Raw genomic sequence first — 285,553 nt, forward strand, 5'->3', positions numbered from 1 at the left:
TCACCATCAGCCACTGACTCACAAAGGGAATAACGTCAATACTGGACCCAGTCAGGCCTCCTGGGTAAGGAAGATCACTGCTCTCACTTATCACTTAGCATAAAAATGAGAAAACAGCATGATGGGTTTTCTGAAGGGATAACATTGTAAAGAGGAGAAGAAGCTGAGTTGCAGCTATTTGCCTCACCATGAACCCTGTTAATTTATAAAACATCTCCATTCCAATTTCAATTAGAAATATTTTTAAAGAAAATAGTCCTTGTTTGAAACTGGTGCATAGAATTTTGTGTTAATGCATATACTGAATTTGCATTCTAAAGCATAGCAAATATAGCACAAAATGATGTTCCAGAAGCAACATTCAAGGCAAACTGCTTATAGGCCCTTCGTTTATTAAGAACAGAAAATCAATCTTCTTTCAAACATCTTATTGGACAGTACTTGTAAGCATCCGACTAATGGCATTATTAATGATTTTGTACTATGACTCACTGGTTCATTATACAGATCTGGAGAAAGCTGAAAGTTTAGTGAAGTCCTATCAAGGTTTTTTCATTGAGAAAGTAAAAATGCATGGCACAATATGTTCCTTTTCTTCTGGATCTGGATTAATTTTGTCTTTCATGCTCTAAGACAAGGATCTATAGAAATCAAGCACAATTTGCATACTGCTCAGTACGTATTAAGTGTAGGAATTTATATCAGAGACCTTAGTTAGAAGGCTTGTCTTCCTCATCTTACAGTATAGTCAACAAAGTGGAGGGCGGGGGAGTTCTTGTACAGCTCACTTCGACTCCCTGACTTCCTCACTGCAAGTAAGACTTAAGTAACCTTTCTTACTACTATGGCTGTTCTATGCACTCTAATGATTTGACAGAGTGGTGATGCAGATCCCACCTTGAAAACAGGAAGAACTGAAGTGCAGTGCTGATATATCTGAGGGAAGGAATTTTTATTGAAGAAGGATGAATACAGTAATGAATTATTTAGTCATTGTTTGCCCATGTGAGGAACTTTCCATTATTTAATTAAATGCCAGTTTTGGTACCAGTGACATTTGTTTGATGGAAAACAAACCTTTTATAGAATGACCTGCATTACAAAATGGCTGTGATCTCTGTGGGTTGCTAGAGAACCACATGATATCCAGTAAGAACAAACCCAAATCAATATTATGGGATGAGGTTATGGGTCAGCATCTACCAATATGACATGAACACAGAGGAAAAAGAGGCAAAGTAAATGAGCTTTCTTTCTTCTAAAGTATATATCAATGTTTCTCCCCTCAGGGCATTCTGGTGGTCAACAAATATTTCAAGAAGCAAAATCAGAGGTTCATCTCCAGTCGTTTCATTAGCTACCTTTTTATTTGAACAGTTTAGGTGACACAGAGCAATGAGGTCACTGAACAAATGACAAAGTGTTCATTCATTTCAGCTGAGCTGAATGGGAAGGTGCAGCATCCTCAGTCCCCACTGCAACGAGCAGAGGAAAGAGGTGCTCCCCCGGATTGCTGCTCACAGAACCACAGTTAGGGTCAAGCATCTCAACATCCCCTGACGATATAGGGAACAGACAAATTTCCTTCCTAACCTGGAAACACAAGTTTGGTGACTTTCTTAGAGAGCATGACTGTTCCAAATATTCACTGTGCAGTTTTCAGACTTAGCCTGTAATGGCTGATGTTGGGAAATCCTGATGTGAAAGTTACCCAGAACGTATGTACGCACCATAAGTAGTAATGCACAAGGATGGACCATTGCGTTAATAAGGCTGCAGTGAAGACAAGAGGTGCAGTTACCATGGTCTGGAAATGATACAACCCTGAAACTGTAAAACAAATGGGCCTCAATTGTCATCCCATTAAAAAAAAAACAGGTTTGGTTTTTTGTTTTTGTTTTTTTTTTCCCAGTGATTTCATTATGCCCTAGATTAGATCCAGTGTGAGCTAAGGCTTGGGAAGGTGCATAAACAAATTTGAAAATGACAATATTTTATTAAATTGGACATCAGAGGATGAAGTGTACATATTGAGGAAACCCCATTTTCTGGAAGTGCAACTTCTTAGGAAAGGCTAATCCAATTGAATGCAAAAATCCTAAATGTTTCAAAGAAGACTATAATCTGTTCATGTAAATTTACACATTGTTACAATCCCTATGAAATGTTGAACATGCGTTTAAATCATGTGGCTTACGCACAACTTATTCCATAGGCTTACCCTACATTCAGCCAAGAGTGCTGCTTTTTTTCTAGCCCTTCCTTTAAACTGAAACACCTGCAGTCCATCCCAGCTTACAATAACACCCACAGTTGCATTTGGGGTTCTGCTTGTGGACTAGGGACTTACTGTTATGACCGGGGCCATGTGTTTACACTATCAGCCATTAAACCAGCAGGAATCTTCAACCCCGATCATTATTACTGAAGTCAGCATCAGTCTAGTTACCAAGCTCTTACCAGGATGATTAAGATGTGACAACTGCACAGCCGCAAGGAAATCGGATCATCCTCTACCACTATCCACAATATGTGTAAAAATAATTCTTCCAGGTGGTTCAAAGCATTTGGCTCTATGCCTAGCAACTCACCTAAGCACTTTGGGGTAGCGTAATAAAATACTACTTGTCATGTCTTATTGCTTAATTATTGTTATCATCTTCCATAATTTCAGTAAACTGGGCGTACTGCATACTGAGGTTATACTAAGTCAGAGGCATTGTATCACAAGTACAAAGAAAGCCGTACTACTACATTGTACTAGATATACTATTATCCCATCACAGTAAACTTTTCAGTCTCTTACATTTTATCCCAGTGGGAAAAAAAAACAACAAACAAACAAAACCCAGTTTACAGGAGACTTTTCTTCAGTGTGCCTGGGTCTTAAATTCTTTGAGAATGATAAACTCTGATATGATAAACTCCCTTGTGAATATTACCACAGCATGCTTAAAATGTATCTGGAGAGTAGATGAGGAGACCCCTCAGGCTAGGAGACAGTGAAAAGGAAAGCAAAAAGAGAATGATCATTTTATATTACGAAAACTCACTTTCACTCATTTGCAAAATGACAACATATCCCTGCTTTTTTAGTCAATAACATCAAAAGCATATATGCTTAAGGTAAGAAACAAACAAAAAAGCCCAAACAACAACTGAATAACATTAGCAGAAAATTCCTTAAAAGCAAAATATAAGTGTAGGAAATTGAGCAGAAGAAAATGAATGTAAACAGAAATCCAAAGAAGAAACTTCTCTGTTTTTTCTGTTCTCTAGGAACTTACACCTACCTTTTCTCCTGTGTATTTCAAACATCTTTCTAAAACCAAGCGAATCCACAGTTTAAAAATGCAAATGCAGGAGAATGGTGAAGGTTGAATACATGACTTCATATAAATATGTCTGTGTGACAGATGTAAAATACATTGTTTCCCTTGGCAGGTGGTCTTCTCTCACTCTTTCAGAATAACCTAAGCTTACTATCCTCACTAAAATAAGATTTTATAAATTTTTACTGCCATTAGCAATAGAGAACAAATTCAGCTCTTGGAAGATTAGCCGGATTTTATCCTGGTTTATTTATCATCAAAAGAACTGATAATTAAATTCTCAGTGCAAAGTGTCACTGTGGATGCATCAGCCCAAAATAACCGAGCTTGGCTTTCAGCATTTATTAGATTCTGGTGTATGTTTTCCTGTTTGTGCTCAGGAAGAAAAAAAGCAAAACAAAATAAAGCTTTAGAAAAGCTTTTAAATGGAAATTTATGTAGAAGCCACTGGAAAACAATTCTAATGAAACAAAAATTCTATCTGCTGCCCCTAGTCAGACAGCAGGGGAACACCAAATTGGAGCTAGGTTAGATGCCCCTGATTAGTTCTTGTGCACTTGCTGCTGGTGCAATAGCACCTGTCCAACTGCAATAGCGGATGGACAGGCCGAGTCACCAGTGACACAATGCAGACATAAGAGTAAGGCAGGGGTCTGCAAACAGTCTGGAGAAATTTCTCCTCAAAGACATAGAGTTCAGAGACATCATAATACATTCAGTCTGGAAAATGCTTACTCATGGGAGCATCCCATTGGCTTTTGGACTTGGCACCAGAGCGTGTTGGCATTGATTGAAAAGAAGAGCAGCATGGTGCATAGCAATCCTGTGACATGATGCTCTGGCTCTGCTTTGTACAAACAATCCTGTTGATTACAACAGGGGTTTTAGTGCAGTCTCTGCGTGCACAGAAATCTTCAGGTGCTCTCTCAGGAGCTGTAACACACAACTCAGAAAAGGTAGTCTGTGGTCAATCAGCTGTGGTAACCTGCGCCTTCACAGAAAAGCAGATGAATTTGATAAAGGCTGAAATTAAATTAAAACCATAACAAGTTGTTCGCTCAGTCTTAAAACCCTGGAGGCCATTGATGAGTGCTGTCAGTATTTGTTACCTTCCATAATTGCCCAGAGGAGGAATGAAAGCTTTTGCAGGGATCTTGAGAGTCAGGGAATGCCAGAGGTCCTAACTGTATGCACAGATGACCACTGCTGCAAGAAAGTATTCTGCTTGTCTGAGGGGATGAAGCGACTTTTTTGGCCAATGCCTACCTTGAATTACTCTTTGATTTTGCAGGGTTCCAGAATCAACTCTCTTCCTCTTTTTTTCCCCAGCTGGTGAATTCCCATCCCACACCTAGGACACTGATTCTTCTGCGGAGAGCACAAAGGAGAAGAACTCACCAGGTTTAATGTTTGTTTCAATTCTTGACATGATGCAACATCTGGCAAACAGGATACTTGAAAAAAATCAGGACAATTCTGAGGGATAAATCATGGCAGAACCTTGTCTTTCCCATGTCATGGTGCCAGCTCCACAAGGACTCTTGAGGAACTGCTGTGGTGGGACTAATAGGGATTCTAATTAGTGTAAGGCAAACACTGTATACGAGAATGCACAGTGATGGTGATCTCTGCCCCCTCCTGAACCAAGGGCCCTTTGGCAAAATGCTCAGTTTGATGCTTTCCCTGGGCAGCCCTGCTACCTGGACTCCACTTGGGCCATCCACTGAATTCTGCATTGTGAGCCTTAGTCAGCACATCCCAACCTATTGCAAAACACTGATGACTAGGGATGACTTATTAGAGAGCAGATAAAGCACAAAGAAAGAAAAGATCACAGAAGAAACATCCTTAAATCATCTTTAGTTTGTATCACCCTATAGGACTGCATGGAGCAAACAGATAAAGAATAATCAAAAAACAAAGGGAAGGGAAAAAAAAGAAAAAAAAAAAAAGAGCCATAATGATGCTGCAAAATTGTACCAATAGTAATAGTGCTATTAAGCCACAAAAGAAAGTGCATGAAGGTGGAAAGGAAGCTGATGGTCAGTCTTGTAGGTGCTCTTAATGAAAAAATGTCATGTTTTGAGAGACATGTAAAATGAACATTTCTACTGTTTATTCTGTAAGAGTATCAAGTTTGATACAAATGTAGGAGTTTTTGGTGTAGTCGAAATTCTTAAAGAACTGGACTATTGTGTCAGTAAGACTAAACAGTACATCAGTAGAAGGACTAAAGCCTCTTCAAGTCAATACCAGAGTCACAAATTACTCTTACAGGAACAGGCCACATTTAATTTTAACTTACTTTAAATATTTAGGTGAAATCCATGGTCTCTGAAAAAGAACTAGAATGAAAGGCCCCATCAAGACCCTTGCAGGAATGTAGTTTGCATGCACAAAAAAAAACCTGGCAAGGCTAAAAAAGGAGGCATTACCCTGATCACAGCTATGAAATCTGTGAAATTGCCATGGCCTTGAAGAGCTGGGCTGTTCCCACTGCAGAACCATGGTCTGCTTGACCTCTGCAATAGGGAGATCCAGGAGCTTCCCATGTTCAGAAGCCTGTCAGTGCACTGTATGAAATAATGCTTGCCTGGACTTTTTGCTTCCTATTATCTATGAAGTAGCAACATGCCTTTTCTACTGTAGTGTACTCAAGAGAACATGAGAATGGACCATTGTAAAATAATAATCAGGTTTAAATTCTACAGAACTGGTAGTTTTAGGCAACTTCTGCCAAGTATTTTAAGGCATGTCTTAAAGCTAGATAAGAATATCACATAGAGTATCTACTTGCTGTTCTGTTCCCAGAAGCAGCTTTAAATGATTCAGCCTGGGGGGGAAACAAAAACAGATGCTCTTTGCTTTAGAGCATCTCCATGTGCTTTTGCCATCAGAGTGGGTAGGAAGGAGCAGTGTGTGACTGACAGCACATCAATATTTTTCTCCTCTATGCTTGCAGCGAGTTATGGGACTAACACCTGACATATAAGACAGCTGCTTGTCTTCCAGTGGGGCTGTGGACAGGGTGTACTGCCTGGGCAGGCAGGTTTCAGGCAGCCTGCGAACTGAACATAGGTGTTACAACAGCCAACTCCCAGCTTCCAGCTGCCCCCCAAATTAGTGTATATATAGTAATTCAAAACCTGTGGCTTGACTTGCACTCCTCTTAAGTCAAGAGGGAGCTCTAAAAGAGGTTTGAAAGGAAATGTATTAAGCCTCTGGACTGCAGGGCTCCTCAGGTTGGTGTGCTAGTAGTAGTAGTTCTGTATGTTCCAGTCTTTCCACAAGAATTAAAAACTTGCAAAACTCACCTCCTGAAAACAAAAGTACATGACATTATCAACAGATCATTCTTGTATCTCTTGTTCAGAGGGGGTTCAAACTGTTCAAAGAAAGCTCAAAACTACTGCCTGATGACAATTCATAGAATCATAGAATAGTTAGGGTTGGAAAGGACCCTAAGATCATCTAGTTCCAATCCACCTGCCATGGACAGGGACACCTCACACTAAACCATGTCACTCAAGATTCCTTCCAACCTGGTCTTGAACACTGCCAGGGATGGAGCATTCACAGCTTCCTTGGGAAATCTGTTCCAGGTAGAATCATAAAATTCACATTGTCTTACCATTATTTTTGCTGCTGCTCTTTCAACTATACTTGCGGTTTTGCAGTAAAATGTGTGTCATTGTTTTTGATGTTTTTACTGTCATTTATTGCTGAATTTCAAGGGTCATTCTAATTAGCAAACAGGGTCTAATTACTTGACACTGCTTTATTATCTCTCCAACAGTGGAGAAGCAATCATTTTATTTTTATGCAAAACTATGTGTTTTTTCATAGCAAAGTTTATTCAAAATTATTAATTTCTGATTTTCTTTTTCTAATAGTCAAGAGGAAATGCTTTTTCTTTTCATTTCTCACTGAAACTAAATAAAGTCTTTTTCCTATTTTTACGTCTAACTTCTTCTGCCACTGAACAGATAGAGGAAAATTATTTTGATAAAAAATAATTAACTTTTTCCACTTGGAGCTAATACAAAATGTTACTTGATGTTATTTTTCTCACTTCAAGAGAGAAAGCTGAAAGTGAGAGAAAATGTTACTTTTAAAAGCAATAGTGTTGCTTTCCTCACCTTTTTTTTTTTTTTTAACTCCCCCTTTTCTATGGGAACTGAGCACAGCTCTTGGCAACCTACTTTAGGGGGCCCTGCTTGATCAGGGTGACTAGGATAGATGACCTTCAGAGGTCCCTTCCAACCTGATTCTGAGATTCTGTCACCTCCGGTATTGGCTGGCATAGCTTCATCTCCAAAATACATTAGGCCTTAACTGCCTTTTCTTATGAAAACCTACCCTCTAGGAACTTGCTTAATGACACATTGTGCAGTCCTCAGATAGGTGTTTCTCTCAGTGAAGACAGTCTTCTAAGCCACCCCACTTTCAGTAAGGTTCTTAACTAATTAATGCACATGGATATGTGACATTTGTCCTTGGATGAAGGGGTCAGCCTAAGGGTTTGTGCATAAATTAAACCTCATTTAAAACCTGAAGAGAGGAGTTGGGTATACCCTGAATATTAGTGGGTAACAAGTAGCATACGCCACCAAGAAGATTGTTCTAGTTTTAGACTTCAAGCACTTAATTTAAAACTGCCTGTTTACTCTAAAAAATTCCAGCTCTGCCAGAAAAATACAGCTTTGCATGTAATGTTCAGCTGTTTTCAGTTCAGGAACACCAATTTGATATTGGACAGTATGTCCAAAAGGAACAAAACCAAAGCGAAGCAAACAAAAGCCAGGCACCAGTGGGTATCAATCATTGTCTCTTTAAAAGAGCAATCCATATTCCACAGTCCACTTGAGTTTTGGTGTTTCTTCTGTTGAAGTGGCTTATCTGTGTGATGTGGCTGCAGCTAGGAAGCTGGTATCGCTTTTGAACAGTAAGAGTCACATGGCACTGAGTCAGCTTTGTACAGTACATGTCCATATTTTGCTCAGCAGTGCATCTGTTGGTATGCTCCATATTACAGCATATAAATGGGTTTCCAGATAGGGAAGGATGATGACAAACAAAACTACCTGACTGCAATACTGAAAGGGCAAGTCACAGCACAAACACTGACCACAGAGCTGGGAACCTGCAGCTTCCTTAGAGACATCCAGGAGGTTAAAGCATCTTTTCTTGTCTAATTTCTATCTCAGATGAAGTGGCATATGCTTGTGAGCAGGTAAGTGCAGAGGCCTACATCCCTTGAAGGGTTCAGCACAAGACCATTTTCTTCCAAAAGCAGCCTCATGTCCTTAGGGTTTGAATGACACATCTCCCATCACAAGACAGTTTGACTGTAAAAATTCACCTTTTATCATATCATGTTCTAGCTGCATATTACTTTACATCACAATATAAAATAGAGGACTTCCTAGGCAGGCTATTTCAAACATACCTGTATCACCTACCTGTATGTAAGAATCTTCTTTGTTGATAAAACTCATTCTCTTCACCTCTTTTCACATTCACAGACATTTTTCCAGCAATGTGTATCTTGTATTTTTCTTAAATAAAGTGCTAAAAAGCAAATATAAGGGTTTTTTTGTGTGTTTTTTTCTTCTTTTCTTTTTTTTTTTTTTTTACTGTTGTGTATGTCTCAGAGTAGTGCATTTAACCTGAAGTGTTTGTGAGGCAAGTAGTTGTTTTACCTTCATGTCCAGGAACCGGTCTGTTCTGCAGCTAGTTAGCAAGTCCCTTTGGCAAGCCCCTTCCATGCTCCAGAGACCAGCTGCTCTTGTTGGTGACTAAAAAAAAAGGCATATCCCAAAGCTACATATTGCACTGATTGAAGCCAAAAGCTGGCTTTCTCCAGTGGATACCATGTGGCAAGTCTTGAAATTATGTATAATTTGAATACATATTATATATGTATTATAATACATATATATATATATATACATATTAAATATGTATATATATACATATAAATATTAGGGTGGGGGTCATATAGGACATGGCCACAGGGGTTGGACATTATTTCTAGGTAGGCACATATACTACCCATGCAAACTGCCAGGATCAGCAAGGAAACACCAAATTCACAGTTGGGCTCAGATGAACAGGGGTACCCAAAAAGCAACACTATGAATACCTTGTGAACTTTGGAAGAACTGCTGCTAGCTCTTCTGCACCCATGCCATTGCATTTGTTTCATCAGCAGTGACAGCTCTAGTGAAGAACAAGCACCATTGCTCTTTATCACCGCGTCATCTCAGCCACCCAACGTGGCTATAAAAACGCTTGCCTGCACCCAACCTTCAGACTAAGGGCAGCTCAGAAAAACATTCTACTTTGAATGCAACATCCAAACACACCATGACATATTAGCCAAGGCTCTCAGTGTTTTTATTTGCATTTATGCAGAGGAACTGTTCATATTAAAAACACTAGGTGCTATAGGCTGATGAAACATTATGGACGAGCACCTACAACAATGACATTTCAATCTTTGTGGGTGCCTCCAGGCAAGTGAGACAGATAGCAGTAGTGACAACCTGAAATGCATGTTAATTAGAATGAATCCAGTATGTCCTAGAACAAAGTACATATGCTAAGAAACAGGACTGATGTATTGGTTCATCCAGGCAAGCACTCTGTGTTTCTGAGCAGCCAGCAGTGAATTTGTGCAGTCAGTACTGGAAGGAGCTGCACACAAAGGAAGTGTCTTCTCAGTCAGGGACAGAGGTTATCTTAAAAAACAGGCTATAAAAGTTTATATCCTTCCCTAGGTCACAGTGAGATTTCTCCCACATCCCTTCAGCCATACAAATAAGAGGCTTAGTGTAAACTAGTGCCTTGCTTCTGTCAGTAAAGTGAGAGGAACATCTCAGGCTGATTGATCTGACTGCTCTATCCCATTTTGGAGAGGATAAAACAGGAAATAATTTGAGTTTAACTCTAGAGTGTGTCTCAGTGATTATTGGGAAGCAAATGTCTAACTTTTAAGTGGTGAGGAATGAAACTTTTGTTTTCGTAATTGCAGGTGCTTTCCAATACCATTGCTGCCTGGAGTTGCTTGAGCCTGGTCAAAATTAGTCCTTTGAACTCCCGGAGCTTTAAGAGTATGGGTTTCAGCAGCTTGTCCACAACCTGTGCTTTTGTGCCCTAAGTCATACAAGCATGGGCCTTGAACATGTGCAGAAAGGCTATGTTTGAAGCATCTTAGTAAGTTAACTGCATTCAAATATAAAAAGGTAGCAAGAATATTTGGGAGGAGGGGGGGGAAGGGAGGCAAAATATGGCTCAACTATGCTACAGTTCGATGCAGGAGAGAGGACCCCCAGACTTGGCCAGTGGAACTGCTTTTTCACCCGTCGACGCCAGCGGTGCAGCTGCAGCCTCTATGCCGGCTTTCCCGGACGAGCCCCCCAGGTTTGGCAGGGCATCACCTGCGGCTCCTCGGGGCTGGGACTGCGGGAGGGCGCAGGGAGCCGAGGCAGCAGAGCCAGACACTGCGGTGATCAGCCCGGCAGGGTGACGCCCGGGAGGTGGCGAGAGCAAAGGACGAGGTATAGTCTAGGGGCGCGGGTCCTGTCCCAGCCGGGCACCCCGGGGCATCCCCTCGGGGCGTTGTTCGTCCCCCGCGTCCTTCCTGCTTCCGGGGGCCGCCGCGGGCAGGATTTGCCGCAGATGACATCAGCTATGGATGCTGGAAAGGCGGCGGCGGCGGCGCGGGGATGCGCCGGCTCCCCCCCCTTCCTCCTCCTCCTCGCCAGGTCCCTGCCCTGCACCGTCTCCGTATAAAAGCGCCGCCGCCTCCCCACCCACCCTCACTCGTTCCCTGCCGCCTGCGGAGCCGCCTTCTCCTCTCAGCGCCCCGGAGCCGCGGGGCGGAGGCGATGGCCACCGTAGTGGTGGAAGTGGACTCGGAGCCCTCCTGCAGCATACCCAACCCCACCTCTCCCTCGCCCAGCCTCTCTCACCGCTTCCTCGACAGCAAGTTCTACCTGCTGGTGGTCATCGGAGAGCTGGTGACCGAGGAGCACCTGCGGCGGGCTATCGCCAACATCGACCGAGGTGAGGCGGCTGGGAGCGGTCACGCCGCAGGCAGCGCCGCGGCACCCCTCCTGCCAGCGCTTCCCCCTCCTTGGTCGCGCCCGGGGTTCGCCCCACACCCCGCCGACCCCCGCAGGGCACGGACACGCCAGTCGCCAAGCCGTGGTCTCCGGCTCTTTATTCCCCGGGGTTCCGCCGCAGAACCCTTCTCTCCCAGCTCCATCCTTCCCCGGTGGGGTGCGGATGCTGCGGAGAACGGCCTCGGGCAGGGCCCGGCCCCGCTCCGCTGCCGCCCTCGCGGGGACCCGCACTGGGCTGGTAGCAGCAACCCCCAAGCCATTGTCAGGTGGAGGGGCCGGGGCGGGAGCCCGCTGCCGCCGCCGATCCCGTCTGCCCGGAGTCGCGGGAGGGTGGGCGTGGCGCGGTCCGCACTGCGGTCCCTATGGCAGCCCGGAGCGGACAAAGGGCGGCGAGCGCGGCTGGGGATGGGATGCATGGGGCTGGGACGGGCTGGGCTGGGCTGGGCTGGGCTAGGGGCTGCTGCTGCTGTCCGCAATCCCGGTCCCCCGCCGCCAAACGAGACCGGCGGCGTTAGGGGCGTTTTCCATCTCGGCGGCAAAGGCTGCCCGAGCGAGAGCGCGGCCGCGCCTTTGTGTCCAACTTTGGGCGGCGAGAATTCTCTTGGCTGGAGGATTTTGCAGGATCCGAGCTTTATAAAAGCGTACATACATTTCAATAAAGAAAAACCATATGGGTAACACGGCGAACACCTGAGTGCTCAGCCTCTTTATTGTCCGGTTACCGGATACTTTGACTCGCTGTTCATTTGTCCTTTTCTTAAGACGGCAATACGGGAAGAATATGGCAAGTGAAAAGACAGTTTTATAAGTTCTCAGTGTGGTTTCTAATACAATAGATTGCGGTGTGCATGCGGGGGGGAGGGGGTGGGGTGGGGTGGGGGTGGTGGAAGCCCCGTTGCAGTACTCAGTGGTATGAAGCACAAAGAAAATTATTGCCAGACCCTACAGTCTGTTAAACCCAATTGGTACCTGATTTTGTATAATATATTTTGTTCTGGGCTGGCGAAAACGAAGATTTCAGAAACCTGCCATTGTTAGAGGGAGGAAGAGACCCTGTAACCAAGAACTGCTATCAGCCTTGTCATGTAGGTGTGGTTCAGCAGTCCAGCTAGGACTTCGTTTGTCTCTATTGTTGCTTTCTCAAGCATTGTTGCTTTTGTTTGCTATTTGTCTTGATTCTTTTTCATGACTTTTTGTGGTAAAGGGCTTCTTCATCACAGCTGACCAGCTTCACTGTGACCTGTTCATCTTTATTGCTACCATTGTCTCCTAGGAAGAATTACTGAGGCAGATGCTTTGTCATTCAGAGCTTCTTCAGCATTGCACTTTCGAATTCTATCTAATTTTCAGTTGTGCCAGAAGTGAATTGACTGCGTTTTCATAAAATTATTAAAAATTATAAAGCAAATGGATAAAACTTCTGTCCTCAAGACAGAAGTCATTCTTCCTCTGAAGAAATGCTCTTCAGTCTCTTCTTGAAGCTTCTATTATACAGTTGTTGCTGCATAGCTCTGTTGCTGCTACCTCCTGCCACTAAGCATCTTATAGTTTTAGATGTTCGGAGGAAACGCTCTGGTCTTTTTAGTCATCTTTTTGGACTAGAAGTCACTTTGCTCCTCCTAGTGTCAGAAGATCTAATTGAGATTTTGCCTGCTAGGAAAAAAAAAAACCCTTGATCAGATTTTGAGGTACATTGTTCTGGATGAGTACACTTGGAGTCTGAAGCTCAGTCTGTGAGCCAAATAGGGTCTCAACTAACCTCTCTTTCTTTGGAAGCTCTAGTGCTCTAGTTTGGAAGAAAATGCTTCTTTCAGCCGTTGTTCCCCACAGAGACTTAAATGCATTTTGGGTTCTAGATAACTCTGCCTCACTGTCTTCTCTGGTACATTTCCTGAGTACCTTCACTGGAAATTGTGGATTCATGCGCCAAACTGCAGAGCAACGTGTCAAAGAAAACATCTGCTGATAATACATCAGTGGCGTGATGCTACACAACCTGCTGGAATGCAGAGTCATCTCTTAATAGATAATGAAGAGGGAATGGTGTGGCAAGATGCATTTTCAGTAATTACGTTTGGGTTGTGACTTTGCTAAGGAGGCAGTCCTCCGACCCACCATTCACCAAAAAAAGAAGGGAGAAGTGAAGAGAAGCCTTCAAGAGTTTTCCACTAACATGGCAGATGCTACTGGGTGTGCCCTGACTGCTGTCTGATTAGTCCTATGCCTAGTGGCATTACACTCCTAAGACTGCAGAATGAAAGCAATAGCTCCAGTTCAGCAATGCTTCCGTAGTTACGTCCATGCTGTTAATGATCTACATGATTGGATTGACCTTGGATTTTGGTTCCAGATTTACGCCTGTTCTACCCAAACCTGATTTGATTATATAATGTATATAATACATTATGCTCTTTTATAATATACATACATAATCTTTGCATCTAGACTGCTGAATCATGCAGCTGCAGATTTGGGATATTCTATCCAAATCCCAGTTTCAGCTTCTAGGACTACTTTGTGCCTGGAGTGTCTAGGCTTTTTTTTTCCCTACTATTTTGTGTCCTGTATTTTGGACATCACCTCGCTCAGCAGTCTGTACTATTCCTTCTCCAAATCTTATCCCTACAGCAAATTTGGATTCCTGACAAAAGCAGCTAAAGATGGTGGACATGCTGCTATAATTAGCAGCATTGCTGAATCATAGTTCCTGTTGCTTAACTGACCTCCAGAAGGCTTTGTAGTCTCCCTGCACAAGCTTGCTGTCAGAGGCTAGTGAGCTGTCTGTCTTTGAGCTTCTTGAAGTTCAGCACTCATTCATTCAATGTATTTCAGCTTCAGGATTGATGGTGGTTTACTCGTCACAGTTCTCATATGCACTATACATGTGTGGTATTATATCATCTTTACCTTCTTGCTCTCAAATATTCCAACACCTGGAAAACATTAAAGCCTGCTGAGCTTTATTTGTCTGCCGAAACTGCGCCCCAGAAATGCACCATATGGCCAAGATGTTTTGGAGAAATGAAAATAAGGAGACTTACAGAAAAGACTTGCAGCTTATGCCTCAGAACAATGATGCATCAGTCAGGAAGTGGAGGTGGCTGGTTATGGCTCAGATATTTTTCTCTTGAGTGGTTATGAAACAGGCAATACTGTATTTCCAAATTTATTTAAAGCTACAAATGGCAGTTACTAAATAACTGGTAGCATATTTCAGTAGTAATCATGTTTCTAACTGGACTGGGATGCTGACAACAAAAAGACCTGGATGAATTCTTCCTGAAGAGGCTTCAGGCTCTTGAAACATAGATGTTCATACTTGCATGGAGAACCTACCCAGAGCTCCAATGGCACTGCAGAGCTGGTTTCTCTGCACTTGCTCCTCCTCATCCTTCTACCCTACAACATGGCTTCAGCCATTGAGAGCCTTGACATTTCTGCTGCCTTGAAAGAGAATGCATCAAGGCAGACAGTGTTGACAGTAGCATTCACAGCCTGAAATCCTGGCAAAGGCACCAGCAGGAGTGACAGTGCTAGCCTCGTGGTGAGGGAATGGCCACACATCTCTTCAAGTGTCTCCTCACCAACCCTCGAAGTGATTTAACTCAGCAATTTCATGCAAAGGCATAGTCAGGTGTGTGGGGAGGGGCTACCAGAAACTCCTTCACCCGCAGTCACTTCTGTGTTTGCCAGCTTATTTGTGTAAGTCTAATGATATTCCTTTAGGGAAAAATGTAATGTTGGTGTTCAAAATTACAGCAGTGCCTGGACTCACCTGTACTGCAACTGCCTGCTCACTATTTTTCAAAACTGGGCTTTTCAGAGCAATTTCAAAACAAGAAAATTATTGAAAGTGTTAAGCATGTTCTTTTGTTTTGTTTGGGGAGGTTGTGTGGGTTGGTTTTGGTTTGTTGGTTGTTTTTCTTTTGTCATAAAAGTCTTGTGGAAAGAATAATAAATTTGTCTTTTGACTGCAAAGTTGGTTTTTTGTTTTTTTGTTTTTTTTTCTCTAGTCAGATTTCAATCCGCTTTTGATCATGCGTCAAGTATTTAACTTTCTAAATAGCTGGGGGGGAACAGAGAATAGAGATGTTCTGTATAGTTTTTAAAAGAAAAAAGATCAAGCGTAGCATTTTTAAGTCTCAAAACCAGAATTGTGATACTTCATAAATAAAAGATTACTTAAATTTTAATTTAAAATACTGGATGCTTCAAAGCTTTCAAATGAGGAAGTCAGCAATTTAATACTTTGCATTTAAATATTAATTTGCAATGTTCTAGGTGATGCTTTTTTTTTTTTTCAGAGGAACAAGTACAGTGGTCCTGCAATATGACTTAAGTGTCCTTCAAGTGGTCCACTCTTTCAGTTTTGTAAATCAGTTTTGTGTATTGCTATTTTAAAGTGAAGTCAGGGACATCATGCGGCTACTAGGATGTGGCACGAACAGTCCTAAACATGGGGCCATGAAGATCATCACCCACTGGAAGGTGGATTCCTCTTGCTTGTGACTGATTCCTGTGCAGAGTGCTACTTCTGAGCACTCAGCACTTTCCAAAAAATAGCTATGAGCCTTGAAAGGGAGAGAAGCTGATTTTGCAATTTAAAAATATGCAAATAACATGAATGCAAATGGAGAATCACTCAGTTAAAACTCCAAAAACAGTGTGCGTTGTATTTTGAATTTTAGGAATCCGATCATGGGACACAAACTTGGTTGAATGCAACTTGGACCAAGAACTGAAACTTTTTGTGTCTCGCCATTCAGCTCGATTCTCTCCTGAAGTTCGAGGTGAGTTTTTAGGAAGTGTTTGACAAATGTTAGTGGGTTTTGGTTTTGTTTTGTTTTGGTTTTTGTTTTGTTTGTTTGGTTTCTTTCTTTTTTGTGACTATTGAATTAATAAATATTTTGGAGTTGTATGGCCCACTTTCATTTGGGAGAAGCTGAGGGGTGGAGGGCCTACCGTGACTCACAGGAACATTCTCTGGCTTGTAGGAGGAAATGAGAAATTTACGGGGCTCATAAGACTAATTTTCTTTTGCTGCTTTTTCTTGAAGCCTATCTTTCCTTTAGAGGATTCATACAATAAAGCAAAACAAAAAAATAAAATCCGATTTTGTGAAGTGTAAAATTCTGTGTTCTGGTTGCATGGGAATCAAGTGTTTGGTAAGTTTTCTAACACCTCATTACTTTAACACAAATGTTGAGTGAGCATAGGTGGAATGGATCACAGTTTTCACGTAAAAACTTATAACCTTCTCAAAGGAGGAGAGGTTGTTTTCATTGAAATCATTGTGGCCATGTGCATATTACTAGTACAACCTAGCACTGATGAGCACTAGATGGTCCTGAAGATAGTACTTAACTGCGATGAAAAGGGGTATGAAATGCTGTATTATGCTACTCTGTCACATTCCTGGGGTCAGTTATTGTACACTGTTGATAATGAGATCCTGATGTTTCCCTAGCATGACAGCATTGACCTAATGGTTTTGAGTATGTCTTGTGTACAAAATGTCTTGTGTAACTAATTCTTCCTCTTTCAGCATAGGTTATAGCAGTTTTTGCCTTATCTTCCCATATCTTTAGAGAGTAAAACATTGCCAGAGGTAAGAAAAAAAACCAAAAAACTCTACAGTTCTCCTGTTTTGAAAACTAACAGAACCAATATAACAATACACAGTGTGAAGTGATTTAGTTAAGGGATGTAGCTCCTGATAGACATGGAAGTGAACTCAGGCCTTGTATACATATTTTTCATTTCAGTTGACATGTCATGAAGTCAATTCAACTTCTCAATGACATTAGTTGCTTTGTTTTACAGAGAAGGTAGATAATGATAAGTCAAATAAGCAGAATATATCTGTAAGGAAAGCAAGATGCAATGCATTCCATTTTTAACATGTATGTGTTTTACTTAAACTTCACGGAGTAAAAAGATCCTGAGTGTCTCCTTTAGCAAAAATATTCCAGCATGTCTTGTTTAGATGATACATCCTAACACCATTACTTGAATTAAAATAAAACATACTCAGCTTTCCTATGGTAAATAAAATAAGATTATGAATCCCTTTTTTCAACAGAATGACTATAGAATCCTCCAGGATTTTTTCTCTAGGAATTGTATTTTGGTTTGATTTTTTTTTTCTTGTTTGTCTAGACTTGCCTGTTTAGTCATTGTGTTGAATTACAGCTTAATTGCATGAGACTGGGATTCATCAACATCTCTGTGACAAGCAATAATGAATGTGTTTTTCACCACTGCTCAATCTTCAAACAATAAACTGCCAACATCCATGTTGAAAAATCATTAAGGGAGCCTGAAACTTGGATAAAGGGAAGATCAGGAAAAAAGCTATCCCTCTTGACCGATTTCTTGTCTAAAATTCTGTGGGGAAGCCCAACGGCACCTCCAGAAGCCCACTGCCCAGATCAGAGGATCATCTATTTTAGTTTTTTCTTGTGGTTCTCTGGTGCTGAATCTGCATGAGCTCCCTTGATCATCTCTAATGTTTGACAGGGAGAAGGGGGTTTTGATGCCATTAATAAAACCTCAGAATGTTTGACTTCTGTTACAACACCCAAATGTTGAATATTTAAGCAGTGAAATAGTCAATGTTTGTACAAAAGAAATGATTGTGAGTAAGTATTCTCTTACAGTCCCAAACTCAGAAATTCTGCAGCATTTAGGTAACTAGGGGACTTTTTGTCCAAGGAAAATATTCATCCAAGGTGATGGGGGATGTAATTAAACAGCCTTTTTCCCAGTCCTTTGAGAATGAACTCTTTGTGCAACTTACAAAGGTAGAGACAGTTTGCTCTTGAAGAAGGCTTAGAGTCATCTAGTATGTCTGCTGAGCTCCTCGTATAGTTAGGTCTGACTGCTGACTGAAGCCTGTTTGATAATGATGTTTAATTATGGTAATTGCAGTGCTGGCTCAGTACATGCTTGTATGCTTCTCAGAGTAGCTCAAGGATATGCACAACAGCAAAGTGAAGAGTAGGATGATTTCTCAAAGAGGAAGCCTGGAGGAAGTGGGACCAAGCCTGTCCCCATGCCATGTGCCTGCAGTGTCAAAAGAGAAGCATGAGAGAATATCTGTCAAAGCATTTATGTTTTTTTCAGTTGAGGAATTTAAGGTGTAGTCCTTCTCCCTGTGTAGTGAAAAACAGTGTACATATTGATACTACAGGGAGCATCCCAGCATTCTTTTTGTGCTCTTTTTAAGGGAATGGATTGTCACAGTGGTGTTTATGCATCTTATATTCAGCTGCTGGGCAACTTAGGGACGACTTGTAATTCCTGAAAAATAAGATTCAGAATGTTCTTTTCTGTTACCTTGTAAAGCAGCTGAGTTAGCAGACTCTTTAATAATACCACATTTTGCGGAAAAGTTGGGTGCTGGTGAAAAAAAATGAGTAACAGAGCTTATTAGCTGGTTGCCACGACAACTAGCAACATGACTTAAAATGGGTACTCCAGTGCTTGCCTCTGTTCTCTGCCATGTACTGATAACTTCCATCTTATGTTAATATCACAAGGATAAACATTCAAACAATGAGTTGTAACATGTGCATGGTGAAAATAAACTGTGTGTTGGATGGAGAGGCAGAGCAAGTGGAGACTTGGGAAGAGCTCTGTTGAAATTGCAGCTGTATCTGAAGCTGCAGCTGTACCTACCAATCTTTTGTTAATTAAAGTTTCAGCTGCATAAAGCAGCTTCATAAAAGACCAAGTAAATGGGTTTTGGGGTAGAGGAGGGTGAAACCATTGAGGGCCTTTCTGCAAGACACCTGCTGTTTTGTCCTTCAGCTTCCTCCTGAGCCCACTTGACTGTTGCATTGGTGTGTATTCAAGCCCTTGCCTAGACTAAATCTACTTTATTTAAGTAGCTGTTTGGTAGTTAATCACCCCTAACCTTTAAGAGATACCTCCTAAACAACGCACCGTGACTACTTTGTCCTGTTCTGATGAAGAACATGTATCTGTTGAAGACACGTTTCCTATTTGAGCAGTACCAGGAGATCTCCTGTTGCCCTAAGTCAGCAGTTGGTGACTGTACTGTTTTGAGTCCTTCTTTACCTGTGCCCAAGACTTTATTTCCTCCAGCCTGCCTGTGGCCAGGGGAGACCTTGGCAAAATGCAAAACATGTTTGGTGTCCCCTCGGCAGCCGCCTACATCTGCAGCAGCAGTTGACTTACTTACTTCGGGCTTCCTAAAGAAGGTCTTTGTTCTCTGAAATGGTCATGACCCCCAAAAAGCCTTAACAGTTTTCATTCTGGAAGTTCCCATTTCAAAATTAGTGTTTAGAACTGTTAGTATCCTGTGGGGAATTTTTGGATCTGGGAATTCTGGTCGTTAAGGCTCACTCAAGATCCAAACCCAGTTAATATCACACCTAGTAGTTTGCAATGTGAGCTTGTGGAGTTGCTGATAAAACCCTAAAGGGCATGGATTTACTGCTGTCCTACTGGAAACCAGTTCATCAAAATCTGTGAAGTAAGACGGCATATCTTTTTGAGCAAAATCTATCAGTTAAAAATGAAAGAAAAAGATCCAAGAAGTCAAGACTGTATTTCTCAACTGGTGTCAGAGCACCATCATTAACTGCCTTGGAGTTCAATTCACATAAAATCCTAAGTAGTCTGGTATATGCATTTAGGGACATCCTATAAATGTAATTCTTCAGCTATTAGAGACTATGATAGTTGAAATAGCTATTGAGAGGAGTCATTTTAGCTTGCTGGAGAAGTTAATTTTAGTTGGCTACCAGCCTTGTTTTTTGTCTTGAAGTATTCATGCTTTGGAAGAAAGAAAATGGAGTCAGAATAGGACTTGAACAGGGAATTGAGCTGACTCAGGCTGCTGCGACAGTGAATGGTATCCCTGCAGGGTGCTGCTGCCATCAGTTCAGGGCTGCAGTCTTGGGGCTGCCCAGCAGAGCAAGGCTGGGGATCTCCCATGTCCTTGCAGGCAACAATTGGCTTGGGGGCACACACCCAGCTCTCATCCACTTGCCAGCTTTTTCTGTGGGATATATTAGGATTTTGGTGGCTCAGGAAAGAGTTACAGTGCAACAGCCTACATGTTCGGATACAAGAATTGTCAAAGCTTTCCTTTCTTAGTACTAATCAAAATTCCAGAGATGGGCTAATAAGTGACTTTTTCTTCAGTGAATAAATTGTTGCGCTTATGTGACAATCATTCTGGCACTGACTTCCATTTCTGCTTTTTTAGGAGTGATCGCGAAGAAAATTAGCATGAATTTACATTGCTGCCAAAACACCAGTACCTGCTAATGCTAAGATGTTAGCATGAATCAGCAAAATGACTGAGAGGTTATTTTTAAATGCCTTGCATCACAAGTACATACAATAACTTAAGTGGCCTTAGAATAGCCCCTGTTTTATGAGAACAAGCTTTTGGCCTGTGTGGGGCAGCTACCAGAGGTATGGGATTAAGTTTGCTGTGAATAATTATAGAATTTCAACTCTGTTATGAAATTTGAATCCCCATTCCTCTTTAATTCAGCATACATAATGGTATATTCCCAAGGTTATTTTGTTAAAGGTTACTTAACAAAACCTTATGGAATTATAATTCTTAATTTGTCTCTTATGATACTTCAGTCTTTCTTTCCTAATATTTTGTCTGTGTAGGACATTTGAAACTGAAGACTTAAACAATATTTGCCCATTACTATTTACGAATGACTTAACTCTCATCTCTTCCATCATGGATTTATAATAAATGTGTAACCGGAACATCATTGCCACTTTTTCATCTACTTTCTGGTTGTAATCGACAACCTTTTTCTCAGATGTCAGTTTTTCTTAACTTTGCCAAGACTTATTTTTTTTCAATTGCCTGGAATTTCTGCTACTTTTCAAGATTGATCAGGGAAGGACTGGAGTTCCCTGGTTCACTGTAGGTGTGAGGAAACTGGTGTCATGAAAAGTGTCCCAGATGCATGGGACAGACAAAACAGGGTAGTTAAAAATTAAAACGGAGAAGAAGGAAGCCTTGCTTTCACCTTTTTATGGTTAAGTCATTTTTTGCTGGCACCATCATTGAACTGGGAAATATATATGGGATGAAGTCTGACAGAACCTTGAGAAGTGAGCCCAACTAAAGCAGGCTTGCTTCTGATCTTGGGGCTTTGAAACATTCAGTGCACATTCTGGCATGGTTATTATGGCCATCCAGCATGGTTTCTGAACCTCAGGCTGTGCCTTTGGTCTTCCAAAACCTGCATGGAGTTTAGGCAAGCTGAAAAAAAATTAATAAAGAATTATTTTCTATGTGACCAGTGCTTTAAGTAGATGTAGTAGGCAATGCATTCAAGAGTATCTCTGGATAGGATTTAATGCTTGTCGCAAGCTAATGATTTAATGGCATTACTCATAATCGTTTGTCTAACACTACTGAATTTTTAAAACTTATCATCACTAGCTGCAAAACTCAGATTCTAAAAGTTCATTAGAATTGGAGGATTTAAATATTTTTCAATACTAATTAGGTTTTTATACATTTAATGTTTCCTAGCAACCTCATAAATTTTAATCTTCCTGACCACTTCTTTAATAATTGTATTACAGAATACTATTCTTTTTACATTTCAATCCACTATATATGAACAAGCTTGAAATGGTGTACTTTTGGTTGTTTGGTTTTGGTGTCTTTTGTTTTTTTTTTTATTGGGTCCTGCAACTTGAATTGCTGGATCAAGTGAAAAACATAGCACCTTTCAACATAACACATGGAAGACATGGAAGTCATCAAAAAGAAATCCAAATGGAGATGGTGTATTATTTAAGTGATTGATTCTAAAAATAAAGGTGGACCCCTTTGATCATAACACTGTCTCAACTGCATAAATAGTTTGGCTGCAGCAATCATATTCCTGAACTGTCTCTAGTGGGAATAGTTGCTCTGCACCTAACAACCCTCTATACCTATTAAAGCCTATAATTACAAACAGAATTACAATTTCTCTCTAGCTTTGGTGGGATAATGTCATTGTATGTCAAGTAGGGGATTATCATGTGGAGGAAGACTTTGCCAGCATTCTCATTCTGAGTTGAATAGCAGGATCTGATAGTATTAATTTGTTAGGAGGAGCTGTTGAGTGGGGGAAACCCACTTACTGGGCTATGGTAATGGGTGTTGTCCTCCACAATCAGTTCTAGAGAGTAATCACAGGAAGGAGAAGACAGAAAGCATTCAGATTTCCTTAAACAGTATAGGCTTACTATTGAGTCCATTGAATGGTATGATGCCATTGTACATTAGAGGCATACTTACATAAAAAGGCACAGTTTTGACTTCTGGATTGTCTCGGGGCCTGTGCGCTCCCTTTGTGATTAAATTGGTTTAAACTGAAAGCAAATTCCAGGCCAAGGAATCATTTTTTTTGCAGAGAATCTGGAAGAGACTTAACGATTTACTGTATTTTAGATGTCTTCTACTCTTTTTTTTGTTTCACAGACAGTGTTAGATGTTTGCAGAGTTGATGCCAATCTAACTATCAGCCCGCTCTTAACTTGAGTGTTTTTCCCTGAAAATGTTGGAGGCATCTTGGAATCTATGAAACTAACTGTCCTCCTGTGCTTTTTGGGTTCTGAGAATCTAATGAGTTTTCAACACAATGCCTGCTGCTTTCCAGGGGGGTGGTAGATAGTGTTCCAAGTTCAGCCCAGGGCAATGTTCAGGTCCTGGCTTAGTAGCAGTTTTTCTCTTCTTGTCTTGTAGTCACAAACAAACAGGGATGACTTTAAGAGAAGGGGCCACTTTGAAAGCTTTTTTTCAGTGTTGGAAGTGAAAGAGTTGTGGTGCAAGGCAGCTCTATGTAGAGCTATCTACCAGCTCCAGGTGAGCTGGTACCCCTACCCATGACAGTGCAGCCCCATGCAGGTGCAGTTCCAGACTTCACTCCCTGGGAGCAGAATGATCTCATCAGTGATGGGCCTCTTAAAAGATCATCATGAGATCTCCTCGTATCAGTATTTAGCTTCACCACAGCTCTGAGCTGGCAGACTCTACTGCCATGTTTCAGAGACAGCTTTGGTATGTCTGCAAGGGAGTTTTTGCATGTACAAAGCGTACAGGCTTTAATCTGTGACAATGATGTCCAAGACTATTTTTTCCCATTTTCCTGATTTATCTTTTTGTTTCTTTAGCTTATTTTAAACATTGTGTCCTCCTCCCCTCTGCTTCCCTAAAATGAGTGCAATGCTGAGACTTGATATTAGCAGATGTTTTCAAGACTACAGAGAAGCCTTTGCTCATCCTAGATTACACATACTTTTTTCTTCCTTTCCGCAGTGATGATCCTCCTGCAGACTTCCTATATGTCACAGTAAGCCGCGGTAGTTAAGTGGTAAAACGTGAATGGCATCTTGCCAGTACTGGCACTTCCAGGCTTGCTGCCTTTCTTGGAGCCACACCACAGCAAACAATAAGGGAATGTGTACTTTTTTGAGAGACAAGTTCAGAAAAAGCTGTGGTCAGAGAGAGCTCAGCTCAGAAATGTTTTGTAGTTCACCCTTTATATAGTTCTGGCTTCCCCTGCTGTTAAATATGCTGGAGGCTACTTCTGGCAATTCCAGCTTTTCTGTTGTTCTTCCTTTTGAGCAGATTGCTGTCTCTTTGTCAGTGATTGTTACCTTAACCTAGGCGATGATTAAATTAGATTTAAACCAAAGGCCTTGCTGAACCCCACCAAAAGTTACTCCTTGTACTATTGCATGTCTGTGACTTATTTCAAAGGTGGCACACTCCCAGAGAATATTAAGTCCATGTTAGACCTACTGTTTTTTGTTGGATAATCTGGGTAACCTAGACTAACCAATGATGTTGGCTGTGTGGACTGGACACAATAAAAAATCTTATCAATAATCATTGGGGGAAAAAAAAGATGTTTTCAAACCAGCAGAGATGTAGCCTATCCGGATCTGCCTTGCCACAGTTCTATGACAACAGTTACTGATTTGTAAGTGGAGTTAACGGGACAGATCATTTCCACTGAGACGATCAAATTTGCAATCAAATCAGAAACTGGCTGTGTAAAGCTTGGAAACATGGTTCCTATAGCTGACGGCACAGTAACAAACAGATTCACTGCTGAGTTTGATGCTTTTTCAGATTTCAGGCTCAAAGGTTTAGACTCTGAATATTCCCACCAAACCTTTGAAAAACTCTTGAGAATCATTTTTGAGATCCTGTAAAATAAGAGGAACCATAGGAAAGTGCAAACAATCTCAGTGTTGCGGCTCTATTCATGTTTTCTCATTATCTCTAATGTCTTTTAATTTGTTACTACTACCAAACATTATCCTTTTCCAGTACAAAATTAAGCTATAATAATATACCTCAGGTTCAAAACTCATTTCCTTCAAAGTTTCTACATAAATTTCAGCATAATGTCATGCAGTTACACATACTTGGTTTAAAAAACACTTTGAAATGAGCAATCAAAAAAGAAAAAAACCCCACCAAAACCCAAACAAACCCCAAACAAACTAACATTTTTGTTTTCTTACCCTTTCCCTTTTTTGTAAGTCGTCTGCCATAGAGTTATGCTCCCTCGTGCTTTTTTACCAGTAGATGGCATTCTTAATGCCCATACTCATACTATGCAGTAACTGAGCACATGCAAACTTCTGTACTGTTTTTAGGTCGTAGTAGTTAATGTGAGACATATGTTTTCTATTTTGCTCTGACAACTTGCTCGGAGTTTAAATTTCAGAAAATTCAGCTCTGTTGACTGTGGAGGATGAAGGAAGACGCTCATTTACAACTGTAAATGCACTTATCAAACTTCAAATCTTATAGTCAACAAAGGAAAAGCAAAGCATAGCTCATACAGGTGTGAAGTCTCTCAGTTAGAAGACCACAGATAGTGATCATTTATGAAAATGCTTAACTTCACATTAACTCTGCAGAGCCAGCAGGGGGAAAAGCAAGACCCCTATATATGCAGCTATGTTTGTGCATAAATTAACACATGGTGTAGATACAGCTGAGGAAATCAGCCTTACAGATTATGTATTCAGATCTGCATTTTCAGGATATCTCTAACAGACCTGAGCTTCCCCTCTTTTGAAGCTGCAATATAACCACACGAAGAAGTACAGCAGTGCCTCCTCTCCCATGTTGAATTTAGAGCACAGGTTGGAATAAAAGACCTGAGATATATGCAAGTAGACTCCAATTTGCTTATCAGGTTTAATGTATCTCACATGGTTTTCCCTGTCTCAGTCTAAGCTATACCTGTCTGTTAGGAATATAGGCACTGTAGAACACACTGAATCAAGAGACCTGGAGTTTAGTCCTTAACTTTTCCCCTCAAATACATGAAGGCTGACTGTAGCAGTCACACTTAGATGCTGTGGACAGTCTTTGATACAGATTATTCAGTTGCAGGGATGTAATGACATTGGTTTTTGTTGTGGGTTTGTTTTTTTTTTTCTCTTGCTTCAGTTTCCCTTTGGGGACTGCTCTGCAAAGTGTGCCAGTAGGGAGCCTAGCATCAGTGATTTATGCAGTGTGATCTTCATTAGAATTCAAAATGAGGCTACCAACTCTTTTCAAATAAGCTGCCAGCCAGATGTTAGAAAGTAATTACTACAGGGATCACTCAACTTGATTTGAAAATAACACCAAAGATGAAAAGCTGAGATTAGCCATTCACCAATTTGTGTAACTCCTTCAGATCTGAGTTGTGTTTAAAAAAACCACATGTGACCACCATTTTATGAAGCTGAATATCCGCACGTCTCTGTGGACAAAATACTTTTGATATACGCAAACACTGGTAAATGGACATTCAAATAATTTTCAGCTGACTTGACTGTGGGCAAAGTACTAGGGCTCTAAAGGCTGCTGAGAGCAGCTCTCTTTTGCCACTTACGTAAAAAAACCCAATGCAAACAACAACCGAAACCTCTCAAATAACAAAAAACGTAGCCAGGAATTTATCTTTAATTGTGATTGCTGCATCACTTTGACAAATTTGCTTTTAACATGTGTAAATTATGAGTAATATTACTGAAAACAGAAGGGTCCCACCAGATCTACCCTGTTATGTGTTAGGGCAGCACTGGACTGCTGTTGAAGAATTGCAATTTGTAGATCCCATTTATAAAGAGTTGGAGGGAAGTGTTTGTGGGGAATTGGATTCTACATAAAATTAAATGCAGCATTGCTGGGTTGCTGTGGCACCACTTGAAATAAAACCCAGCAATTCTCTTCTACGGCTTCCTTGTGAGCTGGGTGGTGCTGGCATTGGTAATCAATCAGCTGACTTCCATTAGACCTAGACATCTGTAGGAAGCTGAGTGCTTCTGCAAATCTTAAGCCAAGCTGGTGAAATATTGTCAGCCATCTCTAACAAAGCTCCATGTCAAGTGAGACTGAAAAGCTTCTAAGTGCAGCCGCGTGTCTGCGGAAATGTGTGCTTTCTAATTACTAAAACGTTCTTGCTGGTCCTAAATCCAGGATGCTTACAGCGTAAAAGTTAAAATACTATGGGGAGGTGAAGTAAATGACATTTTGATTACCCTTCTTAGTGACTGACACAACCTTCAAACCCTGGGGAAGAGAAGTGGCAAGGAGGAGTCTTTTGCCTGCTGTCACCTCTGCTGTGCCATCCCCTCCTCTGTACCATGCTTATCTCATGGCTGAGGGTTAATTAGAAGACTTTGAGGCTGAAGTTATGGAAGAGAATATAAATTGCGTCTGTATGGAGTATGATCTGGTGGAGTTCATTAGCATGCAGGTGGAGTTTGTGTGCTTCCCAGCCTCTTTTCCCAGAGCTTGTGACTTCCAGGCACTTCCACACTCCAGCAGATCTGTTGTGCCTTATGGGGCTAGCCTGCATTTTCATATTAGCACAGTTTAATTAGGCAAGGAGAGATTGCTGTGTCTCCAGAATGATCTACAGATACGATAGATTAGTATTTATTACGAAGATTCTTTCAAATAAATGTCTGCTCTGTTAGACAGGTTTGCTCATTCAAAGGCCCTAGAGTCATTTAAGAAACAATTAAATCCTCTCTGGTGTGAAGAAGAATACTAAAAAGGATTAATGCTGACAGACTGTGCACTCTCTCTAGTTTCAGCTGTGTTCCTATGCCTTGCTGTTCTCCTCTGATACGTAGGTTTGATAAAGGGAGCTGAGTTCAGGGCCAGCTGCCCATCCCTTGCAGCAGTGTAGAGTGTAAGAGAGGACATAAAAAGCACCAAGGCATTGGCTAAAAATGATCAAGCCTAGCAGAAATATGCAACTGTGAGGAATGTACAGACATTATGCTAGGAAGAAATTTGGAGAGCTTAATTCCATAATATTTATCCTGGTTATCCAAATTTGATGTGAAAGATGAGTATGACGCAGTTTAGCCTTCTAAATGCTCATGTAACTAGCCAGATTTACAGTGGCCATCCAGGAAATGCCACATAATGAGCTTGCGTGGTCAGGTCATTGTTGATCTTATTTTTTCCTGATTTCTCCTCCTCCCCCCTCAAATTAATTTTAGTGTTCTGTGCAAGGGTAGCAGTTTTTCCCTAGGGAGCATGTTGGAAAAATATGCAAGATCTGCTCAGTTGTGAGGATTTGCAAAGGACCTGTATAGAAAACAAACATTTCTCTAAGTTTTATGTAATTTGTATTTATTTACATGGTTGAATTTGCTACTCATGTTATTGCATATATATGACTATGTAATATATGTTTAAAATACTATATATTATAAATATTCCTATTTTTTTAATTTTAATTTTTCAGGTTTATGTCTTATGAACTACACAGTAATGTAACTTTGTAGAATCATAGAATCGTAGAAATATAGAACCAGCTAAGCTGGAAAAGACCTTTCAGATCATCAAAGTCCAATCTCTACCCCAGGAGTGCCAAGACCACCACTAAACCATGTCACTGAGGGCCTCATCTGCACATTTTCTCAACACTTCCTGGGATGGTGATTCCACCACTTCCCTGGGCTGCCTGTTCCAATGCCTGAGCACCCTCTCTGTGAAGAAAGTTTTCCTAATATCCAATGTAAACCTCCCCTGGCACAGCTTGAGGCTGTTACCTCTTGTCCTAGCACTTGTTACTTGGAAGAGTAGACCAACCCCCACCTCAATAGAGCCTCCTTTCAGGTAGTTATAGAGAGTGATAAGGTTCCCCCTGAGCCTTCTTTTCTCCAGACTAAACACCCCAGTTCCCTCAGCTGCTCCTCATCACTCTTGTGCTCCAGACCCTTTGCCAGCTTTGTTGCCCTTCTCTGGACCCACTAAGTGTAGCCATCTCAAAAAAATGCAGTAAGGACCACAACTACCAAATTCTCAAACTGACAAATACATCTGATTTGACTAGTTCAGCATAAATGAATCTCCCCTTTCTTAGCTGGAGTTTTCAAATGTAAACTGAATTTGTAGCAAAAAGAAGTGTTGTATCTGTCATTTATTGAAATCCGTCAGAATTTTGCTCTTGATCTCAGTGAAGGCAGGTCAACCCCAACGTTATTTATTTGTTCAAACATTTATTAAATATTTTTTTTATTTGTATATTTGTTGTTATTATTTATGCTGTTCTCAACAGGCATGCAGTTTTTTCTTAATTTAAGAAAGAATACTTGGGCATTTACGCAACTTAGAACTATCATCAGGTAGGTCAGTTGCTAACATCTAGTAAGAGTTCTCCTCTCAGTGTAACTCCCTCAGAAAATTAAGTGTGCCGGACTTACCATGGTTCATATGGGAAAAAAAAATGAAATCATGCAACTCTGTCTGTCATGCAAGACAGTGGGGGCTTCCAATGGAACCTAATGGCAACCTTTACATTTCTTCAAAAAGAGAAAATACTGAAACTCACAGAATTTCTCTTCCCCCAAAAGAGAAAATAAATTAAATAGTTATTTTAATCTTTGGGGAGATGCAGCTATATTGGTTTCATGTTCCTTAAGCATTACCCTGCTTTTTTGGGTGTTTTGTTTTTTTTTAAATACTGATGATGAACCTAAAAGTGTACTTGAGTTGTGTTCATTTAATACTGGGTGGGTTAAATGTCTCACTAATACTGACACTTTGTCATTCTAATGAAGTACAGTTCATGAGTGTCTGTACTTACACAGCCTGTGTGCTTAGTGTGATACACTAAAAGGAGTGTATCACATCTGAAATAGCATTTTCTTCATTGCATAGTCTAATTTTACCTGACATTCTGCCAAAGAGGGCACAAGCTTTCTGCAGGAAGCCACAGAGTATCTATGGTCTCATTTAGACAGAATTAAGTTATTATAAATCTGTTTCTAATTATGTTAATTAAATATTACATCATGTAGATCGACCTGCTGTAATCTTAGATATTTCTTTTATTGTTTTAGTAATTTGCTGTATTTGTTATGCATGAAAAATGCTTTTGATAACCCATGTTGATCATACTTGCTAATGAACCAATGCCTACCATTATTGCACTTAAGGATATACTTCAGAACATCCAGTGTTAGAGGGCTGATAATGAGCACAACAGCTGAAGACACTGATTAATTTAATCAGGGTTATTTTGCCTGCTGCCAAAGTATAGGAGGATAGATGCTACCAGTGGAAAATGTTGGAGCATTTAACCTGCAGCTATGTATTTAGGGAAAAAAGTCAATTCAGCCAGCCTGTTTCAGAAACATTGATAATGCAAAATGTTTTCTTCATTATAAAGACAGTAGTTATTTACTACCTTGTTCAGATCAATTTATTATGAAGCAGCATGACACTTTGTACTCTGAATCATAATATTGCTCAAAGGTATTCGCATGAAACTTGCTTATTTAATTTTCACTGGATTACTCTTCTCATTTAAACAACAACAATAATGTAAAGTATAGAGCTCCTACAGCTTGCAAGGGTTTTTTTGCAATATTCTCAACCTAATTTTGAGATTAACCTTTTAAAATGCAGGTTCAGATTTCAAGGATCAATTTTTTTTTTACTTCTTTTTTTCCTTTATGTGGAAAGCTGAATCTTTGTTACTATTTCTCTTAGTTCAGCCAAAACAGTATGCTTATCAGCAAAGGGTACAGGCCATTTTTTATGGCAAAATTTCTCTCAACCCATCTGATTGAGAGAAAATGGATAATAAGCACAACTTGCGCTAGGTCAGTGATTTCCATTGTCAAAAGAAAGAGGCCCAGCACAACACTTAAATTTATGTGGTTGGAACCCAGATGCATAAAAGCCGTACTTTGTCATTGAGATAGATATTGTTAATGGAATTGCCTGTGTGAGTGTTGTCTGACAGATGATTAATAGATCAGCACTAGCACAGCTTCTCGAAGGCTGCAGATACTGTCGTCTAAGTGACAGGAGGAGCGATCAGTTAGTGGCAGCAGCTCCCAGGGGAGGAACAATAGGGACTGAGGAATATATCAAGGAATATATCAAGGGAAACATCACAGAGAGACTGCAAGGCTTTTTGTCACCTTCTATGAAGTCTCTGGATGTGCCTCATGGCTATAAAAGAATAAAATGGCAGAAATATACTGTTGTATCTTTCACTAATACTTGGGCTAAAAGAATGGCTTCGAATTCCTTTAGATTTGCTTATGTCCAGTTTTCCAATATTTTCCTGTCAAACCACCATCAATATTTTTCTTTTTTTTTTTGGTGACTGCTGCTAGCAGAAACCCTGAAGAGAGAGACAGATTTTTTGCTCTCTTTTCTGCCCTTTAGTGTGCTCTTTCCAGCACATCCCTTCTCCCTACCAGTCACTTCCCCATGGGGCATGAGCTGTGGTCTGCTCAGACCTCTTGTGATACCTGGTCATAACTTTTGCCAGGCTCAAGCAGTTAATGAGAATGGCCAATTACCTAAGATAGGGTTGGTCAGACACTCCTCAGTTTTCACAGCTGCCAGCTGGTTTCTTGATCTCTCAGTGATATATACAGATCAAAGAAGCCAAAGTTGACACAGGCTTTAAAATAAGAGCCAAGTTTGCCCACTACTTTTCTGCATTTCTGATTTAACATCGTCCAGGTAAGACTGCAAGAAAAGAGCTCCAGAATCACTCTGGATGTTATAGAAAAGCCTTGGATTTTTTTCTTGTTCCAGTTTTGTTTTGAGATAGCTTTTGAAACAAAAATGCCACAAAGTGCTAGACTTGGTACATCCATCCACCCTGCAGCCAATCCTAGAAAAGACCTGTGCTAATGCTGAGAAGAAGAAGAGAAGCAGGTGATGAGGGAGACTAGAGGTAACTTTTCCTCAGTATTATGCAGGCTCACTGAGCAGGATTTATTCCTTACTAAGGAAAATGGTTTGTTGGGTTTATCAAACTCCAAAGTAACTAATATTGTCTTAATCTTACTGTTACTTGAAAAAGCTGTTTTAAAAAAAAACACGTTGAAGCTAGACCTTTAAAAAGCCTGTTAACCCTTATATATGAGCTCAAGGGCAATCTTTCTGTTTCCAGAGTAACATAATTTTTTCCTTGGAGGCAATACTTATTAATAGCCAATACTGAAATTCAGACCTGAAAATTGCTTTTGTGTTCCCATGAAAAAAAATCAGTGTAGTACATACTCCTTGTTAGCTGTGCTCTTCAAACATAATTTTCAGGTTAATATGTACTAAAGGAGAACTCTTATAAAGCTTAAAACTTTAAAATATTAGTAGGTGAGTAGCTCTTCACTAGTTGGACAACCTGTTCAGATCAGTTGTCAGCATAATAATATTCAAGGGGAAAGATAATTCATTTCTGTGTTTCTTTATAGTTGTGTGTTTTCTATTTATCACATTCATTTGCTAACTTCTGCTGTACTAACCTGATAACTGGGGATAAATTTCAGCAAATCTTGACGTGGTCACATACTTCAGAACTTTAAATGGCTGGTTTAATTACCAAGAAATCTGCATTTGTTAACAAAGTAATAAAATGCAGAAATAGGGAATAACTCCCCAAGTGGGAGATCATACATGTTACTACTAATCTTGCACAGGAATGCTTACTCTGCATAAATAGTTAACAGTTTATATGTGTATGTATAATTTACATAAATGATGTAAAAGCCAAAGCTGACATTTCAAAGACTCTTTGAAAAATGATCTTAGTATTTTCCTTTCCTGTCCTCTTTAATGGAACATAAGAGATGGGAAGCCAAGCCTTTCCTTTGTGCCTCTTTTAAACAGACTTACAACCTGAATTTCTGTAGAAAGAAGGCTAAGCGAATTGTCATTAATACCACAGGAACTCAGTAGAGTCCATATATTATCAGATATGACCAGTCAGTGCTGCTACAATCTATTATACCTACTGACAACTGCTGATGTCTCATCAGTTATATGGCACATATGGCTATGTAAACAACATAATGCACCCTATCAGAAATGAAGGCATACAGAGGGGAGATCATTCCCCCCAAGGAACATCCAACTGTGCCCTTGTTCTGGATGCAGGAGTCAAGGACCCTGAGCCTACAGTGTGTGCTTGACCACTTGGAAAAACTTCATTCTCCCAGACTCAGATCTTTCTGGCAGCTGCCAACCCAGTTCTCTTCCATAGAATCATAGAATAGTTAGGGTTGGAAAGGACCTTAAGATCGTCTAGTTCCAACCCCTCTGCCATGGGCAGGGACACCTCACGCTAAATCATATCGACCAAGGCCTCGTCCAGCCTGGTCTGGAACACTGCCAGGGATGGAACATTCACAACCTCCCTGTGCAGCCTATTCCAGTGCCTCACCACCCTAATAGGAAAGAATTTCTTCCATATATCTAATCTGAACGTCCCCTATTTAAGTTTAAGCCCATTACCCCTTGTCCTGTTGCTACAGTAGGTGAGGAAGAGTCCCTCTCCAGCATCCCTATAGGCCCCCTTCAGATACTGGAAGGCTGCTATGAGGTCTCCACGCAGCCTTTTCTTCTCCAGGCTAAACAGCCCCAACTTTCTCAGCCTATCTTCATACAGGAGGTGCTCCAGTCCCCTGATCATCCTCGTGGCCCTCCTCTGGACTTGTTCCAACAGTTCCATGTCCTTTTTCTGTTGAGGACACCAGAACTGCACACAATACTCCAGATGAGGTCTCACAAGAGCAGAGTAGAGGGGCAGGATCACCTCCTTCGACCTGCTGGTCATGCTCCTTTTGATGCAGCCCAGGATACCGTTGGCTTTCTGGGCTGCAAGGGCACACTGAAGAGGGCTCATGATCATTTTCTCATCAACCAACACCCCCAAGTCCTTCTCCATAGGGCTGCTCTGAATCTCTTCTCTGCCCAACCTGTAGCTGTGTCTGGGATTGCTCCAACCCAGGTGTAGGACCTTGCACTTGGCATGGTTGAACCTCATGAGGTTGGCATCAGCCCACCTCACAAGTGTGTCAAGGTCCCTCTGGATGACATTCCTTCCCTCCAGTGTATCAGCCGAACCACACAGCTTGGTGTCATCGCCAAACTTGCTGAGGGCGTATTCAATCCCAATGTTGAACAAGACCGGTCCCAAAACCAGTCCCTGAGGGACACCACTCGTTACTGGTCTCCAGCTGGACATTGAGCCTTTGACCACAACTCTTTGTGTGTGGCCATCCAGCCAGTTCTTTATCCACCGAGTGGTCCATCCATCAAATTGATGTCTCTCCAATTCAGAGACAAGGATGTCGTGTGGGACAGTGTCAAACGCTTTACACAAGTCCAGGTAGATGACATCAACTGCTCTACCCCTGTCCATCAGTTCTGTAGCCCCATCATAGAAGGCCACCAAATTGGTCAGGCAGGATTTCCCCTTAGTGAAGCCATGCTGGCTGTCACCAAGCACCTTGTTGTTTTTCATGTGCCTTAGCATGCTTTCCAGGAGAATCTGCTCCAAGATTTTGCCAGGCACAGAGGTGAGACTGACTGGTCTGTAATTCCCCAGGTCATCCATTTTCCCCTTCTTGACGATGGGGGTTATGTTTCCCTTTTTCCAGTCATTGGGAACTTCACCTGACTGCCATGATTTCTCAAATATGATAGCTAGTGGCTTTGCAACTTCATTTGCCAGCTCCTTCAGGCCCCGCAGATGGATTTCATCAGGACCAATGGACTTGTGCACGTTCAGATTTTTAAGATGGTCTCAAACCAGTTCCTCTCCTACAGTGGGCACAAGGTCTTTCATCTCCCAGTCCCTGCATCTGCCTTCCAAGACTTGGGTGGTTTGGTCAGAGCCTTTGGCAGTGAAGACCGAGGCAAAGAAGTCATTCAGAACCTCAGCCTTCTCCAAATCCTGTGTAGCCAGTTCTCCTGAGAGCTTCCTGAGGGGGCCTACATTCTCCCTAGTCTTTTATTTGCAATGTAGCTGTATGTCGTGGTTTAAACCCAGTCAGGTAACTTGTTCACTCCCAGTGAGTGGTGTCGGGCTGACAACAATCGAGGGCCCCCCACACACACCGGGGCTCTCCCCTTCCCCGCTCCTGGGGGAATGGGGAGGAGTATTGAAAGGGTGCAACTCCCACGGGTTGAGACAAGAACAGTCCAGCAACCAATGTACAACACAAATCACCACCGCTACCACCAACTACAACAATGATAAGGGAAAATAACAAGGGAAAAGAATACGATACCACCGGCCAAGAAACGGGTCCCACCCGGAAGCCCGTGTCCTTCCGGGTAACTCCCAGTTACCCCCCACCCCAGCCATGATGTGCTGTGGTATGGAATACCTCCTTGGCTAGCCTGGGTCAGGCGCCCCGTCTCTGCTTCCTCCCAGCTTCCCCTCCTCCCTGGCAGAGCATGAGCCTCACAAAGTCCTTGGTCAGGGTAAACAACACTTAGCAACAACTGAAAACATCGGCTTCACCAGCACTGTTCCCAGGCTGGAAGTCAAAACACAGCACTGCACCAGCTAATACAAAGGAAAAACATGACTGCTACTGCTGAACCCAGGACACTGTAGAATTCCTTCCTGTTATCTTTAATACCTCTAGCTAAGTTTAATTCTAACTGGGCCTTAACTTTCCTAACCTGGTCCCTAGCTTCCCGGACAACGTCCCTGTACTCTTCCCATGCCACCTGTCCTTGCTTCCACTTATTATAAGCCTTTTTTTATTGAAATTTTCCTCAGGAGCTACTTATCCATCCAAGGAGGTCTCCTGGCCCTCCTGCTGCACTTCCTTCTGGTTGGGATGCAACACTCCTGAGCTTGCAGCAGGTGATCCTTGAATATCAACCAAGAGTCTTGGGCCCCTCTGCCCTCTAGGGCTGTATCCCATGGAACCTTCCTAAGCAGGTTCCTGATGAGGCCAAAGTCTGCTCTCTTGAAGTCCAGGGCAGTGAGCTTGCTGCACGCTCTTCTCACTGTCTTGAGGATCTCAAATTCAAGCATCTCATGATCTCTGCATCCAAGGCTGCCCTGGAGCATCACATTTCCAACGAGCCCTTCCCTGTTGGTGAGCATGAGGTCAAGCATGGCACCTCTCCTTGTCGGCTCCTCTACTACTTGCAGAAGGAAGTTGTCTTCTACACAATAGAGGAACCTCCTGGATTGCTTGTGCCGGGCCATACCGTCCTTCCAACAGACGTCAGGGTGATTGAAGTCACCCATGAGAACAAGGGCCTGCAAGCGTGAGGCTTTTCCTATCTGTCTGTGGAGTGCTTCATCCGCAGGTTCTCCTTGATCAGGCGGTCTGTAACAGATCCCCACAGTAATGTCTCCCAGAGCTATATTCCCTTTAACCCTGACCCACAAACTCTCTGTGGACTGCTCACCTGTCCCCAGACAGAGTTCCATACTCTCCAGCCTATCCCTAACATAAAGGACAAATCCTCCTCCCCGCCTGCCAGGCCTGTCCTTCCTAAAGAGCCTGTAACCTTCCATTCCAACACTCCAGTCATAGGAGCCATCACACCATGTTTCTGTGATGCCTATTGTATCATACCCCTGTAGACATGCACACATCTCTAATTCCTCTTGTTTGTTCCCCATGCTACGGGCATTTGTATAGAGGCATCTGAGCCGAGCTCCAACTGAAGCCGGCTCACTGGCTGGAGCGGCTGGGATATCTCTACATCGCTCCAGGCATTTATTATAGGTTCTGGCAACTGACTGGGTGTGTTGGGATGGAATGATGCTCCCCTCCCCCAACACATCTAGCTCAAAGCCTCCTTGACCAGTCTGGCAAGCCTCCCACCAAAACTGCTCTTTCCCTTCTTTATCAGAGCAGCTCCACCAGCCCCCACTAGACCTGGCCTACAAACTTGGGTCCCATGTTCAAGCCACTCAAACCCCTTGACTATGACACCACCCTTTTAACCATTTATTAACCTGGCCAATCCTCCCAGCTTTTTTTAGGTCCTCCCCTGTACCCTGGAGAACTGATGAAAAGCCCACCTGAGCTCCAGAGCCCTTAACCACCTCCCCCAGGGCTCTGTAGTCCTTCTTCATGTTCCCCAGGCTACTACTATCTATGTCCCTAGCACCCACATGTATCACCAGGAGTGGGTAATAGTCCATGGGACTTACTAGAGCAGGCAGCCTCTCTGCCACATCCCTGATCCGTGCCCCCGGCAGGCAACACTCCTCCCTTGAGACGGGGTCAGGCCGGCAGATGAGTGCTTCTGTCCCTTTCAGTGTAGAGTCCCCTACTACTACGACCCGCCGCTTTTTCCTGGGGGCACCAGTAGAGATCTTCTTTAGCAGTGCATCAGCCGGCTGTTTCTGGCTCGAGTGCGCTTCCTCATTAGCTCCCTGCAGGACAGCAAAGCGGTTCTGCGTGGGGACAGGGGATTTAGGGGGAAGCCCCTCGCTTTTGGTTGTCCTTTTCCTTCTTTTTTTTTTTTGTTGTGTTTTTTTGTCACTAATTCCCAGCTTCCCAGGTGAACGGCCTCCTTCTTTCCTTCATGAGGCAGAGGGGAAGCTCGAGGCCCCTGCACAGTTTGGGCCAGGAGCAAGCATTCCTGCTTCCTCTCAGCTTCCCTGACATCTCACGGTCTATTAACAGCATCCCGCAGCTCAGCCCCTGCTGCAGGAGGACCTCCACCAGGGAGCACCGAATGCAGCTCTGCCCATCTTCCATGGATAAGGATTACCAGTCTGCAATGCTCTCTTTCTGTGTTACCTTCTCTCAACACTTCCTTGGAATGTCTTGTATGTTCCTGATGTTGCTCCACTTCCTTTGTGGGTTTCCCACCTAGTTATACTGTAAGTCTGTCAGAATAGGAAATGTATAATTTCCATAAAAGACCACCAGATTATTATAAAGGCCAAAACCAGATGATTCACAAGGAATTTTTAAGTTGAGGGAAATAATTTTAAGTGAGTGTTTGTTTTTTTCTTTATTTGTACAAGAAACAAAACCAGTTTGGGCACTAGAAATGTAAATAAACCCCAGTGATTTTGTAAACTTTCATTACTCATTTAAAAAGGATACAATAGACTTTTATTTTGCGTGCTTTTTTTCCTAAGGGAAGTGAATTACAGTAGTCAAATTTAACCACTCAAAACCAGTAGTTTATGAAAAAAAACCCAGCAACTGCAAATGTCTTTTTGTATCTATACTCCTGGGCCATGCCTCTAATGAGGTTACAACCCAGCTTCTACAGGTATGCTACAGAAGTTCTTATCTGTTAGATGAATTCTGAAATATACCCAGATCCCAGGAGAAAGTGCAAGAAGAGTATTTTTTGTCAGGAAATTACATTATGGCTGTATCTCGTTTTGTCAACTTTCTTTGCTAGACCACTTCACCTAAATAGCCATGCATCCAGACATTGTCTTATGCTTGTTCCTATTCTATATGGAAAGTAGAGCATACATTACCTCATGATAGGTCTACCTGCAAGTCTGCTAAACTATTTTATGTAATATTATAAAAGTAGTCAGGATTTTTTAGAGGAATCATGCAATAATATGATACACAGTGGATGTGAGATAACAGTGTAAAAGACTCAAGCCTTTTTTCAAGAGAACACTTGATGAATTCTTAAATCTTCCCTTTACCCTCCTTAATTCCTGAAGAATTAAAACTCTATTGTTTAGTGATTACTATGCCCAAAGCAGCCTCCAACCATCACATCACCCACAAGTCCTTCTCTGTCCACAAACAACAGGTCCAGTGGGGCACCTTCTCTAGGTGGCTCCCTAACCAGATGAGTTAGGAATTTATCTTCCATACACTCCAGGAACCTCTGACACTGTTTCCTGTCTGATGAGTTGTATTTCCAGCAGACCATCTGGTAAGTTGAAGTCCCTCACAAGAACAAGGGCTGGTGACCGTGAGAATTCTCCCAGCTAATTACGGAATATTCTGTCTGCCTCTTCCTCCTGGTTGGGTGTCACCCACCATGATCCCAACATGAACCCAACATCTGCCTTGTTGGCCTTCCCCCTGATTCTTACCCATAAACACTCAACCGTATCATTGCCGTTAATCTCTAAACAATCAAAACTCTCCCTAACATACGGGACTACCCCGCTGCCTCTCCTTTCTTGCTTATCACTTCTGAAGACCTTATTAGCCATCCATTGCAGTACTCCATTTGTGCAAGTTGATTTTAAAATAGCTTTGTATAAGAACTGTTGCCTTTTTTCTCTGTTGACACTCAAGGCATCTGAGAACTAGGCGGATTACTAGTTGCTGGTTGTGCTTGAGACAGCACTGCAAGAAATTGAAAGATGTCAGTGCTTGAGACAACAGTATTTACCCTTAGGGACAAAGGTAGAAGTCTGACCAGGCAGCTTGTTTATATTTAGCAAACTCCTTTCTCTGCTCTTGCAGAATATTTATAATGCATTTATTTTTGTGTCAGCTGATAAGCTGTGAGCTGTAGAACAGGGGATCACAAAAGACAAGCGTGAATAAAATCAGACATAGGAGTCGGGAGAGAAATAATTTTTCATCTTTCACTTGTCCTGAAGTTGACATTGGATAAGTATCTGGTATGATAGAATTTGTCTTCAACAGCAGAAGAGAACATAAACTAGAAGGTACTCTTTCTTTGTAAACCAAAGAAGGGTGGCAATCTGGGCGGTTATTTGCATGTACACTTAGAGAAATAGGCAAATGTGAGAGTTAACAGACAATGATGTAAACCAGTTAGCACCTTTCCAAATATGTTTCTAAAATACACATTTTTAAAGTTTCTGTAAGAAATAATTAAAAGCTAATACATGACATGAATAGATGGGAAAGCAAGAAATCGTCTTCTGAAATTTTTAGAACAACCTTAGTGTCGCAATAACTATCGTACTACACAGTTGGGTCTAATTCTGAACTTCATACTTGGGTGACTCATTCAGTGGACTTACAGATATGGGTGGATCCTATCCTTCAAAGACTTAAACACTTTCTTATGTTTTAACATAATCTTTCTACAGACATTTAAAAAATGACACTTTAAAATGTGGAGTTTTTAAACTTTTTTTGTCTTCTGATTTCCCTTCTTAGTCTGATTTTGTTGAGAAAAACTTGAATGAGAAAATAAAAAAGGACACACATCTCTGCAGATGCTTGGAGCTAAATTAGTAAGATTAGACAAATGCATTTAATTTAAGTTGTTTTTAAGCATTATACTGAAATGGTGATTTTTCTTGGTACAGTTTACCACAGCTCTTAATCCATCTGGTAGACAAGCTAGAGAGTTTATGCTGGGACCACTGCTGCACACGTATGTGCCAAAACTCATCTGAAGGAACTTTTTCGTTACTAAAGACATTCCCAAGTAGAATTTCTTAGGCCTATTGCTAAGTGCAGGCTAAATACAGGGTGACTGTGAATTCACTGTTGCTATGCCAATTTACACTCGATGGAATCTGAGCTGGGGGGAGTAATTTCCATGTAACTTGCAGATGGGATATAGAGCTATATGAGAGAGGATGAATAATTTATGTCTGAATTCACAATATTAGACCACGAACCAACTCACAATTAACTTACTCTTAAAACCATGGGGAAATTCGCACTGTGGTGCATGGTGAATGTAATAATTCATAAAACATTAAGTTTTCTTGAAATTGTTAATTAGCAAGTGAAAATATTTTTGGCAGTGTGAAAAATCCTATATTTTTATTTTGTAAAACATATTTTGTAGACTCTTGTTTTTAATCATTCTTTAGTAAGTTTGTTCAATTCCCACTGAAGTCAGTGGAAAAAGTTCTGTTATCTGAAGGCCAGTTGGATCAGCCCTTATTCTGTGTAATTTAGGGTGTTTCTTCTCTTTCCAGCATCTGTGATAGATGGTGGATGAGAAATCTACACTATACTATTAACTCTATACAGAAGAACAATGTCTTATATTCCATAGTATGTATGTTATTTTTCTTAACGCATCATGCACAATAGCTGTATCTGCAACAAAGAAAGAGCCTTGTGCACAGCTAGTTATAAAATAAAGTATTTCCAAAATGTTCATTAAAAAAACTTGACAAACAGAAATACAAATAGTAAACAGACATTGACTTGTTTGAAGTGCAGCTGTAGAGCAAAATGTGTGATGGCTTTATTAACAGCACCCAGAAAATGATAAAAAAAACTAGCAAATGTGATAGTGAGGGGGAAACTAAGCAGGTGGAAACAAAAACCTACTTAATGGTAGGAATTCAGTTGTGACACACAAGCTATTCTGCAAGATGTCAAGACATGCTTTGCGGACAGGACCTTGTATTTGTGTCTGAGTGACCACAGCTGTAAGCCTGTCCTGACATCTACAAAGAGATGAGATGAGTCCCTGCAGTACCTAGCTATCCTTTGAACATTTCACATCAAGGATTAGAAGGCAGAATAATAACCTTGATGCCACCACTGCTTTGCAAAGGTGATTTGTCTAGGCCTGTCTCAACTCTGAAGAGTGGAAAAAAGAAAAAGAGAGTTGAAGGGGAGAAATAATGTCTGACAATTCACACAGAGGGTGCACTGAGGAGCCCAGAGGTCCATTAAGAAACAAAGTACTCTTGCTATTAGTGTCCCAGCCATCAGCTTAAGAGGTCTGATGTCATAGCCACAGGCTCGGCGTGGTTATTTCAAATCTTTGTGCTCACCCACTACCTCCCTCCCCAGAGAATAGGGTTATTTTTTTTTGTCAGAAATGTTCTTCAGTAGCTGGAGGCAATGATGCATATCGTTTGAAGGTAGAACTGGGAGTGGGTGACAGTGCTGTTTAGAAGTAGGGGAGAAAATAGTTCTAAATTACACTTCAGGCTGTTAGGAGGAGCAGGAGTGAATGCTCTCTTTACAGCAGGAATGGCTGGAGTAGTTAGCTGTGGTAAAGATGGCAGAGTGCTCTTCATTCTGCTCCCCACAGATCTGCTTTCTTGCAGACATGCTAGCACAGTAGGAACATCTTGTAGAAGTGCTGGCATGCCCCAGTGAAGCATAAAAATTGGGGTTGTGTTCAACCATTGTTATAGGCAGTGTCCATGGAGTTTGCTTAGGGATGTTGTAGCTTCTCTGTGATTTTGCTGCCTTTTTTATTTTGTATTTTATTTTTTTTATTTCTATTTTTTTTCTCTAGAATCTTGATTTGTAACACTGCCTGTAGTTACTCCGTTACATGTGACACTAGTCTCCAAAGCAAGTTTTCAAATTTGTGAGTGAGAAATTATATAAAGAGCATGGGAATAGTGGTGAGATAGGAATCAATCCAAATCAAACTTCCAGCTAGGAAATGCAGACTACTATAACACATGAAATATTTGATAGAGCAGCATAAGATACTTGAGGGAAAAAAAAGAGTAAGAATTATTAAGCCTCAGTTTCTTTTCTATTGCACTGATTTTGGAATTGTATTTTAATCTGTTTAAAATGGACAACAGAGGTGATTACCTTTTGAAAATTAGGTTACCAGCATCTGTAGAGGATTTTTTTTTTCAATTATAGTTTTTGACACAAAAAAACCTGTTCATCTCACTTGAAATGATACTCAGCATTAGGGATTGTGCAATCTTACCAAGTTTTCCATGATTCAGTACTTTAGCAGCTGAGTCAGATTAATAAAAGACTTTTGTTTTCTATGGAAAACTTCTATTGATTTTACAGTTCACTGCTTCCATTGATTCTGTTTGAAATGCAAATAATGGCAGAAACAGTAGGCCAACAGCTGCAGCCGTGAAACATGGCACTCACCCCAAATGTAAATGTGACACACAAGGACTAAGGCCCAGTCCCTGTGGCCTGGAGGGGTTTTGCCAGGAATAAAGCAAGCAAGTGCTCCCAGGAGCTATGGAACTAAGCTGGAAAGAGTGTTGAAGCGAAACCAAAAGTAGAATTTTGGTGTCTTTCACTAAAAATAAAGATTGCAAAGCTGGTCAAAGATTTTAGTTAAGCATATTTTAATTGAAAATACCCTTTCAATAAAATTCATGTTCTCTTAAAATGTGTTTTTCCTTAGATTAATGATTTCTCATGTATAAGTGAAATATTTCAAATCTTATGTTCATTTTTCTGACCTCACAATTTTCAAATTGAACATGATGGAACAATTCAGTTCCATTTAAAAAATATTACCAGAAAAGCATTGTTTTGTTTTCCATGAACTGTAAAACTATTATCAGATTCTTACAAAGGCTTTCTGTCCTCAGTCTGTTCAGGGAGCCGGGTGAAGGAGGAAGGTCTGCACAGCTGAGGTATGGGCACTTTTTCAGGTTGTAAGCAGCAGTGACAGCCATGGCCTGGTGTGCTGGACTGCCCACATCCAATCTACTAGAGAAACTGCATCCAGAAGGTGTCCTAGACATGTATACTGCCTCCATGCATCTAATAGGGGCAGTACGTGCTGCTTTTGTGTTACTTGTTTCTATTGCATGGTTGTGTCCTTTCACATACTTCTCACAAGATGTTTTGATCCTGAAAATTACAGAAAAAAAAAAAGACAGAAAGGAGCTAAAGAACAAGTGGGGAAAAGGACAAGTGAAGAAAGGGGGAAGGTTTTACAATTTATTAGCACAAACATTCAACATTTTGTGATGCTGGTGCAAAGGAAATCAAATTCCATGGTGCTAGGTGAGGGGCCAACTCAGCCTCATTGTAAAGTAAAAAAGCCAAACCTTCCCAGGGGATCTGATTTCCTACTGCTTTTCTGTTTCCTTCTGAGGCACCAGGAACTGCAAGTAGCCAGCACTGTATTTGTCCAGTGAAGACAGATCCTTGCAAGCTGCCAGACTGTACCTGAGTGGTGGCAATTCCTCTGACTGGTGTTCAGATCTTGGTTTTACAAAAGGAAAGAGGCGGACTCTGGTATTAAGTTTTTCAGAGGCAGAATTAAGATCTTTCATGATTCTGAAAGGTCTAGAATTTACTGCAGTACAAACTGTGAAGATGTGCCGCAATCCACAATTGAAAGGAACCTATTGTTTAGTGCATTATCCGATGCTAAGACAATCAATACTTTCCTTGGAGGTTAGAATTACAGTGCTATAGTAACTGTGAGCATGTATGTGGGTATAGACTAGCACATACATAATAAGTCTGACAATGGTGGGGTGACAAGTGCTCAGATATTAGGAGTGGATAGTGAAAGTGGGCATATTAGCATTGGCATGTATCAACTTTCACATAAATGAGAATGAAACACTGTCTTACAGGCATGTTGATATTCTGATACAGGATGGACCAAACTGTATCACTGTAATTAAAGCTTCAAGTCAGACCTACTAACTGATTTTATGCTCAGGAATATATTCTTCTCCCAAACATAGTTTGCATATACAGCTCATGTAGCTTGAAAGCTGACACATAATCTGAAGATATAAATGAACCCTTGATATTTTTAAGAACTGTCTGCTTTGACTTAATTGAATGTTATAAAGTGCTTCTGAGATCTTCCTTCATTAAATGAAATATTATAATGCCAGCTGAATCCATAGTATCCCTAAGCAAATCATGAAAGCAATTTTTAGCATTCAAAGGAGTGTGGCACGGGATATTTTATAAATATGTTGAAATGACAGCAAATGTGCTGTGACTTGATGATACATCTATAAAATGTAAGTCCACATGCTTTGATCTGAGGGAACAGCAAAGATGTGTTTACAGTTGCATATCAAGAGCTAATATTCGCTAACAACAAATAGATTAAATCTGCGTACAGGGGGAGCTGTGCCAAAGAACTTGTGTTATTGTTTTATAGCAACCAAGCCAAAGACAGTTTCCAAATAAATGTTCCAGTTTCCATGGGATTCTTTGACTTTTTTTTTTTTTTGTCATTATTTGGCATATGGAAAAGGAAATATTTCCCTCAATTATAGCTATTATTATGAGTGTTTTATTGACTAACATGTGAAATATTAGTGTCATGGTCAAATATTAGAATTTGACTGGACTCTACCCGATGCTTTGTTGTCGTCTAAGTTAAAAACAAAAACACATCACAGTATTTTAGGAAAACAAGGCAAAGGAGATCTGTTGGAAATTAGGAATCTTACTGAGACCTTCAAGCTAGGAAGGGGTGCTAGGAAAGGGAATAGAGATGTTTCAAAATCTAAATCTGGTTTATTCCTACCCTGTTAGTGGTTACCTAAAGCACTAGAAAGCATGGTTCTGACCCACCGGGTTTTTCCTGGAAGTGATGGGGAAACAAGTTTACCCACCTTGGCAAATCTCTCTGGTGTCAGACAAACCCAATGACCATCCTTGCAGAGGACAGGTCCTAAAACTGGGATGCAATCTCACAGATCCCCAGTTTGAACAATCCTGAGGTAGTGACAAGGCCATCTCATGTCTAGGTGATACTTGTTCTTTTTGATGGTGACTGTGGTTTCTACCAAGCCCCCCCCGAAGCGCCCCCTTTGCCTTGCAGATCAGTAAATGTGTCTTCCTCTGGTTCTCTACTTCAATTGAGTAAGTGCTGAATGTTCCCAGCAGTGTAGTTTCAGTGTAAGGATAAACTTATATGTTTTTCTTTTTATCTTTCCTAGCTATGTGCAAAGAATAAATAACCTCTGTATGTAAAGATACAATCACTTACCCCATACCTACCAGCAGCCATACCCAGTTTCTCCTTAAACATTCATAAAAAATTAATTACTTTTGCCCAATGACCTATTAAATATTGAGCACCAGAATATGGGATTCGGCTGACACTGCTAGGCTTCTGTGGGGAAAGCCACTGTAACCAACAGCTCTTGTTATGGGTATTTATTTTTTCTAGGTACCTAAAAATCTGCTATTTCAGTGTTGTGTTATACCACTTCTGTTTCAAATGAGGAAGGTACATGGTTCTTCAGATTTGGTGAGATTTTCGTCAGTCTAGCTAGGATAGTGTAGTAATGAGGAGCGTGGGATGCAGAGCTCATCCTGTGTGGGCTACAAGTTGAATAAGAGAGTAATTTTATGTATCAACTGAAAATTATAGAAAACCCCAAAACTATGCAATGACTGTTCATGGAAGAGGAGGTTTCCAGAAATCATCTTTAAGTTAAGAAAAGCAGGCAATATAGAATGCTCTTTTCTTAGGAGAACACAGTGAAATCTCACCCTTTCTGCAAAGGTGATGCTGCCTTGCTTCCTGCTACGTGTGCAGACCTGGTGCATACTGTTTACTGTAAGACAGATGTGGCTTGAGGCATATGCAGCCTGAATTTGTACAGCACTTGATGGTCCTAATGCTACTTTTGGACTTGACTTTCTTGATTTACCATGTACACATCTATTCTTAGACAACACAGAACATTACACTATTGTATCTATCTGAATCAGGAAAATATTTCTCTCTTGATTTTTCCAGGTGTCTTCTTCAGGATATCTTGGAGTAGGCCTCCTCTTATATTGGCTTGTTCAAGGGCATGCTATTAAAGTTTATTAAGATCTTTAGGGGGTCTTGCCAAATGCTATAGAATTCCCACTTCTGCCGCAGATTCTGCAGAATTTTGGGGGCAAAAATTCCCTACAGGAGTTTTTGGGACTAGCTAGATCAAAATGAAGATGTTGGCTGTTGAAAAATGATTTATACTAACAAAATTTCAACAAAATTTTTCTGTTCTCCGAATTATCTGCATAACACCTTCTTTTAAGAAAGTCCCAGTACCTGGTGGTTTTCTGTTTGTTTTTTTGTTTGCTTGTTTTCTGGCTCTTGTGTCCCCCAATTGTTTCATCTTGGGGAAACACAGCATGAAGATAATTTCAACAATATGACCCTTGGGGCTACAGATAAGAGACTTCCTACTTGAGGTCTTCCAGAGTATGTTTCCAGGAGCAATCAGTGCACAGACAAAGCATGAAGCCTGCTGGGGATAGGGGCCAGAGACTTGGAGGGGCCATCTTTATAAATGAGAAAGTGGGTTGGCTCTCTTAATAATCTGAAATGTTCTAGATCCCGTGATTTAAACAGAAACTTTACATTTATAGGATCCACCCAGAAGCTACCACTTTTAATAAATGATCAGTGTCAATCATAACGAAATTCCCAGATGGAGTATAGATAGAAGACATCCTTTAAATCTTACAAAATAAAAGTACCATGCATTTCTTTCTTCAGCGTTTTCATTTTAATTGCAGCCCTCACTTCCCAATGTCCGCATTGACGCATCAGCTCTATTAATAATATTCTGCCACACATCTCTACAGTTCAGTTTTGAGATGAGTGTCGGTGCACTTTTTCTAATTGCCTTTAAGATCTCCTCTTGGCAATCTATTGCTGGAGGCTACTTGGTGTCAATTGCCGAAAGTAATTAGAAAAAGAAATTTGTTTAAAACATGTTGATCACCATTCTTCTTGCTTGTACACTTGGATGCAAGCCAGAGGAATTAATTCTAATACTGAGCCTAGTGTGAAAAAGTCTCCTTAAGTTTGATTTTTGTAAATTTCTAGATTTCAGATGGTGATTTTTTTTCACAGCACAATGAAATCTGTATGATAAAACCAGCTTTAATTGTTCAGTTTTTGCCTGCAAGCAGTTGCGTAGTGATTGGTGGCCTTTCTGTTCAAATCTACAATAAAACTGATTTGTGGGTTAAGTCACTAGCTGGTTTAAGTCAGCATGACTCTGCTGATTTAATTGGTATGCACAAAGTCAACCTAGTTAAAAATATTTCTGTATATTAAAGAATAGCATGGATAGCTTCTATAGATAAGACAATGCTGACTGATAAAAGAGACATCTCTTGTGGTTTTTGATTTACTTGTTTATCTTTTGCAGATGTCTTTATTTTCTCTGATTGCAGTCTTGAATTAAAATCAACCCTGCAGCAATTTTGCATTTGGAAAGTACTAGGTGGACTTGATCATTATGATAACTCAAGAAGACAAGCCTGTGTGAAAAGCATCACAATATATATTCATTCCTAACTAAACATCTCTGTATTTGAATCCATGATGCTTAACAAAAAAATATTAAAAAAAATTAAAGATTTGTGTAGTTAAAAATTAATTAAAAAATCCATTGTTGAGTTACAAATCCTCAAACTGAAAATAAAAACACATGTTTTTCTCAGTGGGGGAGAAAGTGTCAGGAGATAGATTCATAGCAGCTTACAGACTAATCTTCTAAGCAGAGCCTGGTCTGTGCATGTGTTATGGAAACAGCTTTCCAGTTACAGGGCACCATGTGGTCACCTATGGTTGATTTAAGAAGCAAACACTGCCACAAATGCTATTAGTAGTGTGTAATGAGATTAACTCCCCGTAGTACTTGCAATATCCTTGAGGTTTTTCCCTGAAGCAGCACAGGGCTGATCACCACCTCTTAAACAATAAAGAGTTTAATCTTTCATTGTTGTATGCACATAACTCTCATCGGCATTAATAGGAGTTAAGCATGCACATGAAAAGAAGAATGGACCTTAAAGTTTAAGTAATCACGGTATGCTAAAGGTTTCTCACAATTTCACAAAGGACCAGGCCAAAATTGTATTGACTGTTCCCACTGGGAGACATTAAGTATTTCCAGAGATTTGTATTTTAAAGGCATAAAGGATGATTAGAGGATCCAAAATAACAATGAAGATTTATGAAAAGATAAGAAGGCTTAGTTGTAAGAGACAAAACCTGAGACAGAGCTCATATTTAATTAAATGTTTTACCTTTCCATGACAGGGTGAGCTTTTGCTTCAGTACTGTGTACCGAGCATTGCGGTAAAGTGTCTGGGAGTTTGGTGGATGTTTATTTCGTTGGAGATGACAGAGTTCTCCGCATCGAGCGGAAACTATTTAACTATACAAATCTCCATGTGCAGGTGCAAATTCTGTGCCCTCCTTCAAAAACTTGCTGTGATTGTGTAAGCAGAAAGGATCTTCCCATTGTGGGTCAGCAAAAGTAACCCTCTGCTCCTCAGCTCAGAGACTGCCTGAACTATTTCTGGGGGCACCTGTGTCTTCCATGGACAATGACTGGAAGTATGAAAGTGCATCAGAAATGGTAACTCAAACACTAGAAGATCAAAACAGGTGCTTTCAGAACTACATCTGTTTATCTCTTATTTTTCCATACAGAAATTGGTGCAGCAAGAGTGTCCAGGGCCAGTAAACAAACAAAAAAGAGAATAATCCAAGCTAGACTCTTGATTGGCCTCTGAAGTCTGCCCACTTCATCATTTGGAGGGCCAGCTTTTGCTTTTACACTTGCTGGTCCATTGATTTCTGATTTCCAAGCCCTTTGACTTCTGTTGCTGAGTAATTTTTTTCCTTGGATCAGTGGACATGAGCTATCACTGTTTGTTCTTCATACATTGTTTTTTGATACTACAATTTCCACCACTAAATAGGGTAAAGCTTTGTCACATTTCGGCATTTAAGTATTAAAAAACGTTGACTTTTTGAGATGCTATTTGGATATGAGTGTATATTTCCTGAAGACACTTATCATTTCTTCCCTCTCTTCCTGTTTTCCTGTTTTGATGTATTAATTACAGAAAGAATTGACTTTGTCAGTCTTATAATGTAGTCACATTGGTTATACTTAAGCACATCATCAGAAAATTGAAGGCCAAAGACTGGAGGGACTATTTATGGCTTGTTTTAATTCCAGAAATTAATGTTCCCTTTGTGTTGAAACATCTAGCTGGCAGGTGCACCTTCTCATTTTCTTCTTTGTAAAACCTGTAAGTAATTAATAGTACTTGCTTGAATTGCATGCAGAGGCAATTGATTTCATATTACATTTGCAATTTGCATCATGATGGAGAATTATACACATCCAGTAAAGAATCAGAGGATGAAGATGTTTTGAGGTTTTCAAGTGATTCGCTCTTGGCCGTACAAGATCTCTGTCTTCAGGCAGAACAATTGCTCTGCTCTTTCAGATGGGGAAAGCAGTTGCTGCTAGGATAGGACAAAGAATTCACATCCAGAAATTGATTAGCAACACTGCTTATTGTCATGGCTTTTTTCACTGACTATATGTAAAGCAAAATAAAAGCTTTGGGCAAGTTGTCCCATGGAGCTGGGAAGCCAGATGGTTGCCAGGGGAAAAGCTTAAACCTGGTTCTCATTAAAGGCTTTCAAATAGAGCATCTTGTTAGCTTTTGCAGTGGTTGCAGAGGCTCGGGGATATTCCACAGCTGGTACATTAGTTGATAGTAATAATACGCTTAACAGAATGACAAGTTTCTAAAGCACACAAAAGTAAACCCAAGTATTAAAAAATTCAACTTTTCCACTCTAATACAGCTGTTATGATTGTGTGATTTGTTTCGGAAACAGCAATAAAGCTGTGATGTTGTTTGTGAAAGAACTTCACAGTGTTTTAAATTCAATGTAGATCATGTTTAAGAAATTATTTTGGTAAACAACTGGGAATTTGTATGTATATATATACATATATATGTATATGAAAAATTAACGTTACGGTGCAACTATCAAGGATAGGTTATAAACTGTGGAGGTTTTCCCCAAGAAAACTTATTCATTGCCAGACTGTATGAAGATTCAGCCTTAAATAATTTTATATCCTGCAAAATTGTCTAACCTGCAGTGCAAGGCTTCCTGCATCAGCCGTCATGCTTGCAAACAGATCTGTCATTCATTATTCATAGGCTGCCAAGGCAATGAAATCCTTCTCTGATTTGAACTAGGAGGAAGGATAAAAATTATATATAAACTGAGAAACTTTAATAAATACATGTCAAAGAAAATGTGCTTGAGGAAAAGAATGCATTCCCCATGTGTGAAACTCTCATAGGTTGTATTGACTTGTCTGACTTCTGACAAAAATGGCAGATGAAGTTAAAAGTAAGTCGCATAAGCAGTAGTGACCTCAAGATCAGAAATATCCCCCAGAGGATTTTAATTGACGCTTTGTTTCGACTTCAGCTGCCATAGTGATGAAAACCCACTAGCAAGTAGGCTGTGGCAAACTGGAAACATTAACAGAGACTTTTTGATATCAAAATCCAGAGACTCGTTCCTGAAAGGAGGGAGTAAAACACTAAAAATGTATTCAAGTGGTGATGTCTTTGAAATAAAAAGGCAGAGTAATGAAATATATTTTCCTGAAATATTCACTGCAGTATTTATCCCTTTGTTACACATTTTGCATTTACATCAGCTTTTCCCTGATGCTGCTTTGCTCCACTTTCGATATGAAGGTGGAAGCTGTGGTGAAGTGCAAGGAAGCATCTGCACAGTGTGCTGCAGAGAAAAAGAAAAAACTCTGAGCAACCTTCAGAGTTTGCTCTTGAGTCAGGTTGGTGAGGGCAGAATGGTACAGCCGAGCACTGCAGCACAGGAAAGTAAAACAAAAAGATGTAAAAAGGAAGTTTTAGCAATGGCAACATTTGAAAAGGAGTAAAGTACATTTAACTGAGGTTGCTTTTGTTTTTCTTTTAAATACAGGAAGGATCTTGGCTACTTGCTTAAATTCCATTAAGGACAAACATAATGCTGATATTCCCTATCTTGTTTTCAATATCAGATATTTATAATCATAGAATCATAGAATGGTTAGGGTTGGAGAGGACCTTAAGATCATCAAGTTCCAACCCTCTGTCATGGGCAGGAACGCCTCAAATTAGACCATGTTGCCCAACCTGTCCTTGTTGTCCAACCTGGCCTTGAACACAGGGATGAAAATTTACCACCTCTTTGGGCAACCTATGCCCAGTGCCTCTCCACCCTCACAGTAAAGAACTTCTTCCGTATATCTAATCTGAACGTCCCCTATTTAAGTTTAAGCCCATTACCCCTTGTCCTGTCACTACAGCCCCTAATGAAGAGTCCCTGCCCAGCATCCCTATAGGCCCCCTTCAGATACTGGAAGGCTGCTATGAGGTCTCCACGCAGCCTTCTCTTCTCCAGGCTGAACAGCCCCAACTTCCTCAGCCTGTCTTCATACAGGAGGTGCTCCAGTCCCCTGATCATCCTCGTGACCCTCCTCTGGACTTGTTCCAACAGTTCCATGTCCTTTTTCTGTTGAGGACACCAGAACTGTACACAATACTCCAGGTGAGGTCTCACAAGAGCAGAGTAGAGGGGCAGGACCAGCTCCTTTAACCTGCTGGTCATGCTCCTTTTGATGCAGCCCAGGATACAGTTGGCTTTCTGAGCTGTGAGTGCACACTGAAGAGGGCTCATGTTAAGTTTCTCATTGACTAACACCCCCAAGTCCTTCTCCGCAGGGCTGCTCTGAATCTCTTCTCTGCCCAGCCTGTAGCTGTGCCTGGGATTGTCCCGACCTATGTGCAGAAGCTTGCATTTGGCTTGGTTGAACTTCATGTGGTTGGTACTGGCCTGCATCTCAAGTGTGTCAACGTCCCTCTGTATGACATCCCTTCCCTCCAGTGTGACATGGCAAACTTGTTGAGGGTGCACTCAATCCCACTGTCCATGTCACCAACAAAGATGTTGAACAGGATCTGTCCCAACACTGATCCCTGAGGGGTACCACTCATTACCCATCTCCAGTTGGACTTTGAGCCGTTGACCACAACTCTGTATGCGGCCATCCAGCCAGTTCTTTATGCACCGAGTGGTCCATCCATCAAATTGATGTCTCTCCAATTTAGAGGCAAGGATGTCGTGTGGGACAGTGTCAAATGCTTTGCACAAGTCCAGGTAGATGATGTCAGTAGCTCTTCCTTTTTCCATCAGTTCTGTAGCCCCATCATAGAAGGCCACCAAGTAAACAGAAAACCTTTTCTATTCCTCACTGATCTCAGTGGCAGTTTTCCTATGGAGTGCACTTGGATTTGAGTTAGAAACTGTCATTTAAAGCAGATTGACACAATCATATTTTGTTATAATTAAGATCAAAGCAAATCTGGTACTTGTTTTCCATAAAAAGCAGCCCTTGGAAGAAGTCCCAAGCACTTTTCCCTTGATGCACAAATTTGCTTAGCATCTCTTAACAGCCCAGTAAATGGTTTTGTTTGTAATGTGAAAATACTTGGGACTTGGTATGACAAAGGAACACTTAAGCTTCTAACTCATCTTGTGAATCACGTTATATGGTAGTGTTCAATAAAGAGTGGACTGTGAGTAATACCCCACAGAGGTATTGAGAAAGAAGCAGTATTTTTTCCAAATAAGGTTGGTTTTGGCTATTTGACAGTTAACACTGAGTTAGGATGTGAAAGAGATTCCTTTTCTTCCGTGCGAAGTTAAAATACCACATTGTGGGGACTAATGCAAACAAATTATACTGAGAAATGGTCTGTTCTTTTCATGATTAGTTTCTGGATCTGAGATGTTTTCCAGTTGTAAAAAAAAAAAATTCTTTCTTTCTAAACAGAAAATTCTTTTTGGAAGGGCTAATGTTGTGCAGCTCTCTTACTTTTTCCTGGTTAGTAACACTCCCAAATGCAGGCTCAGATGAGGACTTTCACTGACCTTCAGGACTGATGAGTCAGCTCTGCATCACTGCAGTCTCCCATCCTTTGTGCCTGTTGGCTGCCATTTTCTATGCAGTACAAGGGCAATGTGCTGTGCAGCTGAAAATTAAAGCTCCAGGTCCATGGATCAGTTCTGCAGTGTATCATACAGATGCCCTTGCCATTTTCTATGCATTTAAGACTTAAGGGTAGGCAAGAGGTAAATGTGAGACAATGAAAAGATTAAAGCCTAAAAACACAGGTCTGACCATAGTATACATGCCATCGATTTACTAACTTGCTGTTAACAGCTTTTTAAGATAACTACTTGTAACAGAGACATGTAACTCAAGACAGATGCTTACAGTGAGTCTCACATTTGCCTACTTGCTTGCCTTAAGTTTATGAAATACAAAAACTAAGAGAGGAAAAGATTAAGTTGCTTTGCTTTTGCCTAGATAGGACAAATTTCTACTATTTTTTAAATATCCAGGCAAGTGGTTTATAGAAGAACTTTAGCTCTGGGAAGCAGTCGAAAGAAACAATAACCCATTATCCATTGCTTTTTAAGTATTCAGTGTTCTTTAATGCACAACATAGTGATCTACCTTTCACAACAAAAAGGATTGTGTAACTGCAGCATTCTGGTTGGTTTCTAAAGATTCAGGTATCTGTTTCTATATGACCTTGGAAACTGTTTCCCTATCTCTCTTTATGGGGTTAAAACCTTTTCATACCTTTCAGATGTGTTCTAAAGATAAACTTCATTGTGAAAGTAGTTGTTCAGAGACCACAGTGTATGTAGAGGTTTAATCTATAAAACCAATATGTGAAAATGTTCCTGAACAAGATTAAAAACAGAATTTCGGGAAGCCATTCTTAATTACGAATATTTTGAAGGAAGGTCCTAAGTTTGTTTGTTGTTTTTCTGATGATCTTAATGTCCTTTCCAACCTTAACTATTCTATGATTCTATGACTAGCAAGTGCTACATATTGCCTTGAAAATAATGGAAAAGGTTATACAATTTATATAAAAAGGCTTTAAGGGCAAAACAATTGAAGGATAAAACATAAAGGCACATACAAATATTTCGATATTGATGAGTGCAGCAGTCTTCTAGCTTTCTCTGAAGCCTCTTATTTCAAGGTTGGAAGGGTGAATCCTGAGGGAGATGGTGACTTTGGGTAAATAATTGTATGGGAAAGCCCATGTCAGACACTGGGGTGTCCCGTTGGGACAAGGACAGGGTGTTGGCTTCTCAAATCCACACTGACTTACAGCCATGCTATTGAGCATGGCATGATGGCCCTCTGGCAAACAGCCATCACTCTTCCATCTCTTTCTGAGCAGATATTAAATTGCTCTGCTCTATCAACACATTTTTGGGGTTGGTTTTTTTTTACTTCCTATAACTCCTACAACAGGAAATCAAATCTTAGTACAGGGTCATAAAGCTGCACTCACCTGTCTGCAATGTATAATTCCAGCTGTGCCAGTTCAGATTTACGTCCTTTGTTTGCCATCCTCTCACTGAAATTGCAGTGCTGCCAAATAGTGACAGACAAGGCTTCTGGGATTTGAGCTTGGTCTACCATGTGGATTGTAAATGAGACAGGTCAAGAAAAGACAGAAACAGCAGAGTTCAGGGACAGGCATGCCTGACTACAGCAACAATTAGGCATCAAATGAGAAAGCAAAGACTGCTGCCAGGGACCCACCATCTGCACAGCAACTGGTTAGGATGTTGGGTAGTTCCCCCAGAAGTATGAAATCTTAGCTATTGGGAATAATTGATTATAGTGGGATGGATGAGGAAGGTTTGATTTGCTGATCAAAGAAGTATTCTAATAATTAAAGACAGCAACTCACTTCAAGAAGAGGCTTGACTTTTCCCTGTTGGTAGCAAATTTTAATGCTCAATACCGGTAACTGGTAGCTGAACTCCTTGAACAGATCAGTGCTGTTGTGTGTCTGCGATACTTATTTTTACTTAAGCCAAGTCAAGAGTGAACCCATTTGTCAGAACCACTGGATTCCACTGTTGTTGCAAGTTCAGTATATAAACAGCAGGTGTATCCTTGTTCCCTTTGATTTTATTGAGGACTTCAGCAGTCTTAGATTAAATTTCAGTCCTGTCCAGAGTCTCAGTGAAATTGATAAGGAAATCCCTGGGGTACTTTGTTCAGTTTTTGTGGCATATCCCCTTTTTCTGGAGACAAACCTATTTCAGTAGGCATTAAAATACAACATATAAACTTTCATTGTCAGTGTGCTTCAGACTGATTTGCTTCAAATTTTTTCAGTCTATTTTAGTACTGCTTTGTTCTGAAGAGATTTTTAATACTTTATCAGTCATTCAGAGAGCCCTGAAATTGTAAAACATCAAGAATTATGCCAAAAATTATTGTTTCTGAAGGTGAGGAATGACAGCTGAGGGCAGTAATTTGCCCCTGTCAGTAACAGATGGGAGTGAAAGGCCAGCAGTTTGTTTCCATTTGATAAATGGCTGTATTTTGACAACAAATTAGATGTCACAGGAAGTTGGCAAATAGTGCAAGAAATCAATATTTAGTGTGAGAAGTTGATACCATTAGTCTGTTGATACATAGGGTGTGTGAAAATGTGATTTAATGCCTAAAATTTACTTCAGCAGATTTCAATGGGAGTGGGTCACAGAGGGGTGAAGTCCCCTGTGAATACTTGTAGTTCTTGCAGCAGCTCCTAGCACACTCGGTTCATAAGCCTGCCAGTATTGGAGATTAAAGTTTGAGGCAGAAAATATAAATTCATCTATGAATATTCATGCAGACAGGTCAGCTTGCTTTCCCTCACAGTCCTGAGCAAGGATTAGTTGACTGGGTTCATGTACAGTAAACAGAGGCTGAGTCTTGCAGTTGCTGTTCAGGCTGCATCATCATCTTCTGTTTAGCCTTCCACTTTCAGGGCTCTATTATTACCTGGAAGTAGAAACTCAAACGAGATCTGACAGGTAGGAACTTACCCAACAGCTGAAATGAAATATATGCAAGCCTTATTTCATTAAATAAATGTGAGCTTAAAAATCCTAAAATACAACATGCACAACATTGCCTCTCAGGACTTGTAGTTAATAAATTGTTGCAAGTCAAATGTGAGTAGGAAAAACATTTAACAATCACCAGGCTGCAGCTGAACCATATGAAACTTGAATATGAATTCCATTTATGAAGGGAGAAGATAAAACACGGATTTATGCCTCCTGGAGAGTCACAAAACAGTTCAGTATTCCAGCAGATCAGATGCAAGAATGATTAATCCAACTTTGAGACATAATTCTTGCAAAAAACATGTAGCATTAGATATGAATTTGAACTATTGGATATGAATTTCTGTTCAGAGGAGGCAGGTTTAAATAGTCACAAGTAAAACAGTCAGTCTTTGCAGTCAGTGTCACTCTTTCAAATCTTTGTCCCCATCAGAGGGCTCAGCAATGTTAGTAGAGCTGACTCTTTGTTCACAGCTGTCACACTAACTCAGCATCCTGGTAGGTATATGGATTTTTATTTTCACCTAGAAATGTGTAAAGTACTCTATTATTTGTACATATACGAGAGTTCTTGCTGGAAAAATGACTGTATCTTCCTTGCACCCAGCTTAGATTTAAGAAGTCATTGGGCTGAATTAAGCACTGGAGGCAGTGAATCTGTCTTCTCTGACGTAAATGGAGTTATGCCTGCGTTACACGCTCCCCATGGTGTCAGCTATTTAGAAGACTGACTGATCAGCCTCTGCAGCTGCTGGCATCACTTGCAGGGCTTTCTAGAAGAGGTTCAGCTCTTGTAGTTCAGTGCCTGTTCGTTATACAGCCATTTCTCCGTCAAGTCTGCAAATAATTTTCTTCTTACTTGCAGATAAAGAACGGCAGATTTTTACATAAGAATTTGGTTTGGCAGCTCCATAAAACTCACTACCTTGTTTAATGCTGTACTCTTGCCTATTTGTCCAGCTTGTAGTTCATGTCAGTGGAAACTTAATGTGCTCTGGTGGCCCTGTCTCAACAGAGAAGGTGAAGGGGATGGAGTGTTCCATATCCTTTATGCAAGATTTCTTCAGATAATTGATAATCTGTAAAAGTGAATCCTGATCCTTTTTCCTTGGTCTGGAATCATTGTCATTTAGTGCCTCAAGGTAGACAGTGGGGAGGTTTGGCGGCTGGTCACAATTATAGCATCATTTGACAATTATGCCTGTTGATCTTTGTGTTGAAAACAAGGAAAAATAGATTTATTCAGTAAGTATAAGAAATAGCAACCATCAAATAACCAGTCATCCAGAACTCTGGATTCTCTGTTGATAACATCAGCAGCCATGCTGAACACAAGGTTAACATGTCTTTTTTGGAAGATAAATCTTAAGTCCCCACTTGAAAAAGTAGGTAAAACAATTAGGAGGTTGAAATTATCTAAAATGTATGGGTTATTGCATTACTGTTGGCTAGGCAAAAAGCTCCTTTTTTTCCCAAAGGAAAAATACTTTCCCTTTCCATTACATTTTGTGTTTGCATAAATGTAACATAAACATTGTTAAAAGTGAGCCCCATGATCATGCTGTTTGATTGGCTTGTAAAGATCAACTATGTAAATTAGAAATCTGTTCAGTCTCACTTCCCTAGGAAATGTTAGTAACACCAACCCTATCTTAATAATACTGTTATAACTGCCATTGATATTTGGCTGAGTTGAGGAGTAATACTATCCTATGGCCATAGGAACTCAGATGATGCATATGGAAATGACCCTTTAAGCAATTGTCATATGCTGTTTACTTCTCCTCTCCGCTCTGGTTCTGAATCAAACAGCTACAAAAACTCTTTATTCATATCTGGTTTTACTGTAAAGCTTTACTTAATAAAATCAAGTATGTGCAGATACTTAGATTTCTTCCGGACCAGATTAATATTCTTTTCTGGAAGTCTTTAGGTGAGACTTTGACTCGCTTTCTAGAATCAGTAAGCAGGTAAAATCTATTCACCCAGCCACTTCTGTGCAACCTGGAAGTTTCTTCCTTCCTTCCTCTGACTCTCTCAGAATTATCTTGTCAAATGCGTAGTGATGGGCTGCAGAAATCCAGTAAAGTCAATATAAAGTAACCCCAGATCTTCTACACAAGTCTCAGATTCTCCCTCTCCATCTGTAGCTCAGCTAGTCACAGTCTCTTTCCAGTTTGTGAAATGCTGTTGCTGCTTTCTGCTCTCACACTGTGATAGTTTGCTTATTTGATAAAACTGTTCCCATGGGCGACTTCCCTTCACTGTATCTGAATGTCTCAAGAGATCATGGGGGGCAGTAAGCCTGTGTCATTCTTACAAGACTGTAAATAGTTTTTTAAAAGATGCATTTTTTTATTTCTCAAGTAGTGACATGGGATATCAACAATTTCCTGATATCAACAACCGTGTTGTTGATATCAGCAAGTAGCCATAAACTTCTCAAGATTTACGTGTGTTTGGGAGCCCTCATAGTGACTCACCCCTGCCAGCACCGGGTCCCCCCACCCTGTGTGATAAGCAGTAACACACGCTGATGCTGAGGCATCAAAGAGGGAGGCAGCCACACATGCAGCTCTGAGCAAGCACGGTGTCTAGGGTGCAGACCTCTATGCTTGACCCTGGAAATCAGTCTCAAGGTGCGTGAATCCATGCACCTTGAGACTGGCTGGGTGTCTGGCCCATGGGTGAATAAGACATAAGTGCCCACCATTGGTGCTGGTCAGCAGGAGCTGCGACTTCTCAGGTCAAATCTCTCACAGCTACACACCTTGGACCAGCTTCAGTGAAATCCAAAGTGGGTGCTTCGAAATGAACACTGCATCTTTGTCGAACTTTGCATGTGGCTAATTACATTTCTTTTCTACCTGTGTTTAATGTGTTAATGTCTAATCATGTATGAAGCTTAGTCTGGCCTGAAGCAAAATGTGTGCTCTCTGCCATCAAATGTTAAGGGAGGAATCTCCGTGGCAACTAAAGGGTGGCAATTTCTTTTGTTTCCTTACCAGGGGTAAAGACTAGATTCAATAAACTCTGCCTAATCTCTTGAGGGAAATCTGCAGAATAACTAAAATATCAGATTGCAGAGCATCTTCTAAAGGAGTCTGTAGTAACAGAACCATCTGGATGCTTTATTGAATGTAGCCTTATGTATGCATTCCTGTTAGGCAAGGAAGCAGAGCTATAAAAATAAATTGAATTACAGAAGATAATGCCAGAACTGGATGCTGCAGTGGGAGACCTGCCCTCCTCCCCATTTGTAATAGACAGTCTGTCTCCTTCTGTCAATGAAGTATAGCAAAAAAAAAAAAAGATGTTAAGAAAATCATGTTTCTTAAAACAAATTAGATTATTATATACAAGTCTCTGGGCACTGTCATGCATAAAAAAGTAACCTACAACCCCATCTCACGTTTTACTTGAGAACATTTAGGGTTTTTTTCCTTCTCCTTCATTTTCTATCAATTGATTCTAAGCTCTTAATATAAATGCAGACCTTCCCTAGGGCAACAGCAAAAGACACAGCACACTGTGAGCTTGGTGGGCAAGGAGGAGGAAGGCAGGAGGGGTGCAGGCAGGGCAAGGAGGAGGAGGAGGGCATCGCTGGTGCAGGCAGGCTCACTGCTGGGGCAGCACCAAGGCGGTGTGGGAAAAGCTGGCTGCCCACCCTCTCAGGCTGCCCCAGCTGCCTGGTGCTCCCAGGAATGCAGAGATCTTTTCAGCGTGGCTGTTCTCAGCTTTGTCATTTTATGTTTCTTTTACAGGGGAGTATTTTGAAGCTGGCAAATAGGTGACTTGTTCTGTGTCCCTTGTATGTCCCTTTAAGCGTAATTATTTATTTTAATTAGTTAATATGGCACCGAGCAGTTTGCTCAGAAGGGACAGCTCTTATGGGCTTTTTGGACTAATTACCAGTCTGGATTTCTGAATGACAGTGTGGCTGCTAATTAATCTCACTGCAGTTCTCACAGAAAGAGACCCCGATAAGAACTTGCCAATTAACATAAGAAAAAAAATGTCAAGGGTTCTGTTGTGTTTTCCTGGCATTCACTCCCAGTCAGATGAATATCGCTATTAAATACGGAGACAGACTGCTAAGTATGAAAGCCAGTGGGCTGCGAGGCTGCACCAGTCTTGTCCAGACATTATTCATTCAGGAACTAGCTGTTATTTGTACACCCGTTCACTCTTGTTGCCTAACATTGCTTGCCACAGTTTTTGTAAGCAGGAGGAAGATGAAGCAGGACAGCATGGCAAGTGTCTGACCACCATCACAGGCAACTTCTCGCAGAATCCTGATGTTAATCAGTATTAGCTGAGGGCTGAAAGGGGAGTTTTGGCAGGGTGGGTTCTGGCTTTCACCTGGTTCGTCTGGTGTGGCCAGGGACCTGGGTCTGCATGGGGTATGCCTGGTTCAGGACCACAACCACAGCGCATGACATGGAGCAGAGAGTGTCGTGCAGGATGGCACTGGTGGTGGTGGGCAGCAGGGACACCCTGAGCTCCTTTGCTTATCTCACAGATTGTGCTCATCAGCTGTGGTGGGCAGAGCAGTATACAGCCCAAATATTCACTTTGCTTCTTGCTAGGGAAGTTTGCAGCACCTTTCTTGCTGCTGCAGCTAAGCCACTGATAGTTGCTGGAAAATCTCATTTAAAGTCACCTTTACAGGACTGTGTAATCTCAGATATATCTGTGATGTATATATGTGAAAATACAGGGCCAGATGCTCAGCTGGTGATGGTTACTCCAGTCCCTGACCACACCAGCTCTGTGAGACCACAGTGAGTTGCAGGGACTCCCCCAGCCAGGAGGAAGAGACAGGGCTTGGCGCGGTTGCCAGTTGGTTTCCGTTACCTTGAATTTCCCATAGCAAAGTTTCTGGCTCACAGGACCACATGACATGGGTGTTTCTGAAGAGATGAGCTGTACAGCAGCTGTGGTGGCCAGTGTGCAAAGCTCTGGGTGACCAGAATGCTGTCGCAGAACAGGATGTACAACAAGCTCATGGGAAGTCCTGGTTTAAACCATACTGGTTGCATTACATTTCTTTACTTTGTTTTTTCCTTTCTCTCTGTACTTGCAGGTCAGAAGATTCTTCATCATAGAAGTGATGTCTTAGAAACTGTAGTCCTGATCAATCCCTCAGATGAAGCAGTTAGTACTGAGGTAAGTCAGAAAAATTAATTGCATGTGTCATAAAAAATCCATGAAGTGGACAGGATCAGAGCAGTGAAAGAGATGTATTCTTCGATATCAGTTACTGCCTTGCAGCTTAGTGACTGGCAAACCCCAATACGTCTTTCAGAGTCTTAACAGAGTAAAAGTGGGTCCTAACCATGGATGAAAGAACATGTTAGGAGCAAAAGCTGCAAAAAACGTCAGCCACCCTTTGATTTTCTCCCTGTTTTCCCAGACTCCTGACAAAACGTCAGAGGCATAGGACAGAAACACACCTCTGATCTCAGTATTCATTTTTTTCATAGTGCGCCAAATTCCCTTCTTAAGTGAAAGCAGTTGTAGTGAAGCTGCATCTACTTTTCTTCTGTTCCTTTATTGTTTGGTAGCTTGGGATGCCTATTTTACACATGGAGAAAGTTCCTTGAAAGACAAATTTAGGTCTTTAAGAAGAATTATCAGCTATGTGATGATTCTGGGTTAATCTATCTGTCTTTCAAAAAGCATATGACATGATCAACAGACTCTGGAGACTACTCAGAAGAGGTATTCCTTATGAATTCCTTGTGAACTCACTAGAGTTCATTAGAGTCGAGTCAAAGAAAGGGGCACGTAGCTCAAAAACAAAATTGACAAACTCAGCTAGTGAGACTGAAGGTTGAAAGAACAGGGATAATTGTGTTGCCAGCCTATGCTGGAGAGCACTGACATAGTACCATTTCTGTTAGGAAATGAAGCAGCTGTGCTTGTAGTACATAATGAAAAATCTATTTTGTTACCAGCCTTAAGTGATGGTTGAAAAATAAAAGAAAGGAAGGACGACTCTGGAATGAAATTTCTGCAGTTGTTTAAGTTTGAATAAGTAATTCACCTTAGTTAATGGCAGCTTATTCACTAAAAAAAATATGCTTGAAAATCTCTTACAAGCCTTTAGAGGTACTTGGTGAGGAGCAGCTGCATAGCACCTCTTAATAGACTCAGACATTCAGAGTAAAAAGCTGTGATGTGATTGTGTGGAGGAGGGAAGAGCCAAAGGAACAGACAAAAGTAGGGAAATCAATTTTCTCTTGCTGTTGTTGCTGTTGCTTGTCATACCTTTGATGGATGACCATACAGAAGAGCACAGTATGAGGCCCACTAATGACTTCTTTACTCCTTGGGCTCTGGAAGATGTTTGGCTAGGTTACAGTTAATCTCCTCTTGCTAGACTGCGGGAGGCAATCTTTTCTTCACCTTCATCTTGCCCAGCTGGTTACAGCCAGAAGTTACAAGCTGAGATTTACCTTGGCTGGGTAAGCAAGATGCTAATCGAACACAAGCCAGAAAAAGACAGTAAGAAAGAGGCAGAAGAATTAAATCAGAGGTTGGAATGTCCCTGCCCATGGCAGGGTGGTTGGAACTACATGATCTTAAGGTCCTCTCTAACCCTAACTATTCTATGATTCTAATAGTCATGCTTTGCTCATTATGGCAAACACAAAACTTAGTTTCATATGTCAAGATATTTCCAGGTTGTACCTGGGGACACAGTGATCTACCACGGAGCTCAGACTTCACCACAAGAGGACTTAAATCTTTCCATTCAGGAAAATCAAAGATTACATTAGAAGAAATTCCTGCTAATCTGCCTGGCAATAGCCGTACTGGGAGTTAGAGCATGGATCTGCCCACAGCTCATCATATTCAAATCAAATGCCAAAATACCTCCCAGAAGAGAGGAACAAAGAGAGAGATTCTGTAGTTTCCCGAAGAAAACAGGTTTCTGAAACTCCCATGAAAAGTTACTTCCTTCCCAAGAAGTCCCCATTCTGTTGCTCTAACCCTCCTGCAACTGTACCGTTAGTCTGGGAAAACTGCTGATCGACTGACACTCCTGTCTGTTCACCCTCCATCTTTAGATCCATTTTGACTGAGCCTACATCTTACTGTCTGCTTCCTTCAAACAGTTTGGGACTTCAAGCAACTTCTGTTCAGGTGGAGCTGAACAGAATCATCACCTTGCAGTATTTCTTCGGAAATCAGCAGTCTTGAAATCAGAAGACAAACTTTTGGTAGTCCTTAGGGAAGCCTTGGTTATACCCAGACACAGAATTTATGTGTCTCTTGAAGGTCTTCCATGTGTGTCATACATTATGCTCTGTAATCTGTTAGGATTTATTTAGTCTTTTTCTTGCCACAGTTTGCTAGCTCTATGGAATGTATTTAATCATCAATTTACGAAATAGGTTGAAGGGGAATTATGTGACAGTCACATATCAGTGATTCACAAGTCAGGAAATTCTGCTGTTGAAAAACCTGGTGAGTTTAAACATAAGTTGGCAGACTGTCCAGCACCACTGCCAGCAACAAGAGAAAACATAGAAGAGGAAGCCAGTTCTTTTATGGTCTTAATACAGCTAAAGCAGACAAGATTTGAGTAACACACATCAGCCGTCTGCACTTATCTGTATTTTTGTCTGAAATAAAGTAGATATACTACATCCAGCAAGAATATTGCTGAATTTAGAATTATTTAATGAAGTTAGCAACAGACCACCATTAGCTCTGTGTTTAATTCAAGGAACTTTCTGCTGCTCAGTATCACTTATTTAATAATATAACAAAAAAAATGTAGTAGAGTTGGGATCTTCTTTCAGGTAGATACTGTTCAGTGTCTGTTTTCTACTTGTACTGAAAACATGAGTTGTTCAGGAGAGATTCAGGTCAAGCTTTTCTGGCTCAGCCTCCCTGGTATGAGCAGGAATTATTTAACAGAAGTGATTGCTTAACAATCAATATAAATATTTGACAGAATATGAGAACTGAGGTGATTATGTCTTCTCCATGGAGATGAAGCTTGGGTGCAATATCATGTGGAGTTGTTCCAGATGGACTCTGCTCATCTGATTTAGTACATGGATAGCAAAGCTCTGGAATCAGAATTCTGGTTTAACTTACTTCCTCCTTAAACAGAGGAATTCATGCACTCGAAATTCATACCTTACTGTAGGCTGAATTGATTTTTCAGTGTTGGACAAGACTTTCAAAGAATTTGCAAAAATTTACTCAACAATACGGAAGCTTACACAGGCTTTGCTTAGTTTTGTTCTTAAATTTAGGTTTTGTTCAGCCAAAAAAATATACTGAATATATGGATTTCTGTTAGCATGCAAGTGAATCTCCCTCTGGGGGGGAAACGGAATTATTAGAGCTGTAGTGAGGATCAAGTAAAGTAATGAGCTTTAAAATAGTTATTTTGAAATGCAGAAGACGTTTATTTCACAGTAGCAAGCTCATTTGTGCTGTCAGACATCCATTTAATTTACTGTATATTGAAAAAGGTCTTGGGTTGACACACTATAAAAACTTACAGTGTTCATAGTAACATAGATGTAAATGGTGCATGTGACTGTTTCTGGGTGCTTGAAGTTCAAATTTATGATGGCAGAATTGTCCCTTACCTTTCTAGATGATCCAGTTTACAACAGGATGACAGTCTACATATGACACGCTTATGTGTGATTTGTGGCTGTTACTTTTCAGTGATGTTTTCACAGCTGAATGGCAAGTAATGCTGTACTCTGGGAAAAGAAGAGCAGCCTTCCAAAAACTGAGTCTGACACATGTGGTTGACCCTCATTAACGCATGGGATACAGTTTACCAAGGCTGTTCTGACACAGTGCTATTAAGATTCAACGAGTTATACAAGGAATATGCTTTTTTTTAATGGAAAAAGTTTTGCAACTTTTATTCAGATTTTATTCTGTTCTGCTCTTTGCTCTTCTTTTCCATGTCATTACTTTGGTTTATTCATCAGAGCTCCTCTCAAATTGTTTCTTATTCCTCCATTTTTCCCTTTTGTACCTTTCTTTCACTTGTCTTCCGTAAAGAGTACTGTAATTTGTTTCAACAGTCTGGTGCAAAATATGTTTTAAGTTAGGAGAGAAGAACTGCCCATTCTCAGTAGAATATAGAAACACGTGGTAACTCCCATTATTGATGTATTTCTCTCTTTCACTTTAGGTGCGCTTAATGATCACAGATGCCGCAAGACACAAGCTCCTTGTACTGACCGGACAATGCTTTGAAAACACAGGAGAACTCATTCTTCAGTCAGGGTCCTTCTCCTTCCAGAACTTCATTGAGATCTTCACAGATCAAGAGGTGTGTTCAGAAAAGTGTCTTCCACACATTGTCATGTGATGGCGGAGGTTTCTAAAAGACTAAAAATGGCCTTCTGTGTTGGTAGAGCTATCATTGGCAGCCTGATGCTGATGCTTTTACTCTTCAGTATAGGCTTTCTTTCAAACATTTTATTAATTTACTTTAGACTAGATGTAAATTGCTTACCAAAATAATTAAATTTTAATTTGGGAAATTACACTATAAACTCCAAACACATAAAATCAAGGAATCTTTGGACAATGGAAGGATATAGTGTTGTGTTTAAAATATACTTTTTATTTACCTAAGGTGCACATACACAGCAGGCAGATTGACACCAGGTTATTTCTTGGTGGCAGCTAAGTAATAGGTGACATTAAATAAGATAGAGGCTGTCTGTAGGAAAGCTGTCGTTTTTTTTGCATTGCCGATCAGCGTGGGTTCTTTATAGTAGTGTTAAATATTTGGCCAGTAAATCTTGTGATTTTTACGTACCAGAAAGATATGTATAAGGTATGCCAGTACTTAATGCTGTTTGTTTCATGACTTGTTGTTTTGCTGTCTTGCTTAATGTACTGTGTCTGAAAGCTCCCATGGGGGAGGAACCCATAGTAAACAAGCTGTCACACTTAATTTGGCTGCTGCATAAGTATATATTTAAATAAACTATATGGCTGCATCCCTAGGAATTTAGTTTCCAAAATTCATTAGGAGCATGTCAGTGGAATGAAACTTGAAAGTTCAGTGCTGAAAAAGTCAAGTTTGCATAGCTCCAACATGACATTATGGTATTCATTTAATCCTGTTCTCAAAGCCTCTTTGTTCAGCATATGATTGTAGGTTAAGGAAAGAGCTGGGTTCTTGCTCTCTGAAATACGTGTGACACCTAAAATTCACTAGCAGTATGCAGAGTTAGTTACTTTCTTAAGAAATTCCAAGCCCAAGCTCCTTGCATCTCTGATCAGTTAGCAACACATTACTACTTTATGACTATATGCAAAAACTAGGGGCAAATCTTACCATTATCATTAGGAATTGAAACTGTTGGCTGGAAAGCAGAGGGGTGGTGATTGGCAATGCATTTCAGCCACCAAGGGTTTGCTACAGTGATGGGTACACAGGGCATACTCCCATGGGCTATGAGTAAGGCTCACTTGGCCGTCTCTGTGGCTGTCAGTAGGCTCAACAGCCAGCTGCCATGGCTCTTTGAAAGTGTTGGCTTCCAGCTTGTTGCTTCTGAAACCTTGGGCTCTCACTGCTTCTACAAGGTTTCACAAAGGCAAAGAAAGGTTGCATTTACCATACTGCAGTCTGTGCATGTGACATTTTTTAAAGAAGGGAGCCATTACCAGGAAAATGTCAGGTGGGCTATGAATGGGGAAAAAGGTTAGAAAAAAGGGCTAGAAAAAAATGATTAGTGGTTTCCTTTGTGTTATCAAATAGCGTAAGCAGTTGAACTGTAGATACCCTTGGTGTCACCATTTGAAATGCAAATCCATTGAGGTCATATCTGAGGTATTACAGAACTTGCTATCCCTAACTGATATGATCTATGTCTGGAATAATTTTTCTCCAACTTTTCATTGTCCTATGCTATCAGTGGTTAACACCGTATTATGAGTGCCAACTTTTAGGAGAGAATTAGAATTTAGGAGTATGAAGCAGAAATCCAAATATGATACAATACGAACTGGAGAGGATCAAGCCCAAACACTGGCCCAGTGTATTCATTAGCTTAGTATATTACGATATTTTTTTTATCTAGCCAGATAATTTGCCCAGAAAATGAGAAACTCTACACGTGTGCAACAGACTCAGATTTATTTATTCAAATGAAGTGATCATTTACTACTTTTGTCTCTCCCTGATAATCAGAGACATAGCATATGAGTATTCTTGAGATTCTAGATCTATTTCAGACCTGTGGTCTGTGCTGCCCCTTTCTCTTATTTCTGCAATAAACAATAGAAATGGTTCTCCTATTTTCCTTATCTTTCATCCTTTTCAGCACTTCTTTTTTTAATTTTGTTTTCTTGGTTTTTTTTTTTTCCATTGCTCCTTTTCGGACAAAGCCACATCTGACAGATTAGTGAGATTTATTTATACTCCTGTCAAATGGCTTGGATACTAAGTAGGGCTGACAAAGGAAGATAGAAAATCTGCTTTACTTAGGTATTGGCTGGATTATTTTTCTTTGGATAACAGCCACTGCATCTTTTTTGCATTTTACTTATTCTTAAATGCTGAAAATAAATTATGTAACACAAAGAAAGGGGGACATACACACATGAAAGCCTGAAGAGGTCTAATGCAATTAAACATAATTAAATTTTTATATATTCATTTCTTCTGATGATTCAGCTTGTGGTCCAGGAATTTCAGATTACTCAGCTGTAACATAATCTCTATCATCTTTATGAAATCTGTTCTTACATCTTGCTTTTCTGCAGAGAAGGTTGTGGTATTTTGCATGATGAAGTGCTGGCATATTTTCCACTGACCTATAGCCTTATTATGTCTGAATTACTTCTTTAAAGAAGAAGTTTACATAATTCTGGTGGTCTCTTTGTTAAGAGTAAATAGAACAGAAATGGACAACACCTTAATTGTCAGTAAAAAAAAAAAAAAAATCAAAAGAAATTGGAACTGGGAGAAAGTGTAAAGTATGTCACACTTTTTCAAGTTTGTTCATCTGCTAATCTGGGACCATCAAATACTGTTTTTTCGTTCAGACTGGAACAGAAACAGCTCTTCATACTATGATATAGAACTTCTTATTTTCTGTGCCTTTATTTCAGCAGCTTATTTTGGTACCAGTATGTTATCAAATACTGTCAAAATTAATGGAGTTATTCTAGGCTACTTTTGTGGTCCATGAGCTTAAAATCAAAATGATGACAAGGGCGTTTTTTCCCCTAACAATTTTTTTCTGTCTCTTTCTTTGGCCCTGTGCCTCATGGCCTCTGAAACACAAAACTTGGAACTGTTTTCATTTCTGTAGCATAACTCATTTCTCAGTGTTCCTGAAAGCTCTCCTGCAGTCAGTTGTGCTGTTGTGGGAGTGCTGCTGGCTTTTCAGGAGCCAGCCTGCAGAAAACAGATTGCAGTAACAACGGTGCAGTGGAATATATCCCATGAGAGCAGGGGTGAGGAAGGCAGCTGTCCCTGGGAGGACACTGGCTTCCTCTCCTTGCTGTCTGCCTGATACGAGGATATGCTTTGTCCCTTATGTATTTGTTGGCTTTTCTAGGGGGACTGGGGCAGCAGGAAGACTCATGAGCCAGTTGTAGAGATAGGGGCAGCTTGGGTAGCATTAGCCTTATAGTCCTCATAGCCTCTTAATGTCAAAGCTTGTACCATCCTTCTCTAAAGGGTAGATGAGGGAAGGGGGAACCTTGCGGTACTGTTGTATTTTGGGCTATAGGAATCAGGAATAAGGTTCTTCTTGATATTTATAAAAACACAATAGTAAAATAACTGTGATAACAGCTTCCTTTAGCTTCCAGAATGGGTACTCCCCAGTGCAGAAGCAATGAAAAAGTTTTTATCTGTTTGATCAGGAAATACTACCTTCTGACTTTAATTATCATAAAAAAAAAGATTAATTTATATGCATCCTCTTGTGTTTTTGTTTTATAACCCTAGATTGGTGAATTACTGAGCACCACACACCCAGCCAACAAAGCCAGCCTAACTCTTTTCTGCCCTGAGGAAGGAGACTGGAAAAATTCCAGTCTTGACAGACACAACCTTCAAGATTTCATTAACATTAAACTCAACTCGTCTTCCATATTGCCCGAAATGGAAGGACTTTCTGAATTCACTGAGTATCTGTCAGAATCAGTAGAAGTGCCATCACCTTTCGATATTTTGGAGCCTCCAACCTCAGGAGGCTTCTTGAAACTCTCCAAACCCTGCTGTTACATTTTCCCAGGAGGAAGAGGCGACTCTGCATTGTTTGCAGTGAATGGATTCAACATGCTCATCAATGGAGGTTCTGAAAGAAAATCATGCTTTTGGAAACTTATCCGGCACTTGGACAGGGTAGATTCCATTCTGCTCACTCACATTGGAGATGATAACCTGCCAGGAATCAATAGCATGCTTCAGCGAAAGATAGCTGAACTAGAAGAGGAACAGTCACAAGGGTCTACTACCAACAGTGACTGGATGAAAAATCTGATCTCACCTGATTTAGGAGTTGTATTCCTTAATGTACCCGAGAACCTGAAGAACCTGGATCCTAACTTCAGAGTAAAAAGAAGTGTAGAAGAAGCTTGTTTTACTCTCCAGTACTTAAATAAATTGTCTATGAAACCAGAACCTCTTCACAGAAATATGGGAAATACCATTGACCCCATCATTTTATTTCAGAAAATGGGAGTCGGCAAACTTGAGATGTATGTCCTTAATCCTGTCAAAAATAGCAAAGAGATGCAATATTTTATGCAGCAGTGGAGTGGTAGTAACAAAGATAAAGCTGAATTCCTGCTACCAAATGGCCAAGAACTAGACATTCCATTATCCTACTTCACCTCTGTCTCATCCTTGATTGTGTGGCATCCAGCTAATCCTGCAGAAAAAATAATCCGAGTTCTGTTTCCTGGAAACAGCACCCAATATAATATTCTAGAAGGACTAGAAAAACTCAAACACTTGGACTTCCTTAAACAACCAACAGTTACACAAAAAGACCTAACTGGAAACATTGCTACTGGGGCTGTGAAACAAGGAAAGTTGAAACAACGAACAGACAGCAAGGAGAGTCTCAAGCCTGCTGCAAAGACACCACCTAGCAAGCCTGTCAGAAAAGAATCTAAAGAAGAAGCACCAGAGCCTGCAAAACCTAGTCCAGTACCAGAAAAGCTTCAGAAGTTGGAAAGCAAAGAAAAGGTTTCAGTTAAAAAAGAGAAACCAGCAAAAGTGGAGACCAAACCTGTAGTGGCAGAAAAAGACATAACAAGTAAAGAAGAACAATTAATAAAATCTGAAACTCCTGAAAAACAAACTACAGATGTAAAACCAAAAGTGTCTAAGGAGAAGCCAATTAAAAAGGAAGTCAAAGCAAAACCTGAAGAAAAGAAAGAGGAAAAAGAAAAACCAAAGAAAGAGTTTTCTAAGAAAGAGGAGAAAACACCCGTCAAAAAAGAGGAAAAACACAAAAAAGAAGAGATCAAGAAAGAAGTTAAAAAAGAGGTGAAAAAAGAAGAGAAGAAGGAAACTAAGAAGGAAGTAAAGAAAGAAGCCCCACCAAAGGAAGCTAAAAAAGAGGCTAAAAAAGAAGAGAAGAAGGAAATTAAGAAGGAAGAAAAAGAAACCAAAAAGGACGTCAAAAAAGTTCCTAAAGAAACAAAGAAGACAGCCACTACTTCAGCTGAATCCAAAAAGCCAGCAGCAAAGCCTAAGCTGCAAAAGAAGGAGGAACCTGCTAAAAAAGAAGTGGCACCTGCTGGAAAGCCAAAGGAAAAAGGAAAAGTGAAGATTGTGAAGAAGGAGATCAAAGTCAGTGGAGCACAGGCTGCCCTTGCAGCAGTTGGAGTTGCTGCCACAACTGTAGCAGCTGTAGCAACTGCAGAAATAGCTGCCAGTGGAAAGGAACTTGAAGCAGAGAGGTCCCTTATGTCCTCACCAGAGGATTTAACAAAGGATTTTGAGGAATTAAAAGCTGAAGAAGTAGAAACAAAACAAGGAACAAAACCTGAAGTTGTACTTATAAAGGATGAACTAAAACTCACTGGCACAGTACAAAAAGAGGGCTTGGAAGTACAAAAAGAAAAATTAGATCATGAAGGACCTGCCGAGTCCTCTGATGAAGGCATAACGACCACAGAGGCTGAGGGTGAGCTTGAACAGACACCTGAAGAGCTGGAACCTGTGGAAAAGAACAGAGTTGATGACAACGAAAAGTTTGAAGATGAGGGAACTGGCTTGGAAGAATCATCTGAAGCAGGAGATTACGAGGAAAAGGCAGAGACAGAAGAAGCTGAAGAAAGAGGTGAAAATGAAGAAGAAAAGACATCACTGGACACCACAAGACCATATATGGAGGAGCCACAAAAAGCTGAAGAAATAATGGCTGAGACAGATGCTAACATTAAAGATGAAAAGTATATTGAAAAGGCGTATTATGAGGCATCAGATGAACGTGCTGAGGAAGACAGGGAAGAAGCAATAGAAAAGGCAGAAACTGAAGAGATTGAAGAATATGACGAAGACAAAGCAGAAGACATCAGAGATGAAGAAGAAACTGAAAAAATAGAAGCTGAAGAAGATTATGTGATGGCTGTGGTAGACAAAGCTGCAGAAGCTGGTGAAGTTGAAGATAAATATGGCCTACTCATAATTACACCGACAAAACGCTCAGAGCCTCAGTCTCCAGCAGTTGAACCAGCCTCTTCCATCCATGATGAGACATTACCTGGTGGTTCAGAAAGTGAAGCTACTGTTTCTGATGAAGAAAATAGAGAAGATCAGCCTGAGGAATTCACTGCTACTTCAGGTTACACACAGTCTACCATTGAAATATCCAGTGAGCCAACTCCAATGGATGAAATGTCAACACCCCGAGATGTCATGAGTGATGAAACTAACAATGAGGAAAGTGAATCACCCTCTCAGGAGTATGTGAATATTACCAAGTATGAGACATCACTGTACTCTCAAGAGTTTGGCAGACCTAAACTTTCTCCACTTCCAGATGCTAATAATGGTTTATCTGAAGGATCCAAAACAGAGGCCACAGAAGGTAAAGACTATAATGCCTCGGCTTCCACTATCTCTCCACCTTCTTCATTAGAGGAGGACAAATTCTGCAAATCTGTATTCCAAGATGTATACCGGCAAAAAGAAAGTGAAATCCAAGGCACTACCAAACTAGAAATCAAAGAACCCTATCAAGAAGATCTTGGTGGAAAACGTAGTCTAGCAAAGAGTCCAGTTGACAGTTTGTCCCCTCCATCACCCATTGCCAAAACGCCATTGAGTGAACGTAGTGTGAACTTTTCACTCACTCCTAATGAGATCAAGGCCTCATCTGAGCCTGTCCCCACCGCTACATTGCCTGATGTACATCAAGAAGTTGCTGAAGAGCATTGTGCAAGCCCTGAAGAGAAAACATTAGAAGTAGCATCTCCCTCACAGTCTGCTGCTGGTAGTGCTGGCCACACACCTTATTATCAGTCTCCCACTGATGAGAAGTCCAGTCAGCTTCCATCTGAAACCAGTGAAAGGTCAACAGAAGCTCCTGTCTGCTTTGAATTCAGTGAAGACAAAGATGAGTCTGCAAGACCCAGAATAAGCCCTATGGATGAGCCTGTACCAGATTCAGAATCTCCCATTGAGAAAGTTCTCTCCCCTCTGAGGAGTCCACCACTGATAGGTTCAGAGACCAGTTATGATACATTTTTGAGTGCTGATTTAAAGTCTCCCACCAGAGATTATGGAAGTCTTTCTGCGGGGAAACCTGAAAAAGAAAAATCACCAGTTCAGATGAGCCCAGGTTCTGAAGCCAGCTCTGTGGGCCTTTTCCAAGAAAAACAAGATGAAAAAAGCATGGAGTTTATGGTAATTAAAGAAGGCTTCAGCCTAGAAAGGAAAATGGAGGATACAGAACCCAGCAGCTCCCAGTCTTCACTGGTCCTGGATGAGCGCAAGTTGGCGGGTGATCTCTCACCTACTCAAATAGATATCAGTCAGTTCGGTTCTTTAAAAGAAGATACCAAAATGTCAATTTCTGAAGGCACTGTTTCTGACAAGTCTGCGACTCCTGTTGATGAAGTGGTAGCAGAAGACACCTATTCCCATATAGAAGGAGTAGCTTCTGTTTCTACAGCATCTGTTGCTACTAGTTCATTTCCAGAACCAACCACAGATGATGTATCTCCTTCTTTGCATGCTGAGGTTGGATCTCCCCACTCTACCGAAGTTGATGATTCCCTTTCAGTGTCAGTTGTACAAACACCAACAACTTTTCAGGAAACAGAAATGTCTCCATCTAAGGAAGAGTGCCCAAGACCCATGTCGATTTCTCCACCAGATTTCTCACCTAAAACCGCAAAATCAAGAACACCGGTGCATGATCACAGATCTCCTGAGCAGTCAACTATGTCAGTAGAATTTGGTCAGGAGTCCCCTGAGCAGTCTCTAGCAATGGACTTTAGTAGGCAATCTCCAGAATACCCTACTGTAGGCACTAGTGTACACCATATATCTGAAAATGGACCAACAGAGGTAGATTATAGCCCTTCAGATATACAGGAGCCTACTTTTGCAAGGAAGATTTCTCCTGTGGAGCATTCATCTTACTCTCAGGAGAAAGATATTTCAGAAATCATTTCAGTTTCTCAAATTGAAGCTTCATCCTCAACTTCATCAGCTCATACACCTTCCCAGGTAGCTTCACCACTGCCAGAAGAAACTTTTTCAGGTACTGTTCCACCTAGAGATATGTCACTACATTCTTCTTTTACCTCAGAAAAGGTTCAGAGCCTAGGAGAAAAGCTGTCACCAAAGTCTGACCTATCTCCATTAACTCCAAGGGAATCATCTCCTCTGTTCTCTCCTACTTTTCCAGATTCACCTCCTGCAATTGCGGAGGTGGTGTCAGCCAGTCACACACCTTTGTTGTCACTGCAGGTGTCTCCTGCCAAAGCATTTGGTTACCAGGAACCCCTAACAAAGCACAGTCCAGAGCCTTTACTCAGCCCAGAAAAAGAAGATTCAGACAAAAGCAGGTCACCAGAAGAACTTAGCTATTCTTATGAGGCCACAGAGAAAACTACTAGGTCACCAGGGGATATTAGCTACACCTATGAGGCAGCTGTAAAACCTACTAGATCAATTCAGGCCACAGATTATTCCTATGAGACAACTGAGAAACCTACTAAGTCACTTGAGGCCACAGATTATTCCTACGAGATAATTGCAAAAAATATCAGGTCATCCGAGGCCACAGATTATTCTTATGAGATGATTGGGAAAACCACCAGGTCACCTGGGGACACAGATTATTCCTATGACACAATTGGGAAAACCACCAAATCACCCATGGACACAGATTATTCCTATGAGACAATTGGGAAAACCACCAAATCACCTGAGGCCACAGATTATTCCTATGAGAGAAATGGGAAAGCTACCAGATCACCTGATAGTATGGATTACTCCTATGAGACAACAGGGAAAACAGTAACTAGATCACCAGAAGCCATTAGCTACAGCTATGAGACAACTGGGAGAACCACCAGGTCACCAGAGGCGATGACTTACTCCTATGACACAACTGCGAAAGCCTCCAGTTCACCTGAAGCCACAGATTATTCGTTTGAGACAACTGGGAGAGCCACCAGGTCACCTGAAGCTACTAGCTATTCCTATGAAGAAAGCGCACATTTCACTCCAGGAAAATCTCTAGCAGAATCCCGTCAGGATGTTGACCTATGCCTTGTGTCCTCTTGTGAATACAAACATCCCAAGACTGAACTTTCACCCTCCTTCATCAACCCAAACCCTCTTGAGTGGTTTGCAAGTGAAGAACAGTCTCAAGACCAAGACAAGCCATTAACTCAGTCTGGGGGAGCTCAGCCACCTTCTGGGGGGAAGCAGCAAGGGCGGCAGTGTGATGAAACCCCTCCCACGTCTGTGAGCGAGTCTGCACCATCACAGACAGATTCAGATGTTCCCCCCGAGACTGAGGAATGTCCTTCCATTACTGCAGATGCTAACATTGACTCGGAAGATGAGTCAGAAACCATTCCAACGGACAAGACAATTACATACAAACACATTGACCCGCCGCCTGTCCCAATGCAGGATCGCAGCCCTTCCCCTAGGCACCCTGATGTTTCCATGGTTGATCCAGAGGCTCTGCCTGTTGATCAGAATTTAGGTAAACCCTTGAAGAAGGATCTTAAAGAAAAGACGAAGACAAAAAAGCAGGGTACTAAGACCAAGTCATCTTCTCCTGTTAAGAAAAGTGATGGTAAATCAAAACAAGTGGCTTCACCAAAGCCAGCTATAAAAGATTCGTTAGACAAGATTTCCAAAACAGCTTCTCCAAAAAAGAAGGAGTCTGCGGAGAAGGCAACCAAAAATATCTCTAACCCAGAAGTAAAGTCTAGAGTGGAAGAGAAAGATAAAGACACCAAGAATGCAGCAAATACATCAGTATCCAAGTCAGCAAAGACTGCAACCACAGGTAAAGACAGATAGCAGTTTCCTAGTATTAAGGTTTCCTTTGCTGTTGCAGTGAAGTTAGTTTGCCTTTATACCAGTTGATAATGTGGTTTGTAGCAAATTCCCAAAGAAAGCCAAGGTGTAAAGGCCACATTTAAATGCATGAATTTCACTAATTTAACTGTTGTAGTTTAAGAAACTCCATGTGTTAGCTTGCTCAAACAGCACATAAAATATAAAGAACTTAGTACTAGCTATTTAAACTGATAAGCAACTAATAGAATTAGAAGTACCACTTTTGTAGGTGAAGTCAGTATCAAAATGAACCGATTTATACATTTTAAGAAGCATTTTAAGAATGAACCGATTTATACATTTTAAGAAGCATAATATACATTTTAAGCAGGCATATTTCTCTTAACATAAATAAATGCAATTTAATATTGTGGAGTGCCAAAGGTACTATTGGCCATTGGATGCTCTTATTACTTTGCTGGATTAATTTTAAAAGTAGTGTTTAAAAAATTATAGGAGTAGTAACAGCACTTCCAGTGAACTGAGCATGTACCTCACATAATCCATTTAAGGTATTATACTGTCAGTGATGACTGAACATATAGAATGTTAATGTCATTTTGAATGATTGTTGTGTATTCTAAAATAGCAGCAAAATATGAGTTAGATTACTGAAGGAGGCATTGTGCTAATAGTTTTTTTCCAGCAGGTCTTGTTAGAGAGTGTTTGGAGGATACTTTGATTTTGCTGTTGTCAAGGCTAATGTTCTCTTGAAAGCTTTTTTAGAAGGAGCAGATCTAGGATTCAGTACAAACCAGCATTCAACTGTCTTCAGCTTCCCCATTTGAGCAAGTGGTCCGCCATTTCATTCTTACACCATCATTTGCATGTCTCTGTTAGTGGATGTGTTTCAAAGCAGCAATATAGTTCCTCGTGCTGTACATTTTTCCAGCACTTTAACTTTACATAAGAGTCTCCTTCCTTAAAGTAGAGTTCCCAGATATATGCTAGACTACAAGACCAGGTTCTATTAGATAACGATATTTAAGTGTAAAATGTAGTATCTAATATTTTATCCAGTGTTGATATCCACAAATCAGAAAGACACATCACAGATTTTTAAAGATAAAAGATGATAAACGATTTCTTAGCATAACTAATAATAAAAACTAATTTTGGAAATTTTATCATATCATTATGTTTATTTGGCATGTTACCCTACAATGAACAGCAGAACATGCTAGACAACTGTAACGGACTTTACTGGCTTTACAGTGTGTGACCCTAAATACAGTGTATTGCTCAGACAACTGTTTGCCAAGCTTCATCATCTGTAGCAACATGAGAAGCTAATAGAACATAGATGGTGGTCATCTGGATAAAATTATCGATTAAATCCTAATTTTCAGTTCACATCATGATCCATTTCATAGCAAAACCTGCTTGTTTTGGGGAGTAGTATTTTTAATGTGTTTAAACTTTGAACTTCCTTTTGACCAAAGCTCTTCTTAGAAAGAGTACTATGTTCAGCAGCAGAAACATGCTTCCCCCTATTTTTTGTGATAAGCGGCTAATTTGTGTATGTAAATGAGGATTCAGCAGTCAAACACTTGTTTTCAGTTCCCTGAAGTACAAGTTTGTTGGTCCTGCCAAATGCCTCTTTGACCCTCTTTCTCCTCATGTGTAGTAGCTTCCTGATGCACCTGTAAGGCAGCTTGAGCACATCAACAGCTACTACATTTTGCTATGTGCTGATACCCCAGATCTTGGGACTGCTTCAAATCTGCATGGCTCCCTCTATGACCCTAGGTTTTATAATTGTGCATACCTGAAACTTTGAAAAAGTTATACTTCTTAGCCTGGAATGTAATACCACCATTTATTGAATGATAATTCAGTAATCACAGCCCTGTGTAGTAATTGTTGGATAATAGTAGTGTGTTACTGGGAGCTGTTCAATCAATTTATTGTTACATAGTAGTGAGGTTTTATTGTATTATATAGTTGCAGGTTTCCAGGTTTTAACTCCCATTGAGGTTCAGTGGTAATTTGGGTACAACAAAGTTGAAACATGTCATTAGATGTGAGAGGGTAATGCTGTAATTGAACGCATTTCATCTCAGCAGTTGTAACAGTAATTAATAAAGTCATGTTTTTAACCAGCCTGAGACGTATTCTTTTGTTGTTTGCTTTCTAAAGGACCTGGGAATACCAAGGTGGCAAAATCCACAGCAGTGCCTCCAGGACCTCCAGTGTATTTGGATCTGGTGTACATTCCCAACCACAGCAACAGCAAGAACGTCGATATTGAGTTTTTCAAGAGGGTGCGGTCGTCATACTATGTGGTGAGCGGGAACGATTCTGCAGCTGAGGAGCCAAGCAGGGCTGTTCTGGACTCCCTGCTGGAGGGCAAGGCACAGTGGGAGAGTAACATACAGGTAGGCTTTTCACTTGTATCTCTACCCGGAAATTTAACCTTCTCTGGGAAGTAACTACGAGAAGCCAGGACACCTCTGGAGTAGATAGTGGCTGCCAAGGAATGGGCTCCCCAGCCTGGGCTACCTCGTTTCACTGATGATGTGGGGGGACACACAAGTGAAGTACAGAGCTGTACTCAATTAGTGGCCCTTCTGACTGGCTCCTGATGAATAAAACAGTTTGGAGATGGTTTATAGGCCATTTGGCTGTTTCGTTGTGTTACTATTCTGTATATGATCCAAGGCTGAAAATGTTGGAGTTTGTAAGTAGGAAAGGAAAGTGAATGTTTTGTGGTTCATGTGGCAGTCACTTACACTTGGAAACTTCACGTGCTTTTCCATTAAGAAATAAAGAAAATATTTGGCCATAATCTGAAGAGGTATGAGATTACAGACTACAGACTGCCGTTTCTCTGGAAAACTGCATCTCAGCATTTTAGAAAAGCAACTACTTCTTTGCAGTCATTATACCTTACCGACATGTTAATTTATTTCTTTCTATCTATCCATTTATTCAAGTATTTACTGCGTAAAGACCCAATCTTTTTAAAAAGGAAACATACTTGTTGCCTGGGTCTTCTTACAAAGGTATTTTTCTTATCAGCTGTTTCTGTTGTCCGTTCCTCAGGACTTCTCCTATTTTCTGTTGCAGGTGACCTTAATCCCAACCCATGACTCAGAAGTGATGCGGGAATGGTACCAGGAGACCCATGAGAAACAGCAGGACCTCAACATCATGGTTTTGGCAAGCAGCAGCACTGTTGTTATGCAAGATGAATCTTTTCCCGCATGCAAGATTGAACTGTAAGAACAACATACAACACAAGATTAAACTTTGGTTCCAGAAATTCTCCTGTTTGAAAACACTTTTTCTAAAAATTCAACCCAACTATTTCAACTGCTGAACTATATACCTGCCAAATGCTATACTGTGTCACAGTGATGCAAGTCACTAATGTTTTTCAGTCTTTGCTGATTGCTAAGGGAAATAACAGTATTCCCATAGTAGGGTTCAAATTACTGCAAAAATACAGATCCAGTTTCATCTCTGCTGAGCGTTTGGAAACCATGCACTAGCAACCCCAACTGACTTCTGCCAGGTAGAGGCATTTGCCCTCTAAAGAAACACAAAGAGAGAGAAAGAGAGAGAGGGGTAGGAGGAGAAAATAATAAGTAATTAGATCTACATTAGTCTCATGGCAATAGATGTATCGCTTGCTGCAGTCTGCTTATGCTCTCAAATGAAAAGAAAGTTTTAAATTTGTATCAATCTATCTATCTTAGCTATTGCAAGGGGATCCTTTTTTACAGAATTACGTTAGCTTGAAATTAAAAAGAAACAGAATATGTCTAGGAAGGGGTGTACAACCTAAATAATCATCAGCAGTTTTCCACTTTAATTTGAACTCTGCATACTGACATACCATAACAATCATAAACCAAATATGCACATACTGTGCACCCTACCCAGAAGCCTAAAACCCTTCTTTCAACATGCAGAATTGGTGGTCTGAGGCATGTTCCCAGTGATAGTCTACTCACTCCAGCCAGAATTGACCAGTCCACATGCTTGAACACGCATGCCCACTGTCAAGTAACTGAAGCAAAATACCAAAGCGGTACATACAGTAGACAATTTGCCTTAGAAAGTGACTTGAATGTACAAAGAAACTTGATGCACTTATTTTTTAATGCTGAGACAGCAAATTTATAAAACATCTGTGTAGGATCATTGTTATACCAGTAAAGAAGTGTGAGCATGCATGTGTGGTACTAGAAACCTATCTGACTGGTCAAATGGCTTGGTGCTATGAATTACGTTAGCCGTGTGAATGCTTCCTTGGTGCACCTGGACAGCTCAACAAGACAAGCATTTTTCGGAAAGCTTCTTTTGCACTGTCGAAGCAAGATTGAAGTGGTGTCCAGTATCAGAGTTACAAAACTTAGTGAAACATTCAGAATGATGAAAAGGGTTACCTGTGAACCTGTACAGTATTCAACCTTCCTTTGTCTTATTTTATTAGTTTGATTTAAAAGTGAATACGGGAACAAATGTACAGAAACCTTTTTTTTAGTGCTGCAAAACTTTTAATAGATGAATTTTTAACAAGCGTTTTCATTTACAGGAAAATGCAAACAAAAAATTTTCAGGTGAAGGCAGTTTTTTAGTAGTTTTGTAAGGAAAGAAGTTATTTAAGGTTCTAGTGAGAATGGATATTGAGGTAAAATTTATTGAAAATAATCAACTGCCAATACCTTTTGGGGGATGGGGAGGATGGAAGGGCACCCTCGAACTAAAATTAGTCTATTGATGATGACAGAAAATGGAATTTGAAAAGCTGATTGCCTAATACAAGGGTGTAACCTACATTCTCAACCCTCACAAGATCTTGAAAAAGACAGAATAAGCAATAAGCTAAAATAAATAAGTCGCTCTTTCTCTCCTCTCCCCTCTCCTCTCTTCCTTCCTTGATCCTTTCTTCTCATTTCCTCTTCTTTCCTCCTTCTCCTCCTCTTCCTTTCCTTGCCTCTTCTGTTACCTTTCCTTTCCTATCCTTCCCTTCCCTTCAATTTCCTTTTTTGCTTCTCTTTCACTTTCCCTTTGCCCTTCCTCTCCCCCTTACTTTCCTTCTCTACACTGATTGCAGAGGAACAGCATCACTGTTCAGTAATTTAAGACAGTTTGGATTTTCTAGTCTCAGAAATTTTACCCCAATTCAAAAAAAATCTTGTTACATTGTTGCAGGTTTGCAAATCTGAATTTAAAGAAGGCTTAAAAGCCTCCAGAATGGGGATATATGCTGGTCTGTATATAGACTGGCATTAAGTTTCACAATGTAGTGAACTATGACCTCATTTTGTTTTCTTTACTTATAATTTATTTCAATTTTACATTGTTAGGGTATTTTTGTTTAATAGGTATAAGTTTGCACTCCTAACTTTTATGAGGGTTTTTTAAATACTGCTTTAGGGTCCTTGTTCCGTGGGCTCCTGAGGCCCATTTAATGCTGTGAATTACTGTTTGTCAGTTGTTGGGGGTTTTGATTTCTTTTTCATGTCTTCTCTTTTTTTTAGGTATCTCTAGCAATGCTGTTTTATTTATTGCTATACCTTTTAAGTCATTAAGAATAATAGGGAATGACTATGGCACAAAAGGCAGATGGAAATGTGTTGTGAAAACAAGCATGTTTGCTGGGCTCATAATCATTCACTTAAAATTGCTTTTGTAATATGTAGTTTACAAAGTTATAGGCAAAGTGTTTGGCAGAATAGTTGTACTATTTCTACAATTCTTTCTGCTTTGTCTACTTTCTTATGTAGGTTAGATTTCAAACTTTTTGAGAGGGTGGGAACAGATTTTCTGATTTTTCTCACGATATCTGAAATAGTTTATATCTCTGCTTTGGTAGAAAATCTGTTTTAAGTACAGAAGTGGTCCTGAGACAGATCTCACTTATGCTATTTACTCCTGTGAACCAGGAGCAATTTCTCTACAGTCAGGGAAGTTACAGTCATTTGGTCTTACTGCAAATGAAATTGGAATCAAGCCTTAAGTCTCCCCAAGCAAGTTTGTGATGGCTCAAGCGTTTGTTTTAATTTAATAATAATAAAAATTAGACAGTTACAGCTTATCTAAAAATTACACTCACTTTTTTGCTGCTACAAGAATATAAAAACCCCAGTCTGGCTATTCTGAGGTATTGTAATGCCTGTTCCATCCATTCCTTTTCAAGTAGCAATGGCACCTCAGTGCAACACAGCAATGAACTCCTCCATTAGCTCCTCTTGCTCCTTTCCTGCCTGTGAAACTAACCTACCTGTGCTAGTCCTAGTACTACACAGTTAGTTTAGTGTAGCAGTCACCAAAATGTACCGTGTACATTAAAGATGAGTGCTGTTGATCAGCACAGATTTCTAGGAGCATGGTTTGTTATTGATTACTCTAATTATAAAGATTCAGTATCTGAGTGTAAAGAACACTCCACTTAAATGGTGATATTACTCATAAGAGCATCCCCAGTCATGATTGTTATGCTATCACTATACTGCTTCATATAATACAATAAAGAAATAACTTCGGAGATCCCACCCCACTCCTGAACTTGGACAGGGCCTCTCTTGCATGCCTTTTTAAGGTCCTGTGGTGGGCCTGAGTTCATTGACCTCTATTTTCACCCCATCTTTCATAGAAATTACTTTTGATTTTTCTTTTTCTTTTACTTTACATACTGTGATGAGTGGAGATAACTGTGTATATGAATGTTCTTTTCTTCAATCGTCTATAATAGCTTACACATTTTAGGAGAGTTCCAGTACTCATTTACTAAGATTTAATCAATTAGTTAATCGAATTTTCAATTGCTCCCACCACAAGCCAGTTAGCTGCAATGAGTGCTTACTGTGCATTTGGGGCATTACTGTCTTACGCTTCTCTTTATTCATCTGTCACCAGAGATTCTTGCTCAGTAATGATGTTTTGAGAGAAATAGTAATTTTGTTGGTCTGGATTTATTAGAAAAGCATAAAGTATAATGTTTACACTTGAAAGAAACTGTAAGCTTTCATCTTTTCACTTAATAATTGAACAAAACACTAAAAGGAACTAGGGGTAAGCATTTCTTAGAATACAATTATATTATTCACCAGGTTTAAAAATGTTTGTTATTTAAAATTTAAAAAAAAAAAACGAAAAAAGTCTGTTTGTTAAGACTTTACAAAAAAAAAAAAAAAGGTAACTAAATAAAACAATCGCATAAAAATATATAAAATGAAAAAAAAAAAAAAAAAAAAGAATAATTAAAAAAGCAGCTTCTCTGCTCTAGACTAGCTAGGAGCTCCAGATGGCAGGAGCTACCTCTTCAAGACTGGGCTGTATTTACAACTGTAAAAGAGAAAATCTGAAACAAGCTTTCACGCATTTGCATGCAGCCATTATCTTCCAAACTATGGAAAGAAACGGTCTTGTTGCTGGCTGAGAAGCACCTCACACACCTCCTCTCTTGTTCTGAATGGTATTTGTGTCAGTCTGCAGCTGTGTATGGTATTATGTCTTATAATCTTGCATCACTTCTATTCTATCCAGTCATATCTAAAGTAGAAAATTAGTTTCAGTGAAAGTAATATGTAGTGCTTTTATGATATTTGTGTGCAATATCCCCTCTTCCATTGAGGATATTTGATGTAAAAGAAACAAACTCAGTTCCACAATAAACTACAAAAGTGGTAAAGTGGTGTTGACATGTTTCTTGTCTTTGTGTATGTATTTATTTTCAAGTTCTTCCTTTCCTTCAATCATGATTGCCTACTGCATGGATTTTTTCTCAAAAGAGTAATGACTGCTTAACTGCCAGTTAAGAAACGATCACTATTTAGAAATTGGAAAGCAAATGCGAAAGATTACTTCTATTCCTTGTGGTGTAAAGAGTTACCATGATGATCATGACATGGCTTTTTTTCTGTTCTTCTCATTTCTGTATCCCTCAGCAGCATGAGAAAACACCTCATTTTCAGTAAGTATACATTCAAGAGGCTGTGTCAGAGATGATACCCAATAAAGTTACATCAAACTGAGTGCACCCTAGTTTGGAAAAGAGGCCTTTTCCAAAGTTGTTGTAGTTTAACAAGAGCGTGCAGCTTGTTTCCAGTGGAAATGGACCTTCCTGACTGCTGCTGCCAAGTAATTCCTGGGAGAGGGGACAAAGTGTTCAGTGAAATTAGTTTTTTACTTTAAAACATCAGATTTTTCCTCTTCTGCTGTTAAAGGGATGCTGTAAGATCAGGCACCAACTTTGTAGTTTTGCTGCACATGTGTACATCAAGGCTTCTTGAGCCTTTTTGGTAGAGTAGACTGAATATATATTAAAAAAAGCCTCAAATAAAGTAAAATGATTGTGCGAAGCAGACCAGGCCAGGATTCAACTCCCATTATTCACCTGCAGTTGCAGGGTTAAGACCTGGATTTCCACACGTGGGACCAAATGAATATACATGAATAGGGGCAGGCCAGCCTAGTCTGAGGCTTGCCACATCCTTTCCCCAACACAGCTGCTGAGAAGGAGAAATTTAATTAACACTAGTGCTGTTAATGAAGAAATTCAGTCAGCTTATCAAGAATTTCAGATGGCAGAGGGAAATGATTGTCATTCACAAGCCTGACCCAGAGAATTACAGACCAGTCAGTCTCACCTCTGTGCCTGGCAAAATCTTGGAGCAGATCCTCCTGGATGGCATGCTAAGAAACATGAAAAACAACAAGGTGCTTGGTGACAGCCAGCATGGCTTCACTAAGGGGAAATCCTGCCTGAGCAATTTGGTGGCCTTCTATGATGGGGCTACGGAACTGAGGGACAGGGGTAGAGCAGTTGATGTCATCTACCTGGACTTGTGCAAGGCATTTGACACTGTCCCACAGGACATCCTTGTCTCTAAAATGGAAAGACATCAGTTTGATAGATGGACCACTCGGTGGATAAAGAACTGGCTGGATGGCCGCACACAAAGAGTTGTGGTCAATGGCTCAATGTCCTGCTGGAGACCAGTAACGAGTGGTGTCCCTCAGGGATCGGTGTTGGGACCGGTCTTGTTCAACATCTTTGTCGCTGACATGGACAGTGGGATTGAGTGTGCCCTCAGCAAGTTTGCCGATGACACCAAGCTGTGTGGTTGGCTTAACATGCTGGAGGGAAGGGATGTCATACAGAGGGACCTTGACATGCTTGTGAGGTGGGCTGATGCCAGCCTTTGAAGTTTAACCATGCCAAGTGCAAGGTCCTGCACCTGGGTCAGAGCAATCCCAGGCACAGCTACAGGTTGGGCAGAGAAGAGATTCAGAGCAGCCCTGTGGAGAAAGACTTGGGGGTGTTGGTCGATGAGAAAATGAACATGAGCCCTCTTCAGTGTGCGCTTGCAGCCCAGAAAGCCAACTGTATCCTGGGCTGCATCAAAAGGAGCGTGACCAGCAGGTCGAAGGAGGTGATCCTGCCCCTCTGCTCTGCTCTTGTGAGACCTCACCTGGAGTATTGTGTACAGTTCTGGTGTCCTCAGCATAAAAAGGACATGGAACTGTTGGAACAAGTCCAGAGAAGGGCCACGAGGATGATCAGGGGACTGGAGCACCTCCCGTATGAAGACAGGCTGAGAAAGTTGGGGCTGTTCAGCCTGGAGAAGAGAAGGCTGCATGGAGACCTCATAGCAGCCTTCCAGTATCTGAAGGGGGCCTATAGGGATGCTGGGCAGGGACTCTTCATTAGGGGCTGTAGTGACAGGACAAGAGGTAACGGATTAAAACTTAAAGAGGGGAAGTTTAGATTGGATATAAGGAAGAAGTTCTTTACTGTGAGGATGGTGAGACAGTGGAATGGGTTGCCCAGGGAGGTTGTGAATGCTCCATCCCTGGCGGTGTTCAAGTCCAGGTTGGACAAAGCTTTGGGTGGCATGGTTTAGTGTGAGGTGTCCCTGCCCATGGCAGGGGGGCTGGAATTAGATGATCTTAAATTCCTTTTGAACCCTAACTATTCTATGATTCTATAAAGTTTCTGGTCTGTATAAAATAAGGGATCTGTCTAGTGGCATCCTAGACCTGGAGACTGTTTAATACTGATTGCTAGTGTTCTGTGGCTGGGAGAAAATCGTTGCTTTTCATGGTTCCTAGGATGGGGTGAAAAGAGGTGACCAGGGTCTCTTGAGTAATAGCCATGGTGACACCTCATAGATCCAGCTCACTCCCAGTATTGCAGCAAAGCTCTTTGTTTTCTTAGAGGGTTTCTCTGGACATGTGGTACCTAACGCTACTTGTTCTCCACTTAGCGAACAGTTTTTGAGCACTACCTACAGCTGTGGTCCCTACTTCCACCTCCCACAGACACAACTAGTCCACACTAGCATGAAGCCCGCGAGACGTTGTTCTCTATTGAGGTACATACGCTGTCTTCAGATTCAGCCCAAAAATACTAAGCCGAGTATCTTCAGCTTCCCAGGGGATTTGCTCATTTTGACTGCATGCTCACCATCATTTCCACCAGAAATGCAATACTGAGGAGAAATACAGGCCCTGTAATCTGCAAAAGCTCTGTTTGCTGGTTCTCACAGATCCTTACCACTTTATGTAGCTGCCTGTCTGCAGTTCAACAACTCCAGCATTACCAGCTCCAGTGTAAACAGCTGGGGAGGCAGGGGTGGAGTTTGACTGTGCATCTGCTGCCAGCTTCATTCCCAAAATAATTGCATGGCATGATTTACACATTATACTACAGCTTGGCCATCTCCTGTGCTGTAAATTACACAGACAAGACAGGCAAAATAGATGGGACTTAGTCCTAATACAAACAAAGATAAATATATCTACCTATATATTATTTATATAAATATATCTATACTGAGGTCATACCCTGTATGCCTGTTAAGGTCCAGAAATTAATTTTGACTGAGCTTTTATAAACCTTACGTTAGCCCAGCTGTGTTACTTTCTTAGCTTAAAGAGTTGAAGGTAAACTGAAGCAATGAGCCACTTAAATAGTTAATATGAAAGCCCCCAGAGTGCAAGCCAGTATTGCCAGTGAATTTACAGTTTCCAAAGACATAATTATAGCAGCAGTTACCATGTATAAGGACTAGAAAAGGCTTGAAAGTTTCTTTTCCAATTCATTTAAGAGAGCAATTGTAAGGTTTTGCAATAAACAAGACATATTGAAAGCTGAATTTTGTCCTGATAATCTAATATGCTTGTCACTGGGGCTCTAATATTATTTCTGTGCCTGGGGCATCTGCAATTTAGAATGGGTAGAATGGACTTCAGTTTATCAGAAAGGTTTAAAAGCAGCAACAGAGTCAGTACTATGCAATTGCTTGCTGAGTTCAGCGATAGCTTTGTAATTACTGAAACATATATATATTTCTGTGGGAAGACTGATGCAAAGTAGATGGGATAGTTTTCTATCACATGTATCACATCTGCAAAACCAGAGCAGTACTTGCAAATCAGATGCAGTTCAGCGGATCACATCCTGCATGATTCAAAGGCAGGGACACAGTTCCCTTTTGTACCTACCTTACTCCACCTTCCTTAGGAGGTGGGGGAAGAGGACGCTTGCTAACCTGTGCTCTTGGCTGTCTTCTGCCTGGCACAGTGATGGCTGCTCAGGTCAGAAACCCCCTGGCACCAGCCAACCTCCATCTGCAGCTGAAGTAAACCATCATTTTGGTCCCACAGTATCAGGGTGAACAGGACCCCAGGCAGGCAAGCAGCTGAGACAGGCCACTGGGGAAGGAGCAAGTGCTTGAAGCTGTGGGAATGGGCTTGATACCCTGCTGTGTGTAGGACCAGGTCTGAGAGCATCTAGTAACCTTATCTTGGCAAGGCTGGGTGTTACCCTAAATAAGGCCATCTGTGCAAGGCTTCAGGCAGCTTTTATTTGAGCTGCAAGGGAATAAATATGTAATTTTCCTCTTGTGAATAATGGATAATGAACTTCAGTGCTTCACTGCAAGCCAGTGACACTCCTGGGAGGAAGAGTTACATATTACTTGCCTAATCAGCAGTGTATTTGATGTCTGCCATGGATTTGAATTGGGAAGCTGCTTTTTGAATTAAAAGTGAAAGCTTTTACCTTTGAAGTGCTGGGTTTTTTCTCCTAACAGCATTTGGATTCATGCCAACATACCAAACAGGCTTTGCATTTCTACTGGTTTCTGTTTCTTTCGGCTAGTATTATTGAGAGAACGGTCTCTCCCACACCTCTGGAAATACAGGAGAGCTGTTAACACTGCCTACCATGTGCAAATCTGTCAATGCTGTACCATAAGTGTTAGCAAAGGCAGGTATTATTTAGGCTGAAAGTCACCTTGTTTGCATGCACAACTCAGTGACTGTGTACAAATGTATTACTTCTAGTACTGGGAGATTTTCCTCTGCCTTTAGCTACACAGACAGCAGAATAACCAACAACGAAATTATTCAGAAACTGTCAAAAAGAGAGACGCACTCCTATGACTTAGAAATATACTGATAAAGGAGAAATTGCAACAGCTTTAATCCAAATCACAGCTGTAGTCACAAATGAGAACAGGAGGTGTAGGAGCATTTCTGGGAGAGGTGATCCAAAAAAAGGAGATAGAGCTATTACCAAAAGAGATTTGGGCCTGTCCTCTCCAGGAAATATTTTGCCAGTCCCATCCACATGCAGAAAGGTCTAGACAGCTGTCTGAAACAGTGCAGCAAGGAGCAGCAATGTTTCAAAAGGCCTGAGTGTCCTCATGAGGAAGTGCTCACTGGGTTATGAGCTTGCATCAGATGAGTACCAGGGCACAGGACTGGATAAACGAGGAAGCTTTACGTTTGTAGGGCACAAAAGTTGTTTTTTTTAGATGCATATATATATACACATTCACATTCTTCACTTACCATCAGAGCTCATGGTTAAGAAGCAGCAGACCAAAAGCTGCCTCCCCAGTTCTAAATGCAGCTGGCATCACAGCAAGTGATGGCCATCACAGGAGTGCACAGAAAGCCACGGGCACCTGGGTGGAAGGGCTTTTGACTACCTGGGGCCCAGTTTCACTGTTAGCTGTTGCTACAAGTGCTCTTCAAACTTGTATTTAAGAGTAATCCAGCAAGTTGAAAATCAGGTTGTGTGTGCAACATGACTTATGCAAGGGAGCTAAGCATGAAATCTTAATCTTACTTTTTCTGGAGTGGGAAGGAGAAAAGCAGGTAAGTCAAGCTGACTTAGCTACTATTCTGAGATTTTTCATTTGCTGCATTTGTGGTGCACAGCTACCAGCCATGTTGTCCTGGGTTCAGCAGTAGCAGTCATGTTTTTTCCTTTGTGTTAACTGGTGCAGTGCTGTGTTTTGACTTCTAGTTTGAGAACAGTGTTGGTGAAGCCGATGTTGTCGGTTGTTGCTAAGTGATGTTTACCCTGACCAAGGACTCTGTGAGGCTCATGCTCTGCCAGGGAGGAGGGGAAGCTGTGAGGAAGCAGAGATGGGGTGCCTGACCCGGGCTAGCCGGGGAGGTATTCCATACCACAGCACGTCATGCCCGGGGTGGGGGGTAACTGGGAGTTAGCCGGAAGGGCTGGGGGACTGCAGGGATGGAGGAGGTATCAGTCGGAGCTTGGTCGGGCTTGGGGGGCGAGTTATCGGTCAGCGGGTGGTGAGGTGTTGTATTCTGTTCCCTTGTTATTTCCTTTATCATTATTATCACTGGTGGTAGCAGTAGTGATCTGTGTTATACCTTAGTTACTAAACTGTTCTTATCTCAACCCGTGGGAGTTGCATTCTTTTCGATTCTCCTCTCCGTCCCTCCGAGAGCAGGGGGAGGGCAAGAAAGGGGGGCGAAGTGAGCGAACGAATTACCTGACTGGGTTTAAACCACGACACATGTCTCCCTTAGGAAGCTGAGTACATGCCTGAACAGCATTGGTCTGTTAATTACCCCATCTCACAGTTTGTCTCACTGCTGACTTTTGCTCAAAGCTAGTGGGCAAGTGAGATTGCTGAAGAGGAGAGTACCTTCCTCATCTCCTTCAAGCTTCAGTTGGTAATTCGTGTTTCCAGCCTCTTGTGACTGAGCTGTATCCAGGATCTTAAAATCTCAGGGTGCCCAAGCACTTAGTACCCTGGGCTGCTTGCTGCCTGCAGAGCTGTGGGGACACTGCTGTTTAAGGCAGGCATGCGGGGCAGACACATGGCCAGCCTCCTTGGAAGAGAAAGAAATAAATGTGAGATGATATATGGGAGGAGCTTGAAGGGGATCAAGGGAAAGGTCAAAGGGGAAGCAGTGAAGAGGATTGCTGAAGAATTCAACAGAGTGCAGGTATGCTTGTAGGAAATGTGAGGATTTGTTAGGGGAGAAAACATCTGTTTGGCAGAAGCTAGTTGCTATTGAGAGTGGTGAGATGTGGGTGGGGAGAAGTGATGGAGGCTACTGGGCCATGGAATAATACTTGGCTTTGGCATAAAAGGGAGGGAAGAGGAGCTCCAGCATGCAGCTGGTGGAAGCGTCAGAAGCGATTTCTTGCTCAGGGTGTTACCAAGAGGACAGATGAATGAGAGAGTTTGGCAAAACTTCTGGTTTCTAAATCCACAAATAGTTTGGACCTTCTGCTGCAGGTCTTGGGTTTGATGTCCTTCATGAGGCCCCAGGAATCTGCTTTGTTTCCTATAGAGCAATAGGCAGCACATCTCTCATCCCCCCTGCCCCACCCCCACCTCCCAAGGGCTAGGAGTGTTTAAGCTTAAGCTTTGGACTGGGCTAAAAGCATTCAAACACATAGTGCCTGGAACAAAACAAGAACACAACCTGTAATATTCATTAACAAGCAACTCAGAGCTTAGAAGAGGATTTTTTCTCCTATTGCTGCAATAGTTAAGTCTAAATAAATGGGAAGGGTATTAATTGTGTGGGAAGTGAAGCATGCTCTGAGATGGTGGGGGGTATGGCAGCTGGCAGCTTGCTGGAGCTCAATTAGCATTAGCAGCCTGGTGTATCTACCAAGCAGGGTGAGGGAAGGGAGAGGTGGGGCCAGAAACAGGCTCCTTGGGCTGGCAAGAAGCAGATGATAACAGGAAACAAGGAGAAATGTGGCAGTGCCCATTGTGGCCTAGCCAAACAGTGTCTCATAAGCAACAGGATCAGCAGCTGCAGTGGCTAGAAGCCATGTGTCTGCAAGAAGGGTCTTCAAACAGTGTTCTCCAGAAGGGAGAGGTAGTGTTTGTAGAGAGAAACTGAAAAAGGAATCTGGAAGCAGGAGTGATCATGAACTTTTGGAGGTACAACCCATGTTGATACTGAAGAAGTGATATAGGCAGTCAGGGAAGAGACACTTCATTCTCCCATGACTGGAATAGGAGAGATGGCCTCTAAAGCCACCAGTTTTACAGAAACTATTCTTAAAAGTGTGTTTGGCTTCATTCTCTCCCTGAAGGCTCCCTAAATTCTAATAATCAGAAAGCTTTCAGACCAAGAAAGAATGGGGAAAATAAAATCAGGCAACTTAGACAACTTGCCCAGGAAAATCCGCTGCTGGTTTGGTAAGGCTAAGCCACAAAATCATCCACTCACTTGGAGACAGCACTCTCTTACTGCAGTATGGGGGAAACTACAGCACTTGCTAACATGACAGGGTGATGGGTCTGACTGCCAAGCTGCAAAAGAGCAATCAGGCATTTGCTGGAAATAAGAGAGGTATCTGGTATACGCAGATGCTTTCCCTACACTTGAAACAAGTTCACAGATTTGCAGCATGTTCTCACTGGATTTACGGTAAGTTTGTGATGTGAGTTTTATCACTGTAAGAATAGACAGGTGCATGATAAACTGGAAATGCTTATCAGACCCTCTAGTAAAGCACAGTGGGACAACAGTGTTGTTGCCCTAAGAAGTTGCAACACTGCAGGGCTGTTGCTAGGATCTCCATGTTTTAAAGGAGCTTGCCCTGCCCTGAGCTGAATGAAGTCACTGGGTGTAGCTGATGAAATTCAGTGGTGACAGGGAATATAAGCAGGCACGGATGCTGTTGCATCCCACAGCCAACGAATGCACTATGATCCTTCCCTCCCTTGCCCTTTCCTTGTGCTGTGTGAATAGCTACATTGTTTTACCGATGTGAACAATGGGGCATGGGACCGTGTACACAGCTGAGACAGGAAGGGAATTAGGTCAAACCCCCCATGAAACAGCGCCAAGAATATAAAAAGAAACTGCACTGCAGTATGAGGCTCCTCATACTGCAGTGATTGTGTGTGTTTCTCTACTGACCTCAAAAATGGAGCAGTGCAGCAGCAGTAAAATCAGAAATTTCTAACTTCCTTATTGGCAAGGCACATCAGAGTGCCTGCACAAGTGCTAACTCACTAGACTGAAATTCTTTAAGTACTTTTAAAACAGTCTAAAGTTAGGCTTCCAACTCCATGTTTAGCAGCCTGGATTTTCTATATGGGTTGGGGATGAAAAAAGCAATCAATATATGTTAATCCTCTTAGCGTTTGAAGTTCAGGGTAGCCAAGGCATTCTTTCCTGTGAGAAACCCCTATTGAAATAACCTGTGCTTGAAATTCTTCCCTCTTCTTTTGTTCCTTCCACCCTTTACACCTTTCATTACAGGCAAGCTACTTCTTGTGCCTTTGTTTCTTTGTGTTGTCTCTTCTACCCCCTGCCTGGCTGACGTTAGGAGGAAAATATACGATGTACAGGATAAAGATTTCTAAACCACATGTGCTTTCAGGAAACAGACAAAATGGGAAAAGTTTAATTTTCATATAGCAGTCACATACAGTTACACTTGTAGCAGGACTCAAGTGAATATTAATAATGGTAAGCACTTCAGTGACAGAGGAATGCATACCACTATGGCAGTCTTGGAGTTCCAGTACTAAGCAGATGCTTTAGCTAGCTTCTTAGCTTCCATTTCCTTCTTAGCCTTTTCTCTCATCTCTCTTTCTCTCTCAATGAGAAGTGCTTGTTCTTGCTCCCACTCCTTTAACTTCTGCTCATATTTTGCAATATCTTCCACTTCACATGCTGGCATCTTTTCCTTGACAAGTTGGGAGGTCAGGGTTAAGAGGCTTCCAGATTCAACCTTGCCAAGTGAATGCAGCTTGGAGAACAGCTCCTGTCATAAAAAGGGATTTAGGGGAAAGTGAAAAGGAGAGAGCCTGTCAGTCACAAAATAGCCACAAAATACTCCTCTGTAATAACCAATACATTGCTGCCTGAATCTTAACTACTAGCTGGGCTGTGTAGGCCAGGGAAGTACTTTATCCCACCACTGTTGTGCTGTGGTTAGCTGGTACCATTTCTTGAAATGCTAACCTTTAGAATAATTTTTTGAGCAATAAAACTGAAAAGAAAAAAAAAAAAAAGAAGTTTTATTTTAATTAAACAATGAAATTCTGTTTATTTTTCCAAGTTTGGTTATGTGTTATAAAGATCAACTAACCAGTCAACTACAGTAAATATAATCTGAATATCTTAGGTTTGTGTCTTACATCAAAACCGATTGCTCCATGCTATCTGCATTAGCATCCCTCTCAACAAATACACATAATTTTAAATGCTCTTTTGCTAACAACATACTAAGTAACTCCCACAATTTTTCTTCCCAACACTTACTGTGATCTGAGACTTGACTATACTCACACAGACTGTACAATAGCACTAAAGCAAGGGATATTTTTTCAGGGGCTGGAAAGGACCTTAAGATCATCAAGTTCCAACCCCCCTGCCATGAGTTCCAACCTCACACTAAACCGTGCCACCCAAAGCTTCGTCAAACCTGGACTTGAACACCACCAGGGATGGAGCATTCACAACTTCCTTGGGCAACCCATTCCAGTGCCTCACCACCCTCACAGTAAAGAATTTCTTCCTTATATCCAATCTAAACTTCCCCTGTTTAAGTTTTAACCCGTCACCCCTTCTCCTATCAGTACAGTCCCTCATGAAAAGTCCCTCTCCAACATCCCTACAGGCCCCCTTCAGATACTGGAAGGCTGCTATGAGATCTCCACACAGCCTTCTCTTCTCCAGGCTGAACAGCCCCAACTTTCTCAGCCTATCTTCATACAGGAGGTGCTCCAGTCCTCTGATCATCCTCGCAGCCCTTCTCTGGACTTGTTCCAACAGTTCCATGTCCTTTTTATGTTGAGGACACCAGAACTGCACGCCATACTCCAAGTGAGGTCTCATGAGAGCAGAGTAGAGGGGCAGGATCACCTCCTTCGACCTGCTGGTCACGCTCCTTTTGATGCAGCCCAGGATACGGTTGGCTTTCTGGGCTGCAAGCGCACACTGAAGAGGGCTCATGTTCATTTTCTCATCGACCAACACCCCCAAGTATTTCTCCACAGGGCTGCTCTGAATCTCTTCTCTGCCCAACCTGTAGCTGTGCCTGGGATTGCTCCGACCCAGATGTAGGACCTTGCACTTGGCATGGTTAAACTTCATAAAGTTGGCATCTGCCCAACTCCCAGAATCTTCCCTGTTCTGCTGTGAAACTTATTTAGGAAAGCAAGCTCTATATCCAGGCACCAAAGGGCACATTTTTAAGTGGCTACATCACTGAGTTTTAAAAGCAGTCTCCAGAGCTCTAAATGCAGATCATTAGAGAAGAAGCACTGCTTTTAGAAAGAATATTCCCAGCATTTACGTGATGAAATGCTTGCCCACTGATCATTGACACAGATGGAGGGAATTGCCTGAAGAACATTTTACTGAATAGCGAGCTTCAGCATACTGAATCTGAAAACAAGTAATATGAATGACAGTGTCAGACAGAGTCTAAATTACAGCTCTAAAGGGTTTATCTGGAAAGAGCCAAATGCCCTCATATCCTGGAAGTGAAGGACAAGCTGCCTATCATACATTGTGTCTGTTAGGCTGCCATGGCTTCTTCAGGTACTTCCACAAACGGCTGTTCTGAAGGTTGGTATGAGACATGGAGTCCAAGTATGTTTATAAAAGCCATGCAGAAGAAGCTACAATTGTAGTCAAGAACAGCATGTCTGGAGCAAATTCACATGCTTTTCCTCACACACCGAGGTGTATATGACTTGTGAAAGAGAATGCAAAAGCAGGAGACAGAAGCAATTGGTTTTGAGCTCAAGGAGTAAGACTGGGACATGGTAGCTAACCCTGGGCTGGACAAAGTGCAATAAAAGTGTTTTCAGCAGAAGTGCAAATTCTGTGTTGAAGTTACATCACATGCGGGCAAACAATCTGTGCTGGGACAGCAGCAGTGAATGCCAACATCACCAGGTTGCTTCAGAGCTCCCACTTTCCCTCAGACTTGTATGGATTTCTAGTGAACTTCTCAGCCATGTCAACTATGCCCATAGGTGTCCAGTGGTTCAACTGGGAAGACTCACTGGTACTGGCCTGATGGATTTGAGACAAGAGTCTAAAAACTCTTTCAGGCTTAGCTGAAACAGATTCTGACTTGAGAGCTCCTTTTCTCATCCAGACAACCATAAATCGTGGGTTATTTACATATAAATTACTGTTGGATGCCTAGACTTCACATGAGGACTATGTCTTTCTTACATTCAGATTTTTATGGTGAGAGCTTAGAGCTAAGTATTGTGACTGTAGTTGTTGGCTCAAAGTCAGGGGACTCACTGCCACACCAGTGAATGCCTGAATTATGAAACCTGCAGAAACGTTGAGGTGAGAAGAAAACTACTCTCTTGGCACTAGTCTGTCCCCAATTGGACATTTAGGCCTTGTTTTGAGCACTCTGCATTATTTTCTTCAAGGCTCAAAAATACATAGACAATGAGAGACTCAAAAAAATGTCACACTCCCTCCTTCAAAGGGCACTTGGGTTTACCTAATTCACTGTGATTCATTCAGGCATTAATTATCACATGATGAGCACCCAATGATTCCCAAAAAACTTTAATTAAAAAGTTCTACAAGTGCCTACAAAGTGAGTTTAACTTCTAAAGATTAGTGGCAAATAATTTATGTAAATAAAAATTAAGGAAAAGAAAAGGGTGTGTATGTGAGATGAAACCACAGGATACTAGTCTTTTAACTTTTGAACTTTCTTTAGAAAGCAATGGTCTGCATCCAGAACAACTGTCTAAGGTCATGACAGCTGCAATAGCAACTGATGGGGTATGGGAAGAGTTCCAGGTATGCTCCGGGAACTACAGAACAGATTAATTTTAACAGATTAATTTGATTTTTACTAAGCACAGATCAGAGATGCTGAAATAAAATGAGCTTGTTATATAGCTAAGAGATGTTAAAAATACAATGCACTTATTATATAGCTATGCCCTAATGAACAACTGTTTGTGTTTCATATTCTTATCATCAGCGTGACAACGTAAATATAAAACAGAGGTGATACAGCCTTTCTTAATTCCCCAAAGTACAGAATGCAACATTCCTACTTAATCGTAACATAGACAAATGGACAAATTCAGGATGGTGTCATGCCTATCACAATTTATTTTAATGAGAAAGAGCCCACACAAACTCAGATAATGGATCTCTAATCCCATACCACTTTCACAAACAGGACTGGATTTATCGTTTTGATGTATGAAATGAGAAGATAAAATCCCAGGAGACAGATAAAAGGTAAATGGTCTTGAGCATTTATGTCTTTGTAGGCTACTGCTTCCTGCTTGAATAAGTGAAAATATAAGGTGATATCTGTTTCAAAAATGCCAGGCAGGACTCCTGATGCACTGAAGGGGTGTCAGTCTAATAACCATAATAAGCCAGCATATATTCATTTTCTAGTAAGTATTATGGAGTTCTACTACATCTTAGAATATTTAGATAAATGAAACTCTCTTACCTTGAATCGGCTGTAGTACTCGGGTACTTTAGACTGCTCTGTTTCTTCTGATTCTGCACACTGTGACTTCTGCTCTAATTCCTTGACTTCTTCAGCTGATTCTGGACCAGGTTTTGCTTCAAGGACAGACTGCAAAATGGTCTCCAAAGCATTAATCTGAAAAATTATATTTGTCATTGTTAGCTTAAACAGCATGGAAATACAATCCAAGTAACACTGCTGTCACGTTTAACAACTTCTTCAGGGAATACCACATATTTTGGGAGGACTTCTGTGTATGATAAAAAGAAAACCAAATTCTAGAAGGAAACGGGACTTGTTCTTGGAAGAATTTTGTACTGTGCTTGAGATCTTTGAGACTGGACATTAAATACCCACAAGAGAAAACCTCCACCACCCTCTGTCAGCAATAAACTCCCTGTGACTCAGATGCTGATTGGTATCTGCAGATTTGTCAAGCATTAGGCTATTATCTCCTCCTGGCCTGATATCCAGCCATGGATACTAATGCTGAATGGTAGTCACAGTGGTAAAAGCACCAGCATGACACACAATCACAGATACATCTAAATAAGATATTACTATTGACTGTTCGAACAATGTAATCTCAGATGAGTAGTGTACCTTTACAATAGATTAGAGGTACAATGACAGTACTTCTTTGGTGAAAAGAAGCAAGGAAATCACCTGTTCTGCAACAAGAACACTCATTCCTATCATTAGTTTGACAATTTAACAGGAAAAATGGAAATGTAAGCATTTAATATATTGCTATATTTTTACTCTGTGACACCTCTGTTCTCTTCATGTGTGACTTCTGAGGTAGTGAGAGAACCACCCTTCTAATCTAATTGCATTTGTATCAGAAGAATACATTAGCTTCACTAAGGGACTTGTTAAATTATTTTTGTATGTATTTTTGATATAAAAGGTAGAACTGCTATATGGATGCTGGTGCTGCTTTGGGAATAACATGATCTTTATAACAGGAATTATTAGGTGAAGGTTGCCTGCATTTCAAATTTTGAGCTTTTACAAATGCAAAGAGCTGTTACCCTTCTATGAATCCTGAATGTTTATCAGTAGGATAAAATAACCTTGTGTAACCTTTGACTCTGTGATGTTTTCTCCAAGCAAAAGGGATATTGATAGTTACAGTATAATTTTCCCAGCATAAATATATAACGATAATGGAATAAAAATTAGGCTTATTTGAAATAACAATCTTGACACTGAAATGCAATCTTTAAACTAGCACTACTGAAACAGGACTAAATAAGCAATGAAACACAACTGTGTGCTTGGAAATGCGTACACTTACTCAAAGACCTTCTCAAACAATTAAAAAACACAAAACTTGTCTTGCTTGTCCATAGTTAAACAATATAGCACAACACTAAAACAGTATTTCTATGATTTTGTTAAGACAGTAATTGTAGACAGAAAATAGACTCCCTTCTAGACAGGCTTTAAGCTTTCATTAATTTCTGAAAGAAAAGTAAGTGACTTGATAGTCATCTGGAATCACCTGAAAATGTTTATACCAAAACTGCAGCTATAAAAGTTCTTTTTGAAAACTTCCCTTTTAGATAATGAAATTCATTCAGCCAGTAAACAATGTTACATTTTGGAAAAGAACTAAGTTCCCCAAACCAAAACTAAGTTCCATGTCTTTCTCAAATAAACCTGTGATTGTGCAGGCCATTTTTAATATGTACCATACTTCTCAGAGCTACAATATGGATTCATTAGAATTGCATGATATTCAACCTAGTCCTGCCCATGAGAGACCCAAGATACTACAGGAAAGAAGAGTTTATGGCACTTGAAACTCTTTCCATCTTTTCTCCTGCTGAATTCAGTGGAAGTTGACTGACCCCCATATTGACCTGGTCAGTGCTCCTAGTCCTTCACCGTTAGGAATACCACATTTTAGTCAGAAATAGTAATTAAAAATGTCAAGCATGGATTTTAATAGTAAGATCTTAATAAGCATTTGGGTATAAAAGGCCAGATGATACACTATAATTACTTTACACCAGATAATGGTTATTGACCAGCATATTTTCCTGTTTTCCTTTCTGCACTGGGGTCACAAAAATGCATTACAGAACAATTACTTTATTAATAACAAACCACCCTGGCCTGCTCTTGGTCCTCAGCATGGTGAAACTTATATGACTTGCACTATTGTTTATATACTACTACTTAAAATCCATATGAGGTAAAGTATCTTTTCAGGGAAGTTTCTGTGTGGCTCTCATGGTCACTGCTTTTGGGGCTCAACTACTGGCTTCATACAGTGACGCAGCATTCGTGTGTGATCAGTCACAACCTTCTTAGTTTTTCAGTGCACAAAGTAAAAAGTGTTTCTATGAAGAAACGCATTGCTAGATTACCTGTAGTGTTTACTATTGTTACAGCATTGGTACATAGAAGGATGGGATCCTGTTGTACCACAGGCTGTGGCCTATAGTAGGCCAATACTAGGATGTTCACCTACAACCCAGAGCTAGCTGTGGGTTCCTGGGGTTTGCAAGCATAAAAGATTACAAGCATGATAGGCTGAATTCTTCAGACTTGGAGTGAGGAAGAAACTCCCAAAACCACATATCTAAAGATGTAACTCAATCTGGCACAAGTTGCATATGTGACACTTCCTTCTCTGCACTGTCCAGTATTATATATGGAGCAATACATAAGGAGAACCTGCTGAGCAGTGCCCTGGCCTTTGTTTATCAAGGGGACTGCAGAGACTGCAAGCCTAGTAATGATGCCAGCAGTGCTGTTTCTATGGTCCAGCCCATGTGGTGGTTTCCTAAGTTACTCTTCCTAAACTGTCTGATTCCAGGATTAGCATGATGTCCCACAGTACTCCTAACCCACAAGTTCCTCAGTGGGTGCTGACTTCATAAATGGACTGAATTTATCCATACTTCCCAGCTGAGGGCACTAAAATTCTTCTAGAAATCACTCTGTAAAATTTTTGGACCAGTGTCACTCAGGACATCATCTCAGAGGAAACGGAATACATAGAGTCAGCAGGGAGAAGAATAAGATGTGGTATTTCCTTCTCACTGCTAAGAACTGCATCTTCAAGTGAGTTCAGAAGCTTGGGAAACAAAGGTGTCTTCCCATCCCCACAGAAGTGTCTCCTGTGACACAGACGCAGGTGTCTCTATGCAGGGGAAAAGTTTAGGAAACATACTTAAATGGTTTGTGGGAGTAACAGATACTCAACTCCAAAAACATGCCATTACTGGCTCATCAACTGGGTCATGGTTCTGTTCTAAACATTACTTCTTCTCTTGCTTTCCAAAGATCTCGGAAGTGTAGTTGAACTTCTCATCAGCAAGGCACAGAATTCACAGGTTTTACTGGAGTTTGGCTTCTGTGAAATTACCTTTGGTCAAGGCATTACAGCCTTCATACTTACAGCTTCTTTGCAGATTTTGCTGTCCCCTGATAATGAAGCCACATTCTCCATCACTTGTAAGGCTCTATTCAAGTATCCAGGTGTCCACATCAGTGGCATTAGATTGTATACAGCTCTTAGCCCCTTATTCAACTCCACCTTCCCTGTGATAAAAAAAAATACTTTAGCGTTAATACTTTAACATTTGAGCCTTAACAAAGTCCATATGGCTTGGCTCTATTTTTCAGAAGTGACAGCAATTGTCTGGCTTCTGTGGTAAAAACAACATGCTCTTCTACAACCTGCTCTGACAGAACTGCTATTATTTTATTAAGGTGCCTTCTTTTTGCCCATCTTCATGGCTACCACATGTTTGTTTCCAGTTACTCCCCATGCCCACTCCCTCATCTCCTAGAGATTTTGTCTAGATGGGAAAGAGGAAAAATAGTGAGGTTTTCCGATTGTCTGGCAGTTTTAACAGCAGCTCTGAGAAGGATGTCTGAAGATTTCCGACAAATGTCTCCTTAGCTTTTAGGCACTGACTGCGCAGCACTTGTGCACTAAATCTAAGGCTCCAGAGTCAACTCTTTGGCCTTTGGGGTCTCACATATGTGTCAGAGCCAGACTGTACAGTATTTGAACAACACACACTCTGGCCAATTACACAGCTTAGTACCCTTATTTCTGCTTGTCCTGGGTTCAGTTATAGCACCCATTTTTCTCTTTCTTAGTAGCTGGTGCAGTGCTGTGCTTTTGACTTTCAGCCTGGGAACAACGCTGATAACACCACTGGTTTTAGTTGATGCTCAGTAATGCTTACTCCGACCAAGGACTTTCTGAGTCTCATGGTCTGCCAGGGAGGAGGGGAAGCCGGGAGGAAGCAGAGGTAGGACACCTGACCCAAACTAGCCAAAGGGGTATTCCATACCGCACCACATCACGCCCAGTATATAACCTGGGGGCAGTTACCCAAAAGGGTTAGATCACTGCTCGGGTTGGGCTGGGTATTGGTCGGTGGGTGGTGAGTGGTTGTATTTTCTTTCATTGTTATATCCCTTATTGGTGGTAGCAGCAGTGGTTTTGTGTTATACCTTAGTTACTGGACTGTTCTTATCTCAACCCATGGGAGTTACATTCATTCAATTCTCCTTCCCATCCCTTCAGGAGCAGGGGGAGGAAGAAGAGGAAGAGGAAGAGAACGGCTGCATGGTTCTGAGTTACCAGCTTGGCTTAAACCACGACACTACTGTAGCTTCCTTCTACTGTACAGGAAATAGTGAGAACTGCCAAAACAAAATTTTGGTTCTTGATTTAAGATATTTTGCGCAACATGTTCTTCACTGACTTCAGCAGGATCTGTGATAGGCAGCACTACTGACAATATGGCTCTTTTTCTGACAGTAATTACCAGAGAACATGAAACTCCTATATAATAGAGGAAATGTACATCACATTGCACTGGGTCAGTACTAATTTACAATTATTGTCACTCTAAGGCTTTGATTTTTTCATTGTCAATGTAATGAATGATACTACTTCAGTGTAGCTTATGAGAGCTATACCTAAGCTCTTGATCAAATTTGCACACTGGCTATAATGAAATAAAACTATGAAACACACCTTACTCTTCTTCACACTGAAGAGAATAGTTTAGGAAAAGCAAGGTAACAAGTGCACAGACAAAGCTGACTGAACTATGGCTAAATTAAAATAGCTGAGGTGCTTAAAGCCACTTTGTGCCTGTAGACATATTTCATTCTCTGAGGTCAGTTCCATTAGTGCTGACAAGACTGTGTAACACATGATGTAGAAGTAAATAGCTCTTGATCTACTGAATGTCAATGTCATGGAACAAGTACTACTGCTCACAGACAACAGTGAAGTGCATTTGTGAAATACAGCCACTACTCAACCAATCTATATGACATAAAAAACACTCCAAACTGAATGACAATGGGACAGCAAAGCCCCTATTTGTATGTGTATCTCCACGGGTAACAAACTACAGCTCCAGGGAAAATCCTGCTTTCAAATTAATTTTCACATTTATCCCTCATTTGGACTAAAAAGGATGTTTTTATCTTACAGTCATGATAAATCTGAATCAGCATCCCAACTCTGACATTGCACATTGTATTTTGAGGCCACATTTAAAGAACAAGCACATTTTTCATTACCCTCAATACATGCTAACATAAAATACTATGTGGTAATGGAAAAACTGCATATTCATATATTTTAAATTTATTAATTACTTTTGTCCTGGGTTCCCATGACAACTTTCAAGTAAATTACCATTTTGTAGAGAAGGACAAAACCTGTCTGCACTAAATTAAAAAATTACTTACTCTGTACTGCATTTCCCTCTAATTCTGAATATACTCTAACTGCTCTTTAATAGTACAGCATATCATAAGCAGTAAAGACTTCTTAACAGATACAGTGTAAAGGCACCGATATCTGCTGTTCACAACAGAAACATTACATCTAGTAGTTAATGTTTAAAGATACTGTTTTTCAGTATCTTTAAACTTTTCCAAACTTCTTAATGTTTAAGGACTATTTTAAGAAGCTTACTAACTAGAAAGAGAATTTATTGTCCATAACCTTAAATTTGTGTCATGGAACTCTGTACTTTTGTGTTTGTTTTTTTTTTATTTGTTGGTCCACAAACCAACCAACCCTACTCCTTTCAAGAATGTCTTTCTTTCAGCTGCCAATTCAAACCAGCAGGGAGTCCTAAAGGAGGTTCCAAAGCCGTCCGATAAAGGACATACCATTCAAATCAGTACTATCCTCCAGGCCTACAAAACAGATTCAGTCTTAAATCTGAAACTATTCCTTCCACTACTTCTCTCTTCCTTAGCTTTCTCCTTGATTACCTTTTAATAAAGTGAAGATGCCAACTTAACTCAGCCACTGAAGACAAGAGGGAAAAGATGACTGTAAGGGAGATAAAACTTACCAAGGAATGCATAGCCATACAGCTGGGAGCTAAAACCCACAGTACTTGTTTGCTTGAGACCTGTAAGCACTAGCGATGCTCCAAGATTTTTCTCCTCTTCCCACTGCAAATAATGTAAACTAAGTAAGTGTTCTTTGACAAACACAAACATAAAATGGCAACAGCCAAAGACAGCACATAAGGCTTTCATCAGATGTCTCAGCAGTAACAAATCACTAAACATGTCTAGTGGTCAGAGTTACAGCACGTATATCCTGAGGAATAGCACGCAATACATCGAGGAACACCTCTCTTTCCAGAAGGCAGAGGTTAATCAGTGCATTTCCTTCAAAACACAGTGCTACATGAATTTACACTGCTCAAGCTAAGCTCTGTCTCTGTCCTGTATGTCCTACCATTTGCTTCAGACTAACACTGCTGAAGAAAAGATTCCATGGCTTCTGTGCTAAAGCAGCCTTTTCTTTTAAGTATGTGGACAAATACATGGTTCTCTATTCTCACTAGAATAGGAAAATGCTGAGAGAAGAATATGCTGCTAATGGCTTTTCTGAGTCCAAAATCCTTACTGTGAAAAGAACATATGCAACTCTCCAAGGCCCCTGTATGCCCGAGGATTAAAAGTACAGCTGTCTCTCCAGCCAGAGAGAAGTACCAGCTGTCTGAGCCAGACCACCAGTGTTGGTTAACGAATGGCACCCTACCAGTAAATACATTAAAACCACAAGAGCAGTTTGAATTTTGTTTTGCCATGGGATAGTACAGTATATTTTTCAAGACCAGAGAAGCACAAACATTGAGGATAAATGTCTCTTTATTGCACATGAAAGGAGACGAGCAATTCCCATTGCTAAGAAAATGATAAAAAGGAAGCTAAGAAAAGACAACAGATTGGAGGAAGTCTAACTTGCTAACACATGGTTTTTGTGGCAGGGTACTTGTGTCTGTTTATTATCTTATGACCTGAAACAAATATCTCTGGCAAAACATCCAAGTTTCCTGAAAAATTCCCCAAGGTACACTCAGTCTTAAAAACCACAAAGGTTCAACCTTCTAATTTAATGCATTATTCAGAGATGTCTTTTTCAAAGTATGGTATTGTTTCGTGTCTCCATCTGGGTGCTACAAGAATTTGCATGTTATCATCTGACAACAAAATACTATCACCTAACAGCCAGGCGAGGTATTTGCCTAACCCAGAAAAGTGATACCAGGAGACAGGGCCATTTCATGCTGAATTTGGCACTGCAGCTAAATGTTATAGGAAAATCAGACTCAGCTGGAAAAACAAGGATTATATGGCCTAGGTTCTTTTGTAAGCTAGCCCATTTGGCTCCACAAGTTGGAGGAACTGCAAGAACTTAATGTTAACAGCTTTCAGGGGCAGGTAGCAGTCATAGTGATTGTTTTCAGCAGTCAAGGAGGCAACTTTCTCGGGAGAGCCAAGATCAGTCAGGCTTTCAGTGGTTTTTACAACAGCAGAAAAATCACCACTCTCTATCACCACTGCTATACACACTAAGGACTAACATAGCCAGATGCACAAGATTCAGCTCTCAAAGTTAAAAAACATTTTATCAGGCTGCTGAACCCTAAGCTACTGCCAATGGTCTGTCTGCAGCAGCAAACTGGCTGACCTGTCTCACACCTTTGAAAAGGGAATGGAATTTTCAGGAATAGCTGAGCAGACCTCATAATTCTGTTTACTACCACTTCTTAAATCAAACACAGAAAATTGGTACTGAGCGTTATGAGGTATTGAATGGTACTCTGTATAATGTACACACAGAAAAAATATGGCTTATTGCTGGCACTGGATAGGGTAATTTCAAAATGCCACAGCCAGATATTATTAAATATAACAGCTGCATGAATATGCTTGCCTTATATGTGTCATGTGTCCACACAACCCTTACTTGCATATTCAGCTTTCATGAAATGCTATACATATTGACAAATTCTTATCTTTGCAGTCAGGATATATGGACATGGACAAATACAATGGGAAAATCGGGTTTTGTTCCCCTGCTTTTCATATACAAATGATTACGCTTACTTCTGTGGATTGAAGCAGAATACCAAACACGGCAAATGCACATCTGTTTTCTATACTGAAAACTGAAATAACAATCCGGTTGAGTAAAACCTTAAGGCATCTGTAACATGTGTTTTGGAAGATGCTTCATGTAAGGCAAATGGAGGCTTCAAGCATCTTCCTGTGGATGACAACATGCTATTGAAGGCTTGTGCCAAACTACGTGAAAAGTAACTGCCTAAAGTGACAGACATGGCAGAGCCCTTTGCTGATACCTAACTGAGCCCCTTCTGCAAAGGAAGAATACAATGCCAATTCTGAAAGCCTGAACTGTCATACTGGCCTTAAGCAAGCATGATGTGAAAGAAACCCCTAATCCTTGGAGACAGGAGAGATGCCACAAATTGAGCTTTAAAACAAATACATACTAGAAACAATAAACCCAAAGCCAAATTGGGTAGCAAAAATCCTAGTGAAAATGCTTTATAATTCTGCAATATCACCATTACCAAGGTCTAATGGTACACAATAACCAACTAAACAGGCTCCTATACAAAAGGTGAGACAGTTATTTTGTTAACTGATAAAGCCTTCTTTGAAGTGAACTGAGATGTCTTTTCATAATCTTCCAATGGACATACATTACATTTGAAAATCGCAACACATCTTCCTTTTTAGAGGAAGGGGCAAAAGAGGTGACAAGTGATTTTATGGCTTTCATATTTTGTGTTTCTTTTTTTCTTTCTTCTGCAGTTGTAAAACTAATGACAAATAAAAAAAGAGTATTATTTTTTCTCAGGTAAACTTAAGGGAAATAAAATACATTCAAGATTGAATACACAACTGACACTTAGAAACAAAGGTTTTTGTGCATCATTTTGTGTGGTCAGCTTACCGTATGTTCATGCTTAGTTGCCAGGTACTGGTATAAAACATAAAGAGAAAGAAGCTGTGTTGATAATTCATCAAAACTTTCTTGCAGCATGATCTCTGTTACTACTGACACAGCATCTAGGGAGGAAAACAATACATAATCAGCAACTGCAAATTTATGCAGTTCACTTTCATACCTGTTCATATTCATCGATACTTTAGTGATGCAGAATGTTTTGAAGTACTTAGGGAGAAAGTTAAATTTCTTATGACAGGTAATGAGGAATTAGTCTTACTAACTTGGGTTACTCAACATACTGCGAGAAGGAAGAATGGGTTGAATAGCATGAGAACACAGACGGGATCTTTCCAAACTCAGCTCTACACTCTTCAACTGGCTCTTCTTTGTTCAGCCCTTCAATCATTAACATTAAAAAAAAAAAAATAAAATTGGAAAAAATTCTTCTTTGTTCTTGTGTTTAGATTACAAACAAGACTGGCTTAAATTCACTGCCTTAAGGTGACAGGAGAGTACAATGGAGCTGAAATGTTGTCACAGATCACCCACAGCACTCACTGTATTCAGAACAGCTCTGTGGAGATGCTCCACAGGGAGTCCCAGTGACACTCCCTGTCAGGAAGGACAGTTTGTTAAGCAAAAGGACTCGAGCCCATCACAGAAAAGAAATATGGATTGAATAAGAGATACTTCACAGATAGGGGAGCTCACAAAATAAAATAAAAATATGTATTAATTTGCCATTTCGCAAAACCTTCATGACATAAAAGCTACAGACAGTAGGCAATTCTACTGTCTCTTTCAGTTATTTGTTTTACAAGAGGCTTAAGCAAAGAAAAGCTCACTGTAAGTCTACAGTACCAGAAAACCTGCAGTAAAATGAAAACCTTAAGTATTTGTCACCAAACATGAGAGGACTATTAAACAGTTAAATAGTCAGTAGTGAAAGACAGGCACCCCAACACAGCAATATAGTATAGCTGGCTCTCTCTCCAGAGGCACAGAGAAAGTCTAAACAAACAGTTTAGCTATGCAGCTTTTTGAATAACTATATGTACAAAAAATTAACTCTACCAACACACATTTTGATTCTTGAAACATTTTAATTGTCACTAAAAACTCATCTGATGTCCCCCGCATGTAAGTCAGACTTGCAAAAAGTGGAGAATTTATATTTGGAATGGGATTAATCACAGTAGAAGCTATGAACTGCACATTTCAAAATTACATAACAAAAAAAACCCAAACAACTGAAATGAGATAAATAAACCTACAGAAAAGTAGCTTAAAGAAAAAAGGAATTATGTTTTTAAGGTGACCAGAGAAAATATGGCTGAAAGCTTTTAATTCAAAGAAAGGCTCTGTAGATGTAAAAGCACACAACTAAGGATGCAGAACTCCATCCTTACGCAGAACATATTTTCTTACCTTCGTATTTCTTCTGCTTTATAAAACAATCCAACAAAATATTGAAAGTGAAATTATCTGGAAAAATTCCATACTGAACCTGAAGAAAAGAAGGAAAAACCAGTGTGAAGACCTGCTTTTCCAAGTCTTCCCAAGTATAGTACTGCAGGTTACCAGAAAGATGAAAACCACACCATTGCACACTGATGCTATGTGACACCCAAGCAATCCAAGGAGATTAGCACAGCTTCTGTGATGTAGGCCTTCTAACTTCTGATGTACTGGCTTTGCTTTGGCATTTTATGTGAGCCTTTGCAACCAGGAGGGGCACTGCCTATCAGGTTTTTATGCTTCTGCATCTAGCATGTTTTGGACACTATACTGTTTAAAAACAAAAAGGGAAAGAAGATAAAATTCAAGTGCAACATTAATTTTTGTTTTGGTAAAGAAATATCTGAACTTAAAACCACATTCTACAGGACCTGGCTGCAATAGAGATTCCAGGTCAGCCACATTTTGTCAAAAAAGCTGATCAAATATATTCATGACTTTTCCTTGTAAAAACTTACCTTGTTTTTTAATGTGTATAAGGCTTTGTCTTGTGCACCATATTTTAAGCATTGTCTGATCCAGGTATGGATGGTCCAGTCTCTCAAGTACCAGCAATTTGGACTATGCCGAAACCTAGAATGATAAATGGTCCAGGTGACAATATGACTCTTTGTTTTCACAAATTCTATAATCAACAAACTATGAGTTTCAGAACCCCCGCCTTTTATAATCTCAGATATGTATCTACCTGGTTTGACTTTGCAGTCAGTCATTCCTCTCCAAAGAGCTCCAGCTAGCCCCTTAAAATAAGGGAAACAAAACTTAGATACATAATAGTATGTATCAAGGTGAAATCAGGCCTTTTCACAAAAGCATAATATTTCAAACTTTTCATTTTCCAGGAAGTGTACTGCTTTTCCTCTGGAAAGGTAAATACCATAAACCAATAACTTGGTATACTTATGAAAGCCAACTGAGATAGCTGTAAATACTGTAGGGCTTTTTAACCTTGTCCTTCTGATTGTGTCACATTGTATCCTTGCTGATCTCATCAAAGAGCAACACTGCGTTATGACTGATGACATAAGCAAGTATCAAAATTACATCAAAATACAGATTGGTCTGAACTTCAGAGTTGGTGTAATCTGATGTCCCTCACTCTAACTCATGCCTCACTTCAACCACTTAAGAATTCTTTGTGGCTCAGCACAGGCCATCCCTGGGCAGCTACATGCTTCATTTGCTTTAGAAATGCTTCATCAGTGAGGCATGCCTCATGAAAGGAAAAACTGCTGGAGAGCCCTCCCCTGCACCAGCTGCCTTGTTCCCAACTGATGCTTCTTTAACCTGCTCCGATTTGCCTCATGCCATGGCTTCAGCAGTCTTCCCAGGAAACCCACTCAAGAGCTCAAGCAATTTGTACGTTTAAATACTCTTCAGTTCAGCCTCTTTTATTCCATCCTTATTTAGACATATACACTTTGCTTTGTATTTGGGTAAGTGGTGACAAAAAGCATAATGAAGCTTTACCTTTGGCAAAGACTCAGAAAACAATTAAGAGCCAAGTGGTAGGAGTTGCTGTCATGGTTCTGGGCTGAATTTCACACCCCAATGTGAAGAGATGCATGTAACCCTTCTCAATTCAAACTGCATGCATGAAAAATGGGCTCACTCCCCAGCACTTCCTGTAGAAAATGCCAGTGACTGAGCTGGGCTCATGTGCAGATGCTTACAGCCTCAAGCCAAGCTGCAGCACCATTTGGAGGCAGGATTGGCTCTTCCATATGAGTGAGCATGCTTTCCAGAACATTTATCAGATTAATGTGGCCACCAACATTCTTTCCCCTTCAGTGAATCTCCCTGTATTGCATCCCATGGCTAAGGGCTACATAGATGACCAACCCTGGAAAATTACTGCAGCCCAGAGAGCCTTCAGGATGCAGAAGACATTTGTGCCAAAAACCTGCTAAACAACTACACGAAGCCTAAATATATGAGTTTGTAAGTAGCACATGAAACCTCCCAATTAAATTAGAACTTAACAGAAAAAGAAAAGCATGCTTTGAATATTAAATTACAAACATCCATTTTGTTGCTCTAATTGCTTTCCATTTTCTTCCCACTGGAGTTCAAATATTGGGAATAGCAAGAACCTATATTTGCTTTCATTAAAGTTCTGTTTCAATAATGCTTGCAGGAAGCATCAATTACAGGCATTTGGACTTAATCATATTTTAATGAAACAATTATCTAATTGCTACTGACTGTTTCAGCAGCCATTTAAGATGGGTCAGAGTGCAACACCAGCACCCAGCAATAAAGCTGCCAGTATCTTTTAAAGTTGCTTCATTAAACGGTTAATACTGTTTTGCAAGGGGAAAGTAACAGACTTGTCTTATAAAACCATGACACTGATGCTTTCAAAGACTTAGGCCTTTCTTTTGATATAATCTTTGGCATCCTTCCTACTAATTAGTTACACAGGAAGCAAACAGACATTAAAAAAAAAAAACAATAAACCAAACAAAAACCCCAAAGGTTTTAATGGGTTTGAATATTCACTTTTTTTCAGAGCTGTATTTATTCTCTTGAGTACATCATACTGAAAATGAGCACTCCAATACCTCCTGCACCTTGGAAATGCTACAGCTTGTTGTAATGGTGAAATGCTTCTAGGTTTCAAAGTCAAATTGCACTTTAACAGTAAAGGCTTAACAGGGATGTGATGAGGTCTAGAAACAGGATGAAACTGGTCCTCAATCAACGCAAGTTTCTGGAAATGATATGCACAAAATTCAGAGGCATGTTATAAAAATTATATAAAACAAAGAAATCTTCACGTGGGTTTTGCAGGGCTGAGACTGATCTGAGAGTGTGTGTGTGGTAAGATTTATCAGTTATAATTACTATATGCGACTATTAAGATCTTTATGCTCAGACCAGGTCCCCACTGTGATAGGTACTATGCAAATAAAAAGCATATAGCTTCTCAGCCAAAGAACTTTCTAGTTAATTCTAATAATTAACTACAAAACAGTGGCCTGGGAATGAAGACAGGAGACTCATGCCAAAATTTTTCTGCCTCCATGTCAACAAGAAAGCAATGCATATGCATGTACATGATCCCTCAAGACTACATACTTCCATTAATCCATGATGTGGTAGAAAGAGAACTGGAAGTGAAAGGGAAACACGCACATTGCAATCTTCAATTGTTTCTGATCCATAGAATGCTGGGTTGAGCTCTGTCTCTCTTCTAATAGCTAAGAATAGAAACCAACAGGGTATCTGTTTTTACAGATAACCTAAACAAACTAACCAAATATTATGGCAAATATTTTTATTTGAAAGGGAATCAGGGAAAAGAGGAGACTGATGGTCATTTTGACAAGCATTAATGTCATCATGCTTCTCTTATTCCACAAAACACAGAACAGGATATAATTAATCAAGGCAGTATGTTCAGGACTGATGAACAAAACCAGAAGGAAACTAAACAGAAAGCAGAGGATTTAGAGCGAATTAAATATAGGAAGCCTCTAACAACTGCTGCGTATTTAATAGAAAGATCAGGAGGTTACCTTGCAGATGTCTGCTGCTGAAACTAGTTTTTCTCAGAATTAATACAAAGCTAAGAAGCACATGATTCTTATAACATGTTCAGAAAAGATGAGTATTAGAGGAGCTCCCGAAGTGTCCCTGTTGGTATACTTTAATGTTAATGACTAAGGAATCAATATGGTCATCCTTCCAGTCATTGAACTGGGAACAAGAAGAGCATGTGTAAGAACATGAGTTCCTAAAATATCACGGTCATTGTGAATCTAACAGTGCACAGTGCGATGGTACTAGAATTCCCCTTATTTTGGAAAATTATTCAAATTATGTAGTCCATAAGCTTGATTTTTATTAAACCACCACTTTCTACTTGTAAATTACTATAACCTGGAAGAGATACAGTGAGTGTACAGGCTCAGTACAAGGTAAGCAGGACATTTTTATCCAAGCAAGTGCACAGTCTCTCTTGCTCACAAACTGGCCACCACATTGGCCTAAGAATACATTTTTAGTTTATTAATTTCCTGCATAAGGCCCTGTTGCTTATTTACAGCAGTGCCAAAGTGCTCATGCCATGTTAAAAAAACTGAACAATGGAGAAGTTTATCAAATGCTGAGTGCTTCTACTTACAGAAATGCATGGCTCACTTCTGTTGGTGACCTCCCACACTGCAGAAAAGCTGAGCTGCTTCACTTCTTTTACTTATTTTATATGGTCTTCCAAATTTGTCTGGTGCCATCAAGTGGTGATACACTCTAGTGCTGTTTTCACATACCTTGTATTCTCAAGGAAGTAATACATCCACCCTGAGAGCAAAGAAGCACCAAGTGGCTGGACTGTATTCTTTTCCCTAGGTTTGGTAGAGGGGAGTTCTTGTTTTGTGGACAATCATAATAAGGAAGACGGTGAAGGAAAATTTTCTGATTACAGTAAAGCAAATTCTGCATAAGTTATTACTTCTACTACCAGGAACAGCTCTCCTGTACAGATGAAAGCAAGCTCGGCAGATCTGTCCTAATTCTTTCATAAGCTGATGACAAGCTCCCATTTTGTACTATGTGGCTTTCTTAAGGGTCCAACCAATTCCTGGTACTGCCAGAAGCTATCCTTGTGCAACACGCTATGTTTTCTTCCCCTTTCCCCTCTCCCCTCCCCATCTGTGAAAAGGGATGAGTTTCTTTCCCTTCTCCAAATTTATCTAACCTAATGAGGAAATGTTTTGTAATGATCTACAGATCCAGTGCATAGAACTGTATGATCTCTTAGGTGTCCGGACTTCTCCAAGACATTCTAAATTTCACCTGCATTGTGCTTTCCTGATTTTGCATTACCCTATATAAAACCAATTCTATAAATAAAACTTCTTGCAGTATGATAGCAGCCTTCCAATATCTGAAGGGGGCCTACAAGGATGCTGGGAAGGGACTTCATCAGGGACTGTAGTGATAGGACAAAAGGTAATGGCTTTAAACTTAAAACAGGGGTAGGTCAGGTTAGGTGCAAGAAGTCCTTTACTGTGAGGGTGGTGAGGCACTGGAACAGGTTGCCCAAAGACGTGATAAATGCTCCATCCCTGGCAGTGTTCAACGCCAGGTTCGACAGAGCCTCGGGCTACATGGTCTACTGTGAGGCACACCTGTCCACAGCAGAGGGTTTGGAACTAGATGAAGTTAAGGTCCTTTCCAAGCCTAACCATTCTATGACTCGATGATGTTCTTCTCTGATCTTGGTTTTGGAGATTCCTGTACATCTTCTGCCACATTGCAAGCAAGTGGAGAAACCAGCAACAGGACACTGAGCAATCTCCATTCTTTCATTATTTCTAATATATATTAGATGTATATTAGATGCATTATTGTACTTTCCTCAGTTCCTCCATTTTAAAAATAAAAAGGTTTCACATGCTGCTAGTCCCCTTGTAGGATCTAGTTCAGGAAAGGAGCAAACCTACCTAGTGGTATGCGCTGTAACAAATTTCTTACACCTATGCTTCAGATCTTCATTACTTCTGTTAGAACTAGAGAGAAAATACTGGTTTGCAAGTTGATTTACTTTAATCAGGAGGGGAGAGTGCCAGATTTCTTCTCATCCACTTAAAATTCTAAAAAGTCCTGAAGCACAATGTAAGGAGACTTAAAATGAGTAAGTATCGTAAGAAATGTCTCTGTGAGCCAGGAAGAAGCTCTCTCAATGGAATGAATCCAAAGCCACACTGTGTTTTGCACAAGTCATACAAGGCTCTGAAGCTCCTTGGCAATGCCATGTTTTTTGCTTCCCAGGCACATTTTTTAAGCCACAGTGCATAATGATCAAATGGATTCCAGGACGGCTTAGCTTGGAAACTGAAAAGCTAAGGAAACATCACCCAAAACTCCCCCTTTGTTTGTCATTTCAAGCCATAGTCTTGGGAAAAATCGTCTGCATTCTAAATTGCCCCAGAGGCGCTGCTCATGTGTCAGCATTAAAGGCAACAGCCCTGTAAAAAATCTTTGCTGATTGAAATTTCTTTTAAACATGAACAAAACTTCATTTTTTTCCCATGTTCTTTGCCTGCATCTTAGCCTACACCTTTATTTGTATGCATCGTTTTAAAAATTTCGTATATAAACATATCAGTCCTATAGCAAATACCTCATGCATTAACTTACTACACTCAAGTGAAAACAGACGGAAAGTTCTGTGTTGAAATAAAAAAACTTAACCAGCACACATAGTATAAGAAATCAGTTATGAAAAACAGTAACAGGACAGGTTTAGTAAAATAAACAAGTCAACTATAACAGAGGATAGTGTAATGCTAAGGCAGAATTGTGCTCTTACACATGAAGAGAAGCCATTGGAAGATTCCCTGAAGAAAGCCCACATTGAGCCCTTATTCTGTTTTAATTTTACTGACTTTCCCCAATCTTTGATTTCAAACTAATTTAGCTCAATTGCTTTGGCCACCTCCACATGAACACCTATTTCCTGCACAGTGTCTTTCATTCAAGAGTTGCACAGACCTCTACCACCACTGATGAATATGGCCTCAAAACAGGTCCAAATGATCAGCTTTTAGATACAGGGTTTTTTTATAGTTTTTTTGACTGTGAAGAAGCATAAACCTCAAGGATGAACAGGTGACATAAAGAATACTTACAGTATTGGGTCTTGCTTTCCATTTATACCACGTTCAGCTTTTATATCTGTCTGCCTCAATGCTACAGGTTTACCTGTGTCTTAAATCCTTATGGTCCAGATCTGGGAGAGGAGATATTCTGCGTAGAAGTACATACTATACAGCCATTTAGAAGGTCTCAGGATATCAACTTGGTAACCACGCTTTCCTAACAACTGAATGGACTGAATTCACCATTCAGTAATCTCACAGTAGTTACTGCACTGCTCAAAACCCCACTCCTGCACCAGAAAACAAAGCTGCACTAGGCCTCCTTCCAACGACAACTATCACACAGAAACACACCATATAGTGGCTAGGATCTAGCTTATCCTTTACTGACCTAGATACTGTGCCAGCCAGTTACTAGAGTCGATTAACAAATGACAAGCTGAATTAATGATACAAGAAGCATTTCTGCCCATTGTTGCCAATCTTTTGTATCACTAAATGCTCCTCTTCCTTTTGACAGATTTAAGGCACCTTTGTGAGCAAAACACAAAGAACAGCCTTGTTATGTTAAAAAGAAAAATAGTATCATCAAATAGCTGCAAGGTCCTAGAAAAATGTTACAGATTTCAAAACAATGTATGCATGGAGAAGCAGTTTACTGCAGCACAAAAGAAATGCTTTGCTTATATATATGTTTATATATATAATGCTATATATATGCTTATATATAAATATAATTTCTCCTATGAGGAAAAGTTGATAGAGTTGGAGTTGTTCAGCCTGGAGAGGAATCCAGGGAGGCCTTTCAGTTCTTAAAGGAGCCTATAAGAAAGATGGGGAAATAGTTTTTTGCAGGGCCTGTTGCAATAGGACGAGAGGTGATGGTTTTAAACCAAAAGAGTGGAGATTCTGGCTGGATGTGAGGAAAAAGTTCTTTACAATGACAGTGGTAAAATACTGGAACAGGCTGCCCAGAGAGGTGGTGGATGCACCATCCCTGGTGCATTTAAGAGACATTTAAGGCCAGGCTGGATGTGGGTCTGGGCAATCTAATTTAGATGCCCCTACTCATTGCAGGGGGATTGGACTAGATGACTTTGAAGGTACCTTCCAAGCCAAACTATTCTATCATTTAAAAACAGACATAAGAACTACCACAAAACTAATGGCAGCAGATCAGGAGACTACAGCAAAGTTTGAAGCAATGTATTGGGATTCCTGGGTCTGAAATTATTTACCTGAATTATTTATCTCTCCTTCCATTCACAGGCAGTGAACATAACAGCTCTTCTAACCTTCTGCCAAGAGGTTACACCAAGCAGCGTTCCTCTAGAATCATTTGCGAAGCAGAGAGAGGAATGCTTCAAACAACTCGAACAGAGTGACCAGCAGGTGGAAGGAGGTGATCCTTCCCCTCTACCCTGCTCTCATGAGATCCCACTTGGAGTACTGTGTGCAGTTCTGGTGTCCTCAACATAAAAAGGGTGTGGAACTGTTGGAACAAGTCCAGAGGAGGCCAAGGAGATCATCAGGGGGCTGGAGCACCTCCCGGATGAAGACAGGCTGAGAAAGTTGGGGCTGTTCAGCCCGGACAAGAGAAGGCTGCGTGGAGACCTCATAGCAGCCTTCCAGTAGCTGAAGGGGGGCTACAAGGATGCTGGAAAGGGACTCTTCAAGGGGACTGTAGCGACAGGACAAGGGGTAATGTGTTTAAACAGGAGAAGATCAGGTTAGATATACGGAAGAAGTTCTTTACTGTGGTGAGGCATTGGAACAGGCTGCCCAAAGAAGTTGTGAATGCTCCATCCCTGGCAGTGTTCAAGGCCAGGCTGGACAGAGCCTTGAGCAACACGGCCTAGGGTGAGGCATCCCTGCCCATGGCAGGGGAGTTGGAACTGGATGATCTTATGGTCCATTCCAACCCTAACCATTCTATGATTCTATGATTCTGTAACTTAAGTATCCTGCAGACTTGCTTTGCATTACTCAAACCCTTATACTAGTTAGTTCACAACCAGACTGAAAACGCAATGCCCAGGCTTGCTCTCTGTCCCTGGGAAAAACCTGACAAGACTGTGAACGTTTCTTAAGAAGTTCCTCTAGCCATGTAAATTCAAAATACTCCAGAACTATGCACCTCCTGGCAGGACACCAATGGAAGTTCACTTCTCAGCATGAGTCAGTATTTTCTGTATCAGCTTAATTGAAGATGGTCTGTATGCCTCAACTATCATAATATGACACCAGTCACAGGCCTTGTCTAGCTAGAAACTACAGGTCTTAACACTCAAAAAAGGGAATAATTTTGCTTATTGTTCAAAGCATAATATTTAAACAATACAGGTTAAAGGTAAAGTTGCCTGCTAGCTCACTAACTCTAAAACTAGACACCTGGGGATCCCAGTGTTATTGGTAGAGGAAAGAACATTATGATGGTATAAATATTGCTACTAAGAACAAGTGGCAATGCCTGGTTTAGTTTCACAAAGAAAATAAAACTGGATCATTCCATCAACATTCTGAAGTTTTATTTCAAACACAAATTACAAAACATGCAACCCAGATTTTTTGCTTTACTGCTTTATGGTCAATACAGAATTATAAGGTGAACTACAGGGAACATTTGCTTTACTTCTTGCTTAGAAATATATTCTCAATGAAAGAAACCAAACAAACAGACACTTTAACGTAGTATTTTTATTTTTCTCCTCCTCTTAGGATAATGGCATCTTGTTACTCCACCCTCTGGCTCTCCCAACTCCCTCTGGAAAAGCCAGGCAGGAAAATCAGATTTTATTCCCATGCACATGAAGAATACATAATACTGTCACACTAAAGCTGAAATTCAAAGAGCAATAGTTAACAAGAAAAAAGAAGTCTTTCCATAATAATAACAATAATAAAACCTCTAAGATTTCCCCAAACTATCAGCTGTAAAGGATACAGCTCCTAGAATTTCTGTTAAAAATACCTCTGAGCTTACAGTTGAAATTAGTGGTTTTGAATATAAATTCCATTAATAATCAAGTGATTAAATAGAGTACCACAGCCTAAGGAAAAGGCAGGGAATGATGGGGCGAGTTGTTGCTATAGTGATTTTCATAAGAATCTTTAGTGTTTTTTCCTTGTCCCCATGCAACCACAACAAAGTCTAATTTAAAACCAACTCTTCAACTAATTATATTTTTTTCTTTATATCCTGGCATATAAAAACATATTTAGAGAAATTAAGAACTATACAACACACTCTACCTCTTGCTTCAGGAAGATTTTTTAATCTCAGCAATTTTTAAGTGTGTCAGGCTAAAGCTTGCTGTATTAAAGCTCAACAAAGGAACAGTTCTGCTGGAATATTTACTCTGATTAACTGACTAACACAAACACTGTAAAAAGTGGCATATATAAGTAAAGTACTGATTTGATTGTTACCATTTTACTAGTCCAGCTATGCTCACCATTACTTCAGTTAATCCTCCACCTGTCTGAAAGCTGGTACTCAAGTTAACGACTGCATTCATTTTTCAACATAAAAAAGGAACATTTGTGAAAGACCATTTGTAATCCATAATTGCTGAAATCACCTTTGTACCTGGTTCACTTTGCAGAGTGAGAACAATCCCCTGCTGAAGGCTGCCAGAAAGTCAGTTTCTAGTAGAAAGCTAGTTCCTACTACCTGCATATTTGGAAGTTTAAAACCTGCTAGGTACCAAAGAGTACTTACATCAATAGGCTTTCTTCGACATGGATGTCTGTAAATTTATGTGATTTTAGGGAATAAATTGCTTCAAAGCCAGTTAGATGTTGCATTTTTAAAAATAAATGACTACAGATGTTTTACAAAACATCCATTTTAGCCATCAGCTTTTGCAGGGATGCCACAGGGAAGCCTGCTTTCCAGTAACTATTAAATAAGCCAGAGATGTAGCACAAAGGCTTTTCAAGCTGAGAAGACAGTGACTCCAAGTTTTGCTATCATTTGGTATCAGAGGGAACTGAATTGGACTTAGGACTAACATTTAAGAGTTTCTGCTTCTAGCACTAAACTTAAACTATGACAATACCCCCCTTACACGTTAAAAAGGAACACTTTTATGGCTATGCATAAAACTGCTCTCAACAAAAGCCAATAATGACTTATTATTTTAAGGGCAGGAAAAAAAAAACCGGCCTGTAACTAGACATTGCTATTACAGTATTTGTGAACACTAACCTTTAGCAGTACCCAATGTACAGCCTAAATTTAACCTGAGACAAAATTAACATAATTTTGTCAGAGACCTAATTCACTGAGAGCTAGAGTCTGAACTGTAACAGGGTTGCATTTCCTATTTATTCCACTCAAATTCTTTATGCTTCATAAAATATCCCCCAGAAATACATCACACTTTAGCTTCAAAACACTGTAATATTACACCCACTGACACAACCCTGACACTTTTTGGCTTGATCACAGTTGAACTTGCACACATTACAAGCCATGGATTTCTCTGTCTTGAGTATCAAAGGCTGTAACAGAGAAGCACAAGAGCCAAACAGTTTATTCTGCAAATTTGTTGGGTTTCACACCACATGCAACCTAAGCAAAAAGGAGGCGCTAGAAAGAGACTGCTGTGGGAATACAAATATTGAATGGATCCCAGGTGTCAACTTTAGCAAGGGAAGAGCCAAACTTTACAGCTGCTTTCAAACACTTCAAAAACAGGATTGCCACAGTTCAGGTTTGTCCTGATTTAACCCCAGCCAGTAACTCAGCACCACGCAGCCATTCTCTCATCCCTCCTTTTCTTTCCTCTGGGCAGAACTGGGAGGAGAATCAAAAGAATGTAAACCCCACAGGCTGAGGTAAGAACAGTCCAATAACTAAAGCTTTGGCACAGGCATTGTAGGCAAGACAGGAGGGTGGGTTGTCATTTTACTCCCATGTGTCTGCTGCCACTGGATTCAGCCCTGCTCTGCTCACTCCCTAATGGAACTAAGTAGAAAGCGAGTGACTAGGCTAAAGAACAGAGTATTTTTCCCTTTTGTTAAATGAAAACAGTAGTGAAAGAGAGATGAGAATTAAATAAATGACAATTTCAAGAGGATGATCATAAAGTTGACTTTAGAGATTTAAGCCAGCTTTACATCCACCCCAATTCTTGGAAAAAGATACTACTCACAAAGCTGCAAATCTGCTTGCCAAGACAGTTGCCAAAATCCGTGTGCTTTCAGCTTGACAAGCTCCACAGTGAAGGGGGTACCCATCAAAATCCACACTAATTTTTCAGCAAGAGAAAGAAGGAATGTTTATTGCGTCTACACTTACAGCTGAGAAAATGAGTTTCTACCAGCTGCTCTCTTGTGTACTTCTTTCCAATTTCAACAGCAAACCCAAGAAAGCATTCTTTGTTGGCTGTTTAAGTCCTCCCTAAACTAGATCCTGGGTCAAATCTTCACCTGATCCAAAGAGACAACACATGGCTCCCCAGCTACCAGGGACCTGCCCAATCTAGTGAGGAGCTGGCACATCATGCATATTCATGGATCATTAACTAGACTAAGTCTGGGAAGGAAGGACAACTCCAGTAACTTTTAAGGATGTGCAGCCCAGTATCCCATAAAATCTGTCAGGGTGCTGAACACAGAAACCAACTGCTGAGAGCTGCTGCAGTGTAACTCCTGAAATTACCAACTCCACATTTTACAAAGCCCTTCAGGGCTTTAATCTGATGTAGCAAAGGGGAGGCAGGGAGGCAGCTAAAAAGCCTGGGGGCATTCTCCTTCAGGGAAAGGAGACACACCAGAATTTTAGGAAATACATAAGGGGATATAAAAAATAAATAAAATCACCAAAACAAAAAAAAAAAAAAAGAGGGGAAGAAAATGGGAGGGAAAAAAAAAGGCAAGGAAGAGATTATTCTGCCAAGGAATCAAAGATTTATCAAGTAAAGGACAAACACAGAAAAAGAGGTAACAGTGACTCTGCCAGAACAGTCACAGGTAGCTGAGCAGAGTGATGAGAGCGCTTTGTACAGAGAAGCACTGAAGATGCAGCTGGCCTCACTGCCGCAGACAGTATAGGTATGTTACCTGGAGCATGCAGTCATGCAGCTTTAAAATTAGCTCACTAAAGCAGCATTAAAATAAACAAAGAAAAAGCCCCTAACCAAAACCTCAAAAAATAGGTGACCTGAAGAACCATTTTTTTCACTTTGCTACTGGACATCTTACATTTATAAATCTGCACTTTTACTTTCCATTTCTGGAAAACAGAGAGAGTAACAACCTCAGAAATCACCCCAGGAAAATGTTAAACTTTTGTTTAACAATGTTAAACTGATAAGACCTTTGCTTATCAGAACCTCTATTTAATTACAGCAAAGCATTTTTTGTGGGTCTGTTTGCAATATGAACTTCTCCCCTTAGGGAGGGAAACACTTTTTCACAGGCATGAATGTATATGCAGAAATAATCAGCCACAGAAGCTGAATAAACATACCTGCTTATTTCATTTTTGTTCTGTACTCCAATGTTTCTGGATATTTCTGAAGAACATGGGAGTATTTAGAAAAAACGAACCACCAGAAGGAATCAAGCAATGGAAGCTGGCTTTTAAAGTTTTTTTATTACTGGGGCCTGATGAATAGAACCAAGGTATCTTCTCAATGTCTCGATAACCAGTTGTTGGCCCAACATTTATAGTTCTACAGTAGCATAAACATCCACTTCTGTAAATAAAAGAAGCTAACTATTTGAAAATTAACATTCCCCCTTATTTAAAAGCTAAAGAAAGATGTATACTAAAGTAAGTCTCTCTCATCCCTGTCACACAGTAATTTTGATTTTGTTGAAAACCATTTTGTCTATAATGTAGTATAACAGAACAAAAGAAGATCAGAGCTATACTTGTGGTGCATTATTTCATCCCTTACCATAGTCATCTTTATGTTTTTTCCATTTCCAAAGGCTTTCACCTTCTGAAACCTGCACCACATCTGCTACCTGTTACTACATACTATGCAGCAACATGCAACACAACCACAGATACTCACAAACACAACATACGCTACTGGATCCTATTAGTAAGTGGAACATCTTCACTGTTACCAAGAAAGCACCAGTCCAGTAAGGTGGTGTAGGCCTTTTTTACCTGCTTTATCAGACTGTATCCAACTTACATATTCTGTGGAACACAGCAAGCTTATATACAACAATGATTTGTTTAAAGTTAAGATCATATGTATTTTTCCTTTTACAGAGTAAAACGAGGGGAAGTTCTCACTGAAAAAGCACATGAACCTTGCATCTCATATGTTGGATGAGTAACACAGGAAAAAATATTTTAGTGCCTTTCTCCTTCTGTCCATCAGTCTACATTATAAAACCTATACATGACTTGTCATCCTTCAACCATATTGACAATCCTAATAAAGGTAGTGCAGAACAGGATTTCTCATGTAATGGAATGTCAACAGAGATGCCTTGGTTCCAGCTCTGCTTCCATGCACCCTGCAAGAGCTCATACTGTTTCCATGGTAGAGCAGTGTCATGAAACTGCCTGTATAGGTATTATTAGCATTCATAACACTATCCTGGAGACACTTTAATTCAAACATTGTAAAGAAAAAAAAATGAAGAAAAAAAATCTATATATGGACAGATAGACGCAAAACCCCTTCAGGCTAACCTACAGTGTAATATGGCATGGAATGTTTCAAAACATTTTTTCACATTCTTAATGGATCTCCAATACCACTTCCTTACAAGCATCACTTTTAGTTACAAAATAAAACAATTAAAACATAAAATTCTGAGTGAACTCAGGTAAGTAGATCAGCTTTACAACATGTACATTCAACCCAATATGTATTACCAAGACAGCAGCCGTGACAGGTTACGCAACTCTAATACCCAACACCAGGACACTAGAGAGCCAAGACCACTTTTTGCACATATTTCACCTCCAGCTCCTAACTTACATTTTTTCAGAATAAAACTGACAAAGTCAAAACCATGTTAGAATCATAGAATCATAGAATAGCTAGGATTGGAAAGGACCTTAAGATGCACCTAGTTCTAGCCCCCCTGCCATGGGCAGGGAGGCCTCACCCTGGACCAGGTTGCTCAAGGCTCTCTCCAACCTGGACTTGAACACTGCCAGGGATGGAGTATTTGCCACTTGGGCAGCCTGTTCCAGTGCCTCACTACCTTCACAGTAAAGAACTATTCTTCCTTATATCTAACCTGACCTTCCCCTGTTTAAACCCATTACCCCTTGTCTTATTCCTACAGTCCCTGATGAAGAGTCCCTCTCCAGCATCCTTGTAGGCCCCCTTCAGATACTGGAAGGCTGCTATGAGATCTCCACAGAGCTTCTCTTCTCCAGGCTGAACAGCACGAATTTTCTCAGCCTGTCTTCATATGGAAGGCGCTCGAGTCCCCTGATCATCCTCGTGGCTCTCCTCTGGACTCCTCCTCCACCTGCTCCATGTCCTTATGTTGAGGTCACCAGAACTGCACACAATACTCCAAGTAGGGTGTCACAATAGCAGATTAGAGGGGCAGGACCCCCTCCTTCAACCTGCTGGTCACGCTCGTTTTGATCCAGCCATGAACAGCCTGACTGATCCCACAGAAAACCATGGCTAATGGCAAAAAATCAGCACCGTAACTTATCTTACAAATCCCTTTTACTACTAATTAGAGCAAAATACTCAAAACCACTGTGATATCTTTACAATTTCTAAGAAACTTTCTGCCTGATCTGTAAGCCTTTTGACTTTACTTATTCCTCTGTCTTAGGACATTTAAACTGCTGAGCATTTTAAATACGTGCTGGTTGCAATAGCTCAAAAACCTTTATTTCACATAACATAGGATAAATTCTCCCCCACTGTCAGCCTATTTTGTTACTTTATACATGATGCATGAAGACAGATGAAGTTCAAATGGCCTAATATTTTCATTTGAATGGCTACCTACATTTTTGCTTACAGCACAATCCAGTGCTACTCAGCAGTGTGACTCAGCTAGCTTTAACTTCAGTAAGTTCAGTAAGTTAAAGCTAACAAAAAAATTAAGAGAATTTCTGTTTGAAATAAACTCACAAAAAAATCCCAAAACAATACAAAAAACACAAAGCTAAATTCAAAACTTTGTATTACATACTTTTTTCCTTAAGAAATATGTATTTTACAGCTAATTTTACTAGCAGGATACGATGCCACAGACCAGAGAAAGTTACTAGCTGAGCAACTAAAACCAGAACTTCGAACCACTGTTGCCCCTTCTATAGCTGCAATCACAATATATTCCTTATTCTCCTATGTTAAGGTCAGTTCAACTCATTATTGAGTAACTTGTGACTAAAACCAGCAGGGGTGCATACTTACCTCTTTTAAATAAAAAAGAAATAAAAAATGGCACCTACAAATAATAAAACTCTGACATCCAGAGAATCTGTTAACTTCAACAAATAAAGACAAGATTTCATGTAGTTTCTAAATTTTAAATGCAAAACATGTTCTGATAAATGCTTTCCATATTGTATCTAATATAAATAATGTTTACATAGTTATTAAAATATCTACATTTGCAGAAAAAGTAACACTTCATTCAAGTTTCCTTCCCAAGAGAGTTGTCCCACCAGTGAAACAGAGCACCCTGGTAAACACTTCTTACTTTTTTAAAGATAAACAAATACATAAATTAAACCTCTAAATACCTGTTAACCTTGCTAGTATCCACACAAGATTGTCTCCTTGATCAGTAAAAAATGGTTTCAAATTTAGTAGAATAATTTCAAATAATTCCAAAGAAAATCAAAATGGTTTAAAGGATCACCAGAAAACAACAATAAGGCTTTGTTTAGAAAGAATAAAATTCTAAACACGAAAGATGGTTGAAGTCTTTCATTTCAATTAAGGTTTCTTGCTTGATGATTTAAGCTAAGATCAAATTCAACAATTCAAGTAATTGTAATGTTAAACAACCTATCTGTAGTAAGACAGCATTGTCTAGAGCATGTCAAGATCACTCCTTAACAACGGGATACATTGTTATTTTTTCTGCTGTATTTATTTAGATATAGAAAGGAATAAACACTTGCCCCATATACGAATGACTAAGATTGATAGTAAGCACAAAGTTACCATATCCCAAAGAGGGAGGAGGGCCAAGAGACCTCCTTGGATGGATAAGGAGCTCCTGAGGAAACTTCGAAGGAAAAAAGAGGCTATAAAAGGTGGAAACAAGGGCAGGCAGCCTGGGAAGAATACAGGGATGTTGTCTGGGAAGCTAGGGAGCAGGTTAGGAAAGCTAAGGCCCAGTTAGAATTAAACTCAGCTAGAAATGTGAAAGATAACAGGAAGGGATTCTATAGGAACATTGCAAATAAAAGACAGACTAGGGACAATGTAGGCCGTCTCCAGAAGCTCTCAGGAGAACTGGCTACACAGGATTTGGAGAAGGCTGAGGTTCTGAATGACTTCTTTGCCTCAGTCTTCACTGGGAAAGGCTCTGACCACACCACCCAAGTCTTGGAAGGCAGACGCTAGGACTGGGAGAATGAAGACCTTGCGCCCACTGTAGGAGAGGAACTGGTTTGAGACCATCTTAAAAATCTGAACGTGCACTAGTCCATGGGTCCTGATGAGATCCATCTGCGGGTCCTGAAGGAGCTGGTGAATGAAGTTGCTAAACCACTGTCCATCATATTTGAAAAATCACAGCAGTCAGGTGAAGTTCCCAATGACTGGAAAAAGGGAAATATAACCCCCATTTTCAAGAAGGGGAAAATGAATGACCCAGGGAATTACAGACCAGTCAGTCTCAGCTCTGCGCCTGGCAAAATCTTGGAGCAGATTCTCCTGGAAAGCATGCTAAGGCACATGAAAAACCACAAGGTGCTTGGTGACAGCCAGCATGGCTTCACTAAGGGGAAATCCTGCCTGACCAATTTGGTGGCCTTCTATGATGGGGCTACAGAACTGATGGACAGGGGTAGAGCAGCTGATGTCATCTACCTGGACTTCTGCAAAGCGTTCGACACTGTCCCACAGGACATCCTTGTCTCTGAATTGGAGGGACATCAATTTGATGGGTGGACCACTCGGTGGATAAAGAACTGGCTGGATGGCCGCACACAAAGAGCTGTGGTCAATGGCTCAATGTCCAGCTGGAGACCAGTAACGAGTGGTGTCCCTCAGGGATCGGTGTTGGGACCGGTCTTGTTCAACATCTTTGTCGCTGACATGGACAGTGGGATTGAGTGTGCCCTCAGCAAGTTTCCCGATGACACCAAGCTGTGTGGTTCAGTTGATATGCTGGAGGGAAGGAATGCCATCCAGAGGGACCTTGACACGCTTGTGAGGTTGGCAGATGCCAAACTTATGAAGTTTAACCATGCCAAGTGCAAGGTCCTACACCTGGGATGGAGCAATCCCAGTCACAGCTACAGGCTGGGCAGAGAAGAGATTCAGAGCAGCCCTGCAGAGAAGGACTTAGGGATGATGGTCAATGAGAAACTTTCAGTTGTGTCCTTGCAGCCCAGAAAACCAACCGTATCCTGGGCTGCATCAAAAGGAACATGACCAACCAGGTCAAAGGACATGATCCTGCCCCTTTACTCTGCTCCTGTGAGACCTCACTTGGAGTATTGTGTGCACTTCTGGTGTCCTCAACATAAAAAGACCATTGGAACAAGTCCAGAGGAGGGCCACGAGGATGATCAGGGGACTGGAGCACCTCCTGTATGAAGACAGGCTGAGGATGTTGGGGCTGTTCAGCCTGGAGAAGAGGAGGCCGTGTGGAGACCTCATAGCAGCCTTCCAGTATCTGAAGGGGGCCTATAGGGATGCTGGGCAGGGACTCTTCATTAGGGACTGTAGTGATAGGACAAGGGGTAACGGGTTAAAACTTAAACAGTGGCAGTTTAGACTGGATATAAGGAAGAAGTTCTTTACTGTGAGGGTGGTGAGGCACTGGAATGGGTTGCCGAAGGAAGTTGTGAATGCTCCACCCCTGGCGGTGGTCAAGTCCAGGTTGGACAGAGCCTTGGGTGACATGGTTTAGTGGGAAGTGTCCCTGCCCATGGCAGAGGAGTTGGAACTAGATGATCTTAAAGTCCTTTCCAACCCTAACTATTCTATGATTCTATGATCATGGCAGCTCTGCGTGTGGTTGTAAGCCCAATTCAGATTTTATCCTACTAGTTGCCATCTTCAACATTACTTAAAGGGAAAAGATTGCTATACTGTTAAACATGACTTAAGAAAGCTGTAACAGAGAGAACTCAAGAGAAATAATAACTTCATATTCCTTTTTTTGTTGTTGTTCATACGGATTTGGAGCTGCTACTGGCTCTGGCTGCCATTACTCCTCAGGGGCGGTAATGGAAGTTGAAGTTCCTTTCAGGGGAAGCTGGATGGTGTTAATTCTCAAGCTTATCTTTACAATTATTCGTCATCAAAGCTAGCAAAGGAATAAATCTCTGCATGTGTTTGTGTTAAAAACTCTGAAGCTTATAAAAGGGTTCACTCTGTCCTAGTCACTTGTATTAACATGAACCTATCTCTCTCTACATTTTTGGCTACAATTTAACCTCTGTCTAGACTTCTAAAACATAATTCAACATCTGCCTATAGACAAGCTTATTGGTGGTGCAGGAATTTACAAAACAACCTCTAGAATGCCACTGGGTATAGTGAACCTGACCTCTGAGATAAGTAGGAGTCAAATTCTGAGACAGAACTTCTTTTTCACCTTCAACATGTAATGCATGCAACATTCAAGATCTGGTCCCACATATTAACTGCTCACAACGTACTTAAGGCTATTTCCAACACTATCTACTAGACAAAATGCTTTGAGCTGTTGGCAAGAAAGATGCCGATTGAAATCTATGAAAATTCTGCTAATACTCTTTTCTAGCAAGAATAGTAATGAAAGCATTTCTTCCAATGAAAAAAATGTGTCTATATGGTTCAGTTCCTTCCATTTCTAAATCCACCTGGCTTTCCCCTTCTAACTACTCCAGAAACGCTGGAGGGAAAGAGAGGGCTAATGTATTCTGTTTGCAGAAGAATCCTTCTTTTCCCCTTGTTTAAATTAGAAAAGTTTTTAAAATCAAAATATTTATCCTTTGAGTTCTGGAAACATGAAAAAAAGAAAACTAGTGTTGAAGTGAAGTCTTCTTACTTTTTCTGCTTTTATATGCAGTGCCTAGAAAATTCTTGTCTAGTTTCTGTCAATCTTAAAGGAAAGCATATACATAAGAACAGATGAATTATGAAAAGCAGATGACTGAAAAGGCCTGTGTTACAGGAAGACATCTTTTTGAATGCCTTTCAGTGTTACATCTTTATGGATGGTTCTGCGCTACTTTACAGCACAGTTACACTGAGCCCACCTACTTGAATGAGATGCGGATACCGCATCAGGCTTGCTGAAACTGGGGCTCTGGGTTCTTAAGTGTAGTTGCTACATTCCTATGGCTCAGACTCTGACAAATCATGGATAATGACAACGGAGAAACTGTGAAAGATGACAGGCAGAGTAAGCTCATGTGCCCCTTTGTGCAGAAATTAGTGAATGTTTGAGCCAGAAGTGCAGTGGAGTCTCTCAGACCATATAGCTTCCATCTGACAGCACTGGCTTTGAAAGTGACCAACAGCTCTTCCCATGAAGCAGCATCACACACTGCTCTCCACAATGGAATAACAATAAACACAGATATTTCTGTCACTCAAGAAGAAATTACTAGAATGTTCTAATGAGGCAAAAATAATCTACCTGGTGCTTCCCTTCCTGGTGTCTCCCAGCCTGGCAAAGAGCAGCCCAGATCTTTTGCAAATGAAGTTATTTTGGATTGCTCAGCTGAGGCAGGTGTTCAAACTGGCAAAACATACCCTTCTGGATACAAAGGGAAAGCATTCCCTCAGATGCTTCCACCACTTCTCACTTTCATTTCAAAATGTAACTGCTACGTAACTTGAAAAATAGGCAGATATTTCAGACTTACGTGTTTTCACACTTCCCTCCCCTCTCCCTCCCACCCCCCCATATTTCTCTGGAAGGACCAAAAGCCCATACCTGATGAACTAACTGACAAAGTCTACATTAGCTACAGTCTTAGGACAAGGAAAACGTCAAAGGAAGAATTAATATGTTGCAGAATTGTATCTAAGTCTCTTCGCCTTCTGTTTGTGCTGAAACAACTTTATGGTATTCATTACACCCTGAAGATTTTTGTACAAAACCAGAACATTGTATTAGTAATGAATGCCATGCAAAGTATATTTCAGAAGTAATTTTTTTATTACTATTATCATTTATTACAAGCAATACTTCAGAGTAACTGAACATATTCAGACATCTAACTGCTTGACTGGCATGAAAGTACCAAAACCTCTAACTTCTGCATCCACAGAAGACATGCAGATACAGGCAGCGCAGGTGAAACTTATTTTGCATGTGACGTTGGGCTAACTACTAATACACTGGCATGAAAATGAACAAGCACAGATTCGTATATATGGAGCCCATTGTAGTCCCAAAATGATTTCATGGCTGAAATCAGGCCTCGAAACTGCAACTTACTACCATGAAAGATACAACATCACATCTAAGAGTATCTTCTAGGAGTTTGCTACTGTCCCATTTTGTGATTATAATCAAGTATTGATCCCAGGTAATAAATTCTAAAATCTGCACACTTTTTTCTATACAATGGGTCATGTGTTTCATGCAATTAAAAATCCTTCTGAGGAATCTCAACATAAATCTTCCCCATTTGCTTTCAAGCACATTGAAAATCTTTGTTGGTATAAAATTTACAGAAGAATCAGCAGTTACCTCACCACAAAACCCTGCTCCTTTATGTTAATGCTTCTATCATACAAAAAACACCCTAACTTGAGAAATAGTGACAGTGAGTGAGAGAGGACAAAGTAAGGCGAACTGCAGGTCTTTGATCTGGCTCAAAGAGCTCTGCATTCTGATTAGAATTTCTGCTGGTATCCTAGGAGATGAAAGGGTTTTTTTAAGTCTGACAGTTAACAGGGGGTGGGAGGTATTCAGAAGAGAACAAAAAGAGGAGCACTGAAAGCAGATGATGTCATGCCTCAAAATGGCCTTTATCATCTTACTGACATGTTCCACAATGTAGCAAAGTAGTTTCTACACAGATATTTTTGAGAGCTCAGGATTCTTTGTGGAGACATTATGGCAGGAGATCACTGCTTTAAGAGGATGGAAAGTTAAAACAGGTCTAAATATAATACATATATTGTATTTCAGGACCCTAAATGCATTATGGTAATGCTCCGGAGTACTACTTTTGGAAACTATGTTCTGCCTGAAATACTACAAGCAAAGTCACCAGTCTACAAAGCTTGTAATTTCAAGTTCTAGCACTCCCATCTTCTGCAAAACCTCACATCATGAGCATGTAAATGCCGTTTACTTCCCTCTGATTCTTCTCACAGGCACAGTTTGCCCTTTTTTATCAGGAAGATCTTCCAAAATTGATAGGGCCTTGGAACTGATTACCCTTCACCTCAGACTGCCAGAGGCAGCCAACACTGGGGAGAGACATCGAAATCTTTCCCTTATATGCTCCCAAGACTCTGGGAGCATTCTGCTTATTTATGTTCAGCCAAATGCACACACAGCAAACTTACCAGGCCACTTATATGCCATTTGCTCACAATGGATTTCTGTACCTTAAAAGATTAAAAAGCTTTTGGCTGATACTGCCTTTTTCTTTTTTAGAGGTTTACTCTTCTTACATACAGTACAAAAATTGTGCTCTGAACTGTTTCTCAAACTGTTCCTCATTAAGCCAGAAAAAGTGATTTTCTGTCAAAGCTTCTTTGTTTCTTAACTCTCCCTCTCTACCACCTCCTTTGTATCACATGGAGTGGCCACTTTTGCACAACTTTTCCTGTGTCAAACATCCTCCCAGATGCAAAGAGATATATTATAAACATGTCCTTCATTTGAACTCCAGCCTAAGTGCAAAATGTAAAGAACAACAAAAAGGGGCTTTTCGGATACCAATCACATCTCCAATTTCCTGAAGCTAGCACACATTTTCATTTGAAAGGGAAGCTGATGTTATAATTGGGATTTTACATTTTTCACATGAATTACAGACCTCTTTACACTGTTTCACTACCTGCATATAAATGCATTTTGATAATAGTTTCATGGATCCTGTTGGAATGAAGTCTCCTGGAAAACTTACGCTAACATCACTAAAAGACTAAGCAATTTCCAACACCAAAACAAAGCAGCATGACAGGAACACATACAAGAACAATGTCAATAACAGCATGTCTGACAAGCCATGTGACACATCAGTACTTCTCTATTTTCTCCACACAGACTGTTAAAACCTGTATCAATTACAAATGATCATGTTTCATGCACATACAAGTATGTTCTCACCAGCCACAGGAGAATTATTTCTTAGAGAACCAGTAAATAACCGTACTTATTTTTGAACTGCAAATCTCTTTTAGATAAAGGATAAAGCCTCTGTGTTTTAAACTCTAAGATACAGGTGAAGAGTGGAGAGGATATTTACATGATATATACCAGAGATTCCCATTCTATTCTCTCCCTCTTACTATGGAATGTTTTCTATATTCTAATTTTTTGTCACTCTCTCTGAACCTCTTGTTTTCAAGAACATTTGTAAAACAAAAATGAAGGCTTGCCTTAAACTGCTTTACTTTCTCTTATTTTCATCTCACCTGTTGCAGGAAGGAAAACTGATTTCTGCGCATAGATTCTCACAACACTAACGAAATCGTGACAAAAACTCTACTAACCTTCTCTCTGTGAGAGATTGTTCTTCCTTGTTTTATTTTTTTAATTACAGGATATTGCTAGTATTAGCAAACTGGACTTCTCTGAGGTTCAGATACTGCCCCAGTAATACCAGAGAATCACAGAGATCTGACATGTAATGCAGTCATGTCTTTACAACTACAAATATACTTAAAACAGCCATCCAGTAAACTTCATTAAAGCAACAATCATTATTATTTAGAAATAACAACCTGACAATATTTGTAAAGATGCTCTCTCATGCACTTTGACAGGATGAGTTACTTTCTCCATCAGAAAACCTAGCTCTCAAAATGTGTGTGGAACCAGCTGTAAGAGAACTAACTTATTTTAGTTATCAGCAAGAATTACTGCCCTCTTAAGGGAGATATTGAGATGCACTGACCTAAAGCAAGCAAGCACTCAACCTGACATTAGCAGAAAAGGTACCCAATACACTTCAATCAACTCAAAAAGAGTGGCAGAAAACCCTAGCAAACCATGCAGAAGGTGAACAATAAAAGTTTGTCTGGGGAACATAAAGTACTAAGGGAACAAAACCCAAGAATGTACTTCATTTAGCCTTGCTGACTTGACCATTACCACATCATGCCCATTCTCATTTCTGTTCGTTCTAAGGAAACAAGCTTCCATGAGGCCTACACCTGAATATGCAAATATGCATCTGGTCAATTTAGTTAAATAATGACTTAAGAGGACAAAAAAAAAAAAGTATCAGAAGGAAAAACTGTAAACAAACATGATTCTTTTACTATTTCAGAATCTCTACTGTAAATCATAGCTAAAGGTATTTTAGCTGTTCACTGGCTCAGACAAATATGCTTGATAGCAGCCTATGACAGAGGACCTGAAGGAGGGTAGCCATAACAAAGAAGTTACCAAGAAGGCCCTTAGCTGTGAGTTGTAAGACAAGCAGATGCACATATTTTGCAAAAGAGAAATTAAAGCCAATAAACTGGAAAGGGTCAGAGTCTTAAAAGGGCAAGATTTCAAGGTATTTACTTGTATGTCTCAAAGTTCATGCTGGGGGGAAAAGATGCTTACTTGTAAAGGTAGTACTCAGCTTGATCCACTTCCTCTCGTGAAGAAATGTTGTCAACAAACTGATTGAAAAATAAGAAATAAAAGCTTCAGAGGGAGCACTCACAAAGGATATTAGAAAGAAATGCCAGTTCAATAAACAAAATACATACATAACACATTTAGGTGTCTGGCAGTACCAGAGATCTTCAAGTCTTTGCTTGATCCTACTCTGGTTTCTTCTAGACTGCTCTAAGTCACATCTTTTTAAACTAAGATGACACCATTCCTCACCTCGAAGAAAAGTTATACCCCTTGAAAACATGAAGACCATCTAAGCAGAATGCCCATATAGCTTAGTACCTTGCATTTTTGTTGCTTCTCTCTGAATTCTTTGCTCTTTAGAGGCATCCTTTGAGAACATTCAGCTCATATTTTTCCCCAATTTTGAGCAAGTCTCAACATGTCTTACTTCTCTCATTAAAAAGTAATCTTTTCCCTAAAGTTTTCCTGCTATGCCTATTCATACTATGAATTCTGAGGGACAGGAGCAACAGCATTTTGTATTTCACCACACATATAAATAACAGTAAGAAAGTACATCACACCCCATGCTGTAAAGCACAATGTTATTCTCATTTCAAACCTTGTCTACTCCAGAGAATCTTCCAAAATTCCCAGTGCTATCAACTACTTAAATTAAATGCAAAGTTTTTAACCAGACTTTGCCTTATGGTAACAGTGAATCCTGAGTGAACACTCTGGAGTCTTTCCAATACAATACCTTTAACTCCGAATATATAAACATGTTCTAAAGATCAGTACTTCTCTTTATCCTAAGCTAAAAATAATAGTTTCAGCTGACTGGTACTTGCTTCCAGTTTCTTCACGCTCCTTGCATGCTATATATATAGGTCTCATATTTTGTGTGTGGCAATAGTATGTTTGCATGATTTACACTTTAGAAAATAAGAATCTGATGTGAGCTCCAGGTATTGGAAAATTTTATCACCTGGAAATGCCGCATGTCCAGGGGAGTGGTCAACCCAAAGCAGGAACATGAAGCAAAGGAATAAAGCTGACTAAGTAATAAAAGGCAGAGGAACAACCATGACCCACATGGACGCTGTCTCGGAAGCAATGATCAAGAATGTATCTGTATAAATGCTTGAGATTTTAACTGCACAAAGTATTCTGTGACTCCTCAGTTAGTGGCGCCAATGATCCTAATTAGTGGTAGCACTGAGGTATACCAAGGTGCTCATGCAGCTTTTTTGGATAATCTTGAAGATTGAAATTTTAGTCAACTTTTTGTATAACACAAGTGATATATTTATTCTCTTTCTTCAGTACAAACATACAGGGAACTTAAAAGCACACCTCACATTTCTGCCTTCACTCCTCCTCCCCAGATTAACCCATTCAGAGGATGGAGTTGGTTACTAATTCCAATAAAAATAATGGCTTTGCTTCTCCCATACCAGCATTCCTGCCCCAGCCTCCTGAGGCAAGGAAAGAAAACCATAGAGGCAAAAGGTATCACCTCTGCCTTACTTTGAAAGAAGCCAGAAAGTGGAGGAAGATGCAGGCAAACAGCCAGTGTACTAATTCATTGCAGGTCGTTAGCAGCCTGGGTCCTTATTAAGTGCCAGAGGGGGTGTTAAAGCTCTCACTAAGGCAGAAACCACAGAAAGAGAGGGAACGTATATTAATGAAATACATAGCCCCGTAACAGCGAGACCTGATTTTACTCAGAAAAAAAACCCTATATCTATTTTGAAGACCCTACAGTCCAGGTACTAACTAATCAGTACAAAGTAACAATAAAACAGCTTTACACAGCAATTTAACAGTTTAACAAGGCTTTTACCATCCCAGAACTCCCAAAAGAGGTGGTATCATTTATCTTCCCTCAGCTCACTTGACTTCATAAACATTCCGCTGTTATTTCCATTACTTTATGATTAGGATTTATTTCCTTACCCGGGCTATTGTCAAAGAGCTGACAGGTAGCTTTCTTTCATAGGTTCTGTCCATTAAGTGGGCTAAGTCGGCTGAAGAAAATAGAAAAAGAGTATGTTTAATCAACTGGCATTATAGGAAAATCTGGCAGAACCATCATGTAGATATAGAAAAGAACCTCTGTCCAAAAAATCAAATTATGGTTCCTTGTTAACATCTCATTTTGAGGTTGTATGAAAACAATACTTTCAGTTGTGCCCTTGCAGCCCAGAAAGCCAACCGTATCCTGGGCTGCATCAAAAGGAGCATGACCAGCAGGTCGAAGGAGGTGATCCTGCCCCTCTACTCTGCTCTTGTGAGAGCTCACTTGGAGTATTGTGTGCAGTTCTGGGGTCCTCAACATAAAAAGGACATGGAGCTGTTGGAACAAGTCCAGAGGAGGGCCACGAGGATGATCAGGGGACTGGAGCACCTCCCATATGAAGATAGGCTGAGAAAGTTGAGGCTGTTCAGCCTGGAGAAGAGAAGGCTGCGTGGAGACCTCATAGCAGCCTTCCAGTATCTGAAGGGGGCCTATAGGGATGCTGGAGAGGGACTCCTCATTAGGGACTGTAGTGACAGGACAAGGGGTAATGGGTTAAAACTTAAACAGTGGCAGTTTAGATTGGATATAAGGAAGAAGTTCTTTACTGTGAGGGTGGTGAGGCACTGGAATGGGTTGCCCAAGGAAGCTGTGAATGCTCCACCCCTGGTGGTGCTCAAGGCTGGGCTAGACAGAGCCTGGGGTGACATGGTTTAGTGGGAAGTGTTTCTGTCCATGGCAGGGGGTTTCGAAATTGATGATCTTAAGGTCCTTTCCAACCCTAACTATTCCATCATTCTATGATTCTGTAATTATTATTAAATAATTTAACAGAAAATAATACACAGAAAGAATATCAACATGGTAATTTTAACTTATTAAAAAGAAGGGGGGGGAAGCAAACTATAATGTGTTGGATTAAATTAGTACAACTAATATAATTCACAAAAAAATCCTGAGCATATGTCCTTAAAATTCACACTTTCTTTCAAGCTTACCATTTGCTGGACAGTGCTTCTGGCATGCGTTTGTCCTTTATTTTACAGTAAAACAATGAAACACAGAAACAAACAGTACCATACTGATACGCCCTATAGTCACAAACATCAATCCAAAGAAATCCCGTTAATCAAACTAGACACTGTGCCGGTACTCTATTAACTTCAGAGCATTCTGCTCCCACAGTCATCTAACAATATTGATTTGACCATATAAGAATTTCAAGCTTCTGACTGTTGAACAGGTAGCCAACTATTGCATTTAATGAATTTAACTAGAAGTTAAATTAATTTGAAGTTTTATTTTTGTAATGTTCCTGTAAAATAATGATAACTCAAGAAGAGGAAGCTGCTTATTGTATGACTAATGTCAGCCTCTTATGTTTCATTCTTCAATGAGACACAAACTGATGATATCCTGTCTACAATATTTTGAGACTTTAACCACTCTATTCTTCTGCATCTTCTAGAACCAGGAATCCAACATATTCTCTCTGCATCATCAGCATCTTGCTTCATCCTTTGCACCCCAAGACTGCACCTGTTACTAAACCAGCCTCTCCTCTGACATGTCTCAGACCCATTACTTATCCTTCCATCCAGGCATTAGTCCCATTGGTCATCCTTCAAGAGTTTATGGGTTGGCTAACTTTACAATTTGTTTTCCAAAAGCTCATCTGACCTCCACACCTGTCAATGAAACATGAGGTAAGCACAACTTACAGCAGCACATCAGAACAAATCAAGCCTTCCACCCAGGTAAAGTTGTCAGGGGTTGGAATCAGCACTGCACCAGTAACATGCTATGTCTCAAAGAGATGCAGCCCATATCTGCTCAGTCCACAAACACTGTGATATCACTGTTCATCATATCATAAAACACACCTGTACTGCCAGTAAATACTGTGGGGTATACAGGTCTAACAGTACAAATCGCATTCCATGCTACTCTGACCTTGTAGATATCCCCTCAAATTCTAAAACATGCAGAGATTTTTGCTCCAGTAAAATGACAGAGCCTTGAATTGGAATAAAAGTTGGCTCTTAGTCTGTACAATGTTGCTGTCTGTCACACAGCAGTATTTTGTGTTTATGTAACACCTTCCTTCCTGAGGCACCTTAAGGTGCTCTTCAAAACACAAAAAGAGCATTTATCTCTGGCTACAGGAAGGCAAGTATTTCATGACCATGGAAGCAAACGGAAATCTGGGGCTAAATTACTGAGCAAGTACTAGCTCCTAAGAAATACAGCACAAGATGCTGAACTGATGTGAGCCACCAATGCCATGATATACAACCAGAACAGGCTCAACTTTTTTAATGGTAAAGAAATTTCTGTGGGAATACCCTTACAAGAAGTGTCTGTATTTGATTCCGTATTACCCATCTGTCCAGCACTCACAAATGTAATGATGGAGCACGCAGGTGAAGACTATGGGGACATTCTAAGCAGTGCTAGAAGTTACACCGAAAGGATGCTGCAGTCAAGTCACCTTGTCAGGAACTAAGAACTGGCTAAATCTTTGCCTAAACATAATAAGCCTGCTGTCCTCCAACATTCTTCCTCTGCATTTCAAGATAGCTGGGAAAAAATTATTCACTCTGAAATCTGCTATGTTTCACAACATAGCAATGTGGACCTGTGATAGACAACCGCACAGGTTGGGAGTTTATTATCTATTCCAGAACTAATTTTGTTACGCATTTTCCTCAGAAAACTAGAAAGCACTACCTAAGACCACTTCCTGACATACTCAGTGCCTGAGCTTAGCACTTCTTTTGTTCACCTGCTCATGAAGATGAAGAGCCCATTTCAGGAAAGGCTAAGTACTTATGCAGAATATAAACCAAATGAATAGAACGCTATGAGTGCAAAATCCCAGGACTGTTAGCCATTTATATACAGGCCTCCTCTGGGAGAGTTCACATACAGAATTTTAATGACTGACCTTTTATGCTGTCTACAAAGCTAGATCTCTCCATAAGAACTTTACCATGGGAAACAACATGAAGCACTTACCAGCTCCAGTATAAGACTCACAATAACATGAAAGCTGATTAAACCTTAAACAGAAGACAATTCAAGCTAGCAGGAAAGTTTGTTTCCAGAAAAACGGCTGTTTCTGCTGTGGTTTCCAGATTTGAATAATCTTCGGTTTTCTCTCAGAAGCACCTAAAATCATTTTTTTCTTATATTCATGATTTGAAATAATTCAGCCACCTTTTGTAAACCATGTTTGTTTCATAAGTTGCCATTCAATAATCAAGATAAAAGCCGCTTCTTAGTTAAAAACATCCCAACAGAAGTACTAGAATATAGGGATGTGAATGTTCAAGTCTCCTACCACTGTAGGTAGTAAAACTGGAGAACTAACATTGGTCTCTGAACCAAACAAGCGTTTTAATGGCCAAAATAAAATTCTACATACATTCTACTATATATATGTTGCAAGTGCTTTTCTTTGATAGTCATTACCAAAGAGGACACTAGTAGATATAACCTCTCATACCTACTACCTAAAAATACAGTTCTACAAGATGAATTTTAAAAAAACTTTAATTTCTACATATTGCAAAAGCTCATGGATTTAAAGAAATTAACAAAACAAACCATAAGCCTGAGATGAGGTCATTTAACTTCTGGACATGACTTCACAGTTTTCTCTATAGCACTGGTAACTTAGATTTCATGTTCTTTTTTTTTTTTGTTGTTGTTCATATAAACTCAGCACCTTGCTGCCTTCAACAGGGTGATTCAGGACAACGTTTGGGAAAATACTGACCGTCACCTTCCAAGTTAGTGGTTATGACATCTAATACCAGTTTGGGGACCTATGCGATCAACCCTGTTTCATTTTGATCTGCAGTCTTTACCTGCCCACAGCATGTAGCAACATCAATAAGTGGCACATTTTGCCACCATATAAGGTCGCTACCCCCTTATTCTTAGAAATGGTCCACCCCAGCCAGGGTTTAAATCCAGTGATGGGACAGCAACAGGGAAGTGGATACAACTACGATGCAAAATTTACCTGTTCTGGGAATGCTGAGCAGAGCTAATGTCTTAACTCACAGGCTAACATTTCATTTTCTGTATAACGAAAGATCTGATTTATTTTAGATACCCAATTAAAATACAAAGGCAGGCTGAGGCAAATACTTTGTCTTACAAATTTAGATGCTCCATATTTCTCAGTATTGCCACATCCCTAGCATCTTCTGGAAACAACTACAGTACCAAAAAAGGCTTTGAATGGAAATTATTCAAGTTTCTAAAGGCAGCACTGCCACCTGGTGTTGCAGATAAACCAGTCTGGGCACCATGGGGTTTTCTAACAAAAAAAAAAAGCCACTTACTGTCTTACTCGGATTCCACCATCCCCATGTATTCTGATAACTGATATTCTTCTCATCAGGATGGTTACTGTCACTTAATTACTTCCAGACAGGTTTCTAAATTCTAGCACTTCGTAAATTCCAAATCAACACGTTTTCAGCTCCTACCTTTTTGAACAAACGCTCTTCTATACACAAAATACAGTCTTGTTTTTTCCCATGCTTTTCTCAGTACTGAAGTTCAGCAAAACTTAGTAATAATCGGAATGCTAAACTGAGACTATGGAGAATAGAATAAAGCATATCTTACATGTACACTAAGATATGTAAGATAAAGCATACCTTACATGGACACAGTAAATGAGTTTAAGTCTGGGATGGTACCACATCACTGCAGCAGAGAAATGGAACCAACTTTAAATCAAAAATATTTATTTTTCCTTTAAATGTATTCTTACAACATAGTTTTGCAGAATAACAGTTCTGAAATACACAAATAAAAGAGCGTCTCCTCCACACAAGGAATTCACTCTAGCTACAACACACTAGATTATATGTGCAATCACACAACTGACAGCTACAGAGCAGACGTCTGTAGGGCTGTCTCCCCTTTGAAAATGCTAATACAGCTGACACTGTGTTAACTTGTTTTCTCTTTTCTGTGAGCACAAAATGAAAATGCAAAGTAGTTCTTTGAAAAGCATGGAACAGACATCTGCTTTAGATCAAGATCATCAGCAGAGCAGCATCAAGACTTGCCAAGCAGCCATGAAGGGTCTTGCCAGGCACAGGGAAAGCCAAACATGGACTGTACCAGCACTTGCACATCTTCCTCTACAGTGGATTTCTGTTGCCAAAATAAGAATCCTTTTTCATCTGGAGGTGACTGATTCAAATGCATCTCAGGCCACTAGACTGTGCCTCCAGCCCCAAAATACTGCATGATCAGTCCTATTGACAGTAAAGGGTTAGAAGGTATTAACAGTCTCTGCAGGATCCAAGCTACAGTCATGAGCACCCACTGGCTGTTTCTGGACCATGTACAGTAAAACATGTTGACAATACCAACCTAGCTGGTTATAGGCAAACAACGGAAACAAATTAGTGCATAAAAACTACTGATCATTTATTGATCATTTACTGATCAATGATGACTGACGATTGTGTCCGTTTTCCTGCCTGACAAAAGCCCTTGAATTTCACCTGCTGCTTCTTCTTTCAGCCTCACAATCTGTGTTACATTTACCAAACACAGTTCAAGGGCCAGGGAGTAAAAAATGGAAGACAAAGGTAATGCATTAAGGAGTCTCCACAACACCTGCGGTATAAAATGTGTCTGTATCTTTAGCATGGAAAAAAGTTTTGTATGATGCTTTCCATTTAACACAGTCACCAAAAAGACAGTGGAATGTCATTTCAAACGTAAACTAGCAAAAGAATTTAGCCATGAAATTCACATGAGAGATCTCACTACCATCTGAGATACAGTTTAATGTACAGATTCTTGGAAATAAAGGCATAGTTTCATTTTTCCCAAAAAGAAAACTCTAAAATCTCCACAAGAAATATAACTTTCCTCTTGCAAAACTATGAGGAAAATGGTCTTAAAAAATGTTTTCAAACATAAATTCCCTGTAATAATTACAGAATAGGTCTTCTTTTTCACTGCATTACAATCAAAACAATCATAGAATCATATCGTACAATCATAGAATGGTTTGGATTGGAAGGGACATTAAAGATCATCTAGTCCCAATCCTCTGCCATAGGCAGGAACACCCTTCACTAGACCAGGTTGCTCCAAGCCCTGTCAAACCTGGCCTTCAACACAGCCATGGATGGAGCAGTCACAACTTCTCTGGGCAACCTGTGCCAGTGCCTCATCACCCTCACAGTAAAGAACTTCATAATATTTAATCTAAATCTTCTCACCTTCAGTTTAAAGCCATTCCCCTTGTCCTGCCACTACATGCCCTTGTACAAAGAAATCTCTCCTCTAGGTATTGGGCCCTCTTCTTTAGGTATTGGCAGGCTGCTGTAATGTCTCCCCCGATCTTTCTCTTCTCCAGGCTTAACAAGCACCTCTCTCTCAGCCGAAATTAATAGAAGAGGTGCTCCAGCCCTCTGATCATCTTCATGGCCCTCTTCTGGCCTTGATTCAACAAGTTCACACCCTTCTTGTGAGGGGGCCCCAACACTGAATGCAGGACTGCAGGTGAGGTCTCACAAGAGTGGAGCAGGGGGGAAGAATCATCTCCCCTGACCTGCTGGCCATGCTCATTTGATTCAGCCCAGCATACCCTGGCTTTCTGGGCTATAAGCACACACTGCCAGCTCATGCTGAGCTTCTTGTCAACCAACATTCCCAAGTCCTTCTCCACAGGGCTGCTCCAAACCCGGTCTGTGCCCAGCCTTTATTTATGCTCAGGACTGCACCAATGCAGGTGCAGGACCTTGCACTTGGCCTTATTGAAGTTCACGAGGTTGGCATTGGCCCACCTCTCTAGCTTGTCAAGGTCCTTTTGATGGCATCCCTTCCCTCAAGTGTATCGATCAAACCACATAGCTTGGTGTCATCGGCAAACTCGCTGAGGGCGCACTCAATCCCACTGTCCATGTCACTAACAAAGATGTTGAACAAGCCCGGTCCCAACACCGATCCCTGAGGGACACCACTTGTCACTGATCTCTACTCGGACATCGAGCTATTGCCCACAACTCTTTGAGTGTGACCATCCAACCCTTACCCATCAAGTGGTCCATACATCAAATCCACGCCTCTCCAATTTAGAGACAACGATGTCACACAGGACAGTGTCAAATGCTTTGCACAAGTCCAGATAGATGACATCAGATGCTCTTCCCTTATCCATAGTATCAATGAAGAGGCCACCTGGAGACAAGTCTTAACTGTCAGACACAAAACTATGACATTCATAAAAACCTTGAATTTTGTCAAAGAAAAAAAATTAGCTTGTAGAAGCCAAACATTAATTAAATGGGAAAACTGTAACTTATTTCTGCATTATAGCTTTGAACATGACAGACTTTTAATGAGTTGAGCAGATTTTGACATAGATCCTCAGAAGTGTATTGCTCCATGAATTTTTTAATTTTGAAATACTTCTAGATGATGAGCTAGTCTAATATGAGTGCAGGTTGCAATTAGTTAGTCAAAGTGTAGAAAAGGAAACAAACTTTTCTTACCTAGGCTATGATCTTCTTTTTTTCTGTTTTCCCATTTTGAGCTGTCCACATAGGCTGCAGAAAGAAGGTATCTTCTCCCTAATGAAGCAATAAATCACTAGGTAAGCCAGGTTGCTTAGACACCTCTAAATAGACTAACACTTTACTAGATATCACCTTTTTCTGTCACCTTTACTGAGTTGGATGCATTAAACTGTCTTATGACACAACTGTCAGCAGCAGACACTGTAACAGTTCAGCTCCTTCTATGTGGATGAGCCATTACCTTGTCATATTTAAAACAGAAAAGCTCTCCCCTAAGTTTTTTTCAGCATGAAACAAATCTTTCTAAACTAAACTTCGTATTTAAGAAAATGATAAATTTGTAAACACAGAAAAAAAAACAAACAAGGAATAGCTTTTTTGTGCCCACAGGCCTTTATCATCAAAGGTTAACAATTAGCTATATGTAGACATAAACACATAAATAAAAAAGCCAAAACAGCAAAATAGACACCAAAAAGCTTTCCTGCTGTTGTTGCATGGTTATTTTTTTCACCTGTAAAGAACTGTTTCAGCGGAAATGAAAAGTAGATGCTAATCTTGGAAATACTCCATTTTTGTTCATCTCCCTTTACTGCATTTCCTGTGAAATGCAAAGTTTGCTCAAATGTTTTTAAGCAGGTTTTTTTCAAATGCTATTTTGTGCCACTTTTGAAATCTGCTCAAGACATACTCTAGCTTTTGAAATGAAACAGAAAATGTTTAATTTGGAAGAACAAACTATGTTTGTGCATCATTCACAGATGATGAGGCCTTGAAAATGCATGAGGAATATGTGGATAATTTTTTTTAAAAGAATATAGAGAAATACATGCAAGGGGTTGTGGAAATCCATGTTAAGAAACAAGAAATAGACATTGCTATGCTACACAGAATTCTTAGCTAGTATCTTAAAGCCTTTATCTGCAAATCTACCTGCTACCACTAAAAGTTTGTTGTTCTTGTGTGAAACAATTTTTCTCCTTATCATTCTTATGACATGAAATTATACACACATATCTGAACATCTTACCAAGTTTTTCAAAAAAGACCAGCTACACTGCATTCCACAGTCAGAATGTGAAAAAAACTGCAATGCTTTGCCAAACAGTTGGAAAGTGAGAAAAAGAGGCATTTTTGTTTCGTTCAAATCACAAAAGCATAGAATCAGATAGGTTGGAAAAGACCCTTAAGTGCAACCATTACCCCAGGACTTCCAAGACCACCATAAAAACCGTATCACTGAGGGCCTCATCTACATAGATCCTGAAAACTGCCAGGGTTGGTGATTCTACCATTTCCCTGAGCAGCCTGTTCCAATGCCTGACTGCCTTTTTAGTGATGATTTTTTTCCTAATATCCAGTCTAGTTGGTAGGTTTTCTTTTGAAGCTATTTCTGATTACGTTCATGAAGGAGGCACACAAAAGATATGGGTTTGTGCTGTTCTTTTGTTAGAATAAACCTCCGTATGCTCACTCACAGCTAAGGACACCACTAGCAAGGATACGGCTTTAAAGAACTGTTTTCTATAGTACAAGCAACTGCCTGCATGACAGTGCTTTGCTCAGGTAAGCTGGAGGTCCAGTGCCGAAGCAAAGGGTGGCATTACTGAGACAGGGGCATGTAGATACCAGGAAGCAAGACTGTGAAATTCCTGCTGAGGGAAGCTGAAAAGGCACAATTAAAGTCACCCATCATCCCAAAGGTCAGGATTTTTTTGAAAGGTGGCTTTAAAAACCCTAAATCTTGGTTGCGCTTTTGTCACCTGAGTTAGTAGGTTGTGCTGAACACCGACTGCTGCGGGTTCGGCGGCCCCCATACAACCCCGCGTGGCTTCCCGTGACCCCAAACGGCAGCTCCTATCCTACTAAGCTACGAAATCGGCAAGGTGGAATACCTACAAAGAACAGATTAAGAACACTCTCCCGCACCGCATGCTAGTGGTACGCCGTTCTCAGATCTGCCTGCACCTTTCTACATGTTTGTATAAAGGCAACGTGGAAGTCCCTAGGCAGCACCCCGTGCCTGCTCACGCTTTGCGGCCAACCAAGCGACTCAGCGACCCGTCCCGCCACGGCCTGTCCTCCCCGATAGAGCCCCCACAGCCACTCAGGGAGTCCCCCCAAGTGGGAGGCCCCGCTGAGCGCTGTTGCCTCTGCCAACAGAGCACCGACCTGCGGCGGCCCCGAGGGCCCTCCTGGTGCAGAACGCTCGGCGCCATAGCACGGCGGCGGCCATGCTGCCGAAGGAGGAAGCGAGCTGCGGCGTGGGGCAGGTCCGCGAGGGCCCCGCCTCCGGCAGATCGGGTGCAAGATGGCGGTGGTGCTCGCAGGCGGGTCGCGGCGGGTGGTGCGGGAGGCGGTGCGGCGCTCCGCCGTTCACCCGCCCGCCTCCGGCTGCTGGGGCTCGGCGCCTGGAGGTACCGCGGGCTGCGCAGCGGCGACGGACGGCGGGGTGCGCAGCCGGGGCACTGAGCTGCCAGCGGGCTGTGGCTCTGGCCCGGGTACTACAACTCCCAGCAGGGTCGGCGTTTGTCGTAACCTTGTGCCTGACGGGAGTTGTAGTTCCGGCGGGGATGCCCCGCAGCGCTGGGTACGGCGCGAGAGGGAGCTCTGAGGGGCTCCCGATGGGCCTTAGAGCGGGCGCGTGGCTGCTGTGGTGTACCGGGCTGGTGCGGCAGCGTTGTCCGCGGGGCAGCGTTACTCGGTTTATCCTGTCTTTGCCGTTGGCTACGCAGGAGTCACCAAAACCCAATAAGCATCTAGGTTCATGAATGCGGTTTTGTTCTGGGAGAGCAACATTACCCAGGCGCGCCTGCTGGCTGTCACCGCCGTGACCAGGCTTCAGAGGCCTTCCAAGGTGTTCCCTCGGCATGGGGAAAGGACCTGTCAGAAGGCTCCAGCATAGGCCACGTCTGGGTCTCTGGATTGCTGTACCAACAGCTGTCTGTGGAGGGTTTGCTTAGTTTACAGGTCTGTTAGACGCCTCAGAAACGTGAAGATGCCCGCTGCGTGGTGGTCTGCCCACCACTTTTCACTGGCGTTCCTTTTAGAGAGTCACAGTGTGTCAGAAATAAAGCAGGTTGGTCAGTTAATTTCTCTGGGATGGCCTGCGCTGCCTTGTGTGCGCCAGCCATCATACTGATCTCCCTCTTTTTTTGCTCAGCAGCCCTCTTTGCACTAGTTTCTTTCTATAACACTGTAAAGTGTGTATTTAAGAAAGCAGTAGAATAGAGCAAATTAATTTCAAGAAGGGTAAAAGTCTGCTGTTCAAAGCTCTCTCATCACACCTGTGACTGCTGAGTGTCCATGCAGTGTGGTATGTTCATGCAGTGGGGTGTGTTGTGTACCAGCCCAGGCACTGGCATGATTCCCGCATCAGCTTTGGAGAGGCCCAGGTCAGGGGTGGTGTTAGACCAGCTGAGTGGGTCTTTGGGAAGTGATGGCAGTATAATCCATGCCAGTTTCATGCTGGATAAAGTGTATTTGCTTACCCATTGAAACTGTTTCCATTAAATTTAATGGCTAAAGATGCCACTTAATGGAGGGGCGGTTTCAGATTTTATGAAATGTATCATTAGCATGCTTAGCTTGCATAGAAAACAAGTGTTTTTATTTTGCTAGGGAAACACAGAAGGAGGAGAAATAACCTAGCTCAGGATAATACTTGCTCTTGTCCCTTCATGATTAGAATAATTCTTTAAGAAGCCAAAAACTTAAAAAGATTAGATTGTGACAACATAAACTATTACAGTGACTCTGTGTTACAAAATCACTGGTTGCAAACAAAAATTTACTGGAGGGCTTTTTTTGTTTCAGAAAAAAAAATCGCAAATAGTATTTGCATGACACTTCCGTTAAAGGAGCTTACAACACAGCACAGTTGAGGTCAGCACCCAAAGCTAATTTTGAGATTCTAGGTTCAGTGACTGTCTTCTCTGATACCTGTACTGCACTACAATTTTACTAAGTCTCTTGAGTGTTAATACAATCCAAATAGTAAGCTTTATGTTTTTTTCCTTTTGTCTTTCTACTGCATTTGGACCTTCTAGAACAATACATTCTACAACAGGGGGGAACAGCAGATGTGAGGAGCCTGTGCCACTAGTGCATTGTGGTGAACAAAGAGAAGACATATCATTGTAAAAATATGAAAGGGGTGACATACCTTATGCTTGTGCAGAATTCTCGTGTATCTTAGCTTCGTGGAGAGAAGTGTCTCTACTTTTTCTTTTGCACATCTAGTAAATACATACTTCTTCATCCTTGTAGACATTAACTTTGTGAAGCTGAAACATAGTGCTCAGACACTTTTGTCGGTCACATGAGCAATTGCAATTTTTGCAGTCTTTTTCTTAGTGTCATGGTGGCCCTGTTTTGGCATCACACAGTAATTAAGGACACTAATAAATACAAAGTTCAGTAGTATTAAAACAGACAGTGTGACATAAAACTCTACCTTCATCTTTTTTTCTAGTGGTGGGAAAGAGGTATCTGCTAACGGAAGATGATATCAAGTTACAAGAATTTCAGCAGATGAAAGTGGTAATTAGAAATGAAGTTCATGGCAATAAAGGTATTAATATTTATTTCGTAATCACCATTCTCAGTTTTGGAATAAGTCTAGGAAATAAGACAGTCACAGTTATGTGATATGAGCTGACCACATGTAAAACAGCAACTTAATCTTGCAAATTTTTTGTTGCTAAAATTATTGGAAGATCTGCAGCTTTGTAGTGTGAAACAGTATTAGTTATGGTGTGCTGGAAAATGTGGAGAAGTTTTCAAGCATGCAGACTTTCGCGTAAGAAGTGTTTGTGCCCTTGCTTTTAATAGAAAATACTGTTTCAGTCTACAAATCTTGCTTCAAATATGGTATCAGAGAAAGTTAATACAAAACCTAATAGCTGCTTAACTATCCAGAGAATGCCTATGGCAGTAATTCTCTTTTAATCTACTCTGTAAATTTAGTTAGCTTATTCTTTTAGATTTGTTTCTATTTACCTAATGTAAGTTCTCAATTGTACACCCAATTCTAGGTGATATATACATACTTAGAATATGCAAAAGAAATTTAGGCTTTCCAAACTTACGAAGGAGCAAGATCAGTGGATCTTACCTGATAGCAATTTTTTCAAGCTGCTTAAAAAATAAACAAATTCCTTTCTTTAAGGAACATAAATATAAACATAAATCTGTCCTTAATATTCAAGAAAGATTTGGCAAAACTCCACTTCCTGCACCTGTTTAATCATGTGCAGGTGTTCTAGTGATTCAGATTGACAATTGTTCCAAAGGATGTAGTTAATTTTGGTTTTTATGTGTATGTCAAGGAGGAGACAAATAATCAAATTTTGTTTTGTGTAAACCAGTCTTCTGGGACAGAGTAGGAGGTAAACTCAACAGGACAGTTTTTCTATATTAAATGAAAGTAGAGTTTAAATCAGGCAGTGGCAAATCATAATATTGCTATATTATGCTGTGATGATGACATATTCACATGGGGGGATTATTCATCCTGCCCTTCAGGGAGGATGAATGTGATAATTCAAATGTATTGAATATTATGATTGAATATAACAAATTTATTGCTATGGGTTAATCACTCTTGCTAAAACAGGTTTATAGAAGCCAAATATTTGACTTTAGAGGTCACAGTAGATCTTTTTGTTTTGTACAAATAGAAGCTTCCATGGACTAATTAAAACAATGTATAAGCACCTATATGTGTGTGTGCATGGCTTCTGTACTCTGTTTAGTCTAATACTTGAAAGCTGAAAAGAAGTAATTAGGGTTATTATTAAACTTGCTATAGAAGCAGAAACAATATGTATATAGAAATTACACAGTATATAATAGCTATTAGTTATTATAATGCAACTATTAACTGTAATAGTTATTCTATTAACTACAGCAGTTAAACAGTCACCTATTGTAATACAAAGACAGTTGAAATCCCAGGTGTTTTTTGAATTTCTATGCATCTTTGAATACATTACAACTATTATGTGCATACATCTATATACATTCTTCTGACTTCACAGGATTCAGCTCTGCATTTCAGCTTGAGTAAGGACTCGTATTTGCATGTAGCTAAGGACTTGCATTTGCATGTAGCAACAGATATGTATCCGGTAGCTGAATAAGTTGTTCTCTGGGGTGCTTACTTTATGCCTCTTGTGTAGGTTTTTAGCTTGGGAACAGCACTGACCCAGCAACTGTTACCAAAAAATTCACTTCCCTGGTCAAGATGGGGTAGCACCCTTAGAGGAATGGGGCTGCCAGGTGGTGCATGTGATTTTAGTCTTGGGTGTGTCTGAATCAGAGGCTTGAGATTACCAAATGAAGGACTCATCTTTGTGCTTGCTTTGTCATAGGAAAACGTGCTGGATAGAGAAACGTCTTTGGGAGTGTTGGGAAAAGGGCAACAACTCTTAAGGTTATGGTTATATATAGAAATACATAGATTATGTATAAGGTTCTTTGTGTTTGCATCAACCATGAAGGAATTTACGTTTTCTGCACAAGCAGTGTTGAGTAGGCATTCCTATGGTCATTTGGAGGCTGAATGGGATTGGTTTTGTTTGTTTGCTTGCTTTTTTAAAAAAGAACATAAGGCAGAAAAAGTCACAAAAGGTACTTCCTCTTTAAATTTTTTTTGTAGTACATAACATACACAATGCAGTTAAGTTCACAGTAAGCATCCTCTTGTTTTTCCAAGTCTGACATGACTTCATTGGGGACACCTAGGCATGAAGTTTCATGCATTTTTGTTGGTGAAAAAAAAACCCAAGCTTTCTGCCTCTTTAAATCTTCATGTTTCAGGTATCAAGTATGCAATGCAGGTAAAGGAATTGTCTATAGACTATTGCTATAATGTGTTTTATTTTCAGATCCGTATTTTAAAAGTATTAAAGAAAAATTAAAGAAAAATGAAATAATTCTCAAAACTGAATTAAAAAACTTGCTGCATTTATGTCAGACTTCATCTGATGTGGAACTAGCCAGAGAAGTTATTTACAGGTATTTTTAACAATCCAGGTAACACTCTTTTCTGTCTTTATTTTTTTGCTTTTATTAGATCATCTCAGGTTATGTCTCTAGTTGAAGGCTTACCCTTATTCAGTGGCCATATACATAGTTAATCCCCTAAACTAAGGCTGTATTTTATTTTGTTTTGGATCTTCCAACCCTTCACAGACTCTTAGATCAAAGGAGAGTCAAGCTATAAGAGCAAAGTAAGTGCTTTCCTATTGTATGCAGAATGAACAGTGCCACATAGAAGCATCATAGAATCACAGAATAGCTAGGTTTGGAAAGGACCTTAAGATCATCTAGTTCCAACCCCCCTGCCATGGGCAAGGACATCACACACTAAACCATGTTACCTAAAGCTCTGTCCAGCCTGGCCTTGAACACTGCCAGGTATAATGGTGTGTTCAGTGGCGTTTTCCAGCCAAGCCATCCCTTGTTATGAACTGGTCTGGATGCAGTAGTGGCAGGTTTTGTGAATTAAAGCCTTCCCAACAATTGCAGTGTAGGAGTTACAAAGAAAAAAATGAAACACTTTATTTTTATCATTTTAATTGGGGTTCTCTTAATGTAGGAGAGAAAAAGTTATTTGAACAGGTACTGCTGCTAAAATGGAATGCTTGCACTTCCTGTGCTATTGCTGTAGGGATAGAGGGTAAAGTAGCTGGAAGTTTTATGGCAGAAACCCATTCTGCTATTAATGCAATGCAGGTTACTTTACATATTACTGGTTAATCTATTAGTTTGATCAAAACAGTATTTTTTCCATAAAATTAATCTTCTGTTATCTAAATGTTGCTGGCTGGTGCAGATAGAGAAGTGTGTTTGTCACTGCACATATGGATCTTGCTGTCTATTTAAACCTGTTTTCCCTTCACAAATTCCATGCCCTGTGCGATTAACTTTTTTTAATCTTTCCAATAGGTACCATGAGCAGAATGGAATCACATCCTTACATAATTTTAAATTTGGGCCACTCTTTATGAGGCTATGTTATGAGCTAGATCTTGAACGACCTGCAGTAGAACTTATCAAAGATCAGGTAATTCGTATATATATTTAGAAAATTAGTCTTATGTGAGTAATTCATGTACTACATGAGCCCTGCATGAGCTTATAGACTTGAAGTATATGTGTTGCATTAGTAAGGATGTCTATGATATTAATGCGAGGATGCAAATTACATGGGGTTTACCTTAAAAATAGCAAGACAGTAATTAAAAGAAAACTAAATGCTAGTTTGACTGATAACATTATTATACTTCTGCATAATTGCATCATAAGTATTGATTAAAAATTTCTCAAATACAGCTGATACATGCTTTCCTGCATCCTGTGATGCATTAGATTGTTCTTGGAAATGAACACTTCTGAGCTTTTACACAGTAGTCCTCTGACATCCCTTGGGTTGTTTGCACCAGCGTATGTATCTCATTATTTTGTATTTCAAACTCCCTCTGAACCCTGCAGTGGTGATGTAGTATCAGCTCAGGAAATTGGCCATTTTAAATGTTGAGGAAACTTAAAGGCTTGTTTCTGAACATCTGTAAAACGCTGTGTATGCTATCATGACAAGACAGGAGTCACACCCATTGTATAATAAATATAAAAGGTTCTGTGCAATAATGTTGTGTCTTCAAAAATCTCTGGCAGCCAGAGGAAAGTCACCTCTACAATGTTAATCCATTAAGGCATGAGATTTATCTAGCCAGAAATGGGAGAAGTCTCACTTGTGCTGCTATTGTTAAATTAGGCAGATGTAAAAGTATGTGTGGGTTTTGTTTCTTTTTTTTTTTTTTCTTAAGATCTATTTCATTGAGACAGGTCGTGCAGTACTTAGTAACTAATGGAGAGTAAGCTAGAGTACCACTTCTTCAGACTGCTGCAGAAATTTAGACTTGACACCTCTGACATTTTATATGGCTGTTTCCAACACACAGTGTCGTTGAAGCAGAATGTAAAACGTACTTGCTCTTTCTTCTGCTATTCTGTTCTCAAGCCGTTGTGCTGATCTGTTCATCATTTGATACTGTGATGAGCAAAAAATTCTTTTGGTTTCATGGTGGTGGTACCTTACACTAAAGATACTGTTAATGCGCTGCAAGCTGTGTTTCTGCTGAGATTTTGAAGTTGCCATTTGTCAGTGACTTCTGCTTGTATCAATTTACAAGTCACAATCTGTTATTTAAAAAAAATGGTAGTGGGGAATCTCTGGGAAATTTCTGCTTAAGTTTAGAGAGCTTTTGACTATACTTAATCGCTGGTATTTTAGAGGTGACTTGACAGAGGGACAGTCAGGGAACCCAGAATGTTAAATGTAGAATTTAGGAAGATGGGACTATTCCAGTAGGAAGACCTGCAAGATGCTGTGCACAGTAAGAGTGCTCACTCTTCTAACTTTCTTTACGCTTGCTGTGTCTGTTCTCCAGAATTTGCATGGTTTTTTCTCGGAGAGTACATCATTCCATATTTTGATGACAATGTTATTTAAAAAGGGCCATTTTGAAAGTAAGTACTCCTTTTGCTAAGGCAAATGCATTTTGAGAGAATGCTTCTCATTGTAAGTGTGTGTGTATAAATACATGTACATTTTAATGAATATTACTCATTAACCACTGGTTTATGGTTTCAAAGGCCAAACATCCTGTATATAAGTGTGGATGTGGATGAGCAGCACTGTAGGGTGTACTAAAAATGGAAGACTCTGTTTGTCATGCATTTCTACTGGTATTCTTACCATTCATAGTTGCACAGAACTGTAGTTGTCCAGGGGGGATTGTTTCCTAACCCCTTTTTTCTGAAGGCTTAATTTCTCTTTGGTTTGTAATTTCCAGAGCTTTTTGTTTTCTCTATTCAAAGTTTGGTTTATGCAGTTTTTTGAACAGTAAGCTCTTCCACAACCTTTTTTGGAAGTTTTGCATTTGTGTCAGAGCAGGGAAGAGTACCCTTTTTCCCTTGGATAACAAAACCAGGCTGCAGTCTTTTCTTTGTCCTACTAGTGTACCCATCCAGAGTAGCTACTCCAGTACTTTAAGTCAAGGGTTTCAAATCATTTTGGTCCTTTTTGAGGATAATGGTGAATCATCTGACCTGACTGAAAAGACATTCCATGACAAAATCTTAAATTGAGTGTGGAGTAAGCTTTTCAAGCAAATCCCTTTATTTGAAATGTGTTGAACACACAGCGCTAACTCTCTTGATGTTTGGCAAATCTGAGTCCAGAAGTCAAGACTGTAAAAACAACTGGATCAGAGCCTCAATGCAGTGTGGTGGTGTAATGGAACGTGTGTGTTACTGAGGAACTGTTAGTTTCCAAAAAATGATGGAAGCTTTGTTTATGTGTTTAAAAGGCTGACTTTCTGGGCAGTTGGGAAGAATAAAAGCAGCTTTGTCAAGTGTCTAGAATTTATTTTTAGATTTGTATGAAAATAATAGAAAGTAAGGCCAGATGCTAATGTAGATTGAAAAATCTTCTTGCTGGCAAGAAACATTTGCATCCAACTGACTCTAAATTAAACTTTTTTAAATGTTTGGTTTTGTGTTTGTTTGTTTTTTTTTAAAGAACAGATTTCAATTACATTCCTATTTTGAAATATACCTACTAAGATTATTCCGTGCTGATTTAATTTATTTTTTTTCCCTGTTACAAAATATACAGCCTTAAATTTGTGAAGTGAATAACACTAATGTATTTTTGATAGGTGCTTTGGAAGTTCTGGTTGAAATGAAAAAACAAAGTATACCTTTCAGCAAAGAAACCTATCTAATTGCATTTGCAATATGCTACAAACTGGTGAGTATTTTCAATTTACATATGAAAAAAGGATTTGAAATGCCTTCTCTATGTCTTCCTTTTCTATGAAATTTAAAATTTCCCAGTCATTATTTCTTATCTAGCACAAACATTTTAGGCTTATTTAAGTCCTAAATTGCTTATTTGAGTACACATGAGTTTCCCATGCAAACTAATGTTACAAAGCAAATCTCTAAAAACATATGTGGACATAAGTGCTGAAGAGCAAATTTGATACACTGTGATAGTACTCTTGGATCCTGTGTACCTCTTCAGACTGTGCTTTGTGCTTGAGCCTCAATGTTGGTTTTACAGTCTGGCTTCCTTAAGAAACAAGGTGTATATATGACATATTCTGTCAGACATCTCCCATACATTTTCCCCTTCCCCTCCAAGTAAACTTGAACCATTTCTGTAATTGCACCCAAACTTGACAAGGACTGTAGTTCTCAAAGGTAATCTGTTCCTGCTTGCCTGATGGAAGTGGGCAGCTGAGTAAAGAAACCCAAATGAATGCCTTCAGTGAGAGATAGGCAGCCTCTTGACCTTAACTGTATTTTTAGCTCAGAGAAAAAGAGCACGAACACAGTAAGAAACTAGGCTACCTAGGTTCTACAAGTGTTTCCTTGTAACTGTTTCCCTTTTGTAGCAAAGTGAGATCCCCAGAGTTTTTTAAATGTTGATACTTCCAGATTTGAATCAGTTCTGCAATTTTAAATGCTAAGTTAGGCCTTTCCCAAACTCAGTAGGTAAGTATTCTTTAATTTCCCCATGTTTTCAGTATGAAAGACACTAGCTGAGGAAAAATTATATCACTCAACTAAACTTTCTCAGGTTTCTCAACTAACTATACAACGAAACTGGGTGCGTGTGTGATAAAAAGGAGTTGGCTTCAAATGGTAGCTCAGTAGTAATTTATATGGTGCTTTTGAAGTTCTCAGTCCTAATGAATCAGGGCTGCCTTTAGGTCAGGAATAGCCATGTGGCTTTGGTGTTCGGAGAGTGAGGCAGTAGACTGAGCTGACAAAGAGCTGCAAAAGATGTCTGCTGTTAAAAAAAACCTAGAGACTGATTATTACAGTCAGTTTAGGGTTGTTACCAGTTCTATGTAGAAGGTGCCTTTTTTACAAAGTTATGAATATACAAAGACTCTTGACACTATGCTACAACCCAAGTTTATAAGCTGGTGTTTACTACTAACATCTACTGAGGCAATATTTACACTTCAGGGCTGCTCCTTGATAAAACACTGCCCGTATAGGTAAAGGCCTTCAGAGAAACTTACTGTGTTTCTCTGAGGTATCCTTTACTCAGTCTTTGGTAGTTTCTTCCTTAAAATCTTTACATAGTTCTTTTCACAGCCTGCTGTCCGAACTCTTGGATCTATGGCATGTGCAACAGGAAGAGGTTCCCAAGACTTTGTTTTCTACTACTTCTGGCCCTACCTGTGTTTCCAGTAGAGAATCTGACCCATCATTAGCTGTTTAGTGAATTGATAAAAATAGAGGGGAAATAATTCTCAACTGTCACCCAGTTGTTTTAAAAGCCACAATAAATATGTGGTGTTTGAGGGCTGGAGTTGGTTTTTGTTTTGTTTTTGATTTTTTGATGGGTTTGGGTTTTTGGGGTTTGGTGTTTTTTGGTTGTTTTTTTTTTTTGGTTTTTTAATGAAGATAAAATACTATAAATAAGGGAATAAGCTGTAGTAACCCTTTATGCACTAAAGAGGATTAGGTGAGGCTTTTTGAAAAACTTAATCTATTGATCCAGTAGGTGGGAAACCATGAAGCTCAAAGGTTTTTTTGGTCATGTTGCAACATAAAAAACTTCATAAAAAATCTTGAAGGGAAATATCTTCAAGATACGCTACTTGAATACTGAAAATAATGGTATCTTACAGTATATTGACTTCTGATTGCCTTCTCAAATGTGATTGCAATTGTCTACAGTCCTTTCATATCACAAGAATAGCAAATGCCACTTAGGTTTGAAATTTCAATGCAGGACAACCTGGAATCTTGCAAAATCTGTGAGAAACTGCTTGAAGAAGCACAGCTAAAAGGTGACGCATTACCACTGCGAGCATACTGCTTTGCTGTGGCAACTGCTCTGAAGCAGGTACAGTACCTTTTGTTCTAATTTGTGCCTGAATCCCTCTAGTTTTATTTCTTAAGACAGTCAGTGAAAGGAAGCTAACATGGAGGAAGCAAAACTGAGATAGGTAATAACTTCTAGAATTTTTAGGCCCCTTTAAGATTATAGAGAATTCCCACATAAAGTGAATGTAGAAATTCTCTAATCTAAACTGACATCCTGAGTGGAATGCACAGATATTTGGTGCTAGTGACAATGCCAGTAAGGAGAGTTCAGCCAGCAGGTCAGATGTCACCAGGGATCCAGTCCTTCAGATACTGCTATTTAGTGATGGTTTCCTCTAAATGTAATTAAAATGATAATTTAAAGTATGTGTACAATCGTCTTTTAAAAATATGTATCTCGGGAGGCAAACTCAAAGGCTATGACATGTATTGTCCTACTGCCTGGGAGATGGCTTGCCTTTCTCCACATTTCTTCAGGGGGAGGTTTTGATATACCTCATGTGCCTGAGAGGCTCTGAGGCAGTACAGGGTTGAAGACCAAGCAAGAAAATAACAATTAGGAAATTGTAAAGTCTAGTATTTCACCTACAGTTAATTTGTGTATACCGCTTGAAGAAAATTCTGAACTTTCTCTGTTTCACGTCTGAACAGAGGCACTGTAAGAGCTAGTGATTTGTTGTTGTTAATGGATTTGACTGGATGAAGTAAAATTGTTATAATTTTCTTATGCACTCTGTGGTCTTTTTTGCACTGCCTCTGTGACCAGAGATACTGAACAATAGCATCATCTAATGATTTTTTTGATGTGCATGGTGAAATGACAGGGCATGTCACTGGCATTGAGGTTTAAAAACAAAATATCTGTCTCTGCCACAACATGAAATATCCTTCATGATGTTGCCTTATATAAAAATCAGTTCTTGTTTTGCAAACAGAATAATGCTCCATGTTCCTTAAGCTGCATGATCTTTGATAGTACATCTTGCTGTAAGATATTTCTTGATCCCAAGTAACAATGTATAGTTTAGTAAATGTCAGTGTAACTTTTACTGTCTATACAAATCAGTTGATGGCACAGACACAGTACTGGAAATGTGTATGTCCAAAAGGTTAAAAGTGCTGGGCAGGATAAATACTGACATTAGCATATACTGCAATTCATTTAAGTACTCTGGCTTGTGCCAAATTGGGCACGTGTGTAGATCTTTTATCTTTTAGGTGCTCTCATGTTCACTGTTGGTTACATGCTTCTTTCCCTGGCTGGTCTGGCACAGGGAGTACTGTCAGTACTGTGCTAAAGAGCCAGATGACATGGGAACTCCAGCGTGGAGTGTTCCTTTCACAGGCTGGATGCTGTTTGGAATCTGTGGATCTTGGTGACCCATGGATTGGTGAAGGGATTCTAGATGCTGGTTTGTGATTCACTGAAAAGTTGTGAAAGACTGTTGTTTTTCTTAAACTTTTCTTGTCAAAGTGTGTCCCACATGTTTAACCATATTCTTTTTATTTTTTATAATTACTTCCTAGAATGATGTTTCACAAGCCAAATTTTATTGTTCCCGGATATTGAAAAGAGAGAGCAGACTATACAATAATCTTAAAGTAAGTATCTTTGATTTGTATTAGGATCTTGCTGAGAATTATGCTGTCCTGGACAAAATACTCCCTTGTGCAGAGTAACAGAAGTCCAGCTTCTTAGTAGTACAGTCATGTACCAGTAATGTTGCTCAGCTTGGTTTTGAGCAAACAAACAATTTCTGTCAGTTGTACTGACAAAATTATCAATGCTTTCTGAATTGTTAACACCCTGCCACCATTTTTTTAAATCGCTTCCCACCGTAGATGAGAATGAAAAGTAGACCAGTCCAATGTCTGTGAGTATGGGCTTCTAATTATGACATTGTGACTTTTTGCTTTCTTGCTACAAGAGATTAAAAAAAAACACAGTTCCAAATAAATGCCTTCCTTAGCTGTGTTCTGCCCACTTCAGGCCTCCTACAGCCCTTTGAACCTTAACTTCATATGCACAGAACTCTTTTTCACTTTAAATGCATGGTCTAAAACCTGAGGGAAAGTCTCCTGCATGTGCCCTGTAAGTAACTTCTCTAAGCTGTGGGAAAAAAACCACCTCAGTTTACACAAGAACAGCTAATGCAGCTCTGCCAGAGGAGCTTTGTCTCCAGACTCACCCTTTCCAGGTCCTAGCTGCAAAAAAGACCCCCTAAATCTCTGTGGAAATCAGTCATTCCTTTGGCTTTCTTCATGATTAATGGATTTTTATCAGTGCAATGTCTAGAAATGTATTTTTTCCTGCATTGCTTCATGTCTTCCTCAAACACGTTTGTTTCTTTAAATTTGCATTCTGATGATAAGTACTATTTGTGTGATTTCATTTTATTTTTAAGGTTCTTGTCCAGCTCAGATCTGGTTTGCTAGAAGAAGTAATAAGGACATTAGAGGCAGCAGTGAAAGTTCATACTCCTCCCTTTGTGAAAAAAATTGAGTTTTCTGAGCAGGTGGTAAGTGTACAGTAATGAGAGGAGGTCCATGGTGCTTGACTAGGCCATGATGATGGTGGGTCAGTTACAGAACTTTAGGTGCCTGAGTTCACCCTACTGAAGTTGTTTGGAATCTGATGCAGTCAGATGGCAAGGCTGCTGGCTGGCTTTCTGTACTGTTGGATAAAGCACTTAGCTGCCCACTTCCCTTTATTGTAGATCTTGCTCTTAGGAGCTCAGATTTCATCTGAATGCAGATGAAGCGTTCCCTAGTGGCATTAAGTAATTTAATCCTTTGCCTTCTGTGCTGTTTTCATTTGATGTAAAAATGAGAATAAGGTTCTGATGACAGCAATATTGTTAGGTTGGTAATATTTGCAAAAACCTGTGATGCTACACAGGGAAATGTGATATCGGAAGTAATAACTTTTGCTATTTTACTGTATTTTACTATTCAAAAAAAGCTTTTACGATATTGATCACCAAGAAGACCTCCTTCAGAGTACATATGTACCCCTGTCGGCTTGGAAGCATTGCTGCAGCTTTTCCTGAAACTTGTCTATGGAATAAGATATTTTTAAGACTATGTTAATAATTAAATACTTAGCCTTTTACTGCTGCCTATTAAACAAAATTAATAACTGATACATAAAATAACAAATACTAAAAAGAAGTAGGACACATATTTCAAAACCCAGCCCATGTATGTTAACTGGTGTGTTGAAACTAAATTTTTTTAAGCAGCATTTCGTTTTGTAAATTCACTGCAATAGATGTTGCATTTGTCAGTGCTGTATTTTGCTCTTGTTAGGCAAATTTCGAACAGTTCCTAAGAAGGCTAAGCATTAGTTCTAATCCATTCCTTCCACAAAAAGTTATTGATAAATAAGAATTTCTAAGAGATACTTAACACTTGAGCTCAGACTGTATATGGCATACAGAACTTCTCAGTGTTCTATAGTCTTACTTTTTTTTTTACTTTTTCTGTACATTTAGTGTGATACATAACAGTAACTAGAATTGTGCTGATCTGGAAAGTAAATTACAGGAAGCAATTAATGTTTCCTGGGTTTGAATAGAAAAAGAATTGTGATAGTCTGTATTAGGAGTGAAAACTGGACTGTATATTTTGAGGAAGCTTTAAATCTAACAAATTCTCTCTAATAGACAGCCAGTGCATTTCCACCATTGTTTGGTGATGTATAATGTGTGGTATTGTATTTGGTGATGCATAAAATCCTCTTCTTACTAGTCACTGTGTTAGCCACATATCTTACATTGGGTGCCTTTTTTGTTTTCTTTGAGTGATTGCTTGCCTTCAGTATGGTGGTTGAGTGAGATCTTCACTTGCTGAACTGTAAGTCTATCATTTTCTCCTCCTTAGCTGGCTGCAGTCAGGGAAAAGATGGAAGAAAATGCCTACCTTTCTGCCAAATTAAGAGATATTCATATGAAACTACAAGCTTCAGGACAGATAACCATGTGCACCCTAGAAGACATGCTTTTCCAGATTCCTAGTTCAAAGAAGATCCCTGCAAAGCTTTTCAGTCAGAAGCTATTGGGCTATCAAGCTGCTAAACCACTTTGGTTGAATCTATTATTGGAATAGTTGAATATATGATGGCACACTGAACTGCTGTTAGCATCTCTTAGAAGCCACATTCAAGTGAAATGTCTTCTCCTCTCCTCCAGAATGAGCAATTGTTTGTTTGTCTGAAACTGCACATCATGTGTAAAATACACATCATGTAGCTTTCACATTTCAATTTTGATGATAAAAACAAGCCATGACAATGTATATTTGTGTGTTGGTCAGAAATGGAGTGATATAATGGTTTGAAGTTTTCCCCCAGGCACTTTAATCAGAATTTTCCTATGCTAAACATCCTGATGGAAATGACCAGAATAATTTGTGTGTCTGACCTGACTTGTGGTTTGTGGGAAGAAAATTCAGTCTTCGTCGGATGTAATGTTCTGACTAAAAGGACAAATGCAGTCCAGATTCTAGATAAAAGAGTACAGAAGTTAACTGTTTATTCAAATTCTGTACATCTCAGGAGAATCAGCCTCAGTTGGAAATTATTCCAGCACTTCCAGTATGGAACCTTAAGTAGCTCCCAATCTTTTCTCGACACATAACTTTGATAAAGGAGTGAACTACGATTGAATTTACTTGGTTGGCTAGTACTATCAGGACAACTGTTTGATGTAAAACTGCATTTTTATTGGCAATAATAGAAGAATAGTTTTATTCATTTAGCATGTTACAAAGCAAATATATAAGGTTTTCCTTTATTGTGTTCCATTATTTGTTCTCTTGACTATTTGCTTTCTTGAGGCTGATTTACTCAAGCTATAATCTGTTTTTAGGAAGCACCGTTTCTTTGTCTTGAGAGAGAAAGGCAATGCCCTTAAATAACTAAAAATAGTAGGAAAAGAAAGCAGGAACCCAAGAAGGGTAGGTTCAAAGAAAAACACACACAAAATTCAGACAATTAAACATGAAAATATTGAAGGTTGCTCTGGAAGTGTTGTAGAAGACTGGTAACATCCTCCGTTAGGAAAAAAGGGAGGTGAAAAGAGTGACTTCTAATATTTATACACATTAATTCAAACAAAGTCTAATTTGTTTCATTCAAGTTGCACGACAGCTTGTTCATCAGGGAAGCTTGGATTTCATATGTGTTTACAGATTTACTTTTTGGTGCATCCAGGTCCCGAGCACACTGGCTCTTGTGCAGAAGATTCTTCAACCATATGCTTAGTTAAGCACACTGAAGTTTGGTTGGCATCTAGTTTCCTAGTGCCCAAGATCAGGAAACCAAACTTTTGCTGGGTTGGAGTGGCTGAAATGTCCTGGGTTGAGTCACTAGAGAGCATTTATTGGGGATAGCCACAAGGAAAGATATGCACTATATTATTGCAGCCAGTGGTATAGTTATACTTTGCTTATATAGAGTTTTAATCAAGGATGAACCTTGACATTCAAGAGAAGCCAACATTGTGGAATTCAATTAATTATTTGGAGGGAAGGGAGGGGAGCAATATGGAAATAAACAAGGCATATTTCAAAGGGAATTGCTGCCCTTTTTTTTCTAGGTTTCACTGCAAAAGACTTCTGTAGGAAATGCTGCTTGAAATTTATGTGGTATCTTAAATGAGGATCTGAAGGATTGCTGTTTATCATGTTCAAATATTTTTCCTGCAATAAAAGGAAACATGAGTTTAGAGCATGTGCTCGCACTCCAGCAGCTTTTTTAGAACAGTGATCCAGGAGACAGCAGGTGGCGTTTCTTGATCATGCTTTCCTACCGACTCGATTTCCAGGGGTACCTTGCATCTGCGGTGTCAGCTGTGTAAAGGCAGGGTAGAATGAACAGTTTGCCCTATGCCTAACACAAGCAGTCTCAAAATGGAAAATTCAGGCATTAGTTCGCACCCCTGAATAGTTGGTGATAGGTATAGACTGCAAACGTATAGATTTACAGCATTTTATTTGAAACTTACTACATTTGTGAAACAATTCATCTTTGCCAGTGATCATAATGCAGTTTTTGGAGTATTCTGTGGAAATACTGATCAATGATGTACAAGACAGGCTGTTGATGTTACTTCTAATATGCCAATGACAATTATAAAGGCTTACTTTGCTGTACATCTGAAGAGAAAGTTGGGCACTTTTTCCAGCTTGAATTATAAACCAATTTGTTTTTACATTTACGTGGCATCTTTGTTGTGTGCAGTCTTCAGAGGGCTGATACACCTCTGCTATAGATGCTTCTGCTATTCTCCATGGGTTAATACCTCTTTCATATTCCTTTTGACAAGCATCTTGAGTCTTGGTAAGGAAGGAGCACTTCCTCTGTGCTCCTGTTAATCTTGTGCTTCAGAACAATGAAAATGAAGGTGAAAGGCTTAATCGATGGCTTTCTAAAGAAAATTTTTTGTGTACTTAATGAACCTTCTACATAAGCTTAAATAATTTTTGAAACAAAGACTTGTTAGAACTTTGCAGCAGTACAGAAAGTAGGGCGTCCTATAGGGTGTAAATGCAGAGCTATTCAACGTTGAGTTTGGTTTTGGGGTTTTCTTTTCCTCAGGGTTGTTTCAAATTGCATCCTTCTAAAAATTTTTATTGCAAAATAACAAAAGACTTGTTTCTTTCTTTGTTTTAAAGCTGCATCTGTTGTGGCAGCTTACATACCCTTGTACTGCCACATACTCATTAGTAAGTTTATTAAAAGTAGATGTTGCTCATACACCCCTTTCCTCCTTTCTTTCTTTTCTCCTGCTGCTTATGAACAGTATCTAGAACTCAGCAAGTGTCTGATTGTCAGCTTCCTTTCCAGGATAACTTTTGAAGTCACCTTATTTTCATCTGATTGGTATAGTTAAGCAGCAAGAGGGGCTAGGTAGACTTAAAACTACTACTGATACTAGCTTCATTTTTTGTGATGTGAGATATAATGCTACTTACACATCTGTCTTTGCTCTTGCTATTGAAGATAGGTAGATGAAGACCTTTCAGGAGTTTTTGTTTGTCTTTGCCCTGCACAGTTGTCTAAGCCTCCTAATGATTCCAGCAGCACATGCAGTGGAAACTGGGGTAGTCTGACTTCAGCCCCCCAAGCATAGATGCTGGGTTTTGCGAGTATTGATGCTCTAACTACAAACTCTTTTGTATGCTTGTCAGGTAAGGTCAGCTCCCAAATCCTTTTGTCAAGCAGCAACTCAAAATAAATGCAGGAGCACTGATGCCAGAGGGAAGTTGATTTAGGGACTGTCTGCTCAAAACAGACATATGGGATCAGAACCTGCTGAACCTGAACTTGGTGTCTACATGAAGAGTAAAAGTGGTATGACAGTTACAGGAGGCTTCCTTCTACTGAGATAAAGGCAGCAATCTGACAAAGAATCGGGAAGTTGTGGAGATGCTGCCCAGGCTGGAGAGAGAGTTGAAGGCACAAGAGGCAGAGCAGATAGATGCACCTGTGAGACAGCATGATAGGGGAGGCTTTCACACTTCCCCTATAAAGCAGCGTAATTTAAGACCCATCACAAATACCTGTACCCAAATCCATGTAGCATGGGGAACAAGCCAGAGGAAAGTCTATGCACAGCTACAGAGTTAAGACCTCATTAGGATCATGGTGATGTAGTGGGATAGCTCTCATGACTAGAATGCTGCAAGAAAGACGGGGGTGGACAAGGACGGCAGAGAGATTGAGTTCTGTATAACGGAGTCCTATACATTTCTTGTGGGTAATTCTTACTTGTGGGTAAGGATTAGAGAACAGACCAGTGCAGATGATGCTGCGATGAGTATCTGCTCCATCTCATCTGATAAAGAAGAGGGGGCAGGTGAAGCACTCTTTAGGTAGCTGGACGAAGTGTCAGTCACAGACTCTAGTACTCATCAGTGACTTTAGCCACCACGCTGGAAGGGCAATAAGGCTGGACGCAAATGATCCAGGAGATTTCTGGAACACGTTGAAGATAATTTCTTGATGCACATGACTGATGAACTGGTGAGAGAAGGTGATCTGTTGGACCTGCAACTAACAAGTGAGCAACAGTTGGTGATTAGCCTAAAGGGGAAGAGACTTGCAACAAAAGTTGCAAGAGTGGAGTTTAAGATCCTGAGAGGAGTAACTTGGATCCGGGACTTCAGAAGAGTAAGTTTTGGCTTGTTCAGGGAAATGCTTGGAAGATCCTATAGGAGCCATTCCTCGAAAGAAAGGGGCCTGGGAGACCTGGTTGATCTTCAAGAGCAGCCTCATCAGAGCACAGGGATGGTCCATCTCAATGTGCAGAAAGTCAAGCAAGCTGGCAAAAGGCCAGCATGGATGAACACAGAGATCCTGGCTGAGATCAGACACAAGACACACAGAAGTTGTGGAAGGCAGACGCAGGGATTGTGAGAATGAAGACCATAGGCTGACTTTAGGAGAGGATCTGGTTCGAGACCATCTTAAGAACCTGAATGTACACAAGCCCATTGGACCTGATGAAATCCATCCACGGGTCCTGAATAAGCCTCTGTCCATCGTATTTGAGAAATCATGGCAGTCAGCTGATGTTCCCGACGACTGGAAAAAGGGAAATATAACCCCCATTTTCAAGAAGGGGAAAATGGATGACCCGGGGAATTACAGACCAGTCAGTCCGGTCAATTGCTGAGGTGAGTAGCTCGAGAGAGGACGCCTTCAACACCGGAGCGGGGGGGAGATCAGCGTCCAGGAGCCTCAACTCAGAGCCACAAGAGCCACCGAGGGAGCCTCAAGTCCTCGACAGGACCTGCCCAGGAGCCGGCAGCTCAGCTGACGAGAGCGAGCAGCTGACTCATGGGGGAGGGAGCCTGGAGCAGCGGCGCCAGCCATGAGTGGGTAAAAACCTGCCCCAGGGAGCGCGAGCAGCCAGGAGCGGGTCGAGGCGGTTCGCGCTGGCAGGCGAGCGGGCTGGTGAGCACTCGGCGTGTGAGCAGGGCCCGGTCCGGGAGCTCTGCTCTGGCTGCCCCGGCGGTGGCAGCGCAGGCACCCAGACAGAGCCGGTGAGAGGGGAGGCTGCAGTGCAGAGCTCGGGGTGCAGAGAGGGCCTGCACTGGTCTGGTGAGGGGAGGGTGCGCAATGGGCAGGGCTGCATTCGGTGCTCCCTGGTGGAGGTGCTCCTGCAGCAGGGGCTGAGCTGCGGGGTGCTGTTAATAGGCTGCGAGATGTCAGGGAAGCTGAGAGGAAGCAGGAATGCTTGCTCCTGGCCCAAACTGTGCAGGGGCCTCGAGCTTCACCTCTACCTCATGAAGGAAAGGAGGAGGCCGTTCACCTGGGAAGCTGGGAATTAGTGACAAAAAAAAAAAACAAAAAAAAGAAGGAAAAGGACAACCAAAAGTGAGGGGCTTCCCCCTAAATCCCCTGTCCCCACGCAGAACCGCTTTGCTGTCCTGCAGGGAGCTAATGAGGAAGCGCACTCGAGCCAGAAACAGCCGGCTTATGCACTGCTGAAGAAGATCTCTACTGGTGCTGCCAGGAAAAAGCGGCGGGTCGTAGTAGTAGGGGACTCTACACTGAAAGGGACAGAAGCACTCGTCTGCCGGCCTGACCCCGTCTCAAGGGAGGTGTGTTGCCTGCCGGGGGCACGGATCAGGGATGTGGCAGAGAGGCTGCCTGCTCTAGTAAGTCCCATGGACTATTACCCACTCCTGGTGATACATGTGGGTGCTAGGGACATAGATAGTAGTAGCCTGGGGAACATAAAGAAGGACTACAGAGCCCTGGGGGAGGTGGTTAGGGGCTCTGGAGCTCAGGTGGTCTTTTCATCAGTTCTCCAGGGTACAGGGGAGGACCTTAAAAAAGCTGGGAGGATTGGCCAGGTTAATAAATGGTTAAAAGGGTGGTGTCATAGTCAGGGGTTTGGGTGTCTTGAACATGGGACCCAAGTTTGTAGGCCAGGTCTAGTGGGGGCTGGTGGAGCTGCTCTGATAAAGAAGGGAAAGAGCAGTTTTGGTGGGAGGCTTGCCAGACTGGTCAAGGAGGCTTTAAACTAGATGTGTTGCGGGAGAGGAGCATCATTCCATCCCAACACATCCAGTCAGTTGCCAGCACCAATAATAAATGCCTGGAGCAATGCAGAGATATCGCAGCCGCTCCAGCCGATGAGCTGGCTTCAGTTGGAGCTCAGTTGGAGCTCGGCTCAGATGCCTCTATACAAATGCCCGTAGCATGGGGAACAAACAAGAGGAATTAGAGATGTGTGCACGTCTACGGGGGTATGATATAATAGGCATCACAGAAATATGGTGGGATGGCTCCTATGACTGGAGTGTTGGAATGGAAGGTTACAGGCTCTTTAGGAAGGACAGGCCTGGCGGGCGGGGAGGGGGAGTTGCCTTTTATGTTAGGGATAGGCTGGAGAGTATGGAACTGTGTCTGGGGACAGGTGAGCAGTCCACAGAGAGTTTGTGGGTCAGGGTTAGAGGGAAAATAGCTCTGGGAGACATTACTGTGGGGATCTGTTACAGACCGCCTGATCAAGGAGAACCTGCGGATGAAGCACTCCACAGACAGATAGGAAAAGCCTCACGCTCACAGGCCCTTGTTCTCATGGGTGGCTTCAACCACCCTGACATCTGTTGGAAGGATGGTACAGCCCGGCACAAGCAATCCAGGAGGTTCCTTGATTGTGTGGAAGACAACTTCCTTCTGCAAGTAATAGAGGAGTCGACAAGGAGCGTGACCAGCAGGTTAAAGGAGGTGATCCTGCCCCTCTACTCTGCTCTCGTGAGACCTCATCTGGAGTATTGTGTGTAGTTCTGGTGTCCTCAACATAAAAAGGACATGGAACTGTTGGAACAAGTCCAGAGAAGGGCCACGAGGATGATCAGGGGACTGGAGCACCTCCCATATGAAGACAGGCTGAGAAAGTTGGGGCTGTTCAGCCTGGAGAAGAGAAGGCTGTGTGGAGACCTCATAGCAGCCTTCCAGTATCTGAAGGAGGCCTATAAGGATGCTGGAGAGGGACTCTTCATTAGGGACTGTAGCAACAGGACAAGGGGTAACGGGTTAAAACTTAAACAGTGGAAGTTTAGATTGGATATAAGGAAGAAGTTCTTTACTGTGAGGGTGGTGAGGCACTGGAATGGGTTGCCCAAGGAAGCTGTGAATACTTCATCCCTGGCAGTATTCAAGTCCAGGTTGGACAGAGCCCTGGGTGGCATGGTTTAGTGTGAGGTGTTTCTGCCCATGGCAGGCGGGTTGGAACCAGATGATCTTAAGGTCCTTTCCAACCCTAACTATTCTATGATTCTATAAGGTCGAAGCAGGGATAAGCTACTCAGGAGGAAGGCAAACACATGACCATGCACGTAGAAATGGAGTCAGGAAACCAAAGCTCAACTGGAGTTCAAACTAGCAAGGGAGGTGAAGGATGGAGAAAAAAGTTTTTTCTAAGTCCATTGGCAACAAAAGGAACGTTAACGAAATGTGGGCCTGTTGTCACTGGGGCAGGGGAACTAGTGACAAGTGACAGGGAGAAGGCTGAGGTACTCTGCCTTTTTGTCTGGGGAAGAGAGTCTTAGAGGAGTGGGTTTCCTCAGCCTTTAAAAGAGAAGGCTCAGGGTAAACCTTATTCTCTTCTACAGCAACCTGATCAGAGGACAAAGATATGGTGGAGCTAGACTCTTCTCAAAGATGCATGATGATAGGACAGGGAGCAACGGGCACAAGTTAAAACATCAGAGATTCTGATCAGGTATTAGGATAAAAAAAGTTATCATGAGGGAGATCCAACCCTGGAACAAGCTGCCCAGAGGGGATGTAAAATCTCTGTTCTTCTAGGTCTTCAAGATTCAACAGGACATGACCTCAAGCTACCTGCCTTGATTGGACTTGCTGTGAGCTGTGGTTTGGACTGTATGACCTTTTAAATTCAACTATTCTATTAGACACCTGAGTGAGCTAGTGACTATGCTGGCTTGCAATCCCCCACTGTCCTGTGAGAAATGCACATGAAGGTTTCAAACTCCCAGCATGCCACCATATAGCTGGCTTAGTAGTCAGTTTTTACACATTTTCATAGACAAGGCTCTCTTTTTAGTCTCTTCTGTACTGAGGATGGTGCTCAATCCAGCTGGGGGGTTGACTGGTCCCCATGTTCACTTGGGGGTTATGAGTTGCAATGAAAGTTCTAGACTCTGACCCAGCCTCTCTGCTCCTCCTTTGCTATCCAGAGCATAGGAGTGCAAATTTCCAAATCACATGACAATCATGTGCTGTACAAATAGGCAAGATGATAGCTAGTCTGGTTAATTCCACCCTTTGGACTGAAAATTACTGAATTTATCTGGATGTGGTATAATAAGAACAAGGTGGATTGGGAACCCAATGAGCTGGTAGACATTGCTAAAGGGCATGAAAAATCCTTTCACCAGTTCTTGGTAGGACCTGTGTTATGTGGTCAAACATTACTCTTTTTTGGAGGTAAGCATCTCTAAAATCAAATGTTCAAGATTGTTGGGACAGCAGGGGGATTTGGAATGAGTTCAAGAGCACTCTCAGATGCTTTGATCTGTGGTGGAGCTGTAGCACATTTTATTCGTTTTCCACAGTTGTCCAATTTGTATTGTAAAATCCAAGATTGAAAGGGGTAAGATCAACATTGTATTGTTACCTGGATTATTCTGGACAGAACTGATGTATTCAGCCTATGATTCAAACATTCAATTGCTACATTCCCCATTTATATCCAAAATTACTGCTACTTCTTTGGTTTGCTTTAATATGATATACCTCCTGGTATTTTGGCTTATATATATGCTGGTACAAAGTTTTCACAAACAGCTCAAGTGTAGTCATTTAATTTCTTATATTATCAGCCTTTATTTGTCTCCTGAAACTTCACAATTTGCCAGGATAAAAGAAAATCGACATCTCAAAAGAGCTTTGCTTTACCTCATCAGTGAACAGGCAATTATAGTAATGGTCTTACTGTTTCTTTCTGTCTTTGGAGTAATTTAAGGGGTTGTCTCCTTTACACATACAATATCAAAGCAGATAATGATGTGAACTAAGACAATGTTACCAGCAGTCTGCTCTAACTTTCTTACCAAATGGCCACAGCCCTATGTTCAAGTCATACTGACTACTTGCTTCAGGAACTAGGCAGAAGAAAAAATTTTCACTCACTTCTGTCAAACACAAAGCTTTCCCTTAGCTGCTTGGGCTGATGGTATGCTTGTACAGGCGATGTGACTGTTGTTTGTCTGAAATAGCTGGGGTTCTTTGTTCCTGGAGTCCCAAGGGGATGGGTGCTTGCAGCAATCTGCCCCTGCATTCACTCTGGCACATACTCCAAAAAAGAAATTGTCCTCCTAGTTCATGTTAAAGGTGTTTTTTTTCAAGGCTTAGTACTTGAGATAGATTTTAAGATATGCTTTTCATGTCCTATTTCCTAAGTCCTGAGCTTTCAGTTTCTATACAGTTAAAGGAAGCTTGTGGGGTCTCAGTCCCGCTGAACTTTGTGAGATGCCTGAAGAGACATTAGGACCACAGCCATATTCAGCAGAAACTGCAACATCAAAATAAAGTAGAAAACTATCCAATTCCAATCTTACCTATGCTAAGTAATTCAGGCTAACGATCATGCAAGAGTTTATCACGTTTCCTTTAGGAACAGGAAATGTCTTGTAGCAGGAGACTTGGTAGCACTCATCTTTATGGAAAACTTTAGAAAAGAATAATGAAAAAAGTGTGCTGCAGAACTTGAGCTGTAGAGTCCAGCATAACTTGGTAGAATAAGAAAGGGAATCAGTTCACAAGTTCACTTTACCTAACTGGAGAAGTCAAATGTGTTTGGTTAAACATTATCAAAACAGTTTGAGAAACTTCTTATCCTCCTTCTCCATAATACCATCACTTGGGGTGGGTAAAAAGAGGGGAGGAAAAAAAACCAAGAAATAAAAGGCAGAGACATTGTTGAGAACTTCTTCTTTATGTTTGAATCTTTATCAGTTCTCACATCAGAATGACAGAAAAAGAGAACTGTGATGGAGAAAGGATAATACGTCTACAGAATTGCCCCAGTGGTTAAGTACTTTCAGGGGAAATTCAGACCACAGACTCTGCTCTGCTGCACTTTTAGTACCCTTTGGAATGATTTAAGATTTATAAGCATTCACAAGTTAAAGCTTTGAAAAATGCCCCACAAATTGCTAAAAAAAGGGCATGCTTGATTTTAGAAACGAACCTGTGGCGACTGTTGCCCTAATGCAGCTCTCTGTGGCCAGCACACAGATGAAAAACACCAGCATGACAAATTTCGGGCCTGAAATTTTACGCAGTAAGCCCCTTTGCACGGGCAGAACTGCTTAGTCTGCAAAGCATTTCTTCCTTGAGCTGCTGTGGGTAGCAAAGCAGTTTGCTGCCTTGAACAATGTGGTGGAAAAAGTGTGATGGCTCGTCACATTTGCATTACTGAGGGAAGTTTTAGATTTTTCATTTGTTTTATGTATATTTGTAACTATGTTAGTGACACCTATGCATTGGGCTGATTTTTTATTTTTTTTTTTCCTTGCAGACTAATCACAGAGCTGTAAATTAACTTGCATTGAAAGAGATTTCTGGAGGCCACCTTTTTCCATCCCCCATTACATACTTGCAAAGAATAGCACTGAAACATGCAGTATTCAGTCAGAGAAAGGAAATTCAACTTGTTGCCTGTACAGTTGTAGACATATGGGCCTAGCTCCCTTGCTTTCCAGTGTAACCAAACTTGTTCTTTCAACTTCTATTCATATTAAGATACATGTATTTTCACTTAATTCTCTTGCTTCATTCCTGGTTATAGTTAGCTCTTGTTGGTGTCTACTCCTAAAATTACTATGCTCTAGACTCACTAGAGTGGTTTAAGTTTGAATTGAGAACCTCTCTGAGTCTGTATTAGTACCTATCTTTTATTAGTCTCTTCCTAAGCAGGGGTGCCTCAAAGCATCCTCTGACCACCAGAATGGAACAAGGAAGTATTCTTCCATTGACAGATGATTTTAAATATTTCACTTGCTGTAGCACCGTTTTATTTTGCTCACAGTCTTTCTTGACTATTGGCTAAATATAATCAGTCACCTTCAATTACAGGTTGTTATCAATTAGTATGCGATTGTAAGTCACATTTATTTCATTGACAATCTTTTTATACTTACACTGTTCTTTTAAATCTTCTTAGGGTGAGAGTGAACATACAACTTCCTCAACGAAGTCAAAACTTCCCATGTTAGTTATTTAGTGGAGTAACTATATGACAACCACTTCTATTTCTTGAAACTCCTAGGGATGGTTGTGATACTGATGTTTTTTGCAAGGATATTTATCTAAAGACCTCTTGCCAAATCTCGATGACATACCTAGAGAAGTCCAGATAACAGAGTTTGCATACTGCCAAAAAAGCAGCAATAAGAAGCCATATCCCAGTATGGTTCTGATTATTCCTGTATGATATATATGATGTGTATAAGGCTTTTAAGAAATATAAGCCTTATATTTGCTCTGATGTCTTTTCTCCCTTTCTCAGATTTGGAGGTCTAACAAGCAAACTGTTGTTTTCCTAAAGTGAGCTTCAGCAGTCAGATGTTTTTCGTGGTCCCAAGATGATATGTGAGTTTCTTTTCCTTTGTGTTCACAGGTGTGCTTTTTTTTTTATTTCCCCGATTGTGTTCTTCATTTAGCGAGAAATGTAGCACTGTGCTCGATTTGTCAATGAGAATATCATGCATGTTGTTACAACATTTTGCTTGCATATGTTTAGTCTTCCTGTTAGCTTCAGGGAATAATTTACACATGTGGTATTTGTCTTGTAAATATTCAAGGTCAGTCTTATAAATAGTGAGTCATACTGTTAGCATTGAGAAAGACTGCTCATTTAATTAGTCTGGACATTTATGCACACAGCCTGGAAATTGCAAGTTTAAAGTCATACTGTGCTGGTCTTCTGTTTGGTTTCTTAATATTTCTTTCCTTAAACTTGTGCATTCAAAAAGGAGACCCATGAAAACAGAGTGGTGGGGAAGGGAAAGTAAGAAATACTTCTCCATGTCAGAAGAAAACTGCGTCAGTGGGTATTCACTTCATCAGAGCTATTTTCCTATCCTGGATGCAGTTATGATTCCTGATGCAAACTAGGGCAAATCAAAGAAATGAGTAAGGGTAGTAGCAAATCAGCTGGTTCAGAGTCATGCCAAGAATGTTTTCCAGCTGTTTCAACACCTGTGAATAGCCCAATATGCTTCCAATTAATACATTCTTTAAGAAGAAAACACATAGAAAATTTACTGTAGTGCTGAGTAATTGAATCAGTTCCGTTATGCAATGCAATAACTTAGAAAGTTTCCTGCAAGTGACATGAGGGACTGCCATCTCTTACTTATTCAAAGCACAAGTAGAGATGTATCCTCTGCATGCTGCAGTGACCATAATCAGTAACTAGTATGAGAACTGAAATCTGTTCCTTAGGACAATCTGAGATAACCTGACTCCTGAGTTACTAGCCAGAAAGACCAAGGGGCTTAGAAATAACACTTACATGATGGGATTATTTCATGTATTTTATATAAAAATAAGTTCTTATAGCCAAACTTCGGATGTTTTTTTTTCAGTTTTAGGGAGACCATCTCTCAAAATTTAGGAACTGACTTTCAAATGCTGTTTCATATGGGTTTTCTGTGCTGTCTGGCAGCTCAGAAAATCAGGTACAGCATAGGGTGTCCCAGAAATGAGAGAGCACAGACTGGATATCTTCTGTAAAATTGTTGTTGACAGTTTTGGCTGGTATCTGTGCGGTATCTCAGTGACTTCCAGCTGTGAAATGAATTAAAAGCTCCTGGCAGACAAGTCACATGCCCACTGTAAATGTTCTTAACCAAGCTGTTTTACTTCCAAAGCCCTTCCTTGTGCCAGAAATAGAGGTGTAGAAGGATGATGGGAAGTGATGTGATCTTATGATTTTCCTACACACCTTGCAAATCCAAAGATCCTGAAACTTTGACAGAATTTGAATTCCAGCACAATTACACTGAAAACTTCATAAAACCCACCTTATATTAGAACAGAACTACTTCTGTATTACAACATCCCAGCAGGTTTCTTTCAGGTATGTGAAGCTACTGGGCTTCTGTAGAAACTCAAGAACTTACAGAAACCTCCACTGATAAAAATTGTTGTGTGTCACTTTGCTTCAGCTCAGCCCTGATTACTTCTGCTGTTAGAGGATTTTTCCTTGGGTTCCAACACCAAGCACCCAGTCTGCAGACTTTGTGAATGTGCTTAAAAGGGCAGCTGAGAGGATGCTGTTGTTTAAACAATAAGCAGAAATACAATGAGTGAGAATGCTTCCTGTTTCCTTAAATGACCTTAAGGGAAAAAATGAAGGTATAAAACTGAGAATATCAGATATTTTTTTAAAAGGACATTTTTGAGTAGTAAAGACAAATTCAGTCCAGAAACATAGAAAAAGCTACAGTAGATTTTCAACTTATTGCGCAAAGCTAATTTTGGCCTTGTCTAATTTACTTTCTTCTTTGTGTAAGTGAATAAACCCCATGTATTTTCTAAGATGTATGCCTTGTCATTGGCAAGGTTATTTCAGTATGCCCTGACCTGCAAGAAAGCCATTCTCCTTGTACTGATCTTTATCTGTGAACATAGTTTTCTCTTTCTCTGGTGGAGCAGTACTACCACTGAGCATGCACCTCACGCTCTGGCAGGTAGGACAGAAGGTAGGGACCTTTACCTTTGTTGTAGATGGATCTTTCTTTGTACATCTCACGACTGCTGCTGCTGTCTGTAGCTGCAGCCATTCTTTATTGTACCTTCTTTCTTTACTTTTATGGAAAAAACTGAGAGTCCAAATTCACCATTTCTACAGCAAAAAGGGATTGAAGATATCTTGCTAAATCTGGACGCACCTCTGTGGTGTTTATGAAGATAGACTGCAGTTATTTTCACTGATGGTTTCAAATGCTTGAAAACTAGTAAAGCTAAAGGGCTTTCTGAAAAACTAAAATGTTCTTCTTGCATACTCCACTGAAAGTCAGCTAGTGCTTTGTGTACTTCCTCTCACTAATGATAAATGTGATGCTGCTTTTCTGGCATAGGATAACATTTTGTGTGCGTAAACTGTATATTGTAGTTGTAGGCTATAAATTTCAGCAGCACAGACAGAAACTGGGAAATACACAGAACAATATTTTGCTGTTTCATGGAATCAGACAGTTGCACGTGCACTTTGAAGCATAGCAGATGAAATAATGTGAGATCAGCTCAAAGTATTACAGCTGGAATCAGACCTAGTAATACAGATATCATCATGCTGAATCAGCAACAGCAGAAGGCAAATGAAGGCAAGATAAAGCAAGAACTGTTCAAGCACTGCAAATAAACCTGTATCTCAAAATCCTGTGTGTCAAATATAAAGTAACGAGTTCAAACAAACTCCGTGTACATAGGAGAAACCTTCTGCAGATGGGCATCTAGACAGCAAGTGCTTATTTTGCTTGCTGTTCTACAAAACAAGGTCTATTAATATATGGCAGTAAAAATCAATTTATTACTAGGACATAATGTTTTACTTAGGCAATAGTTACTTAAAATTTACTGAGTACATTTTGTATGACATAAATAAAATAAATTTCATACATACTCTGAATATGCTGAAGTAGGTAGTTACTGTTTCTGATGTATTAGGTGGGCAACTGCAAGTTTGTCATTGACCACATAAGCAGTGTTTGCCTTAGTCCAGCTACTTGTCATATTTTACATATTTGTTGGTCCTTTTCTGTGTTCAACATCTGTAAGACAAAATTTCTTTTATGGGTTCTTTGCAAGTAAATATGCATCTACTGGCTACACTGAACTTACATTTACTTAAAAGATGCTGTTTCAACTCCACCACTGTTTTTGAACCTTCATTTGACTATGACTGTAGTGGCTGTATGACTGTAGTGATAGGACAAGGGGCAATGGGTTTAAACTTAAACAGGGGAAGTTCAGGTTAGATATAAGGAAGAAGTTCTTTACTGTAAGGGTGGTGAGGCACTGGAATGGGTTGCCCAGGGAAGCTGTGAATGCTCCATCCCTGGCAGTGTTTAAGGCCAGGTTGGACAGAGCCTTGAGCAACCTGCTCTAGTGTGAGGTGTCCCTGCCCATGGCAGGGGGGTTGGAACTTGATGATCTTAAGGTCCTTTCCAAACCTAATCATTCTGTGATTCTATGATATTAGTTTCAGCTGTCAGAAGAGATAACACTGAGGAAACATCTTCTTGTGTAAAAGGTTTTGTTCACAGAATTAAAATTTGTCTTACTGTGACACTGATGGAATAAAAATATGTCCTCTCTCATTTTCAGCATGAGATACTAACTCTCAAGAACTTCAGAAACCGTAATTCTATCAAAGTGATTGCATCCTTGGAATGGTTTCAAAGTGTGATGGAAATACAGAATCATGCTAAACTTATTTACATGTACTTTTAAAGAAGCCAGGAGGTCACAGTGACCTTCATCCATCCATCCATCTTTATGCATAAAAAAGCAATTAGAAGGATTCTGTGTTCAAAGATATTTTCTGCTCTTGACTCACAGTATACATATTACCAAATTGCTAAATAAAAACCAAGTATCCCATAATACTTACTAAACACAATGGACTTTGCTATTCTGAATATTCTGAATATCATACTGCATTGGTATCCATGGCTCTCAGTAGCTAGATGTCTAGTATTGGCTGAGTAACACTATGTTTAGAGGAGCTCCGGAAATGTCTGAAAAATGTCCACATGCCACACCAACACATTACAGTGAGCACAACTGAAACTTAACTTCACTAAATGCAAAATCAGAAAGTGAGATCTGCACCTTGTCTTTGCAACAGGACTGAAAACAGACCTTCATATGCTACTGTAGTTATGAAGGTTTCATCACTAAAAGAATAATGCTCCTTATGCTCTCTCTGAGATCTTACATTGCGATATGAAAACATTATTTTCCCAATATATTTAAGATGCTCATCCATGAAAAATTCTCTTGTGTGGAATCTGCAGCTTGTCTAGACAGGTACTAATGTCCGGCAGTGGTGACTGGAGGTGCTTTAGGCTTTCCACAACTAAAAGCTTAACCATTCCAACCACTTTTTACAAATACTTTGAAAATAAAGTGTTTGAAACTTGTTCTCTAAAAATTATTCCTCTGGAGCATGTGACCAGACAGAAGGTGTTTTCCCTAAAAATAAGCTCTGCAAAATAAATAGTTAGCCTTTTCCAATTAAGAGGCAAATAGACACCAAGACACATTGACTGGCTATTTCTACTTTCCTTCAACAGCAAATCTTGAAATTTGTCATTATACCATGAAAAAAAGCCTTTAAGAATTTTGCCTTTTACCTTTTCTTTTTTTTTTTCCTAGCTAGCAGGCATGCTGTTAGCATTTAGTAAAGATTGCTATGAATTATTTTAGTTCTTTTTGTAGCTAGTAAATAACATAGCTTTGCTACATTTTTGCATTTTTGTTTCCCTGAGTTTATTGTTGGCCTTAGAGTGGACAGACTTCAGGTCAATTTAGTTCACAGAAGCTTGGAAGTGTATACTGGAAGTGCCAGTGGTGGTCATTCAGTCCAGTTTCCTACTTGAGGTGAGATTATTTCTCAGACTAAGTTATGTCAGCCCCAGCTTTTTCCAGCCAAGTCCTGAAAACCTCCACTGACTGAGAAACATCTCCAGAGAACCTGTTCCAGTGCTGCAGTAGTTTTTGCTAGCAAAACATGCTTTCTAATGCCACTCATGTAAAACTTGAACCTCCCAAACCACAATTTTTGGTTACTCTCTCTGTTACATCATCTACCAATACCAAGAATTGGTCTATCACTTTCATAACTACCCTCCAAGTAATGATAGGTACCTGTTAGATCACCCCTTAACCTTTTTTTCCCTAGATGAAGACATAAATCAATCCTTCAGTCTTCACAACATACATACTGCAAGCCCTGGACCTCTTGGTAATCCTTCACTCTATTTTGTCCACACCCTTCTTGTGGGGCGATTAATAAAACTGGAGGCGGTATTCCAAAGCCAGCCTCACCATCATAGTGGTGAGTATAGTGTGTGATAATAAATGTCCTTGACCTGCTGGCTACAGAACTCCTCCAGTAGCCCAGCACATCAGCCAGGTTTGCCTGATGTGCAGCTGCCATACCAGTGCATAGGATTCTTCCACTTTTCTTTATTGAAACATATGAGCTGCTTCTTGGCCCACTCCTTAAATTTATCAAGATGTCTCTGTGCTGAGACTCTGCAATTGCCTGTTAGCTGCTTAACCTTGGTTAGTACTACATTTCAATTATGTTGCTCAAAATGGTTCTCTGCCTCTGGAAACTCTGTCCTTTATACCCCCCTCCAAGGCTCCCCCGCTATTCATTTAAATCTCCTCTCATTCATGTGCTATATAATCTCTCATGGTTAATGACATACACAGGGAATTTGAATAAACAGAATGTATAAATCATTTGCCCTCTTGTACTTCACAGATTTTGTCAGTGCTGGAGAAAAATAACATTTCCATTGGGTGAAGTAGGAATTGGATGTAAACTACATGCAAAGAAGAATAGATACGGTAATTTGTAGAAAAATGTCTTTGACAATAAGAGTTGGATTTTTTTTCTAAAGCAAACTTGGGCACTTGCTAACTCATTTATTATTAATGTGCTTTTCCAATATATATTAATGCAATTTCCTTTACAAGTTGCACACTCTGGATCTTCTTACTTTTCCTATATGGGAGAACAATAGCAGGAAGGAGAAATATGTGTGTATTATTTAAACTGAGGAAGGGACAGGTGCAAAATTAAGTGACTTCTAGTTCAATAGCACGAAATGTTTACACAAATTCAAATGGAAGCCACTTAGATGTGTGCTAGGAAGATATTTGCAAGAACTGATGTCCTGCAAGGATAATGATACATGAGCTACTATTCTAATACTTTTACTGCAATGTGCAAGGAAGTAAGTACAATATCCTGAGAAAGAATGCAATGGCGATTTGCTAGAGCACGTCAGGCATTTATGAGGTTATATGGGTGCTGGAGATGGAGCAAACTACTCTGAAGTCGGATGAATCATAGATTCGGGGTTATTATTTTACTTGGTTAACTGTTATTGACATTTAAAAATCTGTGTGACTGTCCTTCGTTATAGGAATTTGTTAGGAAGCAAATGGACTATCCACACTGTTTTATGTGTCTTGTAATAATAACTAATGTTGGGTATTACATCAGATACTTGAAATGTTCATTCAAATAATTTCCACAAAAGCCTTAATAGCAGCTTGGAAGGAGGCATTTTCTTATTAGAGTGATGTGGGACATTTTGTAAAATGTATATAAGTGTCATTAGTGCTATCTTTACTTTTAAATGACAAGACTTGTCAGCTGTGTTCCAGTGACTCAACACATCTAGTCTTAGCTGACATACTGGAAATATTTTCTAGCTAAGCTGCTCTTTGACAAAAAGCTAAATTTTTGATGAAATTTTTCCCCCAAGGATTTTTTGTCTTACATGAAGAAGAATAAACTTTCTTTTCTTTTTTTTCTTTTTTGTTTTTTTCCCAAAATCATAGAGTTCCGTGAAATGAGCAAAGCTTTTCTTTATGGTTGAAATTTATTGCATTTATGCTGAAATTAAAGACTTGTTTTCTGAATAGTGTCTTTGCAAAGTGCTGTCTACCAGCAATGAATAAACTAAATCTTCTATCATACCTCTTGGCTCTGCAAGTGTAATACATAATTTTCTTTCTTTTCAGAGAAGGAGACCACATAGTGCCTTCCCAGTGGCTTTAACTAGCTAGGGATCCTGGCCAGTAGAGAAAACCAGCCTCCTGACTGAAAACTCTGTTTCAAATACAGCTGTGTTGTACCACCTAGCAGGAGCCATAAGACAGTGTAGGTCTCCTTTTCTGAGCTCTTGGTTGTAATAAAGTTCAACCACAAAAAAAGAGCATTGCTCATTTCAATGAATTATATAATTTGGGGGGAAAAAAGTTTACCCTTGTTCATGTATGATGGCTTGTTATTCACTGTGTCCACCAGGAGCAGAGATTGAGGCCCATACTGGTTCATAAGAAACAGTTTCCACTGGAGAATTCCAGTTGTGCTCAAACAGGTTTCCCTGAGAGACTGCAAAGTCTCCAGCCCTGGGAGATACTCAGAACTCAACTGGTTAATGTCCTGAACAATCTGATCTACTTCAACCCATTTTGACCAAGAAGTTGGGCTAGATGACCTCCAGATGTTCCTTTCAATCTCCTTTATCCCATAACTCTCCAATTCTATAAATATGGAGTCGTCTTCAGCTGCTGAAGTTTTAATACAACAAATTGGTTGATGAGAAGCTCATCACGACCTGGCAATTTGCACTTGCAGCCCAGAAAGCCAACTGTGTGCTGGGCTGCATCGAAAGGAACGTGACCAGCAGGCTGAGGTAGGTGATTCACCCCCTCCTCTTTCCCCTGGTGAGACCCCACCTGCAGCGCTACATCCAGTTCTAGGGTCCCCCGTAGGGCAAAAGTGGGATGTGAAACTGTTGGCGCAAGTCAAGAGAAGAGGGCTGGAGCACTTCTCCTATGGAGACAGGCTGAGAGAGAAAGTGTTGATCAGCCTGGAGAAGAGAAGGCTCTGGGGAGACTTTAAAGGAGCCTTCTAATACCTAAAGTGTGCCTAAAATCAACTCTGGAGAGGAACATTTTATAAGGGACTAGAGGCAATGGCTTTAGAGAATTAAAAAAAACCATAGATTTTAAAGAAAGAGTGTAGATTTAAATTAGGTATTAGGAAAATATCCTTCCCTGTGAGGGTGGTGAGGCACTGGCGCAGGTTGCCCGGAGAAGATGTGGCTACCCCATCCCTGGCAGTATTCAAGGCCAGGTCGGACTGGGCTTTGAACAACCTGGTCTAGTGGGAGGTGTCCCTGCCTGTGGCAGGGGTGTGGAACTGGATGATCTTTAAGATTCCTTCAGAACCAAACCATTCTATGATTCTATTAATCTGTCTTCCTTTGTCAGTCAATGGGTTGTAATTTCCATGGTAACAAGGGGAATTCCTCTTTCTTAATTTTTTCTGCTTGTTAGATTAATTACCATGTTTTAAGAAGACCTAAATGAAGGTGGAAGAATTCCTGATTATTACAGGATTATTTTTTTTACCATGCTGTACTATTCAGGTATTCTATCAGATGGGGAGTTTGGAAGACAATGCTCAGCAAATTGTCTGCGTAATGGCTGTTGGTGCCAGCAAAAAATGTGGAGAGACATTTGATCTTCTGCATGTTGCTTATTGCACAGAAGTAGCTAGAGAAAAGGAAACTACTCTCATCTGCTTTATGAGAGTCTGGTTAGCAGCCTTCCACATGAGAACAACCTGATTTCATAGAATCATAGAATCATAGAATAGTTAAGGACCAAGTCAGTTATTCCTGGTTTACACCATAAGAAGGCAATTGAGTTCATTATAAGAAGACAATTAAGTTATACTCCTGGGTCTAAAGCCACTAATAAGAATGAACAGTAGTTAAATATTTGGCATGTATTTCTGTGGAGAGGAACAATTAGACTTTAGTTATCAATTGAAAATTATTGTTTCATTGCTTTGACTTTGTGTTGCTTTTAAACTGATTTCGAAAGATACTCAGCAGCGTCTGCTTTGCTGTAAAATGAAGACTTCACTAACTGCTATTTACCTTAATAGTTTTCAGATTGCAACCCACATAGCTGCAAAAAGGGAAACATCAGCTATATTTACAATGTCAAAAAAGACAACATTTTTTTTCCGTAAGCTTTCATCTTGTTTGCTCCCTTAAAAGCACTAAAAATGAATAGAAAAGAATTTCCTGGGGAAAACTCTGAAACACTTAGATAAAATAGAAGGAAATGACAGTGAAAGAGAATGACAGGCCTGTATGTCATGGACGGGGGTGGGAGATTTCAAATTATAAAGCAGAGGGTAAGAAGCAGTGTTTCTTCATAGACAGTGGTTAAAAAGTCATGACATTATTAATCATTTGTATAGGACAAGAGATTTGCATGGCTTCATACTGTGAAAGATAAACAAATAAATGGATCTGTCATGGGTTTACATTTTAAAGGAAGGGGAAAAGTCAAAGGAGCACAGCACTGCACATGTAACCATCACAGCTTTCAAGTTTTAGAGAACAGTTGAAGTTTTTATAAGGTCAGGAGTGGCTACAGTTCAGAAACACTTTCTGAGTAACTTCTGTCAGAAAAAGCTGTTTCAAATCAACTTATCTCTTTCCTTCAAAGCTGTATTGATTTCAGTGAAAAATTCTGCAGTCATCAAAGGTTTAACTTCATAAAAGATTCAGATTGCATTTTGGAATCTATTTGAAAAAAAATAAATTGTTATTTGATGACATTAGATGATACTACATAACTAGCATAAGTTGTGCTTGCATACATTTCTGAGCGCCTGCATAGCCAGCAGAGAAAAAGATGTGTCTTTGTTTTCTGTGGTGGTGATTCACAAGAAGTGGGAGAGTATATTTGGAGGCTGAGACAATTGCTGCCCTCCATTTGCTAGAAAGGGTCCCTACAAACACTTGAGCTTGGAAAACATTTTTCTAAGGCAGTGTATGAAATTACTTTTCAGTGACACAAACAATAAAACAAATATCAAACTGCCACTCTCATGGAAGTGGATTTCAGACTGCTTTTGGACCAGCCAAGTAGATTGCTTTGCCCCTTTCCCATAGATAAATTAACTCAACTTTCCTATTTGATCCTAAACTGTATTAGCTAGGGATATGCCACACTCCCAAGCAGCAAAGCATTGACTAAATCAGTGTTCATGAGTCACATCTAACAACCACTGCAGCTAAGATCAAATTTGGCACAGGGATCACATTGTTATACCCTCTGTTTTGTATATCATCAGCTGGAGTTATTTTTCAGAACAATGCTGAATGCCTATTACATACTACTTCAAGTATGCAGTATATTTTAATACTACACCAAGCAGACATTTCATTTTCATGATCGCCATGACAAGAGTCAGGGAGGTAATATTCATATTTTAGATATACAAGGTGACCCTCAGGGTTGTGAAACCAAAATTATTTTAAAGAAGTTTAGGTAAACTTCATTTAATTATTTTTTAATGCTGTTTTTAAGAATTAAATTTTTAGGTAGCTTAATTAAAATTCAAAGGAAATTTAATCAAATTCATGCTACCTTAGCTCCTAAGAATCAAAGGCTGTAAGAATGCTCCACTTTAAATACACACCTTTATATAACTCAGATTCATCTTCTCAATTCTAATCATGTTGTCAACCTGCCAGTTGAATTCCTGCATATTCTAAAGTGTTTTCTTTCAGTAAATACAACACTTCTAGAATGGAAGATGCTGGTAGCTGTCAGACTTCATAATTTTGACATATTTGTGATGTCGAACCTCAGTACAGCTGGCTGGTAGACTCTCATATAACCTAACTGAGAAAATAATTAAATACCCTTTTACCTAGCAACAAGTGAAACGCTAGAAACTGCTACCCAAGTCACAGACCAGCAAGGGACCTGGACTGTACCAGCCTAAAAGCTTTCTCTGGGACAATTTGCAAACACAGTTGATGGGTTCAGACTAGATCATAAAGGTGCGTATGTGAGAATGTGAAGTGAACCTAACGAAAATGCAGTCAAGAAAGAGCCAGGGCCAGCCAAGGAAGTACCAGCAGCATGGCCCTGGAAGAAATCCAAAGTAGGAGTGAAAGTTCTAATTTTGGACAGAATGCTGGCTTAAAACAGATTTAATTCTCTAAACAAAGAAACTGCCTTCTGTTGTTTGTCCCTACTGTGTACTTTCTTTGTAAATAAAGAGCAACACACACCCCAAATCTCAAACTCTCCATATTTAACTTGTTTTCCATCAAAAGTCTTGGCTGCAAGCAGGATTATGTGCCTGGGGTACCGATATTTGGTTCATAGCTAATGTTTTTCTAAAATCCACTGCCTTTGTTATCTCTATTCTCCACCCTCTTTTGCACAGCTACAAGGAAGTATTGATCTTTGGCAGAAAAAAAATAAAATAAAGGTCAGTTCAGGAATCTGAACACAATTTGTTTTTTCTCCTTGTATATTGTGCATTTCTCTCCCTGCACTGCTCACTGACAACGTGGAGCACCTCTCCAGAAGGGCATAGAATCGTAGCATCATAGAATCAATTAGAATCATAGAATCCATTATAATCGTAGAATCATTTTGGGTGGAAAAATACCTTTAAGATTGTTGAGTCCAACCATAAACATAACACAGCCAAGTCCACCACTGAACCATGTTCGTAAATGCCACATCTATGCATCTTTAAAATACCTCCAGGGATGGTGACTAAACTATTTCTCTGGGCAGCCTGTTCCAGAGCTTAACCCTTTTGGTGAAGACATTATTCCCAATACCCAATCTAATCCTCCCCTGGCACAGCCTGAGGCTGTTACCTCTTGTCTTATTGCTTGTTACTTGGGAGACTGACACCCACCTCTCTACAACCTCTTTCCAGATAGTTGTAGACAGTGATAATGTCCTCCCTGAGACTTCTCCCAGTTCCCTCAGCTTCTTCTCATCACACTTGTGCTCCAGGCACTTCCCAAGCTTCATTGCCCTTCTTTGTACCCGCTCCAGCACCTCAATGTCTCTCTTGTAGTGAGGGGCCCAGAACTGAACACAGGATTTGAGGTGCAGCCTCACCAGTGCCCAGTACAGGGGGATGATCACTGCCCTGGCCCTGCTGGCCACACTATCTCTGATACAGGCCAGGATGCTGTTAGCCTTCTTGGCTCCATGAGCACAACCTGGGTCATGTTCAGCTGGGTGTTGGCCAACACTCCCAGAGAATGAGTAAAAAGTATGAGTGCGAGAGTACGAGCAGTAAGAGATCCCTTTTGTGTCAGCTGAAAAGTAAAATATAGGCTCCCCATTTCTTTCCTCCTGCTGTTCCAAACCTCTCTCTCCCCTTCAGCTAGGGAGCTAAGGAGAGCTTTATACAAACACATGGTTTGTATTGGTGCCTTGGTGTTCTCTTGTGAAACAGGTAGTTCATCTAACTTGCTGTCCTCCAGGATGAACATTGTGCATCAGCTCAGGGGACCATACTAATGAAAACCACTGCAGGCTGAGGTAGCCTTCCTTTAAAAACAGGATTAAGAGCTCTGATAAGGACAGAAAAGGAGAGGAGGAAAGTCATCTCAAATGATGACTGTCAGATGATGAATCTCTTTCTAATAGGTTAGCATTCTTGACGGCAAAATGAATGTAATCAAACTCTCCACTGGCACCTTGAATTCCAATTTAGATTACTATCTCCGTAGCCCAGTTTATTTAGCAACGGTTTCCAGGTCATACATATGCATATGAATATGGGATAAGTGATGCTGAAGTACAGCCTCCAGTCAAGACCCATATCTTTACAAGATAGAATTTTTCTTTATCTAGCTCAGCATCTTTGACTGCCTGCACTGCTGCTCAGGCAGAAGAAGAAGGAAGTTCGCATGTCAGGAAGATTGCTTCCTATTGCAGCATGAATAACCCAACTGGTAGCAAGTTGGCTGTGTGCCATTCAAAATTGAACAGCTAAGTCAAACTGGGTCAGGTTTGCACTTTACCAGGATAATACCGTCCAGTCAGACGCCAACACAGGAGCATTTTCAGATCAGTCTGCTCAGCCATGGGAGGAGGCAGAGAGAGCAAAGGAAGTTTGGCTGTCAGAAACCTTGTTTTATCTTCTACTGTAAAAAGCCAACTGGCAGCTGATCAGGCATTCAAAGTTGAAAGGTCTAGTGGCACCTGTTTTAGGTACATCCCTTCCTCAATTATTGGTCTGAAAGTGTAAGCATCAGGCAGCAGCCTTAACTGACATCTAAAGCTGTTTTCCATTTCAGCTGTGCAGTGGACTACATTGATGTGTAAATTCTGTGTGCATGTCTTGCCTATGGGCACAAAGCTCTGTCTGATACTGTCATCGCTGGTGGCTGAGGTAACCACTTTCTGGCTGGCCCAATCTACTGCTTGTTAAAGACAGGGAATAGACCTGGGATGCTGTCCACACCTGTTAAAATGGCTCCATGAAGTATTTTTTATTCTTGTATGTGGTAAAGCAAAAGCTGGCTCTGAAAGTCAATTCAACTTTCCTGGGGATTATGGTTTTAAGATTTACCCTTTTGAAAGAAAACATCCCTCAGATGGTGGCAAACAAGAGAGTTAAAACTGTCATTTAAAGATGGAAAGCACAATTGCATCCACCATAAACACAAAGCTACTATTACTTCTTGCACAGTAAACCTTAACATTCACAGAGCAGCATGCAGTTTTGCTCTGTATTTTCATTTGTTCTCATACTACTAACATAACCACCTACCTGCTTCCCACCAGAAGAGAGGATTTGCCACTTTCATCTACCTACAGGAAAGAATAAAAAACAAGCTAAAGAAAGAAAGAGCAGAAGGGAAATAAAGGTTGCTTGAAAAAAGTCTGGTGGCACTTGCTATTCCTTCTTTTACAAATAGTGCTGCTATTCCTTCTTTTACAAAGGAGAGCTCTGTAATTACAAAATGTATACACTAACAGGACATGATTCAGGCTTTACATAGAAGGTTAGGAGGTGGATTCTGAGCAGTGAGGAATGGGTTCAAGCACCTCCACCAACATGGAAACCAAGTGAGCTCACCCACTCAACGAGGGAGATTTTTCAGTGGGAGCAGCAAGGTGGAAAGAGGCAGTCAGAAGAGAAGAAGTCTTGTTTCTCCAGTGCTTGGAGGGAAAACTGAGGTTTTGATATGTAACTTTGCTTTAAAGGCGTTGGAAAACTGTAAGGAAAAATGAGAAGTGGAGCATAAGGACTGGTTATCCTTGTCAGATGGCTATTGGAGGCATTGTGAGACAGGCTTGTACCCCGCAGAGGTAAAGGACCTCAGAAAATGGAGGTAGGTCTAAGTGCGGGGAGAAGCTAGAAGAAGTGAAATACAGAACTGTGTCTCAGTTATGACTATATGTTTCTGCCCTGATGAGCTCTGGGGCTGTTTTTTGACAGTGCTGGTGACTCCCAAGAGTATTCATGCTCTCCTGAAAGGCATGCTTCTTAAAAATAATTCCTGCTGATGCAACAGAGCAGGTCAAAACAAGACCCTGTCTCTTACATCCACTCGTTGAGCTTTATAAGAGAAAGTGTATGAGTCATGGTAGTGGTGACACACAGATATAGTGTAGTCCCTTTTTGTATGCCTTTTGCATCCCTTTCTCCCACCAGTGGCAGGATGACCCCAGTGCCCCAGCCTGGGTGTGAGCCATTTCAGCAACCCTGGCAGCAGTGGAGCATCTAATTCAGCCTGGAGTCATTGGGTCAGTTTGAAGCTTGTCGCCTTTTAACATTGTGGGGAAAATTCTCACATCTCTTCTGTACAACTGATCTCAATGGCTTGCACCCCACAAGAACAAGGTGGAAAGCTTTTTCCCAGTAATCAGTTTGCAAAATGCAGTGGTCAGGAGGTATCAGCTGAGGAGGTGCCTTGGCTGGAGAGGACAGGAGGCTGGAGATGTGTGGCTGCTCTGATGGCCTTCCCTCTGGGCATGCTCCTGCCTAACTGATTCAGAAAGTGGCAGGAGGGTCAGTAATGTGAAAGTATATTATAACAAAACCGCTTCATAATAAGGCTTGAAAAGCTAAGTGTTTAATTAAATGTCCTTTGAGAATTTCCAGGTTTGAATAGCGTAGGGTAGTTTTTTACTTCCTGGGCAATTAGGCCTTGTCTTCATGTTAACATCATACAGAGACTAAAAAGAAAGACATTTTAGGGATATTCAATGTATAGGTTAGAAGGTGTTTAATATTGGTAAAATTATTTATTGTGCTGCTTTATGAAGCTGTTTTGGGGGGATTGTATGAATGGGATGAGACCACCCTTCATATCCTGATTGTAGGAGTTTACGGTTGTGGTCTATCCAAAATGATTTTTTTTCATGTGTCTTGTTAATGTCACATATGGAAGTAGCTACACTATAAAATACTGTTTTAGATTAGATTGCTAATTCATAGGACATGAAGATAAAAGAGAGATTAACAGTCTTTTTCCACTATGGGTGAATCTGTATATTTCCACTGCCTGCTATTACTCATCTATTTAGAAACATAGAATCATAGAATAGTTAGGGATGGAAAGGACCTTAAGATCATCAAGTTCCAACCCCCTGCCATGGGCAGGGGATACCTTACACTAAACCATGTTACTCAAGGCTCTGTCCAACCTGGACTTGAACACCGTCAGGGATGGAGCATTCACAGCTTCCTTGGGAAACCCATTCCAGTGCCTCACCTTTACTCTTACAGTAAAGAACTTCTTCCTTATATCCAATCCAAACTTCCACTGTTTAAGTTTTAACCCATTACCACTTGTCCTATCGGTACAGTCCCTAATGAAAAGCCCTTCTCCAGCATCCTCATAGGCCCCCTTCAGATACTGGAAGGCTGCTATAAGGTCTCCACGCAGCCTTCTCTTCTCCAGGCTGAACAGCCCCAACTTCCTCAGCCTGTCTTCATACGGGAGGTGCTCCAGTCCCCTGATCATCCTCGTGGCCCTCCTCTGGACTTGTTCCAACAGTTCCATGTCCTTTTCATGTTGAGGACACCAGAACTGCACACAATACTCCAGGTGAGGTCTCACAAGAGCAGAGTAAAGGGGCAGGATCACCTCCCTCAACCTGCTGGTCACGCTCCTTTTGATGCAGCCCAGGATACGGTTGGCTTTCTGGGCTGCAAGCACACACTGCAGCCAGCTCATGTTCATTTTCTCATGGACCAACTCCCCCAAGTCCTTCTCCACAGGGCTGCTCTGAATCTCTTCTCTGCCCAACCTGTAGCTGTGCCTGGGATTGCTCCGACCCAGGTGTAGGACCTTGCCCTTGGCATGGTTAAACTTCATAAGGTAGTCCATCCATCAAATAGATGTCTTTCCAATTCAGAGACAAGGATGTCATGTGGGACAGTGTCAAATGCTTTGCACAAGTCCAGGTAGATGACATCAACTGCTCTACCCCTGTCCATCAGTTCTGTAGCCCCATCATAGAAGGCCACCAAATTGGTCAGGCAGGATTTCCCCTTAGTGAAGCCATGCTGGCTGTCACCAAGCACCTTGTTGTTTTTCATGTGCCTTAGCATGCCTTCCAGGGGAATCTGCTCCAAGATTTTGCCAGGCACAGAGGTGAGACTGACTGGTCTGTAATTCCCTGGGTCATCTGCACCTTGCTTTGAAGAGAGGACTAATGTGTTATACTCATGGTGCTGGCTGTTGAAGTTGATGCTAAGTGCACCTGGGGATTGTCATTGTCTCTGCTCATCTGTCACACTGGAGAGTTCTTTTTCCTTTGAAACATTTCATAAGAATGGCTCTGCAGCAGTGGTCTCAGAGTAGATCACACCAAACACTTAGTATCCCCTGTAGGAAGGTGATCAGTAGTCTATGTAATAGAGCCCTGAAGAGTTGATGAGAAAAATTAAAATGGAAAAGAAGAAATCTTTTTTAAAAAACACAAAATAAAAGAGCAAAAACATTAGAAAATATTTGCTAGCTTGCCACCATCTGTCAAAAATGCATACAAGTAGTTACTTGCACTTACTCCTTTCAGTATGCATTATAAGATCTAAGCAAACTTTTTTCTACGTGGAAGCCTAAAAATGCAGAACAAAAGCCATGAGAAAAAAAAAATGTGGAAATATATAAGAAACGGAGGAAGCAGGTCAAGCCATCAGCAAGGTTAATAGACTCCTGCAATTAGACTAATGGGGCAACGGAAATGAAAAAGCCCTACATTATCCAAGAGGGTATCTGTGTTGTGTGGTTTCATGATACAGAGGGGTTGGATCTACTAATATAAATCAGGTAGAAGGACTGCTAACCTCACTGCTGAAATCAAGCACGTTAGTGGATGTCATCATCAGATGCTCATTACTAAAATAAGTACAGTTATTCAAAATGCATTTGTACCATAGCTGCATGTTACAGAAGAGTGGGTGGAACAGGCTGCACAATTATGCCTCATCACCTTCAGAGTGAAATTAGGCAGGCTTGCTTGACCTGGATATGATATATTAGAGTGGATTAACTACACTGGAATGGGTGACATTTGCACAAACATCTCTCATGACCCATTCTGCTGGCTGGCTGTGGGGTGGTTGCCTCCCGCAAAGTGATGGTAACACTGGGAACCCCAGGTATTTCTGTAGGAAATATTTCAGTGGCATTAATTCTGCTGGTGTCTAGTGTCAAATCATGTGAAGTCTGCTTCATACAATCCTTTTAGAACTTGCATTGGTTTTAATCCCAGTTTAAAGAGAACTCTCATTAGGGGACAGCTTTTAATTTTTACCGTAAGTAAGAAGATGGTTTGCTGGCTGAGTAAACTCTCAGGCAGTACATGTGCCTTTAGCAGACCTATATCATCTCAGACCTGCCTGGTTTTGGTGTTGCTCTCACAGACTTCCAAGACAGATTATAGTAGGCACAATCCTGTTTCAATTTTAGTGTAACTTTCTTCGCAGCAAGATTTCCCCACTCTTGTCAGTTTTCATTATATTTATGGCTGGCTGGAGGGTTGATTCTCTCTCTTGTACAAATGCTTTATATACTAATTTTTAAAAGTCATCTTGGTCTATGAAACAAATAAAAAAAGATGAAGAGTTAGTGTTTCTAGAAAAGTCACATAGTTTGTAGCAGAAAATGGCAAGATATCACTCTGTATTGATAGATATTTCTCTGGGTTTGTATCTGCCACTTAGCTTGCTAAATGGTATTTCTTTTAGAGACATTTCTGTGGCACTTTGTCTGACAAATTTGTACTGCTCCTATCTCTGTTAATTTTATAACAGGTAGAAATACATTTCATGCTTTCACACAACTCCATCATTCTCATTTTATTGCATCCTGTCTTTTAGTTGGCTAATCAGTGTCTCAATCATAATCTATTCTTCAACAATTTTCCATTCAGAACTCTAAGGGTACTTAAGTACTGAAAATAGTACAGTACAAACAGAATCCCAGCTCCAAAAATACAAGCCAACCTCTTTCATAGATGTAAATTGAGAGAAGCCTGTTGAACAAAATGCTTACACTATAAGAGATCTTTCAATCCAGGAAGTAATTCACTGTAAGGCAATGGTGTCTGGCTCCTTCCAAACAAAATAATTTATACAATTGCACTGAATATACAGTACTTTTTCAGACAGGGTAAACAGAATGATAGGACACCAGAAGGTTTATTCACAAAGTGTCTGTTCTCTGTCCAGCTGTACTTTCTTTGCAGGCTGATCTGTAAGGAAGTTCATAATGTATGATCCAACACACCATCATATCGTATCTGGTAACAGCATTAGCAGTGATCCCTATATAGTGTTTTATCATTTGCAAGTGCTGAAATGACTTGACACCCTGCATGTGTTTTTAGATCAGATTTTTGCACCATGGACCAGTGGGCAAACACATTTAGCTGTACCACATTGCACAAGCCATAGAGCAGATTAATGGGACAAATCTGGCAAGAAGTTGTGTATACAGCCTTTTTTCTTAAACTAGAATATTAATTTGTTGAAACTCTGACACAATGCAGTTTGACGGTGACTTTCTCTACTCAGAGATATCCCATATCATCTGTATGTAACTAGGGTTATTTTTTATGTAATATTTCACCCCTTTTTGTCATATCATTGTTATTAATTTGTCTGTCTTTGTGAAAATACTTTAGGTATTCTGGGCCTGTCACCATTTTGCTACAGGCACAGAAAAGCCCCCTGGGAACATCTGAGAGGTTCTCTTTCTATTCTACTTAATTTCTGCTTGTTTGAAGACATAAGGGAGCATAGCTCAATTTTCAAGAAAAATGAAAAAGGAAATTTGTGAAAAAAACCAAGCATGCATTCCTAAATTATTTATTTGTGACTGGCAAAGATGAAATTTTGAGATTCAGTGATGCTGAGTCACATGGGAATGAGCTACGTCACTTCCCACATATGCTCCTTCTCCTCATGTAGAGGTAGCTTATAATCTTCATAGTTGTTTTTACCTGTGATCAAAACAGAAGGGAAAATAAGAAAGTAAGAAAACAGGAAAGCGAAAAAAACTTATTTCTGTTTCTTTTAGCCTCTTACATGTATTTCTAGTGTTTGTATAAGCCTTCTTGCACTTTTAGAAGTATGTAACTTTGAGAATTAGAATATATCTATTTTCATTATTGCTTTAGTTATTTTATATCCAACATTCCAGTTGCTTTCTCTTGGTGCTCAGAAACAGACTAAAATGTTCTCTGCCAAGTCTGATGATGCCAAATCCGTCAGGTTTTCATAAAGCCAAACAAATTCAAGAGTTTAATCATCACTTAAAGTGATGCATTCCATTACAAAAAGAAACTCTGAGCCTCCAAATTCAGAATCTTTTGCTTATTCCTCAAGTTACAAAGGTGTATCTACTTTCTAAACTTCAGTCTTATAACACATCTGGTTGTTTTTTCCTCTCTTTTTACATGATGCAGATCTTTGAAATATCTTTAAGATAAGTATTACATCTTTGATTTTTATCTGGTGTAAAGCCACATTAACAAATACCATAATCATCCCAGAGCATTTTTATGTCCTCCCTGCAGTCTGTAGTAATAAAGAGATCTCTCTACCTCAAAGGATCTGGCAGCTCTTCTGCTCTTGTCTTCGAGGCTTCCCTTTACAAGGACCACCCTTCAGTGGTGCTGAGTGAGGCATGACCTTGCCAGACCAGCCCCATACATTTGCTATATAAAATAGCTAGAGTTCCAAAAACTTCAGATCCATTTCAATACAAAGCACAGCAGCTTCTCCAGTATGTATTTATTTGCTTAAATTAATACAATACCTCATACATGCTTTTACTGTTGAGATATAAAGCCAGAAGCTGAGTATTCACAGATATTTGGTCTATTTTTTGAGCTGGGGCTTTGAATAGGAACACAGCATTCTACGCAAAATAAATATACATCACTTTATTTGCAAAATCTGTTAGAAGTACAAAATGTTAGCTCTGTTACATCTTGTTCAGCTAAGCAGACATGACATTTTCCAAACTGTTAATAATTATTAAAAACTTCTTGGAACAATAAATACAGTACTTATATTACTTCTTAACTGTACACTCATAATAGCAGAGTCCAGCAGCACCGTATGAAGAGAGAAATAGGAGTATAGCTAGTAGATCAACAGAGAGTTGTAAAAAGGTGGGTGCAGTAGCATTACCTGGTCTTTCCAGCAAATTGTTTTACAGGACACAGCATAGGGTAAACTTCTATCATAATATCATGTTTTATCCTTTGAGCTGCTGAACACAGAACACCTGTCTTTGCATTTACAGGCTGGAGGCTGTCCTCAGCCAGGAAGAACTCAGGTTAACAAGGAGATGGCTGAGACCTGGTAGCTAGACACAAACCAGTTTGTTCCTTGGTTACCTACTTCACCTTCCCAGTAAATACGCTGTCTTTCTTCACCCAGTTTTTGACTTTTCATCCGCATGTACTCTGTTTTGTACAGTGTCTTGCGGAATTCTCCCTGCTGACCTCAACAGCAGACAAGTCTCTAATGTAATAAACCACCTGCATTCACTTGCCCATACTCATTATGGTGTGGCCACTTTGCCTCTCCTCAACATGGCTTCTTGAAGCATCTTTTTATATGAGTTTGGAAAGCATCTCGGTTGTATGAGTTTGTGGCCACTCTTATTTGCTCTGGTGCTCTTCAAGAGGATGGAATTAGGCTTCTTACAATGATACACAGAAAGAGTATGGATGTGATTTAATACAGAGGTGGTAAAGATTGGGCTTTAATTTTATGTGTTACCATGAACTGAACACCCAAATAGCAGAGAAGAGTCAGGCAAATACCTTTTTTTCTACAACATAGCAAGAAGAAGGTATATAGATTAGGAAGGAGGAAAAAGAAAATATATCCCCTAAGGTCCAGGACACAGTACTTCTGAACCTCTATTCAAAGCATAACAAGGAAGCTAATCTCTCAAAAATTAGAAATGGGAAATAACTTCATTATGAGAGCAAATTTCTATAAAGCATTTTCAAAGCTATTAAAAAGCAAAGGTCGTTACTGTCTGTTCCCAAAACGGTGCCAATGTAAATAGCGTGAAAATAACTTATGTTTGAAAAGCAAGGTGCTTCACAATGAAGACTGTTATTTCACTTTTAATTTGTCCCTTGGGGCCTCTTTTAACAAGTGTCTTAAACCCAGCTGCATTATGTTCTGCAGTAAGGAGGACTATCATCTCCTAACCTTTTTGCTTGGGTCACTTGGCACTGTCTCCTTATCTTAGTAATAGTTTTGTTTGTAATTCCTCTGACTGGTGACTTAATGGTTTTAGATGAGTTCTTTACTACTCTAACATGAATTAGCCTTGGGTGTTTGTGAATTAGTTTTGTGTGACTATGTGACTGGGCACAGTCTCAAGGATTCATTGTAATGGAATATTCTCTGCTTTCTAGGAAGAATGAAAGAAAATGAATTTACATTACAAATTATTCCTAAATAACATTGCCTTTCTGGGGGTCTCTACTCCTTTCCACCTGTCTGTACGTGGCTGGCAGTTGGTTTTGCTCCAATAAGAAGCAGGATTGTAGAAGTGGGTAATTTGGCTGCAGTGACAATGTGGCTGAAAGTGTTTGGGTTTACAGACAATCCAGAACTGTTTTCAGTGATTTCCTTTCCTAACGACATGTCTGGCACTTTCCCTTATGAAGTCTGTAAGGGAACTCTGAATTGTACGCATACTTCCAGCAGACATCAGGTTTGTGGTTATGCTATCTACTGGGAGCTGAGCTCTGCTGAAAAGGTTTTCTCTGCTCTGTTTACCTGGAGTGCTTTTGGTATGTAACATTTGTCTCTTTCAGTATAGGGTTGGTCTAGCTGTGCCATAACACCCTCCAATGCATAGACAACAGAGCTTTACAATGCAAAGGCTGCATGTCTTTACCTACCACAAAAGTGAGGGGAGCTGCTAAGTTCATTTGCATGCGCACCATTCTAGAAATTACAACCAGGCTCCTGATTCTCTGTTTATTCTTATTATAGGAACTAGTATGCCTGAAAGGTGGAGTGGACTGATCTTGGATCATGAATATCTGGAAACTACACTACTTTGAGAGAGACGTTTCTAAGAGTCAGAGTCTCCCAGGTCTTGGCTGTATGCACTCTCAAATAGGAGCTTTTGTCTGACAGAGACAAGATATTGCCAAGAAGGCAGCTGAAGGACTTGTTCCTATTTCTAACAGGCAAGCTTATAAACCATGCTGAATTTCTACCTGATCATTTCTCTGAAAACGTTCTGATTCTTCTGATTGACCACAGTGTCTTCCTGAAAGAAAGATGGCTCCTTTTCCAAGAGGAGTTACAAGCACTGGAAGCAAGTAAGTTGAATGTGTATGATAAAACAATTCATCACTGAAAAAATATGGATATGCATCTCTGAAATACACCTTATTTTGAAAGATATTAATTCTAGGCCTAACATGACCTACATTCCACTTCAATTTGGCATACCCTGTATGCCAGCTGTAGAGTTCATTACATTTTAGAAGAGTCACCTGCGTGTTACAGCTTCTTTTATCAACAGCTTTTCTGCTCTTCAGAGTCTTTATTATACTGTGCTTGAGCCATGAAAATTGAAACTGCCTTCTGCAGCCTCAGACTACATAAACCCAGTTTTATATGATCATTAAGGGCTGCTGCCCTGTGAACACTGATTAACTAGTAGGTACGAGAATCATCAGTGAGTGGTTTCTAATAATGTCAGAGAGTTGCAGCTACATGACTTTAGCCTTAGGAAGCCATAAGTCTATGATTATATTTAATTATAACTTGCTATGTATTAAGCATGATAGCAAGGTAATTCAAATCAAGACCTTGGCAGGTAAGTGAAGAAGGCAATCATATTTAGATATGATGTATCATATATATATAGATTTAAACCATTTGAGTGGGTTTATGAATGGGTATGAATGACATAGGACTAATTAAATGACTTATTAAATCTATATTTCCTTATAAGCAATAGGGTGGAGTGGGGCTGCTTGTAGTCTACTTTGAAGATGCAGGAATCAATGGGCTGATCAAATTATTCATTCAATTAATGGAATGTGCTTAATGGAATTGTGGCTTCTTAGCATCTGTTATGAGAATCAAAAGAATGAAAAGTTGTGAATGACTCAGTAAAAACAGCATGAGTGGAATTCTTCTGAAAGGCCTGCAGGTTACTGGTCAAACCATGTTGATAAAGGAAAAATTTCTCACTCGGTAAAGAGGAAATACAAAACCAATTTTCCTCTGTGATGTGCTGCTCGCCCTATAAGGGCTCTTTTTTTGCCATATCTTCTAAATAAAATCTGCTCAGACCTGCGCATTTCAAAATCAGCCTTAAGAGCCAAGACAAACTGAAGAGATAAAAGGCAAAATTGCATCTTTTTCTCTATTAAATTACTCATATTGCTTTATGTGTAATTACAGCAAAACTTGCAAATGCTACATGCTGCTGCTGTTCATTATATGTTGGTCTGAGCAGACAGTAGAACAACATGTCAGCACAGTCCATGCTACTTCACTTGAAGAACTGATGAATACTCCCATTCTGACTGAAACATAGCAAAGCACAAACATTCCTTGTGCCAGAGAAAAAGCTTCTGTGACTGTAATAAATTCCAGTCCTTACAGAGCTGCCCTTCACCATATCACAAAACATTACTATTTCTTCTTAATTTCTTTCCCATTTCTCATTGTAAGTGGTTGAACTGTCACTTCACTAGATGGAAGTATTTGGACTGTGTTAGTTCTGAGAATGACAACACTTCCGTGTGCATCATGTTTAACAGTACTCTTACTTACACTGTGAAATACTTAGCACTGAGATTATTTTTTTTTTGAGATTTATAGTTAGAATTCTTCATATGTTTAGTCAGATAATAAATCAAATGCTAGAATACGTTGCTTTTTGATAACTAGAAAATTGCATATGTCTCTACCATCCCAGATAAACGAAAAATAAGCTTCTTTACCTACCCCACTGTCTGATTAAACATAAATGGGTAAGTATTAAAATGTTATTTTTCAATATCTGTTGCATTTCTTTGTGACCTTGAACTGCTTTATACTTTTAATATATGTGTTTTACCTTAAATTATTTTTATTCATTGGCTTGGTTTTTTCTAAAGACTACTACAAAATTCCAGGTATTGACAAATTACAGTTCATGTTAAAAGCTATCTAGTTCCCATTTTCCAGACTTTTTTAAATGTCCATTTTAAATGCCTATAAGCATTGTTTGTTTTTCAACTTTTCTTTCCAGCAATTCTTTCAAGCTCTTGTTCCTGTGCTTCAAATACAAGTAATCAGAGAGAGAGTGGCCAAGCCTGGCCTTTCCAAAGGATCTAAAGCTGAGGTGTTCTTTGTCGTTTGTAAGGTCTCTGTCTCCTTGGCTCTCCTGTTTGTCTGAGCTTCCTGTTCTATTCTCCAGTCGTCCCTCACTTTGCACTTCTTTCTCATTGCAGTAGGACTCTCTGAAGTCCTTCATCATGCACTCAGGTTTGCCAGACAGATCCTGAGCCGTGTATAGCTTATTGTCATCCTGGTGGTACATGGCAGGGGTATATCTCTCTGCCTCATAGCAGTTGTCCTCCTCTTCTTCCTGGCATGAGCTTCCCTTGGCACTCTCGCCATCTGAATGGAATGAGATTCCCTTCCCTTGGCTTTTCTGGGAAAGATCAAAGGGCTCTTCCTGTTCCAAGCTTCTTAAGACATTTGTCTGGGACAGAGCAATTCTTCCTCTTCCAAAACCTTGTAGTGGTTTGAGGGAGGAGAAAAGGAACAATTTATATATGTGATACATGGTTAAAAAAAACAGAATGTGAGGTGGCCTCCCATTTCATACTTTACCATTGTTTTCCATTCAGCTGTCTCAAGTACTTTACTGTTTACATCTCATGACATCTCCTTTGAGATACTGTTAAAGAAGTACTATTGTATACACTTCACAGTCAGGTTATGACACAGAAAACATTGTGCTGGACATGCCAAACGCTGGATTAGGGAGCTAGGGATAAAAGTGAAGTGGCCTGGCCCCTTTTAGCTATTTTTGCCAGCGTACATTCCCTCTTCCTTCTTACTTCTTTAGAAATGAAAACTTTGATCTAAAGCATCACACGCCATGACCAAAGCCCCAGGTTTTGTACTTTTTTTTTTTTTTTTTTTTTTCCAGACGGTTGGAAAAGATTAAAAACATTTTAATGTGATTGTTCTATAAACACTTCAGTTCAAAGTTACCACTTCAAAATGAAATGACAATCAAGTCTCGGCAGCCTACAACCTTCACTCTCCTTAATTTTTCATCTTTCAGCCACTGAGAAGCCATTCATGCCACTGAAAAAGCTCTGTGCTTTAGCTTGAGGAAACCATTTTGAACAAATTATGATTTTTAGCAGTGCAGTGTAGTCTGAGCATAGTCCTGGATCTGGTTTATCTCAATATTTGTCAGCATCTCCTATCTTGCTGGAAATCCAGGCATTATCTAGGAGGCATCCACGGACTCAAATACACTCTGAGCATTGGGACACACTGAAGAAGATTCAGACAGTTTGATTTGGTTTTTTTTTTTCCCTTAGTAATTGATCAATGCAGCCTCACTAGATACAGCTGCTAATCTGCAACAGTTTGTATTTGTTAAAATGACTCATGAGGAGGTGGCAACCCTTACAAATTGCCTGGTGTCTGAAAGCCTCAAGGGCTGAAAAATCTCTGTACACTGAAAAGCTCTTAGGCTGTCTTCAATTATGAGTAATTGCATAACCAGCATAGTGCTGTGGGAGATTTACAGGAAAAAAAAAGAGCTATTTATCTCATTACCTGTTGGGAACTTTGTAAATTTTTATGCCAAATGTAGTTAGAGTGTGTGTTTTACGTGTGTGTTAAGCTGTCTTGAAGATTGAATTTGAGGAACACCAAAAAATCTTACCTATGAAAGAATTATTTATCCAGAAAGTCTTAAGACACAAAATATCTTGGATACTGAAACTTTTGAAACTATCTTCCCTAATTCCCAATTTCCCTGGGTAGTCAAAAATCCATGTCTCCTCTTATCCACGTTTCTTTGCAAACTGGCTCTTGAGCCTTTGGTAACACAGCTATGTCAATATGGTACAGAATAGCCAAGGCTTCCCGACATAGAGCCATTCAGGCTTCCATTCCAGACTGGAATTCAATAAGCAGTGAGCAAGACCCATGGAGTGTTCTAGCTTTTTTGTTTGTGTCAGTTTTGAAAGAATTTATGGTGTACCTCAAACATAAGAGAAAAAACAAACTTGTACACAGATATGAGTGGGCGAAAATATCTGCTTGTCCATAGCTGTTAGGCTGTGGTGTGTCAACCTCTAGGAATCAAGTCCCTTGCAGCTGTAATGTTTATTCAAAAATAATGGAACTATACCCTCAGTCAGGAAGATTATGTCATCCAATCGCTCCCCTGCCCAAGTACATACACCACAGCCTCCCCAAGACTGAATCTCCACCAGCTCGCTCCCATTTGTATCTCAGAGTACCTACATGCTAAGAGAAACTCTGTGATGCTGCGGACACTACACCTTCTCACAGCAATGAATAGGGAGGCCTGGGCTTAAGTACAAGAACATTTGGTATGGCTTGATAAATCTACGCTCATACTACTGAATGTATTCTCCCTAACACCTGACAACAGCAACTTAGTACGCTAGAAGTATTTCTTTTCTGCTCATAAATGCTGTTGCATTTTGCCTCCATCTATTCCTCCATCTCAGTCTGTACCTGTGTGTTATCAGATATCTAGTCTGAAAGATCTCCAAGACAAGGGTCACTACCTTGGGGATCTCTGATCTGTATCACTGAAGTGACACAAATAGTTAATGACAACCTCCAGAGCTTATGGGATTCAATCTCTCCCAATCACATTGGATCTGTAGTACAAAGCCCATTTGGGTTTACAGATATGCATCTTCAAATCTCTCAGAGAATAGCCTTGCTGAAAAATATTACCTTGAGAATGAAATCCTCGTTCCATAACCCCATGTTTGACTTTCATGTGCCTGGTTAGGTTCCCCTTCAAGGTGAATTTGCTGGGACAGTAGAGGCACTTGAAAGGCTTACTGTCCGAGTGCAAGTGCATGTGTCCCATTAGATTGTGCATTCTGTTAAATTCTTTTCCACAAAGCTGCAAAAAAAAGTAAAAATGAAAATGATTACTTCAAGCGGGTACAAGCAGAACATTTTGAAAGGAAATAGGACCTGTTCTTCTCAACTTGAGCCCTGGTGGCTTCTGGCTACAATTTGTTTTTCAAAGATACAGACAAAAAAAACTATGGACGGGAATATGCAGTTAAGTCTGATCTACCTAAGGCCTTCTGCACTGCTGTCATATTTTAAATTTGGTGAGTAGAACACACAGTCAAGGGTTCTCCAAAAACAGGGAATGTTCTTGTAAGGAGGTGAGAGGCTTAAGTGTGTTACCTGGAAGGCTCTTAATTTTAATGAAATGCAAAGTATAACTTTCTGCACTGGCGAACCATTTTGTTTGTAGTTTATAAATCTAGCCTTTAAGCAGGAGCAACACCAGAGATAGAGATACAAAATAAAACTAATGAAGGGTTTCTGTGAAACAGTCAAGCACAGTATTACTTCTCATTAAGTGGAAATGAAAGGGCTGCACATTTTGCTTAAACTAGAAAAAGCAATTCCTTTTTTTTTTTCTTTTTACTCCCCTGTTTTTCTCTGATCCTCTTATCTTCTGTTTACCAACTTCTGTGTTTCAGTCTCTCTGGTGAGTAAGCTGGAATTTAAATAGTCATGGGGCTGCAAGAATGACTCAGCTTTTCCTGAAGCATGCTCCTCACTGATCATGCTCAACAATCCATTGATTGTGCAGGTTTGCCTTTAATGAAACAGTAAGGGGGATGTTTTTTTCCATTATTATTGTTTATCTAGATGGATCCTTTTGTAATCTAGTTCCTTATGAGTCAAAGGTATTCTCAAGACATGAGAGTTTGAGATCACTATTACAAGCTTCTAGTCTTACTTGTCTTCTGGTCTTTCCTTATTAGGATTTGTAATTTTATTCACATTCAAGTGGCTGTTTCCATCCTCTGCAAACTTTGGTGTTTGCTTTCTACTTCAGGCCCTTTCTTAGGAATACTTTTACCATCAGATTTTTTTTCTTTACAGTCTTTATCGCTATATGAACCAGAATCACCATTACTGAGTAAAAGAAACTTCTATCAAGCAGTGTAGCCATTGAGGAGAAAATTACTAAAAAACAGTTGTTGAGATTCCACCAAAATTTTGATCTAATCTGAATTCTGATTTATTTGGATAGTACAGAAGGTCTGTTACAGTACTTTTTGAGTCAAATTCACAAAGCCATCACCTGGAATATGTGGATGATATGTAGATAGTGGAATGATCCTTGGTGAAATAGTACTGTATCTTTTGTATTTTAAACCATTTCTTGAGGGGAAAATGAAGCATTCCGTTAATACAGGAATTTACAGGGGTATTGTGTTCAAATAAAAGCTTGGGCTGAGTCAGTGCTGCAAAAAGAGAGTTTGGAAATATTCACTTGCTTTCAAAAAACTATTTGCTTCAGCTGCATAAGTTCTCTTCCATGATTTGCTCTTTGTGGTTTTGCTAAAATTAATATTCTGACAAATTTATCAGCAAACTGTTCACCAAGATGGGGAGCTGGAGTGGGGGAAGCCACTGAAAATGAGATATCAATCAGTAAAACTAAAATGTCTGATTCCAAGGGTCATCCACCCACTTAAGAAAGAGGACTGTCTCTTTGCATTTGAATGAAGTTAATATGCTTGAGGACTTGTATTCAGGGAAATGAATGCACAAAAAAAAACCCAAAACCACTCTGAAAGTGATGGGGGAAGCAAAGAGGAGAAGCAGCACTGATGAACACAGAAATTTTGCAAGGAAGAACAACAGCTGATTATATCTTAACAGCTGCTGGAATGACCTATGACATGTCAATGTTTCTCAGGCTACAAGAATGCCAATAATAATACCCCTCAGCAGAAGGCTTCTAGTTGTTTGCTTGTGTTGTGGCTGATCTGTTTTCTCACCAGCTTTTGCTTTCCAACAGCTAGGTCTTTATTTCTCTATCTAAACTGGTAATCAGGAAAAAAAGGTTGATAAGGTGCTATATCTTTATAAGGTATTGATTATTGAAATGGGTCTAGTAGAAGCCCTTTTTTGTTGTTGTTTTGTGGTTTGGGTTTTGTTTTGTTTTGTTTTTTTGTCAAGGCAATATTTATTTATCTCCATAATGAAAAGACAGGAACTAGAATTTTGTGTATCTGAATAAATGGGGTAGGTTTTCTATATCCCAATGTCATGCCCAGTCTTATGGACGTGTAATGTGTTCTTGTCCTGAAATCTCCCCTGAGAACATGAGGAAATGGTAGTACAGTGAAGAGGTGTGGCAGGAAAATGAAAGAAATGCAGATATTAAAATTGTTTTTTGGGGTTAATTGCTCTGTGTGGCATTGTCTCTCAATAACCCATACATTTCAAAAGGCACATGATGACTTTCAGATGAGTATTCATGATCCAGAGGATGAAGGGATCAGGTTTTGTGCTCATATGCTGGAAGACAGTGACCTAGATCTAGCTGGGTTTCACAACCAGTGCTTAAAGAACAGCCTGAGCCTGCAGACCAAACCAGGAAGGTGTACAAGATTTTCTCTCTGTGAAAGGGCAGGGTTGTGAGCACTGATCAGAGTCCTGAGCCGGCTGCATGAGAGGGAGCTCCAGCAGAACTCTTCACAGAGCACATTAACAGTGAAGGGGAATCAAAGTTTATGCAAGAGATCTTGGGATAGGAGGAACAGCATGGTTTACTTGTGGAACTTTTGTTAGGCTGTCTATATTAGACAAAGTAAAATTCAAGCCCTGAAGGGAAGGACCTCAGCTGCAAGTCTGCTGAACACACTTCGCAGCACTAGCTGGTAAAATGGACTGAAGTAATTTAGATCAACGCTAGATTTTGTCTTCCTATGTCACCACTTGAAGTATCACCTTTCTAGATTTGTCAGTCTGTTTTGTTTCTTCCAAAGTACTTATCTCTCACATTTCCTTTGGCTTCATTACATTCTCTACTGGAGGTCTAAAATATTGCTGACTTCAGCACTAAAAGCAATGGTATGTTTCACAGAAGCTTCCTCTACAAATCAGGATTAGCACTATTGCACCAGTTGGTGCAACTCCTTCAGAACTCTTCAGTGGTTTTGGGTGGAGGGGGTTGTTGTTTTTCTTTTAAACAGAAATTAAAAAGGCAGCATGGGCTCAGGCCTTTAAACACTACAGAGAACTTCAGTCTTCAGACAAAATCTAGACACAGATCCTGGCTGCAGCTGGATGAGGAAACAGAAGGGACAGCTATTTGCTACTCCCTCACTTCAGATAGTCTGTGCTTAGCTGTGATTAGACACATAGGAAAGCCTCATGTTTTCTTTTGCTGTGAGAAAAAGGTAAAGAAAACCATTGCATGTGGTGAAGTAGAAAGGCTACTGGCTGTGCTCTCTTTCCCTTACATTCTTCTTTTTTTTTTTTTTTCTTCATAAGAAGGGTGTTCCTTTCCTCAAAGAGAGAGGGAGAGGGAGAAAGACTGTAAACTGTCCAAAAGGACCGTGAGAAAACAGGAAGCTTTGAAAAGTACAAGAGAAAGCAAGATGAAATCTATTTGCAGGCGGTTCCCGGGGGACATGTGAGCCATTGTTAAAGCAGGCTGTTCATACAGCTATATCCTTCCTTCTGCTGAGGAGGAGCTTGGTGCCAAAAGGCTGCTATCTGGTCATTGCCTTAACCCTCTGAATACCAGCCAGAATACTTGCCCAAGTCTTTCAAGGGCCCACCAGAGAACCAAGGGATGCTCCTAACACAAAAGAGCAAATGCTAGTTCTCTCTTTGCTTGTTACAACCTACATTCTGTTCAGGGGCATCCCTGCAGCCATGGGAGAAACTGGTTTACTGTGCTTGCTTGTTTCTTTTCTCCTAGGAACACTGGGTGGGGACAGAGAAGTAAAAAAATAAGAAAAACAGGTGTTCCTGGTGGTACTCCAGTTGCCTGTTCAAGCTATTGCCAACTCCAAGTACAAATAGACTGTCATCATCAAACCCTAAGCTGAACACAAACTTCCAGCTAATCTGCACATACTGAAAAAATAATGTGGGTCCAGATACTGCATCAGAGCAATTGATCAAACAATTGAGTTCCTTTTCTGAAATTTGAGGGATCAGATGAGGACTTTGACCAATTGGGAACAAAAGGACAGGTTTGCAGGTATTCACACAGAATGAAAGTCTACAGAAGATTTGACACAGAATTACACAAGCAATTCAGTAACAGAAGTTATTTTATCAGTATAGACTAACATAAATTCTAGCATACAAAATAACTTTCTAGTAGGACATAAATTAAAATTAGCAAAACCCTAAAGTTAGAAGATTTTTCTGTTATTTTTTTCAAGGTGAAATGCTGCAAAGTTGTCAAAGCAAAATGCATTGACTAATTCTAACATTTTCCTACTAAGATTATCACTGAATGCCATATTTTCCTATGACATTTTGAAATTCTACATCTTTCAAGACAAAATAATACCATTTAAAATTTTTCACCCAACTCTGCTTCTCAATGTTGCTTTCATTTTAAGACAATATTTAATTCCATAAAGATGTTGGATGAAAGAGTTCTAGAAATTGCTTCCAGATCAGTCTTCAGTTACTGACGCTTAAACTGGATAATATGCTCCACTCTGTATTTACAACCCTCTTAGAGGAGATCATAGTAGGAATAAAACCTACAACCTCTGACTAAAATAATGAGCCAGTTAGGCAGCAAAGGAGCAGATGCAGTGTCCAATACTGGATCAGAATATGAACACAACCAATTCATAAGGAAGATATTAGAGATGAGCACAGTCAAGAAAACCAAATCTTTTAAAGTTTATGAGGAGGGAGAAGAGGGGATGGAAAGGGAATGTCAGCCTCTGATGGGCTGGCACAAGGCAGCAAGCTGGAATTTGCACAGAATCCTAAAAAGGCGAGACAGTCTTAGAGGCTGCTTTGTTAAGATACTGATGTCCTGCCCTGAATTTCAGCTTGGTAATTACACTTGGCCCATTCAAATCCCTTCTGCAGCTGTATTTTTCTGTAGCTTTGTTTGAGTCTTTCTCTGAACTGTCCCACAGCATCACTATGTGAAATTGTGGCTGCTGCTTTTCTACAGTCCCCTGTGGGGTGCATGACTTGAACTGTGTTTTTAGTCACTGTTTCAAGCTATTAAACACTTAGACTTCTGTTTGGATGGCTAAGAACTAAGCAAATGTCAGGTATGCCTCTTGTCCTCAAACTGCTGTGGCATTGAAATGATCACAAAGCAGAAGAAAAATACTTGAGGATGAAAGATGCTGATATTGAAGGGGAAAGGAGTAAACCACAGAAGTTTACCTCCATTATTTTGTGCTATATTATTTTGCGATAATGCCTCTGCCACCAAATGAACTTACCTTGCATTTAAAAGGTTTGACATCAGAGTGAACAATCATGTGGGCCTTGAGCGTCTGCTTCTGCACAAAGCTCTTGAAGCACAAATGGCATTGATAGGCTCTGATGTTGGTGTGGATCAGGACATGTCGCTTCATGTTGGCCAGCAGAGTAAATTCCCGGCCACAAATTCCACATTTGTGCTCTTTCACACCCTGTGAGAAAAGGAAAAAAAAAAAAATCAGAAAAATCTGTAGATGGAAGATTTTCTAGATCATTTAATGTTCATTACAAAAATATATGAATTATTTATTCTTCATTAGCAAAGCAGGTAATAAATTATTTCAGTTTTAACATCATTTGTTCGAGTGGTAGATATTTATGTATTTCTTTCCTGGCAAATTCTTACAAAGATCTGAAAAACAGAAATATAAGCTTAATGAATACTAAGTTTTCGTTCCATCAGTAAGTTTACAAATCGTATGAGACATAGTCAGGAACAGAGCTTCTCTTTCCCACCCTGCTGCATGTGTTACTTATTGGTTAAATATACTTAATAGACAAGAATAAAAGCTAACCAGTTAAGAGACTAAAGTAGTGCTTGCTTTTGAATGTCATTGGCTTCTGAAAAAGCTATAGCCCTATTTTGAAGAAAGCTATAGAAGACAATCTGAAGCAACTGAGTAGTCAAGCAATGTAACCAAATAAGGATATACATGTTACATTTAATTTTTTACCTGGTGTTTACAGAGCATTTCTAGCACCTTTTATGCCATACAGTCATTTTAATAATGCATTATTCAATATTCTTGCTTATGCCCATATGGTCTTACTGCCAGCTCCTCAAAAACTCATTTAGATGCTATGAAAATCAATGAATTTACAACTAAACACTGTAAGAGTTCAAGTATAACTTGCAGAAGGTAATGAGGATTTACAAGAGAAGTGCTGAGAGCAATTACCCCATAACAAAGAACACTCTAAACCATCCCTACTTTTGTGCTAATCAGTGTTTTTCACAGTTACTTGCAAAGCTAAAATTGTGAAAACCAACAGTGTCTTTAAGTGTCTGCCTGTCTGATGTGAGACTGCATTTGGTCAGCTAAGTGCTGTTAATTATGTCCGCAGCTGAATCCACCTGCGGCTGTGGACAAAGAAGCAGAAGCTCTCTAAAGGCTCAGGGGCATTGCATTTCCTGTGACAGAAAATCACCAAGTCTCAAATTGGTAGAATTTTGCATGGTAAATCCAAAGACCAGGGAATCTCCAAAACCAGCAAAAAATTACAATCATGTAGTAGGAAAGAAAAAGCAAAAGTGGATGTAGAGGTTGTTGGGTTTTGAAAGCAAATGTGTCTATAAAACTGAAACACTGTATCTTTCTGTATTTTTAATGTCTTCCACGTAAAAGCCAAAATTCAAGTGTTAAAAGTATGCAAAGCAAATTTTTATAAAATATATGGAGTTCTGGCTTATCTTAACAGCATTTTTGTAAAGGAGGACAAGCCACTTTCAGATATTCTTGGATTGAGCAGTTACATTTTCGCTGTTTTTGAAAGCAGTCTTCCTGGATGTGTTCCAAAGCCTGCTCCAGCCTAAACTGACTCTGCTGTCATTGCTGCCAGCAGTGGCAAGACTGCTACTTGATACAAATTGGCTGGGACTACGGTCCTGCTTGTCCACTTTCATTAGCTGGCATTATGGATAACTTATGTGAGAGGGTGGGTTGTTTTTTTTTCCCCTAGATGTCTCATTATGGTGATTCTTCCGAATCTCTTGAGTAATAATATCTCTCTTTTGCTGCAGTCTACTGCCAATCCACCTACTTCCCAATTAAGGGAGCATAGCGATAGATCTGTTTTTCAGTGGAAAATTTCTGTTAAAATCTCAGGGGGTTTATACAGCTCTACAAAATTATGTTATGTTACAGAAGGCCATTCTGAAGATAAACCCCACAGATGGAAACATGTGAATACAGTTTTGAGAAGTAATACAGGTGGTTTAATTGGACTCCCATTTATGACAGAGCACAATTTGTGTGTACTTTTTAAAGACAGACAGAGACATATGGCACCTACTATTGCCAGTGCTGCTGGAGCTTTTGCTCTACATAACACTCTCCAGCTGGCAAAGGGCCAGCATGAGGCTCTATGATCTGATTATCTTCTTTCCGAGGAGGTACATACATGTATCTTTAGTAGCCTGCAATCCCTGTACTACCTTCTGATGCGAAGTGAGATTGCAACCAGTTCTGGCTTACCTTGTGAGTTAGGGAGTGTTGTTTGAGATGGTGGGGCTGCACAAACTCCATGCCACACTCAGTGCAGATGTATGGGCGGATGTCTTTGTGCTTCATCATGTGATTTTGCAGCTGACTCGGGTACTGGAATGTCTTATCGCATTCAGTGCAGTTGTATTGTATAGGGCCACGGTGGGTTGTTAGGTGTCTCTTCAGCTGAGCCAGCGTTGGGAAGTCCAGACCACACTCCACACAAATGTTCTCTCTGCCACTCTCATGCTTAGACTCGTGTGCTTTCAGCTCGCTGGGGTAGGCAAAACCCCTGCCACAGATCCTGCAGTTGTAAGGCTTGATGTCACTGTGTTGCATCATGTGTCTCTTGAGGTGGCTGGTTTGAGTGAAAGCCTTGTGACATACCTGGCACTTATGTGGCCGAGTGCCCTGGTGTGTCAACATATGTGTGTGCAAGTGACTCAGCTGCTTGAAAAGCTTGCCACATCGGGTGCAAGCATGTGGCTTAATGCCGCTGTGCCCCAAGATATGGGTGACCAGGTTGTACTTAGATGTGTAGGACTTCTCACACATGGGGCATTGCCAGCGTTTCTGTTCACCCCCCACATCAACATAGTAACTGTCATCTATCTGAAGGTTGACATCAACTCGTTCCACTTTCTGCTTATTTTCACCACTTTCTCTTACTTCAGCTCTCCTGAAGGGTGGCTCTGGAAGTCTTTTCATTTGAAAGGGGTTCCTGAAATGAAAGTTTGGCGGCACAATAAAAGGAAACATTAAGCCAGGGTGGACTTTAGGATAATAAGGGTAAGGAGCCTGCATGAAGCCTGGGCTACTGGGCCATGCCACGTTAGGCTTCACTGATTCTTGCTTAATGGGCTTGGCTCCAAAGTGCTCCAGAGTTCTGTAGAACTGAAACCCAAAGTTGCAGAGGTCGATCATCTGGGACCTGTACTTGGGCTGTGCTGGCTGTTGGAACACCAAGGAGAGACTAGAAGAGCCTATATCATTGTGGTCTTCAGGTCTGTCTGGTGGTGACAAAGAACCCTCGAGGGCAATGGAAGGAGGCATTTTTGTTGGCATGCTCTTACGTTTCCGAGAACCTCCTTCCAAGGACCCCTGAAATGTTTCCATGTCTCCAAGAGGAGGAGGGCCATAGTGGAAATGTGAGAGGTGTGGTCTGAATTCGTCGCCAAATGGAGTTGTTCTGTGTGGCTTTGTAACAGGGCTTAGTGGCTGCAGGCAGTGGGAGAAGGAAGAGGCTGCGGTACTGTCCACATTGAAACTCGTTTCTTCATTCTTCATCATGTTTGATTTTTCCTGTGTTGCACAAATTCCTTCAAATAAACAAACACCAAAATCCCTTTATTTCTTCCTGTTCTCCTGGATTTAACATGTTATTTTATTTATCAAGTTTGACCCATAAAATATCTTTGCAACATAAACAAGTGGTGCCATGTAGTGACACACTACTTTGCATCTGAATCTGTATGGCAAGATTTCTGCTTAATTTAATTCAACCACGCTATATGTGGGCAAAATCTTGTCCTTGGCTGTGCATGCACAGGCTCTAGAAATTGGCGGTGCATCTAAAGGATGCAGCAATACAAACAGTAATGTGCACATTTATTATGGTTGTGACATGAAAAGCCAATGCCAAAAAATGTTAAACTTCTTTGTATCATTAACATGTGCTGCTGTGAGAGAAAACAATGGCCAAGAGATCTAAGGACACTGTGTACCATCAGGTTTTGCGCCATGTTTCCTGGCTTCTCTCACTTTGTATTGTAATAAGAAGGCGGAGATTAATTTATTTTCTTTGTTTTAATCCCAGAGATATTTACCTGGCAGATTTGGAGGAGGAAAAAACCTTTGACAACTCTCCAAATTACTTCCAGTTTTATAAGCCTAATCTGGAGGAGTTTTTATTTCTAAATAAATGGGCGAAATCACCACTATAAAACTAAATACAGATTTAATGTCAACAACCCCCCAGGTCTCCAGAGGAACTGACACATAAGAATGCTCCAAGCCTTACTAGTCATAGACTGTCACAAAGCAGATTAATAATTATCTTCTGGCAAAATTTTATGTTCCACTGATCAGCCGTATCCTGGGCTGCAGCAAAAGGAGCATGACCAGCAGGTCAAAGGAGGTGATCCTGCCCCTCTACTCTGCTCTGCTCTTACTGAAATCTGACTTGGAAGTATTGTGTGCAGTTCTGGTGTCCTCAACATAAAAAGGACATGGAACTGTTGGAACAAGTCCAGAGAAGGGCCACGAGGATGATCAGGGGACTGGAGCACCTCCCGTATGAAGACAGGCTGAGAAAGTTGGGGCTGTTCAGCCTGGAGAAGAGAAGGCTGCGTGGAGATCTCATAGCAGCCTTCCAGTATCTGAAGGGGGTCTATAGGGATGCTGGGCAGGGACTCTTCATTAGAGACTGTAGTGACAGGACAAGGGGTAACGGGTTAAAACTTAAACAGGGGAAGTTTAGATTGGATATAAGGAAGAAGTTCTTTACTGTGAGGGTGGTGAGCCACTGGAATGGGTTGCCCAGGGAAGTTGTGAATGCTCCATCCCTGGCAGTGTTCAAGTCAGGTTGGACAGAGCCTTGGGTGACATTGTTTAGTGTCCATGGCAGGGGGGGTTGGAACTAGATGATCTTAAGGTCCTTTCCAACCCTAACTATTCTATAAGTCTAAGATTCTATACACAAAGCTTCTCCTGAATTTAGGGTTCACCTAAAATACTGAATTTTGTTTCATGTTAAATAATGCAGCTACCTTTTGTCTTTGTTCTCCAGAATCATGGAATCATTTAGGTTGGAAAAGAACATTAAGATCCGTGAGTCCAACCATAAACTTAACACTACCAAGTACACCACTGAACTATGTCCACAAATGACACATCTACATATCTTTTAAATACTTCCAGGGATGGTGACTCAACCACTTCCCCGGTAGCCTGTTCCAATGGCTGACAACCCTTTTGGTGAAGATATTTTTCCTAATACCCAATGTAATCCTCCACTGGTGCAACTAGAGGTCATTTCCTCTTGTCCTATCACTTGTTACTTGGGAGAAGAGACCCACACCTACCTCACTAAAACCTCCTGTAGATAGCAATAAGGTCGCCCACAAGCCCCCTTTTCTCCAAGCTAAACAATCCCCCTTCCTTCAGCTACTCCTCCTAACACTTGTTAACGAGACACTTCACCAGCTTTGCTGGCTTTCTGGACATGCTTCAGCACCTCAATGTCTCTCATGCAGTGAAGCACCCACAACTGAATGCAGGATTCAAGGTGCAGCCTCACCAGTGCCCAGTACAGGGGGATGATCACTGCCCTGGCCCTGCTGGCCACACTATCTCTGATACAGGCCATGATGCTGTTGACCTTGTTGGCTGCCTGGGCACAAGTTGGCTCATGTTCAGCTCCATCAGTCAGCACCCCTAGGTCCTTTTCCACCAAGCAGCTTTCCAGCCACCCTTCCCCAGGCCTGGAGAATTTCATGGGGCTGTTGTGGCCCAAGTGCAGGACCCGGCTCTTTGCCTTGTTGAACCTCATACCACTGGCCAAAACCCATCGATTCAGCCTGTCCAGATCCCTCTCCAGAGACTTCATACCCTCCAGCAGATCAACACTCCCACCCAGCTTGGTGTGATCTGTAAACTTACTCAGTGTGCACACGATCCCCTCATCCAGATCATTTATAAAGATATTAAACAGAACTGGCCTCAATACTGAGCCCTGGGGTACACCACTAGTGACCAGCTGCCGAGTGGATTTAACTCCATTCAGCACCACTCTTAGTGCCCTGCCATCCAGCCAGTTCTATACCCAATGAAGAGTTGTCCTGGGTTCAGCAGTAGCAGTCATTTTTCCCCTTCTTGGTAGCTGGTGCAGTGCAGTGTTTTGACTTTCGGCCTGGGAACAGAGCTGATAACAGCGATGTTTTGGTTTGGCCAAGGACTTTGTGAGCCTCATGCTCTGCCAGGGAGGAGGGGAAGCCAGGAGGAAGCAAAGACAGGACACCTGACCCAAACTGACCAAAGAGGTATTCCATACCACAGCACGTCATGCCCAGGATGTAACTGGGAGTTACCCAGAAGGGCTGGGAGACTGCAGGGTTCGAGGAGGTATGGGTCGGTGCTTGGTCGGGCTGAGGGGGGCGAGTTATCGGTCGGCTGGTGCTGAGGTGTTGTATTCTGTTCCCTTGCTATCCCCTTTATCATTGTTATTACTGGTGGTAGCAGTAGTGATTTGTGTTATACCTTAGTTACTAAACTGTTCTTATCTCAACCTGTGGGAGTTGCATTCTTTTTGATTCTCCTCTCCATCCCTCTGGGAGTAGGGGGAGGGAAACAAGGGGGGAAGTGAGTGAACGAGTTACCTGACTGGGTTTAAACCACGACAAGAGTACACCCATCCAAGCCATGAGCAGCCAGTTTCTCCAGAACGCTGTGAGAAACAGTGTCAAAGTCTGTACTGAACTCTAGATAGACAACATCCACAGCCTTTCCCTCGCCCACTATGTGGGTCACCTTGTCATAGAAGGAGATCAGGTTGGTCAAGCAGGACCTGCCTTTCAAAAACCCATGCTGACAGGGCCTCATTGTGCTTGTCCTGTACATGCTGTTTGGTGGCACTCAAGATGATCTGCTCCAGAATGTTCCCTGGCACCGAGGTCAAACTGACAGGCCTGTAGTTTCCTGGGTCATACTTCCAGCCCTTCTTGTAGATGGAGGTCACATTTACCAATCTCCAGTCAGCTGGGACCGCCTCAGTTAGCCAGGACTGCTGATAAATGGTGGAAAGCGCCTTGGTGAGCATTTCTGCCAGCTTCCTCAGTACCCTTGGGTGGATCCCTCATGGTTGCATAGACTTGCATGTGTCTAAATGGTGTACCAGGTCAATAACCATTTCCTCTTGGATCATGGGGGCTTAATTCTGCTCCTCATATCTGTCTTCCAGGTGGGGGGGGGGGGGGGGGCACCCAGAGAACAGCTGGTCTTGTTATTAAAAACTGAGGCAAAGAAGTCATTAAGTGCCTCGGCCTTTTCCTCATCCTTTGTCACTCTTTCCTTTGCATCCAATGCAGGATGGAGATTGTCCTTAGCTCTCCTTTTGTGGCCAATGTATTTATAGAAATATTTTTATTGTCTTTTAAGGCAGTAGCCAGATTAATTTCTAGTTGGGCTTTGGCCCAATGCTAATTTTCTCCATGCATAACCTCATGACATCCTTGTAGTCCTCCTGAGGGATGCACTTATCTGTGTGTGCATGTGTGTTTATGTACATTCATCCATCCAACCAGGCAGAGGTTGTACTGGAAAACCAGACATATTTTCCCTCTGTCACCTGTGACACATTGATGCTATTTATAACCCTGTTCTTGGAAATGCTGGGTGGAGAGCATGAAGGTGGTTGGAGTATTAGAGATACTCCTGTTTCTTTTTCAGGAGGCTCCATGTTGGATAAAACTGCTTCTAAATATAGATAAAAGCACATCTCTGTGACCTAGTTAGGCTGTGGACAAAAGAAGGCATTTTAAAAATGTTCTTGCAAGCAAATTACTTCCTTATAACAGGTTAGACTGTAGAATTATCTTTGAGATACTGTTTGAAGCCAAAGGCTCAGTGATGAAATTTTAAGATGTAAAATTTGCACAAAGGAATCAATCAGTGCACAGATAAGCAGTAGTGACCAAAGCAAAAATTGTAGGAGCTCTAAACTGATTATTCAGAAAACATCTGTGGTAGTAGAAAAGGCTGCAAAAAAATTGCTTAAAACTGGGACAAGTGTTTAATAATTATACCAGGATGTGACTTTTAGTCCCTGACTCACTGACTGGATATGGTGTACATATATATACACACACTATGTGTATGCTATTTTTGTGTTTGTATGTGTATATAAGTAATATACGTAACTGTGTATGATCCATCAGAAAGGTTTGTTAGGGAATATGCATTCTGCTATGTTTCCTAAGTATCCTATGTATCCTAAGTCCCTGGGCAAAATAAGGTGCAATTAAATCTCGAAGACTCTTTTGGTGCAAAGGCTTGGCTTACTAAAAAGGGAGAAGGGAAGAGAAATCCTTTGAATACCAAAAAGGACTCCACTTTTTTTTCCTAAAGGGAAAAAAAGTCTGGTTTTGGGTTGGGTTTTTTTCAGAATTCAGCTTAAGCAAAGTTAAACTCCCACAATTTGAACACAAATTACACCTGTACACCAAAATCTTCCCTTCAAAGTATGGGCCTGTTCCTCAAATATCTTTCATCTTGTGTAATTGATTCTTTCCCAGCAGCATGGGTATAAAATGCTTCAGAAAGCCCACAACAATTGAAAACCCAGCTATGTTATTTACTGCTTTTGTTAGATTACTGAAATACTGCCAAAAATACACAGAAGTGACAGAGTTGTGACTAATTGCTCTCTTGTCTCTTGTCTGCCAGTTACTCCCTTCTTCCATTGCCTGCATTATGCAAAATTTCAATCTTTCTGGAATACAGACTCATGGCAAAGGCTGTAGAATGGCTTTAAATTATTAGAAAGAGTTAATTTTGTTGCACTACTAACCTTTGGCTGCTTTCACTGAGCTTATGGGTTTATCCCACTGTCCACAGCTACACACATCACAGGACCAAACCTACAGGGGAAAGTATTTAAACAGTCAGTGACCATCAGTCAGAAAGGTGCTACACAATCCAACAAAAGAGAACCTAAAAGGGGAGGGAGAGTAAATTGTACTGTATTTACTATATTACAATATATTGCAATGTAAATACTTTCTGCTTTTTTTTTTTTTTCTCTTCAATCTGCCAAACACCATGGTGGAGAAATTAATTAAGGAAATATTAGATGTAACCTATCTTCTCATCTGCTTTCATGCTGATAGCAAACCCTTACTAATTTCTGCATGATCTTCACTTGATCAGAACTTAATTCCATAAACATGTGAGTCCTGAAGAAATCGTAGAAGAGACTACAGATCTGACCACCATGCAAGAAATAGCTAAGGAGCTTCAAAGCTTTTAACTGCCGCTCCCCAGTAATTTTGTTCTGTATGACTCTGGAGTGGCTGATCGCATTTTAATACTCAACAATAAATAATGAGGGTGTGAATTGAAAAGCATTTGTTTCAAATATCTCTTAGGGATCTTTTGTGTTTCCTATAAAAGCACTTTAAAACGTCTTTCTTTCTTCAGCACTTAGTATTTGAATTGTAATACTATGTACCACAGCAGCTTGTGATTCTAAACACTGAGTTTAGTTTAAACCTGGATAGATATTATAAAATTCTATCTTTTATCAGTAGCATTTCAGCTCCTCAGTTTTGAAAACTTGGTCTGGAAATCTCACTGAGACAGGGGTTTTCATGCTGTATTGGTACTTAAACTTTAAAAAAAAAACACTAAACCTAGCACTCCAGAGCTTATTAAAAAGTTAATTTCTTTTGAACAGAGAAGCATCCTCACAGTTTCTTTCTATATGTAAATACTTGGAAATACATGATTTTGAAAAATAGAATAGGAAACAAGCTCCCTCCCCACACTTGCAAAAAAAGAAAAGAAATACTACAGTGAGTTCAGGTAGTTATTGAAATATTTCCACAATAGAATGTTTATGCAACACCTAATAATGCTGTTAACTTCCATTAAAGAGGAACAGTTTAATACACAATATGAATCCCCTTTTATTTTCTCATTTCCTTTTACCATATTTTTACAAAGGATTAAAAAAAGTATGTAAATCATGCTATTCACTCTACAAGCATATGATTCTTACAGTTTCCAGTTAATATTCTGCGCTGAAGTCAGCAGCAAATTTTCTTTAGACTTCAGTAGAACAAACGTTGTGCATGAAAGTGTCTTCTAATAATAAAAATGTGAGGTGGTGAATTTTCTCAAGCTTAAATACTGAATACTACCGTTCTGATTTTGCTCTTGGGCAACACGAAGCTAAAACCAGAAATGAGACCAAGATGAGTGAAAGTTTTATGTACTCCCTAACAAAGGGAAATGGTCTACTTTATTAGGAGGTTTGCACTTGTGTTTGCTCTTTCACAAGAAGATGAAACAGAGGAAAGTGGAAGAAGTGTAAAGGTGGCTGAATAGACTGAACAGCTTCTCTTACTGAAAGGGAAGTTACACATTTAACAGAACATGTATGACTGTAGAAACTGTGCCCTGTAAGAACGTATTTCTGCTTTCCTTTTGGGGCCTGAAATATTGGCATCTGTAAGGAAAGAATGAAATCTAATAGCTGTTTCTGTATTGGAAGTGGTGTAGATCAGTGAAAAATGACACACTATTACATTTCTGGAGGTAAAGTTGAGCAGCTGGAGAGCTTCAGCCTTATTGAGCAACCAGCTGGGTTTTTTTTTTCAGTCACTGACTGTTGTAACCTGTATATATCAATGGTCATGGTTATCTTAATAGAATCTCCTTCATTCAGTTCACATTTCCAAATAGGTTTTGGAATGTTTTTAAATATACCAAATGTTTTGGAATAGGTTTTAAATGTACTCAGTCATACAGCTGTTAACTAAGAACCAAGTTCTTTACTTAGTTTTCACTTATTTACTATTTCTATTTATGCAAAATTCATATCAGTCTCTGGCTCTGACCAAAAGGGGTTTTAAGAATTCATCTCATTTCAGCAGTGAAGCAGTGTTCCCTACTGCATCTATACTGATTTATTTGTCAGACTTTGAAAATGCTAAGAATACTTGTACAAACATGAATGCATCCACTCCTGGTAACTGAGTGTTTCAAGTTAGTACACATCTGATCATTCCTTACTATGCTCCATGCTGATTTCCTTCAGTGATGGCATGAACTCTCCATGAACCCCTTTTTTCTTTCTCTTCCACTTCTTTTCTGCTGCCTCCAGTATGAGTGAAATCATGCAACAATGTTGCCATTCTTCATTTCCTCTTCTATTGGGAATTTAATAGTTTTAGAGAGTTGTAAATCAATCATTTGGATGTTTTGAACCTGTAATTTTCAAATGTTTCTTGTTTGTTTTCCTGGTCTTATAGCCTGTTGTGAGTAAGAAGTTAGACTAGATGATAATAATCTTCCACAGCTGTAAAATCTGTGCACCTGCTTGTCATTTGTACAGTCAAATTTTTGTTTGTAGGTAATAGTGCTACAATACTGCTGCAATAATGAATGATGCAGAAGTTCTAAATATGCTTGGAAGACATGGAGTTATTTCAATACGAGGTTCACTAGATATTGGTTCAAACTGTGATGGTTATTCAATAATGGATTATTCGTATAGGGTTTTTTTCAAATTAAGGTACTCTAGGCTTGAGTGACTGTAGTCATTAAAGTAGGGTAGAAGATAAAAGACCATGTTCAAACACTTATCAGAATTTCTCTAAAATCTATGTCAACTCTCTAGTTCTTTAGAGAAGTCCATGCAAAAGGTGTTTTCCATCCATGTTCTCCCAGTATAAATACCCACATTTCAAGCACACAAATTTGAAAAATTGACTCCATTAACATATACTGAGTACATATTTTTATACTCAAGACAAGTATATAAACTGAGTATGTGTTGTATACTCAAATCAGCCTTGAAGTCCATAAGCTACATTATTTGCAGCTAACCTAAAAGTTGATTTACATTTTAAATGAAGAGAGCACTTTTCCTGCTACAGTGTAGAGCCAGGAGAAGACAGAAATTTGGACTACCTTGCAAAAATAAACATGGATTTAGGGAAAGTATCCAAAATCAATGAGTGCAGATACTGATTAGGAAGACACAAATGGTGGGGAAACCTTAAAGAAACAGGCCTGTGCTGGAAATAATAGCCATTGTGGAGTTTACTCAAAACTTCTCAATACCACTTCTACAAACAGTTGTTTTCCCTCTCTCACATGCATGCAGACCTGGTATTAAATAAAGTCCATGATTTAACATCTCCTTAATTGTCATCTAAGCTAAGGCTTCTTGTCACATGCCTTTGGAAACAAGTTGATCATGAAAATGATCTGGAATACCGAAAATGAGAAGTGGACCAGATCAGGTTTTTTCTTCCTACATTAGTATGATAGTACTGAGGATCTGTGTCTTTTTCACTTCTCCCTGGGAAATTACCTTCATCTGCTGGTATCAGGCTTCAGGAGAAAACTTCTTCTTTCCATTAACAAATGTGTGCTTTTTTTTTCTCAGCATATGGTAAAGGAAAACTGATAACGTTGGTAACTCTTCCTAGGGCATAATTAGAGCTCACTGAGGTTTATGGGAAGAATTCCAATGAACTCTGAAACTAATCTGTCACAATTTTCCTTGTTATTTGTTATAGGTTCTGTTGTCCAGTGAGATATGAATCCATCTATGTTATGACCAAAATCGGTTATTTTTAGCAAATGTATTGTACATATATGAAAAAATACAACTTATATCCTGAAACAACATGTTAACAGATGGTAACCTGTTAGCATTTATCTCTTAGCAGATAAATGTAGTAGAAATCATACGACCACACACATAAGAAACCAAACTGATTAAAAATCTGACATGGTTAAACAGTTTAACATGACTCAGTAAACAAATGCAAAAATAAATGAACTTTCAAAGATGTCCTATATGTTAAATAATTTTTTTCCCCTTCATTGACTCTGTTTTGGCATGTCTTCCTTGCTCTATGTCCAAAGTTTGATTGTTTTAGATATTCCTTTGCTCTAAGTTCTTTCTATGCAGTGCAGCTGCATTAATGTTGTCTGGTAGATGACACCAATGTGAACTAATGGGTCTTTTTTCAGAAAATTGTGCAACAGAAATACCATCCCTGCATTGTCTTTGTTATTCCCAAATTTTAACATTTTAAGTTACATTCTTTTTGTTTTGTTTTAGCTGGAAAATACAAAATTAAGGAAACATACCAGTTTACCTGGGTTGCCTATAAAGTGGCTTTTGCAGTCATCTTGGATATATGTGTAACTTGGTTTTGTACTCAATTTTCAGGGAGCAAGACACTATAAGCACTTTTACAGTAACATAGTTTTTTTGGTATTTCTTGTAATAGAGAAAATTATTAAAATAGTATCAAAATTAATGTGCATTCACTTTTCCATAACCTACAGATCATTTTTGTTTTGATAACTATAGGAAGTGTTAGTGAATGCCCCATCCGTGGCAGTGGTCAAGGCCAGGCTGGACAGGGCTTTGAACAACCTGGTGTAGTGGAAGTTGTCCCTGCCCATGGCAGAGGGGTTGGAACTGAATGAGCTTTAAGGTCCCTTCGAACCCAAACCGTTCTATGATGCTGAGGTGTTAAACTAGATTCTCCAATTTTGTCTGCTGAAAGTGCAGAGCCATCCCATCACCCACCCTGCCAAAGCTGAGGCATTGTTTGTGGCATCATGAGCGCTTACAGAGTGGTTTATGGCATAACTTGCTTTTCAGTGGTGGCATGGATTAGATAGAAAAAAATTGCCTGGTGTTGTAGTGAGCTAGCCTTAGACATCTTTCCTCTCTCCAGTGTGAGTGTTGTGTTCTTAGTTTAGTCCCGCTGCCCAACAGGACAGTGAGTGGAAACCACAGGGCAGTACGGCTTTGTTTACCACTGAACATCTGCAACAGGGCCTTATTGGTGATGCCCTGAGCAGTAATTAAGCCTCATGGACCACCTCTAGTTATTCTGATGTACATACAAAGTGTCCTTTGAGTATAGCTTGGGCTTGCTGCTGGTTTGGCTCTTTATTTCTCTTTTTCTTATCCTCCTTTCTTCTTTTTTTTCTTTTTCTTCCCCTTTGTGAGTTTTCTTAGTTCTCTTATGTTTCCTTCCCTCTTCACTTCTCTATTCTATCTGTGGTTCACTCCCTCTCTGCTTCTCTATTCTATCTGCTAAAATTGTCAGCAGCACATAGACAACCTAGATAATGAAATGGATGTTAAGTCCACAGGCTCTGAAGCTGTTTTCACAAAGTCACCCCAAACCACAGACACACATGATAGGAGCCTGCAAGGCACAGCAAATTATCTGGTCTAAAAGTGTGTAATGGAACAAATATTATAAATATCCTCAGATGAGCACTTCCACCTTCCTGATTCTTTGGTACCAGCAAGGAATTCAAGGCTACCTTGAGGTGGGAACAAAGTGGAGAAGGGAACAGTCATTTGCTGTCATATCTCTGGGTTCACAGCGCAGCCCTGCTTTATCTCTGCCCATAGCAGTATGGGCTCTTGCCTTTCTCTTTCCCCCCACAGAAACCTGTCAAGTGTAGCCTGAAACAGAGATGTTGGTGAGGTACAGGATGCAAAACCAGACATATCAGCGCAGGCTACTAGTGTAGCTACACCAAGATACTTGTGAAGAATATGAAAACCAGAAGGAAGTATTGTGACAGCTTTCCAGTATTGTCCTCAGTCCTTCAACTGTCTGTGGCTCAGAGCTTTCCTGACCCAAAGATGTTGCATTCTGACTTATTTTATTCCATGGAGAATGGATGTAGATAAAAGTTATTTAATATAAAAATCAAAAGACAACTGTTTCTTGTGGGATAAAGGACATACAAAGATAGGAAGTGAGATATCTTTGAGTGCTTTGGTGGAGGTTCTTGTACCTCCAGAGGATGAGAGAGAAGCCAGGACAGTGAGAGCTGCACTGTGCAGGAGGAGAGATGCCTACCTACTCTCTTCTCAATCTGCCTCTCCAGGAAACACTTCCATTTCTTCTCCTGAAAGTCCCCTGAAACCAATGTGTACTGAAGTTTATTTCACTCATGCCTCGCTTTCTATCCCCCCATCAAGTCCTTCAACAGCTGACCCTCTCCTGCTTCAACTTTTCCCATCTTTAGAAGCCATTACTTAGCCACTATAAAGCTAGATCATTTTTGCTGATAAGCCTTTTACTGTATAGTCTTTACGTTACGGGGTTTTAATGTACAATTTCTTTCTTTTGTTCTTTTCTTTTTCACCAAAATGGGAAAGTGAAATACATTCATATTCTGAATAGAAGTTTGGAGGATACATGGGGGTGAACTATTTACTTCAAGCAGGCTAACCAGTGCCACAGAATCACAGAATAGTTAGGGTTGGAAAGGTCCTTAAGATCGCCTCTTTCCAACCCCACTGCCATGGGCAGGGGATGCCTTACACTAGGCCATGCAGCCCAAGGCTCTGTCCAGCCTGGCCTTGAACACCACCAGGGATGGAGCACACACAGTGTGTGGCACTGAAGGCACTCCTATGTCCATGTCAAGAAGAAATTTTCTTAGGTACCCCAGACTAGTTTTGCCTGTTTTCAAAAGAAAACACAAACACAAAGCTGAGCTCTGAGACCTGTTTTGCAGGAAAGATACAAAGGCCTGAGTTTAGACTGAGGATGTACCGTAAAAAATTGTACTCACCCGTACTTGTCCCTTCTGGAGCTTTTGCACTGCAGAGAAGGGGTTGTGTGTCAGAATGAACTAAAAGGAGACTGGCACCATAGCCAAGCCATAAACACAATCACTCAGGAGGCTGACATGCATTTAACTTTCAATGAACCTGGAGAAACAACACCTGGAGGGGAGCCCAGACCTACGGCTAGATGGATGGAATCTGCAGCCCCTGTCTACCCCATTTGTCTTCTCTCTGCTCCCTGCCCCTTGGCAATGGCATTTTTGCCTGTGTAATGGACCAGATTCAGCAAAAGGGGAGCAGGGTTACCCTCACAAGCTCTAGTTAGGGCACTCTCTTAACAGGTTGGAGATATGGGTCCAAATTCCCTGGGGAGAAAGGGGGAAAATTAATCCAAGTCTCCCACCTTGTAGCTGTTCTATTTTGCACCAAATTTGAGGTCTTTGCTGTATATTCAGTTTTATACAAATATTCTTACAGGACTGGGTCCCCAGTAGCATTTCCTCATAGCTATACTGAGTTTTCAGACCCTGCCCAGAGTTCAGGGCTGGCCATGATGGTGACATCGAGAGCACACACAGCAGCACAGCTTCAAATGTGCTGTCTATGAATTAGCTGCTCAGTCAGCAGCGCTGCCAGCTCCTGGGCAGATTGATGAGGACCTGGGGCTCCGTTCAAGGCTCTGGCCATTCAGGAGCCAGACTCCTGGTTCCCACGCTCCGGTGCTGAAGGCATCCTCCCCGGAGTTACTCACCTCGGCAAAAATCCTATCTCTCCATCCCTGCTTCCTGTCTACTTCCATATCTGCCACTGCAAATTAAAATGGTACATTTTTGGCACCATAGGAATCCTATGTATTAAATAGTTTTTCCTCTGGAAAATTATAAAATAGCACTAATGAAGGTTTAGGATTTTTTTTCCTTTTCTTTTCTCACCACACAAATATTAAAAGAGATGGGCTGAACAGAAAAACAAATAAATAATATTAATGTAAGGAAACATCTAGTAGTAAAATAACAATAGAGTGTGGGGTCCCTGAAAGAACACTTTGGGCATAATCTTTCCACCTACAAAGCACAGCCATTAAATGCTATAGAGTGAAGTGGAGACAGAGGGTTTTGAGCTGTGCAGTAATATTATTTTTAAACAATGGAGCTATATAGAACACCCAAAGTTAGAACGATCAAAAAAGCATGCCCTTCCATAACCCTTATGCTGCCCTGCTTGGGCTGTTGTTTAGAAAGTAAACCTTTCACTGGCATTCATGACCTTTAAAAAGGAAATAGATTGAGCTTTCCTTCCTACTGTAGTCCCAGTGTCATTATCACCTCTGTGGAGGCCAGAGAGATGGTCTGGTCTCCTCCTACCTCTTTGTTATCTTAAAGGGTAACCAAGGGCCACTTTCAGCCGTGGTTCTTTAAGCCATCCTGCTGGCACCCTTAGCACCATTAGCAGTTAATAGGACCTTCCAGGCATGGCATGTGTAAAGCAACAGGTATCTCAAAAGAGAAAGTACCAGGTGAAATGTGCACTTCTGCCTGTAGAAGGGCCAAGAGAGAATAGGATTGTACAGGAGACTTTCATATAAAGTCTCCAAAGCAGATTTTTTTTTTAATAAAAGTCTAGACATGGAGGAGTATTATTAGTCTTCAGCAGGACCATTGTTTTTTTGTGTTTATTTTGCATTCAGTTCTTTGTTTCACACAATTCAAAACTCATAGTGAAACTGAAGGTCGCTGAAGTAGTATCATGTGTTTCAGTGAGACATTCTATGTCCTAGAAGAACTAAAAGAAGAGGATTTAATCCAGAAACTGACAGAAATAGGAAAGATATATCTGCTACTGAACACTTTTTTTGGCGTCCAGTTATTAAAAGTAATTACCAGATGAGGCTTTCTTAGATTCCAGCTGTAGTCTGAGCAGACTCGCTGGAAAAGCTGCTTGGCTGAAAAGACTACTTAAGGCCTATTGACCTCTATTACTCACTTGCAATAAAGCTGGGTCAGTAGTGACTTAGACATTTCCCTCTGAACATAAGTTCAATAGGAAACACAGCAAAGGAATTAAAGATGTCAGTGACATTCCTAGGACACCACTGTGTTTATTCCACTAATACCCAAATAGAAAAAAAATAAATAAATATAGGAATTATGAGCAATTACACAGAATTAAAGATCACTCTTAAGGCAAATTTCTGGGGCATTGGAACAAACTACTTTTTATATACCTGCACTGTGATTAAGGAGGCCTGCTTTTCAGTCTGACAGAGTATAACATCTGTGTTAAAACATCAAAACCACTTTGAGTAGGTATTTATTGTTTAGAAAAATATCACCTTCGCATACATCTCACAATTGCATTCAAATAAGCATTAACTTCTAAAAATCAGTTGAATTTGTTTAAAGAGTAATGTGCTTAGTTATTCAGTTCCAGCATAAATGGTATTTTTGACTGATCACTTGAAATGCCTGCAAGAAAGTAGTTTAAGATAACTTCCTCTCTGACTTTGCCCTTCTCCTATTCTACCATATTTGAACCTTCTCCTTGACTAAACAGCAAAAAGCAAATGCATTCCCTCTCCAATCCCCAAGATGCATCATGCCTATGGGTCTTAATTCTTTTGTTAGCTTCTAAAAAGTTTTGAAAATAAAGATTAGTTTGTTGCAACAACTGAAGAAAATCTGAAATTTAAAACAAATTTTATATTGTTTCAGCAATTTTGATCAGTTGGAAAACAAACCTCTATGTAACTCAACTAACAGGGAAAAAAATCTCAAGATTAATTATTTTAAACTGAAACACATTTAAAATACCAATTTTACTGAATTCAGTAAATAAGCTTGCAAAGTGGGAATGGCTGCTCAGACTTACACAAATGCCATAAGCAGACACTGGAACAGAGTCCAGAGCTACAGACAAATAAGAAATTACTTTTTGCCAAAGGGGGGCTGGTGGAGGTTGGGGGTGAGGAGTGAGAAGAAACTCGACATCGTTTCAAATCTGAAATTCTGAACGTTCCCCAAACCACTCTAATACTAATCCTTCACCATTAGTGATGCCAAAGGCTTGTTCTGGGTACTAACTTAGGTCAGATTTTCATTACAAGAAAAAAGAAACAAAAGAAAACACCAAAACACAGTGATGCTACCCCATGACTAAGAATGGCCATCTGACAATATAAAATGAAGTTCTGTGAAAATCGCCCTATATAACAAAACCATTTTCTTAGTATCTGTTCCTCCTCCCCCCAACTCCTCCACTAACTCCCTAATTCTATTCAGGGATTTTTGCCATGTACAAAAACCTGGAAGATTTTATGGAAATTATTGCTGTGTTTTGGAAGGAATAGCAGGCAAGGCTGTGGTAGGCAAGAGGATATTACCTAGAGAACAAATAATTGTGTGACTTGTGTTCCAATTCACTGTCCTAACTATGTTCAGTACCTTCCACTGGGTGCCTGTTCACAAATATTTTGTGTCTGGTATTGAACGAGCTAGTGAAAATCCTCACTGCAGTTATTAGGGAGAATCCAGATCCTGATCATTTGCCTACAGAATCCAGTGATGCTTGTTTGATTGCATTTCTTTACCTGCAGCTTAAGCTTAGGTGGGCTTCCCTTTGTAAAGGACACGAAAAAGTAAACTAGTGTATTTGGGTAAGAGAATATACTTTTTCCAGTTCACAAAGTCATTAGTAGCAGACACAGCATAGAGGCCTCCACAAAACAAAAGGTCTTTCCTTGCTGCAAAAAAGTCTACAGTTAGGTTGCAACCCTAACCATAGAAGACTAAAACATTAGTGTCTTCCGCACAGTCAGAAATAGTAACAAACCAGTGAAGAGGAAGACTGGAAGTCATCTTGTCCCTCCCAGCCAACACACATGTGGCTTATCAGAGGGCCTGGTGTCAAAACAAGCTTCTCCCCCAGGAGGGACAAAGACGTGTACTCCCACCCCAGAATTGCCACAGCTTCTTCTCTACCCTGGGAACACTACCCTGCCAAATTTTTTCCACAAGGAGAAATTAGATGGTTTCTAGTTTTCATCAGGCCTCAAGAGGCTGGCATGGGTAATGCCTGCTTGCTGTGAATTATTATTCCTTGCACTACAGCATCATCTAACAATTAAAAATGTATGACCCTTCTTGTAGCCTTGCTTTCAATTTCAAATCAGTTGTACCTTTCTCGAATTCATTAGCAAAAAGTGATGTTAGCCATGTATGAGACTCAGTTTACCTTGTAGGTTTTTGCAGATTCAATGAATATTTGTATTTCTCAGTGTTCTCTGAATTCTAGTGCTGCTAATGAGAATAAGCAGCTGGAAAGTCTGATGTTTCCAGCTTTAGTTTTTATGAGTGTTGGTAGTGGGTAAATGGGTTTTCAGGAAACACTCTTTTTATCCTAAGTTTTTCTTGTAAATCACATGAATTCATATACATCCACAAAGTAGAAGGGAAATGTGTCAGTGTTTTACCTTTCATAGTGGCAGACGGAGGGAAGAGAAAGTTATTTTTTTTTTTTTCAGCCTTCATTCAAATAATTAATAATGTGCCTTTCTAACATACAAAGCAGGAAATAAGGAGTGAAAGCAGAAAGAAAAAGAAATGGCAAATATTCACATGATTTCTTCCCATAACCTTCAGGGTACAAAAATATTTTCTTTTAATATATAATTACTTTGCTTAATTACTTCCAGTGACGTTAGATGTCTTTACAATACATGAAATATTTTCAGTTTAGAAGGAAAATGCTATGTTTGGTTTATCAAGATCAGGGTAACACTAGTATAAAACTATTTGTTTTACAAAAGCAAGTCACCAAGTTATTAAGTTGGAAGAAACTAAAACAAAGATTAAAGATTATTTTTCATTGGATCATTAGTATTTTAGAAGCCAGACAAGATACAAACATAGATAGACGGATAGACATAAAGACATAAAGAAAAATCAGACATCCAGTATGCAATTCAATATGTATTTCAAGTAATCAATGCGTATATTAATATGTATGGTAGGCCTCTTCATTGGATGAAAATCAGAATATCATTCCACTACATATAAAGAGCAATGGAGAGCTGTGGTCTCCATTCCAAATATCAACTTTTCAGCAGAAAGAAGATAATCCCAGGTCATCTTTTTTCCCAAAATTGTTTCTTTCTTTTTAAATGATTCACACTATTTCTCTCTATAAAGCTGACATTCCTTCTTTTTCAGTGATCTTCTGGGCTTATAAACTAGAATAGGGAAAACTACTGCATTTAAGAAGAAAATGCTCATAACAGGGGGTCTATTTTTAAAAGTCAGTTGGGGTATAAACTTAGTTCATCAAACAAATGAGTAATTTTACAACTATCTGTAGCAGTCTACATAGCACTAATAAGGTCAGTTTGTTTTACCGGGTCAGTTACTGCTGGGGAACATACATCAGTGCTCAGAAGCAACAGACCATTTCTTTTCAACTAATACAAAGCTACTTTTCTTTACATAGCTTTACCTGACTTGTGCCCTTAAACCATGGCTACAGAAAACCACTGTTACCTTATGCAGCCTTTACTGCTTTTGTTTCTCATGGTGATACTCTGCTGACATGTCTGGCTAATTGGAGCAGTCCGTTCAGATAGATGTCTTTCTGTGGCATCAAGCCTTTGCGATATCAAGGATTCCAAGCAGTGTAAGTGCTCTCTGGGTAATCCATACCCTTCTGCCTCTATATAAGGTTTATTTTGGGTTGCTACCATGATTCATCCCCCTGTGCTTCTCCCATTCTAAATACTGCATATCTGTCTGATGCTACTAGAAACAGCAGCTAAAAGGCATGCCAATATGCTTATCTGTGAGATGCACATCATGCCTCTCAGTCCACCAGTATCTGCTCTACATCCAGATAGTCCTGAAACAAGGCTCTTGCTGATGTTCTTATTGGAAAGAATACAAAACCAGTAAAAAAGATTCAAATTATGTCCTGGTCAAAAATCTACATTACAGATTCCAAAATTTTACTAGGAATGTAAATCTATGTTACTACCCTGCATCCAAAACTCTGATTCGCAACAGTTTTCATCATTAAAGAAGCTGGTCCTAAAGATAAAAAGGCAATTGACATTTAGGAAGACTTGGATCAGTGTCCATGCTTTTTGAATCAGACCTGTTAACCTGGGATTTCCATAGGCTATGACTTTTTTGTAACATCTTCGCTGTCACTGTTATAGTTTTGTTTTTATTTTTCAGAACAAAAACAAAATCTCTATATATTTTCTTTCATTATAATTCCAAACAAATCAAATGGAAATAGTTTATTGGAAATGGAAATGAAACACGAAATAATTCTCTGAGAAAATATGTACACTGACTTATGTATGATATATACATAAATATAGCTCTTAGCAAGAGAAGCAATAACAGTTTAAGAAAAATAAACAGAGCCTCTCTTTTTTTATTCTTGGTTTATTGCTTCAATGTTATTTTGTTTAATAACATAGAGGTGAATAACTGAAAATTCCTTTCACAAGCATTCAAATTGTGCCATAAGATGGTAGTAGATCTGTACTCAGTGCAGTCTCAGACTACATCCTTCTCTGCTTGTAAATATCTCAGCTTGTGGGATAAAGACTACACATCAGCTAAAAATCTCCTCTTCCTGACACCTGAAGAAAGGTATTGGTTGTGTTACAAACTAGCATAATACTAAATCATTTACAGTTATTCCAGCAATAAATTATACAATTTGAAAACAAATAAACTCCAAACGATTGCTAAGATGTACTATTTGAAGAAAAAGTAAGACCTGTAAGTGAAATAAATCTAAGAATGAATTTCAAAATTCAAGGTCTGTTTTTCACTGTCAAATTATTAAGCATTCATTCAGAAAATGCTCTCTCTGTGTGCTTATTATTTGGGAATGGGTTTAAAAATCACATATACTTCTTTTGGCCACCTACTATGAATATGAACACACATTCTTATCTATGTATTTCAGACAATCTCTCAGAGCGAGTGTACTGTATACATGTCCAAATTGAGAATACAGTAATGTCTGGTATCCTCAGAAACAAAATTGGTACCTGAAGGCTGCAACTGGCTCTTACCTGCATGACAAACTGAATTTCTGAACTAACCAGACCAAAACTTACAGACAATTGCAATCCAGACTCTACAGCTTGAGAAAAATCCCACTGCAATTACAGAGCTTATGTTTTTGCTGTTTGGCTTTGGTTTGTTTTTTTTTTTTTAATGTTTGGGACACTATTTCTCACTTAAAGTAAAAAGTGCTTTTCCATATATTTGACCTGTAACTTGTCACAATAGCTGTCCAAATAATCTATTTCATTTGAATCAGTATTTAGTCACATAAAACATAATCTCATGTGTCCCAAGCGAAAGAAGTGGCAAGTGGTTTTCATGGCAATATCTGGTATTTACTTGCTATCAGCAGAAAACTCTACTTGGGTTAAGTATAACCAAATAAACCTAATAACTGGTACCAACCTAAACCTAGCTGCAACATTAAGATGCAGAATTCGAGAAACCTCCTTTGGTAGAACCCATCTGCTGCTCCTGAAGCAAAGGGAATCTACAACTTACCCAAAAATCGGGCTGAAATGGGGGTAGGTCACTTCTTCCTAAAGAAAGTCTTGCAGAAAGACCCCAGAGGGAGAGAGAAGAAAGTCATCCCCACTACTTGGTTCAGCGAGGGGTGGGAGCAGAGGGCTGTCCTGGGGCGGAAGTGCAGCCCAGGTGCTCCGGTGGGAGCAGGGCAGCTCGAGCTGTCTGCCAGCCCCCTGTGATGCCTGCCCGCCATTTGGAGACACCCTGACCGAGCTCTGGGCATCCTGCAGAGGACCCTGTGCTTCAGAGAGAAGCAGCTTGAAGAAATACTGGATCAGGAGATGACCAAATTTTCCTTTTGCAGAGAAATGGACACCTGTCCTAATTCTTCCCCCCACCTCTGCATTCCACTTCTATAAAAGCCTGTGTGGGGGTGATACTTGAAACATATGCTTGCATTCAATCACTCATTTTACATGCAACTGCTGATCACTCTGGTACATTTAAACTCAACATGAAAAATATTGATACCTAAAACAATGAAAACAACAAATAAAAATTTGAATCCACCCTATTACCAATGCTGGTGATCAGCCTCAGTTCGACATGAAACTTTGTTTTCAAGTGAGAACCTGGAATTATCTTACCATGTCTTAAAAGTCACTGTTCCTACACTAACCATATACACAGATCAGTAGAGATAAACATGTGTAATCATAAACACAATACAATTTGACGGAAAAAAAACAACGACCTAGTAATTCTTCTCCCACTATAGCACAGGTTGGTGGGTTGGAGCAGACTTCAGTAGTGGCAGATGATATATGAAATACATCAATTTGCGTATGACAAAGCTTTTGTCTGTATTTCAGCAATGGCCCAGTGAACCTTGCTGAAACATTCAGGATAAGGTTAGTGAAGCCCGCAACAAGATTCTGGTAGCAGAAGGGATATATGCAAAATTCTCAGCAGATTATGTTATGAATATTATCAGCCTCACTGGAAAACACTCTCTTGTCTGTGCTGGTTTAACACTATGCCATTACCACCAGTATCTAAAAACCAGACTATAGGTAACTATGGCATAAATATACTCCTTGTCAATGCATATGGTACCTTATCAGTTACATGTGCATCTGATTAATGCCTTTTCTTAATACAGAAGCATATATATTGTACTTGTAAAGAGTTAACCATAAATACATTTTTACTTAACTTACCAGTTGTTGAAGCTGGAAGGAGTCTTGCCCTAAACTCTCTACCTGCTGTCATGTTGGTAATCTCTGTCTCTTTCTCCCTTTCTCTCCCTCCCCCCGTGCAGAGATTGCAGTAAACTTAGAAAACTAGCAGGGACAGTGTTTCAAATGACTTAAGAAAGAGAACAGGAACAATCATTTCGTTCTCTTTTTTTTTCAGATGAGTACAGTACCTTCAGAAAGAAGGAAGGAAGGGAGGGGAGAGGAAGTCAACAACCCTTTGCTTTCCTGCAAAAAAATAAGGAAACAGAAGATAGCAATCTCATTTTCTCTCAAACAAAATGTTTGGAAAAATAAATATATCTAAACTAAAAGGAATTCCTCAAGTATTATATCTGAATTATTGGCTTCATAAAACCTACTTTACAGCTTGCTATGTGCAACTACACGAAATGAATTTCCAACACAGTGGGTAGGAATAAGACACAAGTGTTTTATGCAGAGCAATTAGCTGTAAGCTTGCACGAATAGTGTAGGCTTTTACTATAGAGAAGGACTGCTCATAGATGTATACATATATCTTGTTTCCATGGTGATATAGGTACCCTCTTTACTGTGATCACAAGAATATAGTACATTAGGTATTTATAGAAAGCTGTGAAATAAGAAATGGGATGAAAATGGTGACAAAATTGATAAGGATTCAGTAATCAGTAATTTATCTCAAAGATTTTCATCATAGAAGGTATGCTGCTGTATCCAAATGAACCAATTTGCTATGTTCATTTTGTACTGTATTTTGTTTCTTTCTTTACTCATTAAATATATTTTGACAAAGAGATACTGGCCAGCTGGCAAGAGTTATACCTCAGATAAGTTTAGTCTATTGTGCTCTACTGTATTTTTTGTTTGCTTGTATGTTTTCCCCTAACTTCATTTATCATCTGAAGTCCACTTAGAGTGATATTTTTTCCTTCTTTTATTTTTTTTTTAAATATATATTCTTGACAGTAAACACCTTCACACTCTCACTGGCGCTGCATTTTTCAGTTAAACTTGTAATGTGGTACTGGAGATGGGGCTGCTCATTGATGGGTAATTCAGGGTTGAGTTCTGCAAAAGACATAAAACAAAAAGCCATTTCAAATGGCCCTCTCCTATAATCTGTGCATCCAGACTTCACTCTGAGAGCAATAGCTAGATGAATGTTGCTGAAGTAAATTGAGATATTGCTATAAATCCATTTTAAATGGGAAGACAAGCTGGTATTCTATCCCATAAAAGTTATTATTTCTTTTATTGTACAGTAATGAAAATTGATAAGCTGCAAACCAACATAAGAAGTAGCTCTCTGGCTCCTGTGTTCCTTCATGCAGTTCCTGGTGCTATTTCCAGAAGACATCTAACAATTTTTTGGCTGGAGAGGCTTGTATTTTAATGTTCAGAAACTGAAAGCTTTGATAATGGACATCAGAACTTGACAAAACAGTGCGGGTATTATGAGTGATCTCTAGTGCTTCCTGGAGTAGGTGAAAGCTTATTAGGAGGGTGAATTTAAAAAAACAAAAGAATGCAATGCATTTAGGTATATACTGAAAATGAAGTCCTTGATACTCCTTGGGATTGGAGGCCCTCAACAAACAGATGTCTAGTGCACAAGGAAAGTAAAAAGACATAGGAAACCACCAAATTAATGTATTGTCCTGTGCGGGTCAATCTAATAGCTAAAAAAAAAAAAAAAAATATTTTGAAATTGTTTTTCAAGATCTTAAAGATGGTAGAAGCTTCCGGCCTTTTTAAGTTTGTTTTATCTATTTATTTGCCAGGCATGGCAGGTTAATGAGACCCTACACATTGCCATTATATATCGTTTTGCTCCTCCCAGTTGGAGTGCATTGAAGAAGTTTAGTTGAAAACATATACTGACTAAGTTAGGATTATTCTTAGTTCAGACTAGATTTTCTGCCAGACTGACAGCTAAGCAGTTAAAGCCTTGATTTCTTTTTGTTGTTGGTGGTGGTCTGTTTTTTCTCTTTTCTTTAGCTCCAGTAAGGAATTTTGTTTGGAAGCTCGTTCCATTGGCATCCTGTATGTTCAAAATAAGAATGAAATAAACATTTTCAGCATGCTAAAAATAATTTAAGCCTCTATCCAGCATGGATATAAGAGAACACAGAGGTTAACTACAGCAACAATGGTTTTTCACTTCATCCTGAAAAAAAGGAGACCGCAGGCAAAACATGGAGACATTTACTGGTTTGCTTGCTTTGCTTTAGGACAATAACCTTATACATCTGAACTGTCTGCAAAAAAGGATGATTAATATCTTCCTTCCAGTCTACAATATACCTGTGGAATTTTAACTGGGTAAAAATAATACACTTCTCACTTAGAGACAAAAAAAATATTGAAGGACACCTAATTGTTTTCCTTACATGACTATCCACTTTGCTTTCCTGGTTTCTGTTCTGCACTGCTTGTTTACTGTAGACTGTTCAGGAACAAGCTGGCAGAATGCTAATGGAACCAGAGACAAGTGGAGCTTGGCCTAAAGGACCCCCCCTCAGGTGCTGCAGCATGTGAAGGATGGGCTGTAGTTACCAGTATTCAGTTACATACCGTGATTTGTTGAAGGGCTGTGCGTCACATTTTTACACAGTAATATAACTCCAGGGTTTTCTGGTTGTTTTTTTTTCTGTTTGTTTTTTTACTTATTATAGTCATACTATATGTATTTCATTTTGTTTCTCACATTAGAAAATATTAGGATATTAGAAATACTCCAGATATTTTACACTACTACATGTCTTTCATGATCATAGGATGATCAGAGTATTCTCACATCTGTTTGCTTGTACAGCTAGATCTACTCCTCTGCCACCTACATATTTTTACTTCTGAGTCAAGTAATATCTAACCACCACTTAAATTAAATACTGACATTTGCAGACTACAACCTTTGGACCAATCATATTTTTTCGATTGTTTTTGGGAAGAGAAAAGTGGGGGGGGGGTATTAAAGAGGAGAGTTTTCCTGGCAATAAATACCTTGTTATAATTTAAAGTGGCCTTTATAACTTATGCTGGGCCAAACTAATTTCTGGTAAATGACATTGGCTGAAGTCATTCAAAGACAGGTTTTTCCTGTACCCTGTATGTAATCATCACAACTACCTTTATTAAAACAATACCATCAAAAGCTATTTTAAAATAAGATGGTATGATTAAGAGGATGTGTTTTCATCTCTTGACATACATAAAGTCACGTGAGCAGGACTGTGAGCCCTATTCAGGTCAGAGGTGGATAAGAAATTGTCTTTAGTCAGTATGTTTGAATTTGGTGTCACGTTTGAAGAACTGTAACACATGGAAAGCTGCCAAAGTATCCAGCAAGTGTTTTGGTCTGGCTGTTTGACAGCGGTAAAGGCTGCAGTCTTACCCCTACTTAGACTGGAAAATTAATCCAACATTTGTTCTTGTTTTCTTGATGACCTCACTTGATTAAGAGTGTTCATGTACTCTAATATCCGCTAAGCATACAGTAACATCTGAAATTACTTAACATGTTTACAGGCTTAGGCTGGTCATCTAATGTAAAATTTGTCACTCTTCAGGAACAGGCATATTGGCATATTCTTCCCTATTCAGTGATGTTCTTTACTTTGTTAGTTCTGACAACATGATAATATTTCACCTGGAAGCCTGAGTGTATATTTCAAGACAAATTTGAAATTAATATGTATTTACCTAATTTTTGTCATCTGTCTGCAATTGCAGTCATTTGCATTTTAATTATTTTAGTCAACTTAGGTCTCTGTCTTAAGAGAAGTAAATAGTAGCACTGATTTTTGAGATACAATTTTGTCTTTTAGTTTGTGGTATTTTTCCAAAGTATTCAGTGATTGTGCTTCAGTTCAAGGGCTGCGGGCACTTCAAAAAGGCAACAGTCTGGGAGCAAGATAGTGAACACCCACCATCACTGCTACTAAGTAGTATACCTCTGATTTCTAGAGCCCAGGAAACTCTTGGGAAATCAGTACTCCATACGTGTGTGAAGGGTGATAAATTGTGTCTGATGGGTTTTTTTAAAATGAATGAGGAGAGAGGGAGAGAAGGACAGAAGGAAAAAAGTTTGGGGGAAAGGAGGGTGAGTGGGGAGAGAGAGGGCAGAAGAGGAAAGGGAAGAACGGAAAGGGAGGGGAGGGGAGAGAGAGGGGAGGGGAAGGGAAGGGAAGGGAAGGGAAGGGAAGGGAAGGGAAGGGAAGGAAAGGGAAGGGAAGGGAAGGGAAGGGAAGGGAAGGGAAGGGAAGGGAAGGGAAGGGAAGGGAAGGGAAGGGAAGGGAAGGGAAGGGAAGGGAAGGGAAGGGAAGGGAAGGAAAGGAAAGGAAAGGAAAGGAAAGGAAAGGAAAGGAAAGGAAAGGAAAGGAAAGGAAAGGAAAGGAAAGGAAAGGAAAGGAAAGGAAAGGAAAGGAAAGGAAAGGAAAGGAAAGGAAAGGAAAGGAAAGGAAAGGAAAGGAAAGGAAAGGAAAGGAAAGGAAAGGAAAGGAAAGGAAAGGAAAGGAAAGGAAAGGAAGAAGGGCACCTCTACTTGTGTTTAGGCTGGAGTTTTGGTGTATTCATTTTTTTTTGTTTGAATTTTCTTGTATTCTTGTATTTTGGGGTTTGTTTTGTACCTTGACCAAAATACCAGGCAGAGCAAACACTGTACTGCTGCAGTCCTCATTCATTTGGTGTTCGTACTGACTGATGTAAGACTTCCCCATAGCTGGAGATAATTTTGTTAGGTCCCACACATATTAAAGGCTACAGCCAGCAATCAGACAGTATAAACTAATTCACTGCATGTGACAGAGCATATGGTTCAACACGCGAGCTCACATGAGTTCAAAGCAGTTATCAATAAATAAAAAGGGAGTGCTAAGACATCTAGACAAGAATAATTAGGGGAAAAGAGAAGAAAAACGGAGCTCTAAGGTCTGTTAGGTTTCCTCTGTTCTTCAAAAAGTTCAAATGGGTCTTGGATTTGTTCCTTGGTGGTTTTTTTTTATTTTAATAAAACTCTTGTGGTAAGACTGCTATTGTTTTGTAGAAAAGAATTTGGTTATAACTTAAAGCACAGGAAAACAAAACCTACAGGAAAACACTCAAACTACTCTAAAAGTCTTTCCACTGGAATTTCTTCAGCTTTCCCTTTTGCTCATTAGAGCTGCTCACTTTGGTATACACCAAAAGCATGCCCTGCTACAACACTGCAAGTGGTCATTCTGCATATGAATAACGTCAGAATACCCCTTCTAAGAAGTTATTACTCAGTAAACAGTGTTATACAGTTCCTGAATGTTTCTGGAGAAGCTGTCTATGTGTGTGTATGTGTAGTGATTGACAATGGTGCTATTTTGTGTGGTACTTTTAATTATTTTTAAGAGTCTAGCAAGATTTTTAACTGGCAATGCTTGGTCCTGGGCAACAGTCAGTAAAAAGGAGGATGGAAGAACAACCTGGGGTAGAACTGAAGACTGCAGTTACAGAATATGCAATCTGCTAGGCCTGCATGATTGTGTGTTGAGTTTTCTGCAGGTTTTTTGTCTCCTGTCAAACACAGACTTAAAATGATAGATATTTTCTCTGGCTGCTTGAGGTAGAGCAGCAACTGGAAATGCCTGCAGCTGGAGGCACTGTTGTGACTGGTGCACTCTGATCCCTTAACCAAACTAGTGGCAGCTTAGTACAGGCTCCAAAGGAGGTAAATGCCTAGGCCATTAATGGGGCAAGAACTCCTCCAGTTTCAATCTGTTCTCTGAAAACCCACAAAAAGGAGCAGAGTGACACAGTGAGCATTGATGCATATGAGCTTGAAACACCAATCACACACATGAATAGCAGATGGCTTTTCCAAGACTCATTTATCAAGGAACAAAGAAAGTTGTGTGTATAGGACTTTCATGCATATCTTTGTAATTTGACTATGAGCCAACTACTTTATTCAATAAATAGGACAGCCTCTGTAAGCAGCCTTCCTTGAGCTCTCCCTAGCAGGCAGTGTGGCTGCATGGTGGTGATCTCCTTTTGATCTGGGACACCTCTCAAGGTTGCTTCTCAAGGCAGAGAGACCTTTTGACAACAGCAGATCTTTGGTAAGCAACTGATGTCACTCATAACCTTGCAGTAACTTTGATTTGGGACTTGGTAACTTCGATTTTGTCTTGGTAGTTTTGAATCATTGCTCAAATGATTGTGCTGTACAGAAGTAGAGTGAACCTTGCCATCAAACCTTGCTAAGTCACACTTCTACAATACCTTATTAAAGCCACCTTTTCTAATACCTTTGACAGTGGTTCTTTAAGTAATCTAAATCAATCATTTGTGACACATCTAGTCACAGTGACCACCTGCATATTGTTTGCTGCCTTTTGCTGTCTCCTTCCAAGAAGAAATCCTTCATAAAAGTTGCTGTTAGGTCTGATTACTTTATGATGTTGCAATTCCCCTAAATTTGTTGGACTGGTTATTCATTTCTCACTGACGTTTAGCATAGCTTGTCCCTTTTGACGGGACAGGTTAGAGCACTAAAGCAACATTGCTGGTGCTGTAAGGTTTTCCACTCATTGGACTGTCCCTTTGAGAGACTTCCTCAGTCTAAACCATTTTCAGACCTGGACAACAACATTTGATCATAATTCCTTTTGTTGTGATTGGTGGGGATTTTTTGTAAGACTGAGGTCTCATATCAAGAGAAAATCAAATTTGTTGGCTGCAGAAGTTCTCTACCCTGTATCCTCAGCTGCATAGGCTGATCCCCAGGCCCTGGCACATTCTTCTGGTATTTGTTTTCTGGTTTAGAGTGAGAACAAACAAGACAGCAGTAAACCAGACACATGCCCTGGGCAGAAAATGCAGAGAGCTCCACTAGGTGCTGGCTTGGGGAAAGCTACCTAGAAGCCAGACACCTACATATGCCATTGTTTTTTCCAGTGTCTCAGCAGGAGTCTGACAGTGAATAGGTTAATAAGTTGGGGAAAGAGAAAATAAACCCAAATGAGCTCCTGAATCATCCCTCTGCGTGGGGATGCCATTAGACAAGCCTGTTGTTCCCTTCTCAGACATGCTGTTCTTGCCTTTCTTCTATTTGTCTGAAACCACCTACATTGCAAAGGTTGTCAAGATTGTGTAATGCAGCAACCTACATTCACCAGGCAGTGAGCATGAAAAGGGGAGAAAGAGGAATCATATGTTTTCTGCTTGGCAGCCATCCCATGCACAATGGTTATATCCGCACAGTACATGCCCAAGTGGCTCCAAATCAGATGGTTAACAAATAGCAAGAACATAAGGAGCAGGTTTCTTCTCTGTTCTTTTTCTTAATAACTTTAACACCACAGTTCAGGCTGTTGGAGTAAATCAGCACTCTCAAGAACATATTGTAAATAGCTGTCAACAGGGTGCAAGTGGCAATGATACCATTCTCATGCTCAGCTGTAAAATTTCTTTTGTTTATTTTCCACATGTAAGGTTACAATGTGGATGAAGATTTTTATAATGCACGGCAAGATTGGTTCCAGCCTGCCCTGTGTAACTGTGAAGACAATCTCTTACACCGGCATGAACCCGATGAAGTCCAACAAAGTATTTTGGATTTACTGTGCCACTAGACCTTCGCAATACCTGTCACCATTTTTTTTTCTTGTAATCATTGTTTTTGTCTAATTTTCAAGAAAATAAAATTATGGACATGAGAAACCTATTTTATACTGCAGAAATAACAATAAATCCAGGTTTTCTTCGGCTTCTAAATTAATTGCTTTCTAATGAAAAATTATTAGATCACTTACTTATAAAATTGTTCCTGTTTATTATTTTGTCTTCAACTCTAAGATGAATACAAGTTTAAACTTAAACTTTTAAAACATAAAGTACTAAAATTTCAGACTTGTTATAGAGGCTTCATCTCCTAAATCATGTATATTTCCAACCAACAGCTTGAGTTTTGATTCTGTGTGCGAGCATAATGTATATGCAGGAGTATGACACATCTCTGCGTGGTCAGTCTGGTTGTGTACAGTGATTGAGCTCACTGAAAAGCTCCATGCTGCTCTGAGTCTCTTCCAGTTTGAGTTTGTGCTAGGAAATACTCAGAGCAATACACCCGGCTTTTCCAATTATTAGCCTAGGCAGAGAGTATATTGAAAAAGCTAGCTGGATTTGCGGAAATGACTGATTTTCATGCAAAGTCTGCTTTCAGGATTAAATCAAATTAGAAACAGAATGCCTGATTCTGGTTATGTCTTGATTTACTTCACTCTAAGTAAACAGAAATATTCTGGAGTCACACTGGAAAAAAACCTGGAGCCTGAAATGTCCCACATGTGGGAGAGGGAAGGTCCCAGGAGGGGTGTGAGAGGTTTCTGCCAAGAACAGAAATAAAAGACAAGATAGTTTTGGGTGGGTCTGATACTGGTTCTAAACCTGGGAAACAGATTCTCCATGGGTGAAAATCATCACAAAACAACTTAGAACAGCAGGGAACATACCCTAAATTGAGTGAAGAAGACCAAGATCAAAATTATATTTCTACAGTAACATCTGAATACGTGCAGGATCAATGTAGCTAAAGCAAAGTATCAGAATTTGATCATTAAATCAGATACAAATCAAGGTGTTCTGCAAGGGCGGGAGCTAAGATGAAGGAAGTTTCTGCAAGGGAAAGAGTGACTGTCCTTGTAAGAGCAGATCATTTGGATCCCTTTGCATAGGATGGCATTTTCAGGAATGCACTGAATGTGATTCCACACAGGATTAAGAAAAAATACCCAAAGAAGTTGATTCCCCTATGCCCCCACCCCCCACCCCCCCCCTCCCCCAGTGGCTGGAATCACTGATGAGTTCTGTGCCACACTGAGCAGGGTGGGTGGGGGACAAATTGTCATAAACTGACGGACAGACCCACACGGTGCCAGATCCTTACATCTCCATCATATAATGACTGCACTACTCCTTTAGCATGCATGCACAAGGGTGGAATGTAGAAGTGCTCAGGCATCACAAGAATGCTAACACATGCCTGTGCAGATGATGATCCCTGCTCCCTAGCAAGGGACAATCAGACGTTTTCATAGCAAATTCAGTTAACCATTTTTGCATAGACAGATCTAGACTTTGATTCTTATATTTCAGTAGTATTTTTTCTCAAGTGCGTATATTTTTCATTATTTCTCATGTTTGCTTCATATTTGCCTTTATTCAGTTAAGAAAAATAAGGTTAATCAGATAAATCACTCTTATAAATCAGGTTTAATATCATTTGCTGTTTTTTACAAAATACATAGTAAAAATTATCTTTTGATAACACATTCATCTGAAAGATACTTCAACAATCTTTATGTTCTGTAAACCTTTATTTTACTGATTTGGGCAGCAGAAAAATTTGGACTTCAACTACCTTCTTGGTAACTTTAAACTCTTTTATTGTCACTAGCAAATGCCACACTCCTAAAGCTGCTTTAATGCACTAATATAGAATCAACTCACAGACTCTGAAGACATTTTTCTTTTCTATTCAATCCCCCATGGCCAGCTGTAACATAGATTGTCTTTCCATCTTATTTGCCAACCTCTCTCACTAAACCAGATACATGGAGAGATCAATCACACAAAAAATTCTCTGCATGTTAGCACTAGTAATTTGCCCTTGTAATCTACTAAGCATACAGCCCTCAGTCTCTGGTGTGTCTCATCATTTTCACAGGCTTCATAAAATGCAATGGCACCAAAAGATAAGATCTGAAGCACTTTGCAGTTGCAAGACAGATCACATCCTATTAGAAAATGAAGTTGGAGCTAAGCACTTCGTATAAATATCACCCATTCTTGGAAAAGACTAAAAATTCTATTTTTCACAGTGTTCCGTGTGCCTTCATTATAACAGTCCTAGCCTCATGTGTCCCTGTGCTGTTCCTTTGGGAAACAGAAGGTCAAGAGTGGCTGTTTGTGGGGACGGGGTCTGTTCGGGCGAATACCATGTAGAACATGTGGCCACAACTGCTCAGCCCTGCTTGCTGACAGGGAGAGCTCCTTGGCCCCTGGTCCCTCCGCATGCATGGAAGGGGTTGGTGCATCAGGAGAAGAAATGGATGTCCTACTTCATGCACCAACTAACAGATCCCAGCATTTGAGCTCAGGAAAGCAGAGGTATAGTTTGTGTAACTAACTGTGTGATCCCAATATTTTGGGCCACTTTGGGCTTTTAATGGTGGCAGAAGAGGGGAGCCTAGTGACTAAGCTGCCAGGAGAGTTAATGAGAAACACTGAGCTGTTCAGAAGACTAGTCAGAATACATATGATGTACATCTAAAATTAGACAGTGCAAATATATCTCTTCGGTCTTAACGTTGCCGCAGATAATTTCTAATTGTCTTATGAAGTGTCCCAAGGGGTTGATCACAGTTCAAAGGGGAAGCTGGGCCCACAAGACCCCCACTTTTCTCACTGATGTCTTACTTCTACCTTCATCTGTCACTAAAATGCCTCCATGCCCTGAGACCACCAGAAATACGAGGAAAAGCATGAAAGAACATGCTGTACACACACATGGGGCCTTCTCAACATTCGCTGGTGAAGTAGTCGTTATTCCAGCTGGGCTGTGGAAAAGTAGGAGCAAGCTACTGGTGGTGTTGTGAATGAAAAGCTGGGACAGAGTTGCAGTGTGTGGGGCAAGAAGGGTCCCAGAGGCAGTGCTGAGGTGTAGAGACCCTGTGAGTGAGCAGTCCCTCTTGGCACAATGATTCATCCATCCTAGTGTAAAGAATTAGTCTCTGTTTACTGGATCATTTAGCAAATGGAGCATTATCATTTGGCATGTGTGTAGCATGAGGGGATAGGGGGAGCAGCAAGACCATGAGCAGGTCATGTCAGGAAGCCACAGACTCATGAGTCAACCACCTTCTGAAAGGCAGGTGGGAAGCAAGTGGAAAGGTGGCACTTCAGGCCTTCACCTAAAGGCCACCCTGCAGTCCTGCAGAGCTCTAGGATCTACAGCTCTGTGTCCCCAGTGGAAATAGCCCCTGGGATAGCCAGAGACCCCCATGCTTTCTCTACCTGAGGAAAGGTTAGAGTGAATTAGTCTTTATTTTTTGCTGTCCTGAGTTTTCTTCCTAGTTTGCTGTTATGTGTCATAAGGCAGCCCATAGAAATGTAGAGACTTCCTTTCCATGCCTGCTTGTATTTTCAGACCTCATATTTTCAGGTGTCTTTATTATCAGATGCTAAAAATAAAGATGTTCTTATCTGTATGTTCATGTAAATTATCTATTATGTATTTCTTTTTTTTTCATTCCTGCCACTTTCATTGGCTTATTTGCAAGCCAAACCAGATTTAAATTCAACACCGTATTTTGTATGACATGCATGTAAGAAAAGGGAGGGATATCAATGAATATTCACCTTTCATCTGTAGTTTTGTCTAAATGAAGACTAAACATGATAACTGGAAATAATGAAGTAAACTGAGGATGTTGTGGTTCAGCTTTTGCAGCATCTCTCTCACAGTTTTAGGAGAGGTAAGTACTATTTTAAGAAGTTATATGGTGCTCTGGAAGGGTAGATTTCAGGTAAAATATTCTAAAACCAGTGCCAACTATATGGCATGACCACGTGTGACAGAGGCAGCACGGTCTGGAAAATGTGCATTGGATCCTCGTGATTTCATCTCACCAAAGATACCACTCAATCCATTTTGACAACTCATTTCTTTTACAACAGCCATAAAACTGGAAGTTAAAAGCAATAACTCAGATTAGTTATTTTGTTCCTTTCTGTCATGTTTATTCTTCGTTACCTTGGCTCAAAGACGTTAAAATATGGTTTCATTTGCTATTGCAGAGCAGCAAGAGCACTGTCAACATTAAACAAATAGTTCTCACGACTACACTCTGAAAAGCATGGCCTTAGGTGAACACTGTCATATTCAGGTACTACAGTCATCGCCTTTCATGTCCTTCTTTGCTAAAGCAAAACAACTACATTTTGTCAAGATATACTCCTGGGGCATTGGGCATTTTGCTGTACTCTCTAGTGAATCTGTAAATTTTGCTGGAGTGTTTTGGATAAAACCCCTTATAAGTAGGTTACAGAAAATGGACCTAGCACTTACAACATCAGAAATTTGACTTGCAGTATACTTAAATACTCCAACTGAAGGAATCTTTTCTCAGTTTTACAGAAAATTACACCAAACATGACACTGTAGTTTCCTAAACATTAACTCAGCTCTTGCAAGGTGCTGAATTCCCCAATCCTCATCGAAAAGAAGAAGTGAGGATGTTCAGCCATACCCTTAGCAGGAGCCTGTTACTTCCAGCAAGGAAATTGTTATTTGAAGAGTCAGCTTATGAAGTTAGTAGCTCAAAGGAGAGCCACTGTTTTCATCCCACAAGAAATGCCAAGTTTTGCATAAGCTGTGGTTACAAAGCTAAGTCCTTCTCCAGGAGAGGATTTTTAAAGCCAGGTTTTAAAAGGTGTCCAGCTCAGTTCAACATTTATGCATGCAGGTAATGCTTATTTGATTACCTGTAGGAATACAAAGCATGCCAGATAGAAGTGATCTGTGTAAGACTTCAGTTCTAACTCTTTCAGCCTTTGACTTGCATGAATGAGTTACCCCATCTGCCTTAATTTTATACATCAGGTGTCTTTTTTGTCCCAAAATTATGTTTTTGATAAAAATAGTCCTCTATGGCTATTGGATAGAAACTCTGTAGCTTAGTATTTATCCTTCTCTTACAGTCTGTCTGACTTTAGGAATAGATTATGCTAAAATAAACATAATAGCCCATTCAAAATAATTTTCTATATAGTATGAGAGACAGGGAAAAAAATACTCCTATTAAAGTCCAGTTCTGAAGCTGGAAGGTAGTAAATCAGAAAACTGCTGACAGTCTGTAAAACTTTCCCCTTTTCAGGATGGCATTTTACAGAATAAATAGGACACCCCTTATGATTTAAAATTGGTCACAACAATAGACTGTAACAAATTGTTTAAAATTGACCATCATAAAAATACATCAGTAAAGCTTTGTGAAGACTCACTTGAGAAGCTGGTTTCAGCTCCTAGCCTCAGCCTTTACACACTTCCCTTGTTGCATTGTACCCAAAGAAGAAAAAAATACTGCTTTTACTATAGCTGTTTTGCACTTGAACTGTCTGCAGGGCCTCAAACGAACCAGATTCTTTAAATCAATTTCCCTGCCTGCTTTGCTTTTCGCCAGACAAGACCCTTTCCAAGATACAGGCAGAGCAAGGAGCACACTTTCCATCTGCAGTCCATGGAAGAGTCCATTCCATCCCCAGGGACCATGAGCTGGATCTGCGCTCTCCTTGCCCACCCTGAAATCAGGACAGCATCACATCATCGATTGTGTCCAGATCAGATTAATTCTGTTGAGATGAGCCAGGAGAGGTAGTTTACCAATACTCTTTTGTGTGCCTGGGTGCTAGAAACTAACCCACAAATCCAGCCATGCACAGAGTAGGAAAAGGAGTATTTGCTTCACCTCTTAGCCATGTGGTGTTTCTCTGTCTTGAGCACAAAAAAGCATGTAAGTAACGTAACTTTGTGGTATCCCAAGTAAGAAAACTAAGTCTCAATAGCTCATATTTACTGTGCTTTGCTTTGTTTTTTAAAGCCAACCCATTTCTTCCCAGAGATCTCAAAGAAAACAAGAATGGTTTAAATGTAGGCTGTTTCATTTGAATTGGAGCATTTTTAAAAGTTCCTTTCTATTTCTGTAAATTTTTTACTGCTAAAAGTTGTCATGGTCCTTTTCAGTCTCAGTTGATACTGTCCTGACATTTCTAAAATCACACCAGAGAGAAACTTGATATATGTAAGGAAAAACATGGGTTTCTGAAAAGCAAATTTTATGAACAGCTATGCATTTTAACAAAACCAAAAACCAAACCAAACAAAAAATAACAAAAAAAAATATTCTATGCTACTAAATTTCTAAATGTATAGAGCTTTTTGTTTTCCTGCAGTACGTTTAGGGGTTGGAGTACCTCACCAGTTATTCCAGTTAATGTTGCAGATTAGTGTCTGAGATGGATGTAACTGAAGCAGTCGCTGTGAAATGGCCAGTGTTGTGCAACCATTTTTGAGAAGGGAAATTAAAAACTATACATTCAATTTGAAACTACAGGAGAACTAAATGTCAGCAAACCAGTGGTAAATCGGAATATAACCAGAACAATGTGGACTTAATCTGTAATTTATTATTGCCCAAAGTGCTGGTGAGATTGAGTTAAATCTATGGTTTCTTATCACCATGTGTCAGGGTCCGACTGGAGAAAACCCCAGTGCTGGACCCTGTTTCAGTTTGTGATCCCAAGAGTGAAATTAAGACACAAACGAGGTCAAGTACCGTAATAGGAGAGTTTGTTTATTACAAATTACAAAAAGACAGTTATTATAAAAAGGGAAATTATTGTAATAAAGAAGATAGTGATAGAACAGATTGGTAAAAAAGATAGAAAATGAAGCAAGACTTTGGTGTGCAGAGAGGGAGAGGGGGAAAGTCACCACCGTGGATCCAGCAATGTCACGGGGCACCGTTGTTGTCATCATTGGTGGTGGGAGTTCTTCAGGGTTTGTAGTCAGTATTGGAGCACAGTGTCCCCCAGAGTGTCCCCCAAGAGTCGATCAGAGGTGCGTGTCCTTGTGGAGTTGCCCTCATAGCGATGTCTCTTGGAGGGTGTCCCTTAGGCTCCATAGTAGTAATCGATGAAGAGTGTCCTCACGGAAGTGCCCTCCTGGAGTCATCTCCATGGCAAAGGCTCCCTGGCAATGTGCCTCTTGGTGATTACCTTTTCCCCCTTTTATAATGAGTTGGGGGGAGTACCTCTGTTCTTCATGTCTTGTATTAGGGGTTTCTGGTGGACCAGTTTCCCTTGCAGCCAGCTCTTCATCTGCACCTGTCTGCGCACACACATGCATGCATGCACACACGCGCGCACACACACACGTGTCTGCAGCAATTCTTGGGATAACAGACAGCAATTCCTCACACCAGGCCTCAAGGTAATGGACAGAAGACTCTTACCTCAGTATCTCAGCTCTTTCCCACTCATCCCTCAGGCAATGGACAGTGGAAGAGTCTTATCTCAACTCCTTCCACCCATCTCTGAGACAAAAGATAGGTGCAATCCCATCTCAGCTTCTCCTACCAATCTTTGAGACAACGGACAGTGGAGTCTGATTTCAGATCAGTCTCTCACTCTGTGCCTGATCACAAATCCTTGCTTTGAGGGATAACCTGTTACTATTAAGTTACAAGCAATAAGATTTTGAAGTAATTAGCTAACCACTTAAGAAGGAGTTGGAGTGGTTAAGGATTTTCACAAGAAGCTCTAAGAAACAGCGGGAGTACTTAGGTATGGCAATACATTTTCAAAGACAACCATATTTTCAGATAAATTCAGGTTCCCTTTTCCTTCTTCAAATTGCTCATACATGAAAGAACAGCCACAATCTGGCTCTAGCTGTGGGAAGGAATTCATTACATGGGTGTTTAGTTAGGAATAATGAGATGAAATTAAGAGAAGGAAATTCTAGGATGAATGTCAGGAAAACCTCCTTGACATCAAGACATTTCAAATTGCGAAATAGTCTCCTAAAGAAAATGGGGGAAACTCCAGTACTTAGGGCTTTTAAAGGTGAATGGACAACACAGTGGAAACTGTTACACAGGAAACAAGCAAACCATGCAGACAGAAAGGCATTAGGCACAAGCTAATGCTTATTTTCTAGGCCTGCATTTCTCACATGGAACTACAATAGTTCTACTACTACAATACAATGCTCCAAGTTGACATCTACCCTGAATTACAACAATCTGTAATAGTGTGAGCACACAAACCCTCTGCAGCCGTCCAGGCCCCACAGCACAGGTGGGCATAGTGGGAATGCAGAGCCGTCTGCCAGGCGCGTTCTAGCACTTCTTGTTCAGCGCCTATCTCTCAGCACCTAGACTGCACTTCCATAAAAGAACCTATGTCCTTACAGTCCTTTCCGCTATTGTCAGAATGACAAAAAATTAATGCTCCACAATAGCTATTCATCACAAGAGCATTATCTGGGCCTCCAGGAATCTGTGTAATGTTAAGGTACTTCACTTGAAGTCAGGTCCTTTCTGTGTGGGTATTGAAGGTGGAAAATTAACTTGAAAAAATATTTAAGGATACAAAAGCTTAGTAAAGCTGATGAAACAACTGGTGTTGCTGCTTCTGAATCTGGCTACCAAATGAACTTTCTGAGTTTCCCAAAAGTACTTCAGCTCAACAAAATCACTGTACCCTGCTTTTCCTGAACTGGAATTGATATAACACTAAAAATACAAAGGGCACAGATCCTAAGACATCCACACAGGGGCATTCCTCTTTAGGAGAAAAGGTAGAGCTCATCTTATGCTGTTAGCTTGTTGTGATACTTCCCACTTTGTTTCCAAATGCCTGCTGAAAGCACAGAAATATAGAAGTCAACCCAGCACTTCAGAGCAAACCAGCATTTGTGCTGTATATTATGAAAGTCACAGATGTTCCTCTGTGAATTGTGAAACATTTGTGTGTATGTGGTTATTTTTTCTCCTGCATGTGCTCTGGAGTATGTCAGTAATTATCTAAATATGACCCCTAGTGTTCAATGTTAGATGTCAGTAATTTAAGAAAATTCAAGTGCTTACTAGACTTCCCTTAAGAGGGTCATCTCTTTTGGTTACACCAGTATCCTACCCTGAAAAATTAATACTAAACTATTCCTGCTTGTGCATTAAAAATTGTGGTAGGCAGACTGCTTTTAAAGTGAAAAACACTGAAGAATCACTTGGGGATTTTAGAGATAATTGTTACCAGCAGGGAATAATCTACACTGAAAAACTTTATTGTAACATATTCCCATCTCAGAAAAAGAAATTGTTAAGCAATGAATCTCCTAGTGGTAAAGCATCAGTTGAAGCAGTCACACACTGCTGTGCATTGTATTACAAGGACAGTGATGAAGACTATGGTACAGTGGCTGGTATAAGAAATTGTAAGATAGGAGGTTTTTACTTTTGTTTTATTCTTGATGCGGCCACTAACTTTCTGGTATTCTTTTCAACGGGTCCTTTAACTTCTCTGTTCTTGTCTTTCCATCTTGACAAAATGCACCGACACACTTTTTTATTTGAGGTTTGTGACATTTAACAATTTCCTGTAAATCTGCATGAAATTTTGGATAAAAATAAAGTTAAAGTTTACTCACCACTTCCTATTTTTTAACTATGGTACAACACAGAGAGAAAGTCTACATGTATTTTACTTGGTTTAAACAACCAGATGCAGTGAGTGGGACCATAGGCTGTAGAAATGAGCAAGGCCATTGGGTAACACTGCGAGTTGCATGATGTTAAGGGAGGAAGGGGAAAGGTGCAGTGCTTTAGCATCCAGGCTGTAAATGTCTGACACCAGCTCTGCTATGAGAAAGGATGGGTACAGTTAAACTATGGCTTTAGCCATGTTCCTTTTTTCCTACTTTGATACTTGCTATATTGCCACATGTTTTTTAAAAGGACAAGCAGCAATTATCTGAACCAAACTGTAGAATTATAGAGTCACAGAATCGGCAGTGATGAGCCGGTTTGCAATGCAGTCCTTTGCTGATTGCTTTTAAGTATGTCAGCTGTGGATACAAACAATTTATCACACCATGATGTAAAGCGCTGTATATGATATGTATCGTGAAAACACACAGTACAGGGCCTCCTGCTTCCTGATTATGTCTGTAAGCTCTGTGCACACAAACATATTGCAAACTCTATTTGCATCTTGCTCAGATAGGGAATAGCTCAAAAGACTCCTTTCTGCTTTCATCTGAATGCTTTAAGCATTAATGTGTATTTCTGATGCACTCTCGAAGCTCTGTGGTTTATTCACTTGAGTATTGCTATCACCAGAAAAATCAATGCCACTTCAGCTCTGGTCTGCAGATCTCTTTTACAGTATGCTGCTTCTTACTGTCTTCTTATGTAAATGTTTCTTTGTGCTTGTGCAAATTTGATCTCCCTGATAGGAAAGCATGCATCTCCTGAAGGCAGAAATCAGATATTTTTCTTAGTTTCAGTGCCATACTCCTCTTAACGCTTTTGAGCTTAAAAACATTGCTTCCATCTTACTTGACAACGGCAGTGAGACAGGAACTGGGTCCAGACTTTCACTTTGAAAAGCAGGTGGTTGATGTTGTATAGGCTCTCTTCTTTACTCACCTTTACAGCTTTTTCCTTGATCCCTTCTGCCACAAATGGGGAGGAATCACAGGAGCAGAGCCTGCGCAAGCCATGTGTGTTGGCACGAAACACTTTGTGCTTACATGCAAAGTGAGTGTGGTATTCCAGGCTGGAGTTTATCTTTCCAGTTAACATAGCCAGTGTCTTTTCTGTCTGAGGACAAAACTCATTCTGTGTGTGCGTGATGTGGGAATTCTTCACCTTTTCAGGGCATACAGCTCAAGGGTCACAGCACTCAAACTGTTCCCACTGGAACTGCTGTCTGTGGCAGAACCAGAGCAGGGACCTGTCACTGAGGACACCATTTATGATGGCTTTCCTTGCAGGGCAACACTCCACTGCAGGACAGACCAGAACTGCAAAGAAGACGACACATCCTGCTGATCTCTCCTGATGCTAATACGGCCAGTGAAGCTGCAAGTGTAAGCACAAGTCAGAAAGTGAAAACCAAGAAGGGCCAAGGTATGATTCAGGGAAGACACAGGCTAAACCCACAGATAACAGGGAGGGCATTGCCACCAGTAGAACCCCAGGGTTCTCTATGAAGAGCAACTCCAAGAGAAGGAGGATCATCTGCACTTGTAGGGCCAAAATCGTTCCTACAGAGCCATGTGATTCTGTCTAGAAACCATAACTCAGATCAGGAACTTTTAGGGAAATGCAGTCAGCTGCAGAAATACAAAATTATTTGGTCGGGTACAGATCCTGGCACTTTTTCATTGAAGAGAAACCTGCCACTGGCTTCAAAGGGAGAAGGAAAAAGCCCCTCCTAGCTATCTCTTGCTTTGGACAAGGATGATGAAAAAAAAACACTAAAAGCAGAGGCAAATTAACACATTTGGATGATATTAGCAGAATCTGCAGTTCTGTGCACTGGCTCCTGGGCAGGACAGCAGGCAGCCGGCAGGGGTTTTCTGCATGACAAACATTCTCAAACATTGTAGAAAAATCTTCCCATCCTTTCTTTCCCAATGCTGCTTTCTTTCCAAACAGTGATTGAGTGTTGGCAATGCAGTTCTGACTGCTTGGGTGTGGGCAGCCCTGTTTGTGCTGCTGCTGTGCAAGGTGAAAGGAAAGCTATTTTAATTCCAGAAGATAAAAATGGCAGTGCTTCAGCTTTCACCTTCTCTCAGTCCAGAACTTTTATTGCTGACAAGTACTAAACAGACTGTGGGTGTATCCACAATTATTGCTATGTCTTTCCAAAAAACCCTAGATCAGGTGTTTTTCCCATAAAATTGCTGGGGTTTTTCCTTTTCTGATTTGCGATTGTCGTAGCTTAAGCCCCATCAGCAGCCAAGTATCACACAGCTGCTCACTCATCACCTCCACATACCCCAGTGGGATGGGGAGAAGAATCGGAAAAAAAGTTAAACCTGTGCGTTGAGATAAGAACAGTTTAATAATTGAAATAAATTAAAATATTGTAAGAAAAAAAAACTGGAGATAGAGAAACAGAAAGGAATAAAAAAAGCAAAAACTAAACGCAAGTGATGCCAAATACAATTGTTCACCACCTGCCAAACGATGCTCAGCCCATCCCTGAGCAATCATCAGTGCCTTCCAGCTAACTGCCCCCAGTTTATATACTGGGCATGATGTGCTGTGGTATGGAATACCCCTTTGGCTAGTTTGGGTCAGGTGTCCTGACAGCTATAATGTGTACAGTTTGGGAAAATTTTGAACACATCTGTGATGCTCTTTTTTCTTGAGCTCTTTATCTCTTACTTAACTGCAACTTTGGCCAAGCATTGAGCTGTTCTGAGGTTCTTGTCTCATCATGTTCTAAGCAATACAGTCACAGTATTGCATTGTGCTTAACTTCTTTGTCAATGCCTGATAATGACACTAGTTGTGACTCCACATATTTTAAGTGAGAGTGAAAAATGTTACACCAAAGACAGGTCATGTAATGTCCTATGTTGGGACTGCAAGCCATGTTTTCTCTTGTCCAATGACTGAAAGTGCCTCTAGCATTTACCAAAATTTTGGTTCCCTCATCAAACGTCTGATGCAAATCTGGTCATGTAACATATCCATCACTGGAGGGGACATGACATGTCTGTCGGTGTCTGAGCAATCTGTCTGCCCACAGCAACCTCCCTGTCTGTCCCTGAGAATCTCCAGCACAGAGGGCAGTGGTTGTAGCATACAGAAAGTGTTTTGGCAGCTAACCCAGTGTCAGTGTCCCTTTTTAGAGGTGTATGTCTCATACATGCCTTTTTTAGATACTTATGCTAGGCCCATATGAAATAGCATGGAGGCAGAGTAGCCATTTTATTATGACATTCTGCCCTCACCGAAAAGTAAAGGTGATTGATTCAGACAGGCTGCTGCAGGTACTTGAACTACCTCAGGTATCTGTGCAAGAATAATATAATAAAATCAGAAAGCCTATTTGTTATTGTACTGGTGAAAGAGCCAGAGCCAAGACATGACAGTGTTTTGGACCAAGCATAATATCCACTTTCACAAGAAAAATACAGTGACCTCTAACACCAACAAAAGGAAAGGCTCAGTTCCTGCATTAATTTCTGAGGACTGAAGACAAAGATTCTGCTATAGACTGCTTAGTTTAATGTTTAGAGGCAGACAGAACACAATATAGGTATTTAAGTTACATGTGAACTTGTTTTAAAAAATATTAGTTTGATTTGCTTGTTTGTTTGCTTTCCACTTACAGTACTTTCACTCTCCTAGAGGTTATAATGCAACTTCTGAAATCTGCTCTTTGATTCTGGAATTAAAAGAAAGAAAAGATAGTTTGGATGGATGGATTTGTTGTTTCAAGTTTGGTTGAAAGGCTCTGATTATGTAAATTAATCTGTACTGACTTATATCAGAAGAATATTTGTCTCAACAGTTTAGTATAACATCACAGTGGCATATTGTCTGTGATTTGACAGTAGCTTACAATTCCATTGTGGTGAGAACTACATTTTGTTAAGTAAGACATAAAACCAACATTTTTCTCAAGCTCCAAAAAGTGAACAGATGAATTCAGAAAGCAATGACTACAAAGCTGAAGTAGTTATGTTCAGCCTTGATAATAATAAAAGAGGTTTGTGGCTGATACCAGCACAGCTCTCCTACTTTATCCATCAAATATAGCGAGATACCAGTGTCTTAAATGGATGTTACTCAAAAAGAGTGAGATGAGCAAAACCTGTCTCTGAATGAACATAGCCTTCTTAACTGGAGTGTATTTATCAAAGACTTTTCTGCACCTCTGAAGAGAGACTCCTCCTTGTGCAACTCCATCCTTTTAAATCAGTTCTTCACTCCTTCACACCAACTCTGAAATTGGCCCCCAGTCAGGTTACTGTTTTGTCATAGCATTATAAACAACTTTCTACATCTCAACTGTGTGCAGACTCTGACCCATGGCCAGAGTGAAATCATCACATTCCACACAAGTTTCTAGATCATTCCTCTTCAAGGGTTTAATATACTTGGCATCTCAGCTACAATATATTTTTTTTTAATTAATGATGATTTATAGATTAATCACTGCCACTGTCTGGCCAGCATGATGTCATTTAGACCAGAATTTGATGTACTACACAGCAAAGTCTCCAGAGTAATTCTAAATGAGCTCAAAGAGGCTTGGAATGAGCAAAAGCACGTATATGTAAACCTATTTCTACACATTCTGATTAACAAGTGTGACCAGTAGATACATTATGTTATTATCATTTCATTTCAGGTTTTGCTTTAATCTACACTTAGATCAAAGCTTACAGGATCAGAAACAAATCTGAAGAAAAATAGAAGTGGACCATATTTGTTAAGATTTTTTCCATTGTTATTTTTACAATCAAATTATTCAAAAAGTGAGAGGTGCTGTGCATACACAAACTACCTATAGGTCCAAACTAATTATAAATATTTGTAGGTATAATCTGGCTCATGAAAACAGCAACATGTAAGGCTATTTTATGGGTAACATGTCATAATTTCTATTAACTCCAAAAGAAAACAAATACCATCTTGATGGAAAATGAATGAAGGGATGAACAGAAAAGCAAACAAATTCTACCAAGTGGATGTTGATTTTACCTCTTTCTGAACTGTGTCCAGGAATTAAATAACTGAACCATGATGCTCGTGTTAACTTGATAGACCTAGATATAACCAGGTTTGTTTTCATGTGTTTTCTGGCCTACAAACACAAACTAAAATGAATAAGTAGATATAATCATTTACAGAAATAGGTGTGGTTCATTTTTTCCTAGCAACATTTTCAATACACTATGTGTAGACCATGGGGACCTGTGGGCTATTTCTACAGTTTCTGAGAAAAGGAGTGAAGAATGGCAGCTCCTCACTCAATAGGCTTATATTCTTTCAACATCTCCTTGGAAATTTTTAGGGATCCTGAAACTGCATGCAGTGGAACCGTAATATTCCATTTTATATCACTTCAAAGTGAAGGTATCTCTGAAGAACCACTAGAAATAAATAGTGAAATCATTCAAAGGTTAAATTTCAGAGCACTGGAGGTCACTTTGTAAAGGACAGCACTCTGATCAAGAACTTCAGCCCAAGGCAGGTTTGTACATCAGCACAAAACACCAAAGTCTCCATGTAACCCTTGTGAGCTGCCTCCCTGCTGCAGGCAGCAGGATGCACAGTCCCCCCGCACATACTGCCAGGTCCTCTACCAGTAGCCATGGTGCAACTCCGGGGCTTTTCCAGGTCCCCAGTTCCTTTCTCAGGGCCCCACATCCCTTTTGCACCCAGTTTTACTGGGACTTCATCCCGAGCCGGGCTTCCTCCAGTCTCCTGCATCATTCATTTGCCAGCAGCACACTGGAGAGTAGAAGGTTTCAGCCTGTTGGATGTTGAACTGAGAGTTAACATGCTAAGATGACAGTAAGTTAACTGGAGTTCAGCTCTCTTCCTGTCTATACGTGTGGCACAGGGATGCCAGCTGTGCAGAAGCCCTCTCGTACTCAGCATACATGCAGTATATGACTTTTGCATTACACTTCAGCTTGGAGCTGTGTGTGTCCTGGCCAAATGTCAGAGCAGAGACTATGTAAACAAATACACAGATGATTTTTTTTCTCTTGCGCAGCAGATGTTTAACAGCTGTGCTCATGTTTGCTCAGCATTCCAATGACTGTATTGCAGTTTCTAGAAAATTTGGGGAATTGCTTTTTTTTTTTTTGCCTTTCTTTCTTTTTTCTTTTTCTTTTTCTCTTCAGTGAAGTGGAAGGAAAAGAATTGCTTTAACTTGTCCTGGTAACACAAGATCTCTTCTACACTTTTGTTGACTACGCATCACTGCTAGATTTTTTGAAGCTTCTTGAAGCATATAATCAGATTTCTAAGAATAGAGCATTATTGTATCTTATATTTTCCAAAATAGTGGGGGTTTTCCCAGTGTCAAGGAATGGGATCAATTGCTAGAAAATGTTATGCTTTTAGAGTAACCATTTTTTATGTGGAAAGAGAACATGACATTGTGCACAGAAAGATGTAGCTAACGTTCATACACTGGTCTTTTAACTTCATGGATACAATTTTTCAATTATTTGCTTGTTATATTCTCTTATAATATTTTAATGTTGAACAGGAAAGACAAATCCGTGCTACTCGCATTCTGACATAAATTAAGCTGCATGCTCTCTCCCAAAAGTCTTATTTTTCATGTTGTTCACTTTTAACATATTTGTACTAATATGCTAAAGAGAGGCTGAGAAATTACGCTTTACCCAAGAAAACTAATAAGACTACCAGTAAAATTAGCCCTTTCATGATAAACCTCCATTTCTGCAAAGGACAGTGCTGTAGAACATAACACTTCAGCTCAGACCTCTGAACTGTATGGAAAGCAGGGTAAAATTGAATCAATGCAGGGGTGCATTCCACTCCCTTCTTATCATCTCTGCATTTTCTCTAGAAAGGAGCAGCTGGTTTGTGTGCTGAGCTGCTTCATGGAAACAGTGCAGCAGGCACTAGTCCTCTCTTTGAGCATGTTTCTCACCCATTGCCAACAAAGAAAAGATTGTAGAGCACACACAGTTTTGTTTTCAAAATTATGGCCTAGACTGAACTCCAGTCTCATGTTACTGAAGCATTCTCATTAATAATATTAATAAATACCTGTTATTAAATAAATAAAATAAATATTATAGAAATAATATAAAAATAAGCATAATATTAAGATATTATATACTAATATATTAGATATTAGATGCTATATTTAATTTTATGTATTATACATATTTGTATATCAATACATTAGTTATTAAAATATATCATTTATATATACATGCAAATAAAAATAGAAAAATGAAATCTATTAAAAATTATTGATAATAAAATATTTTAATATTATTTATCTGTTTAGTCATTTATTTAGTATTGTTTCTAATTTATTAGTAAAATATTATTATGTATGTATAAAATAACATACATAATAATATAAACACAGTCTATGTTTACTTAGTTGGTAATAACTTCTTAATTTCAGTGCATGTTCAGATCAAATATTTGATCCTAGCTAAGAACAAAGTTCAGGATGAGCAAGAATAATGACTGCATTTTCCTAGAGTGCTCTTTTGAAATAAAAATTCTGTTGTTCTGGTAATTGTAATGGCTTTTTTATAATTATACTCACTATGAATCTCTAATTATATGTTTGAAGCATTTGTCCAAGGTATTTGGATGTTGGTTGATGGAAAGCTCAGCATGATCCAGCAATGTGCTCTTGCAGCCGAGAAAGCCAACCGTGTCCTGGGCTGCAGCAAAAGGAGTGTGACCAGCAGATACAAGATTGGATGGGGCTTTGAGCAACCTGGTCTAGTGGAAGGTGTCCTGCCTGTGGCAGGGGGCTGGGAACAAAATGGTCTTTAATGTCCCTTCCAACTCAAATCATTCTATGATTCTGTGATTCTATGATTATGAAATATTATTTGAAACTAAACTTTGTTAGCTTTTAGAATAACACCACCACATTAGGGTTATATGATAAGTGAATGAGATAGAAATAACAGCACCAGCTTCTTGTATTCATTTCAGTGCCTTGAGGCACTGATTGGTTATGTCTTCTGAATTTCATATAGCATGAGTACCTCTGAAGAATGATTGTTCATAACCTAATCAAACCTAACAGAAGGGAGCTTAATCATATAGCTCTTTTAAGAAATATTGAATTCACACAAATACATGTGAGACAAATAACTGTTTCATTTGAATACCACTCACATAGGAATATGTCTGACATTGCATAAGATCCATTTGATCACTCTATAGACATTCCTTTATTAACTCCTACGATTTACAAATTATTAATTTATTATTCCGGGGGGAGGAAATGCTAAAAATGTGAGTTTTCTTTAAACACTGAAAAGCAAAAAAACATTTCAATTAGAGGAAGGAAAACTTAGTTTTCTTTTTAAATGTGCAGTGAAAAAATGCACATGCAATTTTTTAGAGGAAGATGGTAATCTTGTGAAAAATAATGGGTGCAAACCAGCAAAACATTTGACTAGAAAGTACTGATTAATTTCTTTAAAGAATAATTGCACTGAATTTAGAAACTGGTTTCCAAGTGGAAGTCACTGTGATATTGCAGAAAATCTGGCTAAGGGAATGACCCTTAACAGACAATTGTAAAGCACAACTTATGGCAGTTTTGAGTTCTAACTGGTTTTGTGATTTTTGTGATTTTTTTTATTTTTAGACTGTAGGTTTATATATTAGGCAAGTGGTTTGTGCAAGTGATTTTTGTTACCAGTAACACTCTGCTGAAAAAGCACTTCCACCCCTAAATTTCCAAAAAATTCCATTTCATTGTGAATTCTCTTTTAGGATATGAAGTCCATTAACAAAATATATAGAGTCAGCTAGCCCAATAAATACTAATCTGCAGGGAAATATACTTCTTCTTGCCTTCCTTAGAAAGTTGCCGGACTGAGCCTTCAAGACGCACAAGGAAGGAGCTATGCTGCAGCTGTGCATGATGAAGGTGACCAACAGGAGATACACAGGGTTCTTCACGATAGTGTTTTGCTGAGCTGGAAGCATTTACAGTGGATAAGGCAGGTGATGCGATCTGCGAGGCGAGACACAAGACTTAACATCCCAGCCACCTGCAGACATCTTTAGAAGAGCTGTGTCCTTGAAGCTGGTGGCTTGGTTACATTCCAGTCTATTTCTCTAACTCAAAGGGCTATGGTATTGTGTTATTACGATTGGGATCCATTGTCTAACGTGTTGTGCATGACACAGGTAACCCTGTCTAACATGGGTAAGGCCCCAAGACACAAATATTTGGGTGCTAGATTGTGCTGCTGCTTCTGTGCCAAATTTATGTAACCCTGCAGCTCAAGCTGAACTTAACACAGTTACCATTGGGGTATTGGTGAAGAGCAATGACAAAAATCCTGCTGACATTCACATTTCACCCATTTACATTGTCTAAATACTGGAAATATGGGATTTTTATGGAGATTAACGAGGCAGGAGAACAGAGCTGTTGAAGGACCCGTTTCATGGGAACACGAAGATGACCCAGCAGCAGCTTTGTCAGGGCTCCTCCAGCAGTCTGTATCACTGCTTCTGTTCTTCAACTGGGAAGGGTTTTCATGAGTAAAGTGCTTCATTTTGCCTGCTAGTATAGTCAGCCTAGCAGCGATTCTTTCATAACACTCAAATGATTTACAGCAGCAACAGCCTTGACGATAACTGGAATAAATCCAGAAAACAGCTCTTAAACCACTTTTCTGCGATGGCAGCCAAATTCCACATACCAGTTAGGAAATTCACACAACATAGTGATCATCCAAGTGCTTGAGTGTTCTGATACTGACAAATATATTCAGCTATTCCATTTAAATTTCTGCAAAGTCTTGGCAGAGCTCAAAATACATTCACTTTCAGACTTAGAGTCACCACAGCCTCTGGTAGGTAGCAGATAAGGCACCCTTTGCAAGATACCTTTCAACACCATCTGTATTTTAATTTGGGTTGTTAAGATCTAGCTTGACTATGGTCCAAGGATAGCCTGTTGGTTCTGAGTTTTAATGGGTTGTTTATTATGTTAGGAGCATGACGGATTCTCTGCTCTTATTTCACAGTTTTCATAGCTAAAAAAAAAACAAAAAAAAAAACAAAACAAAAAACCCTGCTGCTGATACAAAGATACCTTCACCAGAATTTCAATTTACACAAAATCTAAACTGTTAATTCGTTGATTTCCTGACAATTTCCTTAGACTAGAAGCACAAGATGTGCCTTGTGAAATGTTCATGCTTTGCAATTGGAAAACTCTGTAGATGTGATACACACCAGTTGTTCCACAGGAGTAGTTGCAGTAGCTGTTCAAGACCCGAGTGTTTATTTTTCATTACTAAAATAAGGACTTTTTTTTATTATTTCCATGTCTTATTGTCCATGTAGTACAATATCTGATTCAGTGTGTGAAGCACTATTCATTTCAAACTAGCTCTGCATGAGTCTACTTTAAAAAAGCAAAAGAAATCATTTTAGTCAAACTATTATAATACAATGGCTTTTGTATCCCAGACAGATACATTACCCCATTACATCGTTGTATTTGTTAAGACAGGCGGAGACAACTCTGCTATGAAGTACTGTAATTGGGAACCAGCGTGATTAAATATTAACTCACATGTAACCATTTAACTAAGCAGTCAACACAAACACAAGTATCTCATTGTTCTTTTTCACTCTATGGCTAATGGGGGCTGTCTGCTTAGTTAGACTTACTAGTTTCATTTAAGAGGAACCCTGTGTGGTACAGTGCCACAGGAGTCACGTATTAAAGGCTGTGTCAGATGTGACAGAAGGGTAGGTTGTGACAGCAGAGCCTATTATATTACAGCAAATGTGGGCAATGTTATTTATAGTTACATATGTATTTACATAGTGATATGTAATCATAGTTGCAAAGAAAAATGCCATCTTCTTAAGTTCTTGATAAGAAACATAAGGCCATTAAAGTTAAGACAGGCTGTTGACATGGAATGGATTTGTCAAAATATCAAGCAGCTTTCTGATCTGATTTCCTGAATGGCAGCAATCATATGTCGAGCTATTTTGAAAATGGGGCCCCATTACATAAGATCTAGGCTTGTAGGCTGTAGGAGCCTTTGCAAGTTTACTCAGTGCAGTGACTGACTACCAAGATACTGGCATTTATTTCCCAAGTCATGTGATTCCCGTCAGAGCTCTGAAAGCCAGCACACCTCTGCTGATTCACAGAATGGTTGAGCTTAGGAAGGGCCTTCCATTCAGAACAGGACTACTGAGAGCAGGCTGCTTGGGGCCATGCAGAATTGGCTTTTGAGCATCTCCAAAGATGGGGACTCTGCAGCCTCCCTGGGCAACCTGTTCACTGACCTGTGTATCCCCTGAAGGCTTTATTCAGAGTAGAATTTTCATTGAAGTCACTAGTATATGTATTTCTAGTCCACACCAACCTGAGAAAAGAAAATATGCCAACAGCAAGTCATCTGAGATAGTGAACAGTTAGCCAGAAAATCAGCATAGTCCCCAGGCATATTTATTACTATTATATTATATTACTAAGATATTATATTACTAACAAAATACATGAAACAGCTGGCAATATTAAGTCCTTAATATTAGAAAGGTTTTTTTAGAGACTGGGTGGGAAGGAGCTGTAATATATAAAAGCAAAGTGCATTATTACTATCATCTCATTTGACTGACAGTTGCATTACAGTTGAGATATAGCACCAGATTTAACCCTCTAATTTGTTGGTGTTCTGTATCTCTTTAGAAGTGTTTCATCCCTAGTCCAGCTCATTCTTGATTAGAGATCTACAAGGCACAGCTGTGATATACTAAGAAATTTTGTACTAAGAAGTAACTGTTTTGTACTAAGAAGTATGTAATATGAAGTCTAAGCACTCAGTACATTTCTGATTCTTCAGCTGCTTCAGCTTTTACAGTTAACAAAGCAATCTTCTGGGCAAGTGGGAGTGTTGTTAAACACTCTGTCTTTAAAAGCTTTTCAAAACAAATTCTCTTTATTACCACTGTTTGCAACAACAGCAACAAAACTCAACTTGTATTTCTCAGACCTAGAAAGGAAAGCTTTGTAGCCTGTCACTATAGCTCCTGAAGACAAGAGCTTTTGCTCTAGATATGTAGTACTTATTTATTTAAAAGCTACTGATTCTTAAGTGCATCAAGATTGACATTCTGGATTTCATTTGAACTTTTAATGTTCATACCTTATGTCATTAGTAGATACAGCCTGTTCCAGAAAAAAATACTTCTGATAAAGCTGTTTTTAATTGAAACTAAAAATAAAACACTACCCACAACGTTTTACCATCAAGGAATCCCTTTGCAGTAAAATGAATTTTTAATTGTGAATCAGAAAAAAAAAGCTGGGATTTTTTTCATTAAGAATTATATGTGAAGAATTGCTGACTTTTTCTGCTGAAAATTTTAGTATAAAATTCTTAAATGATTAGTCTGGTTAAAATTTCCAGGTGGTGTTTCCTGAATCTGAAAGGAGAATGACAGCATAAGAGACACTAACTTTCCTTCTTAATCACAAGACGTAACAATGGCATCTAAATCCATTTCAGCTGGAGATAGACCTGAATATATATCTGCAGACTGTAACATCCCCCTGAAAATGGCTGCTGATCTCTGCAGAGCAGAGCTCTCTGTAGCAGAAAGCAGCAGCATACCAAAAGCAGAAGCAATCATACTGGCATAAGTCACACTCGTTAAATACAAATAGCAAGAGGAGTTTCAGTACAATTGTAATTCTGTTCGCATTTCCAGCCATTTTCTGTCCAGATTTCAGATTTTTCAAAGGGAAAAATCCAGAGTTTTGGAGCACATGTTTATGTGGCCATGATATTCAAATTCAGCTTTTACACCTGAAGTTTCAGTTTTTGTGTCCTGTGTAATCATTTATGGCCATTTGCTACTGTTTCAAAAAGTCTTGCAGGTCCTTGTCAGCTTCAGAATATGGTGAAATGTCAAACCTGCTTTTTCTCACAGCTCCTGCATGACAGTAGTTTGCCATTAGAAAGCCCATCATCAAAATGAAGAAAAAAAGAAAATAGTTGCTGTAGGGGATCCTCGTCTTCAAACAGATGGCAAATGTTTCCAAAAAATGCAAAACTGAGTGGCTCAGCAGCACGGGGCACTACAGGGGTTTATGGTCACTGCTGTTTTGTGCTGGCAGTTGTAGTTTATGGTGATTGCTTGCAAAATTTATCAAAGTTCTCTTGGAACAAAAGACAAGCTTGGTTTGTAGATGACCTCAAGTTGCCAATTACATATAAACTGCTGTTAGCAATCTTGGCAGGTGCTGGCTACTTTTCTGTTAAGTGCTTTCAACCGAGCACTGGCACTTCAAAGCTGAGTCAGTGGAGAGCCTCAGCAGCAGCAATAATTCATGAAAAAAAATGCCACTGTGTGTAAGCGAGTATATGCACATGTGCATGTGTGTGTGCAGGCTACCAGAGCTTCTTACAGCATGAGTCTGCTCAGAGGTAGTTTGGCATCTGCTCCTACATGTTTTGGCAAAGACCTGGACCAGCTCTACCACAGCCTTGTAAATGTCACCATCGACAGCAGCTGAAGCTGGCATACCTGACAGTGACTGGCACAAACCTGTGTCCCACAGCTGGCACCGAGGATGGCACAGGGACACAGTTGGGCAGCTAAGGACAGAAGGACCTGAGATTTTTCTGGAGCTTATTGCAGTGGACCACATCTGCCAGAATCCTGCTTGTCAGTATCCCTTTGGAAAAGGGAAAAAGTTGTCAAATTTCTACAGAGCAGAGTAACACTTCTAAAAATGCAGGCTTTTGGTCTCACCTCTGGGACATGCTACTAGGACAAATACTGTTAGACAGTTCTTGGTGATATAGGGGTTATATTAGTCCTTGAAAGTCACATAAATACTGAAGAAAACATGGTAATGAATGGTAGAATGCACATCCTCCGTTGCTGACAGAGTGTGTGCACTTTCAGCTCAGTATCTGTGTGGGCCCTTCAAAAGTGGTACATACAAATTCACCTTTGCTCAAGCTCAGGGGAAGGGTGAGAGGCAGGGAAAGAAATTGAAGTGAGAGAGAACAACTAGGAAGGGATCAAGAATGTTGTTACCCTTTTCTAATAAGACACATTTTTGGTGCCTTCAGTATATCAATTCAGTAAAACAATGTTTAATTTGGCTCCAACACTATAAATTCACCTGCATTAAAGAAAAAAAAAAAAAAAAAAAAAGTTGAGTTTCCCTGTCATCGCCTACCAAGCAGATCTCCAGTGATGACTGGAACAACCAGAATTTAGGTTTTCATAAGTTCTTTTGTCAGACATAAAGGGAAAAGTTTCTATCTTAATTGTACCAATTAAAGTTTTTAAAACACTAGGCATTGTTCCCCTAGCGCAAATAATTACATATATACATTCTCCATATTTTTTATAATTACACCAATCATCTATTTTATACCAAATATGTTTTCTGTATTACAGAAATTACATATCAATATCTCATTATCAGATTTTTTAGGTATGTATTGTCCAAACAAGCAAACAGATACCTAATTCCTTTAACATTTTCAAAAGTACTATGATAGTACTTTATGTATTCACAGGGTTATATATCTCCACAGGGGCAGCAATACAAGCTCCATGTGAATAAGCAATTGCAATATAGTGGCTTAAGCCTCTGTAACATTGTTTTAAAAAAAATAGACTAAGGTAAAACAAAGGTCAGGTGGCTATAAGGTGGCACCAAGCTTCCTCTTGAAGTGCTACTGTTTCCAGTGGTTTTTTCCTTCACTATTTTGCAGACAACAGTAAGACAAGTAAAATTATTGGAGCAGAAAATAAACAAGAAATAGAAAGGGTAAAAACATAGAACAATTTATCCTGAAAGGAGACAGACAATGTATTTCTGTTTCATGAGAAAGTCAAAGCTCGTAGGCAAGGAATCTCACCTACCCAAGAAAACTTCAAAAAGTTTATATTAGAAATATGTAGGTATTCATCTGCACTCTTACACATATGTACATACACAGATGCACATGCATATAATTTACATGTAGAATCAGTTTCATGTGGCAAGATTTTAACTTAATCTGCTTATCTTGATAAGAAAATGTGGCATGGTAGACAGGCTCATAAAAAGATTTTGGAAGAACTGGCTTTCTATCCCAGCCCTGCTACAAGGCGTTTTGAAAGTCTTTCTGTTTTCCTTTTACTCTTTGTTTTCTGTTTAGATAACAATGTAAATCCTAAACTCTTGACAGAGCTTGCTGCACATCTGCAGAATACAGATAATCTCCGTGGGATCCCAAGCTAGTCAAAATCTCTTGGCTTTGACATAATAATAATAACAACAGACAAACCCATCACATAATTTTCATAAATGCAAGTACATTTTCAAAAACTGAACATAACACTTTCCTGGATGCTTTGCAGGTAAGCTGTGGTATACAACCTGCATTTAACCTCATGTCAAATTATGAATACTTGAAAGACTGCTCTAACATGCAAGATCGCTCTGGAACAATGAAAATTTGGACCAGATGAACTTTTGACATCTCTTCCAACCTGGCCTTTTCTATGCTTGCATGATTTGTCAAAGAAAACTTGAACCATTGTATGGTGAGCAGCCACGCTAACTGAGCCAGCTATCCAAGCTCTTGCCTCAGGTGATGGATTTCAGTAGACTTGTGGCACAAGTTACCCAAGATCTTTGAGTCTAACTTTCGCTCTTTTGTTTTACAAAATGTTCGGTGGAACCAACAAGATGATTTACAGAGTAATCTATCACTTAGAGCAACAATGGAAAGCAGAAACATCGTGTCCCGTGAAATATTTAGCAAAACACAACTTTTGTATCAATAGTGTTTCTCCCATTGTGCTTAGTAAAGGCAAAACTGAAACCCTGACCAAATTTGTGTGACTCAGGCATTTAATTCTCTGAATTACAATGAAAAGGAGTTATCTTTTAAAGTGCTTATTGCCCCTTAACAAGAGGCTTGGAGAGCTAACCAAGGCAATGTGATTAAACGGAAGGCTCTGTAAAAAAGATCCAAATAACTGTGGAGAAAATAAGACAATAAGACAAATTCTTCAGCGCCCAGACGTTACACACTCTGAGTCTAAATTGAGATAAAGGTGGTAAATCCCTAATTGTTCTCATGTAGCACCCTCAAAATCTTGAGTAATTGGTGAAAAGCACTGTAAAGGAGATGTTCAACACTTTCAAAACCAGAGTGTCTAAAAACAAAATTCAGATGTGCAACTCAGTAACTTGACAAACTAATAGTCTTGGTTTTCAGATGCACTGAAAAATTACTATAATTTTTCACGAGAGTTAATATCCATGACAGTCTGAAAAGTATTCTTAAGCTTAAGTGAAGGTATCTTCATCAGTGAAATCATTGAATTAGCCTGGTTTAAGATGTTATCTGCAAATGAGAGTTTATACAGTTTGTGTTTTCATCATCTCTTTTCATGGGTTCTCCCTTTGAGAAAAAAGCGCACTTCACAAGATGCTTAAGACAGCTTCAGTTTATGGTTTTGTGATTTGTGCGAGTGCTTGGAAAGCTAAGAACGCCAGACTTCCTCAGAAAGAAATGAATTCTCACAGACAACACTAGTGCCTACATTTTCAGAAGAAAGAAGAAGGAATATTGGAGGAAATTGTCCCACAAACTGTCTCTAATGTGATATCTCTCTCGCACCACCTCTCTACTGTTATTAGGCAAAATCAAAGGTTATCATCACTGTTCCTAAGATCTTGACACATTCCTCCTTCTTCATTTTGCCACTAACATCATACCTGGCTGCAGACATTAAGAGAGAAAGTTCTTACTTTTCCACATACGATCCATCACACATACCACCCTTCAGTTACTTAGTAAGGTGCATTTTTTTACTCACAATCTGAAATAATGCAGCACATGGCAAGTTTATGGCATGCTTGCTGTGAGAGGCTCACCCATGTTTGTCCTGGGTTCAGCAGTAGCAGTCATTTTTCTCCTTCTTGGTAGCTGGTGCAGTGCAGTGTTTTTGACTTTCGGCTCGGGAACAGAGCTGATAGCGATGTTTTGGTTTGGCCAAGGACTTTGTGAGCCTCATGCTCTGCCAGGGAGGAGGGGAAGCCAGGAGGAAGCAGAGACAGGACACCTGACCCAAACTGACCAAAGAGGTATTGCATACCACAGTACGTCATGCCCAGAGGAGTTAGCGGGAAGGACTGGGGGACTGCAGGGTTGGAGGAGGTATGGGTCAGAGCTTGGTCGGGCTGGGGGGTGAGTTATCACTTGGCTGGTGGTGAGGTGTTGTATTCTCTTCCCTTGTTATTTCCTTTATCATTGTTATTACTGGTGGTAGCAGTAGTGATTTGTGTTATACCTTAGTTACTAAACTGTTCTTATCTCAACCCGTGGGAGCTGCATTCTTTTCGATTCTCCTCTCCATCCCTCTGGGAGTAGGGGGAGGGAAAGAAGGGGGGGGATTGAGTGAACGAGTTACCTGACTGGGTTTAAACCACGACACCAAAACTTCTTATGCACCAAACTGCATAAGACGGAAGCGCAGATGTCATCTGCTGCCTCATAAAGCTCAGGTCAAGGGTTAGTCTAATTCATAGAATCATAGAACAGTTAGGGTTGGGAAGGACCTTAAGATCACCTAGCTCCAACACCTATGCCATGGGCAGGGACTCCTCATACTAAACCATGTCACCTAAGGCTCTGTCCAATCCAGCCTTGAACACCGCCAGGGATGGAGGATTTACTTCTTTGGGCAACCTGTTCCAGTGCCTCACCACCTTCACGGTAAAGAACTTCTTCTTTATATCTCACCTGACCTTCCTCTGTTTAAACCCATTACCCCTTGTCCTATTCCTACAGTCCCTGATGAATAGTCCACCTCCAGCATCCTTATAGCCCCCCTTCAGATACTGGAAGGCTGCTATGAGATCTCCACGCAGCCTTCTCTTCTCCAGGCTGAACAGCCCCAACTTCCTCAGCCTGTCTTCATACAGGAGGTGCTCCAGTCCCCTGATCATCCTCGTGGCCCTTCTCTGGACTTGTTCCAACAGTTCCATGTCCTTATGTTGAGGGCACCAGAACTGTACACAGTACTTCCAGTGGGATCTCACAGGAGCAGAGTAAAGGGGCAGGGTCACTTCCTTCGACCTGCTGGTCATGCTCCTTTTGCCTGATACATAAATCTCCAGGTCTCAGCCACACAGTGAATTTTCTGTGAGCCTCAGAACCTCAGAGATCCTAAGTATAAGTACAGCTTGATATCAGGAAAAATCAGGCACAGGGAATTCAATTTAGCCTGGGTGAGTAAGGAATTAAGGCAAATTTAGACAAGGCAAGCATGGCCAAAATTAGTTTGTGCTAGTGATAGAATAAAACTGAGACTATTTGTGGTTTTGAGTAACTTGCTGCTAGTTGTAACCATGCTAGCATTCCTGTCACTGCAGTACCAGATAATTGACTTATCATTCAGGCTATGAGCAACTGGCTTTTTGAGTCATTAATTCAAGTGTGCAGAAAGCCAGCTGCTTTGGTAAGCATGCTGTAGTTCTCTGACTCCTATATCAGCATTCCGCTTTATAAGCCTATAGCTGGAATATGATGAGTGCAATCTGCTTTGAATTAGCCCTGATTACAGATCACTTTATATTAAATTCTAATAAGAACTCAGTGAAGGTTGCTTCTCTATGGCACCTGGTTTGGTACAGGTGTCCCTCAGTAAGCACAAATACCTATCAAGGCAAAGATTAAAACCAAGAATGAACAACTGTTCATTTTGCCTCTTACAAAACATGGGACCTTTCTAACCTCAAAGTTCTACCGAGTGGTGTGTTCCCTTGATTTGCAACTCCTGGCAAGCACTGACCACTGTAGATGTTAGGCCCCTGCAACCTGACAATAGCATTCGAGCTGTTGAACAGTTGCCAAAAAAGCTGTCAAGCTATTACAACTCTTGCACTATGGCACGCGTGTTGCAAGGTTTGGGATTGACTAGTCAAACTGTTCACTCCTTTTACTTACATGTTACTCAGAACAAGTAGCAGTTTTCTCAGCAAGTGCTCCTAATGTTTTCAAGGGAATACTCAAGGAGTAACTACTACTCAGGATAAGTAACAGCAATATAGTTTGGTTTCCTGTGCTAAGTGGTATTCTGTAGTTTTAGGAATCTATTAAAATTATGCAGACACAAATTATGTAGCCACTTTTAGCATGACTTAACTGTGTGGGTATTATAGAATTCAGAATTAACGTGGAGATATAAAAAATTCTCCACTAACACCTTGGCTATCTCAGAACTCTGTTCATCTCAAAACCAGAATTTTTTAGAGTAATATTTCCCAAGATTTGAAAATTTCATTTTTAGAGAGTCTTTCCATGTATGTTTTTTGAGTTACTTTATTCAGCTCCTTCTTTTGGCAGTTTTGACAGACATATGATGAAATCTGTGTTTCTGCCCAGAATGCAAAGTAAGTCCCAGTTCTCAGACTGGATTTCTCTCACTCCTTCAATTTTTTTTCTCTTCATGATTTCTATTATAGTAGTATACCATAACTCTCATGTGTTTCTACCATATATTACAAGGAAGGTTTCAAACGAATTGTAATTACGTTATCATTGTGTTTCAACAGAAACTGAGCATGTGTTCTACTATTAGAAAGAACTTCTTATTTTCCAGTGTTCTCAAAAACTGTCTCACTGCTTCTTGCTATTACATTCCTGGACAGGTCTCTATAAATGCTACCACTGCAAATTTCGTAGCATTTAAAAGCTGCCATAAAAAGAAAATATGTGAGCTGTGACAGGGAGAGCAGTTGTTTTGTTGTTGAAATACAAGCAGGGCCACAGAACTTTCTTACCTCTTCCAAATATCCCTTTGGCAGATTATTAATTTCAAATGACTTAATTTCTTCATGTAAAAGAAATCCCTGTCACACATTGAGAGATTAATTAATTTCACCCTAAAGATGGCGTAAACTGACCTGCTGATGACTTAACTACAGGAAATTAGATTTAAAAAGCAACATTAATCAATAGTTAATTAACAAAATAATAGAAGCTAGAACACTGCAGCACTTACATTGACAGACTCAAACTAGTTTCCAGGTTTAGCAGGGACTGGCAGCGTTCAAAGCCAGGTTGGACAGAGCCTTGGGCGACATGGTCTAGCGTAAAGTGTCCCTGCCCACGGCAGGGGGTAGGAACTAGATGATCTTAAGGTCCTTTCCAACCCTACCCATTCTATGATTCTATGTGCTCTGGTGCACACTGCACAGTGATATGCTGGGCACAGAGAAACCTGATTTCTGTGCCCAGCATATCACTGACTTGTTATGTATGAGCAGAGATTACTTGCTTGAGCTGCTAAGCATTGAAGTGGAAAGAATAAATAAGACTAGCAGCTGGCAGTACCTGTTTATATCTTCTTTATGTGTTTTAGGAAAAAGCATGCTACTCAGGGAGCTTTTATGTACTAGCCAGGTATTTTGTTGTGTCTAGAGTCAGGATGAAAAACATATTTTTCAATAGCACAGAGAAAATAATCAGATTGTGGCAACAGAAGGTCAGTTTTACCTTCCTGCTAGATGAAGTAAGAAAACTAGAACTTTCCCTGGTATGTTCACAGCCTCTTCTGCCTCATCCTGACACTTGGATTTCAAAATCCATAAACCGTAGCCAGAACTTCTAGGGCATCTTCCTTTTTAAGATTCTCATTTAAATTCTCATTAAATTTTTAACAAATTTTCAGTCCAGGCAGCAAGCCAGAAAATCATCACTAGTCAACGCTGCAGTCCAGTCCAAGACCCCAGACACAACTCCAGTAGGTCACCAGATCATGCTGGTAGAGATGCAATAAGATGGCTAGGTGCACAGACGCAGCATAGACCAGGGCACTGAGCAGATGGCCAGGAGCAGCTGCCCTGGAGGATGAAGGGACACAGTACCTTCACGAACATGTACACAAAATTCACAGGACATGACTGAACCACAATCCAGGTTGCAGATTTCCTGGTGACATTAATAACTCCAGTATTTTCTGCACAGGTACATGTCTCATTATACTCCTGTGGGAAAGCTGTTCCAAATTACTGAATTATTTCTATTTTGTTTATGCCACATATGTCACATGTGTATTATGCCATCTCACAGATAAATCCTAGCTTTGAAATTACTTTCCAATGCATTGAGGTTTGTTGACACTACATTTGAATTTTCAATATTCTGTTCATTCCCATCTCAGGTTGCATTTGATATTCCACACATTCAACATGGAGCTGTCAAAGACACTGGTATAACTGACTCCTCTATTTCCTTCTCCAGTTTTCTGTTTGTTTGTCTCTGTCCATGCTTCTTTCTTGCCTTCTATTTAGATCTTTTCCAGAGACCCAGTTTATTTGTGAACTCACAGACATTAATCAGCTGTCTTCACTACCCACATGTTTAAGATGAAGAAAGTGAAAAGAAAAATGATGACATTTTCTATGGGAGTGTCAGAACATCCTACTTTGTCTGCATTTATTTCCTAAATAGTTCAGACAGAGACACTTGGGTTTGTTTTGGTTTTTTTTATACAGCAGTAACTTAACAAACTTAAGTAATTTAATTACTGCCTAGTTCAGAACAGTCTAAAAATGTGTCAGTTGTATAAAACATGCATGTTGCATTCATATATGTTGTATAAATACATACTCTTTTATATCATGTGAATATGTATCTCAGAATGTTTGGCAGAAACTCCTTGCCTTGGAGAGTTGATAGCATGAGACTTGTGGACAATTTTTTTCCTGTTATTTCTTTATCAGCATGTATAAAAATCCATGGCTTTAACACCAGCCTAACAAGGTTTTTCTGGAGAATAAGATATGTTGAACCAGCTGAGTCAGTGGGGACTTCCTCACCTAAGCCGTTGAGAAGTCTGAGAACCTCAGGGTATTCAAAGCCTGCAAATCACAGTAACTCTCTTCAGCAAAAGGGGGCATAACTTAGCTCCTTCCAGAGAACATTGTCTCAGTGTCTAAGGACCTGCTGGGAAAACTAGTATCCCTAAGTAAAATAAGTGCTGGTACTGAGCACGTATTTGCAGGACGCTTCAACCTCCCTGCATCTTTAACTTACTGCTTCATCAGTATCAAGCATCAACCTGTTTTCCTACCTGCTGGGGATGGCATGAGCCCTTTGGAGCCTTTCTGTTGACAGTAAGAAGGACCCCTCATCTGCAACACCTCCTGCTGCAGCAATTCAGTCATGACTGCAAAGGCAAAGCACTCACAGGAGCTGCACATCAAAACCTTAAAACACAAAGCTGATAATATGGCAACTTAGAAAGTTCTTTCTCCTATGGCAAGAACACAATGTTCTATTCTGGGAGATGGCTGTTTCCCCAAAGTGTTCTTGTTTGCCTGATGCATTTGCTGAAGGATAGAACATTATCTGCCTACGCATAAAATGCAGGAGCGGTGTTATTTCTCCAATTTGCATTATTCATCCAGAGTGAGAAAGCTTTTCTTGTCAAGAGGAAGCTTGTTGGGCTGACTTGATCTGCCTATTATTAATGAATATCTGAAACATCATTTTAGTCATCTAAACACAGAATAATGCGTTTTATTTGTTTAAAAGCCAGACCCAAGTGAATAACCAGAAGTTAATTTTGGTAAAAAATAATATAATAAATTCTACATAAGGACAAGTTTGTGACAAAGTGGTTTTACCTGCATAAAGGGAAGGCAGGTGGAGAAAGAGAGAGAGAAGAAATTAAGGAGGAAAACAGAGTTCAGAGAGGTTAGTGTACTAAATAATTACTTTTGGAAAATGCTGTTTGTGAAAACAGCAGGGCATGAAAGGCAGACAGGAGAAGGCCAGTACCTAGCCAGGACAGGAACAGAGCCAGGCTATGGACTGCAGAATGGGCTCTCAAGTGTCCATTGTTACATTCCCTCATGTTGGACTCTAGCAGCAGCTGGATCCCTAGCAGTTCCATACATCCTGTAGGACTGTGACTTTTGGCACTGATGGGCTTAACACACAAAGTATTATTTCCACATTTTGCAGAAACATGAATTTGTATCAGCCTGCCACAGAAACTAACTGCATAGACGTTAAATGCTTTTCTTTTTGGTGAGCTATATTTTAGCACCATTTTACTATTCTGCTTTACCTCATTAATTCGGAGTTAGAGCTTGAAGGTGTGAGAAGAAACCTTCAAACACACAAAATGTAACTTTTCTCCAACAATATGTAACTGCACCTTTGCTGGCAGTCAAGAGAAACTAGCAGGGCTTTTGTCCCCTCAGTATCATTCACATAGTGGTGCAACTTCCCCAGCGCAGCTGCAGCAGTAACATCCATAGTACAAACTTCTTGAAGTACAGAAAGAAGTATTTCTGTCTGTGGTGACACTGATTTGTGCCACTTTGGAGAGTTCAACCTAGATCTATCTCTCTGCCAGTTTCCTTTCAGTACTGTTGAAAATATCCTCTGTAAAAGTGCTTGATATTTAGAGAGGTAAGAGAGTTTATGAAGTATTTATAATTACTGTTTGATACTTAAACATGCAAGCTTAGGGTAAATGGCCAAGAGTTTTGTTCCTAACATGTATTTCCTACAATCTGGTGTACATATGTGCTTTTGTAGTTACGTTTGTAGTGATATGTTGCAGTGACATTATGCCTGTTAACAAGTCATTGTGCCAGTTTTGTATGACAGCAAATGATTGGATAGATGAACAGTCTGCCTAAGCCTACTTGCACCAGCTTTCCAGTGGGAAGTTCCTTCTGTTTGGTATTAATGTCACGGAGATGTACCATGGCTTTGACAGTAGCTGTGAATATTCATGTGTTATTATGTATCTGTACTTTGGAAGCTACTGAACTCATGGACTATGAGGATTACAGATGACTACACTTTATTTCTTTGGAAAATCTGAAAAATCTATTAAGAGAAAGAGCAAAATATGTGATGCATTCATAGAAATTCTGCAGAGTATGGCCAATTTAAGCTATGGCTTAAAACCCCAAAACTCAGATCAAGCTCATAAATCCAGGAGTTGCACGTTAATCCTAAAAACTAAATATAAATGTTTCCCTCAAGTTGGCATTTGATATTTAATACTTTTTTATAAGATGCTAAACCCGGAATTTTTTATTATTCTTCCTGAACCACACACATTTTTCAATGCATTTTGTGGAAATAAGTATATTTTTGTAGTTTTTTAAGAAAACAACAAAAAGGGTACAATGCAAGTAGTGTTACAGCCCGTATGTTCCAGCATACATAGTGGCTGATGACCGTAGTGCAGATATAACTCTAAGGGACACATAGGTGACTACTTTTTGGCTAAATATTGGTAAAATAAACATAGGAATGCCAGAAGTTATTCTTACAATGAAAGGTAAGCTTTTCCACCTTAGCAGAGGAAACACTTGTGTGGGGTCGTTGCTGTGGCATCCTTGTGGAATTGCCTCACTTCCAGCTGGTAATTTCAGGGGAAATTCGGAGGGAAGCCACAGGATGCTTACCACAGACAAGTTGCCACAGACTCTTCCTAATCCATTTTGGACTGGTTTATATGGCAGGGAAGATTCCTTCAGTGTTTCTATCCCCGAAATTTGTCCACAGTGTTCATGTTTTAGACAGAGATTCACTTTTCAGTATGAATCTTGAGTATATGTCTTCATTGCTACCATCCTCACAGCTGCACTTTCAATGTCTGTAGAAAAATGTCAACTTTAATTACAAAAATTTGCTTGTCAGATCCGAACTACCATTTCAAAGTTGTGTCAGGATGTCCTATTCCTGCATATTGGTATTTTTAATTAACTGCATATTAATATATCTGCCTGGACAACTGGCAGCCCAGCTACAACTACTATCTATGGTGAGTAAGACCTAAAAACCCAGATCTGATTGAAGAGAAACAGAAGTTGACCGTGAGCCAAATGCTATTTTCTCCCATCAGTGACTGTGTCAATGACCATATGTCATTTGGGTATTACTGATATTTCGCTTCTCTTTTCTATTTCATCAGCACTGGTGTCTCCCTCTGTCTGCCTGACTTCACTGCTGGCTTGCCTTTCATCCCAGAGCTTGTTTTGCACATGACCTTTGTAGCTGCTTGACTTTCAGCCTTGTCTCTAGCCACCGCTCTTGCACAAGTTCTTGGAAAGGTGCAAGTTTCTCCACTCCCTTTCCAACACTCACTATGATTTATCTAGTGGCTTCCAGAGATCTGTCTTGTCCTAGCATGTTCCTTCTCATTGGCCACATCTGCCTGAATCTAAACAAATATGGTCCTGTAACAAAAGGCAGGTAATGATATTACATCTGCCATGATGAAAATGAAATGTTGAAAATGATGTAGTGTTTTCACTTGTTCCTTTTTCTTATGTAAACTTCCAGGTCAATGTATCTAAAGGACTCAGCTGCTGAAGCATCAGTGAAATGTGAATACTGACAGGCCAAGGAATTGTCTGAACAAACGGGGTTTTTAACACATCTCCATACTCTTCAAGGCAGAGTGGGAGTTGAGATGTCTTTCATCATCATGAAAGTCCTAAAACAGTAGTAGAAACAGATCCCTTGTCACTGCAGCGGCTTTATTACCTTTCAGTGGTGGTTCCAATCCTTCAGATATTTTAGGTGGGAAAGAAACTAACAGAGAATGAAAATAAATAAACAGAGAATGGTAATTCTGCTACCAACTGAGAAAGCAGGCTTTCAGTCCAGTATGAGCACAGACATCTTTTGCAGGGTCTCTAGAATGGAATTAGCTTCTGAGAAGTTTCTGAAGGCAACCTTTCATCTCAAGTGATCAATCCTCTTATTTTACCTCCTTCCTGCTCTTTTTCACTCAGTTGCACAGATCCTTGTCTATTAAGCAGTGGATTCTTAAATGAGAAAGCTGGCTGGCACGATCTAAAATACACTGAAGATACTAACTGCAGCATTCTGGTACAGCGGAGCAAGGGTTAGGCTGATTTTTTCTTTCCTCTTTGGAATAGATTAGAGTTAGGCATCTTGTAAATGTTCAAGGCACCCTGGAAGACAGAAGGCTCAAAAACACAAAGAGGTCTTATGATTTATTAACACAGTCTAACCAGTGCAACTTAGTGATGAGAACAGAGTGAAGGCTGCAAAGTAAAAGTCTTCTTTTAATGTTCATCTTGTGTAATGGAATTATATGCACATGAAGAGGAAGGAAAAATTCACACTGTCTGGCAATCTGATATATCATCGATGTGTCATTGTTTGATGATATCCCCAGTGAAAGAATTTTGCTAGCCTGGGTGTGTCAGTAGTAAGGAAATAAAATTCAGATTTGCTATTCCAAAGACAGATTTTTGATATCAGAATCCAGCCTCCCAGATACCCACCATTTGAACTGGTACTTCCTTTTCTTTCACAAACCAGACCCTTTCATGTTTTTCAGCACTCTTCCTTGTGATTTCTTTGGACAGATATTTCAGGAATTCTTTTGGAGAATGGTTTCTGCAATGATTTGCTGCATACTGGATGGGTCAGAATTGGCACCTTGAACTTCCAAAAGGCAGGGTGAAGGTTTGGTACATGTGGAGGACTTAAAAAAGGAGTAGATGGATATAGGACAAAAGAAAAGAAACTGAAATCATTTTTAGGTAATTAGCTACACTGTAGCCTTAGTCAGACCCTTGTGGCTCATACTCCCAGTAATGCAAATATATTTCTTTTTATTATATTGAGTTTAAGTAATTATGTACTCCTGCTTTACAGTCTAATTTATTCCCAACCATTTATTTTCAGACGGAATTCTCCACAGTTGAATGGTTTATAACTTAAAAAATTCACTCTGTTTCCATTCAAAACCTCATCAGCTAATCTTTGATTGCCCTAAAGCCTCAATAAATCCTTTAGCACAGGGCCAGTGCAAACTTTTTAAGCAAAATAACTGAAGGGGGGGGGGGGGGGGGGGGGAAGCAATTTGTCTAAAACTGACTTCTCATCTAATGCTCCAGAAAAACTTCAGATGATGTTACATTATCATTTTAATAATTAAACAGTCATTTTAGTATACAGACTTGCTTTGCTTGCCCCATGAATTACCAGATAGCTATAAACAAGCTAAAAAAACCCTGCTCTTACCAACATTTAGAGTTTCGGCAAGTACTTCATGATGGTATCAGCACTGCAATTTTCTACCCCAAAATTAGTAACTAGAACTATGTATTATCTTATGTCACAATATCATCCCAGAATTCAGGTAAACTGTACTCTGCTTTTTTGTTTTCTCTTCCATAATATTAATTTCCCAAATATATCTAGACATTTGCAGATCTAAACATTGCTTTAAGTGTCTTGGGTACCAGTTGGAAAAATGTTTTAGAAAAACAGAGTTGAACTCTTTATCCAACAACGAAACCACAAAATCTATCTGTCGGATTTGATAACTCAGAAAATTATCACAACCAGCAGAAAAACAGCAGACTGCTTCAAAAGATTAATTAGTTACGTAATTGTAATGTCAGCACATTGTTGAATGTTTCTAAATACTTTCTGAAAAGTTAGTTTTAAAAAGTAAATGTCAGCCATTCTATTCTTAGGAGTTAAAAGGTATCTAAGCAGTTAGGTCAATGTGTTTGTATGTGTTGGTCTAGAACAAGTTAATCTTTAAAAAATTAAGTTATTTCTTATCCTATGGCCAAACACTCTCTTCACCCACTCAAAAAGTAAAAGAATGAGTAAGTAGGAAAAAATACACTATATAACTACGTCATTCTTCAACAGTTATATTGCTGTCATCTGGCCCTTCTGACAGGCTACTTTCAGCCTTTGTTTCATTAACTTATTATCAGTATAAATCTATTTTTTTAGAATTGAGATGGTGAGCTGTGCCTTTTTATATATAGTAAAGGCTGGTTTCTTAATCATGTTGTTAAAAATAGCTTTATGAATGGACAGGAGTACAGAATATAACACAGTGCAGTCTGGGTTAGGGTCATCAACAGATTGTCTCCAGGTTATCTGGATTATGTGATTATCCCTGTGAAATGTAGGTGTGTTACAAATTAAAAATTAATCAGATTTTAAAAAACCCTAATATTGAGTCAAGATAACAACTGTTGGCATATGTGTATTTAAGTAATGATGCATTTTAGTGTGGCTATCAGCATTAACACAGTAAAGCTGAGAAAGACCAGTAAAACTCAACTTCCCCAACTCATTTAAAAAGATCTTACACTGACTGTACCAAGTAGTCTCAGTGCAGGGGTTTTGCTGTTGTTACCCTGTCCATTCACAAATGAATTTCAAATATATCTTTATTTTGACCATTTTCACCTCCTCCAGCATTCCTCCAATAGCTTAAACAAAGCCAACTTCATTTTCCTTGGCAAGTTGGAGCCCTGATTCTTCCTAAAATATAGTGCATATAAAGGCCCATGCACTTCCCTAGCTATATTAAATTCAATGCAATAGGTAAAATCTGTAGCAAAGGGAAAGAAGTCCTCTCACAAATCAAAATGCGCCTTCCACAAGATGCTTCATTCCAAGTGTTTCTCCAAGGAAGTGTGGCATATAAAATAGCCCTGCTTACCAGCAGCCAACTGCAAAACCCACTGGCCGCTCTGCATTTCTTGGGAAGAAATAACTTTATCAAATTGTAGTGAAGACACAGTGTGTGTGCTGTGCACGTATCTTAAAATCTGTACACACAGACATTGAAATTCTTCCTGCACTTGTCACATAACAGAAGTTACCCTTTGACTGTAAAATAAAACACACACTCAAAATTATGTCTTATATTTTCTTGTACTCTTCACCAGGAACATGGTCCACCTTATGATGACAATATTAATACCATTTATTTGAAAAAGATTTGTACAGGAAAACGTAAGCACAGAGGTGGCTAGTGCTGCTCTGAATGCACACTGTGAGACTCTAGCTCACTAGAGAAACTAAATTAAAATGCTGACTTAGCAATGAAGGATCAAACTTACTTTAGTCAAATTCACACTAAAACAAGTGTCAAATCAATGGAACCACTAAGAAAAGGAAGTTGAATGAGATACAAAGTATATGAAAATAATCTTTCTGTTCTTAATCGTTAAATATTCCATGTGAAAGGAACTGTATTTCTCCTGCCCAAATAACGGCTGCCCATAATCTTCAGGTTAGCAAAGTTAACACAGAAATACACTAATGGATCATGATGGAGACAATATGAAAGCTTTTCCGTGCAAGCCTTATAGCTACTTGTTATTCGTAACTTACTTATGTATGATTTAGGTTGTATTTATTTGTAATGCAATCTAACTACCATTACATATCCTGTGCTGAAGATTCTGTCTATTATTTGTTTTAATTTCCATGCTAGCTTTTTGGCAAAATAACTTTTACATCCTGAGACGTACTTAGTCAAAGAGGACAGCTGCCAGAGCAACCTCAGAAGTCCTGAAAGAGAGGGTTACAGGTACTTCAGGATGGATTTGCTCTTGTAACAGCCTGGTAATCGAGATCGTGAAATTCTGAACTATTTTTCCATTATTATGCCCAGTCCTGAAAACCATGTTCTCAACATTTTTTTGATTCATAACCTTGCAGAAAGCAGGCTGCAACTTTCTATTTAATCTTGGAAGTCTTCTGTAGACTGTAATGACTTAGGAGCCTTTCATCTGCAGTACCATAAGCCACCTTGAGATGTTCAAGTAAATGCTACCGGCTGTTAGACACTCCTGTGGAATTTAAGAATGCCAGCACATTAGTGGATATACGCAGAATCTTTCATGCTTGCCTATTTGTGTGTGAAATGTCTAAAGGCCTGGCCTTTATTGGCATACTTTTTTTGTTTCAGCTTTTAGAGGGATATAGGTAGTCATATATATAACCATTATGAGACATTAATAACTGCAAAAAGAACATCTCTATTATTTAATTTCTTACTTCGTTACTTTTGTGATTTTTTTTTTTGTAAAAGGAAAAATATTAGTAAACTTTATCTTAATTGCAACCATCGATAGGATTACTGATACCATTTCATGGCACCAGCGTACATGTCAACAGGATTTATTACTCAGTTCATGTCTCCTCTTTAACGGATTTCATCCAAGAGATGCTTGAACACCGAGCTCTTGAAATGTCTCCCTTGTGGTGGTTCAACTGCACTGAGTTGCATCAGCAAATAGCATTGACACTCATGAAGGCAGAAACTGTTACATTCCAGCATAGTTTGATTTGGTGCAGAATTTTTATAGATGTATTCTGCTGTAACCCTTTTCTATCCATTACTTGATGCAATCCAGGTCTAAAAATCAGTTTAATGGCATTTAAAAAATATCTGGTATTCCTCTGAAATTTCATCTGGCAAATACCAGCACAGATATGGTCCATTATGTGAAGAAAAATACAGACACATAGTATTTTTTTTTTCTCAAGTCATGCTTAACCACTTACAAAATTGTTAAAGAAATTAATCTTGATCAAAATATTTTTACATATACTTCAAAATATGTAAAAATCAATGATCATTTCTAGAACGTGAAGCATAGGGTCCTACACAGCTAGCATATATGTCTACATGTTCAGTTTCAGGGGTGAACTGCAGAAATCAAATAGCATTGAGTAAGCCTGTTGCATGCATAAAGGTACTTGGAGCAAAAATCTGAGTGTGGAATCATGGAAACATCATTAAATACTTGGCTCTAAATTTTATACTGTCAACATGCAGTGAATATAAAGCAGGTTAAAGGAAGAGGTCAGTATACTGTTAGTTCACTAATAAGCTACTGGCCTTTTACCAGAAACAGCAATCAAATCTCATTAAACTCCTCTTTATCTAAGTGAGGAAAGAATGTATATCAGGTGTCTTCATTGAAGGACAAATGGCATTAAAGTGTTAATGCCCTTACTGCTCTCAGTGATGAAAGGGAAAAACAAAAATCTAAACACAAATAGCATCTGCCAGATGTTATATTTCAAATGTTAAATAACGGACAACACTGGAAAAAAAAAGAAAATGGCTGAAACCTGGTGGCAGATATGAATGAAGAGTCCTCAATTTTGTGGTTATCTTAGAACTGATAGATTAAGGTGAGGTTGATAGCTGTCCCAAAGACTTCCTGGGTGATGCTGCCAAGTCACCTAATTGTCTGTTTTCAAAATTCTTCATTCAGATGACCTTGAAAAAATGGAAGATAGAAATTATCAGCAGCTCAGAATATCTTTCTCTAATTCTCCCAGATAAGGCCCCCAGTACAGGCAAACTCTAATGCAATAAAGGTGAATGAACGTGAAGGAGAATATTTATTGTTTGAGGTCCCATACCTGAAAAGTGGATGCAGCTTCAGGTTAACATGAGTCAACAAATATTACTGGGATTATTTTCACTCTGTTACCATAGCATCATTTTACTTGACCTGTATAATTTCCAGTTATATTGCCTTCCTTAGAAATATTTATTGAGCCCCAAATGGACAGGTTTGAGTAGTCACCCTTCAGTAGTAACCTCTCATCCTGCTGATTACCCCACTGTAGAGGCTGATAGATTAAATACACAAAGAACTTAATCTCCTTTGCTCTCCTATGATTGCCTACCCCTTCACTTTCTGTGCCACCTTGTCCTAATTGATGACAGCCAGTTCTAATTGGTAAAATTTCAACTAAAAGAATAATCTGTTTGTAAAACTCACCTAGAGAGGTGAGAATGTTCAAGACTGTGCTCTTAAAAGTCCATTACCCATCTGAACACCCAAGAGCATGCTACTCCATTTCTGCTCTCTTCAACACCCTTCCATGGTCAATGTAACACATTTATACCATGACATAAATTTCGAAAGTACAAAGAATATTAAGGCAAAATTACAAAGTACATGTCCATAACTATTCATTCATGGACTCCATCCTGGGAAAATACTAGTTGTGCTGAACTAAAAAACTGATGCACTAGAGTTGGGGTATTATTTGGAAATTATCTCAAATTATGTACTACAGATTAAATAATGAAGTAGATCCTGTTATGGTTGATTTTAGAAAACTTACTGCCATCACACTGTCCCTCGGAAAAGCACAGCAACAGCAAAAAGTAATATCTTAAATGCTGAAAAAAGAATATTCTACAAAGAAGTCCCTAATAAAAACAATCCAAGATATATATTTGTTACCTAAAGCCCTTGCTGACAAAAAAAAGGCTAATGATATCCTGGGCTGCACTGGGTGAAGTATTGCCACCAGGTCAAGGGAGGTGATCCTTCTTTCATCAGCACTGAAGAGGCCATACAAGGAGTATTTTGTCCATCTCTGGGCTGTCCATTGCAAGAGGGATGTGAACATACTGTAGAGAACCAAGTGAAGGGCCAGGAAGATGATGAAGGGGCTGGAGCAACTCTCCAAGGAAAGGCTGGAAGATCTGGGACTGTTCAGCCTGGAGAAGATAATTCTTGGGCAGATCTCATCCATGTATCTAAATATCTGAAGGCAGGGTACATGGGAGACAGAGCCAGTGGTGCCCAGTGACAGGACCAGAGACAGAAGTCCAGAAGATTCCTTCTGAACGTAAGGAAACACTTTTTTTACAGTAAGAGTGACAAAGCACTGGCTCAGGTTGCCCAAAAATGTGGAGTCTTCATCCTTGGACATATTCAAAAGCCACTCGAAAAGTCCAGGGCAACCTGATCTGTGTGGCCTTGTTGGAACAGGAAGCTTGGACCAGATGACCTCCAGAGGCCCTTTCCAACATCAACCATTCTGTGTGTGCTATATATTATGGTTTGAAAAATATCTTCAAAATGAAATAAAGCCATTTCTGAAGTTTATATGGACTTACATTCTGTTATGTATTTTTCTCACCTAGAATTCCCTTGACAGCAAATGATAATGATCTGTCCATCAGTTTTAAAATTTAGCATATGAAGGGAATGAATGAGACAAATATTAAACTGACTTATTGTACCTAAACACATTTTCTGGTTCAAAATGATTCTTTTTTTCTATTTTTTTTCTTTTCCAGAAGGGATATAGCACAGTGACAAACATGGTAAATTAGTCTTGAAGAACTACATCTATAAAGAAATCATTAGCATAGCTTTTGTAGAAACAAGAAAAAAACTTCTCAAACTTGGCATTGACATAAATCTTTTCAGGAATGGCACTTCAGTAATCATTTCCTTTTTAATTGCTAGGGAAGTGAATACATTTGATAAATATAAATATGATTTAAATATAACAGGGAGAAAGGATGCTCACCTCCCTGTTAAGAGTTGGGAAAGAAATAATTTTGTAATTTAGTGTTAAGAATTTGAAGATAAATAGGATTTCACAACCTTGAAAGAATTTCAACTAGAAATTTTGGTGTTTAAGTTTTTCATGTTTATATTAATTATCTAACAGAAAAAAAATAAAATAAAATCCAGGTCTATAAAATTTTGCCCACTGTGGCTCTCTGGTTTTCCTTCCAATAGCCAGCACTAGAAAATAACATTGGATGAAGATCATGCGATCCTTTTATTGTAGGCCAATGAAAGAAAGACAAAGACTCAGTATAAAAATAGATTAAGCGTATACCTTCTCTTTGTAAATTAAAACATTATCTAATAACAGAGTGCTGCTATGATTGGAAGATATAAACAGCTAACTTTCATCCTTTATGGGGCACATTACTTTTCTCCGCTCCCACATCTCCAAAGGAAACGTCCCTGGTGCAGTACAAAGTACCTTTCTGAGAGTCTCTGCCTTCCTGGAAGTATCCTTTCCAATGCCCAGGCTTGCAGAGGTAAGGGAATTCACCAGAAGGGAATGGACCACAGCTACCAAGTCCTCCTCAATCCTCCACCTTTGAGATGGAGGTGAGAGCTAACAATATTCCATGTCCACAGATATGCAAAGGAAATAAAAGGACATTGTGTAGTCTCCACCCTTCCTTTTATACCTGCAAGAAGGTTAGACACAATCTGGTCACAGTGAAATTATTATTGCTTCAAACTGAAACAGTGAGTGTAAGAAAGGTTGTGCAATAAATGCCTTCAGTAATCTCCAGGATGATTGTTATCAGCAGTCAGAATGCCTCTGGGGATCATGAAGAAAATGCATGTCAAAGCAGGAGCTCTGCTGCCATTCAACCAAACTTAATACCTCAAATACTGTAAATTAACTTAATTAATGACTGTGAGTTTTTTTCAGGGTAATCTCTGATATTCTGTAGGGGAATATTTTGTCCTGGAAAGGTCAGTCATTTCTAAACACATTTCCTTAGCAAGAATGTTTACAGTTTGTACTGGAACACTTTACAGGATATTTGTCCTTTGATAAATTTCCCATATCTAAGTAAACACAACTCATTCTTTCTTTCAGGGCATTAGAGAGAAAGAGTAATTTTTTTCTCTCATGCCTATCATGTTCATCATTACATTTTTTTTGTTTTGTAATCAACTTTGAGTTAATTATTTCATCAGCCATTTTTATCGGAAAGAAAAAACAGCGGTGTTTTTAAATTATAGCAATGATGCCTTGCTCAAAAGATGTTATTACATTTTTCAAAGGTGATTGTCAAAGCAGTATTGTAATCACACAGAGTTCCTTTGGAATCATTTTTATAATTTTAACATAAGCATTTTACTAAATACTAAATTTCACCTCATGATTATGTATGATTATTTTATATATAATATTTTATATATATTATAATGTAATAATATAATATAATAATGCATATAATACATAATCATTATTTACCCCATGATTATACATTTTAATTATTCCCATATTTAAGAAGTTGGTGTCCTGAGAAATCCAGCTCTTTGGCCTTTTGATCTCCATTGGGCAATGAGTGAAATCCTAGCACCACACAAAATGTGGGAATGCTGCCAATGTTTTTGATGAAGCCAGAGTTAGTTAGGGATGATGTTATAATTTCATATTTATTATACAACTTCCCTGGCTATTTAGACCTGGATATGATTTGGATATTGTAACATATTTTCAGCCGTAATTATGAAAAACATACTTTTTTATTTTCTATATAACTGTAAACATAATAGAAAAAAAAGAAGAAACAGAAGAAACAGGAGAGAAAAGCAACCCAACCTTGTTTGTAATACTGAGGTATTTTATTATACAATTGTTACTGTATCATGCAATTTACATTTGTCATGACATCACTTTGGCTTTTAGCATTAAGATATTTACAAATATGACTTGCTGGAATGCAAGCAATCAATTTCTCCATTTTTATGTCCTCATGGCTGAGCACTTTGGGAAAGTGTATCCTGATGGATCATTAATTGTATTTCTTCTTAAGTTTCAGTATAAGAGGGCACACAGAAATCACAGCTATGTCACAGCTAGCATAAAGCTAGGACAAATATGATTACAGGCTCACCAGGCAGACAGGATCCTGCATCAGCATTGCGGCTAGCTCCACCCTGGCTCTCCAGCACACCAGTCCCAGGATCACAATACAACAACACCCAGGCTCCTTCTTTAGGGCCAAGACAGCTTCACCTGGTACACTCCACACCTCATGATTTGGGAAGTGGTGACCGAAGATATACCAATTAATAAAAGCTTAAATCTGTGAGCAACAAAGTAACATATACAACACTAGATTCTATAAAAGAACTAGGTAAATTAAAAGCAGTAGAAGAAAGCTAACAATCCTCCTTCTCTTCCTTTTATCCCAACCAATAGTAATTGGTTAATGTGGTCACCATCACTGCTCCTGAAAAGATGAGCGGCTTTCAGTGCTCCTTTAGTACTCTTGCCTTCATTCACTGCAAAGACAGAAGTAAATAGTTTATACCTGTGTCTCTACCCCACTTTTTAAAAATTTTGTCATCCCTATGTAATAAAGTTTTGCCTGGTAAGCACTGACATCTTTTCTGCTGGTTCTACTACTATCACTTTTCCATTCACAGGAAAGGAGTTGCAAACTGAAAGAAGTTGTGAAACACAGTGATAGTGGCAATGGATGACATTCTCAGTGCAGCTCCTAGAACTCCTTCAGATGATCTCTGAAGATTTCTTCTATGAATTCCTACTGCTTACAGACAGACAACCATTAGCTTTATCAAACAGGAATCAAATAGGATCCAGTGTTCTATCAATACTTGGTTGGGCAACCAAGAACACAAATATGACAGAAAATGTTCATGAAGTATTTTTCTGTTAAATATGGTACCTGAACAGATGATAGATTTGTTTATTATGTCTGCAACTGCCACCAGCCTTGGTTTACATGTTGATGGCCTGCTTTGCACATTTTCCCTGATCATTTATTTAACGCACCAGTTTTTAGCTTTTCTGACCTTCAGCCCACTCAGTGAAACTACATCCTTAGATCATGTATTTTGTTTATTTTAGTTTAAATACATTATATGCAATATATTTTTACCTTTATTACAGAGCATTTATATTTTAAATTCTACTTAAAATGTACTTGGCATTCTGTGACTAATCTCAGAGAAATGGCTGGTGTAGATTGCTTCAGGCAATAACAGCTTTAGTTTCTACTGTTAAATTTATCTGCAACTGTGAATCAAAACCTTTAGGAAGGCAGCTTATTCCTTTGTAGTGATAGAAAATAGAAAAAAACTAAAGATAGATCTCAGCAGCAATCACTAAACACCCTCTTAGATGTATGCAGTTGAAAAAAATATGTTTTGCTTAGAAAGACGTGGATAAAATTTTCACATCAGTAACCCAAATATAAAAATTTTACATGTCATTTCTGTTAACAGTGAATTCTTTCGATACCCAGGTTAATAGAGATCATTCATGAACTTCCCTAGAATGAAATACTCTTTCAATAGGCAAAATAGCAGTGATATTTTCACTTTCTTGCAGACCCAGAATTAGTTAAGTTAGTAATTTTGCAGATACTGAAGGTCAATGAAAAATTTTGCCTATGAAATTAATTAATCTTTTCTATTAAATTAATTAATTAATCTGTAATATTTCTGTCTGAGCAGAACCTAAGTTAATCATGTACTTCTCACAGTTAGCAACCAGGTCTTTGCCAAGTTATTCATCTTACTTTGTTCTACATATAATGCTTCCAAGAGATGCAAACTGCATATTATTGAACAAATCTTGTTATATTTTACTACAGTAATTAATGGTACACAAATATATACTCAACTACTACCTTCCTTCCTTCCTTCCTTCTGTTAATCCATCCATCTTATCCTTCTTGTTCCCTTAAAAAAAGTGTATTAATGCAAATACATACATTTGCAAATACTCATATTTGCACCTTGTTCTCCCTTTTTAGGACAGCAGCTTTCTGTCAGATTTCTCAATTTTTTCCTAGGTTTCTTCATCTCAGTTATTTCTTGTCTAAGGAACACAATAACTGCTAATATTCTGACAAATCCACCTACATTAATCAAGAATAAACATCATAGCTACTAGATGATGGAGAATCACAATTTTGGTTTTCCCTGACTTTGATGGTCAATAAAACAGCAATATTAACACTTAAATATAGTCCATGACCATCTAAGTTAAGGTCTCACTAATGTAAATTGGACAGTAACACTTCTCCCACCTGTTCTTCTGAAATTAGCACTCTCAGGCAAATTTCACTACACCTGCACATCAATTTTAAGGTTTCATTAGAAGACAAAAAAATTGTACCAGTCACAGTCATAGAATACCTCATGTTGTTTCCTATTTATCTGTTCAACAAACCAAAAATTCAGTTAAATGATTCTGTGTAAGCTAGAGAACAAATTTGCATGGAAACTACACAGCTTCTCTTATGACTAAGAAAACTGCTCTTGCATCCAGATGACTTATCTCCACTGCTTGATCCTGCCAAGGAAAATCAGATGCTTAAAAGACGATTGATTAGGATAACAAATGATAGTGAAAATAACTAAATCTGCTCAAAAAAAAAAAAAAAAAGCTACAATCACACAGACAGATTTGCAGTCTCCAACCAAAAGAAAAATTAAATGTATGTCTGTGTAACGCTCCACCTAGAGCAATGTGGAGATGATTAAGGTGGTTCCAAACAATCTTAGGAATAGCACAGAACTTTGACTTTCTCAGGCAAACTTATTCTACTAAGAAAACAGGTAGATTTGCTCATGGTTTGCTATGTGTTGTCATGGCTAGGCTTTGTTTTGTACCCAGGCGACCCACCATTGTAACAGACTGCAGTGCCTGTATACAAACATGGGAACAGAGTCCATTTTTCAATAACCCATTTCTTTCATATGTTCTTCATTCAACATCAGTACCACCTGAAATGGACCACCAGGGAAGATTTTTCTTTGTATGGAAGATGTCTTTGAGGGACTCCTTCACTTGATGTTGAGCATGCGTGGAAAGGAGAAACTATTTAAACATACTGCCCAAGTTACACATAGAACAGGTTGCCAGAGAAGTTGTGGATGCCTCTCGCCTGGAAATGTTCAAGGCCAGACTGAATGGGGCTTTGAGCAACCTGGTCTAGTGGATGGTGTTCCTGCCCATGGCAGGGCAGTTGGAACTAGAGGATCTTTAAGGCCCCTTACAACCGAAACTGTTCTATGATTCTATGACATGGTTGACTATTGTGCTGCTGTCTATATTTAGAGCAAAAAGGAAATACAAGATACAGTTTCATTGGCCTTGTTTATATACAGAAGCCTGCTACATGAAGTCTGAAGGTGTATTTCAATGGAGCCTAGCTAACTGAAAAGCATTGATTGCTTCTGACATTTCATTCAATTAAAACAAATAAATCTTAAGTTTTCAGGCAGTACTCTGTATTTACCTCAAACCTGGTTAAAATCAAAGTAAGGTAACTCACATCTTTTATTCTTCCATCCCTGGGTCTCTAGCTGGTGAAAGAACACATTGGGCCTGAATCTTTTTAATTGTGATAGCCACCAAAAAGCTGCTCTGCAATGGGAGATTGTTAAGTTCAAGAATAGTGTGGCCACACTGGCTTTGCTATCACTTTTAGCAGAAATACTTGAGTAGCTTGTTATGTCACTTTTATAGCTTTCTTGTACTATGAACTGGCTTAAAATACCTATAGTAGGAACCATGATACGCACCGTAACATTGGTATTTCTGGTTCCTTCCATAGCCACTAAACAGTCTATGCTATAATGAGCTCATTCCCCCATCCTTGGACTGACTGAAACAGTATTATAAGCTTTGTTTAAATTACATGCGTGAGGTAGAATAACCAGTATGTTGGTACTGATAAACTGGTAGGCTACAAACTATCCCTTACTTCCACCCCCTTCCAATATCATCTCATTAATACAGTCCCTCTCCTCTGCCTTGTTCCCTGTTGTTTGTCACGGGACTTGAAATTCATTATCTTCTGTAGACCTCCACCTGTCAGTTAGATTTGACTGCAGCTGACCAACAGGTTGAGAACTGTTAGGAAAAGAATAGCAGAGGACTGGGCATCAAGCCAGACATCAGAGTTACACAGCATTGTGTCAGGAGGAAGGCAAGCCAGCATTCCTAGATTCAAAGTAGCTGATGTATTTGCAGTGTCTAGTTAGGTCTTCTATCTTGTAAAAATGTAAATATGGTGGTGGGGTTAATTTTAAATGTAGACTTAAAAGTAAATGTAAAAAGTCAATATGTTAAATGGGCCCATTTAGCTTACATAAATTTATATCTTGTAATTATTTGCCAGATATCACCATATAAAGCATATAGTTTATGTTGTGCGAATAACTGTAAATGTGTTTTTATTGCTGTACTGTTTCATCTCTTTTTGTTTGGAATATTTTTTTCATTTCTTTCAATGTAACAAAGTATTAATAAACAATTTTAACAATTTGTACCAGCAGCTTTTACTCTGGCTTGTCAAATTTTGTGTTTTCAATATGAGAGTCAAGAATTTGGCTCTTATGTTATTTTCCCTGGTATCAGGAATTGCAACTAACACATTTGCATCCTATCACTATGGCATCTTGCCTGCTGTAGCTGTGGCTGGCGTGTAGATTCCCAAGGCTGGAGGCAAGCTATAGGACTTACGTCTGTACTTGGGAAGTCTGAACTGGAAGACATAGCCCCACATACCTACTTTCATGTTAGCTGAGATGTTGGGTTTTATTGTGAAATTGTGGATGTACAGTAATTTTTGCAGGTGTAAGTATTAAGATATACATCAGTGTAGTGTACCTAATACAGCCAGTATCTGCAATACAATTTCTCTGAAAACTATGCAGTACAATAGTATTTGAAAAAATATCAGGTATTTAATTGAACTTTGAGGGTAGGCCTTTCTACAGGAGGAAGCATCCTTTGGCATGTGCACATGTAGATCTTTCAGCACAAGATCTAGACATAGTACGTAAGTGTAAGTACTTGCAACTTTACAAGGAATGCACCCATAGATCCATGGGACATTTCTCGCGAGCTGCGAGAAATGTCCCATGAAAATGAAATTGGCTCAAGTGTTGGAAAAAGAGATGATGGACTTGTTATCAGTATAAACTTCTGGTATTCAGACACACACAGTTGCATTTTCAAGTCTTCCTCTCCAGCAATGAGCATAAGAAAATGACCTTAAAATATACTGTTTTTTTATTTATCTGGAAGTAGCCTTGCAAAATGCTAGGGCTGATGTAGCACAGCAACATGATTGTGATGACTCAGACAAGTAGCTGCGAAAGCAGCTCACTTTATGGAAGACGCTCAAGAGATTTCAATTGTTGTGAAATCTTGGTAGTATGCTGGGGTGGAGGGGAGGACGGGAGGGGCATGTACCTAAGAGGCAGACAGAGAGGATCCTCTGGATAAGGAGAGCGCCTGAAAGAAGACTGTGTGTCCCTAGGAGCATGAGATGCACAAGGGAGACATAAGCAAAGTTACCAACTCAGAGTCTGTCACAAGACTGTGCTTTTCTAAGCTTTAGAAATTGGATGGAAATGTTTAGCTTTCAGTGCTGTCCTGGCTTTGATGAAATAGTAAATTTTCTTCCTATTAGCTGGTACAGTGCTGTGTTTTCGCTT

General features: G+C 39.9%; 4 protein-coding genes and 1 long non-coding RNA gene across 9 annotated transcripts; 3 read left to right on the top strand and 2 right to left on the bottom strand.

The window, feature by feature from the left end:
* Window positions 1–11,028: 11,028 nt before the first annotated feature.
* MAP1B (microtubule associated protein 1B) lies at window positions 11,029–79,324 on the top strand. Its single transcript, XM_057406106.1, has 7 exons — window positions 11,029–11,402; window positions 16,150–16,251; window positions 61,267–61,349; window positions 65,362–65,502; window positions 69,148–75,697; window positions 77,890–78,128; window positions 78,820–79,324. Exons 1-7 carry the CDS (start codon window positions 11,063–11,065, stop codon window positions 78,973–78,975), a joined length of 7,611 nt encoding a protein of 2,536 aa, XP_057262089.1. The 5' UTR covers window positions 11,029–11,062; the 3' UTR covers window positions 78,976–79,324.
* MRPS27 (mitochondrial ribosomal protein S27) lies at window positions 78,868–143,615 on the bottom strand. 3 transcript variants are annotated; one of them, XM_057406109.1, is made up of 12 exons: window positions 143,543–143,615; window positions 141,347–141,424; window positions 133,745–133,815; window positions 131,786–131,844; window positions 107,759–107,873; window positions 107,211–107,289; window positions 105,786–105,901; window positions 102,859–102,961; window positions 99,915–100,057; window positions 96,479–96,634; window positions 92,513–92,779; window positions 78,868–78,969 (listed from the first exon to the last, which is right to left on the bottom strand). In XM_057406109.1, exons 1-11 carry the CDS (start codon window positions 143,604–143,606, stop codon window positions 92,540–92,542), a joined length of 1,224 nt encoding a protein of 407 aa, XP_057262092.1. In that variant the 5' UTR covers window positions 143,607–143,615; the 3' UTR covers window positions 78,868–78,969; window positions 92,513–92,539. The 3 variants fall into 3 exon arrangements, with proteins under 3 accessions (XP_057262092.1, XP_057262091.1, XP_057262093.1); XM_057406110.1 differs by lacking the exon at window positions 78,868–78,969 and adding an exon at window positions 94,921–95,043 and having other exon boundaries at window positions 92,666–92,779; XM_057406108.1 differs by lacking the exon at window positions 78,868–78,969 and having other exon boundaries at window positions 92,365–92,779.
* A 6-nt stretch (window positions 143,616–143,621) lies between these two features.
* Window positions 143,622–158,532, top strand: PTCD2 (pentatricopeptide repeat domain 2). Of its 3 annotated transcripts, none has more exons than XM_057406112.1 (9): window positions 143,622–143,787; window positions 148,261–148,390; window positions 149,324–149,441; window positions 150,829–150,907; window positions 152,101–152,192; window positions 154,197–154,310; window positions 155,819–155,893; window positions 156,697–156,810; window positions 158,174–158,532. In XM_057406112.1, exons 1-9 carry the CDS (start codon window positions 143,682–143,684, stop codon window positions 158,396–158,398), a joined length of 1,053 nt encoding a protein of 350 aa, XP_057262095.1. In that variant the 5' UTR covers window positions 143,622–143,681; the 3' UTR covers window positions 158,399–158,532. The 3 variants fall into 3 exon arrangements, with proteins under 3 accessions (XP_057262095.1, XP_057262096.1, XP_057262097.1); XM_057406113.1 differs by lacking the exon at window positions 143,622–143,787 and adding an exon at window positions 145,824–145,943 and having other exon boundaries at window positions 158,174–158,531; XM_057406114.1 differs by lacking the exon at window positions 143,622–143,787 and adding an exon at window positions 148,974–149,054 and having other exon boundaries at window positions 148,259–148,390.
* Window positions 158,533–193,390: 34,858 nt separating this feature from the next.
* ZNF366 (zinc finger protein 366) lies at window positions 193,391–227,457 on the bottom strand. Its single transcript, XM_057406107.1, has 6 exons — window positions 227,306–227,457; window positions 211,765–211,834; window positions 205,191–206,518; window positions 202,956–203,147; window positions 197,425–197,599; window positions 193,391–195,198 (listed from the first exon to the last, which is right to left on the bottom strand). The coding sequence occupies exons 3-6, from the start codon at window positions 206,487–206,489 to the stop codon at window positions 194,666–194,668; spliced, it is 2,199 nt and encodes a 732-aa protein (XP_057262090.1). The 5' UTR covers window positions 206,490–206,518; window positions 211,765–211,834; window positions 227,306–227,457; the 3' UTR covers window positions 193,391–194,665.
* Window positions 227,458–233,079: 5,622 nt separating this feature from the next.
* LOC130597517 (uncharacterized) lies at window positions 233,080–235,018 on the top strand. Its single transcript, XR_008971788.1, has 2 exons — window positions 233,080–233,415; window positions 234,791–235,018. It is a non-coding gene; the product is annotated as an uncharacterized LOC130597517 (long non-coding RNA).
* The last annotated feature ends 50,535 nt before the right edge of the window (window positions 235,019–285,553 follow it).

Source organism: Pezoporus wallicus, unplaced genomic scaffold, assembly GCF_028554395.1.
Source record: "Pezoporus wallicus isolate ANWC-B61680 ecotype Strahan unplaced genomic scaffold, APGP_CSIRO_Pwel_v1 contig_7506, whole genome shotgun sequence".
Taxonomy (NCBI): Eukaryota; Metazoa; Chordata; class Aves; order Psittaciformes; family Psittacidae; genus Pezoporus; species Pezoporus wallicus.

Excerpts from the sequence above, each read along its gene's own strand:
- MRPS27 (XM_057406109.1), bottom strand. The coding sequence starts at position 143,606 with ATGGCCGCCGCCGTGCTATGGCGCCGAGCGTTCTGCACCAGGAGGGCC. Across the intron at positions 141,425-143,542 it reads GGCCCTCGGGGCCGCCGCAG|GGAGAAGATACCTTCTTTCT; the intron begins GTCGGTGCTCTG and ends TTGCTTCATTAG. Across the intron at positions 131,845-133,744 it reads GCTCTTTGACAATAGCCCGG|TTTGTTGACAACATTTCTTC; the intron begins GTAAGGAAATAA and ends TTTTTCAATCAG.
- PTCD2 (XM_057406112.1), top strand. The coding sequence starts at position 143,682 with ATGGCGGTGGTGCTCGCAGGCGGGTCGCGGCGGGTGGTGCGGGAGGCG. Across the intron at positions 149,442-150,828 it reads TAGAACTTATCAAAGATCAG|AATTTGCATGGTTTTTTCTC; the intron begins GTAATTCGTATA and ends TCTGTTCTCCAG. Across the intron at positions 155,894-156,696 it reads GACTATACAATAATCTTAAA|GTTCTTGTCCAGCTCAGATC; the intron begins GTAAGTATCTTT and ends TTTATTTTTAAG.
- MAP1B (XM_057406106.1), top strand. The coding sequence starts at position 11,063 with ATGCGCCGGCTCCCCCCCCTTCCTCCTCCTCCTCGCCAGGTCCCTGCC. Across the intron at positions 61,350-65,361 it reads ATGAAGCAGTTAGTACTGAG|GTGCGCTTAATGATCACAGA; the intron begins GTAAGTCAGAAA and ends CTTTCACTTTAG. Across the intron at positions 75,698-77,889 it reads AGCAAAGACTGCAACCACAG|GACCTGGGAATACCAAGGTG; the intron begins GTAAAGACAGAT and ends TGCTTTCTAAAG.
- ZNF366 (XM_057406107.1), bottom strand. The coding sequence starts at position 206,489 with ATGATGAAGAATGAAGAAACGAGTTTCAATGTGGACAGTACCGCAGCC. Across the intron at positions 203,148-205,190 it reads AACACTCCCTAACTCACAAG|GGTGTGAAAGAGCACAAATG; the intron begins GTAAGCCAGAAC and ends CTTTTCTCACAG. Across the intron at positions 195,199-197,424 it reads ACGAGGATTTCATTCTCAAG|GTTTTGGAAGAGGAAGAATT; the intron begins GTAATATTTTTC and ends AACCACTACAAG.